The sequence below is a fragment of the Gymnogyps californianus genome, chromosome 8 (assembly GCF_018139145.2).
Source record: "Gymnogyps californianus isolate 813 chromosome 8, ASM1813914v2, whole genome shotgun sequence".
Lineage (NCBI taxonomy): Eukaryota > Metazoa > Chordata > Aves > Accipitriformes > Cathartidae > Gymnogyps > Gymnogyps californianus.
Genome location: NC_059478.1, coordinates 10668690 through 10876909, shown reverse-complemented (window position 1 = coordinate 10876909; position 208220 = coordinate 10668690). Strand labels below are relative to the sequence as shown.

General features: G+C 39.3%; 5 protein-coding genes across 5 annotated transcripts; 4 read left to right on the top strand and 1 right to left on the bottom strand.

Annotated features, from left to right (window-relative positions):
- Positions 1–356: 356 nt before the first annotated feature.
- CRB1 (crumbs cell polarity complex component 1) lies at positions 357–112536 on the bottom strand. Its single transcript, XM_050900991.1, has 16 exons — positions 112448–112536; positions 110059–110216; positions 75435–76019; positions 69250–69445; positions 65670–65809; positions 64240–64422; positions 38490–39443; positions 34388–34938; positions 33818–33983; positions 30193–31099; positions 28445–28573; positions 25296–25434; positions 25232–25253; positions 20377–20476; positions 17309–17393; positions 357–572 (listed from the first exon to the last, which is right to left on the bottom strand). Exons 1-16 carry the CDS (start codon positions 112534–112536, stop codon positions 357–359), a joined length of 4620 nt encoding a protein of 1539 aa, XP_050756948.1.
- Positions 112537–128118: 15582 nt separating this feature from the next.
- ZBTB41 (zinc finger and BTB domain containing 41) lies at positions 128119–143533 on the top strand. The gene is made up of 10 exons (XM_050900874.1): positions 128119–129339; positions 131387–131594; positions 132350–132419; positions 134802–134949; positions 135641–135770; positions 137635–137730; positions 138252–138358; positions 139822–139927; positions 140938–141026; positions 141799–143533. Exons 1-10 carry the CDS (start codon positions 128217–128219, stop codon positions 142440–142442), a joined length of 2721 nt encoding a protein of 906 aa, XP_050756831.1. The 5' UTR covers positions 128119–128216; the 3' UTR covers positions 142443–143533.
- A 4139-nt stretch (positions 143534–147672) lies between these two features.
- ASPM (assembly factor for spindle microtubules) lies at positions 147673–179435 on the top strand. The gene is made up of 29 exons (XM_050900822.1): positions 147673–147975; positions 149706–149849; positions 150228–151584; positions 153560–153661; positions 154405–154551; positions 155421–155666; positions 155823–155890; positions 156452–156593; positions 156672–156802; positions 158073–158248; positions 158349–158494; positions 158573–158658; positions 160065–160283; positions 161180–161396; positions 161483–161628; positions 161731–161859; positions 163276–163470; positions 164267–168892; positions 170350–170499; positions 170806–170972; positions 171902–172061; positions 172594–172803; positions 173332–173481; positions 175309–175500; positions 175937–176129; positions 176618–176772; positions 177700–177876; positions 178852–179024; positions 179103–179435. The coding sequence occupies exons 1-29, from the start codon at positions 147673–147675 to the stop codon at positions 179206–179208; spliced, it is 10413 nt and encodes a 3470-aa protein (XP_050756779.1). The 3' UTR covers positions 179209–179435.
- Positions 179436–179492: 57 nt separating this feature from the next.
- F13B (coagulation factor XIII B chain) lies at positions 179493–190668 on the top strand. Its single transcript, XM_050900824.1, has 11 exons — positions 179493–180721; positions 182472–182672; positions 183186–183371; positions 183847–184023; positions 184178–184354; positions 186065–186244; positions 186588–186680; positions 187368–187550; positions 189241–189444; positions 189917–190099; positions 190457–190668. Exons 1-11 carry the CDS (start codon positions 180640–180642, stop codon positions 190666–190668), a joined length of 1878 nt encoding a protein of 625 aa, XP_050756781.1. The 5' UTR covers positions 179493–180639.
- An 8519-nt stretch (positions 190669–199187) lies between these two features.
- On the top strand, positions 199188–207513 carry LOC127019075 (complement factor H-related protein 1-like; the record flags this gene model as incomplete). The annotated part of the gene is made up of 7 exons (XM_050900989.1): positions 199188–199263; positions 200977–201165; positions 202026–202214; positions 203826–204002; positions 205299–205481; positions 206228–206455; positions 207419–207513. Coding segments are annotated over exons 1-7 (1122 nt in total), but the record flags the coding sequence as incomplete, so codon positions are not given.
- Between the last annotated feature and the right edge of the window lie 707 nt (positions 207514–208220).

The following is a 208220-nucleotide window of genomic DNA, read 5'->3' as shown; positions in this document are numbered from 1 at the left end:
ACAAACAAGAAGCTATTATTTGTATTGCATCCGAGACAGGCACTTACATGTATCCCAAGAACCATTACTGTCTGTAATGCCTACTGCTGATTATCTAGGCTGGAGTTTCCAGTGCAAATAAAAATTACCCTTGGACAGATTGGTCCAAAACAATGATAAATGACATGGGTTCACTTAAATGCTAAGAGAATTTTAATGTTGTTGAACTTAAAAGGAAAATACTGAAAATATTGAAAGCCCAAAGTCATTGTAATCTTTATAATGAGTATTCCTGGTACCAGAATGAAAATTAATATATCTAACATATGTACACTGTCCCCTTTCGGCCATCTTCTAGGATGGAGGAGCGCTTTCTTCTAAATCAATCTTTCCATCGGTGGTGGCTGCACCATGTTCCACATCTCTACCCGGGATCCCTCCTTCTCCTGCCGGCTGGGGCTGTAGGTCCCTTGAGTCGCCCGTTTATTGGCAGCGATGACTGAAACCACAACTGCCAAGAAGAGGATCAATAACAAGGCCAGCGTTACTGAGCCAATGGAGGTGAATATGTTCGAGATCAAGTCAGTTGTCAACTGGAAGGATTGAAATAATCGCAATATAATTTACGTCAAGAGAATACAGAGACACACTTGAGCTACCATGGAAGGAAAACAAAAACCATTCTATGGATAGGGCTTTGCATAGACGAGCTACTGCTGAAGCACCATTTATTGGTAGAGAAGTACATTAGCCCCTCCAGATTTTGTTCTTTGGACTCTTCAGAAAATTACACACACAGTGCTGGACATTTAATATACACGGCAGAGCTGGATGAATTTCACGTAATGACCCATTTCATGTGACAGCTTCCTTTCTGCTTGAAAATAACTTGTGAGTTAGTATCTCTGCAGACTGTAATAGTAATTCAGCAATTATTTGTTTAATCACGTTAGTAATAATTCATTATCCCTAGTTTGGTTGTGAACACGTTATCGCTAGTCTTTGCTATTGCTAGTTAAACATGAGCTATTTTGACTGGATATATGTTCAGTCACATTTCTGTTTCTCTTGCTGGAGGAGTCAAGTTTATGTGAATACTTGTACTTATATATAGAAAATTTGCTTACTGTAAATATTTTTGTAAAATGTACTATTTCTACAGACATTCCTGCCAGTAAACTTTTCTACCAGCATGTTTGCATGAAATAAGTGTATAGAGGCTGCACAAGAGTGCAACTGAAATCTATTCAGTGAGAAATTAATCAGTATATTGTCACAAATATATTTTAAAATATTCATCCAGCTCTTCTTCTATGTACGGGCTTTGTAGCTTCATCTACAGAAACACAAGCAGTACAGTACAGGATGAATGTAAAGATGCTCTGATTTTTTTTTTCTGTTTTCATGTGGCAGTGGGAAATGTGATAATGTCAGAAGGCACAGGGTGCATAAACAAATCCGCCAGTTGAAAAGATTTAGACCAGAGGAATTTTATAGTTGGTAGATGAACATTTTATACACATCTACGTATGTACTTTTGTGTGTAAAAAATGCTTACGGTGAGGTAAGCCAATGAAGCGATGTAGTTAGTGGGGAAAAGTGGTCACTACGGACAGAATGACCCTAGCAGGAATTGAACTTCTGGGCAGATTCTGCCATCCATCATCTTTTGATTTGTATTACGAGTGACAGCTGAACTGCCATAGATGAATGTGTGCTTGAGGCTGAACTTTCAAATCGCAGAATATTTAGAAACGGAAAACAGCAGGTCAAAGCCCATTTCCCAGTTAGATACTGCATGTTACAGGATGTTTTAGCGACCTGCTTACTCGTCATTTCTAAGGAAGTGCCATTACACTGCTGAGAATGATGATGATTTTGCATTCAGCGACGGTTGTACTGTGAGTGGATGCTACTGCTGTGCGTACCTTGCTTGGACTCATGCCTTTGCAGAAGAACGACAATGCCAGAGGGAAAATGTTAAAACAATCCTTCCTCTTTTTTTCTCTCTCCACCTCCATGCTGATGTAAGAGGTCCTACTATAATAATAAAAGCAAGTTTGGCTCAGGGATTCTCTCTAGGGGATGCATGACCGGCTAGGAAATTTTCCTCTGTCCTTGATGGCTAAATATACGGTTCCTATGATTTTAAAAACATTTTTTCCAGTAGAAATAATCTAGTGCAGGTGACAGACCACATGACTCCAACCCTAAAACAAGGTGGCATGAAACATGTTGGTCTATTAAATTGTATTGGATTGGGAAGGTCATTTCATCTTTAGATGGTGTTACAGATATATTTGAGATCTTGGTTTTTCTCTGTACTGTGTTAGACTATGTGACCCTTGTTCCTCTTGTCTCAGAGAGGCTGCAAATTTTTAATGGAATTTTTATTCTCAGAAGCTGTCTTTTGTTTTCCTTGTCTGCTCTGGGAAGCTGGGGACCAAGATAGTCTAAGTTAACTCTGATCCTAGGGTTGAACAGGACATTTGTGAAAGAAATTCACTACCATAGGCAAATGGATGGTATTGCCTGGTCTCTGATATGTGAAATTTCTGAACTTATTCTCCTGTTTTCCAGTCCATATTCTTTCCATTCCTGTTGCAAGTATGTCTGGATCTATGGAGACATTTTCATTTATGATATCCTTCAAATTAATTTTATTTCTTAAAGAAAAATTTTATGCAAAGGGATTGGGGAGAAAAAAACCCTGTAACTTGTTAAAATGCAGTCACATATCTAAACCTCATTCTTAAGTTAAAATCATCATAACAGGGCTTTTTTTCGTTCTGCAATAGTTACTTATTACAGTAACCTTACCCATAGCACACCATAGCAATCCACTACACATTTTGTTCCAATTCTTGTTTCTGTTTAATAACTATTATTCATTCATTGGATTTGGTTTGGTCAACCAGTGACTTGAACTTCAAAAAACTACTGAAAATAGCCCATATTGCCTGTATTTGTGTTGGACAAAACACTTCCTCTTGAGCCAGTATGTAAAAAAAGTTACCCCACTGATTCAAATCTGGAGAGCTGGGTTTTTTACCATGATCAGATATATAAGCTCACTTTATTTCTGTGTTTATGTTGCTTCTAATTTCTAAATATGAAAAAAATGGCCTTTATGTCATCTTTTTGGGTGGATTCTATTGATCCAAAGAAAATCTACCATTCAAGTGCTGTCCCCTGGTTTATCAGCCGACAGATCACTGCCTAAGTTTACAATATAGGTAGCCCCCTTAGCAGTAGCACAGAACTGATAACAAGAGTTGCCAGAAGGCTCTGCAGTTGGGTCCCATCAAAATCAACTGCTTCTTTAGTAATTAATGGCTGAACAGTTAAATTAATTTGGAAAACCAACTGGCTGATCTGGAAAAAAAAATCTGAAAAGTTCTGTCCCCCATCATCTCCGAGTCTGTTTAATGCAGTATTTGGTGATGATGATAGACTGAGATAATTGTAACTGGTGATCCCGAAAAGAAAAAGGACTGAGCAGCATTTTTAGAAACAGTGCTGCTGCGACAGCGGAAAAAGAGGTTTTCTGTTACTGACCCTACTGTGTGTTTTGCATAATGGTATGGAGTGGGCTTTAAAAAACCAGTTTGAACGTGAAGGTCTCATATCGCTGCTTCAGGCTCTTCTGGTAAGTCCTTGCCTGTTGCTTCCACCACAGATGGATCTAGGCTATGAACCTCTCCGATGTTTCAAAGAGCAGACCCCCCCCCCCCCCCCGCCGTGGGACTGCTCATGCGTATAGCTGCTTATCTCGGTGTTCACAGCCACGTAGCGGATCACCCATGGCTGTGAGGCTGTGGGCATCCTAAGGCACTGGGTGGTGAGCAATGCACAGCTGATGTCTCCTTGATTAGACCACCACGCTGCATCATCACTTTTCAGCTTCATGTCACACAGGCTGCTATTCACTTCCCCATGCTAGCTTGTTAAGATATGGTTATTGAATTGACTGCTTGGGAGATGGCCACTTGCTATGAATATGCAGTTTTTTGATGTGTTTATCACAAAGCTGTGGCAGAGTCCCACGCAAGAGGTGTTCTGTGGCCTAGAGCTTCAAAAGCAGAAGGGGAAAGCTCTGGAAAGGAAAGGACAAAGCCAGGCAAACTTCATTTTGTCTCAGCACAAACAAAAAAAAGCCGCAGGACAGCTGGAAATTTATGAAGAGAAACAAGTTACTGAATTTTTTTGCTAAAGACCTTTGTTGCCAGGGAAGCCTATGAGACCCCCATACGCTGTGATAGCCTTTCAGAAATAATTCTTGCTGATAAATACCATATGGTGGTCACAGCTATTTCTGAATGTAACTTCAGCACTGCTTATCAATAATGAAATATATGTAGGGTAACTGAAGGAGGGTTAATTTACTGACTGGGCAATACCTTCGAGAGCCTCATTACACTTTGAGCAGGAGATTGGACTGGGAGACCTCCTGAGGACTCTTCCAACCTGAATTATCTTATGACCCTGTTTAAAAGGTAGTCAGTGACAGAACAGTTGTGAGAGTTCTCCTGCCCCTAATATACAGTAGCTGTCAGTAAAAGCTGTATCCTTAATGGTAATGGATGCTGATGGCGAGATGATATCATGTGCCATGGTAATACCAACAAAATGAAGTCTGCTAACATTAGAAGGCCAATCTGCTTCTCGCTAAGATATTTTATGTAGCATGTTCTATTTATATATCTTTGGACGTCAGCTGGAGCAAGACGCATTTATTTTGGCAAAATTAAAAAAAAAAGGAAGAAAAAGAAAATATTCTTGAATTTAGTTTTCATGTAATGAATACCTTCATCTGCAAAGACAGGAGGAAATGCAGAAAAAAAATCTTTTTTTGTCTTTTTAAAACAAATTCTTTTGACTTTTCACTGGTGGTTTCATTTCAAAGCTGATTAATTTTCTAGGTTTTTTAATTTATTAAATAAAAATTATTTGAAATGTTTAGATTAGATAAATCATTGGATAGAGTGAAGCGTCATTGTAGGTTTTGCTTTTCATTTGGTTATTGAAATAGATTGATTGTTCCTCCTTGGTTCCTTGATTTGCTTTGTAGATGAACAGTTTGGATAAGGAGGGCCCAGTTCACAAGTCAAAGCTCAGTAGCATTTATCAATCCAGTATATGTATGCTTGTCTTTAAACAAGCCGTCTTCCAAACGGTTATTTTATAAGAGGGGAACATTAGAGATTTGCTATATATGAACATTTCCATGTGTGCCAAATGTCAAAGGCAAGTGGAATAGCACAAGGGAGCCAGCAAAATACACAGGGCCTCTTCCTCTTGTGTGTTTTACATCAGCATGATTTAGCTGATTTAATCCTGCTTTATGTCGATACAGGGGATGAGAATTATGGCCACAGACACCAGGGGCTGAGCCAGATCAGGGAGAGAGAAGAGTGAGCTGCGGTGCCAGCGGAGAAATCGCTGTAGGTGTGAGAGAAGTACCATGAGCTTCCTCAGGACACTGCTACTCGGGCACAAGCTTTGCATGGGAAAGCGTGGTTTGGACTACAGGTATGTGTTTTTGGGATGTGAAAGGCATAACGTGCTCAGAAGCATGCCTCTGTTGCTGGGCATTAAGAATTAATCAGCCTTCATTTCAGCACTTGCATAGAAATGTGCCTGATTCTGGATGCTTCACAAGACAGAGACATCAACACAAGCTTTAAAACACAGGGATTGCTAAACCCCAGAGATTTCTCTTCTCTGCCACATGCGGGGCTTTCTGGGAATTCTGCAGCTGCTCGTGTGCACTGGAGCTTTCGCCGGCGAAGTCTCCGGATCCCGAGTCCTGACACCACTCACAAGGTTATCACTTCATTCATGGTAAGAACATCTGATCCACACCATCCAGATTTACTGCCCCCAAATCAAAACCATTTGCTGTAGTAATGAGGGACGATTGGCTTGAGTGGTCCTAATCCATGTCAGAATTACTTTGAAAGGTTTGGGGGCATATAGGGATAATACTGAGCAGCCGAAGAAAAGCCATTAACTTGATTAAAAAGGCCATAGATACGCTGAGTTTATTTCGTTGAGGATTTACAACCATCTTATCGGAAATTTTTTCTGTTAAAGGCTGAATTCAAATAAGAACCCCAGTAGTTCAAGAAGAAATCCAGTCAGTCATACACAAATCTGTTATAATGAGATGCATTGATAACCCCAGCTTGTGGGACTACGGTTTATTTTCAACAGCAGTAAAGTGGCCATAAATCTATATATTGACTTTGTTCCAATAAAAGTGCCTTAAATGAGCGGCATATGAAGCCCCTTTTTCCATGATCTTTTTTTTCACCTTCACAAGCAAGCACCTATTGCTCTCCCTCACATCATCTGTAAAAAGTAGCTGCTCTGCTTCTGCTAAACACCAGCCACCAGGTCCCAAGAGCTGTGTTGACCTAGATGTTGGGCTGCTGAATTGGACCAATAATCCATTTTGGACTCATTTAAAGAGAGCAGATTCATGTCCAGCTGAGCCAAACACTGCACAGACCACTGGAAATGGCAAACTATTTTTAAGATTCTGTATGCATCACCTATTTCCTTTAACTGCTTTATCCTCTTTATGCTTTATCCTGGTTTCCTACTTCACGCTGTTGTCCATGTGGGCACTCATCTATGTTGAGTGTGCCTATACACAGTTATAATTCAGGTACTTGAATAATTTATTCCTTTCTACTTTGGTACCTGTGGCAACAAAGGAGGCAGCACTTAGTGTCTGCGGTGCACCTTAGCTGATTTTCCACTGGTTGTCACCAGTGAGGCCACCGACTCCTTTTCTTTCTGCACACCTTACAACTCTTCAGTTTATCTTGTGGGCTTCAAAACTGCGTTTTCTATGGCAGTCACATTGCATCGCCATTCTTCTTGTCTCTGTGTGTGAAGGAAGTCATTCCTGAAAGGCACGATATTTGCTGTACTTTAAACCTGGTGCCTAACAATCTTCAAGATCATCTGGTAAGAAGTGTTTGAGTTCTCTGAAACTGAGAAGTAGAAAGCAAGAGGAAAAAAAACGGATCTAGAAAGACTGCTGCAGGGTTTCTCTCTAATTTTGCTTCCTTAATGAATAACAAGACCAGTCTGTAGGAGGACCAGATTCAGACTTTGAGCCTTGAATACCTGACGAAGATCTCCGTGGCCTAAAGATGTGACGGCTTCCCCTGGCAATCAGTCAGCCCGTAGCTCCAGTTCAGGCTGGCCTGTAGTTGCCACATATCGGCTCTGATTCTGGTCACAGGTAGCTTTACCTTCTGTATGCCAGGTAACACGCCAAAGTAAGCATGACTGCTTTTCTCTCCACATCTTGGGAACTTCTCCTTCTGACACCATGTCCACTGGGAGGAGGCTGTCTTGTCGTTCCTCCCTTATCTCTGTAGTCCTCTGAAAATCTATCTATACTACATACAGAGTTGTAGATAATCTTGGATTTTCATCATTGCCGTTGCTGTTTCTGCCATCAGTCTCCAAGTTGTTTTCCTAATATCTGCAGGAAAAGACAATCCCATTGCTGGAGGGCTTGAATGAGACCCCAAGTCCTGTATGTACCTCTATAGACATTGCTGAAGACAAAACTTAGGTGACTACTTCTGATGCATGTAGAAGATCCACAGTATAATATATATATAGGCAGCTCACCTTGAAGAAGAATGTTTGTAAGTAATCTTTTTTTTATTTCTCTATTTTCTGGTGGATATTATTGTCTGAATATTTTCTTAAAATGTCTCTGAAGAAATTACATTCACTGCCACCTCTATCTAGTATACCTTTTTTTATAAAATGTAGTTTGAATAGTTTGTCTTAGTTGAAATGTGACAGTTTGAATGAATTCCTTCCTGGAAAATGTCAACTTTTAGTTGTCTGACAGTTCTTCTTGAAATCAAAGCACAAATGTAGAGAGAATTAGTATTAGCAGCTATAATGATAAATTGATCATCTGGCTTGACCGGTTATAGATCAGAAAAATGCAATCTTTACTCTCAAGGGAGAATTAAATCTCTGGTGTCCTGTGAGGAAATGAAGAAGATGGAGATGATTGAAGTCTAGGATTTAGCTGGGCTTGCAAGGAAAGTGCCTCATTAAAAAATTCTGACAGCCCCCCTCCTGACACATGAAGTCACGCTGTTGTGACACTACAGAAGTTAACGAGGAAGTTTATTCTAATTATAGTGGAGCAAGAAATTGGAGATTGGACATGGAGGTCTCTAAAGAGTTGCAACTAAATTGTAAAGCAGACTTCGGTTAAACAAGAGTCTTACTCATTTTAGTCTTGATCTTCCAGTCAGATCGGCATATAGAGACCTCCTCCTCCCCACATTAGGCTGCAGGACCCTTCCTGGATCACTTGGAAACAGTGCTCTGTTTAAACCAAAACAACTTGCCCCCTCCTCAATGCTAGTACTTGCAGTAACGTTCGGCTCAGGTGGCCTTTTGTTTACAATAGTAGCCTTTTGGCTGAGTAGCTTTTCAAACTTGGAAGCTCCCTTTTAGGAATTAATCTTTAAAGAAGAGGCTACATACAGTAACTATAATTTCTTTAACTACTTGTAGTACTGATGTCTGATTATATTAACTGTTTAATGGAAGTGGTCCAGCTACAAAAACAGTGGTATTTAGCAGGTCTGGGATGGTCTGTCTTAGGCAGAAGAAATAATATTTCTGGTTTTGGCTACTGTACTTTACATGAGCTCAGCCATGGACCCAAAAAAGCCAGAAGTACATAAGTAGCCCCTTAAAATCTCCATCAGATATTTTGCTGGATCAGTATCTCACAGGACAGAGTATTAAATGCCTTTTCTCTTAGACAGCAGAGTGTTGGTTATACACAGAGAAGTGATTTGGCTGGCAGTTTTGGAGATAAGCTCTCATTAAGCTGTGGGCTTTGAGAAGACTCCTTGATAGCGTTTCTGCAGCAACTGCCAGCGCTAATTTTGTAAGAGTGCTCTAGCTCTTTTTAAGATCATCTTGGTGGTGCAGCACAGATTAAATGTGCAGCTCCAATGTGTTGTTATGAGATGCCTTTTAAAATTCTATTGACAGCCTCTGGTGTAGGAACTTCACCATCTGCTGCAGTCTGAAAGGATAAGAGGGAAAATCTATAGCTGGTGCAAATCCAGGCAAACCATGCCGAGGAGGAGTTTGTCCCATAGCTGCTAAATCGCAGACTAGACAAATGTTTTAGTAAAGGTGTCGGTCTCTGGGGTGTAACATCCCTTTCCAGTTTGGGAAATGTTTTGGGGTACCATATAGAATTATTTTTGTACATGGATAACTGCACAGTGTATCAGGTGCTGTTTCTCCATAGGGGATAACTGCATTACAGCTTTGAGACACCAGATTCTGTATGAATAAATCTTGGTGGTGGATAAAAGCCTTATCAGGCAAGCATCTTGCAGGAAGGAATGGGTGATATTTAAAATCAAAAGACTATTGCTGAAAACAGTAACTTTCTGTCATTGCTCTGCATATAGCTGGGTTGAGTTTAGTGCGTTCCTATAGTTGCCACAGTAGAAACAACTCCTGAAGAGGGATTTGGAAGAACACACAGTAGTGGCCTTTTGAGGAATTCTGCTCCTGTTGTCATGGGAGAGTGAAGTGGGTGGGAGGGGGTCAGTAGGTTAAACCCAAAAGCAGGAGAAGAATAGGAAAAGATGCTACAGCACTGAAGATGAGGGCAGGACAGTTCCCGAGGAAAAGAGGTGAAGAGAGATTCAGTAGACAGAGGGAAATAGTTAAAATGATGAGAAAGAAGAATGAATTTCACAACTGCTTTCTTCATTGATTGCATAGGTGTTGAGCAGACCAGCATGTGAAGGATGATGTTATAACATTCAAGATGGGGCTGATGGGAATGACAGCGTTTGGATAAGAGAACGGGGCAGGAAATGATAATGTAGGCTATCAACAGTTATGTCAAGGGTGAAACTAAACCATTTCTAATGCAAACTTCTGATTTTCTGAATTTTGCATATTTTTTTTTTCTCTCTCTCTCTCTCTTTCTAGATTCCAATTTTCTTCTGTATTAGGGGAGAAAAAAAAGAGAAATTTTGCTGAGGTGTTTGCAGTCTGGAAGCACAAAGCCTGTCTAAGTGAACACCTGCACGTTGTTTCTCCTCACTAATATGCTTCCATGCATACTGTTTTCACCAGGCATGATTCGCCTGTGTTCTGCGTTACCAATTTCAATTAACTTCAATGGAGTTGCACAATCTGAATTGTGGGCACAGAACTGGTTGCTCAAAACTCCACTTCCCAGCACACAACAGTTGAGGTTAAAGACCTCTTCCTTAATTAGTGATGCTGGTGGTAGATGTTATTTTATTTCTGTAATCAGATCTTTGAGAACAGCACTAAGTGTCCATCAAAGACTAGCATCACATGCAGAAGCAGCCACCTTCTATGGGCTCTGGTCCCTGACTGTGACGATGTGAAGCAGGGTCCGTCTGTCTCCCCCGGGTCTTGGTTCTCTGTAAGAATTGGTGCAACCTGTGCTGAAACTGTCAGTGTTGCCTATTCCCGCTTTCTGTGGGAATAAAAAACTGCTCTGTCCAGTGGTGCATAATAGGTGGGTCAGCGGTGTACAGTATAGCAGAGACAGAGTTATGATTCCTGTTTTATTTTGTAATTGCCAGGCACTTTCCATCCCTACTTCTCTGCTAATAAGCTAAGCCTACAATCTCAAAAATGTTCCATGAAATTCTTCTCCCTATTTGGTGCTAAGCTCCTGCAAAACAGCCATGTGTTGCTACCTAGCATTAATATTATGCTGTCAAGTGGTGATGAAGTAAGTAGCTATTTGACTGTTTCACACTGTCAGACAACAAGGTATCAAGTCAACAGCTAGCCTTTGCTGGGTGCAGCACTTACTTTGATTGCAGCCATCTCATGCTTCCAACTGTAAATATTAATGGTATAAGATAGACCTTTATTGGCTACATAATACTTGCCTTAGCACGCTACATGACACTGTCATGTTACTTAGCTAATTATATTCCTTGATAAAAATTTTGAGTATGTTTTTATCCTACTGGTTTTTTTCTAGTAGAAAGTTGATTAGAGACAACAAACATCATCACATTTTAGCTTCAGGAAAGACTTTGGAAGAGAGGCACACATGAAAAGCGTAAATGGAAAAAAAAAATATAAACCTCTATGTCAATAATTACTCATTGAAACCCTGTTTTAGTCTTGATTTAGACCTTTAATTTGTTGGTGGAGTTATTTTTTCTTATGGCCTTTTTTTTTTTTTAGTGTACTTCCATCTTGTTGACAGGAACATATGAGTGTGTCTCTACCTGTGAGCCTTACCTCTGTCCTCAGGGATTCTTGGGTCAAGTACTGCATACCTAATATAGTATCTAGTCATTATATTAATATTGCTGGCATTCAACAGGTTTGCATCTGAATGTGATCTGGATGAAACCAACTCTAATAATTGCTTTTTCGATATCTGCTGAAGATGCAGGTGGTTTATGGAGTCTTTTTCTATGTTATAGCCAGCACAGTACATGAGAAAAAGGTCTCTAGAAATGCGTTAGAGATTTCTCTTAACTTTCTACTCCATGCTTTTACCTTACTGCCACCTAAAGATAACTACCAGAAAATACATTGCACTTCAGATTAGAGAGATTTACTCTAGCATGCTAGGAAGTAACGGCAGCCTTGTCAATGTCTTTCTTTTAAGAAGATTTCCTACACTTTCAGAAGATTTTCTTGAAGATCATACTTTTTAGAGAGAGGAAAAAATCTGCTGACTCAGCTCACTGGATTTATCTCTGGTCCTCCAAGGCAAGGCGTATTGACTATGAGTGCAACTCAACCCCGTTTGTAGCCAGATGATTAATTTAGATCTGGGGGCTCCTCAATACAGGCTGAAAGTAGCATTTTCTACAGTGTGTAGAGTCAGGTCAAAATCCACCTTTATCTGCAGATGTAAGCTATTTCTGATACAACCCCCCTTTTGATTCTGCCTTTCTCAGATACCGGAGTTGTCCTCTGTTGAACAGGCAGCCTAAGCAGTTCTTCCTTCTCAGCTCCATCCTTGATGCCTCATTTCTTAAATAGTAGCTTTCAGTTTGGAGATCCCCTTTAAAGCAGGCCAATATCCTTTTGTCAGAGAGGGAAACTGAAGCATGAAATAGAGACATGGTTAGCTTATGATCAGTTAGGCAACCCATGGTGAAAATGGTAATTGAGTTTAATCTCTTCATACTGCCTAAACACTGCCTGCACAAATGCCTGCAATCAGTCCCTAGTAGTCATATCAGGGCAGTGCAGCCCTGCCCAGGCTCTAATGCTCCCATTGAGAATGAGAACTAGCAAGGTCTGGCTTAGGATTTACCCCTCAGTCTCTGTCTTTGGCAATCTGTCACTTGCTTGGTGTTTGTACAGTTGCTAGTACACTGAGGCATGAAGCGCTGAGCAAGAAAACTTAAGTCTGATGCGTAGTCTTTTATGGAGCTGTTGCAATCAGGCATTTTTACTGTATGAGATTTCTTTTTTGGAGTGAAGTATGGCATTCTCTGTTGTTTAAACTGCAAGAATATTGCACTTACACTGGTAATAAATTATTCATATGTACCTATTACAGGTTTACAGTCTGAACTTAGTCTAAACTCCCATTTCCACATCAACTGACCTGTTATTTATTGTCTGAGCACCAGGACAGATGCTCTTTCCCAGGCTGGCCGGTCAGTCACTCCTCTCAGGCAAATGCCCTTGAGCACAGTCCTTACTCCACTGTGCTGGTGCCTGAGGGCTCAGCTCTGCACCCCGCGGGACAATTACAGATTAAAGACTGCTGAAGGGTCTTGCATTGATTTTAAATAGTCTCAGATATCAAAAGGGTTTGGCTCTGTCACTCTCATTACCTGTAACTGCCTCAAACCAATGCTGACCCATTTTGTTAAAGCACCTGGCTGCAGTTGCATTAGTTCATCCTCTGCCAAAATCCCATTTGGAAGTCCCACAAACCTGAAGCTTTGCTTGTTTGCTGTCTTTACTTTTTATACCACAAATCAGCTATTTAATTCAACTAATAAGTTAATCAGTGATTTCCAGGATGCTTCTTTATGGCTCTGATTGATAGTTGCATGCTTCCTTAAAACGTTCCCAGTCTCATACTTATTTCAAGATTGGTAAGGTAACCCTGAAATCAAGCAAGTTATATATAATTTTGGCAGAAGTGTCAGACATTAGCATTTTCTTCTGGAAGAATAATTCTGCTTCCTCTTTCATCGGTGGTTTTGGGAAAAGATGAAAAAAGTGATCATGAGCTAGGAATTTTTGACTCAAAATTTTCTCAAGGTGAAATATGTTGTTTTGGGGTTCTGGGTCCAGGCCAGTTACATTCCAACCAGCCTGTGCATCAGGCCTGAGTGCTTCTCCAGGGGAGGGGGGGTAGCTGAGTACTGAAGGGAAATATCACTTCCATGCGAACTCCATCTAGAGAACTTCACTGTTTTGGAGACTATTGCTTAGCAGCAGGTTATACCAATAATGCTTTATTTTTTTTTTAAGTGTCATGATTAAAATATCCTGGGGTAGATTGTGGTCTCTCTCTCTCTGTTCAGTTCCTGGTCAAGGACAACATAATAAAACTTCTGTACCTTACAGATGTGCCACAAGCATTCACTTAAAATAATGAAGTCATTCTTACTGAGCTAAGATATGGCCCAGGTGTTCAGTACTGTCCCCATCTGTATGATTTTTACAAAGCCATTTTACTTACAGTTTTCCTACTTGTGTCATTTCATTTCCCTCAGTATCACTTTGTGCCTCCAGGATCTCCTCCAAAACCACCTTTTTTGATGGCTTCCAGGCATGATAGGCAACACTGACAGCACTGAGGTTTTCTTTGGGACTCATGTCTGCTCTGGCTTCTTCAGAGGGATCCTCAGTAACCACTGAGGTTCCCTGACAATATCACATACTGAAAGGACGGGGAAAAGTTTGTATGGGGATTATAACTCCCAAATGTGTAGAAAGTGATAGAAGACACCACCTTTTACTAGTGGATTTAGGTCTACCATGAAGGACATGTTACACTTTCATATGTATGGAAACCAAGCATTTTCTTTTGGCCTGAATGAGTTTTGTGTTTGAGTTTTGTGTTTGATTAAAGGAGACAATAAAATAAGAAAGGACCAAACGAAATTTTCCATGAGACACAGCACAGTGTCTTGTGTGACTCTTGTGTGCAATATGCTGCATCAGTTCACAAAATGGTAGGCTTTGGGATAAAAAAAGATAACAGTTACATCACTATATAAACCCTGTGGAGGAGATGTATGCCTACACTGCCATTTCACTGAGGGATTGAAGTCAGCCCAGATAAGAGGACCAAACATTAGGCTTTGGTGTTTCTGAATACAAACCGAAATTAGCCATGCGGAAGATGTGATGTTGCTGGGCCTTCTCAATGCCTACTCTCTATCTCCTCACTGATCTTAACTGTGGGCAGGTTTGGGGGTTTTTTTGTGTTCCAGGATTAGCAGCTCCCAGGTGTCAGCCAGGCTTACTGTGTTCAGACCACACATCCTTTTCCTGGATAACTGGCAAAAAGTCAACGGAGGAGAAAAAGTCTTGTCACAGGATGGTCAGGAAAGCAACTGCACCTTTAATTTCACCCACAAACGATTACTGCTTGGAGAAGAGGGAACAGAGAGTCCTGTCCTTTGGGGGATAAGAAGGGCATAGTGTGTGAGTGTTACCAGTGCTGCACCAGACAGAAATGGAAATATTTCCATTTATTTCAGTAATGGATAAATTAGACCCCAAACTATTTATGTGCTTGAGAACCTTCAAAATCCCTACCCTAGCATTTCACAGGTCCACCAACAACCAAAGTTGTCTGCAGTGGTGCAAAATCTGCTCACACTAAATAATTACAAAGGTTTGTAAAGCTGCTGAGTCTCCTGTCCTTTCCACTGAATTACAGCAGTATCACATTTTTTATTTCGGTGCTCTTTTTCTTCTTGAAAAGTGAATAATCTGTTCTACCAAATATTGTTTGAATAAATTTAAGGACTGTTGTATTTGCTGCACAGTTAGTTTGGTACAAAGCTCAGATATTTGTGTAACAAGCTCTGCCTCTCATTTAAGTGGCTCTCTGTATCAAAACAGATAAGTGTTCCTGATCTTTTGAAACCAAAACATTTTTCAGATCCTCAGGAAAAGGAATTCTTTTTATTTCTTTTTAGTGGAAAAATATTCTAGAAGACTAGTAAAGTGTGCGATTTTTTTTCAGACATTATTAGGAATGGAATTTCATAACAAGAACTGAAAAATACTCTGCACAAGAATGTACTTTACAAGCAGAGTTCATCAAGAGATACGTAGGCAGATTAACATGCCAGCCTTGTTTTATCTGGAAACATCATAATTTCATGGACCTTTGAGAGTAATCTTAAGCATATGATTAGTTTCCAAGGCATTAACACTAGCCTACAAGATGTATTTGTTATGCTGAGCTAATACGTCAATAGTATTAAGGAGCTATAGCACTATCACTGTCTAAATAAAGTAGCGGTTGGAATCGAGGACCATGGTTCCCATCAGGCACCTGAATAAATGTGGGTAGATTTTCTGAAGTGCTTAATCTGTAGTACCTGGGAAATCTCCATATTTACCCTTTATCTGGCATCCTTTGTATGCATGTAAACGTATCTAAGACGTGGGTAACTTTTGGTCTTTCTAATTGTAATGGTGGTGAACGAGCTTCCTTTGAAGCCACCTTGGTCCTAATCTGGCCATAGATTCCACGTAAAGCCTCACATCCACGTTTCAGTTCTGTCAATTTTAGTGAAGAGGACAAACGTTGAATCCCAAGAGATTGCTGCCACCACACGCTCAGTACAAGTAAGTTGTCTTTTCCATCATAGACTCCTTAACTTCTGCCCAGTTTCTTTTTCTTTTCATAAGTACTCAAGTGAAAGCCCAGACTATATTTTTCAGCTTGAAAGTGAGGCTGGAATTTTCTTTTCTTTAGAAAGTTTTGGTCAATTAACCTATTTGGGATTTATGGAATTAAAACAGATTTATGGTCTCATTTCTGTCAGTGTTTGGCCAAGCTGTCCAGCAAATAAAAAGCATCTTACTGTGTAAAAGTGGAAGCCCACAGGTGACTAACGCCTGCTGTTGGGGTATTTCGCTATTTTCTAGATAAGTATCCATATTTTTTTAAAACAAAGTTTAAAAAAATTACCACTGAACATAGCTTCATTTCCATTTTCAGTGGAAAACAGACACCAAAATACAAAAAAAAGACTTTTCAATACTTGCAGCAAAATAATTTTCTCAACAATTGTATGTTAAGAAATAAAGTAAATGGAAACATGCAAAGTTTCGGCATTAGATCATAGCAATAGCCGGAAATACCAGAATTACCAAAATGTTCGTTCATGTTTGGATAGTCCTTAGGACGAGATCAGGGTTACACTTTTTATCTACAGAGATAACTGGAAGACAGAAGTATATGTTCCTGCTTTTACAGAAAAAAAGAAAGAAAATTAAAAGTAGAGTATTATTTTTATATTTATGAGTTAATTGTTCTAAAGCAACTTTCAGAATACCTTCCCTCAGTGCTAAGCCTGCTGTACTATTTGAAGATAGAAAAAATAGATAAAAGAGAAAAGAACATTAAGTCTCATGAACCATATGAGAAAAAAGATGTAAAATTTAGTATCTGAACAATGCAGGCATGGAGTGCATGAATGTGTTATAAAGTGAGCAATGACTGAAGTAAATGCCCATGTGATGTGAATGTGAGTCTACAGGGAAAACATCAGAGGGTGAGAAAAAGGAAAACAATGCCATTGGAACATAAAGGATGGTGTACAGACAAAATGTGTTAGTATGAATACTAAATGTGTTATGTGAATACTGTACTTGAGCTGATTCCTATACTGCGGAGTGTTATGCTGTCATATGTCATCTGGGCTCCCTTTTCTGCTTATATTTACCATGCACATTAAATATTCAACTGCTTTTCACTGATGCGTGCAGTAATGCTGGCCTTGTGAGGAGCTTTCTTGTTTTTCCCAGCTAAGACACATCAGATAACCTTATTGTCTTTGCATCCTAATGTTTTTGTACCTTGCGTTATGACACATATTAAATGTGTTTCTTGCAATATCCTTTTAGAAGTTTTCGTTAAATCCTGTGTTTTGAATACAGACTAATAGAAAATAGCAAAGGATATTAAGGGGCTGTTCTGCTCTGAAAAACAACTGTAAAAATGGCATTGTGACATTTCCAATGACTTCCAGAGCAGAGCTGCTCATTTTACAAATCTAAAGATGTTTCTTCTTACCCCACATTTGACCTGGCACAGGAATAAAGCTGGGTGCTTTCTGGCTCCTACCATCAACAGTAACAATTCTGCCACGATCGGTGATCTACAACCATGCGAATGACGTGAAAACAAATAAATTCCAGCTTCTTCCCCACTCAGTTACACTGACTCTGCTAGGCTAATAAAAATAGTAAAAACTTACTTCAGTTGATGAAATAATATTATTTCAGTAACCTATCATCAGACTGTAATAAGTTTACCTGTACTGTACAGTTCTTTTCTCCAAATAGTTGACAAGATGAGGGTTTTCTCAAAGTAAGGTACTACAGAGAATAAACCAGAAGTACCAGAAAATACCCTTTATGCTTCCAGCAGCAGCTTTACAGAATGTAGGTTATATAGAACAGACTGCTTATTTCCTTCCCGCAGCCTGCTCCCTGTCTAGATCTCAGGAGCATCAGGAAAGCTGATAGGTGAGACTTGGCTTCTGCTCATTGATAGTTCTCCTAACTCACGGCTTGCTCCCTGCTTGGGAAAGAAAGCCAGCAGGAATGTGTCATGGGCTGGTTATGCTGACCATGGTTGCTGGAGGCTGAGGGCATCAGTTTTGAACAGGGGTTCGGTCCTCTCTCCTTTGGTCCTCAAGTACCACTGGCTTCAGTATGATTTTAGAGCGTGTAAATGGGTGGTTTTAAATATCTCTGATTTAATGAGGTTATATTATTGCAAGGCAAGGATCTCAAATGCAGTGGAGTTAGCTACGCAGGAAAGAGAATTTCAGAAAAATGGTTTGATTTTGAAAATATTTTACTGTACATGTTAGTCTTTCTCAACAGGCTGCAAGAGCACTGAGAAGACAAAAGTCACAGTAGATACAAACGTGCTCACTTACTAAGACATCAGTCTAACGGTCCCCAATGGTTTGACCCGATCTTGCTGCCTGGAGTCACGGGTTGTTCAGCCACACCGTATGAGGGGAACCTGGAGCTGACCTCCATGTATGGCGAGACCCTCTGTTCGCTCTCTGCAGGTTATGACAGCTGGGATAAGCTTTTCAGTGACCCGGGGCACCCACAGCTCCTCAGCTGGTGCTGTGGAGGAGCAGTGGATGAGTGGCTTGTCTGAAAATCAGAGTGGTAGCACTTCTCATTTTCAGTTGACTTACCCAGCTTTACTTCTTCATTTTACCACACTCCTGAGGCTGGCAGCTGAATATTATTGTCTTAGTGTTGTCGACATTGAGCATTCAAGCTTAGACTAAGAAGAAAAATTATTATGTTGCCTTAAAATAATTATATTTGAATACAAAAAGTATTTTTAAAAAACTCTATGTTGTATTTTTGCCCTTCTATGGCTCTTAAAGTCTTCTCCAAGCTTGGGAGGGCTAGCAACTTATCTGCTTTCACGGAGGCTGCAATCTGTGTGTTGGAGCATAAATACCAGCCATCTAGGGCAGAATCATTTGTTCAGATTGAAGGTGTTGACAATATTGCTACCCTAGTTTCACAAATGAATAAGATCTGAAGTATGGAACTGTCCTAACCATCTGCAGTAGGAAAGAGCGTAAATTCAGGACAAGAATAAATCTATACTGATGACAAAGAGAACAAAGTTCTTTCACCAAATACCTTCCCTTTCAAGTGTGTAAATTTCTTCTTTGGAATTTTTTGTTTGTTTTTTTTGCATTTCAAGAAGCAGAATGCTAATGCTGCTCTTGCACTCCACCTCCTAATATTTGAGAAGTTTTCTGCTGGAAAGAGGAGGTGAAACATTGTTTTTTTTCTTTTCAAATCATATCCTAAAACTCTTCTAAATTGCTTTGCAACCTCAAGACATAAACTGATGAGAGTACTGACTCAGAACTAGTGCAGTGTGAAAACTAACCTGCATGGCTCTATTTGCCATTATATGGCTCCATAGGTCTTGAAAATAAAATATTGTTTATATTTCTGTGAATAATGGCAAGACAGAGGTATACAAGAGCAAGACAAATAGGTAAAGCCACAGTGACACTGGGGGAAAATGGTGTAGTTGTTACATTCCTGATGTCCACATCTTTTAGCCAAATGATAATTATCCATTAATAGCCTCATAAGTATGAATATGTAAATAGCTATGGAATGCATTATTCATGAATCACCAGGCATTAATTATTGTAATTAAGTATCATTTGCTACGTTCATATTACTAACTCTTGCAGTTAATGAATACATTAGCTAATCGCTGTAGAGCAGATTCCATCAAAATTCTGTGTGTCTGTGCTATGGAAGCCTGAGAGAGTTTTATTGAATTTAGATTCAATATTGAACATCTCTTACATGCTTATCAGTGTATTTTTAATGACATTAAATGGGAATCATACCCTCCAGTGCATGATGCTTGTCCTTGCGCCCAGGAGGATGGAATGGTATCAGCTAGAAGAGGATATGAAAGCAACAATGGTGCACATTACAGCACATAGCAGTAGCTACCTTAAGCAGAACTTTAATTCTGGGACATGAAACCCACCACCACTTTCAAGTTTCATGTATATTCACATGTACAATAGGAGAGGGTGTGCTTTGTGAGGAAGTGCTGTCCCAAAGGTGCAGCTGATGATAATGTTCAAGAAACAATTTCAAAGCACAGGCTGAGCTGTTCGCCAGTCGATGCAGGGACGTGTCTGCCTTTTGCCAGCACAAGCAGAACACAGCGCTAGCAGGATGTGCTCCTGACTCTAATGGGGCCTCAGGGCACTCTTGAAACACAAAGTAAAATGAACAACCAAACTGCTTTTTTTTTACTCTCTGGAGATCTATTTGAGGTAATAGCAATCTAAGTAACACAGAAAGAAGACTTGCTGGAGCTTTTTTGTTGCTTTTTTAGGCTATAGTTCTTAGAACCAGGCTTTGTGGTTCTTGAAGTAGAAATTTTGAAGAATTTGTTATTGCAAACAGAAGTTTCCTTATTTTTAGGGAGACTCACTAACTCAAGATATAAAAATGTAAGTTCAAGTGCTAAAAGTTAATAGGTACAAGTAAAGTGCCCTCTTGGCTGAACTTTTGGCTGTCAGGCCAGGAAAAATATTTGTAATGAAAGAATGAAACCTGATTTCGTCACTGCCAGTTTGAAGCAGATTTTTTCCTATTTTTAGTTTCACCAACATACTGTAGTCACATGCACTGAGTAAATTGAGTATTGGATCTAGTTTCTTAAAAATTAAATGTTCTGGGAGTAAGAGAATCCAAATAAGCATACAACATCAAGGATGTTTTCAAATTCACAAACACATGGGCTCTTTGTAGTTAAAATTGTGACAGGATACTGCTGGCAGTGTCCAAATTGTATTAGAGCACCTGCAGAGGAGGGTCAGTCAGAGCCTGTTTTTTAAGGGTCAGAAGAAGGAACTATGGCCAATAAAGCAAATCTATCATTCCCTATGTGTACTTCCTCAGTGAAATACCTCTCATGTATTTGCCAAACACATTGAAGAATACACTTTCATTCATCCCACAGCTGATACAAATCCCTTTGCTCTCCCTTCCAGTACCTCCATCACTGCTCTTTCCCCTCTTTTCAGAAATCTTAATTCTGCCTCAAGCCCTAACACTGTTACTTCTCATTACCTGTATTTCTGAATGACAGTCACTGGCATCTGAAAAACAACTTGATTCTTAGTATAAAAATATAGAGGGATCCATTACAGATAATATCAATATTCAGCATCACAAGCCATACCTCCAAAAATCATGACCTTGCTTGTTTGCTTTCTTTCATTTGCATGTCTGGTATCCCTCCTCTAATTCTGAGCGTATTGAGATGATGGTTTTCCAAGCTCTTCTCAACACCCAAAATGGTATGACCCTTTTTTTTACTTTTTTTTTTTTTTAATGAATACTGAGATTTTCCCAAAAGCATGACGTTCTAAATAAAAAATCATATATCAAAAGATTTGCAACAAAACTGCAAGACTGGAGATGTATGAAGATCTTGCTGTTATACCTTAAACATGAGTAATGGCCTTTTCAAAACCTTGAATTCTAAAAAAATCTTAGCAATTGGATGTATTTACAAAAAAATTAGTGCTTAGTGTCATTATTCATTCAGCTGTTTTTTCACGTTTGCTTCTATAGCTGTTTCCCTTTAAATATCCTACACCTGCATTTCTTTTAAAAAAGTATATATTCAAGAAAGTTATTTTAATTAACCTGGCATTTGTTTCTTTATTTTTTAACCTCTTAAACTAGAAATATAAAGTCTGTTCTCCACTAGGTGTGTTGGAAGACCTGTGCGTGGGACAGGTCCAGCCTATGGGCTATGATAGCTCAATGGAAAGGAATGACCCATCAAAATGCCAACAGAGACCTCATTACACTCAACAGTTTTCTAAGTATTGAGAGTACGTAAGGAGGAACCAAGTAAGAAGAGTCACTTTGAGCCATGTGGATAAAATCCCTTCCTCTCTGAATTGTTGGTCTGGGGGCTTGTTTATTTAGTTGTGCTCTGTAAGGTACCAAGAGCTACCCAGCAGAGGTAATCACCCTTGATGGGTAACGCGGTATTGCAGCTGAAGTGGTTCGAGCGGCTGAACCACTTCACTGGGAAGCACCTGCCTGGCCCTGCACTGTCAGCGCTCCTGGAGAACGCACAGGGAAGACGCCACCTTAGTTTTTGTGTGGTGTACCTGTAAAGTGCAAATGTTCAGAAAACATGGCACACTTAAAGCAAATGAATAGAGTCATTAGCAGAAAATGAGGAGCAGACATAAAGAGACAAAGGCAGAAGGTTTATTTTGTGCATAAAGGTAGGAAAGTTATGTACACGTGCACAATGTGGTTGAGAATACAGAAATACAAAGAGGAAAGGAGCAGCATTTCTGAAGTCAGGAGATGTTTCATGATGACAAGGCATTAGAGGAAGGAAAGAATTCAATTACAGGTGTGTATTCAGCAAAAGACAGAGTGAACTGATGCTCTGCTAATACATTCTAGATGAATAACTTGCATATTGCTGTAAATTCATATAAAACCTGTATTTAATATTGTATGTACACTCATATCAAGTTTCTAGTATTGAAGAGAAAGAGTTTTGGAATCTCTATACAGATTTATTCTTTGTTTTTCATATTATGCATATAGCTATAGTGTATCAGACATGCTGTTATTACATGTATTGCTTTCTAGCTTTCTTCAACTTCAATACCAGGATGAAATTTTTTGCTTATTGTAGTGTATCCTGTAATGTATATTCTATAAAGTACATTACAGTTCAATTATGTGGGAGCTGAACTAAACCAAGTGAGGAAAAAGCCCCCAAACTTTATTGTGAATTTCTTAATTTTAATTTAAAAAAAAGCCAACTTGGTTTGAACAGCTTTGGTTAGTAGCATCAGTTTTTTCATTTGAATTTTCAAAATTTCTTATTTCTTTGCTTTCAGTTAGCATTCTGAAATGATATAATAGTTTTACTTTCAGCTTCCTTGTGTTTAAATTTTTCATTTTTCATTTCAATAATACTGAACCAAGTAACATTTTTAGCTATGATTAAATGAAAGCTACAGTTTGGAATAAAATTTCTAACATAATATGTTGTTTATTATTTTAAATTTCTTCATATGAAAGGAAATTGACATTTTAACTCAAAACAAGGTGAATGTTTTCATTTTGTTTTGTTTTACTTTGATATTTTAAACCAAAATGCAAACATTTCACACAGAAATATTGATTTCATTAAAAAAAACCCCAACTTTTCCTCTGACATTGTAGGTTTGATCATATTATCTGGAGTAAAAAGCAATTTTCCAAAACTGTATTTTCATTGAAAAAAAAAATCCAAAATGCAGTTTGGTTTCGGCTTGTTGTCTTTGCCTGTGTTACATAATTCACAATATTACATGTGATTCCCAGTAAGTAAGATAACTAAACCCTACATCTGACAGAATATACAGTTTTGTTTCTGATGCTGCTACATTAATTTCATCCCCAGTGCTGGAATATGCATTCCCATCTTGTCTTTACTGATTGCTTATGAAGAGGAAAGGATCTTTTAGCTAATTTTTTTTTTTTTTTTTTAAAATAAGAGATCAACAAGAAAATTACCCCAATCACTCTTCTGGTGTGATAAAGACAGCAAAGAAATTATCCTTGTATAATGCAATTATTCTAAGTAAATAAGTTGTGCTTAAGTTTTCATACTAAGGCAGGTGCTTGAGACAGGAATATGGGACATATCACAGGGGTGAATCATGTTTTTTTCCACAAATGTGCAAAAAATGTGTTTGTTCCCCCCCCTCCCCAAAAAATAGGAGTAGACTTTTTAATAACATGAGTGTTGCTGCAATTATGCACTGAATGGTATTCAGAAAAATAACAGACTTTGGAACGTTTATGAAAGGTGGGCAATGAAAAATAGAGGGTTGATACTCAGGCAGTGACTTCTGCTATATCCTGCCATGGCAAACCTTAACATTTCACTTATACACGTTTTTAGGTGTCCTAATGCAACTGTAGAATTAAAGGTGGGATTTGCTCTTCACGAACACTCCAAGTCCAATCCACAGCAAGCTGGATAGGACTGAAGAAACGGGGTCACGGTTGAAGTGGGGGAAACTAATATCAGTGGGCTCAAGGACTTCTGCAAAAGATCAGCTGTTCTCTCTGGAGTCATAAAACCTCATTATATAGCGTTAGTTAGTCTTTCCTATAATTCTGCTACATGCCATATCACTTAATAATAAAACACCACCTTATACACGCTTATTCTTTTGAATCATCACTCAAGGACACTATTTAAATGCCTAAAAGAGGAGTACAGAATCTATACAAATATGATCATGAATGCCCAAAGAAGTGGTTGCACCATTCATAAATGGTTTTTGCCTTAAAGAATTGTTCAGAAAAACAAAAACTCCCTTTTCACTACTGTTTTGTATTTAATAATGTACTTCAGTTGTGTCTACACTCTCAAAGGCAACTACACAGATATTTTGCTGTAATATTTTTTGCTAAACCTCCTGGTATTCATAATTTTCAGGCCCCTTATTTTCATTCTTTAAAGAATCCATAGACATCCAATCAACTGAATTACCTTGATTCCTCCATAAGAAGGAAAAATCCCGTATTTTTGTCTGATGACACTCATATCTATTGATGGATAACATAGATTTACTTAAAGTTGTAGAAATCTTTGAATAAACCACAAATGTATGTTTTTAAAGTCTGATGTACTTACTGGGCCTTTCTTGAAAGAGGAATCACGATGAAGATTAAGATGGCTGTATTTTATTTCAGTATAATATATTGGGGGTATACAGGTTACCAGAGCAGAGGTTCAGGATTAGTGATACCAGTGCAGGATTGCCACTAATTCAAATGGATGTGAGACTGTCCTCAGCATGTTGCCAATTGCTAATCCAAACCATTATCTAATTATCCAAAAATATCCTACATGATTTCACAGATGTGAGACCTAACTGCCAAAGAAACAGCAATGAACATGGTATGCGACGCAAAATCGTGACCATCTCTGAGATTTAATGGTAAAATTAGCCTTATTGAAGGCAGTGGGTCTTTGCCACTCATTGCAGGAGGGTTTGAATGCCACCATCAGTAAATCTTATAGTTCTCGTTAATATGTATTGCCTGTTGGTGTGTCCCACTGTCACCCACTGGCAGTATGTATGCGGTGGAACGCTCTAGTGGAGGTGGGATGAAACACTTTTTAAGATCTGCTAGAATTTGTTCTAAAATTGAAAGAACTAAACCAGATCCAAAGTGATTCGTAGAAAATCGTTCGAAGAAATATAAAACAAGTTTTAAAACTCTGATGTTTGTATTGCTTTGCTAAGCTGTTTGGTCAAGGCATCTTCTGCTGCATTAAAATTCAAAAGTTTAAAGACTGCTTAATAGTCTTCCTGTTCACCCCACTCGACTGCTGGATCATCATCCATTCGTAGAATAAGATAGGAGAGAAGCTGAAAGAGATTCTGCCACAACAGTAAAGAGACAAAAAAGGAGAGGTCGCTTACATCTATCTCACAGCGGTCTCCAGCATAGTTCACATCACAGAGGCAGTGGAACTTGTTGAGTAGGTTCTGGCAGAGGCCCCCATTCAGACACGGGTCAGAGCTGCACTCATCAATGTCCTTTTCACACCTAGAGGAAAGACTGCAAATAGTGAGCATCTGAAATCACAAATCAAATGCATCAAACAGGCACATTTTTAATTCAGAAGCTCTTGGGGGAAGGGAGAGGAGGGTGCTCTATTTCAAATCTGTGGTGTATTTCCACACGTGTTTATGATTTTATTAACTACCCGATTAGCCACACTCAAATCCTGAACTTCCTGTATTATTGTCAAACACAGATAGTTAAGCTGGAAATTTCATGTCTGTAAAGCATTTCATGGTTAATGGTGCTTAGCAATGTGAAATGAAAGTTTGTGTATGATTTTAGAGCTAGATCTGGTGCAAGTCCTGCCAACAGCTTGCTTATCTGTTTTCATTGTTCTGGGGAGCTGAGGGCATGTTTTCCTTCTAAGTAGTCTGGATGCAAATCAACCAAATGCGTGTTTTTCCCAGCTGAGTGCTCCTGGGAATATTCACCTGCTTTTTTTTTTTTGGTCAATTTGAAATGCCAATAGATCCCAGCAGAATGTCCTATCTGGTCTCTCTGAGATGGGCCCCGAGAACGGTAAGAGTGGTGCAGAACAAGGCTATACAAGCTTAAATATGTATCGTTAAATGTTTTTGAGTTAATTCTGATGATAAAGGAAATTTAAGTTCTCATAATTTCTCAAGGCAACCAATTGAACATTAATGAGGAGTGTGTGAGATATTGTCTGAAAACTAGTAATAATTTGGTGATTTTCTGCTGTGACAACGTTCCTTTTTAATTCCCTGCTCCTTTTTTTCAAATAACGCTAATGGTTAATCCCAATTTTTTCAGATAAAAAAGCAGGTTTATTCTTGAAGAAGAATGTGAGAAACTCCCTCTGAATTATAAGGAATTGCTTTGTTCAATCATATTCATAACCATGCAATAAATCTTCAGTGTTACATCAGATAAGAGCAGTTCTTTATATTAAACACTTTTATCTGATTTTCGTTATTAATCTCTAAAAATGTTTCAACAGTTTCCTTCAATGGTAAATTATATTCATATACTTCAAAAAGCTAAATTAAAGTATTTATCCAATGTATAAAAATTGTATAGCTGTGAACTTACCTATGCAAATAAAAAAACCCCAACCCCCCAAATCTTCCGGGGAATTAGACACCTGAATCCAACTGAGTTTCAGGAACACTTAAAAACCTAACTCCCTTTGGTAATTTTGAAAATCCCAGCCTGAATTGAAGGAAAAATTTGTTTTCAAGAGACAGCTAAGTCTCCTTTTATGAAGAGTAATCTTTCCACATTTCCCTTTCCACCTATTATTAAGTTCATTGGGCTTTTTTTGTGATCCCAAGTCAATTGATTGACATAGAAAGATACTGTTTTCTCTATACTGTGCATCAATGGCTTTCTGAGGGATGAAATATTCTCTTAAAGGAAAATGCCTGCTTTATCAATCTAATACATAAGTATACAAAGGGTATTGGTTTTAATTTTCTTACTAACTGATATATTTGAATTTGTTCTGAAAAAAAGGAGGAGTGAAATTTTCTCATTTGATATACTAAGATCTGCAAGCACGGAAGTACTACTGGTTTATGGTTTGGCAGCCTGGAGGAAAAGAGGACAAATAGTCAATTTTAGACATTGGAGAAGTATGCCTTGCTGTGATAGTCAGTTAAAGTGCAGCATGCTTGGTACCAGGCTGCCGTTCAATACGAGAATCATGGGAACCATAAAACAGAGATTATTGCCAGCCAGTGGGGCGGATGTAAGGAAGGCTCATTCCCAAAGCTGTAGTTAGCAAGTTGCCTGGCAGGGGAAGGAAGGAGGAAAAAGTACTTTCCTTCTACTTTGAAGTCCCAAGAAATATACACGCCAAAGAAGTGTTTAAGAATATGCTTTTACTTTTTTATATTTTATTTTATTTTATTTTTTCACCTTTTTTTGAATATTGTGAGGTGGTGCACAGACCTTCTGGCTGAGTTAATCAGTACAATGCAGATGTGTCTGCCAACTACACTGTGCACTGAGTGCGTGGAAATTTTCATTTCATCTATCTTTTATAGCTTACTGTACTGTTTCCACAAAATCAGTGGGTTAATAAATTTTTGAGAAAATGAAAACCTTTTGTTGAAAACTTCTTTGTGTTTGCAGAGCCAGCATAGCTTGGTCCTGTTGAACTTTTGGATATTATATGCTGATGTAATGTTAATTTCACTAAGAGCACGTACGGTATTTCCTTTCTCACTATCCAAAAAGGTGCCCTTACCTGTTCAGACTATATTATGACTGGGACAATGCCTTCCTACCTTTCTACAGCACCTAATGCCCTGAGGCTGTCAGGCCTCCCTGCTCCAGAGCTGTTTGTAGAACATTATCAAATGGTAAGTGTGAATTGTGACAATATGCTACAAGATACAAATTTCACTGTGAGGAAGGCCCCTCTGTTTCAGACTAAACTGTAACATGTAAAAAGTATTTCTTAACTTCTTTTTAAAATAATAATGCTGTTTTCATACTTCAGCATTCAGTAAGAAACTAACAAGCTGCAATTCCACCAGGTATTTCATCTCATACCATCCCTGTGAAAGATTAGATTGTATATTCACAACACATACGTGTGAAAATGAAACAGCTTTGCTTATTCACGTGTCAGTGTATTGTAGCTGGATATGTGAGCAGGATATGTGTGTTTATGTGTCCCCACCTATGGAAAGGTAACATTCTAGCTTGTCATATACAAAATTGGCATGGAAGCCAAAAAACAGGCACGTAGAAGCAAGTGTACAATGCTGTCTAAGAAATAATATCTTGCACTGGAGTTAATGGTGCTATATTGGATTGAATCTTGCTGCATTAGTTTGTGATTTTTGTCTAAGTAAAACTGCTATACCTTCAGACCCTCAAAGTCACTCAAGCAAGGAACTGCTGAACTTAAACAACTGCTTTGTCTGTATTTCTGCAGAAGAGCAAAACCCGTGTGGCCGTTACCCTCTGGACCCTTCTGGAACAACTTTTGGAAGAATTGCTCCACAAAGATCTGCTGGGCGAAGCATCTCACCGTTCTCCAGCAAATCCCGGCAGGCACACACATGTCAACTCGCCGCTGAGATCGGTGCAGTTGCCATAGTTGAAACATGTGAGGTTTCTCTCTTCATTCCCACAAACTGTGTACGGTAATCTTCTGTATCTAGGTAAATAAGAAGGCAATGGTTGTTATTTGCACTTTCCTTGTTTCTGGATGTCTCGTGCTCTCTCAGCTTTTCATTTGACTCTAGTCCACTGCTTTAGTGGAAAATATTTAGATCTACCTTGCAAATTTGCTATTTGAATGCAGAATCTAGTACTGTTACTCTTCAAATAGAGGGAGCAGTGCTCCTGCTGGCAAATACTATTCAATACCAATGGGAAAGGCATTACTTTTTGCCTGTAAATGAACACACAGTTTCAGGGGCTGCACATACTTAGTGCCTCCTTGGTTTCCTCTTTGGAAAGGAAACCCCACATCTGTGTGCATTGACACACCTGGTGGCTGGGGTACTCGGGGCGCTCATGGTTAGTGGTAGGCAGCAACCGAACTGGGGGAGCAATGCTGTTACTGGCTGGGGTATCGTCCAAAGGAAAGACAGCAGGAACTGAGGTTTAAGACTCACAAAACATGTTTTGCTTAACTTTTTTAATTTGCTGAATTTGGTTCTCCTTTTCCAGGTGTTTACTGGCAAGTTAATGATTCATTTCTTAGCCAAAAAAACCCCCAGGACAACGCTCTATCTACATTACTGATGCTGCTCTATGTGATACCTGGACAGCTTAGTAGAAGAGTTCAAAAGAGAGACTTAGCATACAAGATAGACCATATTGGGCCAATATAAGGCATCTTCGAATCTCAGGATATCCTCACTACTCAAAAAAGTCAACAAAAATTGACAATTGTGTAATTATAGCCTAAAAGACTGTGGTTGGGCAGCGTGAAGATGATTGTCTGTTTGCATCCTTTGGGCTGCAGCAGACTGGGTTTGTTGGAGTCCTCTGGAGGAAGGAGAAGGATTTTTCCTTCTCTGAGAGCAATGGGACATGCTCAGAAGGGATATGTTTATGGTGTGCAGAGAAGGGCAATTAAAGGAGAGAGAGGCCAGGGAAGCGCCTGCAGCCTTTACAGAGGAGTGTCTGAGAAGAATAGGAAACAGGCATGTGAGGAGCCTCAGAAGTGACGGAAAGAGTGGGCTGTGTGGTGACTGCAGCCACCAGGACTGCTGAGCTGAGAGAGCAAGCTTGGAGGAAAAGACCCACCTAGCAAAGATGCTGTGGGTGGGGAGAAAAACTTCTTTACAAGCCCTTCTGTTGTTATTTTCTCTTACCCACCAACTCTAATGTCTCTGCTTATAGTTCTAGAGCTCTATTACTCTAATAAAGTATAGTTTTAGAGATTCAAAACCCTTAAAGTCTTTTTTTCTAAAAAAGATGTTACATATCTATCTCCGAGCTCTGGTGGACTTGTAATCCCGTCATCAGAGAGCTCGTAGGAGACCCAGGCTGGCAGCAAAGCTGGGCAGCAGAGCTGTGCCTTGTTCCCTGTCTCCTTGCCTCATCAGTCTCTGCCTGAGCTGCCAGCTCTCCACTGCCTCAGTCCACATCTAATTGATCTGTACAGCTTTCTGTACTGCAGACTCTTTATACACTAATTCTGCAGCCATGATTAATATATAGATAGATGCATAACATCTATGTTTAAAATGGAGACATCAGTGATGTAATAACCCTTCGGAAGAGACCTGACGAAATCATATGGATCTGCCTTGTTTATAGTACCTGCAAAATTTTCCGGTGAAGTTACCAGCACACAGGCAAGAATATCCGTTAATCCCATCAAGGCAAGTGGCCCCGTTTGCACACTGGTGGCCACGGCAGTTGTCTATGTCCTCTTCACAATTTACTCCTGTGTAACCAGGTTCACAACTGCACTCATAAGAGGTGATCCCGTCAGTGCAGTTTCCATGAATGCAAGGGTTTGAAGAGCATTCATCAATGTTGACTTCGCAATGGGTGCCAGTCCATCCTTTGGGACATATGCAATGGTAGGAAGTATAGAAGTCTTCACATATCCCCTCATGCATACAGGGATCTGAGCTGCAGACATCTACCTGCAAACAGCCAGTAAGAGCAGGGTTTGCGGATATTTTGAGAAATTGCTCCTCTTGAGGTTTTTTAGTAGGGATGTCAGCGTTTTCAAAGTATGACAGATAAATGCCACTGATTTCTATGGTGCTCATGCATCCTTGCAGGCCATCCAGACTGTCAAAAGCCTTGTCAGCCACATAGATGTCTGTCTCTTCTCTTAAAAAGTTGAGGCTTCCTGCGGCAGTTGTGCTAGTTGCAGTGTCTTTCTTGTTATCTATATCAATGTGCCACCTAGAGAATTGGGACAGGGGCTGTACCATAGAGACCATCACTTGATGCCATTTCCCATCACTCACAGGCAGTGAACTAGCAAGGGTCAGCTTATAAAAGCTGTTGCCGCTTTGCAATTGAAAGAGTAATTTGGAGTCGTGAATACTGATGGTAACAAATTCTGGCTCCTTCTCCGCATACAGCAGTATCACGTCAGTGTCCCTAGTTCGAAAGCCAAATACGATATTGGTGAGGTCTCTGCTGATTTTTCCGTTGCTTCTGTAAAATATTGCACTGCTTCGGCCACTAAACACTGCGTTAGCAAGACCTGTGCAAAGATAATAATTGAGAAACCAGGCCAACTTGAAACCAATACATGTGGAACAATATCTCTTCAGTGCCCAACGCTCCCTGTCATGTAAGTCCTTTTGGGTTTGCTGAAAAACAATCAAATTCCACCAGTGTTTTAAGTTATCCTTACCTGCCCCTTATGGCTACAGAAATTACAGGGCAGTGCCAGCACCGGCTATATTGACATCAAAAGTGTGCTGCTTTGCATCATCTCAAGTTATCGTTCTAAAGATACAATTCTACATTAGTGTTATCTCTCTTTTTCCTCTTCAGACAAAGAGAAGGAGGTGATCATCATTGTATACAACTCAAACCTGAGGCTATGAGGGAAAAGAAGATATATATTTGTCATTTTATGTTCGTTCCCTAAGTACAGGCAGCTAGTTATTCCCTGTGACAGATCTAGATGGGGTGAACCTATGTTCTCAATTCCTCCTTTCTTAGGCAAAGCACTAAAAAGGTTTTAGAAAGTATTTGATTGGATCCCAACTTACTCTCACTGATGCAAAAAAGATGAATTTAATTGAAGTCGGTTGGCAAAAAGCCCCTTCAAAATCAATGTAAGGAGAGTCGTGCCTGTCACGTTTAAAGTCAGCTTCTCCTGCTGAGTACGCACTGCCATGGCCCTGCTGACGGCACCGAGCCTGTGCTGGTGGGACTGGGAGGGCAGCAGAGTACTCAGTTTGCACTGCTGTGAGTGAAAATTGATGGGCAACATTGTGGCAGTTTTATGGACATCTTCACAAAGGTATTTGACATCTTTCATTAGCATGGTTTCTACTAAAATGCACTAACTCGCTGGGCTATAAATTTGCACGTTCTGAGATTTATGAGGATTATAGACAGTGAAGAGGGACAGGAAGGAATGTCTTCTGTCTGTACCTCAGACAAATTTAGCTTTGCAAGATCCTAGCACTGAGATAAGGTGGGTTCCTGAACTATCTCTGGGCTCAGTAAATCTTGATGAAAAGAACCCCTGGGAGTCCCAGTATGAAATTATTGACTGTATATCCTGATACAAAGGCAGCAGAGGTGTAACTACATTGCCTGGCGCATCAAATGTGGTGTCTTTCTCATAGGAAAAGTTTCATCAGAGGAAACCATACTAAAAATGAAAGTTAGAGCTTTTCAAAATTATTTCTGATTTTTTAAATGTCTCACAAAGCTGAGTTTTTTAAGCTCATAAAGCTAAAATACTCCTGTAGAACTCTTATTAAGTCCTGAGCACAGCAAGCCGTCTGGATGTGCTTTTACTCACAGCTGTGACACTCAGCATACAGTTTTGCTGTTACCTGATGTTCCCCACATCATCTTCCTGTATTGGCTTTTTCTCTTTTTTTGGAGTGCATGTTTTCCTAAAGGGCTTGCTAATTGTAGCCATCTAGGTGGAACTATAGCCACAGCCCCTGGAAAAGAGCTCTTTTTCTGACTTAGCTTAAATGGTATCCAGAGCATAAGACACCAGGCTGGCAGAGAATTCACTGGCCAGTAAAACTCCTTTTTTTCATTACCTTGTGTTGAACAAGAAGTCTATGCTGTAGCTAAGAAAACAACTGGTTAAAAATACAGCTCTATAGTGGAGGAATTTTTGAATATTGATTAGGGAAACTCCCTCCTATTGCCACATAAAACAGCACAGAAATCTAAAGGTGATCTAACAGTGTAAATGACCTTGAGTTTAGCAAAAGGAAACAGTTCTCCTTCTCTGTGTGTTTATATTCTACCATCATATGCAATTGTAAAGTTTATGAAAGAACATATTTTGATGTTATCATTAGATGTCTATTAGAGAAGGTGCAATTATTTTAATTTCAGTTATAAATTTTAACAAGTGCTGCAATGCTGATTCTCACAATCTCAACAAAAATAGCATCATATCGGTCTGTAGCAAATTGTTTATGGTAGAAATCTTTTGTTGACCAACCTTCTCATTCCTAAGAGTCAGACATTCTAACAGCTTCCATCAGACTGTGTGTGTATTTATCTTCCTTCACAGCATCGTTAGGGCTTTCTTTGATAGCAAAAAGAAAAAATATTGCTTCATAATCCTTACTTGCTTTTTAAATTCCACTCCAGGGTGAGAAGGAGAAGGAAAGTGGAGAAGGAAAGAGATATGGAGGGTGGCTGATGTTCTTAAGGCAGTTAATGGTCATCAATTTTCAAATAGACTGCTTGGCATGCAAGTGCTTCTAATGAAAATGCTAGTTCAATAACTGTACTGTTAAAAAGTATTAAGGTGACTTTCTTCAAAGACATTTAACATTTAAGAAAATCGAGTGATGCAATGTATGTCATGTAGCTTGTCTTTTCAGGAGGATGGAGAACATCTTAAGGTTAATCCAGCACTGGATATCCTCTTATCTCTTTGCAGTGGAAGTATGAGGGGTACACTCACACTCTGGCAATGTACTAATCTATTGTACAACCTCAACAAGTTGTGTTGTATAAGTCAAAAGCAAAGGTCCTGTAAACATCGGTGTCTGTGTCAGGGGGTCTGGTTGAAAATTTCTGGGTTTGGTAGGGCAGACTCTTCCCGTTAATGCTACTTACAATTGACATAATTATTATTTTAATACAGAAATAACATTTGAATGAACTTTAAAGGCAGTGAATATTGAGTTTTAAGGAAATGATGATGAAAATTTCTATTGTTTCTAATCTCCGAAGATCATAGGAATAACTGAAATGTACCTACATTCAAATCCTTGGTGCACCAGCTGGCATTGTGCTTCATGAGGACAGGGCCCAAGCTCACACCACTTAACTTCCTCGCATGCCTTCCCCGCTGTGTTAGGGGGGCACGTGCAGGTGAAGTCATCCCAGATTGAATAGCACACACCACCGTTGTGGCAAGGGTTGGACTATGGGGAAAGAGAAGAGACAACCTAAGTATGACTAAAAGCTGGTGGACTCCCAACTCTAAGGATGGGGGATTGTTTGTCAAAAAGGAGAATTCTGTTCTCCTTTCTGTTCTGTTCAAATGGAAAGTGATAAAAACCAGTACTATGACAATACAGCATGTTCAATAATTGGTGAAAACCAGTATTTCAACATTAACATATTTTAATTCTCCCCTATGCAAATACATTTTGCTGCTGATATTCATCAGACATAGCATAACTCAACAAAATCTGCTCTTTCTAGCATTTTTACATATTTTCCTAAGATGTCATTATCATCAAATAATGTATGGGGACGTATGAAAAATGAAAAGAAATTCCTCATTATAAACATGTGAAAATGCTCTGAAAAATGTCATTCTTACCTTGCAGAGATTGTCACCAGTGCAGCCCTGGGTGACATTGATCAGAGTTCGGTTGATAAGAGAATTCAGTGGATTGGTGATGGAGAAGAATTCCAGTGGCTGGTTATTCACTCTTACATCTTGGATGCAGCCTTTAAAATACCTGCCATTTCTATCAGTTTCTTTGTTATCTGGTAGGCCTCCAATGTAAAGAATATCCTTACTTTGGATGGTTAGTACTGGAGTAGAAATAAAGCCTAGGTATTGAGAGGACTGGAACAATTCCATCTTATTTGGTTCTATTTTTAATGTTATTAAGTAAAAGTTTCCATCGTTCATGGAGTGTTTCCCTAATAACTTCATGGAATTTAGAGCTAACATTGTGAGTTTCCCACCTTCCAAGTAGACTCTTACGTAGAGGTACGTACTGTTTCTCAAAGCCAGTAACAGGCCAGAAGATTTGCGTGTTCGGACGAACATTGATATGTTCAAATTTTCATTCTGAGTGGCATCAACAGAAAAAGCAGCATAGCCTGAGGAGTCCTCAGATCCAAACCGGCCTGGAATGTACTCTTGAGGTTAGAGGTATGGGAAAAGATAAAAAAAAAAAGGGAAGAAGGGAGAAAAATAAAATAGTTAGGGTTAAATGACAAGCGAGCCGATGCAATGATCAAATAGCTACTTCTGGTAATATTTACGTATGGTAGTAAGATGTGCTGGCATTTATGGATGAATAAAGACTTGATCCAGCTGTAAATAGCTTCTATTTCAAAATTCCTGTTGGCTTCCCTGGCTGTAGCATTAAGCCCCAGTACAGGACCAGATGTTATATTATTGGGCATATTTTTCCCCTTTATCATGCTCTGTGTAATACTGTGTTTTCAAATGGTTAAACAAGGACAGATTTCTACAGTTTCCTGGATTGGTCCTCAGAAAGATCATTTTGAAAAGAACCTAGCTGCTTTGATCCTCTGATGACCATGGAAGTTAATGTAATTCTGGAACACTGTGATATCTTTTGCACTAATTCCAATTGTAGAAATAGCCAAAAGCTGCTCAGCAAACCCCTTTTGTGTAAAACCTCCAAATAGGGCACCTATTTGGTGCTCCATGGGCTCCCCAGTTCTCTGACAGACTTTCTGTTGCTGGGGCTCAACATGTGCTCATATACATTAACTTGTATCCAGTTACGAATCCTGCTCAGTCCTGTGAGTGCCCATAATGCTATGGTGTCGTGGGGGAAAAATGATCCAGGATCGAGTAAGCCTTTTTCTTTTTTTTTTTTTTTACTTATCAATTAAAACGATTAAACCAAAACCATCTGTCTCTCTCCCTTACTCTTTATTTTCAGTAATGATTTTCAGACTTGTAAGGATACAAAATATGTAGCCCAAACCGTATTTTATTCTGATGAATCATCTCATTAAAGCACAACAAAGTGTTTCTATTTTTACACTTTAAGTTTCGTGATCTTGTCCTCAATATTGTAGACTTCCTGCCTAAACACTTTCAAGAGCTATTTTTAATATATCAAATTCATAGAAAGAATAAACCAAGCTTTTTTAAAATGCTCTCATAGCTAAAGAGTCAGTCCTCTTTTGTGCAGTAAAACTCCTAGAGCGAGACCTCATAGGCCAAGTTTCTGCCTGCAGCACTACTTTTTTTTTATGACTACATTAAAAAACCCAATGAAAATCGAGGACTGACTGTGAAGCCCCAACAGACGGTTAATAACCACACTGCACTACTATGTGGCACGGTAATATTATTGAGCAACAGGAATAAATCCCTTACTTGTTCCTAAACAGACAATTTCATAAATAAATTAAATTTGAAATATTTTAGTTCTATGAATAAGATTACCTATGTATCTACATCTGCTTGTTAAAACTCTGGTATGTAGAAACAAATATTTGTCGAAAGGGGAGTTTTGAGGCATTAAATTTCTTTAAGTTATATCTTCTCTGTAAGGTGGTACTAGAGACTGAGACATTTTTTCATAATGGTAAAAAGAAAATTTCTGCTGGAATAAGGATTACACATTGGCAGTATTAGAAGGAATCATTAATCTTCAAAAAGGTATTTCATGTTTACAATTACTTTGTTACATTTTTCTCTATTTATAAATATACATATATATATCATCAGTCTGATCTTCTGTTTGATGAGATGGCTAGCATCACCTTGGTCAATATTAACCTCTTGGGTCACAACATCTGGATGTTGATCAAAATGAGTCAACATCTGTTTGTTATTTTGTATATGTAGAGAAAATATTGGCTCTTGTCAATTAAATACTTGGCAGCAACTTTTCTTCAAAAAGACACTAACATTTCTTATGTTATCCTTTACCGCAAGTCTCCCCCACTCTGCCTTTTAAGAAACCTGCCACAGACTTTTAAATATGGCATATATCTAGAACCTATGTATCAAAATGGCATGGTGCCATGATTTGCAAGGAATATTGTGGTCAGCAGGAAAAAAAAAAAAAAAAGCATGCTTTCTAATCATTCTCAACAGTTCTAATGCCAGTATAAGCCTCTCCTGGCCCTGACTGGTTTTAATTTTACTTCATATAAGGAGGCAAACATATTTACCAGATGTTGTCCTATACTCCAAAGTTGCTTTCCAAATCTTTGGATAAATTAGAGCTAGACTTCAAAGAAGTCTGTTACAATTACCTCTCAGACTTTGTCATTTTGCAATAAAACCAAAAAGAAAAACTATTGAAAAGTATTGATAACTATTAAGTATAGCATACAAAATGAAATTGTATTTAAACATTTTGAAATGTATTTCAAGCTACAGCTTTCTGCAGCAATGCATTCAATAAACCCCTGGGGCCAGTCGTTCAGCTGATGTAAATCAATGTAGCTTCACTGGCAGCAGTGCAGCCACACCAGTTTACACCAGTTTAGGATCTGTCCATTCCAATCTGACCATGGCTCTGCTGTTGCACTTCATTTTTTCCAGTCCACTTGGCAAATATATATACATAAATATATGTATGTATGTATACATGTATGTATGTATGTATTTCTTCCTCCCTAAACATTGCTATGATTGACCACGTGTGGATGGTTAGTAAGGGGGCAGAGGCGCAAGCAGGGGCAAGGCCGCTGCATGAAAGACTCAGTCCTGTACAATTTTCTCAAACAAAACTGCTTGTCTGAAATCCCTAAAACTTTTGCTGAGGAAGGATTGCAGAGTCCACCCCAAAATGTTCCTGAGGGGTGCTGTGTTTACAGCTCCAGAGGGTGTCACACACCAGATGCAGTATAGCAGGGAGCTGGGCAGGGACCTCCTGTCGTCCTTCCACTTTGCCTCAGCCTGCGCTTGGAAAGATCGTTTGTAGCAGGGAAAGTGCTACGGGCATCTGCAGCTTTTATATTCCTGCTCGTCACTGCCAAAGAGGCTGTTTGCTGAGATGTGCTCTTTTGTTCACTGAGACATGGACACGTTTCCCTCTGGTCACCAAGCAGCTCTCTGGTAACGGCCACCTTTGTTAGCGATCGTCCAGAGCTGCCCTGGGACCAGCTGAGAGATGAATGGGCCCTGTTTCCAGTCTCTGAAGCCCTGCCTTCTCCTTGGGCTAATCAGATTAAGTTAATAGTATAATCTCATTCATTTTTTAAAATTGGAATCTGTCTTTCTTTTTTTAACTTGCAGTACTTTTGCTTGCCTTTCATTGCCTTAAATGAGTTTCTTTATAAAAGCCTAGAGAGCTTGAGGATAAAATTTTCAAAGAATGCTTTGAAAGTAAGACTTAAACGCCAAGTGACTTGGTTGCTTTCTAAATTTTACTCGGGGTGCATAACCTCCAGCGAACTACAGTTTTCCAGAGTTTATGGCGTGCTAAAAGCACTAAGAAGATTTTAAAACCGGATGAGTGGAATCCACCAGTTTAGCCTGACTTTTTTTGTTAGGCTGAAAAGCAGCCTTGCTGGGAAAGTAGAAAATAATGAAGGCTTGCTACTACTAACCTCTTGCACTTTCTTACCAGTTGACATTAAGCTCCAGAGATCTTAAGGCTCATGCCGTTTCATCACCAGGTAAACAGGATTGTTTATGATCATGTTTTCAGCAACCACTTAAAACACGAATGCCAACAGTGTTCCCTTACCTGTTGCGCAGCTTGGCCCTGTGTACGGCCGGTAGCAATCGCAGTGGTAGCTCAGCCACAGGTTGGTACAGCGTCCCCTGTTCTGACAAGGGTGGGTTTCACACCAGTCCTTTTTAGTACATCCTGTCCTGACATTTAAAGATGATTCAAGTGATATATTCTCTGGACTGATAAAATTCAAGTCTATTTCAATGTCCTGAAGACAGCCTACAAATGAAGGTGCAGAATGTACATTATAGATGTTAAGTAGAGAGTTGCCGCTAATGTTCCCCATTGGTAAGCCGCCCAAAAACGTGCTCTGAAATGCAAGCATCACGTGATCGTTATCTATCATAGCAGGCGTTTTATTGAGACACGATTCTACACAAGAGCTGTCAAGCAAATTAAGAGTAACAGCTCTTGCCAAGGTTACCTCCACTGAATGCCATTCTCCATCACTGACATTATGTGAAATATGCAAAAGAGCCTGTGGCTGGTTATTGACTTGCACGGTTAAGTGTAAGTAGCCGTTCAGTAACTCCAGCTTTGCAAATGTATTTTTCTCCCCTCGGTAAAACAGAAAAGCTGTAGATTGCACAGTTTGAAACCTCAGGTTTATATTATAGAAAAATTCCTTTTTAGGGGTCAGGGGATTCTTCAACAAAAGGAAACTGTTTCCTTGAAAAGAAAATGTGGTTACGGTTTCACAGTGTATTCCAGTATACCCAGGTGAACATATGCAGCTGAATCCATGTTGGCCATTTTTTAAATGTGGGATACATATTCCATTGTTTTGGCATTGCTGATCAGTACAGCCACGGAGAACTTCTGTACAATTCCAGCCACCGTAATAAATCCCTTCTTTGTCTGCAGATGGGCAATGGCAAGTGTAATTCCCAGGAAAATTCTCACAGGTTCCACCATTTTGGCAAGGGTTTGTGTAACATTCGTTGATGTCTTCATCACAGTGAGTACCTGAAGAATAAACAAAGAATTAGACATTCTGCATTGGATAACTGGAGCCCAAAATGACACTTTTAATAACATGTGTTTTATTAAATTATCTTTAATTAGAGGGGAGTATCTTGATAAATAGATGATTGACTCACAAGTCTAAAATGTGTTAAATATAAAAATATCATTCACATGCCGTGGTTTTCTTGTGCAAAATATTATATAAACACTTCAGTGATATTCACATTTGGAGAAAAGAACCAAACAAATTGACAGTTTTGATATGGATAATGTGATGAAATTGAGAGAAACATCACCTCCAAAAGATGCGATCAAGTAATTGTTTCCCACTTGTTCTGTGGTAGAAATCTAGGATGCTTTGAGAAGAACTGAATTATTTATCACATATAAAAAGCCAAGAATTGTTGCTTAATTCATATTCATAATACAGTATGTTGATGAGCTGGAGTATAGTCTGCTGGTCTTTCATTCTCTTTCACATTCATTCAAACAGTAGAAGAATTACAGACTAGTATTTCTGGTCCTATATGAAACATCTTGGAGCAACAAACTTCAAGTGAGAGCCACAGGACTTCTAAGTACTATATGATATAGGGGGACAGACTGACAGGTAGGTGAACATCCCTGCAAAATGTATGTACAGTGAGCCGGCCATCTGAAGAATGAAAGTCACAGAGTGAGCAGGGAGCTGCACGGTGTGACAATAAGAAGTCCAAAGAAGAGCTTAAACCTACATCCCATAGGCGGTCTGGGCAAGATGCAGTGAGATGCATCCCCTCCACAATGAGTGGGCAGTTGCCACATTTCAGGGTTAGGTGCGTACTGCAGTTATTCACAAATGAACAACGGATCTCAATTCTTCCAAAAACAAGGCAGCAGTGACTTCTGGTCCATCAGCCATGGTCTCATACTGTGAGGAGAGTTCACCTGGGACGTGAGGATCTCAGAGAAGCTGTTGGAGGGGTTTGAACCTGTATGTCCCAGCAGAATATTCCTGGTACCATGTGTCTACAGTGGAACTTTCTTTATCTCTCCTATATACAAAATATAAAGCAAGAAAAGATGAAAGGAATATTTTCTCAAACGTCTCAGAGCTTGGTGATGAGAGCACTTCTGTAGAAGATGGGCAATACAGACTTGTATTTCCTCTTCTTCCATATAATGCTTGGCTTCTGGTATACTGGAAAAAAGGAGAGCTCCTCATCTCAACTTCACTGTAATTTGATAGATGTGACCTAAGTATGTGTACTGGATCAGACTTCACAAAGAAAACCAAATCCGTTCCTCTTGTAAAACTAATCTGTTTATCCCTCTGCACTGTTGTTCATCTATAAAGTGGTAATTATAGTAACTTCTCCCTTGAGCAATCAAGTGACCGATTTGTATACAATGGATATGGGAAAATCTGTTTCTTATCTCCCTTGGAAGCAGTCAAAATATCCAAATACTTTTTTGAAAACTCATGCTAAGTACAATTCCTAATAATTCCACTTCCCTTCACAGTTATTCTAAAGAAAAATAAGAAATACTTTGCAGTTAGTTTTCAAACTAGTATCATCAGCACACAGTAGTTAACAGACAAATTAGATAATGAGGTATGTTGAGACTCACGGAGTTGGAGCTAGGTACCAGGCACCACACCTAGCTTTACATACAAATTAGCATCGAGCTTTATTTTTACAGCAAAACGCAGCCATTTTTCATGGAAAATTACAGAGCAGCATTCAGCCACTATGAATTGCTTCAAATAGCAGTAGATAAATGTAGTTACTCAGGCTAATTCCTTGCCTGTCCACTTTATTCAATCACAGTTGTAACTAGACCCATCTCGGAGAGCGGTAAGTTACAGGAGAGCCAGAAGGGAACTGAGAATTGGTTGAGATTTGTTTGAAAGATTAGCCAGCGAGAAGTGGTCATAGCGTGTATATAAAAGGCTCTCTCCACAGTGATCCTCCTCACTCATCAGTCTTCAATTATAGCATATAGTTTCCACTTGAAGCTTCAGATTATCAAACACAGCAAGTGTTATCTCCCTGGTCTGGCAGTGGGGTTTTACAGCAGCAGTCTCTCTCTGTTTTCCAGCCAGGCTCATATTTATTCCAATGTGAGATGTCTATGTATACCTTAACGTGTAGTGGCATCTGGCAGAAATATGACTCATTGGGACTGACTTTCTCAAAGTGAAGCGTCCTTCCCAAACCGCTACTGACTGGGGGCCAGAAAGATGTCTGCTTTGCCCAGTTTGTGGCAATTTCTGTGTTAGCGACTTGTCCTGCTTTTGCTATTCTAGTATGTGAAAAGTGAAGCTACCGTGAGCTGTTTCCTGTTTTGGTCAATGTTTTAGTACATCTCCTGCCTGATATTGCTCCATTCCCTGCTTTGACGTCGAGAACAATGTGTCCACACGTCTTGTATACAACTCAGGCTTAATGTGACGGCTGTAGAAATGCAGGTCTCTTTGGGATTTTGTGTCAGAGATAAAAATTAGTGCAGCCTAGAAGCAGTAGGATCAGGGATATACTTAGCCTTGTCATAGGGCTTCAGAGTGGTCAGAGTGTTCTTACAGGTTTATAGACTAGGAGCCCCTATAAAACCTTTCATGGAAAAAATCAGCATAGTGAATAGCTAGATACTTAGTTGCTGCATTTTCAGTAATGCGTGATGACTCTGTGTATGTTAGTTTATTATCCCATGGCACCTGTGAGGCATCACCTTCATGAGAATACTAAACTTTGGAAATCATATATGTTTCTACCTTTAAATTTAGACAACACATTTGATAACAAAAGCATCAATGTCTAACAAAGAAATAAAATGAGTTTTATAAGGAGGTACACACATTGTTGTTAATGTATTCCTTGCCTATAGAAAATGAATAACATCAGTTATTAAATGCAAAGTGACTATCATAGAGCCACTTAAATACGCGTAATTTCATAAGCATTTCAGTGTCTGAATACAATGCTTATTTTTTAAGTAATGATGTTAATGTGTTGCAAAATAATTATTTTGCGGGGTTGTGTATATATACACACACACGCGTATACACTTACAATTATATGCCTACTATTTCGTAATAAAATTAGCACAAACATAAATATAGGTCACACTAAAAGACAAATAATAAGCCATTTTTTCATATCAAGAATAAATAAATCAGCTGTTCTTACAAGTGGTGTTGATATTGCTTGTTCTCTGCCAATTGCTATACAGGCAAAGACCACTGTCACTCAAGATAAAAGCACTGTAGATAAAAGGATTAGTCAATATTTATAGAACTGTATAAGCAGTTCAAATAGCTCAGGTTGGAGGAGAAGTTTAGCATGTAAAAAAAAGTATTCTCAAAAGATGTAAGACATACCAAAAGCAAGTGCAAGGGGAACTATTATTTTCTTTTCAGTGGTTACATGCATTAGCCCAGCTAAACATATTTGTGTTTTTAAGGTAAAAAACAAAGTAAAATCATTCAGCATTTTCTCTTCTAAATTTATTACACATCTAGCTAAAATTTCAGACAATGTGAATATTTTTATCGTATTTTTATAGATAAGGATTACTTTTTCCTCCTGTGAAGTTTTATTCAAAACAGAGATGAAACAGCTCCTTTGACTCAGTTTGATAACACCACTCATATCTGTCTCCTTTTTTCACTTACACGTTATTACTACAGGGTAGCTATTTTCTAACTGTTAACCTCTTAATTAAACTATCTGTTTCAAATTTAGCAGCAAAGGTTTCCTGCAGAAGCAGGATGACAAAAGCAATTATTCAAGCATAATTCTGAACGCCACTAATTTTCATTTTGATTAAACAATTATAAAAGCGTTATCCAAGTAACACCTTTGGTTAGAAATCTGTTTACAGCCTTCTGCCTTTCCAGTTCCTTGACACTATATAAGTATCAAGCAAGTACAAGCAAGCAGTCTGGATAGATACTACACGTTCAATACAGTCTAAGTGCACATACAGTCTCACAAAAAGAAAATATTTACCTGTAAACATTGTCATTAAAATGATGTAAACTTGTATCCTAGTTGCAACCATCTTTTTCCAAAGGAAAAAGATCATTTAGCACTTAAGCAGCCCACAAAGTAAGTTTCTGTAAAATTCAAAACAGTTCTTAGTATAAAGGCTTCCTTTCCAGGATTAGCTTGCTCCACTTCTGTACCTGCTGATGTAGTCTGATGGTGTATTTTGCCCAAGCCAGATCAACAAGGCTTAAAGTAAGACTCATTAAACTGCTTACGCAATAGATATGTATTCTACTTAAATTCCTTTTCAGCATGTTCTGTCCAAGTGTGCTCACACTAAACTTTGATTATGTGTCACAGAAAGGCATATTTTCAGGATCTGTTCAAAACTGATTTGTCACTTTTTGTAGTTTTACAAGGTGTTGTTTTTTAAGACCATATTTTCTTTCATTTTCAAGAGGTTTGTCAATTCAGATCAACTTTTTCACAGTCACTGTCATTCAGAGAAACTGTACATCTCAATGAGTACGTAGAAAAGACCTAAAATTTTATCTTGTTTATTTCTTTTATAAAGTATTTTTGTTCCATTGGCTCTCATTGTACTACTTACTGGAAATTTGTGTCTGTAGATTTTTGAGTGTGCTAAAGACAGGAAAAAAATAATTTACTAAAACATCTTCTTCCTTCAGCTCTTGAACAAGACATTTTGATTTGGACCTAATTTAATGAGAGGAAAATAGAGTTCAGGAGATTGAACTACTTATTTCTGTGATAATTTAAGCAGCAGACTTTTTTGTTTCTTTTCTTTATACTTTATTTACGTGATGAATTGCTTAAAATATTGCTAGAGCAATATCTCTTTGTGTAATTAGTGAAATAATTCTAAAGCAAGAGAGTCTTTCTCCGGGTTGGTATTTATACCATCCAACCGGCATATGGCAAACTGTGGATTCAGATCTTTGTTTTGGCAGTTTCTCATTTTAAAAAGTTCAACAATGGATCCTGAAGTCTCTCTCAGCCTGTCCCCAAGAAAATCTTGATTTTTGGTAAACTGTTTTTCAATTCCTTCTTCTCCCTCAACTCATTTATTCATTAATTAGGAAATTCCTGACCTTGTGTCAAATTTGTTTCTAGGTTCACCAAAAGACTCGTACGCAGGATACAATTTTGGATTCATTTAATCTACAGTTCACAGTTGCTTTTATGGCAATGCTCAGAAAACTGCTTCTCTTTCCAGCCTCTGATACAGGCATTGAGTGATTTTTCCCATAATAAACTCAAATACTGTGGGGTAAGAATGTCATCCAGACTCTTTGAAAGGTAAGTAAGGAAGCTTTAAACAAAATAAAGTTCATGTTGATAAGTTAGTATGCATGGGCTTTATTAGTAGTGCTTTTCAGATGTCTCGTGCTACAGCTTGAAGTTTAATACGCATTTTTATTTTGAAAATAGCAAGAAAAAGTTGGAGGTTCTCAGTAATTGTCAGTCCTTTTGCAATATGACCTTGATGAATGTTCTGAGGTAAGATTATGAACATACACACTGTCAACAAGTTGAGATAGGCATACACTATTACAGCTCAGTGAAAACACAGAGTTGATGACACTCAGAGACAGAGGAACTTCATACCAGAGTGTTTAGCAAACTGCCTGAAGCCATGTCAGAACTGCTAGTGAGTGTTTTGAACAAACCTGTCAAGAACAAGCGGGTTACAGAAGGTGGTAGTTACTCTAATTACAGTAAGGGTTTGATATTGTCTTTAATAACATTTTCATATACAAACCAAGGAGAAAAATCTGCGTGAAACCATCTTAAAGTGGGTACAAGACTTGTGTAATCCTGCCCAAAAGTAATTATCAGAGGTTCCCTGTCAAACTGGGAGGCTCTATTGATAATGGTTTGGGATTGTCCTGGGTTTGCTCTGGTCGGCGTTTTCATAAAAGATGTGGATGATGGTATAGAAAGCTTGCTTATTAAGTTGTCTGATAAAGCAGGTTAAGGGAAACTTTTGAATGTGTTAAAGACAAAATTACCTTTATAGGTGAACATAAGAAATTGGAGAAATGGTCTGAAAAATATTGGATTCAATTCTGGAAAGAGTCATTCAGTTTCTATAGTCTTAGGCCAGAATAAACAGCAATCAGGTGGAAAAATAGTTCCAGTTTACAAAGCCTTGGTCATGCCTCAGTGGGAATACTGCATCCACTTTTAGTTCTGCACTGCAAGGAAGATTTGGATCAATTGGGAAGAATTCAGAGGAGAGAAATGAGAATAATCACAGGTCTAGAAAATATGGCTTGTGAGGAGAGACTAAAAAAGTAGGGCTGTTCAGTCGAAAGACAAGCAGAGGAAATGGCACACGATAACAGTCTTTCAGTACAAAAAAGAGAGCACACTGTTCCCTGAGACCTTGGTAAACAAGTGAAGAAGTCATGGGTTTAACCTGCACCAAGGAAGATCCAAGTCACACTTTAGGAAAATATTTCTAATGATAATAAGGCAACAAAGCCTTGGCATAAGATATCCACTGGGAGTCATAGGTCTGTCTTGGATCCTTAAAAACAGGCTAGAGACAAAAGTGCAGTGTGACACGAGTCAGCTGATCCTATCTTAGACACATAGATAGCCCAAATGATACCTGCATGTCTGTCCTTTCCAATTCTATTTTTCCATGTTTCTATGACTTCCTTGAATAAAATAATTCCCAGCAACTGAGCTGTAGATGTGTCAAACTATACATGCACATGTATGTATCTATACACATAGAGGTATAAAATGCAAGTAGGAGTAAACCTTGGAGAAACTAAAATTGTAGCATACCCTTTAGAATATGCTGTATGGAAGATGAAGACAAAGAGTTTGCAATAACACTTCCTCCACCTATATTTTACAGTTTTGGAAATGTCTGGTACAAAATCCTACCTCAGGCAGAAACAACTTTTTTCAAGGGACTCATTAATCCTGAGGCCAGCGGAAAGATCTGGCAGAGCATATGTTCTTCTGGGCTCCAGGTCTTAGCAGACAATCATGAAAATTCTAACTTTGCCACATCTGTGCTGATAATTGCAAAGAGGTAATTACTCTTTGCTGGAAGGAGGAAATGCACGTTCATGAGTGAGTAAGCGCAAGGAAATAAATTGACCATCTCTATGTCATCGTAATTAAAACTCATGCTTCTGGGCATAAATCAGTTGTCATGGAGGTCAGGAAGGAGGTTTTACTCTTATGTACATCAGTGTAGAGCAAGTGAGGGGTATTTAAATGGATTTTTTTCTCCTATTTTTCTTCAGTAAAGAACTGGTTTATATTGGATATTGAACTTAGTGACCAGTGATCTGATCTAGTATGGCAATTTTTGTTGCTATCTTAGCAGGAAAAGCTCATGTGAAATGAGGGACAGAATACAGGGCAGAGCTGGAGCACATGGGAAATTGGATACTTTAAAATAGTAGGATAATAAGCATTTGCTAACATTGGGCTAATTTGCACATGATACCTTTCACACTGAACTCTAATTTTGTAAAGTTGTAAGACCTTGCTGGTTATTCCTTTATTGCAGACAAATTCACTATTCTGCTATTTTTCCTCTTGCCATTTGAAATGTACATATAAAGTTAATACTGGCTAGGAAAAAAAATTAAAATAGAAATAGAGTTGAGTGACTTGGCTTAATCATTAAGTATGTCACTCTAGCTGAGGGATATGGAATTCATAACGTGCTACATTCAGAATGGCATGCTGTAACTCAATCTTTTTAAATGTTGCTGGCCTGAAGCTTCAGAGACTACTTTGAATTTTCAGTAAAAATGGATTTTTGTAAAGTAGTAAAAACCCCCAATCCCTTAATCTCTTCAATCATTAAATGTTTTCTGAGAGCAGAAGTACTTGGAAATGTTTTTCCACTTGTTTCACATGTTTTGTCACACCTAAAATAGTTTTCATTTGAAAAAAAAAAAAAAAAGAAAATCATGTACATGCTGTAGGTGATTAGTTGTTTAGTGAGATCTGGTGTGTTTATTTTATTTTATAAATATTGGAAACAGCCGACTGAGTTAAGCATTGGCTTCAGCTTCCGCGTCGATCAGCCAGCCTTTTTCATGAGCCTGCTCTGCAGACCGTGAGCGCTCCTTAGGCAAGGTTGTGCGAGCGGCGCAGCCAGAGGTCAGACACGTACCGCCTGTGAATGGCAAGGGGCCATGTCCTAGAAGGGCAACACGGCAAAACTGTTGCTCGTAGCCTACACCTTCGGCCCATATTTCGATTAACACAGCCAGCCATGTGGATCCAATTGTAGGATTAGGGTCTGAATACGGAATAAAGAAAAACTTGGTGAAGAAATATGTCCCTGCATGGCACTCATTTTCCTTTCATTTCCCTACTTCTAGAGGCAGCTTTATATACAGGTAAAAGAGGCAGCTGCTGTTGCATTTGACTGATGGAGGTAAGAAAGAAAATGAAACGGTGGCAGCCCAGTTTTCCCAGGCAGCATCCTTCCTGAGTGGGTTTTCTGGCTGCACAAACGTGCCTGTAGCTATGGCCACGTCATTGATATGAGCTAGGAAAGGTTGATGAGAGGAGGAAGAGCACAAGTACAGGGTGTGACAGGTTAAAGTGGAGAATGATGATTTATGAAGGATACCATTAAGAAAGAAGAGAAAATAGCAGGTAAGATTTTGGAGATTAAACTTGAAAAAGTAGAGAAAAATGTGAATGGGAAAAAGGAAATGGAAATACAGGAATCAATGATACCCCCAAAGATACTTGTGTTGGCATTTGAGACAGCGTTGTTAGACACACAGGCATTTATAGTTAGTAAGAAGAGCGAGTCTGTATGTGTATGACCATTAATCTACATAGGAAATGTGAGGGATGCTTAGAAAGATTGCAGACCAGAGAAAAGGTCTACACAGAGGTCTGAGCTAAAATTGAGAGTGGAGAAAGGAGACCACAGGAGCAATGCCAAAGACAAAAGACTGAAAAAAAATCTAGAAAAAAACAGTCATAGATTTTTTGTAATTAAATAAAGATAGTCACGTGCGCTGGAGCACAGAAGTCAATTCACAAAATGTAGAGAATTAAAATACAATCATAGAAAAATTTAAATTGAAAGGGACCTTCGAAGGTTATCATCTGGTCCAATGTTCCACTCAAAGGGTCGGGACATCATCCAGAGAAGAAATTGGAACAGTGGGTTTCAGAGAACTTGATTAGTTTATACCTGATTAAGGACCAGATACTTGGAAGCCAAAGAAAGATATTTGGTGTTCTGCTTCCAGTATGTTTTTTGTGTGTTCTTTAAGTTGTAAAAAAAGTATATATAATTGAGGAATTTTTCATGTTTTACCTTTTAGAAAACTGTAGTAAGACTGTCAAATTCAAAGCATTAATGATCTGATTTGCATTTTTTGTAGATTTATGAGCTTGTACATACAGATGATGTGTGTGCATTTGAACTGAAGTATATCCAGAGGGATCTTAAAACAACCAATACCTTTGAGTTGTTTAATTAGATCATACAAGGTCATGTTTCATTGACTTGAAAATCTGTTTGGAGCATATGATTCACTTTGGAATTGGAAAACAAATTAATTTTCAGTCCTACAAACACTAAAGGGCTTTAAAAGAGTGCTTGCTGTTGATGAACACATCCATTGAGAAATGTGTGCTGTGTCTAGTCTCCCCTAAAAGGGATTTTCTATCTTGTCTCTTGTTGGCTGCTTCCTATTTGGTTTAACTGAGGTAGGCAAGCACAGCCACTGTGCTATCTAGTGTGAAACGGCTTCTGTCCTGGAAACGGTGCTTTGAAAAATTTCAGTCATTTGCAAGATTTTCTCATTTTGTTAAAACCAATGTGAAGCTCCACAACATACAGAAGTGGCTGTGTTTACATAACTTCGTTGTCAGTCCATATTGAAACAAACTGAAAAAGCCAGTAGGCTAGAAAATCATAGTTTTAATAGGGCCTATAGAGCTTAACTGAAATGGAGCCCTGAGAATAGACAAATATAAAATACGAATGTGTGAATATACATAACATGTTTATGCTGTGTGTATTTTGAGCTGTGCATAGTATAGCTGTATAAATAGCATGAATATGATCTGTATTTATGCTGTGTGTAATTACACTTCTCTATTCCTACAGTATATATTTCTACATAATTTATTATCACTTGACATACAGAAAAACAAGTCTTTTACCCTGAACTATCCACTTCTACAATTTTTTTGTAAGGCAGTTACTCTACCTGCTGTATGTTTTATTTCCTGTGTGAATAGCTGTGACTTGCTATAGAGCAGATGTAGATGCAGAAGACCTTAGACTTTGGACTGTGATCTTTCAGTCCAGTTCCGTATCAATGGGAATGGCAGAAGATCATACCTCTTTTCAATTCAGCAGCGAAGTTCATTTCTCTCATTCCCTGCAATGTTAGTTCTTTTGCAGTGTGAAAACTCATCTGAATTATGGCTTTGTTTATCCAAGGTTTCATATGCTTAGAGCATCTTGAAGCTGGGAAGCATGAGACCCAAACTAGCTTCACTTTTGCTAGGTCACATAACAATCCCAATGGCAATGGGGTAGCATGGACTTCAGCTGAGATTGAGTGTGCTTGCCATGGACTGCTGGCTGTCTTACTGGGGGATTCCCTGGGTCATGCTATGGGTATGTGATTTAGCTAGGTTAAATCTAGTTTTTGTATGTCTTTATGTGCTGCAGTTAACGTCTATAGCTGTGCAGAGATGTTCACAGTACAGCATTTAAATAGTTTTCTTTATTTGTTACTACAGGTAGTGATTTACCATGATGTTCTGGCCTCACCAACAGGCCTAATAACAGATCCTGAACCCTCTTTGTTGAGAAAAAATAGTGCCCATAGGACAGTGACTGCAGCCACAATCGTATTGATCATTATGATTCTCTGTAACAGTGTCATGTTGTTAACACAGCCAGACTTGAAGAATTACAGCGGTGGGAAAGCAATCTGAATCAGATCCACCGAATCTATTTCTAGCAGTTAATTGTCAGCAGAAATTAGCTGTCTATACTAGGCTTTTTTTCTTCTCTCTCAGATATTTTATTGAAAGTTGTGGTGGGTTGACCCTGGCTGAATGCCAGGTGCCCACCAAAGCCGCTCGATCGCTCCCCTCCTCAACTGGACAGGAGAGAGAAAATAAAACGAAAGGCTCATGGGTCGAGATAAGGACAGGGAGATCGCTCAGCGATTACCGTCACAGGCAAAACAGACTCGACTTGGGGAAAAATTAGTTTAATTTATTACTAGTCAAAGCAGAGCAGGATAATGAGAAATAAAACTGAATAAAACACCTTCCCCCCACCCCTCCCTTCTTCCCAGGCTTAACTTTACTCCTGATTTTCTCTACCTCCTCCCCCCCAAGCAGTGCAGGGGGATGGGGAATGGGGGTTTGGGTCAGTTCATCACACATTGTTTCTGCCGCTCCTTCCTCCTCAGGGGGAGGACTCCTCACACTCTTCCCCTGCTCCAGCGTGGGGTCCCTCCCACAGGAGACAGTCCTCCACGGACTTCTCCAACGTGAGTCCTTCCCATGGGCTACAGTTCTTCATGAACTGCTTCTGCATGGGTCCCTTCCACGGGGTGCAGTCCTTCAGGAACAGACTGCTCCAGCGTGGGTCCCCCACGGGGTCACAAGCCCTGCCAGCAAACCTGCTTCAGCGTGGGCTCCTCTCTCCACAGGTCTGCGGGTCCACGGGTCCGCAGGTCCTGCCAGGAGCCTGCTCCAGCGTGGGCTTCCCACAGGGTCACAGCCTCCTTCGGGCATCTGCCTGCTCCGGCGTGGGGTCCTCCAGGGGCTGCAGGTGGATATCTGCTCCACCATTCACCTCCATGGGCTGCAGGGGGACAGCCTGCCTCACCATGGTCTTCACCAAGGCCTGCAGGGGAATCTCTGCTCCGGCGCCTGGGGCACCTCCTCCCCCTCCTTCTTCACTGACCTTGGTGTCTGCGGAGTTGTTCCTCTCACATCTTCTCACTCCTCTCTCTCGCTGCAACTGCAACTCCCCTGTAACTTCTTTCCCCTTTCTTAAATACGTTATCACAGAGGCGCTACCACCGTCACTGATGGGCTCGGCCTTGGCCAGCGGCAGGTCCATCTTGGAACCCGCTGGGATTGACTTTATCGGACATAGGGGAAGCTTCTAGCAGCTTCTCACAGAAGCCACCCCTGTAGCCCCCCACTACCAAAACCTTGCCACGCAAACCCAGTACAAAAGTGCGAAGTTCATTGTCAGCCAGGGAAAGAGCACGCTTTCCTTAATCCAGTTCTCCCTACCCAATCAGCAGAAGTCCTTTTCTAAGTTAATTCAAATATATTTTGAAAAGGGATCAGCACCCAGGTGATCAGTAAAAGGCTACCTTAACTTCTTTGAAATTCTCCTTGTACCTGCAAAAATCAGTCTCGGTACCTAAACAGAAGCAGGTTGTGCCTTACTACAGTCACCTCAGAGTTTATTTCAAACAGTTCAAATGAGCAGACTAGGCTTTATCACTTGTTCCTCCTCTTAGCAAACACTGGATAATTAAGAGCTAGATGCTACAGGGAACAATCCATGTACGAGCTTTTATGTAGTATATCACATAAAATTAATTTTGGTGCTGACTTTACCAGCTTATTTTTATTACTCAGTGTCCAAACATACTCTTTATGTCCTTGAGAAGGCCTTAGACCTGGGACTCGTCAGTGATAATTAATTGCCTGCAAACTATAAAACTCCTGAATCTAATCCAACAAAAACATTAAAGTGATTTTTTTATTTATTAACAATTAAAATTGGAATTGTATATATGTATACATATGTGTATACAAAATTGGGGAGTGTTCTTTATACACCAGAGAGTTGTGCTGCCATTCAGAGGGACCTCAACAGGCTGGAGAAATAGGCAATCTTCAGGAACCTCATGAAGTTCTGCAAAGGGATTTGCAAAGCCCTGCACCTGGGGACAAATAACCCCATCCACCAGTACATGCTGGGGGCCAGCTGGCTGGAAAGCAGCTTTGCCACGCTGGTGAACAAGTTGGACATCAGCCAGCAGTGTGCCCTTGCAGCAAAGAGGGCCAACAGTCTCCTGGGCTGTATTAGGAAGCGTGTTGCCAGCAGGTCAAGGGAGGTGACTCCTCACCTCTACTCAGCACTGGTGAGACCACATCAAGTCCAGGTCTGTGCTTCCCAGGTACAAGAAAGAAGTGGACATACTGGAGCAGGTCCAGCAAAGGGCCGTGAAGATGATTAAGGGACTGGAAAATCTGTCATGAGGAGAGGCTGAGAGAGCTGGGGTTGCTCAGAAGTTGAAATGAAAGTAAATGTTAAAGGCAGGAGATAACATTTCAAAGAAAAAAACACATTTAAACTTCTCCCCAATTCACCTGTTCCTTCCCCTTGAAGAACTACATATTGCCTGATTCTGCAAACATGATTGCTCTCATGCATGCAATTCTTCTTAAGACCTGATCACATAAGTGTGAGGCTCAGCTGTATAGATACCCTGCTTTTAAATTTAAAATCCTGTATGTTGTTAAATAATCCTTTATAACAGGTACAGGTGGGAAATCTGAGACGTACTGTAAAAGTCAAGAATATTTGGATTCTTTACCCCGTTCCCCCTGTATCTAGGCTTGGCAGTGTTAATTCAGGAAGGTTTAGAAGATTATGTGTACATGACAGCCCTGAGGATTTCCATCATTGTGATTTTCCTTCCAACTCTTTTTTTTTTTTTTTTTTGGAGAGCATAATGACCTATGACAACTAAGCTTTTTTCTCTGTGGAGTCTGACATTGCTTCTGTTTAATGGATCAGACAGTTTGTGATACATCAGTACAAGACACTTTCTTCCCCACATCAACCTAGGGTACCTCTTCAATATTTCCCATCTGTGCTGACCTGTGTGATCAAGAGGTCATGTCCTGAAGTCAAACCCAGAATCGAAACACTCACTTCTACCACGGGCCAGACTGTTAATGTAACCCATTTAATTTACATCAAGTTGGAACTTGACATTCAATTTCTCAGTCCAGAAGCAATTATTTTTAAAGGAACATGCCAACAATATTGCTTGGCTTAGAATAACGAAAGTTCAAAAGGGTAAAAAACATTTCACACCATAAATAAAGAATTGATTATACTTGAAAACAAAGTTTGTAATTATTACTGACGTTTCTAAGCCCAGATGAGGTGCCTTTTACGCTTTAAAAACTGATGTCATTTATGCCACTGGCATTATGGGAACCTTATGTAAGGGTCTGAAATAGTCCTTTGCTGGTATTTTAAGGATCAAGAGGAAAACATTAATATTTTGCACAATGCTTGGGTGAAACGCATATTTTTTGTCAAATGAATGTGCAAAATTCATTGTAGGTGCTTAGCCTTTAGCAGGACAGGAGTTCCTCTGCCTCCTTTCACCTCAATAGCTCCATCAGCAGGACCACTGGCATAATCAGTAAAACCCGATACTTTGGGATGGAAAATTATGTTATTCTTGTGTGAAAGCCAAGCCTCCAAGGTGCTAACAGATTTTAACGAGGAATAGCCCTGATCTGGGTCATCAAATTACTCTTCTGTACTTAAAACCGTAGTGCTTGTTTTTTCCATAGCTCTGACAGCCCTGAGTGGTCTTTGCATGACTGGCCGAAGACCAATATCCCTGAACACCATGTGGAAGATTCTGCTAATCAAACTGTGTGGTGCAAAAGCTAAAAATTTGGACTAGCAAACAGTGTTCATCACAAAGTCTTTGAGAAATAGCATCTTCCAGATCAGGCTCTAATGATTGCGTTGAAATATCAGCTAAAACTAGATTTTGCTAATGTGTAGCAGATGCTACACATAGACAGTATTTCATGCTCCCTCTACTGGCTAGCAGGTACAGATGGAGTACAGAGAACTTTGTTCTCTAGGAGCTCTTAGATCTCTCAGAGCTCTGCTGGTACCAAAATGCTGATGCTAGTTCAAACAAATTGCATATTTTCACATATTAGGGCAGCCTATACTTTTTTGGGAGTGTAATACAAATAGTGTTTTACCAGGTAAAGCCCTTTACCAAGGGTAAACGAGAATGCCATCCCACTGCTGTGGGTTAGACGGGGATGTTTATATGTGAGAAATGGTATTTCAAAGGCATGTAAAAATCTGTGAGTGTGAAAACAGAGTAGCTAAGCTACGTAAAAACTGTGACCTCTACAAGAACGAAGTGATGAATGGCATTATAGCATTTATATTTGATGCCATAGCAAGATAAGAGCAGCCTGCATACTTTAATCTTAAATAAGTTTACTCATGCATCTTGACTTTTTATCTGAATATAGGCCAATATTGCTTTCATAACAAATATATACAGGTTTGGCATGCAAACATTTCCCACTGTCAGAAGCCATGCAATTAGAATAATTAAGTAGTAATGAAGACCAACATAAACTCTGCTTATTAACAAGCATACGCATGGCATGCTGCAAATCTTGCAGAAAGGACCAAAGACAAATCTTTCATTCTTACCACAAAACAATCCAGCCAGAAAACTGTGCACTTCAAAACGGAAAATATGAAAGTTGTGGACCTTTTTAATTAGTGATCAAAGAAAGGGTTTCTATAAGCAGAGCAATAAAGTCCTCTGAAGCAGCTATTATGTATGTGTTTACATATATATGTGTATATATATGTGTATTAGTGCATATGTGTGTGTTTACACACATTTATACATACATGCATATGGTTCAGAACTACTTGCCCATGTGCTATTTCTGACTGAACTCCTCCAGCTTCTCCAATGTCACTCCTGAGTTCCTCCGTTATGGGGGGAAAAGAGAAGTAATGCCTCTTAAATGTTTGGTTGTATAATTTACTGTATTTCCAATAAACTGGATTTTAATGGGGTTCACAATGGTGAGATTATTAAGTCTGTTTTCAAAATCATCTGTTGAGTAAAACATTGAGCTATTAAATTGGGTCATTTTGTTTATCGCTTGACATTTGACCTTAAATATTCCATAAATTAGAATGTATTGAGGAAGTAAAATATATTAGTCCCATAGCACAGGTCTTCTCTTTACTGTCTACTTGTTAAGCTCTTTCTCCAGATTAGTGAAAACTGTACAATGTATAGATTTAAAAAAATTTCATTTGTTTGGGGAAAAGTTGTGCATCTGCTTGACTTTGCAATTTGACTGTAATTCGACCAGAACGATGTAGGCTTATGCAATACAATGCTAAAAAGCATATACTATAAAGTAGCTCCTGAGATGGACAATCAAATTCTTAAGAAGACGAGCAAAGTTGTGCTGTCAGTTTAGTATGTGCAACACCGTGGATTTCACCAGGGTTTGTGCATGATTATCAGTTAGACCACACTTTAAACTCTACTTTCATTAGTGGTTGTCTTTGCCATTGGATGTATGTGTATATGCAAGAAACACCTCTCTTTAAGAAACATACAGGATTATCTGTAATGCCAGGATGTGCTAGGCATGTAGAACTAGCGTTAGGATGTATATCAGGAGATACACAGCAGCTTCTGTTTATATTAGGGAAATGAAGATTACTGGTTTTTCAAAAACAGGAAGACTAGGGGAAAATGAGTCCTATGTTTGGTTCCAGGCTGCATAGCATGTTGCTGGGCTGGGGCAAAGCAAGTAAGAAATGAAAAGGCCAGAGAAATTGTTCAATAGGGAAAGATGGAACTGAGCGGGTTCATGAGCTCAGCCAAGAGGTGGCAAAACTGGATTGTAGGAGACTATAAATATCTAAGGTATGCCAATTAAAAAGGCTAGGAAAGGTTTATTCACAGCATTAAGAAAGAAATCAAAAAGGTAAGTAGGCAGAGCCTGAAGAAGGCCCCACAAGGAAAATTCTTACTGGATATTTAGACTAGTTTTAACAAGTAGTCAATCATATGATGGAATGACCCACCAGGAATGAGTGTCAGGAAAATAACAGATGCTTGAAAAGCATTATTCCTGCTGCCAAATAATATACTACTGCCTTTCTTTTTTCTTTTTTTTTTTTTTTTTTTTAAAGCACTTTCTGCCAGGTACTGGACTTACAGATTCCTTAAATCTAAGGACATTATCTGTCTGTGTGTTGCAAGATCCGGGAGCTTATGGATTAAAAGCCATTCATCCCCTCCTCCTTCCCTTCAAGGCAAAAAGCTTTTCATGCTAAAAAGTGTTTATGTGCAACAGTGTTTAACACAGAGAGATGTGCCAGATTCAAAATATCCACTGCTTGCAGGCTCTGTCAATCACGTCGAACTACATTATACAACTTACCATATCAGTGTAACTAGAGAAAATAGATCATAGTAATGATGGGTCAGCTGTCAAATTTTAAAGCACAGAACTCTATACATGTTCTGAAAATAATATTGGTACATGCTTCCCAGTGTTTTAATTTCATATATTTCTAACTCAAAAAAACCCCCAAAACATCTTGACAGTTGTGCATTCTTTTGGTGCTGAATAATGCAGAAGTGATGGCTGTAATCTCTTTCCATTTCCAGTGCAACTTGCAACAAGAAGAGGAGAGAGATTTCTCATGTAATACATATTTTTCATGAAAAAATATACATAGGTATATCAGGGCCCTAAATATCATTCTCAGAGTTGCAAACAAATTGTCAGGTCTGGGGGCTAATTCTGTAAAGTGTTGTCATGAAATGCTCAAGGGCTCCTTTCTTAATGATCGTGGTTCAGCTTTTACAAAATTTTAACATAGATCGTCATGGCCAGTAAAAATACTCCTCTGTCAAAAGGTTCCCTTGTACAGTAGGAATAATAGGGACAAGCTGAAGTTTTCAATAAAGCTGAATTTTATTTCATTAAAAGGAGTCCTCTGCATAGCTAGCATCCATGCTAGGTTCATATTTTGTACCTAGGATCTGAAACTATTTCAGTCTCTACTTGGAGCACATTAAACATGGTAACTGGATCTGATAATGATGTACAAGAACATCCTCCATGAGTTGTTGTGAGACTCCACTGTTCATAAGATAATGTCATACCTTATGATCATATTGGACCTTAGTCTTTTTTTTCTGTTTTTCTGAAGTGGGGATAACACTTACATACTTCACAGTAATGATATATGACTGAATTTGCTTGTATTTATGAAATGTTCAGATTTTAGTGAGGTGAAACCCAAGCTGCAGAATACTGTGGTAAATACAGAAAGATTATCAGGTGGTATCAATATCACTTAGAGATACATGCTGCTGTTTTCTGAAGTGTCTCCCACTAAATTGGAATTCTTTAATGAGTGATAAACACTAGGTAACCATTACAACTAGAGTCTGTACATTTAAACAATCGCTCTCGCAGTCCACTGCCATGCAGGGGAGCAAGTTAAATCATAAGAAGATTAATTTTTGCAAAAAATGCTATTAGGCTTTCACAAAGTATCTCAAGATATAGGCTGTTAAGGAAAGAGCTGTCATAGATAACACAAGTCAGTCGCCTCAGCTGCTGTGGTGATTTATATGGCTGAAGAATGTAAAAATTACACTTTCTTGCACTAAATGGTACTTCTCACAGTTGTTGAAGAGGAGCACTACCTGCAGTAGAAATGAAATAGAAATGTCCCATGAGTTCTGTAATGGAAACTGATAAAGGAATGGCAAATTCATAAATTCTTCCAGATATAGCCTAATCTCAGTGCTGCCATCAACGTTCTGACGTACGCTTCCTTCATATGGCCATTACAATACAGACTGTGAATTGTGAGTTCAACCTCAGCTTTCCTTCTGGGGGACTATCCAGAGAAAGACTAATTAGACTAACCTAACAATGAGTTTGGTCTGGGAGCTAAGCATGTGAAAAATGATTAGTGCTTATTGCAAAGAAAGTGGTTTGATCAATAGTGAATAAAGAGACAAGCAAGAAACTAGTGAGCATACTGCATTCTGAAACCATTTGCAAAGCTGTCTGCCTCTTTCCCTGGAGTAGTCCACAGGCCAGGGCTAAAAGATACGCTCTGTCATTCAAAGAGAATATCCCGACCAGTTCCAAAAATTAAGAAGAGGAGAAGGAAGAACTCTGTGCCAAAAGTAGAGGAGGGGAAAACTGAGAGGGAACCAATTCTGCTGACAATGTGAACAACTCCTTACGAGGATGCTACCGATTGAAGAAATGTTAAATAGTATTAGCGGATAGAATCATTAAAAGCCTGTCCAAATGTTCTTTCAAGATCAGAGGCTTTAGTAGAGATGGAAAAAGTACTTTAAAGTGCTAATTGTCTTTTTTTGTGTAGGGTTTTTACAGGCAGCAAATGCCTGCCAGGCCCTGAGGGCATCCTGTGTTGGTACAGCCCTTGCCTACACTGGTCTTGTAATGCTGGAGCTGCTAGAGACTGGCTGGGAGCAGTGAGACAAGGTCCTCCTCCTCCTTCCCCCCTGTGCTTTTGAACACAGGAATATATGGAGATCACAGAGTCTGGAACGGAGATAGGGCAGCACTGTAGAAATATCTCTAGGAAAGCAGTAACTTCTTTCCCATGCTCAGAAAATAGCAACACTTTTTCAAGTTTTGCTGCACAACTGCCCAGCACCACAAAGCTGATTTTGTAAGGGAACCTTTCACAGCAGTCTAACAGTGTAAAAGGGATCCTGTACTGATTGTGAATCGAATTAGGCGGGAAAGATGTATGTTTGCATCCCCGTTACATCCTCTCTGCAGTTCCAGAGTGGTAAGAAGCCTATATATACATCAAGCCCCAATTCTGTTTTTCAGCGATTCACATGTGTGAATTTCTGGATGAAATTCATGTCTGAATTTTTAAGGAATTTCTCCTTAAACCAGCTAACCTTGAATGGGTGCTTGATGGTAGCAGCATTTTCCTTCTTGAACCTTTGCTTATACAGGAATAATAATTAGCTAACAGTACCTCCAGACCTGTTAATTTTGAACTTGAGTGCCTGCCTTGCCTGCGGGAGAAGCCTGAGTCCCACTGGAAAGATGAGCGGTGCCCTTGAAACCTTAATTTCAAAATTGTCTTTTCTCTCTGTATCTCCTCCTTTTTTTCTCCTCATTCTTTCCTTGAACAGTCTTCTCTTCTTCTAAGGTCTCAGAAACAAGAGAAAATAACCTTTTAAACTGTGATGACGGGCCATGAAATTAAAGTGAATTAACCTGGTGTAATGGAGGAATGATTGACTACCATGGTGTGAACAACTGAAGGACAGATGAGAAAATAAAGGCAAAAATAAAATTTGGAGTTTGGGGACAAGATGAGAACTCTGCTATTCATCTGCTTGATTTCATTTTTATAAGACTCACATCGCTTTATATATCTAAGAAAGATGTCAGCTCTGTGATCATTGTACTGATGGTTAAGAAGGGGATTTAAAAGATAAAGAAACCAAAAACGTATGTATGTATGTATTTTAAGCTTCCCAAGTTAGTGATAATGTGCCTACTATCCTACCCATTACTCACAAATAATATTTATGTCTGTACAATACTGTCACAGGCCAGGGGAGAGGAGTTTGGCTGGCTGAGACATAGTCTACCCTATCGTCTGCTGGGTGGTCTGCCTATAGCAGCATCTAAAGATGTGCAGGGAAATGGAAGGCCAATGCCCTGTGTGCTTCTGTGTTTCTTTCACCCTGGCTTAAGTGCAGAATGAGAGTCCAAATGATTCAGTTTTTAAGCACTGGTCCCATGATGTTCACAGTTCAGTATCTGGGTTGAGGCTTTCTTTAGTTAGTTGAGTGTTCAGTACTCTCCCATACTGGCCATTTATCTGCCTCATCTTCTGGCTCCAGGAGACAGTTTCTTTCCCCCATGCATATGCCAGGAATTCAATACGCATACGACACCAGTCTGATCATATCATTTTCTCTTGCAGCAGTCCAACAGACTGGGAAAAGGGCCAAGGAAATTTAAAAGGGAAAAACAGAAAACAAGACAAATAAACGAAAAGGCCAAAAAACACTTAGGAATTCATGATGCCAAAGCAAGCAGCAGCGCTGGTGGCACAGCTGGCACATAGCAGAGAACAAGACACCAGAAGTGATAACGTCCTCAGCAGCCAGCACTCATCTGCATGTCAGCAGGCAGCAGGCACCCTGCCACAAACAGGTTAGTGCGCTCTGCTCCTCTTAGACTCTTTCTGCTGAAGCAAAATGGGTGGTCTTCATCCCTGCTAGCAGCACTGTCCCACCCGCCTGGGGACCACGGGCAGCATGGCTTTCGAGGCACAGGGAGCAGGACCTGCCTGCCTTGCACACTCACCGCTCCTTGGGCTCAGTTCAACGCTGGAATGTGTCACTTGACGGACCTTGCAAGTTCAGAAGCTCTTTAATTTTGACGTGGTGTTAAGTTTATTACAACCTGGTGAAATGAGTCACTACCAAATCCATAGCTCTGCCCTCCTCCTTTCCCACATGTTTTCAAGAGCAAAGCGAAAAGTTTAACCTTTCAAATAACAGTCTTTTTAAAAAATGTGCAGTGCTAGAGCAATACAATATATCCACGGTATGAAATGACACAGTTCTAGGGCAACTATTGCCTTTAGCGAGCAGTAACAAATCACAAGCCCTTTAAACGAAAGCCCAATCTATTAAAAGTACTGTTGTGCTAGGGGGCCAGCAGACCAAGCTAATATAAAAAATCTAGGGCTTGCTACTGCAGAAGTACTGAGACCTCTTGAAATCTGAGTATCCCCGAACCCTTTGATTTAAAAGGGAGCTGGAGAAGTTTAACCCTTCATAGAACCTGCGCAGAAATTTTCTGTCTTGGGTCTGGGATAAGGCATATATCCAATGGTCTCAAAGAGTTTCTAGCTGGGATAAAGTCTCCAGACTGGGATTTTTATTTTTTATTTTTAAGAATCAAATTGTGTAAATAATTTTGTTTGCAGATTTGTTCCTTCCAAGACTTTTAGTAGGACTACTGACTATTTTTCAAGTCACCTGAACAGTCACTATGTATAACAAGATACTGCCAGATAATATTTATTCCTTTCTCCCAGCTGGGTGGGGAAATATTTTATCCTGATATAGGCATGTGTTTAGGCTCCATTATCTCCTGCCCTTGGGGCTAAAACTGTAGTCCAAAAGGTAGATATTCTCAGTCTTTCAGTTGAATTACAGTCATTTGTTTGCAATCTTTTCCAGTAAGTTCAAAGATGCCATTTTATGCTTGTTACAAAATTGGCAACCATCCTCAATTTAATTACTTCTTTCCATTGATTTCAATGGCTTTTGGATCAGGCCCTCACAATGCAGGGTATGTGGATTATTATTTCTTCATATTACAAGAGTGAAGTACGATTATAATGTTCTGTGAGTGCTTTACTGAGGAAAGAGGCATAATAAAATACTGAATGTAATTTATTAAAGAAAATCGTTGTCCTGTTTCAATAGGAATCTGAGGTTTTATATCTAAAGCACATACAACTATTCAGGTGTTAAGGCTGGAAGAACTCCTGACCTACAGCTGCAGAAATGTAGGACTTTGGCTGTCAGTGAAATGTACTGATACCCAGATGAAAGGATCTGACCTTTTTGCCAGTTGACTGTTAGTTTATACACATTAGATAAGCACCCATATACTGAGTGATCCTGATCAGGGATTCATCTGCTACCTTGAATCATACTACTGCTATCAACTCTAATCCTAAATCTTCTTTAATTCCCATTAAAACATGTGGTTTCTTTATTATGAATTTGGCTAAAATTGGAGAAATTACTTATCACCATCAGAAGTGAATGTTTCCACTCCACTCTATAGGCTTTTTGTGTCAATGCTTCTGACATACAAGGAGGCTGAGGCTCATTTTGAGCACTTTCTACTTCCAGATTACCTGGGGGAAGGAAAAGGGCCAAAGAGAAATGTGTAGTGCTACTGGGGGGACTGGGGAGGTTGGCTGCATTGTACCTAAGGGCTGACAACGTTGTATCTCACACAGGCCAGAAAAAAAAGAGTTTAAATTTTAGACCCTGCTGAAAAACAAAGGCAGGGAAGGAGCTGACAAGAGTAGCAAGGTTAACCTTGTTTTGCCATTATTTTGCAGCACGTTACTGAATGACATTTCACATGCAGCTTTTACAACCATCCCTGTTAAAGATTACGTTATTCCTGCCTCCAGCTGTCTGGGCACACTGTTTGGTAAGAATAACTATTTTGGTTTTTTTCTGAAGGAAGTTATATATAGCATCCAACAGTATGTGGATAACTAAACTTACATAAGGTTTTAAAAAATGTAACATAATTTGCATATGAAGTCAGCAGAAATTTCAGGGTCTCTAAGACTTCTCTCAGTCATGCTTTGGAGAGTCCTACATTGTGACTGAGGAGCTTATCTGTTGAAAAAGTTGATTTAAGCTTAATAGATTTAAATAGATTCTGACACTTTTTTCAGACCAGTTAGAGTCTGCCTGTACTCGCTGGGGAGTAAGAGAGTCCTCCATGTGCATGAAACCAGCAGAATCACAACCCAAATCCAGCAAACAAGCCAGGTGAAGGCAATTGATAAGGAAATGAGAGGATAAAGGATGATGAGTAAACAAGGAAACACCTTCCGGCCTGTCTCATAGAGCATGGAAGTTTTTAAATTAGGGCAGGAGGGGAGGAAAAGAAACTTGAGAGCTGGACATCACTGCAAGGAAGAGAAGAGAAAGAAGTGGCATGTGAAGAGGTAAGGGTGCTTAGGACAGCCCGGGGGATACCACAAGCCTTAGTAGAAGCCTCATATTACACTCTCTTAGGCAGAACAAAAGAACAACAGCAACACTTAGTGACAGGATAGGGAAGGACAGTTAAGGGGAAGGGATGGAACAAAAGCAAACAAGTCTCAATGCCACTTTGAAAAAAAATAAATTGGGAATTCAGAGTGAAAGTTGTGCTCTCCACATACTTTCGTATCTGCTATGTTGGAGACAGCAGTCATGCAACTCACTGGGAGATGCAGGAGAGTTTATAAGCTGCTCAGGAGATGAGTGGAATGAGAAATTGAACGCTGGTTAAATTAATCCAGCTATTAATTATTTTTTCCTTCAGAAGGAAGAAGAGAATGGAGTTTACAGAAAAATACTGTAGATCCAGAAGTGTACAATCCAAACCCAACTTCTTTGTGGCTGTGCTAAATAGTGCAGGCTTTGTTAAATGCAAATCTTAACACACCTTTTTTAGGATTATGGTTATCTGTAACTTTGATAGGTTTTTTTTCCCCTTAAGAACACAGCTATGCGCACAACTTGAAATTATTTTTCATTTAAGCTGTAGAATATCACCAACACACTACACTGTCAAATTTATGCAAAATGTTGCCTTGTGTTCAGATGAAGAAATGTTCCTGCCAGTCCTCAGCGCTGCTATGTAGAATTACGCGAGGAGTGTATGGACAGAAACACCAAAAGCTTGGGAGTGTTGTTTTATGAAAATACTCTCTCATTTCTTATTCATTGTTTTCATTCATCCAATATGTGCACAGTGAATTTCACACTCATGATAAAACACACGCTAACTGAAGCTTATGGCATAATTCGAGCAAACGCGGTTATGAGCGATGCAGCTTTGCGGACAAGGTAGTGGAAGAGACCGCGTCTCTCCCGCTGCCTGGGCTGCCTGCCGTAGGGGCCGCGCCTGGCGCCTGCTGCTCTCTGGCGAGGTTCGCCACTTGTGCAACCAGCTCCCTTTATTCCATACAAATCACTGCTGAGACGTGTGTGTGGTGACCACCAGAGGGACCCTTTGCACTATGGCACCTTAAAACACATCTCTCATTTTACAGATTTATTCACAGCCAAGCCTAAACAACAGGATACTGCAGCACGTCATTTCCTAAGCTTTCACCAAAGGAATCTTACCGGTAAAGCCTGGCTTACAGCTACAGATATAGCCCTCGGCCTTGTCGTAGCTGAAGGCCGGCGGCAGGCCTGGGACGTTCCCGTAGCGGCTGGCCCAGGAGCGCTCCACGCAGTCACCCCCGGAGAGGCAGGGGCTGCTGCTGCACTCCCCGATGTCCTCCTCGCACTGGGAACCCGCATAGCCTGTGGAGAGCCATGAGAAGGCATTTAATTGATGTGCTATTCATTCATTCCAGACCCAAAAATACTATTGTGAATATATACTGTGAATATTAGATGCACTTGGTTTCAGACTCTGTCATGTGCTAAAAGATTTCCTCTGCTTCTTGGAGGTGCGAACGTTTCCTTGCAGCTCCCTGTCAGGGCTCAGCAGCAGGATATTGCTATGACTATTCTGCATCAGCTAGCTGAGCTTTGCTGTGCTGTACAGACTTCGGGGTTTTTTAGGAAGTAATGTGGAGATCCGTGTGGATAACAAGGCGCTGCATTGCGGTGTAGATGTGCTCTCAGGTTGTCTGAAGTTTTCCTTCTCTTTTGCACCACCTCCCTATGACAGAGGAGGGCAGGGAGTATAAATTTGGTGTTTGTAAAGGGCTTTATCTGGAGTTTGAAGTGCCACAAAACTCCCCGATTTCTGGAAAATGCTAAGGGTTCTGCCTAATTTTTCCATTTCTAATGCAGCAAGAACCGTGTAGTCCAACAACGCTGTGGCATTTACCCCTCACAGTGTGCTGTGCTCCTGCATCCTCAGTAAGGACGTGGACGTTAAGCTTTCTAGACAGACTTCTTGTAGTTAGTCTGCGTGCTGTAAGATTCACGAAGTCTTTCAAGAACGTGGGGTCTGTGTCCCCACTGGGGGTGTGGGAGCCTTTTCGCAAATGTCTGGATATGCAAGCATTGCTGGCAGAGGAGAACACAGCCCAGCATGTTTCACCCTACCCTGCTAGACAGAAGAACTTGCACTGGTGATATGAAGACCAGTTTCCCAATATAACACCTAGTTTAATTATTATTCATAAACAGACAACATTTTGCATTGAAAAGTAAGTTTTTGGACTGGTTTAAAGGTCACGTTAATGAAGACTAAAAAAGGGTCAGCCGCAGCAGTGATTCATGTATCACACGGGTTGAAAGATTAAGCAACTGGGAGATGGATCCCAACTTTGACTTATCTCTTGTCTTGACTCCACAATACTGGCACTTTTGGTTTTTGCCCACTTCTGCTGTGCAGGAAAAACAATCCTTAGCTGGAAAAGAGAGCAACTTACCTATAGGGCTCTGACTCATGATGAGTGAAGCCCACCTAAACACAAGCCCATAGAGTATTTTTAAGGTTATGTAGCTTCAATCTTTTATTGTCTCAGCAAAAAAATGAGGACATATCTACTACACAAGGAAAGAGAGTGTTTATAGGAGAACTTAGAGCTTACCTGGCCAACAGTGGCATGTGTAGTTGTCAGCATTGTCCTCGCAAGTGCCGTTGTTGTAGCATGGTTGTGACCAGCATAAGGGAGTTAGGGTCTCACAGTGTAGGCCCATAAATCCAGTACCGGTACAGTTGCAGCTGTACCTGCAACACAGAATGCAATGTTCACTCTAGCTGGAAGTCAGGAGATCTGGGCTTTGTTCCCAAACCTGGACGGGCTTCTTGTGTAGCCTTGGCTAGCAGCTTGCACAGTTGAGTCCAGGCTCAAGACCACCATCTAGTGCTGTAGGAGAAACCGCAGAAGTTGGGAACCAACAATGAGCTTTTTCCTGAAATATGTGGTTTTGTCTGGGGAAAAAACCTGCTTGTGAATTCAAATTGGTTTTGACAGATCATTTCTTCTAAGAATTGTTGATCTTTTTTTCTCTTCTTTTTTTAATTTGGGGGGGAAAAACGTTTCTGTCATTTCCAATGCAATTTTTATAGGCCTAACATTATTCACCAAATGAAAAGGGGAGAGGCAGTAAGTGTGTTAGTATCCCTTTCTCTTGGACTGGTGGAAATTGAATTGGCAAAAAAATGCCATTTCTGTTCCTCGACTAAGTGATATTTTCTCTTTGATGAAAAACAGTATTTTATTGTTAGGTTAGAACAAAAATGTCAATTGCTTGCATAGTTCCAATAATAACAGTAATACCAGCTTCCTTTTGATAGCAATGTTACTATTATGGGTTTAGAAGTAAACAAAGTATTATATATAAAGGAACAACGTGCATGTAATCAGTAATGTCTGGAGTTTCTTGTTTGTGTTTTTTTTCGGGTGAGCTAATTATTATAAAACATATAACTCCTATGCTTAGGTCATAAGGTATAAGGTCAACTTGTACGTGTCATAAGAAAAGACAGGCCTTTGCAAGATAACTATGTTAAATGTGCGTGCTTGGATGATCTTTGTCTAATAATAATTATCAGAAACAAAAATTTATTCTTGTTTTATTTTAAAGTGATACACTGGTTATTGTACAATTGAAATCATGGGGAATCTTGCTGAACAAGAGATAAGTATACTTATTTGATAATTTCTGTGCTTAATATCTAAGTCTTAGACTTGGAGTAAATATATGGAGAGAAAGCGAAATTGTTGAATGTAAGGGAACGTCAGAGAACAACTGGCTCCTGCAGTCTAACAGACCAAAAAGCATAAACTTTTTACTATGCTATTTAAGTGTACATAAGCAGAAACTTCTGGCAGGCCAGTTTATTACTAGTGTATGGATTATTCTTAAATCAAAATGAGAGATGACTTAGACCAGGTGGCATTTGAATTTAGGATATAAAAAGTAATGAGGAAGATGTGAATCAGAAAAATAATTTTCATTCCAAGGTATGTTCTCAAAACAGAAGTCTCTTTCTTCTGCTGTATTTTTCACACGTTTCCTCCATGTGCCTTCAGTTTGGTGCTGTTCAGCTTTGTGGTGAGAAATTTTTTTCTGTCTTAGTCCATGGACCTTTTTCCCTTTGGTCCCGAATCATGGAGCAGTGAGGAATATTCACAGCTCACTGCTTAATGTGAAGCTCCACCTGTGTGCCTTTTTTCTCAGGGATCTTTAAGTGTTTGACATTGCTGTTGACCTTCAGGGATTCTGGAGGGTGCCCTGCTTGTGGGCAGACTATGTCTGAGCAGGCAGATGGCTTGTTCTATTAAGAGTGATACTCTTAGATACTCTAACTAATATATTTTGGGGGCTTTTTGTTTGATGTTCTCACAATATGCAGAAAGCAATACGTGCAGATGTTCTTTCCTATGCAATCAAAAGAGCATTGAAGGTCCTGGGAATATTTCCTATGGAAAAAAGGCTTGGAGCATGCAGAGGTATCCTCTGTGGCTGTGCCCACCAGGTTTTGTAGGTCCAACTAAGGCACCTCTGTAAATTTTTGAGTTTCAATAAGAAATGTTCAATAATGTGAAACCGTTTTTTTAAGAGATCAAGTTCTACTTTGTTGCATTCATGCAACATCACTGGAAGATCAGTCTGAAATTTGGGAGACAATTTGGTTCGGTGTTTGTATTTGTGGCTTTTAATGCTAAATCTGTCACCTCACACATTTCTGAGAGAGCCGGTGGCACACGCAAAAGCCTCAGCTGTACTGTAGCATTAGTCAGAAAAGGAAAACTACTGCTTAAAGACTACAATTCTTCATTTAACATAAAAAATACACAAAAGAAAGGAAATTGCTAGACACCCTTCTGTTTTGAATTGCTTTGTTGTCCAACCCTTTTCATCATGTAACAAATGTGGTAAGAGCTCCAATCGTTCTCCAGATATCCTGCAGTATTACAAGCCAATTAAAATTGCTCTTACAGGTACCTCAGCTTTAAAAGCTAGGAGAAAAATGAGTGGCATGAAGTCTGGCCTGAATGAGCATCCCAGTTGCTCACCTCATGCATGTATCCTCAAAAGGCTTGCAGGTTACTAAATGGGTCTGCTGTGAACTAGTCAGGTGCAAGGTGACCTCCCTCTCCCTGCTGTCATGCTTTAGCTACACTGGAAAACAGTAAATTGCTTTGTCCTGTTCAGAGTCATTCAGCGCTGCTGAAAAGGAGCTCCGCAAGGTTGGTGCCATGTCACCGCACTGTACAAAAGCTCATTCCCAGAACATGATCTCTTCCCCTTCTTATTCAAGGCAAGCATGCCTTTTGCTGACATGACTTTTGGACTGATTTTTGGGGCACTAAAATCTTCAAAACCGCTTTATAAAAACCGGAAAATACACAATAGAGTACAATTCTTATACTGGCAAGAGGAGCGCCTGCATGAATACACTTATGAACTTTCAGAATGAGCTTATACGTATGTATTTTCAGTTTGGGAATCTCATGCTGAGCATGCAAAGCCAGTATTGGTGAATGAATGCCAGAGCTCTGGCTGCCTGAGCTGCACTTGGACCTCTGTGTAGGGTTATTAACAGTAGGTGGAGAAGCTTACATTTCTGTTGCCTTGTATTCTCTTTAGTTATTTTTTTTCTTTGCCCATGGACTGCAGGTTGTTTTGAATAAGGAGCTGTTGTCCTATATGCCTGTGAAGTTCCTGACACATTTCCTAATGATATCTATCACTATGGTTACTATTATTACAGTTTTCCTCTGCCTCTCTTTTCTAATGCTTCTGTCTGTCTGTGTGGGCAGCTGCTGTTGGCAAATTCAATTTCATGCACTCTCACATCTCTCTTGGAGACTAAAGTTTGATGAGCGTTAGAAACAGAATTCATCTCTAAATGACAATCTCAGGGCCAGACAAACAACATGTTGTAAATATTTAAAGTAAAAGTACAAATGTGAAAAATGTACTTCTTGTTCAGTCTTTGCCATAAATATTTTGTTGTCCTATTGGCTCTGACGCCAGACTTGCACTCTTTAATCCTTTCCAGATTTAAACTGAAATCAGTGCAGGATCAAGGAGTGAAATCCACAATTTGAAATGAAATCAGCTGCCTGGCAGTGCAGGCTCTTGTAGCATTCCTGTCTGCAAACAGAGGAGCTAACAGCACCTCCCATTAGTGTTACCCAGCTGTAGAAGACATACCCGTTGGCATCATCTGTGCACTGTCCCCCGTTGAGGCACGGCTGGCTGACACACTCGTCGATGTTGGTTTCGCAGAGGTCGCCAAGGAAGCCTGGTGCGCAGGAGCAGGCAAAGCTCGCAAGGGAATCGTGGCAGGTCGCGCCGTTCAGGCACGGCTGTGACAAGCACTCATCTATTTCCAGCTCACAGTTTGTACCTTCAAAAGCAAAGGAAACAAGGGAACCCCAAACTTAGGAGATAGTTAGTTTTGGAGATCTCAGCAAGGACTGTTTTAAGTACAGTATTCACACAGTTGTTTTTTTTTTTTTTTAAAGCAATTGCCTATTTTTAAAAGGCATTTCCTCCTCAATGTGCATTGCAAGACTAGTTTTTTCAAGGCTTGGGAGAATTTACAACAGAACAAACCAGCTGTTACTCACAAGAATAGGTAGAATAACAACTTTTTATGTTAGCTTGAACATGGAAACAGAATGAGCTAATTTTCAGATTATTCAAACCATGCTACTATCCTATTTACACAATACAGAAGTGACTAGTAATTTAATGACCTCAGAAGAGTCCATTTAAAGCTGCATAGATAATTGAATTCATTGGGAAGCTGTCTCTGTTTAGCTGTGTTTTATTGCTTAATTTTTCTTAAGATCTAGCAATGTGTAAATAAATTGGTCTATGATGCCATGTTTGCAACAGGTCAGAATCTTGGAGCTGCTCTTCAGAGATAATTGATGGAACTAAATCAGTTCTAATACTAGTTTACAGCTATTTATGATAGTGGGCAGGTTAAATATACACTCCTTTTTCTTATCTCTAGCACAGTCCAGGAGACACTAAGAAAATTTCATAATTAACACCTTGCAGCTCCTGCTTTGATTATTTCAGGGTTTTGTGTGCTTATGCACTTATTTAGTATTTTGAGTAATAGAATGATATTTTTAAAATAATTTTTACCTGCCAAGTCAATTCGTTTTAACAGCTACAGTATCAGCCACAAAACAGATGCAAAATGGCAAATTACAATGAAGAAGCTGCTTTTAAGTGGACTTCCCTATCTTTTATTTGGCTTACCAAAGTAGCAGTAGTATTGTAAACAGTTTTCAGGGGGATTTCCTACTTGAAGGAGAATCTGCAGCCCTGAGAATGGGTTCCATTTTTTTTGAAGAGGTGAAGTTTTCAGTACAAGATGATGGGGCAGGCTTTCAAAAGATGGGAACAGACATGTTTTGATGATGGGTATTGTCTTAGCAATTTATTTAGGAGGTCACCTCTAATTCTTTCTTTATGCTGTTTTTGCCAGCTCTGTCCTTCTGTGAAATTTGTGCATTCTAACTCAGAACACCTTTCTCAAAACACTGAGATTGCTAATATTTAGCACTGTTACTTTATTACTAATTTATTTTGACCCTTTTGAATGTAACATCTTTGTTCAAAAAAAAAAAAACACCCACCCACTCCATACTATGGATAAGTACCTGGAAATATCTTAATGCCAAAACAAAATTTGAGGATGTTAACTCATAATTATTTTTCATTGTATTTAAACATTAAAGTGCAAGTTCATCTTTTCGGTAGTTAAGAAATATTACTGCTGTAATTTTAGAGAATATATTTTTATGTTCCTTGAGACCACATATAGAACACTGGATGGATGAAGTTGCTGGTCTCGTGCCTCCAGTTTAAGATTCACTGATCAGCTAGCCACTACTTTCAGCGGGAGCCTGCCATGAGACCCTAGCACAGGAACGTTCTCTTATGGCTTTATGGTAATGTACATTACATCCAGATATAGTGAGCAATCCCTCTGTGGTCATTGCCCTGTGAATTCACTGTAATTGTAAACAATGTGTTTGCAGAAGTATGTCTAGTGACCGTAAATCTGCCAGAGCTTGTTAACAGCTTACTGCGAACACTAAAAATCATGTGACAAAACAAGCCCTGTTCAACTGATCCTCAGTTCAGCCAAATTTAAAACTACAGGCCTGAGAACAGCCTGACGATTAACATGAGAACATAGCGTTGTTGTTTTGGTTCATGTCTTTAATCTATCAAGCCCAGTAACCTGCCTTCGGCAATGTTGCCTCAGAAGTAAACTCCTCTCTGTATAATGCATCCAGCCAATGCGATATGCCATGCAAACGGGGGGAATTCCTTCCTAGCCTCTACTGAATCTGCCGTCAGGCTTTCTTATATGTGAAGAAGAGAGATGAAAAGATTAGATCTGCATTTGCACCTCAGTCTAACATTCTGTCATAAATATGCTGTATGCCAAATATCATATGCCAGAAAGGAAAAAGAGCACCAACAAGCCCTGCCACAGTTACTGCATGGGGCTACACCATCAAGAGCAAGGCGTCCCGTCCTAGGGCAGGCAGGCAGAGTATTTCAGCAGATACCAAACCGCACAAGTGGTTTGAATTGCAAGATTGAGAAGGTGGATATCAGTGATATTTATAACTCTTGCGGTTTCTTTGAAGAACTAAGATTATTTCTTATACTGCTTGCTTTTCAAACAAGTCCTACTGTGCACTTCTTTGTACAGCCCCAGTCAATAAAAAGTAAATGGAGGCAAGGATGAAAGAAATATAGCCAACATTTTCAAACTTGCCTGCCTACAGATATATTGTAAAATCACCTTCTGGTCAAAGATACTAGGGGTTTGCAGGCTCAGTGTAGTTCCAGCAGGACCTGCAAGTTCTTAGTAAGGCTGGAAATTCGTATCCAGGTCCCCCCTTCTGCTCTCCTGTGCTGTAGTGCTGTGCTGGGGCATGGCAGGTACAGAGGACTGTCCCCAAATTCCTTAATCTGTATATAGTAATCTTACGTGCTGTCATCTGGATGGAGAGCGTCAGATAGCTATTTTCTAGGCACCAGCTTTGAAGGAACAGGAAGAGAATTCATCAAAAATTAGACAGAGGGAAGAGTTCAGTTTCTCAGAGAAAGGCTCATCCTTTTTGCATGCAGGTATATTGTAACCACCAGTTACCTGTAGGCATGCACAGATATAAGTTGCTACAGGTCTTACAACACTGCCCTATGCAGACGCGATCGGAGGAGAACAGTGGGGCTAAATCCAATCAAAGGTTTCAGCATCGTGAAGTTATGAACCGTGACAAGCACTTTGGATGTATATGCCCTCTGCTAATCTTTGTTTTGAAAACGCTTTGACATGGGGCCAATACTGCTGGGCTCCTCTCACGTCAGTCTTGTGCTTAGGAATCTCAGCAGAGCTGATAACCTGGGCTGAATCCTCTGCTCAGGCTGGCTAGGGCGCAAGGTGGGGAGTGCTGGTTTGAAACTTGAATGCTGAGGAAGGAAACAGGCTTTCCACTTCGTTGGCAATTGCTGTTGGATGGACAAGGTTGTTTGCTATTAATATCCACAATGATACTGCCATGAGCTTGTTGGGAAGTGAAATCTATACTTGAGGTACTTCATCCCATGGTAGAGGCTGCTGTGCCTCTGCTTGCCTTTAGATGCATTGTAAGTCTTAGACACTTAATCTAAATATTTCCATGGCGTATACATTATCGATAAGAATACTGCATAAGAACTTAAAGATCTATCAGAAATAATTTCCTTATATTGTACAAAGTTCCTCCCAGCTATGGTTACATCATAGCAAAAGGTATTGCACAAAGAATGAATCTAGCCCATTGCACCTATTTCATCTGTCACTGAAACGCTTTCTCCTGCTGTTGTCTTGGGCTAAGACTGGTTTGGAACTGCCATACACCCCTGATAGTTCACACTAAAATGTTCACTGGCAATGGAGGACTGGCTTCAGCTGTGTCCAGCAAGGTAATTAACGTCCCTAGCTGTGGGTAATAACAGGCTCTTACACCACGCTCTGTTGGGGTGAATTAAAAGCAAGTGCAATTAGTGCAATGGAGGAAAAAATGCATTTGATTAAGGCAACCAGCAAAACTTCAGCAAACCAATTGAGCTTCATTATTTAACAGCTGTGTGACACATGTCTTGTAAATAATTTCACACATGCAGAACATTATCATAGAAACTGCAGATTTCATGCTAAATTTTCCAGTCTTTGGCTCTTGGTGTGTTCTAACCTCTTCCATTTGTGTAAGAATTATGTGTGACATTTCTCAGCTATTTTAAGAAGTGCTGCAGCATACCAATCATACAAAATAGCAGTCATAGTCCATGAAACAAGTAGCAACTGCAGCCAGTAACTCAAGCATTTGGTTAACATTACTGCTGTAGATTTACTGTACGTTCTCTACCTACATATCAAGAGATATAACCTTTTTAACATCTTAGGGAAATGAGATGAGGCTGGATGACTTCCCACAGTAATTCATGGTGTCAGGCCAGGATAATAATGGTTGGCAAGATCCCCTGATGGAGTAAATGAGGGTTTTTATTACCAATGGGGACACCTCAGGGCTTTCATCCAGTAATCCCTCTGGCTTGTGCATTTAGCGCAACTCACAGCAAGGTGCAGAAGACAACAAAAAAGAATGCTTCTGATAAATCATTTTGTTAAGTAGCTTTTAAAAGCTGGTGTTTTGCTGCTGAAGGAACAGTCTGCTACTCCTTTATAGAATTATTATGATTAGTCTCTTTGCTGCTGGAAGCAGTGTCAGAACTGTATGTCAAAACACTGCAGCCTCTTCTGCTTTGTATTTTAGACCTCCTTCCTTGGTTCTCTCCTCATTTCTTAACTCTGCTTGTGCTGAGTGCAGAGCACTTGGTGGCATAGCTTGATTTTTGGCGAGAGCAGAGAGCATCAGCCTGGGAAACAGCAGAATTTCGTGATGAAAGTGGAGCGACTCCAGCAGAGCAAGTTTCCTCCAGCAGTTTGTGTTGATCTAAATCTTCATTTCTTTTTGTTTGGGCTTTACTATTTTATTATGTTTTCTCTCTCTTTGTCTCTAAGGTGTATATTCTGTCTATTTCAAACCGAGTTTCCGGGCTATGGATCCAGGCCTGGACCCGACTAACAGTGCCAGTTAAACAAATACAGTTTCCTGAATACAACAGGAGGTCTGGGCCGAGTCTGATCATTGCAGAGTAACCATGCTGGTTGTTAATAGGTTTTTCCTTCCTTCTGCTCTTCAGCTTTCCCCTGGCTGTGTAGTTTTCTCCTCGGCTGGCCTGGGCTCAGACACCCGCTGGCAGCAGCAGGGTGGCGGGAAGGTAACAAGCTTCCTTCAAATAACATTCTCCGTGCTCATGAGGGATATTAACCGAGGGCTGGCTTCCAGTGAGTGCTGTGTCAGACACAGGAAAGCTGCTTTTTACCTCTGACTTCCCCTCCTGCATGGGGATTTGGGGATGGAGCTGTAAACCACATCTCTTATTTTTTATTCACTTGAATTACTTGAAGCAATAGCTGGTTTTCCCCCCCTTTTGCTGTAGGACTTTTTCCCCCCCCCCCCCCCCCTTTGCTTACCTGACTGGCAATCTATCACTAAAATGCCTCCCCTTTTCTGCTTTTAATGATTCAGTTAATGATTCAGTGTGCTACCTCTTGCAGTCCTACCCCAGAATACAGCTTTGAAATTTGAAGGGAGCTGTCTCCCACAAGGATTATATGCTCTCCAGTAGAGGAAGTAAGCAAGAAAAATCACACCCGTCCCTTAAAAATGGAGCCACATAAAATGGGATTATGAAAAAATGGGCAGTTTGGGAACCTGATAATACTTTTCTTTCTATTTAACTTACATAATGTTCCAGTTGTAAATGAGTCCTCTGTTCCCGGGAAGAGCAGAGGAGAGGAAGTTAACATGAAACCTCTAGGTTTAAGAGTACAATTTGTCGTGGTTAGCAAATCAAGCAAGTCTAATTAGATCTAATTTTTAACCCTGTCAAACATAGGTTTTGTCTGAGGACCAAAAACTATGTCTAGCACTCTGAGGACATGCATTTTGAGAATGTTTCTTTCAAAAGGAAAGTTAACCTAGCCCTGTGACACAGCTTGATGTTCACAAAAACGCTCTTTAGTTTTTGGTAAATGTGAGATTTCTTTAATCCTTTTCTATCTGATATCAGTCATTCACAGTGATAAGGTAACCCATAATGCACCAACAGCCACTGGTGCCGAAGCTGAAGGCAAGGTGGTAATACAGTATGACTAAATAAGTGTGTGGGTGGGGGAGTTGAACTTGGAACATGAATTATGATGGTGCTCCATGATGCAAAGAAAAAGTTGTTTTAATAGTGCTTACCTATGTACCCAAGTGGACAGATGCAGTCATACTGTCCGATCTGGTTGAGACACGTTGCCCCATTCAGGCACGGATCTGACACACATTCATTCACTTCCAGGTCACAGTGCTTGCCTTGGTAGCCTGGGACGCAGTAGCAGGAGTATTCATCAACCCCATCCCTGCACACCGCTCCGTTGTGGCACGGTTTGGAAATGCATTCATCAAAATCCATTTCACAGAGTGTGCCTGTGTATCCTGCGCTACAAAGGCAGGTGGGCCCAGCCATGCCATTTTGGCAGGTGCCTCCATGCTCACAAGGGTTTATGTCACACACGCTGACGGCTGTTTCACAGGTAGGTCCATTATACCCAGCAGGGCACTCGCAAGTAAAGCTGAGGTTTCCAGCAGAGCTTAAACAGGTAGCATTTTGAAGACAAGGGTTTGAGGAGCAAGGATCAGAGGTTTTATTGCAGAGTTCCTCCGCACTGTCCACTGATGCGTCTGCACAACGGCAAGTATCGTCTTTACAACCAGCAATGCATGTAGAGTTCTTTTGGCAAGAGTTTGACAGGCACCGGGAATCATTCCTCATGCAAAGTGACTCTAGAAGGGAAACACAAAAAATCCTGAGGACTTCCATAGCACTGGGAGTAACCAAGAGTGAAAGAAGTGCAACTCCTAACACAACTGTGCTTCAAAACCAACAGCTCCAATTGTTTGCTGTTGAGAATAAAACAGGGCTGGTAACTGTGTGGCGCATATTAGCAGACTAATAAATGTAAAATGAAAACAATTACGAAAATATGGGTAGGTTGTAATTTCCTGTTCTCGCCTCTTCCAACAACCATGGCCTGGAGTGTCAGGATTGCTTAACACTATATTAAGAGTACGGTTGCAACAATATTGGTGGTTGTCAACAGATATCCAACAATATGGAATGCATTTAGGTATATTTAAGACAAATGCATTTTTTTACTAGAGAAAGGAGTTGAACCACGTTTTTCAGTTCAATACCACTTTGTATTCTTTGGTGGTGGAAGTTTTTTGTATTAGATTTCAACAAAGCTAAACAGCTTGGATGCAGTTATAGCTCAAGTAAGTGGTTCAAACCATTGTGCATTTTGATTTTGACTTCCTGATTATAAATAGTAATTTGACAGCTGTACAACTTTTCCACCACAAAGAATCTCCCAAACACGTGAGATTCAAAATAGCCCTCTGAGAGCCTTCCAGCCTCTGAGGCTGGAAGGGCATGGTGAACATGGTGTAAACATGTTCCTTACCCTCCAGGAGCTGAGCTCCTGGCAGTAATTAAAGGCCACTTGGAGTTGCCTTGCTGCTGAGAAGATTGGCTGACAACAACAATAGCTACTTCTCACTTCCCAACTGAGGAGGAGCGAGCTGTTAATAGCATTGTTCAGAACACTGATAAAGCAGTGAAAGTAGTGAAGGATGTTCTTTCCAGTAAAAGAAAACAAGAATTTTGCTATGAAACTGCATAACTTTTAAAATCATGATTAATTGTCTCCATAACAAAATAAGTGGCTGTATTCAGATAAGCATAGCATACATATGTAGGTATATACCTGCTGCCTTAAATTCAGCGTTAGGCATACTAAGCAATAGCAACAAGGTGCCAAATACCGAGTGCCTGAGGTAGGTGTGTTGACCTGAGCTGAATCCTCTGCAATCACAGCTTCACTGCCAACAATATGAAGTGAGCTAGACTGAAGCTTGTGTACCTTTGTGTGTGCTATAATCAGGTCTCCCACATGCAGCACAGGCATAGATGAGGAGTGCAATGGGGTTCTATTGATCACTGAATTCATCTCATAATATCATGTTGCTTCTGTCATGACTTGCCATTGTTTTGGTATGGCTCAGTGGAAACGGTGTTAATCATCAGCACACATCCTGCAGCGTTTGGGAATTTTGTTACTTGCATACAAACTGACTCAAGGCTGTAGAGATGGTAAGACCCAAAGGGATGATTGCAAATGGGGTGTTTGCTCTAGACCTCTATCTTGGTCTAAAGGTCGAGCTTTTGAATGCTGTGGAGAGGCTAGTGGAAGAAATCCTGGAGTTGTCTCCAAATACTGTGCTAGTAAAATGAAACAATGGCAGATAAAACCTCATAGACAATGATTAATGGAGAGGAGAAAGGCAAGTAGTTATTTACTGATATAAACCACCTAGAAGACAGGGACCATATAAATACTGACCTAAAAAGCCAAATGCACGTATAGTATTTTAATTCCTACTGATCGAATAGGAAAATCTGATCTGGACTTTAACAAGAAGAGTTCTCTCCAGTACAATTTTTTCTTTTGCAACTGATTTTCACCATATTATAAGAAATCCTCTCCTGTATAGTGAACATCTGAATACCATCAGACTTCTAATGTGATTATGATGTGACATTCCTCAAAATATGAGGGTAAAACTGTAAACAAATATTTTGCATATTGCTAGAGAAATAAAATTATTGTGTCACGGGAGGAAAAAAAAGCAGTCATATCTTGGCCAAGAATCTATGAAATAAAGCTGAATGTTCCTTTTGGAGAGAAGGTAGTGATTCACAAGGGAAAGACTAGTGGGTTGGAGAATGAAAGTTGCATTAAACGATCTATATGAGAGTCCTGTAAACATCCTATTTTCTTCTTTCAGTTATACTTTTATTCTGGAGTCTTGTTTGGAAATACAAAGGGTATATGTCTTCCACGGCAGTTACTTGAAAATGAATGGCAGAACAGCGTATGCTTGTGCAAACAGGGTGTTGTTGATGAGCTGAACTTCTCAGAGAAATTCAGACCCATCTACCACCAGCTTCTAATTTCTTACTGGTTCTTGGAACTGAGATTCAGGAGGGTGGGCACAATAAAGAAGGAGATGGGGCACTGAAAGACAAGCAGCGTGTAGAGACGCTTATCAATAACTGGGGCTAGACCAAGGCTGATGAAGTCCTGGGGCAGATCCCTGGCTGGCTGGGACAGTGAGAGGCTAGGGTTGGTCACCTGAGGATAACAAACAACCATTGGGGATTGTCAGAGAATAAAAACTAACTGATGAGGGTGCATTTTCATAGTGTGTATTTTAATACATAATGTAATTTAATCTGTTTTTTCCAAGGAAGGGGAAGTGGGGGAAGAAAGCCTCAGAAGGCTTTACCAGCTTAGGAAAGACAGCTTATGTAGATATGACACTATGATAACAAATGAGGAGGTTGGAAAATTTATATGTGCTTCATTGTTGTGCCTCCTGACTTGAGGTGTACACAGGAGGACCAGTGCCCCTGAGAATAAAAAGCACCAATCTGAATGAACTTGGTGTTCAGAAATAGGTACATTTACTGAGTCAAATACCTAATTAATACTTGTTTGAACAAGCGGAATAGAGATTTATGTAGTAACATCGATAGTAACAGTGACATTGTGATTTAAAACAAACGGTGGTCTTAAGGATTATATAGAAATAGTTTCTTGATTGTTTCTTTTGGGGTGTTGCATGTATAAGTAAAACCTGAGAAATGTTTTTGTTTGAACTATTTTTAGCTGTTGTCATGCTCATATACACAAGAGATACAGAGGAGGAATAGCTAGAACAGGTATGGTCTTCTCTTGGTAAAGATTATCTTTATTTGATGCAGGCTAAGATAGACCTGATTAAGAAAGCAAGCTAAACATTCATTAGCAGGAGGAGAACTGGAGCTTTACCTCCTGTTCTTTGAAGGAAAACAGGACAAAAATAGTACTTCTGATTTAGCCTTTAAAGTGACCATCCCCAAACCTGTTAACAATCAGTTTTGCACTGGGAGCAGATATTTCATCCTAATGCGGTGTCAGTTGTACTTCCCCCAGCTCACAGCTCTCACTGAATGCAAAATTCAAGACATTGGCCACGGTGTACTGACTTGCTCCACAGCCAGCAGTATCACAAACCTTTCTCCTCCTCAACGCACCCTCACGTATGTTCTGATGTCCTAGTTTACATAATTTTGTATATTACCAATGCATTTTGTTTCTTTTCTTTAGCCTGGATAACAAAGAGCTTACTGCAATCTATTAGTTACAGTTAAAATGAGCAAAACTGCATTCCTTAAGAACTTTTGCATCCCACTTCTTTCTTGGGATTGCACAACTTTAAAGAGCTTTCCTTTCAGTCTGTCTACGTACTTAAAATTCATTAAAAGTGCATGTTTGAAGAAACATTGCAAATTTGAAGAAATTAACTATGACTAAGTTATAATGTTATCTAACTATTGTACTGTGTAAACTACAAGAGGTGAGGTCAATCATTCAAGTGCTTCTTAAGTAGGACCACTGTGACATGAGACGCAATTTAGTTAATTATTACTGCTTTTCCAGAGATAATTTGCATGCAGCAACTCAATTTGTTGTAATGACTGTGTGTGAGAGAAACTTGAAGCATTTGCCAGTCTGCAGTTTTGATAGCAACATACTAGCTTTGAGCACTGGTTAAAAAGCTTCATAGCTCTTTGAGGCAGTAATAGTGGATGGAAAATGAGAGGAGAGGAAAGAAAGCCCTAAAAGCAGTCTGTAGTGAAGGCAACCAATTTGTCTCCAAGGTGACACCACAACCGGAGAAACATGAAACAGAAAACTTTTCCTGGATTTTTTTAACTAGTGTCTTAATTTCAACTCCTCTGGCTTTTATAAAACAAATTTCTTATGCAGAAATTGCCAACAGACAATTCAGTAAATCCAATACTCCCTAAAGGATGCTTTTGCCTGATTTGCACTACAAGTTTACAGCAAAGCAATAAAGTTTTTGGAGTTTTATCTTCATTCTAAAGCGCTGTGCCATGTTTTTTATTATTTGTGTAGTTCTTGAGGAACACAAGAGTTCTGAAGGTCTTAGCAGAGATGTAATCACTGTCGAGTTTTAGCTTACTTGTAGTTTAAAGGCTAGGACCAAGAGTTTTTGTTAGGGGTGGTGTACAGTAGTTTTGCGTGAGCAGCAAAACTGCATCTCAAAAAGGTGATCGTCAAAGGGTATGCAATTATCATACTGTGGTTATCAAACGGTATGCAGTTCACCAGGACATTCCCATGATTTTTTTGAGAAAAATCATGTTCCTAAATGACGTGGCTTCCGAAAATCCTTGGACTGCTAGTTAAAGCACCATTTTCCACCTATTTTAGACAAGTTATTTACACTGCCTCCCTTCCTGCCCCATGGAAACTCAGTTTCTCTGCTGCTCTGGAGTGATGTGGAAGGATGGATTTGGGAACCTATTGAGCTATTGAGAGCTATGTGGAAATGAGAGAGGAAGAAGATCATAGCGTGTGGAAGCTGAACTCCCCCATGCTCTGCGATGTGATGTGGCAGAGTATGACGGTGTCTGATGCAAAGGCTGGCTCAGTTTGAGCTGATGGCTAAAGAATATTCTCTACGACATTTGCAGAAAGAGCTCTAAGGGACGGAAATGTTTCAGTGTTTTGAGGAGCTTGATTTTTGGTAAGGTTGCAGAGGGATAACCTGAAAAAGCCTCATGTTCTAGCTCAGATAGGCAGAGGAGTCGTTTTCATTCTTCAGCAATTAAGATCACTTCAGCCGTACCGTGTTCTGACAGAGAGTCTTAAAACTTGGATGTAACATCAGAAAAATGGAAAAAAAATGCTGATCACTTTGGATTTACACTGACTGACACTTGAAGTAATTATCAGTCTCTTTATAAACATTGGTACATTAATCTAATTGTGAGAGGAATTAGTGCCAAGCATTTTACCCCATGGTTAAATCCTTTTGATGCAGAGATGATTGGCAGTAAAATTCTTTGCGGTAAAGCTTGCCATCTACTGGCAAATCATCAGTACTACCGGAAACATGTTAATACCTGCATCTTTTACAAGAACTGCCACAAACTATTAAATATAAGAAATGCCAAGAAAAAGACAGTAATTTTTTTTCTTTTGGATAAGCTTATTTAAATTCATTAAAGTGATCTTGTTAGTGTATGAATAATTGAGCTTACATAGCTAATCAGCACTAAAAATGCATGGTTTTGACTGGTAAAGACTTCTCCTTAGTGATCAGAAACCACTGTAGTGATACAAAACAATTTTTAGGATGTTGGAAATGCATGGCAATGAGCATAGGAGGGCAAAATTAAATTAGTGGGAAAGTTAACATAAATAGGGCAGGAGTTTTGAAAGGGCCAAAGCAATTTGGCACAGATCTTCTGACTCTTGATAAGGAAATTAGTGTTCCTCAGTAAAGCAGGTAATTTTGAAGATCTCATCCATATATCTTTCCTGACAATTTGGAGGGTTTTTTTCCTAGATCCTGTTTGAATCAGAGACCTAGAGAGTTCATGTGTGCTTTTCAAAATATTCTGTTATCCTAAGTTGATAAAATCAAAAGTAAAGTGAATTGATGATCCCCAATTCTGAGAATCTGATTAGCAATCTCAGCCATTCAAAGCCCACAAAAAAACTCCTAGCAAACTGTGTTGGGTTGTTTGTGTCAGAAATGTCTTTCAGCAAAGACTTGTTCTTTCAGGACACGACTCTTCCTACAAGTTGGTGAAATATCACAATCAGCACCAGAATTTAAAATCAAATTTCAATCACTGCTAATCACGTTGTTATGAACTGGAGTTCGCTTGACTGCGGTCGTGCCTGCGCTTTGCTAATCATCTCATCGTGCCTGGAGGCTGCTTGTAATTTGTAATGCTATTCTTCAAATGTGTCTTCTTCCCCTGAAGGAGGACGCTAAGCTTCACAGAAGCTCTCAACACTAACAGCTTCAGAGTCTTTTACATACGCTGCAGAGATTTTTCTGACCTTCTTAACAGAGCCAGTCTATTTTCCAGGAAAAAAAAAAAACAACCCTATGAGAAGATAGAGAACTTCTTGATACCCATATAGTCATCAACATTGATGAGTTTACTGTGCTTTGAGGAGGACTTCTTTCTTTTTTTCCTTTACTTTTTTTTTTTAACAGAGTTATTACTTCACACATTTGAATTAAAACTAGGAAGCTGCACCAGCTAATGCAGATAAAGCAGTTCACAGCAAAATCTGACTTTTTATTAACTCATATATTTTGGAAAGAAATGGATAGCAAAAAACCAATATGCTGGTCTATGAGTTGACAAATGAAACTTTAAAAATACTCCTAAGGAAAAAATGATCAAATTACAATAGCAAAAAAAAGGTGTTATTTTTTTAGGAAAAAAAAGAAAAAAAAAGAAAATGTGTGTTGGGCGGGATGTTTTTGTTGTTTTTAATTTGCTAAAATAGCTTATATAATTGACATCTTGGTTGTGGTCAGTCACTAGAAAGATAAAATTTTATTGGGATAAATGAAGCAACCATTGCTTCTACTAGTGCTATTACTTCAACCAGTCTTCTGTTGAATCAAAACCAGCATACAGCATTTGTTCACAACTGAAGGCTTACCTTATGATCAAATAAGCTCACTAAAGAAGTCATGGGATAACATGACGGTAGCAAGGGTTTAGATAGCCCAGTGTCTGGAGTTAGAAACGAGAACCTTCAATGCTTGTGTTCATTTCTTGTTTAAAACTTGCCCCTGGGATTTTAAAACAAATGTGCGAATCTGTGTCACTGAAATATCAAGCTCTGTGACTTTAATGAGATCTTGAAATAACTAGCATTTAACTGGAAATATTAGAAGATTGCCCAAGGCGTTTAGTGCTGCATTGAAGAGCGCTTGGCTTTGGTATAACTAAGCATATCTCCATTTATCTGCAGTGCACCATGACATAGAAAATACAGTTCATCACTATGACAATAACTTCATTGCAAAGACAGCCTTAGAAAGTTGTGGGTGTGCATATATATTCAATCTTGATGTATCTTGAAGAACTAGGGAAGAGATGAGCACAGCTACATAATCAACAGTGACAGAGATTGGGATCAGATACCTTCACCATGGACTGAAAGGCAGAGATGCCATTCATGGATCAGCATTTGGCAGATGGGGAAGAAAAGGACATGAAACCATGCCATTCTGGATAAAACAGAGCCAGGTAAGGGGCTATCTTAGCCCTCAAAATAGCTTTTCCATCAAGATTCTCCGTGAATAGATCATTTCAGTTTTTCCACACAGTTCTGATGTCCAGACTAAAGTCTCAAACTTCCTAAACATTGCACTAACGCAATTTTACCCCTTCCCTTCCCATCTCCCAATACATTTGTATACCGTCTTAATTATTTAATACAATGAACAGCTTGTAGTTACTGTGATGCCATTTCTCCTTTGCAAGCTTCACTTGGGAGGAAAGTGCCAGCCCCAGGACCTGACCTGCTCTCTCCACAGCTGGAATTATTACTCACTCTGCTCAATGAAAAAGCGTACCTTGGGAAGGTATGAACAAACTTTTGCCAAACAAGCAAGCACTTGTCGTTGTGTCTACAAATATTGTGGTCGTAAAGGGTTAATCCTGAATCTTTAACTTCAGTTGTGTTTCCAAAACATCCTAGCGTGTTGTTATAGAAACCACTTTCAGGCTTTAAATCTTGAATCACGATTATTACCATAGTAACCACCACCGCACACAGGCAGAAAAGAAAAAAGGTGGTTACACAAATATTCCATTTCTATCAAAAAAGCCAATTTTATTTTCAAGTACATTTGTATCAGCAAAACCAAGGAAAATAAATTAACAACTTATTTTCTGAAGCAGAAGTATTGTATATTAACGTAAGAGTAACAACTGAATAGCATTAACATTTTAAAATGTTTAGGAAACACTTTAAGATTAAAGCTATCTGTGATTCAAATCACAGAACTGGTTATTAAATCAATGTCTCCATTTCACTATTTGCCAAACATTCCTGCAAGCTCACACTAATTTGGTGCTGCTCCCCAAGAATGAAGGCCGTTACTGTTGGCTGTCATTTTCCTTCGCTGTCTTTTTACCTTTGTGCCGTCCCAGGCTTCCTTACCCTATGAGCACTTCAGCAGCAGCAGTCCTTACAGCCGTGCCGACTGGTTATACTAAACACAGCAACAATTTGACAGGCTTTCCTACAAAGCAGGCATGCAGTGACTGTTTTATCACGCCGCGGTGAGGTGTGCTAGTTCAAAGGCACTCGCTTGGCGTGTGCACACACACGGCTGCTTTCCAGCTAGTGCAAGAGTGCTGGAGAAAAGCGGGGCATGGGTGGAGCTCGTTAGCTTGTGAGTTGTGTTGTCAGCAGTGGACAAATAAAACAAACATCTCAAAAAAGAGGTAAATGCTTTCTTTACTTCTAAAAGTAAATATTTTTTGGCTCTCATTTTATTTTGTATCATACCCTAGTGTTTGTGCTGGGAACAGGAGGAGAATCAGGCCCAGGAGCTCAACAGGGCTCCTACAGATTGAATTTGGAGGATTTTTGGTTCGATGGACATCAAGGTATGGTGCTACTAGCAATGCAAACAGACTGGTTTCTCATGTGAATAAAAGAGTTTATCCACTGCTTCTTTGCCTTTACGTTTAGCACTACAGCACTGCAGTTTAAGTTGACAGTGCACAGTGATCATCGTGCTTTTACTATGCACGGATATTTTTGTTTGTATAAGATGCAGGACAGTGGCTGATCAGGCCCAGAAGGTAGCTGACATCCATTACAGTAAATGATGCAGACACTGATGTAGAAACTGAACTGATTTCTGCTGTGAAATCCCCGCTACTGTATACACTCTATCTGAATATAACTTTCCTCTTTTATAGTTTCACTATATGTCTTCCACATCCCAAGTCTGAAGAAAAGTAGACATGAGTGTAATGAGGTGTTCCTTCTCCCTTTAGAAGTGATGAAATTTCTTTTTAGTTGAATTCACACAGCAGAATTTATTCTTAATACTACAGAACAGGATTCCTCCACACAGGGACATGGGAGATAAATAGGCAGGTGAGCGACAACCATGATACATGGTGGTGGGAACCTGGGGGCCAGCTTCAAGTTTGCCTTTCTATTGGCTCTTCAGAGGCAAATAACATGGAAAATTTATTGTGCTCAAAATCTGAAACAGTTTTATTTAGGGAATAAACTTGATTGCTTATAGGGAAGATCTGGTGATTCTGCAGGCTAAGTGTCTTTGTCCCAAGGATTCAATCAATACCTTTCCTGCCTGCACTGCTCTTAGGGCTTCATTAAAGCTGGGGACATCCTCAGCATATAACTCAGTATACAGAGCCGTGTGTGTAAAGAACTATCCTGTGAGATGAAAAGTTTTGCAGAAATAACGAAAGAAAACTACGTAGTTTAGTTAGGGGTGTGAATTATGTCTTATACTTTAAAATGTTATCCTGTATTGCTTGCCCTTAGTGAGGTTTCTCAGCACACCTAGATGAACTTGTTTGGATGGGTGGATTTGTAATGCTTTTGTGAAAGGTGTTGCTCCTGCCTTGCTCCCAAGCGGTACAAACATGGCAGCATCAAGCCTTTTAAAATTAATGGAAGCATAATCTGGCATTTCCAAACCTGATAACAGAACCCAGTGAGGGGTGCAAGTGGTGCTGAGGAAGTGGAAAAATGAAAGCAATGCTTGCAGGTGGAAAAATATCACCTGTATGCACAGCTACGCTAAGGAGGAAGGCTAAAACATACACCTTGGAAGCAGACGCATGGCAAAATAATGAGGGAAATGGTGCCAGAGCTGAAAAGGGTTGCAGAAAGACCAAAGCATGGTCTCACTTCTCTGCATCAATGGGGGGATTTTCAGGAACACAGAGGGAGTAACAGAGCATAAAACTGTCAGTTTGTGAGTTTGGGTGAAATCCAGTTGCTCCTGGTTCTGTTTGAATTCCAAATAGTGGAAAATAGGGAGCAAAGGAGCTGTTGCCTCTCGAAGAGGCCAGATCTCACCTTGAGAGACACGAGGTCTCACAGCTTCTCTGGAGTCTGGAAAGAGTTTATGGCACTTTGCCTTTGTGTAAGACAGAGGCTCCCGGCTCCCATTGAGCTCCTGGCTCCCACTGAATTCAGCCTCAGCAAGGAGCTGGGGGCTTGGCTGAGCTGGGAGATGCTGCCGCTCACGCAGACCAGCTACTGCTGACTTGCAGTGCTGAGATTTCATTTAGCTCAGAACGTGCAAGCAGCCGTGTTACCACGGTGCTCAACTACTAACACGGGCAAGAAAAAGCAGTCAGAAATGCTGCCAATTGTTGCTAAATCTTCAATCTACTGAGCTTGGAGTAGAGGGGCTAAAAATTGAGTACAAAATTGACTTCAGGTCCAAATTCTGTGTCCATGTGTTTGCTTTTGAAAGCTGTTAGAAGGCATCCTCTTCAGTCTCCTTTATCTGTGGTTCTGCCCTCCGCTTCATTACCTCTTTTCTGTTCTTAATATGAAAACAGCATACAGCAGTGATTCCAATATACAGTAGTGCATAAAGGTGTTGTGATTTTAAAACATAGCCTCAAATGTCTGTAACACTGACCCAGGTGTGATTTCTTTCTGTGAGTCAAAATTGGATAGTCTTAAAGCCCCGATTGTTAGAAATGCATCATACCAACCTGTAACATGGGGCAAGAATTTCTCTTCTGGTGAGGGATATTTTCACTTCCACTTTGCAAGTCAGAGACTTCAGAAAATTAGATTTTTCCCTCTGTAAGTCATGCTTCAATTTTGGCTTCAAGAAAATATGTATGTGCTCATTTGTCAAATGTACTACACTAGTAAATAATAGGGAAAATGTTACTGTCATGTGTATCACAGGCATATGTTCACAGCCAGGTTTTGATGACTCCCAATTCAACATAGTCTCCACAAGCACTTGTTTTTATGGCATTCAGAAAACCAGAAGATCCCATCAAGGCACATCATATAAGATGTACCATATCCCTTCTGCACAGCCAAATCTCTAGCAACAAAATGCACATTCAGAAAATGATTTTTTTTTAACACACTAGAACAGGGGCAAAACCCATGACAAAACACATAAAGGTTTTTATAGATCTATTCCTTTTCCCAGCTGGCTTACTATGCTCTGCTTTGAAGTCTGTAAGGAAATGAATGTTTTAAAGCTTCTAGGTGCAAAGCTGTGTACTGATGTGTGCAGATGTTGAGATTGACTCTAGTAGGTTCTGAGTAATACAGCTGAGAACTAAATGTTGCCGAAGCCAACAAAATGCAGCAGAACAGCAAGATCAGCTCCAACTTTAGACTAGCATCACACTGATACCCATAGCCACCGGAGCGCATGCTGTCTCTCCAGGTTTGCTGAATGCATAGTCCTTTTCTCACACAATTTCAGTTTCATACTATGTAACAGTACTCTCATATCAAAATCATGATGCTGCTTCTCCTGTCTCCCCAGACTTTAAAAAAGTAATCATCAGCCCTGTGGCAGATCAGCATTATGTTGCTGGAAATATAGTGCACTGTGATTTAAATGCCACAGGAATCAGAAGAAAGCTTCGGAGTGGCTACAATGCACAGTACATACAAAGAAAGCAAGGTCATTCTTTTCCAGCGTGAACTTTGTAGAGGACTTCACATTTCAGCCCGTTCTGTTGTTTACTAAATTCTTTTCAATAGAAATCACCTACAATTACCTCTGCATGACCTAATTACCAACTGGGATTTAGAGACTGCTTGGGAAAAGGCACAGCTCCTGTATTTTGGGACAGATTAGAGTCTAACGGGGGAACTGGCACAACCAGAGTTTCCGTCTGCTCTCCTGCTGAGCTCCTGTGCTGAGAGCAGCTACCAACAGGGCCAAGGTCATAACATTGAGATTGGTGAAGAACAACGATGTGATCGTGATCTGCACAAGTTGCCCTCACTGACCTCATACAGACAAAAATCAGTCACAGTCTCAATAGAAGGATGCTATAATGTGGACTTTTGAAGAGGCCTAGTCTTTTGAACACTAGTTTCCTCTAACAGTGAACCTCCACCATGGTCATGGCTCTTCATATTAAAAAATCTACTGGCTTGTAACAGAGGAAGAATGAATTTGTTTCATGGTTTTACAACATTTTATTTCCAGAGTAAGCTCAGAAGCAGATCCTAATAAGGCTCTAAGCTACATGACATGAAATTACTAGTCTCAGTCCACAGACCACTATGGTTTCCTCTCCCCTGATTTCAAGAACTGTTTGCTGATTAATGGCAAAACTCTGTGTCCACCCCCAACACACTATATAACCTGCAGAGATGTTGTTCCACCAGCTCCACCTTTCCCTAAGAGCCACCACCCTCTCCTTGTCCATACTACAATCCTAGAGAGGACTGGCCAAGCCCTTGCTTGATGACACCCCAGAACTTGATTGCACCTGACAGCAATGCAGTATAACCTAATGAAAGAATAAAAGTTAAATAAAAGCCAAGAGAATAGCAGCTGCAGGTCACATTGTCTTCTCTGTCATATGAGAACTTGGATTGAACTGAGTTTGCAGGACAACAGAAACTATTTCTATGAGAGGTATTCACAAATTTTTGGAGGTTGCTAGGAAAATTGGAAATCTTACTCTACTGGTATCTGCAAAGCAAGTCCTCAGTTTGACATTTACCATTCTGTTCAGATAAGGAGCTGGCTCTATCACATGATTATTTATGCAGCTCATTTGGCTGCCTTTCACTTTGCAGCAGAACACGATGACTAGTTGTGTAGTGGCGATCACAGCAAAGTGCACTGAGCTTGTGACACTGCCAGGCCAGACAGGGCTGGTAGACCTCCTGCTCTTATCAGCCCTGGCATATTTTTATGTCACAGCACTTGTCTGGCTGACTGAGTCACTTGACTTTCTAAGAGGGTTCAAGGCTGTATGTGTCACACTAGTCCAGGTGCTCTGGTGACACTGAGGTGACAATTTTCCTTCCTTGTCTCCTACATAACAATAACAGAAAAAAACCTTTGAGCTATAATTTATTCACAAACCCCTTTTTATGCCTGATTTTTGGAAACTTTAACAAATATGCAGTTCAGTAATGTGATACATCATCCCTAGAAGTGCCCGATTATTTAGCAGTATAGCCATAGCCAAAGTTGTTTCTAAGGCAGCTTATGTCTCTATAACACTAAAGTCTCTGTTCTAACTTGAAGTATCAGGAGCCTTTCCTCACAGAAAAGCAGGATGTCAGACTGGCCTTTTATCCCAAAGTTCACTTGAGGTGATGGATCACAAGCTTATCTTTGTTTTTTTTGTGGTTGCCCACAACTCCGGTACAGGATTTTATTGAAACTTGTCACCTGTCAGGCCCAGAGCTTGTCTCCTCTCCTGGGGATTTGGCTGCCAGGGCTCAGGGCTGACACTGATAGCACAGCTCCATGGCTTTAAGAAGCCTCAGCAGGGACCTGCCCCTCCTTTGCTTGGAAGCTGCTTTTAAGGTCAGGCTCTCACCCTTGGTATCTGCCTGGCCATGTACTCCACTGATCCAGTCCTGGACCCTGACCTGGGCTTGACCTCGCTATGGACCTGCCTAGTCATCACTGGACCAGAGCTTGACCCTGGTTACTGTGCCCCAGAACTGATCCTGATCCTGACTTACTGACTGCAGCATCACTACAGACTGGCAATCAGTGGACTGTGGCTAACCGTGGCTGCCATTAACTGCTCTGCCTGCCTTGCCTCAGCTCCCAGCTTCCCTTCCCTTGCAAAGCAGCCCACACTTGCTGCTCCCTGGCCATGCCTTTCAGCTTGATCTGGTTTTCTTAGCTTAAGATAAGGAAATCTCACGCTGCAAACCTACATGTGCCAGACATGGAGAAGGACATGTTTTTGTTGTTTGGTTTTTTTTAAGTGTTACACTGAAGTGTTAGTGCTTTCAAAGTACTTTCCTTGCTCAAAGCATTGTGCAAGCATCCTTTAGTTCAAGGGAATTACACCAACTGTACTAGCATGAGCCATGGAGAGTCAGAGATCTCACAGGGAATCTCTTGGTCTCGCAGCACCTATCCCAGTCTCCAGTAGGCATGTGTCCTTTGAGGAGCAGTGATTGACCCAAAGGAAGAGCAAGAGTAGGTATTGAAAACCCACTCTATAATTAGGGATGCCTTTCTCTGAAACCTTTGTAAGATGCTTCATTGTAGAAGTAAAGCAAAACCAGAATATTCACCAGCCTCAGGGTATGCCCAGGAGCCTTCCTTGGGAAAAAGCTAAGTAATAAGCCTCTTGTATTAGAGGATTATCACTAAAAGTCAAATTGTTTCTATAAGCCTAATGTGGTGGTGTGTTTTATGATAAAAACACCTGCCACTAGGGCATTAAATATCTGCTATAAATGAAGAGATATCCAGCAAGCCTTCATCAAAATTAGATCAGTAAGATTTTTGCCGGTAAAATGGTACAAAATTTAAAACTATGAATAAATAAACACTATCCAGTAGCAATCAGTATAGTAGTGTCTTTTCTTGGAGTTTTTTTTTTATTATTTTATTTCCCTGTTAATATTCTCCTGTATTTCCTCTGTTTAATTTATGTAAGAGGTAGATCTGACTCCTTGTCTCTCCTTCCTTTCCTAGTTCTCAATTTTCTGCCTTAGATTTTTGCCATGCATTCTTCTTTTCTTCCTCTGAAGCTTGATCCAAAGCAAACTTGGATTTACAGGGCAGCAATGGGAAGTTACAGTAACTCTGTGTGGCTGGTAACTGAGCCTGCAGTAATTGTAGCCCCAGGACACAAGGTCACTCGTGGCACCAACTCGACAGGGTAACACAGATGCCTCTGGAGCTGTGTTGAAATGCTCACACTCCACAAAATGATCCAAAGGACAATAAAGATGCTGTGGCCTGTTATTCCCCTGGATATAAGCTTTAGCCGTCCCTGTTGCAGTGACAGTGGAGTTTTGTGTCACACAAATCTGCTCTTAAGACACAGGGAGAGCTCAGGATGGTGGTGGTGTAGTGGCTGGGGAGTGGAAGATAAGATTAGCAAGCAGAGGGAGAGAACTGAAGCCTCCACAGCTTAACATCAAGAAGCTTTCTCTATCTGAAGAAACTTTGGTGCCATACAATGATGAAAACAACAGAAAGAATACCCTATTTTGGGGGAAGGGACCTTCCTCACAACGATACCAGTCCAGACTTACCAGTACAGAGTACATTATAGGGCAGCATCCTGACTCTGCTTTGTATTATGCTATATCAATAAATGAGATCTGTGTAATAGTAGAGGTCTGGCCAGGAAAAAATTAAGTAAGATTTGGTGGCAATAATGAATACATGATAAATATCTAGTGACTATCTCACTGGGAGCATTTTTTGCAGAGAGCTTTATGACGGGGCTTGTTTTATGATCCCAAAGGGCATCAAAAACATACTGTGCTGAGAGACTGCAGAACAGATAGGGAAGTAATTCTCAGTACTTAATACTTGGGGATTCTCAAAGGCAATTTTCTCTTAGGATCACATTTCCTTTGATCGTTGGGATTATTAATTATAGATAGCCTTGAACAGAACAAGGCACTGTTACTGTACTCCTCAAACAGTGTCGTATTTAAAAGGAACAAAATATCTTACTTAATTAGAGGTTCAGCTGTGGTGTCTTTTCAAGACACTTTGGTATTGATTTGACCGTGGTAGCCTACTGTAACAAATATTATTCCATTAATAATCAAGGGAGCTTGTAGGCATAACAGTGTAGGAAGGAAGTGCCAAAATGTTTGTCGTTCAGCTTGCCAGGGCAGTTGGAGTATCACCATCCAATATAGCATTTGGACTATGGATTATAGTCTATAGTTCAAAAGTGGTTGCACTTTTGTGGAGCCTTCTCCTTTGTCCCGTTTTTCTTAATTGGATCCAGCCCATACTTCATCAAGTGATCTCAGGCAGATGCATTTAAAGCTTAATATTCCTTCTGGATAAATGGAAGCATATTGTTTCTGCTAATAATTCTTTAGGCTAATTTTGCCTCTGTTCTGTTTTTGTCTTACCTGTGCTTTAGTCATCATGATTGAACACATGAAATTAGCCACAAAATTTACCAGATGAGCATCAGTTTGTATATGTGCATGCTCAGTTTACTCTTAGCATCATGTGTTCATTATTAGGTGTGTTGATTCATTCTTGTCATCAATAAATTACTTTCGTTGACTGCGAGAGGTTTATTTCTGTAAGTTCTGATGTCGCAAGAAGCTTTTACTAACATTTTCTTTACCCTGCAATCTTAAATATACATGCTAGAGATACATGCAGGAATTACTGTATTTTCCATGCATTGCATTCATGGATTACATCTGAGAAAGCAGAAAGTTTAGTTCCCCAGCAATATGGGTCAGATTCCTGTTGGGGTGGCTATGCAGAGCCAGGTGCAGGTCTATCAGCAGATTACAAATGAGCACCTCCAGCCCCTTGCCCTTCCTTGGCTCCTTAGGGAGCTAATTGGGGTGGAGGGGGATGGGCTAAGGTTTCTTACAGCTCTGGAGCCCAAGTCTGTGCTGTATCATTTGAGTGTCCATTGCCAGGCTAGCCCTGCAGTTTGGGAGATGTTGGTGAAGAGCCTATGCTCTGTGAGGAGAGGTTCAGTGCCTGGCCACCAGCCCTGCTGTCCCTAGGGTCTCTGAGAAAGGCCTGGGGCTCTGCAGCAAAGGGAACAGGCTTCAGACTGTCTTCCCTCCCTAGTTAACTTAGGGAGAAGAAAGCAAGCTGCAGTAATGGAGCAGGAGAGGGACAACTATGCTGCTTCGGGAGAACTAGCGCTTCTCTGATCTGCAGGGAACACTACATGTCACCTATGGAGCAACATAGTCTGCCCTGCTAATGAGCTCCGTTCTGCTTTGCAATGGATGTGCTTTCATTACGCTTTTCAGGTAAGATGCGGATTATATGCATGCAAACATAATAAAAATAATTTTTAAAAGTAATTTTTGTATTACCTAGGTATTCTTGTAAGTACCAAGAATTTGGATTAGTATCAAAACTGTACATATGCAGGGATTTCTTTTCTGAAAGAAAAAAAACAAACAAACAAAACCACCCAACTCTCCCCCACACAGTTCCTGATGATCAGAATTCCTACTCAAATCAGTAGTAATTTTGTCAAATTGTTGAATCACAAAGCTTAACTTGTCAAGTATGTGCATGGTCTTTAAGCACTTCAGTGTGTCCCTACTATCCCAAAACAGTTAAGAAGTTGCTTGGAAGTTTAATTCAACCGGAGGAACACTTAACAGTTATTAAACTTACCCTACTCATGCTGGGTTTTTTGCCTGTTACCACATTACTCGGCATTTGTTAGATTGATTGCTAGGGAGTGATGCATTCTTTCTAGGCTACTCTCTTCTAAGTTGTGAACCAACAAAATGAAATTCTATTTTATTATTAGCAAAGGGAAGTAACGCTCCAGCTAACCTGTTGTGATATTCTTCCTCTTCTGCCACTGTTCTTTCCTGGCTGCCCCCAAAAGGGATCCCAGTTTGAACAGCATGCTTAGGAGAAAGTGTAGCTGGAGAGTTCCTGGAGTCAGCATTTCACAGTAATCCAGCATGCCCCGCTCCCCCGGAGGTGGGCTGAAGTAGCTCTCGTAAAGGACCTGAACTCAAGGCAGTAAGAGGGATCGTCATTTAGGAACATCTGAATTTCAGGTACGGAATCCATAACTGCCAACTGACTTCTTTTGAGATGGCTTTTGCCAGCCTCGGTTGAAGTTTTTATAAAGCAGTTTTTATTACAAACTCACTAGGAATATGGTTTTGAAAAAGCAAGATCTCGTTTTCACTAGTCTGTAATTCTTCACAGTTCCTTAACAATTTTCATAACACTTTTCCTTTTTCTTCTCCGCATTGTCATGGCTGTTTGCTGCAGTGATTGAGTTTTCATAACTGTCAGAACAATGTTGAGACAATGTGAAGACAGTGTCAAGGCAAATATAGAAGGGTGACAGTGTGAAGGAGGGAAAGAGAAAAGAGCTGTCAGTACTCAGAGTGCTCCACAGAGAAAATATTTCAATGATAAAACCATTGTCACCACGCGCTGAGCAAGAGAGAGAGAATAAAGTGGAGATATTTAAGTTACTGCACTATGAACATGTCTGGATGACAACTTGGAGTTAAAGAAGGACTTAAAAAAGCCATTTGCAAGGATTCCTTTCCACCCTAACTCTTGTCCCATATTATCTTCTAGACCGTGTTCCAGTCCCTAATACCCTATCAATAGGGCACCATTCTGATTTAGGTTTCTGGCATATTAATTTGTAACAAGCACACTTTTGAGAATGTTGAAGAACAGGGATTCAAAAATATTATTTTTTTCTCTTTCTAAACAGTATACCTCAGCATGGAAAGATATTCCATTGCCCACCTACAGGAAGGTGGAGGGTTTTCCCACTTGACATAACTCCAAGATACTTTCTTGGGTGTCATGAGCCATGACCTCTGCTTGTGGCACACCATGATTGTGGCAACGGTCTAGAGTGTGATCTAATCGCATTCAGAGTTCAGCGCTGCAAGGTGCTGAGTATCCTGCTCCCATGTCAGTGTAGAATTGAGGCACATACTTAATTCAGCCCTGCAGTGTGTTTTTTTTCTGAAATATCCTTGGAAAGGAGACACATTCTCACAAGGGCAAAAAAGGGACAGATGTACAGCTCATATGGGGCTAAATTCTGGCACCACAGCTCTGTACGGCAGTACTTCCACTCTACTGAAGGCTTGTGCAGAGTGAGGTGCTACTCACTTTTAAAGCAGTTTTCAGGATTTAAAATTAAGCACTAGTCTTGCAGCGAGTCTGTGAATTTGCTCTTTGTGCACGTGTGCTGTTCTTTCTTCCTCAGCCTTAGAGATGGGGAGAATGAAGGGTTTTCTTACTATTTCTGTCCTGTTTCTGAATATCAGGATGATCAGATATAAGAGGGTTTAGATGGACATTAGTCAGTATCATTGCAATTCTGGAAAAATAAACCCCCCACTGTTAGTGACTTCTAAATGACTTTACAAATCCCATTGAAGAGGTTTAAGAAAAATGAACTCCTAAACAGTTTCCAGGGAATAACGTACCATAAAATCCTCAAAATACTTCAGGGGTAGTATTTTCAGATATAAGAATTAGGTGTCAACTATTTGAAATTGAAAAGGCTAAGTATTTTCTATATATTGCATTTATATATTTATTATCATTTATTTTATTTTAAGGAATTAGGTTGAATAGTTAACAGATTTTCTTACTTGTTGGCTATGAAATAACTGCAAATAACCATAGAAATGCTTGCTATTCTATTGTTATCCTATTCCTGTATTATGTCTATTTGCAGTTCATGACAGCATTAAATCTAAAAGCATCAAACCTTGGTGACTTTTTTTAGATGAACTGCAAATTTTATCCATAGCTGCAGCAGCCATGGTCTAAGTTATATAGTAGTCTAAGTTATATATTGCTGAAGGTTGACTTTTCCCCCTTGCCCAGTTAAGTTTTGTTAACCTGAAAATAGTCTGCCATTTTGAATCGAGCATCAGCTTGAGAAGAGTGTGTTTCTTGCCTGGGGCTCAGATGCCTCCTCCCATTAGTGTTCACACCTCAGCCGTCATGTGCCTCTAGTGATCGCTGAATCTCACCAATCCTCACAAAGGGAAGTCTATAGGATGGCAAGTTAGTTGACTACAAAGAGTGCATTGATCCCTTCACAAAAGGCGGCTAAGAGTTATGAAATAAAAGAAGTGATAAACAAAGGAAATCCTTACAGTTAGCAATGGAAATCACAGATACAAGGACTGCCTACATTTGTTGTAAGAATGAATAAACACTTAATTGTTTTATCTTTAAAAAAACAAACAACAAACTTGCCATATTACAGATCTCTCAGGCTCAACAAAAATCTGGAAAAGTGTGTGTCCCCTCCCCCCCCCAATATATATATTTATATGTGTGTATAACATATGAAGTGAGAAACACAAGATCTAAATTTAGTGGTTTGAACAGGGAGATCATTTGGATTGTATTCACAGCTCTCACTGGAAACAAGGTATTCACCTTGCCCTTCTCCAGCTCAGCATTCTCACCTGTAAAATTGAGATGCTGCCTGCTCGCAGGCTATGAGGTTCAATCTGCTTATGTTTTGTAAAACACACAATACACCTCATAACGAAAAAGCTGAAAGTATTTTTATGTAAAAAAATTTCTCTGCACATTTGCAAGGAAGAGAAAGAATCCAAAAGAAGCCTGTTCCTCCACACTTGCATGACTCTGCTGATTTGGTGCGCGATCACACGTTTAACAATAACTTTAAAGTCAGTAAAAGTCTTTGAGAAAGTCTAAACTGATGTCTAAACTTAAACTCCATGTACAAGTGTAAGTGCTAGGAGAACAAATGAGTTTTACAATGTGAAATGCTGGACTGACCTTGAACATGAAAGCAAAGCCCTCACTATTAGCAGAGAAAAATGTTAGATTACAAGACTTCACTTGAGAAGCAGAACTAATTAGAGAAGATTAACAGAAATGAGGCATGTAATAGCTGGAATAGGGCATGACTGCAGTATGAAAGGCTGAATCACTGGACCTCTCATCGAGGTCAAGATCTTAAAAACACTAGAATTTTTTTAAAGGCAAGTGACAAGCTTTGCAGATGTTCCTGTGGCAGCTGAACATTCATTATAACATTCAAGCTCTGTTCTGCACATAGGAGTTTCCCCTGTGTTAAGACTGTTTTCAGCTTTGATGTCAGGATACATTTCTGAGCATGGAGTCTTACTCAGGACCACGTTCACACTCCTACTACTCTGCAGGAGGTCCTGAAGAGATAGTCACCAAGCCTGCACTAGAGTGGTAACACAGTGGAGATTTTAGATTTTTCTTTATGAGGCTAGTAACTGATTTTTCTGTCCAATTTTTTTTTTTCAAATGCAGTCTGAAATATACTTTGCAGTCTTTTTCCTCATACTTTCCACTTCCCAGTTTTTCCTGTCACTAACCAGCTTCCTACAAACTAATGATCTTTTTATTACTGAATGGTAATAAATGTTCCAGAATTGGTTGGACAGCACTTCTGATACATTCCCTGAAATGACTGCTTTACCAGCACTGTAGTAATGGGTTCAGCTAAACAGAAAATGGTTCACATAATGTTTCACATGGAATAGACAGGGTTGGAAGGGACTTCTGGAGATCTAGTCCAACCCACCTGCTCAAAATTGCATCAACTAGAGCAGAAAGCTCAGCACCTATTACCTATGATATGTCTACTTCTCAGAACTTTCCATAATGATTTCATAAAAATTCCTTATTTTCAGCAAGCCAGGTTTACTGTAAGCATGCATAACCACATGCCTGTGGTTAATGGAAGTGTTGGTGCTCATCAGTGATTGCATCAAAGAAGCAGTCACCCATAAAGACCTGGAATTCTTCAGGCTGATTCAGAGCCATGGCATAGAAGATGTGCAGGTTTAGAAGAACACAGGAAAAATCAATCTCTCAGCTCTCTGGATGTTTGCAGTTATGTTAATAAAAGTAAGGAAAGAGTTCCTGTCGTTGTTTAATCCCAGCCAGCAACTAAGCACCACGCAGCGGCTTGCTCGCTCCCCCACAGTGGGATGGAGGAGAGAATCGGAAGGGTAAAAGTGAGAAAACCCGTGGGTTGGGATAAAAAGTTTAATAGGTAAAGCAAAGGCTGCGTGCACAAGCAAAGCAAAACAAGGAATTCATTCACCACTTCCCATCGGCAGGCAGGTGTTCAGCCATCTCCAGGAAAGCAGGGCTCCATCATGCGTAATGGTTACTTGGGAAGACAAATGCCATCACGCTGAACGTCGCCCTGCCTCTTCCTTCTTCCCCCAGCTTTATGTGCTGAGCATGATGTCCTATGGTATGGAATATCCTTTTGGTCAGTTGGGGTCATCTGTCCTGGCTGTGTCCCCTCCCAACTCCTTGTGCACCCCCAGCCTCCTCGCTGGTGGGGTGGTGTGAGAAGCAGAAAAGGCCTTGACTCTGTGTAAGCACTGCTCAGCAATAACGAAAACTTTTCTGCATTACCAACACTGTTTTCTGCACAAATCCAAAACAGAGCCCCATATACTTCATAGCTACTGTGAAGAAAATTAACTCTATCCCAGCCAAAACCAGAACGCTTCCCCTGTCTGTAGAAAAGTTGATGCAGCATGTCTGAAACTGAGGCACAATTAAATAGCATTGGCAAGTCGTTGTGTGGGTTTCCTCTAGAACAACATGTTTCTATGCTAGCCCAAAGAAATGATGCAATTCAGGATGCAAACACATTTCTGATTGCTGCTTATCTGTTACACAAAAATCCCGGTAAAGTGTAATAACAGTCTCCATTTGCTTTTAGTAGTAATGAAGACTGCAGTTCCCTCAAAGTTTAATTTAAGAGCTGGGATATAATGACCAGAGGTCATTGTTGCCAGCCAATCAAATTCTTTAATTAAGATCAAAGAAAGTAGTGCTACTTCTGATGCATCTCAAGTATCTCAAAAGGCATCATTCTCAATCTGCTTGAAAAGAAACCACTCTTGATTACAACCACAAACTTCCTGGTTACATAAAGCAAAGCCATGCTGGTCCTGACTGGACATAGCACAGCAGCATCTTCACTGAAATGAGTGGACTTACAAAGTTAAACCAGAATAAATAAAACTGAAATCAACTCTGCTGAATGCTACTTGTGGAATATCAGAAGTAGCTACAACATATGTATATTTTACTGCAGCAAAACCATTGTCAGCTTGGAGATGATGGCTGGGGATACAGCAGGTCCACTGTAAGCTATTTTCCTCAGTCACTGGGCAGTGAGAATGCTTACAGAGATCTGTGGGAACAGAAAGTGCCCATATGAATCTATGAACTGGTAGGCACTTCCCCAAACAAAATGCAGTATCTGAAGGAGTGTTTGTGGCTTTTAGGCTATAGTAGAAGTGATGTAGTAGAATTAGATCTGGTTTTGTTCTGCTGTGTGTGCAGAACTGAATCTTCTTCCTTTCTTACTTCTTTCTATCACTTGTCAGATCATTAGGTCAGTCTGCTGGAAGATTTTTATCCAGATTCTTCAAAGGTGTACAGTGCCAATCCTTCCTTCTGTTTAATTCCATGAAAGCTTTGCTCCAAACACCTCTCAGTCTTGTCACTTCACTACCATGGACAGTGGTGGAAGTTCTGAGTTGTCTACTTGTTCTTCAGGAAATCCAATGTTCTTTGGAAACAGCCTTTTGAATGTGAAAATGGCAATTGATTTTAGTCACTTTACTCTTCTTGCACTTTTCCATGAGCTCCAAAATGGGTAGATGTTAGACTAAATTGAATCAGACATTTAAGACATACTCAAGAGAGAACAGAACAGATAGTTCTTGTTATATCAAGCAGAGGGCATTTTTACATGGACTGAGGCTTGCAAAATGTTCAGTACCATTAGTAGTGAATAAAGAATTATGAATGTCAGCTGTGTTTAATGTGAGAGAAGGGATGGGTTTAGCTAGAAAGTCTGAAGTGGTGGGTCCTACAAAACGTTGGCCAGATATTTTCTTTTCACAGTTGCATTGTAGAGGCACCTATTTGCATTCTGCTGTCATGATATATACTGCTCCAAATACATATACAGATAGCGATCAGAGGCTTGGATTATCTTTCCCACAACCACATTTTTCATGTTTTCCTACATTTTAAGGTAGGGATCAAAGTGGAGCTTTACTTTCAACATGCTTTTAACTTCTGCTTTTTAGATTGAACAGGGACGGGAAGAGCCTACAAGGGCCTTACACATTTTTGTCCCATTCAATAGCTCTGATGTAATCTCTGATATATCAGTGTCATTCTCTGGCTTCTTTTCTCACTGTCATTGCATGTTTCTTTTGTTATGCAGCCTCTATTCGCTTATCTTACAAGATTGGTGCCTTCTCTCTCTGTACCTTATCCATGAGGCTATCAAAGGAAGGTAAGGGGCTGCTGGAGAAGAGCAGGTACAGTTAGGACTTCTTTACACTGTGTCAGACCTCAGCAGTGTTTGTCCCCTTCTTTGCAGCTCTTGGATCAGCAGACTCAAAGATGAACTACATACCATGTGGCTGTATCTTGGCAATTGCAATTGAATTGCATCTCATGTGGCCCATAATTAACATTTCCAGAACTCTGTATGTAATTCTCAGCTCCAGTTTACTCTTCCACCCCACCAAAATGGGATCACCACCAGATTGCTGTGGTATATTTAGCATTGCCTGCTTGCATTTAAGAGAGAGACCCTGGGAAGATGCCTGTATAGATAACAAGGTACAGGTAGATGGGTGCAGACAGAACTCCTTTTTGCATGCTTTGAGCCAGCTCAAATCCAGGTGCCATTTAGCTGTATTAGCACAGCACAGTGCCTGATCTAACATGCTCTGTCTCTCAGCATGAGCTTGGATTCAGCACGGTGCTAACACAACTACACCATTTCTGCACCAGAGGTGGCTGATGTCCAAGCAGCAGCAAGGCGACATGTATTAGTTCAGACATACTCTCAGGGGCTCTCTTTCCAGCTGTTAGGAGGTTGGTGAGTTATACTGCAGACTTTTCGCTGATAACAGAGCCTGATCTCTTCTTTCAGCTGTGTGGACACTTGCCTATGTTCAGATTCATGGATGGTTAGCCATAGCAGGAGCAGTACCACAGCTGCTTTTTAAGTACCCACAAATTGCCACAAAGCTTAGCAAAACACATCCGAAGCTACTGCTGTATACAGATGTCTTTTCAAGGCTAGATTATTACAGCGAGAGTCTGGGATTCCCTGCTGCGAGTAATCCGTCAGTGCAGGTTACTTAAATTGCAGTTGCTTGAATCCTTGCAGACTGATGACTGTCTATCTTTCCAAGTCCTTGCTTTGGCTTCCTGTCAAATTATGTTGTTTTCAAAGTCCTCTAGCTCACATTCAAAGAAAGGAAGAAATGTGTCACAGTCAAATTCAGAACTAGGGCCCTCCTTGTGGAACAAAGAGCTAATGACGTGCTCTGTACCATCCCTGTTAGAAACCCTAAGAAGGGAGAACGGGAGCTGTCAAGGGAAGAGTGTGACCAATGTATGCTGCCTTTCATCTACTCCTATAGCTCCCCTGGCAGTCTGAATGTGAATTAGAGCAGCTCTGGGCTCAACTACTTTAGCGGGCAGTCAGCCTTTGGTAGTCCCACAATATAGGAACATAGTGGTACCTCTCAGAAACTGTCAGCAAAGGAAATGTCAGATCATTGTGTCGGTGGCTGAGGACTTAGGTTGGGGTACAGGTTAGTTTGTTTACCCACAATCTTGATCTCAATCACTGTGATTGAGGGCACTTTGAAGGAATGCATCCTGTCTGCAGACTCCCTGACTAATGCAATTAAAGATGCTTTGTCTGTCTCATTATTCAAGGAAAGGTTAAGGGAACAGGATTCCAGTATGCTCGGCCTTGGGCAGGCAAGCAAGAGCAGTAAAAAGAAGGAAGGAGTTTCCCCCCGCCCCGAGCACCCACCCAGGCCACAATTATTCAAGCACAGCACAGAAGGATGCACCAGGCAAGTGCCCTGATCCTGTTGCTGGAGCGGGGACGCTGTATGTAACGGGTTAGTGGCCCATGCCCCTTTTCTACCCACAGAAATACTTAGCCCTAGAAATATTTTGATTTCTGTCTCCACTAATAAGATTTCAGGCAGGCAGAAGCTGCCCTAACCCTGAAGTTGCGGCAGCAACTGCAGCCTTGCTTTGTTGATGCCTGGAGAGGAACGCGTTTTGCTCAGCCTGGAGGAGTCCTTTAGAGCTCCAGTGGCAGCTGCGTGGTGTGTGTCACTGCTGCCCATGGAGAAGTGTTGTCAACTGGAGTATTTGTCAAAAGACGGAAGCAATTTTCTGTTGACCCATTTTATGGGTGAATAAAATACAATCAATATAAAGTAAACATGAGAATCTCATTGGAAAAACGTTTATCTGGGTTAGGTTTTTTTTTCTATTTGCCGGTGTGAGAGGGCTTTCATATGTTATGGCACTATGAATGGCTGAGGAAACAGAAAAGTACAGTGAGAACTGATGAAACACGTCAGTCTCTAAAACCAACAGATTAATCTGTAATATCAATCTAGAAAATAATATGTATCATTTAGCTACTTGCTGCTTACTGTCTGTGACTGTAGATGAGTCAATTAGGTTTAAAGTCTTCCCTTTTAGAAAATGTAAATATGAGGACCTTTTTTCCTTTTTGGGCCACCACAAAGAGCAAAGGGAATAATCAAGGTTGCCTAGAGATTGAGGCATTGTCGAAATGATTTTCTTAATGCTGAGATGTGAATTATAAAAAAACCAAAAAGTAGAAGTATCCTTGAGAAGTCTTTGGCTGCAAGCCCCTATAGGCAAGATCAAAGGCACTTAGATTGCTATTTCTCTAACTTATTTATTAGAGGGAATGCACTGAATATCAGGAGTTAAGGAAAACGGACTAACACATATCCTTTTATTGCTCGGTGGCTGGCAGGATATATACGTATAATTTTTAAACCTTAATGTTTTATAAATAAGTGATTTTTATTGTCATAAAATCAAAATGTTAAACTTCTCTTAGATGAAGCATCAGAGTGAAGACTCCTAGAACAATGATAATTTGTTGTAGCAGAGTGAAGACTCCTAGAACAATGATAATTTGTTGTAGCATGTCCAGAAAGGCCACTTAAAAGAGTTTCCTAGGAATTTCCTGATATTTGTTTTGGTGCAGTAGGTTCCAGTCTTTGCATTGCCTTTTTATACGGAGTGAGAAGCTGGCTATAAAATTTAGGTTCAGCAGGCAATCCATGTTTTCCCTCTCTTTTCAGGTTTTTTGACCATGAAAATTATACTATTAATAATCCATTCATTAATGATATTTTCTTGCATCATACTGCCAATATATCAAGTATACTCAAATTGCAAGTAAAAAGATAACTGATTTGACTCCAAAATCTGGAAATCAAACTACATGATCTCTAGCATGGGGGTTCTATCTGTCCCCATCGTAATGAGTGCCTTCAATAGCCAAAGTGCTTATTTAAAGCCTAGGGTACCAAAAAATTAAGGGTAGGTACTTGATGTCTCAAAGAACGAGAGTAAACTATTTTCTAACTGAAATTGAGGCAACAATTTTGTTGTTAATGCAACAAACAGGGCTGGGTTCAGGGCTGCCTTTGTTTTGAACAGCAGATAATCCCCAGTTGTGGTGCAGGAGGGAAGGGAGCCATCCGCTTGCCCAGCCCAGGAGCTGTGCCTAAGCTGCCCTGGAGCCTCAGTGCCACCACAGCCCTTGGGGCAAGCAGGGACTTTTGCTTCTCTGGGGCTCCATCACCCGAGGTCTTCACAGATCACACCCAAGATGGTGCTGACTGCCCTTCATCTGTGTAACACCAGCTGTGAAACAGCAGTCTAGACAATCTCTGGCAGATATTTATCTAGCCCATTCATTAAAAAGTTCTGATATAGAGATTTAACTATTCTTCAACTGGGAAAGTTCACTCAAGTCTTCCCTGCTGCATGTGGAATCTATTATTTTGCAGAGCCTGCCCTTCCAAAGGTCACAGAGAGCAACCGCTCTCATCATCTTTCTTGACTGCCATTCTCTTTTGTGTAGGTAAGACTGTAATCATGTCTTCCCTCAGGCTTCTCTTCCCGTGACCCTTTCTCATAGGGCACATCTTTCTAAATGTCTTCCTATTTTTGCTGTCCCTTTCCAGCATTTTCCTAATTGCTTCTCTTTCACTCACAGCAGCATTCAAAACTGAATATAGCTAGTACCGAATAGTGGATTGATTACTTTCCCCTGTCTTACATGTAATTTTCCTGTCAACACATAACAGCAAAATATTTGCCTTTCCATATAGCTTTTCAATAAGGAAGCACTCAATTTGGCCATCAAGATTTGAGCATTCTCTAAAGAGCGCTATTTTTTTCCTGAGTTTCCTCCTGCAGAGAGGAAAAGGTATAGAGACTTGCACTGGGACAGGATTCCCTAGATGTCCTAGATTCATCAAAAGTACCACAGGGGAAAAAACCTGTGGATAGATAGATATGGATGTAAACTTTGGGTGGAGATACCTTTGAAAGGTTCATGTATATATTAAAACTTTAGGTTTATGTCCTCTGCTTGTATGACATGCTTTAACATTTCAGCATTGGTTTTCTCCAGTACATTATCACTGATGCTGCACAATATATCAGTGTTTCAAGATCTGTGTGAGGTCTGTGCTGCTGGTTGAGCATGAGCGATAAAACACCCTTTTGCCCAACCTCCTTTCTTTCCCATCGGACTTTTTCCTAATAGGTCATTAGTCACAAACAACACCCGCTTATAGAGATTGATCAGTGTCCTTGCTACAGAATTCCCTGTCTGTTCCTTGACTGTGAATACATCATACAGTGTTTTATCCTGTATTGCCAAAATCAATGTCATTTGAGGGCTAAGTTTTCAAAGATGCTGATTTCTTGCACTGTAATTTCTGGATGACTAATACAGGATGTGGGGAAATGTTTAACCTCCAGAGGTTCTCAGTGTCGACAGTTCCCATTTTACAAAGCACAGAGCAGAGAGGTTGTCTGTAACCTGGTAGTCTTGCTCTGCTATTGGAATGGTAGGTGTAGCACCTTAAGGATGGGATGCCTTGTAAGAATTTGAATTGAAAGGCTCAAATACAGGTGTGGTTGGGATGTTCTTAATGTCACTTCTATGCAAATGGATCCATCTTGCAGAAGTTACTTCCTTGTTTAAACATTATAGGGTTACTACTTTACATTCTTAGGATTTTGTTTGATTCCAGAGATGGAGATGTTATCCAGAATAAAATATAGAAATAAAAAGGAAAAAAAAAAGCCCGACACCCTTACAATTGGGTCAAGAAGCTGTTGCTTTAAACTCACTTAAGATGATGGCAAACTTCTGAAAGATATTTCATTTTTGGTATGATATAGATGCAATGTATGACAGCTAGAACAGAGGGAAAGCTGCAAGGCTCCTGATGCCTGTGCTCAGACATTGCTGATTGCAGCTCTGACAGGCACCGTGCTCCACAACGGGCTAATGAGGATCTGCTGAAGTACCGAATCTGCTATGAACTCATCAAATGTGCATCCTAACAATACTTTGCTGGAAAGCTACTTGCATCATCTGAGTGTGCATGAGGGATGAGCAGTATGAGAAAAACCACAGATCTCTTTATAAGTAGAGCTTTATTCCTAACGCAGTAATTAAGCAGTAATTAGAAGTTGTGTGAGTAATGGGAATAGTTGCAGGAAATTATAAGATCTTGTCCACAGGGAAAACTAGCATAGTGCCAACATCTCAGAGGGGCAGAAAAGGGGTGCAAGTAAAGCTCAGATATTTTGCTCATTTTAACAGCGATCCCAAATTAAATTCCATTCTTAATTTATGAGCATTTGGGGGAACTATTATGAAGTAAATAGTAATTTCTTTCAGCTCTGCTGAAAGGTCATGAAGTCATTAAAATGGAGAAAAATAGTTTTGAAATTAAATTTTTTTTACTGATTTTTTGCCAAAAGGAAAAGAAGAGAATTCTGCATTAGTTATAGATAATCCATTGTAAAGCTTGCTTAAAAAAAAAAGAAAAAAAAAGAAAAGATGAGTTGTTGGGTGTTGGATTAAGATAAAAGATTCTGAAATTGCACTTGATTCTAGACAGAATCACTTCCAAAATTGATGCCTAAATATACTTGTATTTATCATAATTTCCCTTCCTCTGTTTCTTAAGCAACTCTCTCCCCAGAGTTATATGCTGGCAGTTCCTGTTAGACAATAATATGGCAGCAATTAGTTATCAATGTTTTTCTGGATTTGGGACATGCTTCCTGTCAACTATTGTACGTAATGATTCATGGTCCCTCCTCATACAGAGCTGACCATCTCTGGATGCCCCCCAGATTAATTTTCTGAAAGTCGTTCATTTGGTATAGTTTGTGGAAACAAATTATGTTCACAAAACACTATATAAAACCAACTTGTATTGAGGGCTTGCATACAATACTCATAACCATGGGCACAAGGTATAAATGAATTTGCAGATCTGTACCACTGTCTTCACATTAAGGGAATGGGGAATACTATTTCCCATACTCATATGATTGCAATTTTAGACAAAGCCTCAAACTCTCTCTGTTTATAGAGTCCCTAGGCAAAAGTAATTGGTTCTGTGTAGTTTGACATCTTCATGTTTTGTGTTTTGGAGATTGTAAAAAAAATGCCGGGAATTATAAAAAAGATATATACTATATATATAAGACTTGAGCACCTATGGGTTGGAGAAACTCTTTGGTATATAAAGTGATGACTGTTAATGGAAAGATAATTAGTATATTTTATCTGATTTAATTTTGCCCCGATAAAATAAAATCTACCAGTGTCAGCAAAACAGAAATTTCCAACAGAGAAAGAGGCACAGGATAATTAAGAAAAGAAAGTACAGTTTTCTTTTAATTGATTCATAGCTCCATCTGTAAGCCAGTGTGGGAAGGAAACAGCCTGTGGAATATGTGTTTTGCAGAGCCCCGAGAGACATGTAACACATGACTTTGGGGCTAGATTCTAACAATTTGCCCACACCTTTCCACAGGCTTGCTGTGTTGTAGCATAGTTGTGGTGATGATCTCTGTGGTGATGTCAAGAAGACAGAATGTGAATTAGGATAAACATTGCCTGCCAGCAAAGAAATCCTGCCCCTGGGTGGGTGTACAGTCTCCGCACCTTCACCAGCAGCACCCCTTCACATCAGGGATATGACAGCAGCAAACGTCAGAGCAACCTGATGGATGCTCTTGCCCCAAGGCAGGCCAGTGTACAAACAAGAAGGCATCAAGGGCTCTCCAACAGGCTCCTTTTTTCTGTGCCAAGAGAGGGTTAAGCTCACAACCTTTTTGGAAATGTAACTTTGCAGGATGAAACTGTATTTGTTCTTTTTTTATCAAGTACATGTATTTCTGAGCACCCATATTCGTATTTGGACAGGTGTTGCACCTGACAGCATCACGTGTCAGCTGGGGCTCCAGTAAACTAAATTAATTACAAATGGTCTTTCCAAAAGGATTTTATACAATTGAAATTTAAAAAAATCAGATATTGTTTGTAGGAAGGCTGTGATTTACAGGTTGAAATCCCTGTCGCTGTATAGTGTGATGTTAAGTGTTGTTACTGTGATAATACTAGTAAAATACCATTTTTACTTATCCTGGGGATTCAAAAGGAACGACAAGTGACAGGACTACATTCTTTAATACCTTAGTCTTCAGCTTTATAGAAGATTTATGTGCAGCCAGAAGACTTTAATAAAAGTTTACCATCTATTCAACACTTAGCATTGTACAGGAATTAAAGAATGGTATCTCATAATATATTCCAAAGTACACAAGCTATTCTACAAATAAGAGGGCACACAATTATTTTAATAATGTTGAACAACTTTGTATTTCTTTTTAGTTCAAATTATTCATTTTAAGCTATATTAGAATATTTTGTTTTCATGTAGCAACATTCCTGAAAAATGCTTTAATTTCATCGCAACTGTTACTAAAAGACCTACTGTCTGTATGGGACACTTCTCAATGTATGCATACCTCTAGTCACCTCAGGAAAATGGATGAGCTGAAAAAAAGTTATATGCAGATATGTTTTTAGGAAGCCTTGGCTTCTAGATACTATTTGTTTCCTAAGTTGTTTAGAATAAATAATTATAAGGAAGACTTTAAGCAGGACCTAAGATTAGAATCCTTTAGGAGAAGACAAGTCCAGTAGATTGATTTTAAAAATATAATGGCTAATATAACTTTTATAAATATCATCAGTCATCTCTGTTCTCTTTTATCCTCAGCTTTTCTATCTTGGTCTTTCTCAGCTTTAATTTTTAAGTAAGGAAGTAAGTGTAGTCAATTCTTCTGTTTCTACTTCTGTTTTATCTGTGCACAGCTGTTTTTATTAATAGAAATTGTTAGCAGTTTCAAATGGCATACAAACTTTCTCGAGAGAAAATACCTATCGAGATCATTAAAAACACTGCATTGATAGATACAGGTATGGTCCTGAGCCTGATTCTGGCTCCTGCTGTAGCTGCTCCCTCCTGGTATATCAATTTGTATCACATCAGTTTGCAACAGCCACAAATCTACCTGAGAAGGAGAGTCCTCCAAGACTGAAAAGCCTCTTGCTTGAGACTGGCCATATGGCCATAACCCAGAGAAAACTCATGTCACATCTGAAATGTCATCCCAGCCAACTGTGCTAAGGAAAAGGCACGAAATGACATGCAACTACTTTTCCCTCCTTTGGCATCTTGCATTGAGCAGAGCTCACCCAGGGTCAAAGCCAAAACTTGTGTTTATCTTCTTTTTTTAACTGATTCTTGGAGGGCTTTTTTCTTGTTTACATTCTAGCAATGCTTTCTTTGTGCGTGATGTCTTTAATGTGACCTTTTTAATTTTATAAGCACTTAACTTTTTATTCCCTTTCCCAAAGCTTTTCTAGTTTGTTCTCTTTTGCCTGCCTCATGCATAAATTAAACTTTCTTAACTAACACCATTCCTGTTACTTTCTTTTAATTAGATAGCAGACTCTGTCTCAGAGACTTTCTGATTGTTCATCCTACAGCATACAGACTTTAAAAATTGCTTTTTGAAAGTGGAAGATCCAGTTGCTCTTTTTTCAGGATATGTCCTGTTGTGAGTTAATTTAGAAAGAACACTTCGGCTTCCCTGATTCACATCAGTACATCCCCAAGGAAGAAAACTACTAGGATAAAATGAAGTTTCTACGACATTCTGTATTTTTCCCTATATCTTAAAGTGTGTGTGGGGGGGTTCAGTGCTGGTTGATCCAACTGCATCCGTTTGCTTTTCAGTCTTTAATTTATGTTGGGCTGTAAACTGTCCAAGTAACAATTTGAGTGATGCAGCAACAGAAGGTGACCCAGATTACACAACACTATACGCTAATGCCAAGTCTTGTTTAATGGCAGCTGCTCAAAGCTTTGTCTTACTGCAATTCACATTCAACAGACACAAATCAAACAGCCTCCTCAGACAGACACACATCCTGCCTGTCTTCATTTTAAACATGTTCAAGAGCTACTGCTTTTCATACGCATATATCAGCCTCACCAGCTGAGGCCGTTTAGCCTCCTTGGCTTGTATTTACTCTCAACCATCTGACACAATTATCAAGGAAACCCATTGTGACTTCCAATATTTTGCATACTTCTGTTTATGTGGAAGTTTGCCGAGAATATTTTCTCTATAAAAATAGTTGGACTTTTATACTCCCTCATAATGGAGATATTTAGAACACCAAATACATCACAGTTGTTTAATAACTGATTTCTCTAGAGGTTGTAATTAAAAAAGCATACATAATAAAGCAGTGAGTGTTACTAAAATACGTAACATGAACAGCTTTAGCAACGGACAAATTAGTCTAGATTTTAATCAGATATAGGTTTAAATTTACTGGATGAATGGTATCAAAATGCAGACTTTAAAGTATAGGTACAGTTTTAATAGAACATTTTATTGCTGTACTTTCAATACGTGAAGCAAGGTATTAAAAATGCTTTCATTCCTCATTTAAAAAAAAAAAAGTTTAAGCATGAAGATCAGCAAAGCTATCATGCAACGAGTTCATAAAACTTAGTTTCATGGACCAAATCTTTTTGGCATCTCCATCAAATTTTTAAAGCCTTCTGACAACACAAGCTTCCTGCTAGAAGTACACGTCTAGTCATCTACCCAGAGGACATGTCAGAACAATAAGAAAAAGTGCAAATCTTACTTTTTAAATGGATGAGCAGCAAAAAACTGAGGTAGAAGATGAGTAGAGAGTTAATTCTTGAATGAGCCATATTCATCTTGATAGGACATTCTCCTCCGAGTTGTCTGTTGTCCAAAGGGCTGGTGCTGATCCTCACTGCTTTCTCCTCATCTCTGAAACTAAGGTAATACCCAAGGCACTCAGTCCCCTACAAGCCATCTTTGCCTGTGCCCCTCATCAGCCTGTTCACTGCAAACCTACAGACTTTGATTCAAAAGGCAGTTGTGCTTGTTAAGGTTTTACTTCGGCAGGTCCGAGTGATTTTTCAAACCTGGTGCAGATTTGTCTGTGAGCTGGACTGGAGTCTTTCCCCAGCTTTCTGCGGCAGAACTGTGTCGTGAATGGTGCACTCTGCCTGGCTGACACCGCACAGCAGATAAGGCACAGCACTCTTTTAATCTTTCAAAATATATCACTCATTACCTCCTACTAAGCCTCCATTACATCACACTCCTTCTGATTCATAGTATAAACACTTCATGCTTTCTTGCATAAAGTCAGCTCACAAACACTTTCTGCTTTCTGCATTTTTTCTATACCTTACCTCATTAGCACATGAAGTAAAAAGATGCAACATCCCCATTCTCAATCTTTTTTGTAGTTAGATATTAGCCTGTTCTCTTCCACAATCTTTTTTTGTTGTTATTGTTTACACTGGATTTAAATGCTTTTGCCATCACTAAAAAGCATAATAATTGGGAGCTGGCACAGGTCCTCTGAGCTTCATCAGGTTGTGTTGTAATTTTGAACTGCTCATAGAGGAACCAGTCACTCACAGATTCAGAGATGACATAGTAAGATCTATAAGAGAAGGGGATGGGGGCAGGGGATGGACTCCATTTCTTTTTAGCCAGAGCTGGCCTTAGGCAACCGTGGCTGGTGCAAGTGCAATGAGTCTGCCTGTACTCAAAGGAGCCTTCCCCGCTGCCACAGCAGTGCAGCACTGTGGCTCTTCACTGCTCCATGGCACAGGCAATGCCCTGTTTCTGCCCAAAGTTGTCTCGGTGTCTAATGCCTCATCCATTGATTACAACTTTGTTCACAGATACTAAAGCCTTGGCCTGGGCTAGCAGAACGGAAAGAGAAGGAAGACAGCAACAGCCCCAGCAGCCATGTTCAGATACTACGATCCCAGTACAAACTTTGGCCTTCTGGCACCTTACAAACCCAGGCATTAAGTTTGTACGTTTACTATGGGTAAGCTACACCATAACAATGATTGCCGTAGCATCATTCAGGCTCTGAGGCCAAGAAAGAGATGAGCTGCCTGTTTGGCAGTGAATCTCCTCTTTCCACCATCTTCACTTCTAGCAGCCTTTCCGGCCCTTGGCCCTCAGTGCTTCACGCTTGCTCTCCTTGCCACAGTGCAGAGACCAGGGGTTCCCAAGCCCAGGAGCAACCCTGAAAAATCTGCTTGGCCATTGCTATGTTATACTACTGTAAAACAGATAATGCTCAATAAATTTGGTATTGTCTTTTGTCCTCCTCAATTCAGTGGAATCTTAATCCCCAGTTCGGGAAGCCTTTGATAATGTGTTTAACTTTACATGTACACTTAACTGAACTAAGCACAGACTTAAAATCAAGCATATGCTTAAGGCCTCAGGTGAGGAAGGAGCGGACTGTTGATGCCAACATGAATTTAAGAAAGTTGTTTTTAACGGGGTAGGTACTTTCATGTCCAGGTTTTCAGCTCAGTGAACTGCATAATTTTAAAATTTCTCCTGCTGCAAGGCCCTTCCTCCTTTCCCGCCTCATTCACGTGCAACTGCACTCACCCACTGCTAACCTTGTGGCACGTCTTTTCAGACCCTCTTTCGCTTCTCCCGGCACCAGCAGCTCTATCACCTCTGCTTCTCAGGAGACCTCCACCCTCCCGCAGGCTGAGCCTCCAGCTCCTCTGAGCCTCCCCGCTCCACCCGCCGTTCTTGAGGGGGCTTCAGAGAGCTCTGGTCTCTCCAATGGCGACCCAGGCTGGATTTCCTGGTCAAATGTCATGAGCTATGAACATTACGATGAACTGGGTTCCTACTGGAAAGTACTTAGATAACTATAAAGTGAAATACAAGTAAATGGCTAATTGTATTTTTCAGCTCTTTCTCTTTTAGTAATCCCCTTTGTTTTATATGTACTTTTGCAGTTGTTTAGATGTTTTCCTCTCCTTGCCATCTGTCTATTTCGTTTCTGTTTGAAATTATCTAGTAAAATATATAAGCATTACAACATGAACATGAAAATACTATTCTGCTGTCTGGGAATTCTTCTGTTGGGCTAAATTATGCAGTTGAGCTCAGTGCTGATTGCCTGCTTTAAGTGCATTCTTATTTAAGTTTGTTACTGTATAACTTACTTAGAAGAACAACACCTTCCATTATAATTTCGAACAACTTTTAAATTGTTTTTGTGGAAATAGTCTCCATTGACAGGAATTTGATACATCGTCTTATGGTGGTTATAACTGCTGATTAAATTAATCTCACCTTTACTACGGAAACACTGTGTACTAATCTAGAAGTTTAAGGAAGAAGGCATTCTTTCAACAATTGTTAGAATTGCCTGAAGACCTATAGATTCAATATACCAGTCAATTTAAAAAAGAAATCCTTTGAATATTCAGAAATAAAGAGCCAAAACTCTTGATAAGAAAAGATAAGGTTTTCAATTCTGAGTAATATATGGTAAGTACTGCAAGGAAGCAGTGACATCTATTAAATCTGGATGTTTTTCTGAAAGTTACACAAGTATATGTAAAATCTGTGCTCTAAGCAAACTTATCAGTCCTCAGACATGAAGGTATGCCACCGATCTGAGAACATACCTATAGTCTGTAAACACATGTGTTGACATTTGAATTAAATAATCTGCCAAGTAACTCTGTGGTTATTACAAGCCATATAGCAAGTGTACGAAGAAATCCTAGGTCTTTTTTAAGTTATTAAAATGTAATTGCTATCAGGATAGCCAAAAAAGCTGCTTCTTCACCCTGTTTGAAACTTAGCTCTGCATTTCTCAATGGCTATTTCAAATCTTTCTTCTTCATGAGCTATTCGTATCCCAGAATTTAATGGGGAGCAAACTAAATTAACTTATCACTGCCCCAATTCCCTGAGGTTGCCTACAGGAGAGGGTTCGAATTTCTGCAGTGCTGGTACTTCATGCACATCATTTGTACACAGTGAAACATAACATCTAAATGTAATTTCCATACTTTCTCAGTACAGCTTAGCTTTGATGAGATTCTGCAGTCGTATAAGTCAGAGGCTATGCCATTTTCTCAGGGAAAAATGGTTTGCGTTGCCATTTTCTTTCATTTAAGTGCTGCCCTTTTCCATTCTGATTGCTTCATTGCAATAATTACGGTGCAGTGTGGTATCAGACTATACTAGTCAGTGTCATGTCTTCTAAAATATTTTACTGCAACTCTGGCCAACAAACTTCATTATCTAACATCTTTTGTTGCCTGATATAAGCACTGTTTTCAACTTTCAGATGACAGCAGTACTAATTAATTGTGTATCTTCTGCCTCTCACTGCTAGGCATGTTGTTTTCTGATTCTTCGACGTTGCTCCAATTTAAAGTGTAATCTTTATTGACACCATCCTGTGCCTTCTAGGTCAAACACATTTATAGGTGATTTGCTTAAGTAATTGGTACTTCTTCTCCAGTCTGTAAAACGTTACAGTAGTTTTAATCTAAACTACAAAATGAACAGAAATTAGAACAGTTAAATAATTCATATAAAGTGTAAAATTCCCTTGCAAGTGGAAGATGTGAGTTTACAAAATGCTTGTTGCTGACTAACCTGAAGCTTTTATTAAATCCTTTTTGTTCACTGGCAATTAAAACACTGGTAATTAGTCAGGAGCAGGTGGGTGATTTCATGGAAGAGTGGAAGAGTGACTGATCTAAAGATAATATTGCCTAGAGAGGTTTTGGATATGCAAAACTCAGCTGGACGAGGTCCTGGGCAACCTGCTCAAATTAGACCTGCTTTGAGCAGGTGATTGGACTAGAGACCTCTGGAGGTCCCTTCCCACCCATATGATTCTGTGATTCTCTGAATATAGCATTAGAGTTTCTACACAAGCTCCAGCCTATATTAGCTCAGTCCCCAGTTTTGTATACCTAATGCAGAAATCTTCTGCTTTATAAAACGGTGCTTATTTTTTCCTAGGGTCTTTGGCTTTTCTTGCTAGCATTCAGCAGTGCTCCTTGTTTATACCTTCTGTTAAGTTCTTGCCAAATTTTATCACAGATATGTGCCACTGTTCACCATTGGGAGAACTTCATTTTATGAAAAACTATGGAGCATGAGAGCATGAAGTCACTCTGGTCTGAAATCATGGCTTGGGCATTAAAATACATTCTGAAGTATTTATTGAAAACTCAGGATGATGGAGTTTGCTAGAACAATGGACCTGACCAGATCATCTTCCTGTTTATGGTACTTGTACCCTCTTTACGAAACAACTCATAGATACCATATTTTTTTTAGCTTGTAACTCTGTGGGTAATTATGAATGGACAAACCAACAGACAACGGACAAACCAATGTGAATACGGGCTGGCTAAAAGGTCTTGTGCATAGAGAGTTGTATTAACAGGAAGTTGTTTACCTCATTAACAAAACTGCTATAGATCTATTTGCATTTTAATTAGGCACCTTGCAACAAGAACAGCTATGTGCATTAATTTTCCACAACACTGGCAAAGTTAGCTGCCTACGAGAGACAACTGGAAACTCCCTTGGCCCATGCTGTTCCACAGATAAATGTTTTATGGCTATATTTAACTTCTTATATTAGTCTGCAAATATTACTTCTTTTGAGCTTCTTTTTCATTGTTATTAGGGTGTAGAAATCTCTTTTTTCCCCTTGAACTCTTGCTTTGCTCTTTTTTTCCCTTCCTCAGCCTGAGTAGCACTTCAAAGCAGAACATTCTCTTCCAGAAGACCCAGCAGAGCATGAGCTTCCAGTTCTGCCAATTTGCAGATTATAAATGTTTTTATGAAACTGAAGGGCTTTATCTGAAAATGTAAAATTATTTTGCAAGATCTGCCAAGCTTATTCCTTCCTTAAATGTAACACATTTTTTGAAATTATGACTACTTTTTTGCCTCTCCATGTAGCCATTTTCCTACTAAGTAATGAGGGGTTTCTACCTGCTAACCTAAAATACAAATTTAACCAAAGATTACAGAAGCGTCAAGTTGATTCACTCAGATATATCTAGTTTTTGACATGACAGAAATGGTGGGAGCGATAACCTAGGCTCCGCTTCCACCTGTATTTTCAACTACACGAATTTCAAGCATTGTTTGCTAGCACCTTGTACTTGCTTGTGGTCAGATACTAGTTAAGGTGCACGCTGTTCAAATTATTGCATTGCTGGCAAGGAGTTTAAGCTGTTTGGTTTTTCATATGAAGCCTCTCCTGAGTATTTTACACTTAGGTAGGCAAAACAAAGTGACTCTGTAAGGTATGACAGGATTCCTCTGGGACCTGAAGAACTCAATAGCGTGTGATTCACTTATCCTCATCTTTGATGAATTTTTGCAAAATAACAAGTTTTTATTGTATTGTGTGTGGCTGGTATCGCCAGGGAAGCAATTCCACTGTCAGATGAATGTTAGGTCAGGCCTTGTCAATGCAGATGAAAATTTGCAATTAGTATTCTGTACCTTGCTGCTAATGAACCATCTAATCAGGAAGTTTCTGTCTGTACCAATAATCTTCCTGTGAGTGTCAAGGTTACAGGAGTGCTTGACAAAATGAGGCAAATAGTGTTTTTACAAAAGCACTGATATATTAAGTGCTACATGGGTTGTAAATTTACTTTTTACCTCTATGCTTTTCACTTCAGCAGAGTAGACATGTTAACAGACTTGCAAATCCTCTTCTAATTCTCTCTTTTTCTTTCCTTCGGAGTGAGATAACTCATACAACAAACCAGAAAGTCCTAAAAGTCTAAGTGTTGGAATTAAATTGAAAAACCCATCTGTTTCAGAGGAGACAGTTGTATAGGCAAGCAACAGTTTCAAAGGTATTTGGAAAAGATATAAGTTATTATGTAGCATCATTTCACCTGATCATTACTAAGTGGTTTCGAAGGAATTCAGACCCAACAACTCCAGCAGGCAACAGTGTAGAGGAGGAGAAAGAGCAAGAATCAGGAAGGCAGAATTAGTAACCAAGGTTGCTTGATTTTTACACACACTATGTATGTAAACATTTTACTTCCAGTAAATTTTTGGTAAAATTTGGTAATTGTCCTAGGGACAGGACAGGATGACAATTACAGTCGTATGGAGAGGCTGGGAAGAAGGAGATGGTTCTAAAACTGTTGTTCAAATTTTGATCTTCACAAATAGAGAAAGCTGACAACCTACTTGGTTTCAGAGGCTGAGCACTGGGCTGGGGCCAGGAAACCAATTCTTCCCCCAGTTTTGCCTGACTGTGCTTGCAGGTGAGGTGAGCAACATTTGTTTTCAGTCATAAATCATTTTGAGGTACTGCAATTTGCAATGGAAATGCAAAACACAGTACTCATCAAAAAGTAATATTTGTAACAGGCAAATAGAGAAGCTTCCTAATTTTTACTGATCTCTAATATCCCTTATAATTTTTTTTTCCTTTTCTTTATTCAGTCATTGTATTAACTGTTTGTGACAAGGTTTCAAAAAGCATCTGGCGATTTGGAGCTCTTTGATTTGCAGGTTTCCAGTTGAAGGATGTGACTACCAGAAAGTGCAAAGCAAAATTTCCCTGCAGGCATCTCTGAAGTGTCTCAGTGTGGGTCCTGGCAAGTACTAAATTCCTCTTGGAAATCTTGGCCTCTGTGTTAAAGTGTTAGATAATATTAGGGGAACAATAGGTAACAGTAAGTGCCCCAAAGGGATATCAAGCTCCTGCTAAGTATTGGTTAAGACAGCATTCATCTTAATGCCAACGCATTTCTCAAAGGCTGCAATTTTGTACCAAATTAAATCCTGAAAGTTTGTCAGTTTGAATTATATTGTTCACAAGGTAAAATAAAATATTCTGGCTTCCAAACTTGTGTTGATTCAGAATATTTCACACCTATTTTAATCACTGGTGGTGATACTGACCTCAGTGAAGATGACGTACATGATGTCACCATGTTCCCATGCCAGTGAAAGGAAAATGTCCCCTGGATGGAGATGGCACAGCTTGATCTCCAAGCATCATGTTGGAAGTGAGAGGGGGAAAGACTGGCTGTTACTACTGTAATTGATTTATATTCTGTTAGTATCCAGAGGGCCCCTTAAATCACCAGGTGGTTTGTTGCTGAATTCAGTTGCTGAATTGTATCTTAAATTTTGTGTGTGGGCATGCTGAGATCTTTGCATAGGCTGAATTTCACACAGTGCTTTCCATTTTCCTGGGTATCAGGACTTTTTGAGTTTGGTGGTTTTTTTTTTTTTTTTTAGTAAAATATGGCATTTTTATAGTCACTTCCTCCAATACAGCGAACGCCTGGGTGAATACAATTGTTGTGCATAGGCAGCTGCTGAGAAGTCTTGTCTTAGCACCCAGATTTGGACTTTAGCACCAACGTTCACCAAACATAGTTTTGTGGGACTCGGACTTCTAAATCTGAGACCCTGAGTTTCTGGGTTACAAGAATTTCTAAGCCAACACTTCTAAGGTAGTTACCACTATCAGAGAAATACCATTTTGCTATCAGAAACTGCATCTTCAAGTCCTTGACTATAAGCAAGCTGTTTTGTCCCATACAGAAGCACCTACAGGAAAAGATGTGTTCGCAGTAGCAAACAAGAAGTCCTCAAAGCAGCCACCATCTGAAAGCCTGTACGTGTTGCAGGAGCTCCTCGTGCTGGCAGGGTAAGATTTCCTCAGCTTTCAGCTGCACTCAGAATTGAGGACATTAACCACTGGTGTGACAGAGTAAGGAGAAACTCCACTTCCCCACAGGACTTTTGAAAGACTTTTGCTTCAGGTCCTCAGCTAACCTACGGGAACAACTCGCATGCCTGAAGAACAGCAAACACTGAGCTCTTTCAAAAATGTGGCCCTGAAAGTTGCTAAATGGTAGAAATGAACAGTAGTCTAAAGACACAGCTCGTACAGCTCACTCTTCTCTTAAATAATTGAAGCAAATTAAACAGTCTCTGGCAGCATCTGACTACTGAAGAATGGACAAAATGTGAGCCACGTTAACCTTGATCCCCTCCACTCCTGCAGCAGCAAAGTCAGACTTCAGTATTAATTTAATGAAGCAGATTAATATAACATGTCCTTATATAACACTGTCTTTAAATAAGGTGGGAAACCAATAACCCCAAAGTAAATAATTACACCAAATTTCATTATGACATGGTAATTGCAATCGGCTAATTGGTCAAGAAATGGAATTAATCTTCTGAAGGCTGGGCATGCAGAACTTACTATATTTGCTTTTACATTAGAAGCTATGGAAATAACTAGTCTAGTAGATTGCACTATTTGCGGTCACTTAACGTGACCCCAACAATTTGGCATTTCTTTAGGACCATATCCTTCTACGTGTCAGAAGCCACACTGATTTTGAAAATAGGTGTTGCACTTGTAATTCAAGACAGGAAGAAAATTTTTGTATCTGGCCAAACTTGATGCAAATCTGACATGTTGTCTAGCAACAAGAGACAAATGTAACCACTCACATTTATCATGAGCAAAAGTAAGCACAATTGTTTTGGACTGTATGCCACTGTAAATGTGAGAGCTGTTTTACAAAAACTGAGCAGCAATATGAAGTTAAATGGTGGTCTCTTTTAACCACCCAGTCTTTGAAGTGGAGCTGGCTAGGAATTTATGGAGCCTTTTAGAAGGAAGAGGGTGGAGTTTTGTGGTTGGGGTTTTTTTTGTGTTTTGTCGTGGTTTTTTTTTAACTGTCTTTTATTTTAAAATTGCTGGAAAAAATGTTTTGACAATTTTAAAAGGCATAACCTTCTTGCTATTTTTTTTTTCCTTTGGACAAGCAAAATAATTTTAAAGTATTTTCAAAAGTTTGAAACATAAATTAAGATGCCTCCAACCAAACCTTTCAACTAATCCAAGCCACGTCTTATATCAAATATTTTCAAGGTAATAAACAAATATTAAAGATTTCAATCTGTGGTTTAGTTTGGCAAAAGGAAAATATTTTCAGAGGAGAGGAAAGCATTCTCACTCCCAGATTTACTTTGAAGTCTTTTCTCCCTATCTTGATTCAAATAAAATGCACTAGCGCAAGCAGAATTTAAAAAACACTCAGAAGAGGAAAAGCAATAGTGGATCTTTAGCATGTAAAGGCACCCAAGCATCTGTCAGCCCTTTCACCACCAAACCCAACAGTTCTCGGAGCACCCATGGTCATTGTGGCTGAGATCGGCGAAGCTGCTCTACCGTTAGCGAACGGATGTGTGGCACAAAATTCAACTATAGAAAAGGGTATGAGCAAGTGTAACTCCTCCAGAATAAAAGCCGCTAGCCTTTTGTTTAGGTGCTCTATCAATTTTGCCTAATAAAGGAAAATTAATTTAAGAACTGGTTCTCCCCATCAGCTATTTGTACTGGAAAAGCATGCTTCTTTCTAAAATGAAATAACGTTAATCTTGGGATAACAACTAACCACAGCAAGAGAGACATGTACAACTGATCTCAATGTTGTACTGAAATTCACTGAAATGGGTTTAGCTCCAGTGACAGCCCAGGCAGCAAGTTGGTTTTGTTCATTTTTTTTCATTTGGGAAGGTCACTGTTGCACGGTGATTGTTACAGGATTATTTCATAGTGTTACGCTTACTTTGGAATGACTACAAAAAGACCTTATCCTCTTATTGCATTTATACAGACATCATCCGAACTCAGTTGTCATTTAATTGTTATGTTTTTTATTTTGGTTAGTATGATTTTTTTAAATAACTTTCCTGTAGAGATTTCTTGTACAAGCTTCTTTGCTGGCTGTTTATGCGTATTGGATCACTAACAAAAGAGAATTAATTCTGTATTTCCATTCTTTTTTTTAGTTAAACATTTTTTTTCTGTGCTGTATGCTTGCACAGTGCATATTCTACCTACTGCTTTTTTGACTGGAAGCAAGTTTGTCTTGCTCCAGGTTTTTAATAGTGGCCTCAAAGCGTAATCAATTTACTTGTAATCTGCCTCTTGATATCAGAATCTAATTATATTTTGTTGGGAAAGTGTTGTAATTACTATTCAAATATAATTACAAAATCAGATAATGAATGTCACCTGATGGTCCTGAAATTCTCACTTACACTATAGTGATGCTTCAGAAACAGATATAATGCTTTCATTATGTAGTGTTTCTTTCTTACAGTGAGCAGAGTTATACGAGACGTAAGCTTCATAAACGCAGCCTTTCATCCTGACTGTAAGTAAACTGGCAATGCATCATAGAATATGTAAATTGGGCTCAGCCAAATGAACAATGACAGATAAAAATGCTCATATAACCCCAAAACATCCTTCATGTTTTACAATCGGGTGTCTTTGGGAAAAAATGTATTATAGATTACACATACCTTTAACTTCATAATTCAAAATAAATAGCGTCTACAAATTATATGGATAGTGATTAAGGAGCATACAGAATAGCATTTTAATCTCCTCCTACACCTTGAAGCACCCTGCCTCTCTAACAGAGAGATGAATTTTGATTGCCTGACAACTGTAACCATGTGGAGGTTCATCACAAAGGGAAGGAGAAGAGCTCTGGAAAGCCTTGATAAACACTGAGCTGGTAGGCCTATCTGACTGCTTCTAGCTGTCCTCATAATTAGATAGCAGATATTATTCGAGGACACAAAGGTTTAAAAGCTGCTGGTAATTTGTCAGCTTCCTGCACTAACCTTCCAACAAAATACCATTGTCAGCCTTCTAATTTTTTACCCCATTCAGAAACTTCTCTGCATTATTCTTTATTTCTGAAAATGTCTTCAATAGCGAATGGTTTTTTTTCTCTTAAATAAAAATTACTAAGCACATTGTACACAAATATTTCAATATGCATATATAGCTGTATCTTAACTTGTTCACCAAATTCTACTTTCTACTGGGCAATGTAAGCATTCTGCAAGCGCGCGACTGTATGGCTCAAATGCAACAGCGTCTGTCACATCCAGCTCAAGCAGCCGTAAGTTGGCTCTGACAGCGTGAACAGAGGTGCCGTAAGTATAGCAGAGGTCTTTTCTGACTTGGCAAAGGAACTGTGGGTCAATGGGACAGACAGGTGTGTGACAGAGCTGCATTGTGGAAAGATGCAGGAGATGGCTCTCCCTGGCAACACAGTTCTGTTTCATACGTAATTCAAGAAGGTGTTTATGTCCAGGCGTACATAATCTGGTTGCATTGTGCCATATCCTAAATGAGCTGGGCTGGATAACAGATGCAGGGTATTTAGCTCATGTGGAACTTTGTGTTAATGTAGCTAGACTGCTTATAGTATTAAAGAAGTTTTTAAACTTGGTAATTTAAATGAGCTAGCTAGTTCAGCACCTCTTCCTTGTGTCATCGCAAGCAATGCATTCCTTAAGACCTTGGAGGGCCACAACTAAGGGCTAACCTGAACAAGAACGGACCTTGGCATGCTCAGTGCCTCATTTCTTCAGCTCCAAACAATCCGCACAGTAAACTAGGCAACGTCTCAGTACATCAGTCTAATACTATGTCAAACATGCTCTCAAGTTTCAAAGTAGTATGAGTTGAAAACTTTCTATATCTTTGCAAGAGTAGTAGATAAAAGACCTGGGATCTTAAGTATAAATCAGTACAAAGGCTTCACCTGAGGCCTTTCATGGCAGAACTCCTAACTTCACGTTCTCTATAAACTTGGAGATAGAATGACCTTCAGGTTCCTACTATGACAGAAAATATATATTAAAAGATTAGCATTTTCTATGTAAAATGCAACTACTTTTCTTAGGGGTAAAAAACCATGAATGCCTATGGAAAGGATGGAGAGAGAGAGAGAGACCAGAAAGGCTCTTACTCGTATCCTGTGGCCCAACAAACAGCACCAGGTCTGACCATAATAAAGCCCCAATTACCTAACTCTAGGGGAGAATAGCTGGCATTTCCCTCTACCCGATGATTTAATTGGGCCTGTCAGCCAGGGATAATTGGTTTCTGGTTGACTGAAAAAAGTGACAGTGACATCAGCTCTCTGCTACCCTTCATTATGGAAATTCTTGTTGTCTCGTAATAGGGCCTCAGCACGCAGGGCGCTCCGGCAGCTTTCACAGGTCTCTCGTCGTGCAGGGCAATGGAAATGCAGCAATGTAAGACACAGAGAAATCTTTTCAAGCTGTTTACCCCATACGTCTTCATAACACATTTTTGGGAACCAAGATTATTTCTGTACAGGAAAGTCTGGTTTTGCTTGTTTTACCGGAAATTTGATAATATTGTTGCAGTCATGATGGTCTAAGACTATAAACAAGGCAACATTTGCTGGGAGAGGCAATACTTTTTACTAATCCAGCTGATATGGCTAGAAAAATAAAGATGATTTTGGGCACATGAAGCTTTCCTGAGGTCATGTGCCCAAAGCTGGTCTGGTTTTAGTTCAGATGGTCACATACACCATCTGAACTAATAAAAGATATTACATTTCTCCCCATTTCTTTCCTTGCTTATAGGAAAACACCTCTTTGATGCTAGTGCTGTATTATTGCAAAAGGTTTAATTTGTTCTGTTGAAAGCATGGCCCAAAACAACAGGAAAAATTATGTAAGTCCTTGTTTCTTCTTTACACAGCTTCAGGTAGGGGGTACAGCTTTAATTTACCGTGATTTTGTAACACTGCTTGAGACTTACATCAGTAGAGGGGCAGTCCAGGTATTTCCTCCAGTGTTACTTTCTTTCACTCAGCTTTCCTCTCACTCTCCCTCCTTTCCCCTGGGCTATCGAGCACTAGCGGATCGGGTGGAGCAGGCACGGATGACAGCACCACAAGCACTGGCAGGAATGTACATGGGCAATTTCTCTCTACCCAAGGACTTTTCCAGCTGCTATATTTTTTAAAGTGCAAAGGGAATGCAGGGCACCTATGAATCTCCCTGTAGAGCAAGCCCAGTACTGAGTTCAGACTTAACAGACTTAAAACTTCTGCATTATTGTGACAGCAGTGAGTGTCTTGTTCCTGGCCCCTGCTAATTTCACCTTGGGGCTGCACTGGAAGAGTGTTCCAGGAAGAAATCTGCTCTGCGGAGTCTGTAGCCGTACAGCTCTCTGCAACTTCCACGCTGCATTAATCCCCCAGAAAAAGATGGCAGCGGCCAAGATCATTATTATTCAATCCATACCCGCTGATAGAACACTCAGGAGAACAGAGCACAAGCAGAGGTACAGTGCCCGCCCTTCCCTGCGTTAAACTTCTCAGATGCAGTGAGGCAGGCTGATACAGTAAGAGTGGATCTGACCTCCCTCTCTACACATTTCACTTGCTGCACTTTAGAGAGGAGACAAGAGGAGAAGCCTGATCAACAGGATTCACATGTCAAACACCCATAATAGTACAACAAGCCTCCAGTTGATTAATGCCCCAGAGAGACCTGAATTGAGAGACCGGGGTGGTCTTTTCATGGCCTATTTGAAAGAATTTCTTGGCAATGGTTCCAGTAATGGACTCTATTCAGCACTGTTGGCTAGAAAACTTGTTGGAGTCTCTAGACAATCTTATAACCCTTTCACTTCACAGCCTAATTTAAAACATTTGTGTGTATGTGGTGACTGGCAATAAAATACAGAAAAATCTCAGACTCGAGGAAGTATAGGCTTTGTGGGTTCCTCCCTAGGTCCCCCCCATCACTGACACATCTGGGATACAAAAAGGATGAATGACAGCATGGGCCATGTTTCAGCAGTGTCATACACTGTGAACCCATGGCAAATTAGCTCTAAAATTCCTAGAGAGATAGACATTCACCTTAGATAAATGTCGTGGCCAAAGTGAAGGCAGCTGTTTAGAAGGGGATGTGAATGTTTATGCTACTAGATTTATAACTGGGTACTTACAGTGAACAGCTGTTAAAGAATATACTGGGAATAAACTGAAATTACTCAGCCAGGTCTTAAAACTTGCATGCTATTTTCATGTAATTTTATTTCTGTTTGGTTGGCAGCTAACTGCTTAACATCAGAGTTGATTCCCTATCTGCTTATTGTTTAAATTGTATTTGATTCAAATATCTGTCATTTCTAGTTTCTCTGTATCTCAAAGTGAAGATTTTGAGCTGGAGAACAAGTATTTCAAGATGAAACCACCTCCTCCAACACCAAACCCTCTTGCACAAAGCTACTTCTTAATTTCCAACAATTCAAGAATATTTATTTGATAAATATACTATTTTCTTGGACAAATCTAAACAGCTGCATTTGCAAATTATGTACAGTCTCACATAGGTGAGCAAGTGCTTATTCTTTGATTGACGCTGTCTCTCTTTAATTAACGTAAAACTCAGCTTTTGTATCTCTGTGAGATATTCTATTAACTAACAAGAAAATTTAGCATGAATAAGCATTGGAACCAAAAGGATTTATATAGTTAAATTTTGCCTGTACCACTTTAACTATAAAAGAATTAATGCTGAAAGAACCATAATGACCTGAGAGTTCAAGGACATTTTGTTTCCAGAGTGTAATTATTGTAGCAATGCCAGCCATGGTAATGGATCACTTAGCATTGTATAATTTTTCTTTGAACTAAATCCTTCATGTAACATAAAACAGCAAAAGAGAAAAAGTGTTACCTAGGCTTGTCTAAGTCAAAATGCCTGCTGAACTTGTAGTCTTTGGCATTAGGACAGATGTAGATGCTTTGTAGACTGCCAAGAAACCATATAGTACTCAACACAGAGTAAATAATATCAGCAACAAATAAATAAAAAAACAGGTAGTTATCTAGAGGAAAAAACCAACCAAACAAACCCCAACAACACAGAAGAAACAAATGGCATGGTCACAGACATTGAATTTACTTCTTAAAGTGCAATGGGAAGAAAATGATGACTGGGCCAAAGTCCATGCTGTAATGCAGAGGTGCAACTTCTGCTTTCTTTGTGGGGAGACTGGATCCCAACTCTGAATTCTGCTGACGGAAGCAATTATGCCCAGAATATTTTTGTTCGGCCCTAATTCGTCACTTATTTACATCTAAGGACAGGCACTACGTTTGTTTTTAAACGGGAATAAATGGCTTCTACTAGCAATTCAACTCTCTGCATTTGAAGCATCTCCCAAGTACATGCAGAAATATAAAATCTCAGAAAAAAAATTAGGTACGTTGAATATCTGCATTAATTTTTCCATGCCAGGGAACAGGTATGGAAAATTCTGGTCCATGGCAATCTAGTAGTTACAGACTGAAAAACACCTGAATCCCACTACAGTACAGTGACAACAAAGCAAGTCTCAGGACTGTTCCATGGAACAGTTTCCTAGCTTGGTGACGCTTGCTGGCTAAATAGTTCTCATCAAGGTTGCATTTTCCTTATATATTTCACTCACGAAAACTCATGAAGCACGTAGATTTATACTTCCAAACTGATGATATTCACTATGGAAACAGTAATGCCCAAGTAGCCCGTTACCTGCTAAATGATGTTTCTGTGTACTTGCTATTCAGATTAGAGTGAAATGTAAGGCTCAGCTTAAACCTTACAGTGCCTTGCTCTCAAAACTTCCTTTTTCCATGCAAAATCAAAATAGAGAAACTTATTTTTACAGTTTCTGTCCAGCTTAACTATGACTCTATAGAAATGAAAGTCAAGCAAGCAGAAGTGACATCCTAAAAGAGCAATGCCCTGAAGATAAGTAGATTTTTGCCTTTGCTGCAAGAAAAACATAGTAATATTGATTGCTCTATTATTATTAATTGATGCCATCGTTTCACCTCAGAATAACTGAAAGAACTGTACTACTTAAAATATTATTTGAAATAATTGAATATTAAAATATAATTTGATTTTAACGTACTATTACAGTGAAAAATGAAGCTAAATAATTGTAGACTTCAATTAAAATGCATGAGGCCTGTGAGTACAGACAATATAGCAACAATTCGGAGGTAACAAATCCTTTGAGAATTTTCAGTATTTTTATTGAAAAATGCAACGCCTGAAAGTCACACAGTGTTTATTCTGCTAAGTGACAACCAATATCAATTTACAAATCGTACTCATAAATACAGAACACATGCCGTTGGAATACAGTTTAATCCTGCATTAGCTTTATGGTTCCTCTTTAAAGCTCTCAGAAAAACAAACTCATTTTTGGTGTCACTTTGTCACTAGCAATTAGTTATCTTTGGAAAGCTAAAAATATAATTAATAGAAGGATGAATGTCTTCTGATACGCTGATGAACTGCACCCCCAAGCGGATATTCGCCCGAGCCGTGGGGCACTCGTGGGCCTGCTGTCGTTTTGCCACCCGGGAAGCATGAAAACTGGAAATTTCACAAGTACGTGTGTGAACTGCTTCGAAATACTCCCGTGAAAGACAAATGCAAAATAGCATTATCGAGGAAAACTACAAGCAGCTCGGAAATTCTGAGTTATTTGTAACGGACTGCTGTTTAAGCATAGCATTCCTCGCTTTTACACAGCACTCCTCAGCACCGGGCTGCATTGAGGCGTGCAGCTGCTCTGCAGCGCTGTGGGGCCCTCGGCTCGGTGCGGCCCGCCGCTAACGGCCACACCGAACAAACTTGTCTCGCCGCCCGCCCTGAACCTCTACGGAGGCCACGGGTGCCGGGCGCTCAGAAACGCCCGCCACGGACGCGAGTGGCTCCCCCCTCGCAGCCGCGCTACGGTTCCCGCTCACGGCGGTTTCCCGGCGCCAGCCCGTAGGCCGCCGCCGCCCACCCTGCCCCCGCCTGCCCTGGCGGCAGCGACCCGACGGCTGGGGAGCAGGAGGGGACACGGACACGCTGAGGGGGCCGCCGTGCCGGCGGGGCGGGGCGGCACGCCCCCCGGCCGCCCCCGCGCTGAGAACCCCGGCCCGGCCCGGCCCGCCCCACCGGCGGGGGGGGGGGTCGCGCCGCGCCGCCGCGCTCGCGCACGCTCAGAAGCGGCGACGCCGCCACCCCGTCACGCCGGCGCACGGAGCGAGGCTGCGCGCGGCGCCGGGACCCGGAAGCGGCGGAAGCGGGTGCGGGTGCGGAGTGCAGCGGCGTTTAGCGGCCGAGCGGGCCCCGGGGAGCGCCCGGCGCCGCGCAGGTACGTGAGGCCGCCCCGCCGGGACAGCGGGTGGGGACGGGCCGGAGCGGGGGGCGCGGCCATTTTATGTCCCGCTCGGCAGGGGCGCGGGGGGGGGCCCTCGCGGCCGCCCCCATGAGGGGGGCGGGTCCGGGGCGCCCTCTTTGCCCCCGAGCTCGATGCTGCAGGGTGCCCCCCCGCCTCGGCCCGGCCCTCGGCTCCGCGGCGGACCTGCTGGCGCAGGGACAAAGGCACCGTCCGCGGGCCGGGCCGAGGGAGGCGGGGAGCCCGGCCGCGGACTTGACACTTGGCGGTGACAGGCGCGGGGAGAGGGCCGCGCCGGGCGGCCCGGGCAGCCCCGGCGCCCTGGCAGGCACCGGGCGGGTCTCCGAGCTGGCCGGAGGCGACGGGCGCCCGGCGGGAAAGGCAGAAGGGGTGGCTTGCCGTGTTGGGCTTAAATGGAAAGCGAATGCGTTTCGGTGTAGTAATAATAACAACAGTGTACGCCCATCCCGGAGTATTTCACGGGTTATATGCGTCTAGGAGACAAGCAAAACCAGCCCCAGACGCCTCTTTAGATCTAATAACAGGCATTGTCGGTTCACTTGCTCTGCATAGCGTTATGCCGTGGTCTGGAATGGGAAGTGATGAGGTTTTAGTAATTTAATAAAAGCTTAAGGTATGCAGGGTAGATAATACTAAAAGTGAGATACAGAAAGCATTAATAAGAAAGGAAGTTACGGTTAAGTGCTAAGAGTAATTTTTATCATAATTCTTTTGCAGATTATGAAATTACTGTTACGTATTTTCTCAAGGTCTGGAGCAGAACCAAGTCTACACGAGAATTTTTTGCCAATCACCTATGAAGCTCCTGATTTTGAAGTTGCACTTCTGCAATGAAGAAAAGGAGACGGCTCGCTGCAAATGTAAATGAAAAGGTTCATCTTGGCCATGAGAAAGATACTTCAGAACAGATTCTTGTAGTAGACTGTGCACAGGAAGTTGTCTCAAAGTCTGCAGAAACTGCTCCTGCAGATCAGCTTGAATCTTCCCAAGAATTTTCACCGTCATCAGAACAAAGAAAGCTCCTAAGCTCATTGCAGTATAACAAAAATCTGCTTAAATACTTAAATGACGATAGACAGAAACATCCATCATTTTGTGATTTACTCATAATTGTAGAAGGAAAAGAATTTAGTGCTCACAAAGTTGTAGTGGCTGTTGGAAGTAGTTATTTTCATGCCTGTTTGAGCAAAAATCCAAGCACCGATGTTGTCACGTTAGATCATGTAACTCATTCTGTCTTTCAGCATTTGCTTGAGTTTCTCTACACCTCTGAGTTTTTTGTATATAAAAATGAAATTCCGTTAGTGCTGGAAGCAGCAAAATTTTTAGATATCATAGATGCAGTGAAGTTACTAAATAATGAAAGTGTTTCTAACGTACAGACTGATGTGGTAACTGATGCACCTACACCAGTAGAAACACTCAATGAACTGACAGGTAAACTATTAAATAGTCATCAGTGCACTTTTTGTGGTCGAAGTTTTTGTTACAAGAAGTCCTTAGAAAATCATTTGGCTAAAACCCACAGATCCCTTTCACTGGAAAGAAAACATGGCTTAAAAATGGTTGAGAAGGCCAACTTTTCCACTAGACGTTCTACGAGAAACCGTAAATGTCCAGCTAAATTTGATAACAGTGACAATGAAAGTGGTGATGCCTCTGACAGCAATTTGGAAAAAGTCAGTTCTGACAAGGAAACATCTGATAGAAGCGAATTTGAAGACAGTGAAAGTGAATGCAATGCTGATGAAGAGGGACCGGAAGAGGAAATGTCAGGTGAAGATTCAGACTCTGAAGAACAAAGTGAAAAAGAACAGAATGATACTGAAGAGGGTTCTGAGGCAGTTGATTCAGTGGGAAATATTCCTGAAGGCTTAGCTCCAGTCATCATTCAAAGCAGTAGCAAAAAACTACTGCAGTGTCCCAAGTGTGACAAAAAATTTGATCGAATAGGTAAGAGCCAGTTAGGTTGATCTCTCTCCTTTTTACCATATGGTGGTGCTATTTGTATGGGAAATAAACTGAGCTTTTTCGCTGTCCTAGAGAGTGAAGAGCAGAATTTCTGGATCATCTCGCTGATCCAGTATGCTGCTAATTTTTCTGAGCCTATTAAGTTGTTATGTCTGTGGTGCTAAACAGTTTCAATAAATAAACTGAGGGCATTATTTGAAAAATCTGCAAATACTAAATTTATTTCTCTTTCACTGCTCTGGATTGTGGTTGTTAGTGTGGTATGTAAAAGCAGCCTTGAAAAAGGAGGAGAATATAGCAAGATATTAAATGATAAATTGCATGAAGGCTGAGGCCTGTACTGTATTTTCTGCCAAATTAATTTGAAGTAACAAAGCTGTCATCATTGCTGTAGCAAAACAGCACCATTGTCAAACAGCCTGAAATTCTTCTACATGATGTGTAGATGCTTAGGGCCTAGTCATTCTGACTTCTAGCTTGATTTTTCTGCTCTGTAGTTAGCACCAAGTAATACTTCATCAGCTTAATCTGTTCTGTTAGGATCGTTTATGTTACAGTGAAATCTAGGCGTCTGGTTACTCAGGATATCAGAAGAGTGAAAATTCCAGTCCTGACCCTTCCAATGCTTTGCTGTCCTCCTTTCCTACGTTAAAAGTAAATTACTACTGTACACCAGAATTTTTGTGTTCTTTCAGCTGGAATAAATGTTGAATTATGGTCATGTAAGGTATTGACTTCCTTTCAATCATGGGAATTAGGAAAGGAACAGTTCCTCATAGTGTTAGGCATTTTTTGGTGTTCTTATAATAAATGCATTCTGTCTTTCATAATTTTGAAATTTTAGGAGTTTATGAAAATGGAGTGGGGCTGGTGTGTGTGTGTGTGTGCTAATTCCTACTCACACACAGTGTGTTTAGCTTGCTGAGGTGAAACGATTTTTCCAAGGTCACAAATTATATCATAGAAGCTATTTAACATTAAAAATGTGGGAATTAACTGTACTTGTAATGCCATATCTTAAAATTAAAGTAACATAGGAAATTTTCTGATTTTGAGAGCTTTGTTATTAATATTGAAATGCTACTGTGCAGAAATAAACGGCTTGTGAGTATTTAGGGTTGTAACGGTACATTTTGGTTTTGCACACATTGGAAGCCCTTTTCTCTTTGCACTTTCATAACTTAGAATTCTAGATTTGTGCTCAAAAAATACATGAGAAATAGCATTAAAACAAGTGATACATAAAATATTTCTTTATAAGCTTGTATTACGGTAGACAATTGACTTGTATTTTAAATTGATGAGCTATAGTACTTTTTTTTTTCTTTGTCTAACTCCCAGAAGTATGATGCATGTTCTACAGAGAAAAAAAAAATTACCTAGTACAAAGCAGAGAGCCTGCTATTGACTTGAGGTGGGTAGATCCTCAGTGTAGAACTGAATTCTATCCTCAGAAAAAACCTGGCAAACAGAAGAGGGAATACAAGCAGTGTGAAAGGAATGAGAGAGTAGTATTTTTGTTTATGGTAGTGTCTTCGGTCCTGAACATAGATCGTTTGCAAGGGTCTGTATTGTTCATTCAGTGTTTTGTTATTTGAAACTACCTTAGAAATACCAGTTTGTTGCAAGGCTGTTCCCTGTTCTGAAAAGGTGCTTCACAATCAGTGTAATGAAAGAATAGTAGTATAACTTTCACTACTGAAGAACAGAGTATGCTGTAGGGTTGAACAAGAGGGTCTCATAACCCTCGCACAGATTTAACAGTAATACAGAGCCCTTTTATTTTTACTGTTTATCTTAAAAGTAGTTAAGATGGAAGTGTATGGAGGAACCTTGGATCAAATGCTTATATGATCACCGTGCAGTTTTCAGTGGTGTAAACCAGTAGAAATCTTTAGATGTGTGTGGAAGGTACTTAGATCTTGACCACATTTAAGAGAGATATTATAGAACAAACCCTGAATGCGTATATTGTAGGTGATACCTGTTACAGTTCATGCTAACAGATTTTTTTTTTCTTGTTGTACAGGCAAATATGAGAGCCATACACGTGTACACACGGGTGAGAAGCCTTTTGAGTGTGATATATGTCATCAGCGCTATTCAACGAAGTCCAACCTGACAGTGCACAGAAAGAAACACTCTAGTGATACTGACTTTCATAAAAAGGAACACAAATGTCCCTACTGCAATAAGCTGCATGCAAGCAAAAAGACTTTAGCAAAGCACGTGAAGAGGCAAGTATGAGCAATTTTGTCTCACATTTCTGAAGAATTGTTTTTTTCAGTTCAAAAGTGAAGATAAATGTATGTACGCACACAGCATATTCTGCATTACTTCTATAACTGTTTTTTCAAATAAGTATTTTTTCAAAGGACATGGGGATTAGCAGTATCAACTAACCTGCCATAAGGAGTGCGTAGGGACTGACTAAATAGCAGTAGTAGTTCTGTGGGAGTTCTGCCATAGGTTTTTACTATAAATTTTAGAATGCTCAGATTAGCTAGCACAGTCAGTCAGAACAACAGTCTTAATAATCACCTGCGTTGCTCTTAATTTGGAGGAAGAATAAAATATCTTCTTTGGGTTTAGATGTTGATGCTGTACTGTTGATGATAACAGGTGGATAAACCATTTCCATGCAGATTGTTTTAGGTGAAGAATTTGTTTATGACAGGTCTAATTGTAAGGTATTAATATTTACATACTGCTTTTTTCCTCTTTCTTTGTAAATATCCATAAAGCATTACAATTGAAACTGTCCTCTGTCTTGCCAGTTGTCATATGAGATTCTACAGGAGTCTATAGCGAATACTGCTTTCCAGTTACTTGTGCCTTTAGAATTGTTTAATTCTAACAGAATCAGTATTCTGTTCTGCTGGTTTGGTGATCAACTTTCATGACACATGAAGTTTAGAAATGGATATTTAGTATTTGAGTGATCTTCATCTTAGAAAGTTTTAACTACTTTCAGCTTCTGTCTTTCTCCTAGGTTTCATCCAGAGAATGTACAAGAATTTCTTTCTATCAAGAAGACAAAGAGTGAAGGTTGGAAATGTGATGTAAGTAATACTTCAGTACTTTCAGTGTTTCCATATAGATACTATGTTTTGTGACTTGAATACTTAAGTGGAAATATGGTATATGTTTCTGTTAAATCTCAGTAAGCATTGTAAGTGATGGTATAAATTTCCTCTTTATGTGCTGATTTAAAGACTGAACTTCATCTGTATGTACAGCTTGTGACCAGGTAGAGAATACCAAATTGAGTTCTAAAATAGTTGAAGGCAGTATTTTTTAATGTGAACAGTTATTACCGTTGTTAAAATACATCAATTTGCAGATGATTAGACCTGAGTGTTATGAATACTTTAAAAACACTTGCAAATACATAGAGTATTTGCTCTACCATTAATTTTGCACATCAAACACTGACCGTAAAGCATACTTTTTTGGAAGGCTCTCTCAATAGCGAGGAAAAGATATGTTAAATATGAAACACTTTCTCATTTAGCTGCATATGCACATCAACAGAGTTGTAAATTTATACTAAATAGATCTCTAGTTGTAAAATCATAGAATCCTTTCCTTGATTTTCCCCAGGAGAGGTATATGTATGAAACTATATCTACTGTAAAAAGGAGTTTGTAGAAGTTCCATTCTCTATCTGTCTGCTGCCAAATAGTGTTTTAAGGTTTCAAATGTGGGGTTTTGTTGGTTTGTTTTAAGGGAATCGGTTTACTTTTTTTCCTTCTTCAGGGCAGCTGTTTTGTTTATGCAAACTGCAATATGCCCCTCTATGTCTGTAGTATTAGGTGCCGTAACATAATTACTAACCTTCCTTTGTTTGTGAACTTTCACTTACAAACATATAGTAGGAGGTTGGGAGATAGCAACTGTACGAATTTGTAGTGTTCATTCTGCTGATGATGGGGTTGGGGGTAATACATGGTTGACCAAAGGGTTTTATCTTCCAGATGAAGTTATATTTTGTGAACATATTACAGATTCTGTTTGTTACTAGATAAGACTAGATAAGAAACATTTTAATAGTGGGAATCAATCGTGCCACATTGTTGATGTTCATTTCTCAGAAAGTACTCTTACCAGATGAGTGATTTGGTAAACTCCACTTCGTGGTTTGGGTTTGGTTTTTTTTTTTTTTTGCTTGAAAGTTTTAAGTTTATGTTAAGTAGAAATTTTTAAAAAGTGAGCTGCTGCTCTTTTACTGCTCATGTGCATTGAAAATGGACTTGAATTGAAAGCAGGGGTAGAATTTTAGCTTTTATAGCAGTTGGAGAATGAACAGAACCCTTAGGAGCTATGGCTTTGTTTTCAGGTTGTTTAGTATGTTCTGAGGGCTGAGGTGCCACAGATGTAAGCTGCAGAATTTCTTCAGGTTGTTGGTTTATGCTGTAGTCCATGTGTGAACACCAGGATTTGGTGACCATACTTTAGTCCTTGAGGAATATGAGCAAATTCACAGAGTATTAATAGTAAAGAAAAGCAAGGCGGCTATTATACTTTTTACAGGTATGGGATTTTCTTGTATTTAACATTAATGGGTTTTAAACAAATAAAGCTGTTGCTTCTGATTTCCTGAGACTATAAGAGTGTTATTCAGGTGTGCTTTGAGAAACTGGTTGCATGATTTAATATACAGGAGTTAGGTAGTACTAAATTCAGCTATTATAAACAGTGGCAACAGTTTCACAGTGAAATTGGTGAGCAGCATGTTGATTTTATGTTAAAGTGTAGGACCCTGATGTTAAATTGTAATACCTAGTTTAAATGCCTAAATTTGAGCTGTGGCTTCAATTCTGTAATTGAACTGCATGCTTACTTTAATGACTACTAATAATTCTTGTACATTTAGGTTTTGATTAATCTGAAGACAGTACTAAAAGCTCACATAATTTTAACATTGCGAAAGTTCTGTAGCTCTATATTTTGAATTATATTCTTTGTTGGTATTGGCATTTTCTCTTTAATACATGCTGTCAGAGAATTTCCCAGAGGAAATAAAGGAACAGGTATGACTCTAGTTCTACAGTAGCTTATACCACAACAGCTTTTACCACAGTCCAACTGAGCTGTTTCAGCATCCAAAACCAAGCCAAAGCTATTTGCTTTTTTTCCATTGGGTTATTTTCTGCTGAGTTACTGTGTTGAAACACCCTGGGAAAAGAGTCTGGTAAGTGCTGGCTGCCATGGATTGGCATCCTAATTTCTATAGTGCAATCCCCTAGGGTTTATGTAGAACACAGATTTTTTGATGTTGACTGCAAGGCTTTACAAGTTGGGATAGAGTATACTTTTCAAGAATGCATGTTTAATCTTATATTGCTTCAGAGAGCAGATGAACTAAACTGTTAAAGTTTACGAATAGGAAGAAAATCTGGTTATAACTGATGTATCTTTGACAAAGTGTATTATCATTTTAGATTTGTAAGAAATCTTTCACTCGAAGACCTCATTTAGAAGAGCATATGATCCTTCACTCTCAGGATAAACCCTTTAAGTGTACCTACTGTGAAGAGCACTTTAAATCCCGATTTGCAAGACTGAAACATCAAGAAAAATTCCATCTCGGTATAGAAACCTCCTTCTGACATGTAAACAATAGATTTAAAGTAAAACCTTCCTCCACCATTGTATGTCCTGATCAGTCTGGTTTCCACCCCATCTCCTTTTCCAGTTCTCTCTTCTCCAGTTTCGTGGGGGAGTTGGGTTTTTTTTGTTGGTTGGTTTTTTACTTTTCTGTTCAGCTGTCTTTTGGAGGCATTGTATTGTACCTAATTAAATGCAAAATTTGGGGGGGGGGCGGGGGGGGGGAGAAGAATTAAGGTTATTTTTGTTTTAAAACTTTTTTGCATGAAATTGGTTCTCAGCTATGGAGTCAGATTCTTCCTGAAGTTTTCCAAAGACCTTTTTCTTTCCTCCTGAAGTATTCCAAAGACTTTTTTATTACTACTAATTATTTCTACCAGGTAGGAACTAGATTGGTGATAGTAACGGGAATTTGGTTTTTTAAACAGTCTAAGTGGGCTTAATTACTTTTGACTATTAATTCTAAATTTTTGCTTTACAGTCATGAAATTTGCCAAAATACCAGGTATTAGAAATAACTTATCCAAGTAGAAAGTGCACAAAGTCTAATTAAAGTATGGTGACTCTACTAAACATTAATCATTTGTTAGACAAAACTTTTGGTAACCAGTCTGTGCATCTTACTTGGTTTAACTGACAGTTAATAATACTATGTGTGTCTGTCTCCTTGTAGGGCCTTTTCCTTGTGATATTTGTGGCCGCCAGTTTAATGATACAGGAAATCTGAAGCGCCATATAGAATGTACTCATGGAGGAAAGAGAAAATGGACATGTTTCATCTGTGGAAAATCCGTTAGGGAACGGTAAGGAGTTGTGTGACTACTTGAACTTCAGCAGAACAGAGAAGTACTTAGTGTGCTTTGTTTGATTCTGAATATGTTTTAGCTTTGAGTTTTTAACATAAATGAGACCATTTCAGAGGGCTAGTGTATTAAAAGGTAGCCTCAGAGCCACAGGTAGCATGTGACTTTCTGATGACCTCTAAAATTAAGGGTGACAACTGTAGGTAATTAGTTATGAGGTGGAACTATATTAAGAAAGTCTTACCTCTAATTCACGTCACTTAGGGTTCCTGTGTTGTGCAAGAACATCTTGCATTTGTTTGGCAAAGTTTTCTGCCGTAGATATTTTCGTAAATATACTGATGAGGACAGGAAAATCAGGAGCGCTGGTGAGAATGACTAAGAAGAAATTGGACTTCTACAAACACGGTTTCATGGAAGATGGAATAATACTGTACAACCTTTGCTGCTGCTTCTGTAAATGGAGGAAAAAAATGTTAATTTAACACTTTGAAAAATGGAAGCTCTAAAAGTTGGCTTATAAATTCTGGTATATAGAAAAAGAGCATAGAAAAGCTTTAGAAATAAGATTTCCTCCCTCCCCCCCATTTCTGTTCTACACACATGAGGGAAAAAAACGGTGAATTTTAAACGGTTGTTAACATGGCTTCAGTGCAGGTGTCTTGCACTGCTCTATAAAGGCGATCTTTTAAGTTTTCCAAATGGTGATTTATGTTTAGGTTCTGAAACAATAAGCCTTATAAATTTTTTTTTATTCTGACAGAATACAGCTTCATCTCAATAACTGTGACTAAGATTCTAGTTGTGTTATATTTGGGGAATATGAAAAGATCTGAGTTTGTGTACTGCAGTATGTTTTCTTGATTTTTAATTTTTTTTTTTGAATGACTGGCAAAGACCCCTGGAAGTATTGTAAGGGGAAGATTTGTCCCTAATGGGTTTTGTTGGTGGTGTGTATTTTCTAGTAGTTTGGTCAATAGGGTATGCATGTGTTAAAAGAAAATGTACTAATGCAATAATGAAATAGTAAACAAACAAACTATAAAGCACAGATAGTCTTTCAATTCTATAAAGCTCACTTTGAACTGCAAGAAGAATATCTATTTAAAAAAAGTCAATATGCTTACACACGTCAAGTTTCATTTACGTTATGTAAGGCAGTTGAATTTTTAAATGTTGTTGCTCTCATTAGAAAGATAAAATTTTTGTGTAAAGCATAAAAAATATCTTTGAAAAATAGTATTTGTAATAAGTACTGGAAGGAGATCAAAGAATTTTCTCCTTTGTTTAGTTCATACACTTAGCAGCTGTGTATACAGTAAATTTTATTGTCAGATTCCTTTGCTTGAATTTTTACCTGCATGCACTTTTTTTTTTTACATGGGAAAGGCGATAGTAAAAGTAGACTTACATATGTATACATATATATGTGTGTATAAATATATTAATATTTAAATAAACTCTGCACTGAGTTAAGTTAAATTAACATCTATGATCTAGATTTCCTTCACGTCTGACTTTAAAGCTCTGGCTTAGATATACATATAGTAACAAGGAAATTATTACATAGAAAATAGTGTCGAAACTGATGTTTTCTTTAATGTATGTTGTCCAAATGTATGTTGGGACGATGTTTTGTTTCTTTGCTTATACTGTTTTTAGACCCAGCTGGTTCAGTAAATAGTAGGTTGCCATACTGCCTTTGAATGTATGTATATGTGTGTGTATCTGAATAAATTGATGCAGTTATTTGGATATATTGTGATCCATCAGAGTTAAAGAAACTGAGAAAACGATAGTCTGTTTCACTTTAAAGTGGCAGTGACATTGCTTAAAATTAAATTTTACTGCCTTTGTTAAACAGAACAACTTTGAAAGAACATCTGAGAATTCACAGTGGAGAGAAGCCTCATCTTTGCAGTATTTGTGGGCAGAGTTTTCGTCATGGAAGCTCTTACAGGTACAGATTTTTGTTAAATAAGCTGCTAAATTGTCTCGCTTATTTGGTGATGTACATGCATTCATGTTATCAACATAATTCTTCGTAATGTATGTGTTTTGATTTATTCCAACTCAGAGCATTAGTAAATGCTTTAAGCATGCTTAAATATTGAAAATATATTCATAATCTGTGAGCAGTCATTTAATTTTTATTACGTTAGTGGTTTAAACATAGACAGAATCCCATACAAATCTTGTATCAAAGTTGACTTTCTTGCACATCTAAAACTTTTGCATCTTTGTTATTCAAAGAGAAAATAAGCGGAGGACTAAAATATCCTACTAAATTAACATCAGCTATGAGAGTTTAGCTCTGTTCTGCCTTGCTTTCCAAGAGCAGTTGAAGCGTACCTCAACTGCAAGTTATTTCCTGATATTTGTGTGAAACATTAAAGACTGTGTTTTCTAGTATTTTGCATTGAATTAGCAGTACAGATTGTTTTGCATTTTATGGTTATATTTATGACTATAAATATGCAGACTTCATCTAAGAGTCCACCATGATGACAAGAGATACGAATGTGAAGAATGTGGGAAAACATTTATTCGGCATGACCATCTGACAAAACACAAAAAAATACACTCAGGTAGGCATTTTCTTTGAAAATTGGCTTCAAAATTACTATTTTGAAATAAGATCAAATAAAAAATTAATTATGGATTTTTTTTCAGTACATGCAGTGGTTTAGGCCTGATAAAAGTTCATCTCACTATTTTTAAGGTCTACTAAAGCAGGATTAATCTTACATGTTTTCAAGGTTTAAAAACCAAGTGTTTCCTCCATGTTAACATAGAAAGCCGAGGGACAGTCAAAAACATGTAACAGTGAATTGCTTTAAAAATAATAATTAAAAAAAAGCAAAAGTGAAAAAGGAGGATTTTTTTAATGAGTTAAGATTTCTTTTTTTTAATAGCAATTGTGTGAAACATTATTACCACAACACAGAAGAAGCTGTCACAGTCTCTGTCAAAGTTTGTACACTGATCACTTTAATCTAAGAACATCAAAGAGGTATTTCTGAAGTCTCTATTATGGGGAAGAGGGAAGGAAGGAAGGTGGTGGGAGTCAACCCTGAGAACAGCCAGATGGGGATGATCAGGAGGAAGAAAAAAAATCTGTTGCACTGAGAGCAGAAAGGTTATCAAATGTATAGGAAGAGCGAAGATTCACTAGGGACTTTTCCTTTTTCAGAACAGGATCCAAAGGGAATGTGGCCTTCTAGGAGGTAAAATACTTTCTAGGCAGCATGAAAATATGGAAGTGATCAGAGTCTAAACTTCCTGAGCCTTTATTTTGAAGGACAGCTTCTTTTTTGGTGTTTGAAATCATAATGTCTGCTATAAAATAAAGAAATCTTTGAAAACTCACGTACAAAAAAAAAAAAAAAATCCTCTTTTCTACTCTATTTGCTTTTCCCCCCTCTAGAAAGTTACATTCTTTGACTGTCCACACTCCTCCTACTTACATGAGAAGAAATATTCTGCCACTTTGTGGAAGATCTCAAGATGACTAAAAAGAATCAAGATACTTTTAAACAGCAGCATAAAAGAAAAAGGTAACTATGTAAATCAGGATAATTGAAAAGATAAATACTGTGATGTAATTTTAAGTTCTAAAAATTAGTAGCTGAAAATAATTGGTATGTTTAAATAAGCTTCTCTTTTAAAGCCCCTGAATTATTGAAGATAACACATTTCGGGTCATAATGAAGAGAGTAGATTCCTAGTCATTCACTTGTACCTCTCGTGCAGTGGGTGTTTGGAGAAGTGTCTCTTAACTCATGAACGTGAATTTCTGTGTAGAAGTGACAAACAGTCAGTAATAGTCACATATAACAAGTGGTAAAAATCCTTACTCTGAGAGAACCAACCTACTTCCTGAATTTTTTTTTTTGATAACAGAGAATCCTTCTCTGAGTAAGGTATGGAAGAGCTTGATTGACTGAACTTTGTGAACATGGATCTACTGTATGTTTTACAATTACAGCTTTTAGACATGTAGTAAATTCCAGAAGATTTAACCAAAATTTATTGAATTTTGCCCTTGTAGGTGAAAAAGCACATCAGTGCGAGGAATGTGGAAAATGTTTTGGCCGTAGAGATCACCTTACTGTTCATTATAAAAGCGTTCATCTAGGAGAAAAAGTTTGGCAGAAGTAAGTGTGGGGTTTTTACAACTGCGTAAATACTTCTGTACTGTAACTGGTTTTGTTGGGACTTGCATGTTTGTGCAGAATTCCAGTAGTCTGTGTATTTGTCATGCCCATTACCTTAGTCTTGATAGAGATATCGTTATTGTGGTTTGAAGCGGATGTCAGAAAATTGCCGTCACAATTTAAGCAAGATGTTTTCTTTGTAGCATAATTAAGTAAATAAAATAAAAACATAAAAAAGGATCAAATTTTAATCTGTCAATTAGCTGTCTCAATGTTGTTCTAAATTGATGGTTTGCTGTAATATTGTCATTGCAGACTAGTTAAGACTGAATTATTAGACATCATTTAATGTCCCACACTTAGGTATTTTAGAAGCTGGTAGCAGATTAGTGGCTCTGAAAGTAGGTAAAAACTTTGAAATCTGAGTTATGTCTATAAATTGAAAATGCAATAGGGTTTTTAAATTCTTGAGCTCCAAAAATAAGCCTTTCAGAGATTTCAAATAAACTGAGACCTAATTGTTTTTCAAATGACGTGTTTTAACTGCTTGTACTCATTAGCATTGTGTAGAAGCCATTATAGACATTGTCTGTGTTGTGTAGTACATTGTCTGCTTGCTCTGTTTGTTTTTTCTTGGTAGCCAGTAGCCTAAACCATTCCTAGTACTTTATTTATGGCATAATTCTGCCAAAGTGAAAGCCTCTTATGGATGTTGGGCAAAAACTGTTACTTAAGGATATTTTTGGGGTCAGAAAAGAAGTTTTAGTGGCTTTTGCTCTTTGAATACTAAGTGCCAATCCCAGCAGAGAATAAGATTGAATATCAAAAAGAATCTAATTGACCTTATTGGTATGCAGATTCCAGGAAATACGAACATAAGTGAGGAAATTTGGAACCTTTGATATTCAGCTATTTTGCAGTTAAAGATTTCAGAAAGGACTGTGCACGTAACTTTATTGTTAGTTAAAAAAAAAAAGTGTCTAACATGAAATGTCTTTTCTTCTTTAAAGATACAAAGCAACATTTCACCAGTGTGAAGTCTGTAAGAAAGTTTTTAAAGGGAAATCAAGTTTGGAAATGCATTTTAGGACACATTCAGGTAAAAATAAAATAAACCCCAACAAAACCACAAAACATGTAGGAATGTATTTTTATGCATCAACATTGATGAAATTATTTAATGGTTGTTGAACATTCAGGGCGAGAGTAACAGGAAGCAGCAGGACTTTTTATTCTTTGTCATATGTTGGTCATTCCTGAATACTACCCTCTGAATGTATCAGTTGAAATATTGATAATCCTCAACACAGGTTTGTGGTATGCTCTCTATACCTCTTCCTTTAGTTTACTGGTGTATGTTCTTGCCAAATTTACCCAGACCTTCTAATCATTTTTGTGGTCCAGAGAATACTATGTTTCAAGTGGTAATCTAAACAAGGATTTGAAATCCCTTTGGAAAGGTTTATGTCCTTATCTGTTTTACTTTGTTTTTCCTGCCTTATGTTTAGGAAAGTCATTGTCCTTTCAAAATGTATAGAAGTACAAATTGAGCTCATTTAATAACAGTATCGTTACAGTGTAAAGACTGTTCTTTTTTATTTGGTTTATATTCCAATTATCTTTGTGTGTACCTGACAGAAATCCCAAGTATTGAGAGAATTGTATGTAAGGAGAAGGGTATGCTAATACAACTTCTAAACAAACTTCTAATGGCTCCCTTGATTCCAAAACTGATGCTAAACATATGCTCTTTGTTTTCAGTAAGATTGTTTTATACTAGGTCTTTATGCTGTAATCCATGTATGTATTTGCATATTTGTGTGACATGGCATTACTCAGAATAACTAATTCTTTCTTCTCTGTCTTTACAGGCGAGAAACCCTACAAATGTCAAATCTGTAATCAGTCTTTTAGAATTAAGAAGACATTAACAAAACACATGGTTATTCATTCAGATGCTCGACCTTTTAATTGCCAACACTGCAATGCAACATTTAAACGAAAAGACAAGCTGAAATATCATATTGATCATGTTCATGGATCAAAGGCTGCAGAAGAGGCATTGACATCTTCTTCAGAGGAAAAACTAGTCTCCTTACCAGTGCAGTACACTTCTGATGACAAAGTTTACCAAACTGAGGCTAAACAATATGTGGAACAGTCCAAAGCATATCAATCAGAAGCCAAAACTTTGCTACAGAATGTATCTACAGAAGTATGCGTGCCTGTGACTCTGGTACCAGTTCAGATGTCTGATCCGCAAGCTGATCTAGTACAGCATACTACTCAGTCACATGGCATTCTTCCTCCACAACCTGAGCAGACAGATTATCAACGAGCAACAGATCTATCATTTCTAGAGAAATATACTCTTACTCCACAACCTGCAAATATTGTTCATCCTGTAAGGCCTGAGCAAATGTTGGATCCTAGAGACCAGTCATATCTTGGAACTTTACTGGGGCTAGATACAGCTCCTACTGTACAGAATATTTCAAACAATGAACATTCATGATCAGACCATAACATTCCACCTAATTTACTAAGCCATTAGCCAACAGAAGGCTGATATGGCAATTAGGATTTATATTTTATATTTTATTTGGACTCACGAGTCTTCTGCATAGTTTTGGAAAAACAGGTTTGTTTACATAATATTTGAACATTTAGGCACATTTTGATGCATACTGAAAGAGTGTTTCTTGTGATTTTAAGAGTTTTTAAAAATCTTATAGATGGTCTTTTAAAAATTATGCTCTGAAATATCTTTTAAGGATAGTGGCTGAAAAATGTAATTACATATCTGGCTGTTAATTTTTAAAAAATTGTTTGCCTTTCTGCATCTCACTTTGAGTTAATGTTTTAAGTGTAATAGAAAGCATTCTGGAAGAATAAGGACTATATCAAATTCATTAAAAGTTGTAAGGGCAGGCAGGGATATAAACCACAAACTTTGAATTATGTTTGACACAGAAATTAAAATATAATTTTGCTTGAACCCTCAGGCATTTTTGGAGGGTTTTAAAGTCTGCCGAACTCTGGAGCCTAGCCAATAGACACAGGAACTAGATTCTTCTGAAAAGTGATTCAGATATTTTATGAAGACACTAAACAGGGTGTTTGGTGATCCCCGTGAGTATAATTAGGCTGCCTGAATTTGGCCTCTTAATTCTGCCTTGATCTCTAATATTGAATTATGTGGGAAGATTTAGTATTGTCTAATTTTCTACAGTTAGTCCTGTATAATTTTAATATGCTTTTTTTTTTGCTTTTCCAATCTTGTCCTGTAAAGTGTGCCCCCAGCTTTGGAAGAAATGGGAGTATTTGCAAGGTCATTTTAATCTATGAACAGTCATAAAGGATTGGCGTGGTTTATCCTTGTTAGAGCCTGAGTTATACCAGGGTCCCATATTAGCATGCCCATTTTCGGGTTATCTGTGATAGAGAAGAAATTTAAAGGCTATTATTTCCAGAACAGTACTCAACTTTTATTTAAAAAAAGAAATAATCAGTAATTATAAATCTCTTGTGAGTTGCTAATGAAATTGTTTTGTTTCTCGCTTTCTTGTACTGTGTTTATAAAACAAAGTCAAACTCTTGAGAGTATTTTATGTCTTTAATTATTTTTAGCTTTTTCTTTACTAGACATAAGGGTTTTTTCCAAAAGAACCATTTTGAACTACAAGTCTAGTGTAATTCACCATGAAATCTAGTATAATTTAACCTCATAAAGCTTTCTATTTTAAGCCTGCTTTAAAAATAATTATTCTGTGTTTGTTTGGTGAATATTATGCCAAAGAAAGTATCTGAAGTAATTTAATAATCTTCGTTATTCCTCACAAGAATTACATATTAAGGCAAAATTTTCCCCAGTTTTCTGTATTCTTAAATTATCTTAAACAAACTTTAAAATGGGAAACTGGATGTATGTGTATTATTGTAAATGTTAAATTTATCCAATGACCTGAGCACAAGCGATCTGTGGTGAAAAGCTCTTTTATCATCGCAGCTCTATAAACTCTAAGTGGCACGGATCATTTTAAATCCTATTCAAATACTTCGGTGTTAGATTCTGTTAATCCCCATCTACTTCAGTGTTGAGCAGTTTGCAGGAGAGGGGCCAGAGCTGCCTGAATGTTCATATTTTGAAGCTTGTACCCTAGTGGATTCTTAACCTAAACACACCAAAGATTTCTGTTAGCTGTTAAATAGTGGCAGAGTTATAGACTTTTAAGTGTGATCAATATTTAAATAGGACTTAGCCAAAGAAGCACAATAGAAGTCCTAAACTTTAAAAGTTCAGTTTCTAAAACAGGACTATATATGTTTAACTGTTCTATGTTTGTATCTCTAAAGTAAATTTAGAGCTGTGCTCTGGGAATGTTCAGACTGACGTGCTGTAAATATATCTGGTAAGAAGCTGAATACTAGCAAATATACAGCAATAACGAGGCCATTGAATGCCACCTTCTGAAAGGACACTATCAAGTACTGCCCTTCCTGCTTTCTAACTCCACCTTCATCTCCTTTCAAAACAAAACTGTTTCTGTCATCTTTACACTCCGTGGCTTGAAAACAGCTGTTTTATGTGTAGTTTTCAAGTTGACATGTATGTATCGTATTCATATTACTGCATGTGGACATGAAACATGATTTCCAGCATTTGTAATTGTACTGTTAAAAATAACCCAACATCAATGGTGTCAGTGCAGTTCTCAGACTAAAAAGCCTAACTCTTTGTTATTTCTTGTCTTTTCTGTCCTACAGTAGAAAAAAGTATTGTAGGGTTTTGACAAAACAGTGGCTTAAAAACAGTTGGTAACTAATTTTTTCTTTTAAAATCCAGTCTGTTCAGAAGGCACTCTAGGAAAATACTAAAATGGAATTTGGAGCATATTTACTTGATAATGTCCTTTTTAAAATTCTTTCATGATTGTGCCTTTTATATATATTCTGAATAATGGCTTTTTCTCTAGTTCAGTTGATTATTCAGAAAACATTAAGGTCAATATCTTCCAAAGGGCTTCATGTTTTTGGGTGCCCAACAAGAAACAGACTATAAAAGGACTCATTTTTCAGAAAAATGAGCGCTATCTTTGCTGTTTGGGTGACCAGAATTACTAGTCATTCCTGGAAAAATGACCTACTAGTTCTTTGGCATTCGTTTGTTTGCAGATAACCCTACTAGTTAGTGTTTTTACCTGCTGGTCAGGCTGGATCATTGCCAGTAGACAGTGAAAGAAAATAGGAAAGCTTATGTGCTAGATACATAGTTTTTATTTTTTTAATATAAGCTACAATTCTTATGGCTTTACATCTATTTAAAATTCATATATGAGCAAAGTAAATTTTCACGGACTGGTACTTCATTTGGCAGGTGGAAGTAGCTGGTCTCTGCTTGATGGAGGACAGTTCCTTTTAAGAGAACTGGAATCGAAGGGCAGAAATCTGCACCTCACAGCTGCATGGGTCGAAACTCCTTAGGTGTCTGGTACCTCCATTTTAATATGCATATGTACTCATCCAAGAGTGCGTGTCCTGTTGATCTGGAGGACGCTTTTACAATAAAGGCTATGTTTTATCTGGCAGTCATTGACTCAGTTGACCGTTTGTTGCCAAAGAAGGAAGAAGCAGGTCCCTCTTAAAAATATCTCTACAGAATGATCAGTGGCACATTGCAAGAAGTTGGTCTTTTCCACATGCTGACCTTTGGGGAGAGGAGTGGAGTCTGTGTTGGTACTCTAAACTGCTACGTGGTTCTGAGAACTTACTGCACTCGTTCTGTTTAAACATTGAATCCTGTATTTTTTGCTAAACAAATTTCTGGTTGATGGGGTTACTGCCCTTAATTCTTTAAGTGGATTTTATGTTCAGTTTATTTATTTATATTGGAATTTCCTCTTTGAGCACTGACACTTTTCCTACAGAGGTATGGCTCTCATGGGTTCTTTTTATGCTGAACATCAGTAATTGTAACAGTGATGATACATCTTCTGTAAGGCTGTGGTTTCCTTAAAAATATACTGCTAGTCTGGATTATAATTCGGGTAGTTATTTTTAAAGATGGGTCATGCCAGAACACAATGACAAAAGATTTATTTGGTATCATCAAAGAGCTAAGCTTATTTCCCTAGTAACGAGTGTCAAAGAGCATCCAGAACTCTGAAGAATGCTTCAAAGGAATCACCTCGTAACGTGCTTGATTGAACATGAAATGTGTTACGGAGTGCTAAGGAATAAATGACCCTCAAGTTTTTAAAATAATTTCTGTGTAGAAGTTCATGAATGTAGAATTATGAATGAACTCTGACAAGGCTGTTGTAGATGAATAGGGTTTTTTTTCCCTGAAAACAATAAAAAAGATGTGAAATTTTTCTATATTGAGCATACATGCATAACCAATCCAGATTGCATGTTCTGCGTATGACTGAAGCTTAAGGGAAATAGAGTGCATTTATCTGTAGGTCCTTGTGACTACTGTCACATGTGATCCTTTTCTACAATATTATCTCACAGTGATTTGGCTGTATGCATTGAAGAATGACACTGGCAGAATATAATGCAGGGCAGTCACTTCGCTTAAGCCCATAAGGATCTTTTTCATGGTTCATAAGAAATGTTTTGGTTTAAAAGGATTTGATGGATTAAAGGTAACAATGGCAAAATTTTTTGAATCCCCCATAACCATTTTGATCATGTTTAAATGTTGGTCCTTTTATATGAAAGAATAAGGTGAAATAAACTCAATATTTTGTCACTGGTATATGAGATAATGTGTTTTAAATGTGATCTGTATAGGTTGATATTTTAGATGGAAGTCTTTAAGTAAAGTTGTCTTTTTAGGGGAAATTCTTTGCTGTAAGGAAAAGTTAGGAAGTGTACTGTAAATGTAGAAGTACTCAGTCCTATGTGTAATTTTGTTTGTTATCAAAAAGTAAAGTTCTTTTGTCTTAACGTTGCTTGCTTCACAGGATTTCTTGCAGGGGTGCTTGCGCAAAGTTTTGATTTCTGCCCCCCCCCCCTTTTTTTTTTATAAACAGCATGGAAACACAGTATTCTGTATGTCCTTCAGTTTTAAAGCTCATGAAAGATAGACAGATGAGGCAAATTTTCCATCAAATTTGTACATGTCTCATTCTACTTTTTATTTTAAAATATTTTGTAAATTAAATTTATTTAGAAAAATACCTTGCTTTGCTTGATTTATTTATTTATTTTAATATGGGAAGAGCTTTTTAGCATTGAGGTTGCTAAACCCATTTTTTTTGTTTTTTTTTTAATTTTGAAGCATAACTCAAGCTATCCAAGGCTAAACCTACGGCTATTTCCGGTTACCAGCTCCGCGCCGGGCACTTGGAAGCCCCACGCGCGGTGGGCAGAGGGGGCCGGGGCCGGGGCCGGGGCCGGGGCCGGGGCCGGGGCCGGGGCCGGGGCCGGGGCCGGGGCCGGGGCCGGGGCCGGGGCCGGGGCCGGGGCCGGGGCCGGGGCCGGGGCCGGGGCCGGGGCCGCTCCTTCCCGCCGCCGCGCGGCGGCGCCTCTCGCCTGCTCCGGCGAGGTCGGGCCGTTTAAATAAAACGCCCAGCGCTAATTGGCGGAGAAGCGAGGGGGCGGGGCGGGCCAGCGCGGGGATTGGCGGGGGCGCCCGGTTTGAACGGGCGGGCGGAGGCGCGGCCGTTGGTGCGGTGACGGAGCGCTGGCTGTGTGGAGAGCTGGAGCCGGTCCCGCTCCGGGGTTCTGCCCCGGGCATGGCCGCGGGTTTCTTCCCTGGAGCGGCGGTGTGGGAGCTGAGCTCCGCCGCCAGCCCTAGGCGGCGGCGCTGGACCGCGCGGGGAGGTGAGGAGGACGCGGACGAAGCGCCCGCTGTGCTGGTTCTGAGCCACTTCTCCCGGCCGCCGTTCCTCAGCTTCGGCAGCCTGCGTGTCGGCGCCTCCCGCACGCGCCTCCTGGGCATCGACAACCCCAACGTGGAGGACGCCGAGGTGGTCGTCGACCGCTTCCCGGCTTCCGCCAGGGGCTTCAGCATTGAGCATCGCCGCTTTTCTGTGCAGGTACCGGGCGGGAGGGCGGGGCGCGGGGGCCGCGAAGCTGCGGCAGGGAGCGGGGGTGGGTGGGTGCGTATGAGTGTGTGACACACGAGGGGACCCCGAGCCGTGTCCTGCGGGCAGGGGTGCTGGGCGATTGCAAGGGCTGGAAGCGAAAGGCCGCTCCCCGCCTGACCCGCTCGCTCTTCGGCGGCAGAGAAGGCCCCTTCGCAGCTGTGAGGAGTGTTACCGGTTTGTAGCGTAATCCTCACCCGGGAGAAGTTACGCGTCACCTGGCCGCGTAGAACTACGTTTTTAGGTAGCCAGTACCCCGAAAGCTGCATCCCCGCTGTGGGTGGTGTTTGTGGGTGCTGTGTTCATGTCTCGCGGTTCGCGTTAACGGGGAAGAGCTGGAGCTTTAGATGGCGGGGTTAGAGCTCTCGGGGTCTGGGGGCTGTCACAGGCTACGAAGACAGTAAATCCTGGTTCAACAGAGGGAGTTTTTGGCAGTAAGGTGGAAAAAAAAAATTGTTCTCTTGGGAATGTGGTTTTAAAGACAGAGACAGAAGAATAAGAGGTGTTTAATAAGTGATCTCTCAAAAAGTTGGAGGACATCTGTTCAATTTAGGAAAAAGGCTGAGGGAGCTTGTTGCGGAGAGGATACTAATTTACTGTTCTGCATGTTAATTAATAATACAATAGAGAGCAAAGCAGGCTTAATCTAGGAATACATCTTTATGATTCCTAGGGAAGTATAAACTATGATTAATCCAATCAATGACGTTTTTTAAAAGGATAATTTAGACAAACATGTACCTATGGTCATCTAGACTCTCCAGAGTCTTTGTGAGAGAGAAAGAAACTCTCTGGAGATCTCTTGCAACAATGTGCTTATAAAAACAGGCTGGACTGTCACTGTGAAGTATTTGAATAACAAGTTCCTATAGTAATTAATGAACACTAACCATTCTTGACTGGCTTTACTGTATAAGCACATACTGAGTTAGTTTGTATGTTTTCATTAAATGCATCTGCCCAAGTAGGTGGAAGTCCTAATTCAAATGCTCAAGAGATTGGTCATTTTCACGCTCTCTTTTTGATTTTGTCTGAGGTATAACCATTCTTTGGTCTGTTAGTATTGATATCAGCAGGGCACTGAAATGGTTCTGTAGAGGTTACTGTGCATGAAGAATCTTTACATAGATCATACACAGCTCCATGACTTCTGTGTTCATTTGCAGTGTCTTCATTTTTATTCAATGAACTTGTGTGTCAAATCTCATCTTTGCAGGTCATTTGACTAAAAAAATTGACAGTTGTATTTAGATTCAGCTAAGGTCCTAAAAATTAACCTCTGATTATTAGTCCAACTGTAATTCTCTCAAAATTACTTTAGAGGACTTATTTGGTTAATATGTGCAAAAAATTAGGTAATTTCTTCTACTTGCCTATAGTCAAATCTTGTCCTTTCCACTATGTGTTATATTTTTATATGTTCTTGCTTGTTTTCTATTATAGTTTCATTAAGAGGTATATGCCCCTGTTTTTAAGACAACATTTTTGATAGAGGTTGCTTAAATTTACATGTCAGAGGGGAAAATTGGCATTTAAACATATAACAATTGTTTATCATTCCATGTTGTTGGAATACATGTTACTTCTGTATACTGCTTCTCATTTGATTTGATTACTTTTTCTTTGATGTTACACAAGTGTACCTAAGTGCTAGATACTAAACATTTCTTTTTCTCCAATAGTCAGGACAAAGAATCTTTGTTTCTGTAACATGGACACCATTAGAAGAAGGAAAAGTCAGAGAACTGGTAACTTTTCTTATTAATGGCATTGTAAAGCATCAGACTGTGCTCCTGGGTGTTGCTGAGCAACCTGTGAAGAAAAAGGTGAGTGTGTGTTTATTATGTGTCTTAATTCTGTTACTTTGGCATAGCTGACACAGATACTGTTTTTATTAGTAGAAAATTCAGTGAAGGAGAATTAAAAATTGATAAATGATGCTGTCCATGGGAATGCCCATTGTCTTCAAATTTTCCGGCCAGATTGGAAAGCAGATACTGGTGCATTACAGCTTAGAGAATAAAACTAAAACATGACAAAAAAGCGGTTTTCAAGCCTGGAAATAACTTATGGTGAATTTTGGATTAGGTGTTCTTTTTATAGTATTTTTAGACTTTGAATGAACACACTAGTAATGTTCACTTTTACACATAAAAGTATTTAGAAAGTCAGCATACTAACTTTTATTTGTGATTCTTTTTCAGAAGAGTCTTTGGGATACTATAAAAAAGAAAAACTCTTCAGAAACATCTGCTTCAATAAAAGTTAAAAAAAGTACTTCAAAAGTTAAAAATGTTAATAAAACCTTTCAAGTTTCCCAGAAGGTGGATGGACTTAGAAGCCCACTTCAGCCATGTGAAAATCAGAACACAATGCAAAATAGTATATCCCCAGGAAATGACTCTTTTGTTGGCTCAGAAAATAAATTGCCTATATCTCCTATTGCACCGATGCTAGAGGAACATCATAATACCGTTTGCACACCGCTTGCAATGAGAAGATCTACTACATTCTCGGATATTGCTGCCACTGTAAATGAGTTATTGCCTGAAATAGACAGCTGTAACGTCAAGGAATTTGTTAATGAGCACAATGAATTAAAATCTGAAAGTGCATACAGTTCTACTGGATTAGCACAACTGCCAGTTTCAAACAATGAAGTGATTCTTAATTGTACACTCTCACGAGTTTGCACTCCAGAACACTCAGCATCTGTGCCCGTTTTAAGTACAAGGAGAATTTTAAGTCCAGATTCTTTTGTAAATGACAGTTATCAAGTGGATATAGATACAATGGAGCAGCCTGTTCCAATTCTGTCACCTGATCAATTTGTGAAAGACAGCTTGTCAGATAAACAATCAAAGACTCCTCAACTTGAGGCAGCTTTAATATCGTCTACTACAGAGACTTATGTTGTAAAGAAATTCCTACCCTTAAAATGGAAAAAAAATGGAGATGTTGAGACAAAAACACATGTTCATATAGAACACAACTTAAATGAAGTCTTTGAGATGCATAATGTAGAAACACAAGTACTTCATTATGACAAACCCAAAGAAAATCACTTCAGTTTTCCTTCTGCAGAGGAACTTCTGACTCACAATTCTTCTCAGAGAGAGCAACCAAAAAAGCGTCCAGTTCTTTCTGCCACTGTCATAAAAAATAAGCCTGATGCTGCTGAGGAAAAAAGAATGGAAACCCTCCATCCAAAATCTAAAAAAAGCCTTAGTAAAGCAATAATGGAATGTGCTAATGTGGTGCCTGTACATACAAATGCAGAAATATCTAAACACCTTCCAGTTATAGGTTCCATTTCAGCTGAAAATAAGTGTCACAATGACAAAGTAAATTCATCTCCTACTGGATCAACTTCTTTGTGTCGTAAGAGGAAAAGTGAAATATATGTAGAAAATAGTAGAGTTACAGCTCCAGTGGATGTGGAAGAAGTGGAAAGAAAAAGAACTCTTACATCTAGTGTGGACAATAAAACACATACTACTATGAGACCATCAGCCTTCAAACACACAAACAGAGAGAGAGTAGCACAGAGAAAGAAAGCTGGTGAGCAGTATTTCTTCATTTACCACTTTCTGAAAGATGCCTTTGATTATGAAATTTGTATAGCAAACTGAACTGTCTAGCAACAGTCAGGAATATTTCATATCTCTGAAATGTGGGCCTTTGCAATTTGTTAGATACTATCTGCATTTTAAAAATTTGAAAACTAGGTCAGAGTTTTGGTTATGTAATTGGCTTCAAATTTACTTTATTCTTTTGTAAACTTTGTTAATGACACAGGAAAAATATCTGACAGTTCTCGAGCAAAGCCCTTGTTATGTAATTCAAATTTACTAGAAACTTACTCACTGCATGAGATTTGTCATATGTACAATTACCATTGTGAATATTTGACTCTGTTGCTGTTGTCACGTGTTCTCAAATATGCAGTTCCCAAGTCTCGTTCACTCTGCCTGCTTTTTACTGTCTGTAATTAGCTGGTTGTCAGCCTTGTGTAGATCTTCTGCCTTTATAGTTTACCAATGCTTTCTTGCTTGAAGATCAGAAGTTGACTTCTTGTATTTCAATGTATTTTGGGTTTTCTAAATGTTCTGTTCCCAAATGTGCTCTGGAATACAAAAAAAAAAAAAAAAAAGAGGGTCTGTAACTGAAAGAAGCATTTAATTTGCAGAATCTTCATGCAGTCCCTGCAATTTAACTAACAGGAAAAATTCATCATGGCTTTCAGATCAAAATAACATATGCTGCTTTTTTCAGTTCAGATGATCTGTTCTGTGATCTAGATTTGATTTGGGGCTTTCGGTAATGCACTTTGGTATCAGGCTTTTTAAAATAGTCTACAGAAAAACATGACACACTGTTATAGTGTTAGTGTGCAGCAGGAAAAGCTGTGTTATCTACCAGGCTATTTCTATTCATCCATTAGGGTAAGGATAGATGGGCTGGACAAGCAAGTGTTCTGTGAGCCCAACATTATTTGATGTCTCTTAATCCTAGTTGTGAAACACAAAAATGATGACAGCTTTGAGTTACGTTCTTCTTGACAATTTTTCTTGAGAAATATAACCTGTTATTCTTTTAATTGCACAGGCGTTGTCTCTAGGCTTCACAAACAAAAATCATATTTCACTACTAAAAGTTAACTTTGAAATGCCCATCATTAATTTAATCCATTTGAGATCCAACTTTATTAAAAATTATCAGAATGTATTTAAAAATTATTAGAAGTGCATGAGAGATTGGAATGACTTCTTCACTTCTCTAGAAGTGAACGTTCTATGAAAAACTCTACTTCAGCTAAGCAGGAGAGTGCAATGTGTAATTGATGATCTTTATCTTTTTTGTTTCTGAAGTACCATCTTGTCAGGGGGTGTCAGGCAGCAACTATAGTCCATCTGGAACAGCATACTTTTTTAATCCTTCATTTGGTGTCAATGTAAGAAAATGATTGTGCTAAAAATGTGTATTTTTACATGTTGAGAGTTCAGAAAGCCTAGATCTGTATTTTTTCCTTGTGTTTTATTTAAGTCCTTCTACCGCTATGTGGTGGATAATACTTATTAGTTAGTGCCTTGATGCCTAAACTAACACAAGTCAGGCTGCTCTGAGTATCAATGTAGTATGCAATCTGACTGTGGGAAGAGGTGAGTCAAGCCCTAAAATTCATACCTCTTAGCCCAGATGTTTATAGAATACACAGTTTCACAAGTTCTAATGAATGTTTTTACCAATTCGCTTAGTGTTTCTAGCTGTATGATAATGAATTGCAAACAGTACATTTCCTTAGTGTATGGAAGAACTGTGAAATACAATAGCACTTACTTACTCTTAACTATTTTTCCCTTTTAATTGTAGTCAAACTGGTTTGCTTAACTTTTTCCATCAAAGGAGATTATTGGTATTTTGTATGGGTTCATGGGGAATTACTCTAGTTCCATGCTTTATAAGTGATATGAACCTCAATACATTAACTTCAGTGACGTATTTGCTGTTGATATTTGTGTGTTAATGCTTGTAGGTTCTTCACTTCAGAAAGCATCTAAAACTACCAACAGAATTAGCAAACCCATCCCTGGATTGGCCCAGTCTCACCTGACATTTGTGAAACCGCTGAAAACAGGTAGGTAGACTTCTGGTATTTAGTAAAACAGTATACACTGAACTGACTGTCACAATTGTACTGCTAGTGATTGGTAAGACCCAACTGGTTAGAGTTGAGATGAAATAGAAGATTGTACCTACAATGAATCCATATCTAGTAGAAAAATATACGTAGCCTTTTGTGTTCCATTTTCGCTGCTCATAAGAAAATTTGTTGCAACACATGGCCGTCTGAAGGTAAATGTTACTTTCCAGCAGTTTTGCCTGTAAGTGTAAAAGCTATGTTACAGATGTGTTCCCAGCTGACTGATAGTTATCAGTGAAATGCCTCTTCCATATCTGATAACATTTTAATACAAAACCAGAATACCTAAGAAGAGAAAAATTCTTACCAAAAAGATACTAATTTTGCAGAACTAGTAATACTAAGTTGATCTGATCAGAAAAATGCATGTATAAAATGGCTCTTCCTGGATGTAATCCAGCTGAACTTGGTTTTGCCCAAAGATGTGCATTGCAAGTGGCCTGGGTTCTAGAAATCTTGTCTTTGTTCTAGTGCTTTAATAACTTAATCCACGTTTTGTGGCTGATGTTTATTTAAAGGTGTCTGATCTGCAAGTCACTGAAGATTCTAACAGTCTGCTTTTTTTCTGCTATAGTGCTAAATGGAGTGTCAAAAGTTAATCCTTTCCACAGATGTATATTGGTTATCAAACATTTCAAGAACTGCAGAGACTTACTTTTTTTTTTTTTTTTTTTAAGTCATCCCTAGGCACCCAATGCCTTTTGCTGCTAAAAACATGTTTTATGATGAACGTTGGAAGGAGAAGCAGCAACGAGGTTTCACCTGGTGGTTAAATTTTGTACTTACCCCTGATGACTTCAGTGTAAAAACAAACACCTCACAAGGTAAGAGTACAGGAATTTTCACTTTGTCTTTTAACGTTCTTAAACATTATATAATGTATTTTATTAATATTAATAAATAGTAGTACTAGCTTAACACTAGTCCCAACTTGTCACTTTAGTTTGTGTAACATTAAGCTCTTAGGTAAGAGCAGATTTTTGGTTTTTAATTTTCATGTATCACCTGTGTTTCCCTTTTCAGCCTTTGACTTAATACTGTGATAATCATAAACCAAATATTTGGTAAAGTGTTTCAGTGGCAGTTATGCTAGAAAATACAGAATATGCTAAAAGAAAAGCAGTTCTGACATTGGAGACAGTGCTGTCCGTCCCAGCAGAATTTTATAACCATCTAACCCTTTTCAGAGTCATATCTTTCCCTTGTGAAAAGTGTGGATGGCACACTTGCTCACGCCAAGCACAGCATACCACACACCTGAATGGGGAGTGTGCTCTGCAACAAGACATACACGCTGGAACGTGTGGCTGCAGCACTCCTCAGTGGGTGTTGAGTGGGGAATCCCCACCTGCTGAAAAACATTATAGCTGTCACTTTACTAAAATGATGGTAACATACTTTTTCCTCTATCTTTAGCTTCAATCTGAAAAATTGAAGATGGTACAATTGATCTTAAAACTGAATTTCTAGCATTGCTTGCTTATGAAATAAGCATTGTTATATTCAATATTTGACTAATAAAAATGTACTTGACAATATATGTTTAGTGCAACCACACATAAGCTTCCTGAGGGATAAAATCATTAGTCAGAAGGAAAATAATGTGAACCTAGAGAGGAAAAAAATAAATGAGGTGGGCAAAGCTACCTTTATTTAAGATGTAAATGCATACTTTTTGTGTGTGTTTAAACAGTAAATGCAGCCGCTCTTATCTTGGGAGAAGAGAACCATCATAAAACCAGTGTTCCTAAAGCACCAACGAAAGACGAAGCATCTCTAAAAGCTTATACAGCTCATCGTAAGCTGAATAAGTTACGACGTGATGCTTGCCGTTTGTTTACATCTGAAACAATGGTTAAAGCTATTAAGAAGCTGGAAGTTGAGATTGAAACTAGACGTTTGCTAGTTCGTAGAGACAGACACCTCTGGAAAGATGTAGGTAAGAATACTAAAACCTTGCTTCCTCTCTTTTCTTATAAGTAGAAAAAGGACTATTCACAGACTAAGTTGATTTAATCTAAAATTGGTTGACAGAAATTTTTGCTATAATATGAAGTGTTTGCTGGATCTAATATTACAAGATGCTCTCTTGCAGGAGAGAGGCAGAAAGTCCTTAACTGGCTTTTGTCTTACAACCCTTTGTGGCTGCGTATAGGTCTGGAGGTAAGCGCAGAATTTATGGTCTATAATCAAAGTTGAAAGGACATCTAGTAATTTTTTTTAGTAGGGGATGTTTTGGGTTTCTTTGTATTTTCTGTTTTACTAATTCAGGTAGGTTCAATTCAGTTATAGCATGTTTACATATCTTCTAAATTATTATAACAGACTTGCTTTAAAAAAAGTGCTTACCTTATTAAAAAGGAAAAGATGTAATCAGGGAAAGTGGAAGTTAACCCCCTGACCAATAACACAAAAGCAGTTTCCTATCAGTTTCACTCTTTACTAAACTGGAGAAAAATGCGGTTGTCTTAAGGAAGTTCCTGATTGACTCCTCAGATGCAGATGATCATACATGTTTTGAAATGAGACTGGATTTTCTGAAATTTCCTTTGGTTTTATCCTTCAGTGACTGATTTGAAAAACTGATATTTTTTTTTTTTTTTTTTAGAGACTAATTACCATTTACTACTTTGGAATTTCAGTAATGTATGTTATTCAAAAAAATGTCATAGTATTTAAGATATTTTTTAACGGTTCTGCTTTTTTCCCCTCCTTTCATATTAGACTGTTTATGGAGAACTGATAGCTTTGGAGAGTAATAGTGATGTTATGGGTTTAGCAATATTTATCCTTAATCGCTTGCTTTGGAACCCTGACATTGCAGCTGAATACAGACATCCCACTGTGCCTCATCTTTACCGAGAAGGTAACTACTACTTCCAAAAATAGTTCAAAAATTAAGTGCTAAAAATAACGTATCACTTAATGGGTTCTATCTTTTTAGGTCATGAAGAAGCTTTGTCAAAATTCACGCTGAAAAAATTGCTGTTGTTAGTTTGCTTTCTGGATTGTGCCAAACGGTCCAGAATGATTGACCATGACCCCTGCCTCTTTTGTAAGGATGCAGAGTTCAAGGTAAGAGAGCTGTGATTTGATGTGTCCCTACAATATTGTCATAAGACTCAATGTAGAAAGTTTGGTTTGTTTTTTTTTTTTTTTTTAATCTGACTGTACTTTTCTTTAACAAGTCTTGGCTGTTCAGCCTTTTGCATGAATGTTCTCAACACATCATCTCATGTAAAGGAATTCCCAAGAAAATTTTGATGTGTTGGTCCTGTAGGAAGGACTCTATTCTCTTGCGTTATCTGGCTTCCATCTCTAAAGCTAAGCTTCTGCATTGTTTTTAAGTATCACTCTAGCATACTGTAGCTGATCTTTAACTGCAAGTCAGTTTGATGGGCTTTTCTGTTTGTTTTTTCTGTTATTTTGCTGTGATAAAAAAGACTATGCAACATCTGTCACACAAAGGCTTTGATTAACAAATATGTTCAAATAAAATCACTTTTGTTGGGTTTATACTATGTAGACAGACAGACTGAGAAAAAAGTATTCCTGAATTCGGTGGCGCTTTGTGACATGGTAGCCAGGTACAATGAAAATTAAAGCTGTGTGAACTGGCTAAAAATAAAAAAAATCATTTTAAGTATTAGGCAAGGAAATATGTGTCCTGGTTTCGGCTAGGACAGAGTTAATTTTCTTCCTAGTAGCTGGTACAGTGCTGTGCTTTGGATTTAGTAGGAAAATAATGTTGATAACACACTGATGTTTTCAGTTGTTGCTAAGTAGTGTTTATACTAAGTCAAGGACTTTTCAGCTTCTCATGCCCAGCCAGCAAGAAGGCTGGAGGGGCACAAGAAGTTGGGAGGGGACACAGCCAGGACACCTGACCCAAACTGGCCAAAGAGCTATTCCATACCATATGACATCATGCCCAGTATATACACTGGGGGAGCTGGCTGGGAGGAGGGATCGCGGCTCGGGAACTAACTGGGCATTGGTCAACGAGTGGTGAGCAATTGCCTTGTGCACCACTTGCTTTGTATAGTTTAATTCTTTTAGTATTACTATTGTCATATTATTATTATCATTGTTTTTCATTCCTTTCTGTCCTATTAAACTGTCTTTACCTCAACTCGCGAGGTTTTTTTTTTTTCCTGATTCTCTCCCCCATCCCAGGGGTGGGGGGGCAGTGAGCGAGCGGCTGCGTGGTGCTTAGCTGCCGGCTGGGGTTAAACCACGACAATATGGAATGCAATTGGGGGCGGGGATGACAAGGGATGAAAATTGTATTCTGCTTGACAAATGTTGTAGTGTAGATTATCTTCCTTTTTTTGTTTTCTTTTAGGCTAGCAAAGACCTTCTGCTTGCATTTTCTCGGGACTTCCTGAGTGGTGAAGGTGACCTTTCCCGCCATCTTGGTTTCTTAGGACTACCTGTCAGTCATATTCAAACTCCACTTGATGAATTTGATTTTGCTGTAACAAATCTGGCTGTGGACTTACAGTGTGGCATTCGCCTTGTGTGCGTTGATACAGAATTATTTTGAACTATTTATTTTCTTTTATATAATACTTAATATGAGCTCAGCTAAGGCATTAAACTGTGAAATTCCCTTTTTTAGGAGAACAATGGAACTTCTCACCAAAAACTGGAATCTTTCAAAACAACTGAGAGTTCCTGCAATAAGTCGTCTACAGAAGATGCATAATGTTGACATTGTTCTTAATGTCCTTAAAGAGCAAGGAATTCGCTTGAAAGATGAAAGTGGTAAGGCCTAGAAATCGGGGTTATTAGAAGTGCATCGGAGGACTAGTGCACACTTTAATTCCTTGTTTTATTTGATAGGTGCTTCAATTGACTCCAGGGATATTGTGGATAGACACAGAGAACGAACGTTAGCACTGCTGTGGAAAATTGTCTTTGCCTTCCAGGTGCTATTCAATTACTTATTTTGTTTGTTTGTTACTAGTTACAAATGAGTGATAATGAAAACACCAGTCTTTCAGAAATATTTGTTGTCTGTGAAGGCCTCTACTAATCAAATTTTAGACTGTGAAATGATCCGCTTTGTACGTTCAAAGTGCCATGCAAACTTTACCTAAATCTGCTAACTGTTCCCTAACAATACAGTTTAGATAACATTTTAACTGTGCTTTTTCTTATATACAGTCATACAAGTTTTTGGAAAAAAACTTGGTTTTTAAATTTATGCTGTATGCCAACAGAATTGATAATTAAAAGTAAAATAATGTTGGTCTCAAAATGCTGGTAAGCTCTTACTAACTGAAAAGGACATTTTGAGGTTACACTGATAGACAATTATAGAGTAAGCTCTGAAGCTGTAGCTCTTCTACTTTTTTCCATTTGTCTGAAACAGTCAATTTGAAGAAACATTCTTGAAATAAGAATGAAGATTTCTCAGGCATTACTGCAATGGCATTTCAAAGCCACTGGAAAAAATTAGTAGAGGAAGCAAAAATAGTTTTCTTAAGACTGTTTTAAGAGTTAACTTGAGTTGGATAGTCTTTTGAAAATAAGTATCCAGCTGACAAATCCAGTTGGAAGGAACATAAAGTATGAAAGGTAAAATAAGACACAAGTTGAGGGGGAATTTCACCACTAAGTAGTCAGGAATATAAGTACAATTAACTATATCTAAAGCAAGAATTTCAAAGATTATAGCCACAGAACTATCAGAGAGCCAGAAGAACATAATAAAAATCAAATGTAACTATTTTCTTTCTTAACTACTGTTACAGTATTGAGTAGTTACCTTCCTCCAGTTAGTTCTCCTGATGCATGTGTCCCAGGTGCATTGCTTTTGATTAAAGAAATAATTTCAGTGAGCAGTGGCTTTATCCAAGCCCTGTGGATATGCTACTTGTTTTCCAAATCTTCTCACACCATCACAACACCAGCTCAAGTCCTTTCAGAATCCCTTAAATGAGGAGGAGTGGTACATGGACTCAGCAGAAATGCAGGCGTGACTCTGAAATTGTTGTTTCCTCTGAAAGTATGGTGAAATTACACAGGCTGTTTCAGGGAATTTCCCTGTTTTCCCCCAACTGTTAACTAATGAAGTAACTGTTTTACACAGAACAGTGGGAGTGTGGGTTTAGGTTCTTTTATCTGAAGCAGTTAGTAGCGGACGCTGCCATCTATGCTGGCAAGTCCAGATTATCCACTACTGATTCAGTGTGGCAGGTACTGCTAAGTAGTGAGAGTAGTTTCTCTTTAAAATGCCGTATCTAAAGCCTCTGCATCCAGCTGCTATAATGCATGACATGTCAGACTGTTGGTGACATAAATAACTTTTTTTTTTTTGCCTTTCTAATAGGTGGATGTTTTTCTTAATGTGGAACAGTTAAAAGAAGAAATTGAGTTTTTAAAGAATGCACACAAGAGGAAAACACAATTGGATGCTCTCAAGACTCTTCCAAATTCTTGTAGAGTACAAGAAGATAATAGTACTAACTCCTCACCTCAAAGTTACAGTGAAAATGTGAAGCTGCTGATGGCATGGGTTAATGCAGTTTGTGGATTTTACAATATCAAGGTAAATAGTTTTGTGTACATTTCAGCAAATACATCCTTTGCTGTCATAAGAATGCTTATTCTTTATAGAGCAGAATTCTTCAAACTATCAAATATGTTGTAGCAGCCAATAGTAATTAGTTTTAAATATCCTTCTGGACTTCGTTTAATCTGGTTTGAAATAACCATCTTTCTGTGGGTTTAGCTGCAGCTCTCTCTTTAAACAAATTTGAGCAAAAGGATCTCCCCTTCCAGTTAGTCTTATGCATAAAAATGCCTTTTAAAGATAGAACATTTTTGCTGGAATATGGGGTTGAATTTTTTTAATGAGCATTCATCCTAAAAGTATTTGTGCATAAAATTTTCACTGTTTATAGGAACTGTGAGAATTAAACTAATGTTTGGGGTAAGGGGAATTCCTCTCCTCAAAGAGATGTTTGTTTAGAAGGGACATGTTGTTTCTTCCTTCCAAGAAGAGAAGCCCTGTTCAGAGACTTGCCTTTGGTGAGAATACAGTCACATCTGCTAGTTTTTCTGAAGGGTAAAATAGAGCGCTTAAGACTGATGCAAGTTCTGAACTTATTTCTGCACTGAATACCTAGCATAAAGGTATCTATAGAAGTTTCTTTGGGATCCTTCTGTAGAAAGATTGCTTTCTTTTTGATTTCTTAAATGTTTCCCTTGGAGATTCACTGTGTAGTGATTCACACCTCTTCGTTTCTGGTTTCTCACAGCTGTATGTCACTGTACAGTGAATGTTTAAAGGAAGTACTAGCTACATAAATTGTTTTGTTCAAAAAAAGTTTGCACTTGGTCACTTTCAAAGGTACAAGATAACAAATTCTATATGCAGTTTATACCAATTAACTGGTAACAAAAATTCAAGGAGCTTGTATCTTACTGTATTTTATTTAACAGGTGGAAAATTTCACAGTGTGTTTCTCAGATGGTAGAGTATTATGTCATTTGATTCATCATTATCATCCGTGTTACGTGCCTCTGGAAGCTGTGTGCCAACGCACAACTCAAACAGTAGAATGCTCAAGAACTCATACAGTGGGACTAAACTCTTCCTCCTCATCCTCTTCGGAGTCTGATACTTCTCTAAATGTTATGGAGGGAATGTTTGACCAAAGTGAGTTATTTGATGCACAGAAGTTCATGTTAAATCTATTTCTTTTATGCACAATTTGATTTGACAAACATTTTCTCTTTGCAAAGCTGTGACTGCCTCAGTCCTATACAAGGAACTCTTGGACAATGAAAGGAAAAACTTCCAGCTGATCAATGCTGCAGTTTCTGACCTAGGTGGAATACCAGCAATGATTCATCACTCAGACATGTCGAATACAATTCCTGATGAGAAGGTAAGATGTCTTTAGAGTTGATATAAACATGTTCTGCTCTCCTGTGAACATGTCCTGCTCTTCTGTATTGCCCTTAACTTGCTGTGTTCTGTGTTTATATAGGTTGTTATTACCTACCTATCATTTCTGTGTTCGCGGCTTCTAGATCTTCGGCAAGAAACTCGAGCTGCACGATTAATTCAGTCTGCTTGGAGGAATTACAGGCTGAAAAGGGAACTGAAACTTGCTCAGGTACTCTTTGTCTGTGCAATATTCATAGCTTCTACTTTGAGAAATACTAGATAAAGAATATAAATTCACTGTTTGGAGTATGCAGGTTTATTAGAATAATATTGGCATTTAAATTAATGAGTACCATTTTTATTATCGAAATATATGGCCTTCTTGGTGGTGTAATCTACTAAAACCCACTTTTGTTTAAGACTACTCTGAAGTAATTACACTTGTTTAAAGGCTACTGTTCTTTCTTGTGTTCTGATTAAAGCATGTCACCCCTTAAGCCCTTTTCCCAATATTTCAAATATAAAATAGTTGCACTGCTTCCTTAAAACAAAAAGGGAGTAGTTAATTTTTAATTCCTAGTAATGTCTACAAGATGAAAAGAGTAATTAAATTTCTGCATGGATTTACTATTTCTGTTCAGGAGCTAAACTTCACCTGTGTTTTGAGTTGATTCTCATGAGTTCTGATATTTTGTTTCTTGCTTTTCTGGTAATTATACCAGATTTTTGTGATGGTTTTAAAACTAGGCCACCATTAAGGTTGATAAACGCCACCACTGTGTCTAACTGAGATACATATTATTTGATGTTGGAACAGTGTTCGAGTGAAATATTCTAAGAATCTGGTGCAGAAGGGGGCAGAGGTTATATTTATGTAGGTTTTTCATCTCCAGTTTCTTTACTTTATAAAAACTACACAACCTTAATGATGATGACAGAACATTCCCTTTATAACTGTTTTTAAATAACTAATAGTAAAGATGCTGGTAGAGGGAGGGGGAATCAAAAACAAAACACCTAAGCATTGCAGGCTTTTTTTATTTAATCGTACAATGTGTGCATATGTACTTTGCCCTATGGTAGGATAGGCTAGTAGTAGGGTTCTGACAAGATCTAAATATTGACATGTTACACTTGTTAGTTGCTTTTTCCTTTTACTTTGTACATCAGTTTGTTACTACAGTCTCTGGGTTACTATAGAAACACTGGTTGGTATGTGCAAACAAAACTCTGGGCTAGATGGACGTGAGCTGGTATGACTATCTTTACTCTTATATTATTTTAAATATAGCTGGAAAGCATTCTGGTGTGCTCCATTAGTAAGGGTATCTTAAACTCTTCTGAATGAGAGCTAAAATTGAGGCTTAAAAATGGGTTGCTTAGGAGTGCTGAAAAACTGAGTATCAAAGAGGAAGAACTATGAAGGCAGGAAGATGCAGATTTAAGTGGTACCACCCTTTTACAAAGAACTCAGTGCTGAAATAAATGTTCTATCTCAGAAAAGTTCTTTTACTAGAGTAAAGAAAAGCTGTGGTATCAACAAGCCTAATTTTTATGAGATTGCTTTAGATTGGAATTTTAACTCAAATTTTTTATGTATTAAAATAACTATCCTAACTGTTCAGTGGAAATTCACTCTTTGTAGGAAAGAGACAGAGCTGCTCGGACAATTCAAAAATCTGCAATAAACTTCTTGTCTCGTCGACGCATCCTGAAGAAAGTGAATGCAGCGGTTTTCATCCAGAAACACTGGAGAAGATACTTAGCCAGGATGACTTCTTTAAATCTGAAAAAGACAAAACTGGAGGAAGCCAGAAGTAAATCTGCCACAATCATTCAGGTAATACTCTCTAAAGTGAGATTACACAGCAAGGAAACCCTCTGAAACCTGTAAGAAAAGGGCTTGCTCAGGGTCATTTGTTCTGCTTGCAGCAACTGATGTCTTCAAGAAAATGTAATACTTTTTTTTTTTTTTTTTCTTTTTTTTTCCCCCCTTTGAGATGTTTTGGTAACTTTCTCTCTTTAGAGAGAAATGGTAATGTGCTATTAAATCAACAATTGTTCCTTCTTAGTGAATATTTTTGTATGCCATAAACATTAAAACACTGGGCCTTAAACCAGTCAATGTAAGGACTGATCAGATTGTGTTGGCTTGCCTCTTTGCAGCTGCTGAACATTACTTCAAGAAGCTTTAAAAAAAAAAATAAAAATTTCCTAGTGTTATGACACCTGCAGTGGGCACATTCAGAATGGCAGACAGTAGTTACCAATTAGCAGTTGGGCAGTTAATTCAGTTTCTCAAGATACTTTCCCCACTATTACCCAAAGCTAAATAGTACATTCTTAAGACTTTTTGGAATGGAGATTAAAGAATCACTGATTTATCAAATAGTTTAAAAGGGAATCTTTTGTTGCCAGGGCAAATTTAGCTTTTTCCCAGAATTTAAAATGCTTAAAAAAGCAATAATTCAAGCATTTGGCTTTTGGGTTTTTTTACATAGATATCTGGGCTTATCTTCCTAGGGATTAAGTAGGAATAAAGAAATCTTAAAAAGTCTGAGGTTGGTAGTTCTCAAATTTAGGCTTAACTGGAGATACCATGAAGAAAATACTAAATTTTCTGTTTTTTCCTGCAGGCTTATTGGAGGAGATACTCTGCTAGGAAAAGATATTTACAGCTAAGATACTATGTTATTTTTGTACAAGCAAGGATAAGGATGGTGAAGTCTGTTGCTGCATATAAACGAATTGTTTGGGCTACTGTTATAATTCAAAGTCATCTGCGTGCATCTAAGTTGGCAAAAAAAGATCGGCAAAGATATGAAATCTTAAAGTCTTCAGCACTTACTATTCAGTCTGCATTCAGAAGATGGAGAAAATACAAAATTCAACAGAAAATTAAAGCAACTTTAGTGCTTCAGACTTATTTCCGAAAATGGCAATCTTCAAAACTGGCTAAAAGAAAGAGGGCTGCCCTTGTCATACAGTCTTGGTATAGGATGCACAGAGATCTGAAGCAGTATTTACGTATTAAGCAAAATGTTATCAAGATCCAGGCTTGGTACAGGTGTCAGCTGGCTAGACGTATTTATCAGGAACACAGAGCAAAAATAGTGACAATTCAGCAGTGTTACAGAGCTTATAAACTAGGAAAAATTGAAAGAGAGTACTATTTGCAAAAGCGTGCAGCAGTTGTAGTTCTCCAGGCTGCTTTTAGAGGTGTGAAGGCACGTAAACTATACAGACAAACAAAAGCAGTTTGTGTTGTTCAATCACTGTGGAGAATGAAAAAAGAGAAACTAAGATTTCTACGATTAAAAAAATCTGTTACTACATTGCAGTCACATGTGAGAAAATACCAACAAGTAAAAAGATACAAAGAGATTAAAAATGCTGCTTCTGTAATTCAAACTTGGTATAGGGCACAAGTCGCTTCTAAAAAAGCAGCTGCTGCGTTCCAGAGGATGCGTCTGGCTGCTATTGTCCTACAGTCTGCCTACAGAGGAATGGAAGCTAGGAAAGAGGCTCGCATATTGAGATCTGTGATAAAAATTCAGTCTAGCTACCGTGCTTATATTGTCCGAAAGAGATTTAAAAACTTGAAAGATGCAACGGTGAAGATTCAAGCTTTTGTAAAGATGAGGCAAGCACATAAGCATTATTGTGCATTAAGGGAGGCAACACTTTATGTCCAGCGAAGGTATCGGTCTCATAGATATGCTCTTCAACTTAAAGAAGATTATAGGAAATTGAAGGGAGCCTGCGTAAGAATTCAAGCTGTAGTTCGAGGCTATCTTGTCAGGAAACAAATACAAAGGTGGAGGGAGACTGCAATATTTCTCCAGGCACGCTACAGAATGAGAAGGGACAGGCAACGTTATTTAAGCATCTATAGTGCTGCCGTTGTCATTCAGAAACATTATCGTGCATATGAAAAGCAACTGTGTCAGAGGCAGGAGTTCTTGCAAGTTAAAAAAGCAGCTGTGTGCTTACAGGCAGCCTACAGGGGTTATAAAGCACGCAAAAAGCTTAAACTTGAATATAGAGCTGCTATTAAAATTCAGACCGCTTTTAGAGCTCATGCTGCAAGAATGAAATATAAGGCAATGGTTCAGGCCTCCATTGTGATTCAGAGGTGGTACAGAACTTACAAGACTGGTAACAGGCAAAGACTGAACTTCTTAATGACAAGAGCGGCAGTGCTTTCTTTACAAGCAGCTTTTCATGGCTGGAAGGTACGAAAGCAGATTCGAAGACAATGTGTTGCTGCTACTAAGATACAGTCTGCCTTCAGAAAATTCATGGCTCTGAAAAAATTCAGACTAATGAACCACGCTGTGCTAACTATCCAAAAGCATTACAGAGCCAGTGTTATAGGTCAGAAACAACGGCAAGAATATGTTCAGCTGCGTAACTCTGTAGTGCGTCTTCAGGCAATATGGAGGGGGAAAACTGTGAGAAAAACAATTCAAAAGAAACATAATCTTGCAACAATTATTCAGTCCTGTTACAGAATGCATGTAAATCAACTAAAATATAAGAAACTCAGACAAGCCACTCTAGTGATTCAGAAATACTTCAGAGCTTACTGTATGAAAAAAACCCAACGTGCAATTTATCTAAAAACAAAAGCAGCTGTGTTAGTCTTGCAGTCTGCTTACCGTGGGATGACTGTGAGGAAACAATTGAACAAACTAAACAAAGCTGCTACAACTATACAAGCTGCCTTCAAATCTTACCTGATAAAAAAGGACTATGAAAGACTTAGATCTGCAGCTATAGTAGTTCAAAGGCATTATCGTGCAATTATTCATGCTAAACGTCAAAAGCAGAAATATTTGTCTTTAAAAAAAGCCACAGTCAAAATGCAGGCCATTTATAGAGGTGTAAGAGTTAGACGACGAATTCACTGTATGCATCAAGCAGCTATTTGTATCCAAGCCATGTTTAAGATGCATCGCATGAACATAAAATATCAAGCAATGAGAATGGCAGCAATTATAATTCAAAGACAATATACAGCATTTTGTTTAGGCAAAGTACAACGTAAAAAGTACTTGGAACTGAAGAAGTCTATCATTATCCTTCAGGCTGCCTGTAGAGGCATGAAGGTCCGACAAGACTTAAAAACCATGCATCAGTCAGCAGCAAAAATACAGTCTTATTATCGAATGCACAAACAACAGAGGGATTTCAGAAAATTGTTGCAGGCAACTAGGCGGATTCAGCAGTGGTTCCGTGCTTGTAAGGAGCGAAATACACAAGTTCAAAACTATGTGATTATGAAAACTGCTACACTTCGTCTCCAGGCTGCATTCCGTGGTATGAAAACAAGACGACTTATAAGAACTATGAGTGAATCGGCTGAGATTATTCAAAGAAGATTTAGAACTTTTCTCAAAAGAAAACATTTTCTTTCCATTAAGACAGCTGCTATTGTAATTCAGAGAAAATACAGAGCAACAAAATTAGCAAAAATTCAACGTCAAAAATATCTCTCTCTCCTTAATGCTGCTGTTATCATACAGTCTGCTTATAGAGGCTTTGTGGTAAGAAAAAAAATGCAGCAGATGCATCAAGCTGCTACAGTTATTCAAGCAACATTAAGAATGCGTAAAACTTACATCTCTTATCAAGCTGTCAGGCTTGCTTCAGTAATCATACAGCAACATTATCGTGCTTACAGGGAAGGGAAGTGTGTGAGAGAAATATACTTAAAACTGTACAATTCTGTTTTAGTTCTTCAGGCTGCCTATAGAGGAATGAAAACAAGATGCTTATTGAAGAAAAAACATGAGGCAGCACTTACAATACAGAGAAACTACCGAATGTATAGGCAGTACTGCCATTATAGAAAAGTTCAGTGGGCAACCCAGCTAATACAGAAGAGGTACAGAGCCAATAACCTAAAGAAAATTGCAGTACAGCATTACTCTTCATTAAAGAAAGCAGCAACTTTTATTCAGAAGGCTTTTCGGGACATGCGAGCAAAAAAACAACGTCGAGAAATGCACTGTGCTGCTATTGTTGTTCAGAAAAATTTTAAAGCTTTTAGAGAACGTCAAAAATATCTCTCTCTTAAAGCAGCTACTCTTGTCTTTCAGAGAAGATATAGAGCTTTGATTCTGTCAAGACGGCATACTTCGGAGTATCTTTCTCTTCGCAGAGCAACTATTCATATACAGGCTGTGTACAGAGGTATCAGGGTGCGGAAGAGTATTGAGCATATGCATTTAGCTGCTAGTACAATACAGTCAGCCTACAAAATGCACAGGAATAGAAGGTCCTATCAAAATATGAGAATTGCAGCTATTGTTATACAGAACTACTATCGATCCTACACTAAAGGAAAGAATCAACGAAAGAAATATCTGACAATGAAGAATTCTGCCCTTATTATTCAAGCATCATATAGAGGCATGAAGGAACGACAGAAACTGAAAATCATGCATGTTTCAGCAATTGTAATACAGTCTAGTTATCGCATGTATATACAACATAGATATTACAAACAGTTGTATTGGGCTGTCAGAGTTATACAGCAAAGGTTCAGAGCCAAAATGGCAAAAGAAGCTGACATGGAAAACTATGCAAAAATAAAAAAGGCTGTCATTTGCCTTCAATCCTCTTTTCGTGCTAAAAAAGCTAGGCAGTTGTATAAAACCAATGTTGCTGCACGGTGCATACAATCATTCTTACGAATGCATGTAGAGAGGAGGCGTTTTCTTGAAAAGAAAGCAGCAGCAATAATGATCCAGTCTATGTTCCGATGCCAAAGAACAAGGACTCGCTATAAACTCATTCAGAGTTCAGCAGTTGCTATTCAGAGGTGGTACAGAGCATGTCACAGGGCTCATTTACAGAAAACTGAGTATTCCGCTCAAAGACAAGCAATAGTAATTATTCAGTCTGCCTTCCGTGGTATGAAAGCAAGAAAAATAGCAAGACAAATACGAACTGCAAGAAAGATTCAGTCTTTTCTTCAGATGGCTGTGCAGCGTAGAAAATTTATTCAACTTAGAACAGCAGCTATTACGTTACAAGCCTATTACTTAATGCATAAAACTAAAACACAGTATACAAGCTATAAAAAAGCAGCAGTTGTCTTACAACGATGCTACCGATCCCACTTGACCGTGAAATACCAAAGAATGACTTACTTACAAACCCGGAGAAACGTTATCATTGTGCAGGCTAGAGTCAGAGGATTCATTGAAAAGAAGAGGTTTCACAAAGTTAAAGAAAGCACAATAAAAATTCAGGTACTTTTGAATGTATAGTAGTGGGTTTTGGGTGTGGGTTTTTTTAAGATTACTGCTCTTGCAAACAACAGTTTATATGTTAAAGTAGAATGAATTTCTGAAGCATAGTACATGGTAGATGTATAAAGCATACTACCACAGTGCACAGAAATGAGTCTCAGTTCAGCTCTGTTTTGTCCTTCCTTGCTGAGGTACTCATCTTAAAAAGTAACATTCCCTTTTTCTTCTTGTTTTTCCCCTAGAATTTTACTATTTCAAATGAGTTCTGATACTTTTGTGTGTTTCTCTGGTTCTTTTAAGAATATTTTTGTCCTAACTGGCTTTCACCTATATAAATATTAGTAGCTTAATGAATGTTTTCTTTGATTGGAATGTGAATGAAAGCTGTCTTGACGTGTTGAAATGAGTGGGCACTGGTATTGGGTATAAAGTGAAGTAAACGGCAAAAAAGGCATGACTGCTGCGTTCTTTTAAGACTCGTATTTAGGAAGGCATGAGTAAATCAATCATGTTAGTTTTTTAGATTTATTAAATATCTCTAGACTAATTTGAGTGCCTAGCTAACATTTTGAAGAGGAATGTAAGGAGAGAAATTGCATTCTTATTGTATGTTTCAGTTGGTACCTTGAGTGGCGCCACATGAAACTTAGTGTGAAACTGTGATTTCTTGGAGGTACTCTAGGAAATGGGAAGTATTTAGTTTAATGTTTTTTGCTTCCATCATTGATGCAATAAAAGTGTGGTCAGCAAGAAGTAATGAGAATTGTTCTTCATCTCTATGTACCAAGCTAAATATCCATCCAGTGTGAGTTCAAAGAAGCTTAGAAGACTAGTTACTCTGAAGTGCTTTTTCAATTTTTTTTTTTTTTTGAGGATGAGGGAGGAAGGTATATTTCCTTCTTCTTTATATTAATTATGATTTGTATGTAGTTGGAGTACACTTTTTTTCCCCCCCCACCCCCCTTTTTGGAAAAGCTTTAAGTGACTTCCTGTGGTGGCCTTAGTTATTTTACCCTAAGGGAAGGGGTTTCTTTTCAGGGTGTTATTGGAATGAAAGGATTTTTTTCCCCCCAAATCAGGGAAGAAAGGGAAATAAATAATCTCTCGTAATAATTTGTTAGGTTGCTATTACTATCTTGTTGGAGAGCACATGCTCTACTTAACAGATAAGAAACCAGGTGTGCCTTCCTCAGCTCCATGTGTCGGGGGAAGAAGTGGCAGCTTCTTAGTTATTTTCTGAATGCTTAACTTACATAACCTGAACAATGTAAGTATGATTACTTTCCTTAAAAGGTAGAAAAAAAGAATGAATTGGGAAATCAGAAATATATTTACTTATATTGTTGCTTTTCTAATGAGCCAGTGAGTACAGCTGCACTTAAAAATATGCAAACATCTTCCCAGTCAGTACCATGCAAGTGGTGAAATATTCCAAGATTATGTCTTTTTCTTTTAAGGCATTTTTCCGTGGATTTATTCAGAGACAGAAATACCTTCGGTGCAAGTTTTCTGCTGTATTGATACAGCAGTACTACAGAGCTCATCAGATGCGAAATATTGAACAACAAAGATACCATCAAATGAAGAGAGCTGCCATTAGAATTCAGGTAATCCCAGAAGGTGTTTTTTGCTGGTTTTTGCTGTTTTTTTTAATCTCTCTTATATTTCTTTCTTCATGACATAACTATTTTTACAGACATTAAAGAGAGTGGCATTTGTGGTATTTCCCTGAGTGCATTTCACTTGCTTTAGAAAACACCTTCTAGACGTGAGAAATTAGATACTTGTAATACTGTAGAGATAAGAATCCTAAAAGCCTTTCATGCTAACGTGACACTTTTTCTTTATTTCATTAAACAAAAAAAAAAAAAATCAAGTTTTGAATTTTTTTTTTCTTTTTATATATTTAATAGGCATCATACAGAGGATATAAAGCCAGGCAGTGGGTTAACAAAATGAGAGCAGCACAAGTAATTCAAGCCTGGTTTCGAGGCTGCAGAGCACGAAAGGAATATGCATCTGTGGTAAAAGCTATATGTGTTATTCAGAGTCACTTCAAAACAAAACAGCAGCGGACCCGGTAATACTGCAGTTGATAGAAATTTCTCTACTTCTCAAAGCTTTTATTATATAATTATTTAGTACTGCTTTGCACTCTGGCAAATGCCTATAGATTCTCAGGCTCTGACCCTGCAGCATGTAGGTAACGTGCATGAACATAATCCTGTTGATGCAGGTGGGATTATTCTTTTGCACAAGATTTTTCTTCCGTTTAAATATTTTTCTGGACTGGAAGCTACCTCACAAACTTAAATTTTGCATATTGGGGATGTAGAAAGAGTAGGCCTTGATCTTTTTTTCACTTTTCCTTTTTTTTACAGAAAGGATGTTCTGGATATTGTTAAAATTCCAGCATAAAACTAATAGGATGAAAAGCTATTTTATTATAATGCATAGTGGAATAGTTAAACTAGTTTGTTGTTTGTTTTGCTGTGAGACAGTTTTACAATAAATGCTCTACTAGATCACCCTGATAGCTCATCTCATTCAGAACTGTGTCCTCTGCCAGTAGCAGCAGAAGATGCTGTTTAGGGAGAGTACGTTAACCTGACCACTTTCTAAGGTCCTCCCTCAGCATCCATGCTTGTTAGATTATGGATGCTAGAACTTACATCCTTGCTTATTCCCTTTATTATCCTTTTATGGACCTGTTGTATGTCAATCTGTCTAATGCCTTTTAAACTGCTGTCTCCCTCCCCAACCTCCTTTGGCAGCAAGTTCTGGAAGTACCTACTGTGGGAAAACAGAAAGTATCTTCTATTTTAAACCAGTCTTTCTGCCAACATTGCTGGCTATCCCCTTGTTCTAGTGTTCCAAGATTTGGTTGATAACAGCTCTGCTTTCACAAGATCTATCTTAATAATTTGCAAGCCGTCACTGTTTTCTTACTTTAAAAATGCAAGTGTTTTCAACTTTTGGAAAAAAAACTAAAATACATTTTCATGTTAGGTTTTTGAAAATGAAGTTGTGTGCACTTACCATTCAAAGAAGATGGAGAGCAACCCTTACTGCACGAATGATTCGACATCAGTTTCTGGCAACTAAGAATGCTGCAGTTAAGATTCAGTTGGCATACAGACAGTATAGGGCTAGAAGACTTTTAAGAAAGGTATGTTTTCACTTGCACTCTGCTATGTCATGTTTGTTTTAAAAGTTTTCGGTGTATTTGAGTGATTTTTGTCATCAATATGCAGAAGTATAGAAAAGAAAAAAGGTGGGGCCATAACAAAGATAGTTCAAATCAAAACTGTTCAATCTTCAAAATACTAGATTTCCTTTTTGCTTTGAGCAACAAGGTTGATTCTTGTTTTTGAACAGTTCCAATTGTTGAATTACCCCTGTCTATACTGATAACAAGATAAAATCTAAAATTTTCTGCTGGCTTTATTGCTTACAAAGGATTAAGTTAAATTGCCCATATTTTGACCCCATTTAGATAAGGGAAAAGACCTTCCAAATTGCGAAAGTGCATTTTTATATAAACTAGTACTGTATGAGTTTGCTTGTATTTCCTATTTTATTTTTATTCTTTTTCTTATGATGGAAAAAAAAAACCTAGAACTAAAATATATATGTGTATTGATCATGACAGGAATGAAAAAAAGTTTAATTATCAATGCATTCTTTAAAATCTTTTTCAGAAGCTTCAAGCTGCATGTTTGATCCAAAAAGCATACAGAGGTTTCAAGGAAAGAAGGAATCTTGTTCAACAAAAAGCTGCTGCTGTAATTATCCAAAAACATCTGAGGGCTTGGCAGGAAGGCAGGCTTCAATTTATGAAATACAACAAAACTAGAAGAGCTGTCATTAAACTGCAAGCATTTCTACGGGGTTATTTAGTCAGAAAAAGGGTTGGTATACTTCAAATTAAAATTATACTTTTGATGTAAAGTATCTCTAGAGCTGTTTTAGGATTAATTCTGGCTGGCAAGAAAAGGAAAACCTGATCACTTGTTGAACTCAAATCTTGTTGACTGCTTTGAGAATTGGGTGGGTCATAATAGATCAAAATACAGTTTGACCCTTTTCTCACAATCCTTTAGTACTAAAATAGGTTTTCATTTTGGGTGTTTTTTTTAGCTTCCGAGATCTTTGTGGCTTACCTATAACTGATACTTCTGCACACACACGCTTACAATGAAACTATTCTCTGCTATATATTAATGTTGTTGCTTACAATCACTTCTCTGTGTTATTGTTTAGATTAGAGACCTAGTACTGAAGAAAGGTAGCTTACGTTAGTTCTGAGGTAATGACTTCTGAGGCGATTCTTCAGCATCTGATAGTATATTGCTGTGTACTATGGTCTTTGCATAGGTGATCAGCTACCTCTGAGTATGAAAATTAATGATGTTCCTTGTTTTGTTTTCCTTCTACAGATTTCAGAACAGAAACAAAAGAAGAGACTACTTTATTTTACAGCAGCTGCATATCATCATATCTCTGCAATGAAAATTCAAAGGGTGTATAGGATTCACCTCGTCTTAAAACTTGCACAAAAACAGATCTCGTCTGTTCTTATAATACAGGTTAGTCTAATTAAGGACGAATTATTTTGTGTAACATAGTCTAATTTCTTTTCTGTCAGCTAAGCTGTAGCACTGCAGTTCCTTCATATGCAAAAATAAAGCTAAATTATGGACACTATTATTTATTAAATAATGCTGCTTATACCCAACTAAGCATAATAGAGTGGATCTCAGCAGGCTCTGGAGGCTTAAGCACTTTAAAACTGAGAATGGATGAGAAAGTTTGTTTCCTTCATACCCTCAAGCTTGCTAAAGGAATCAGAGTGCTGTCTTAGCCTATTTCTTTACATCCTACTGGAAGTAGGAAAGATCAGACACGACAACCTGTAAGGCTCGTGAAATGAAGAGCATCTCCTTACACGAACAATCCCCTGGGATACAGTGATTTATTTGGTTGGATGTTTCTAACCTGCCAGTGGTACCAGAGCCTGTCTAAGTTGCAACATTTTTAATATAACCGTATTTTACTTCCCTAAAAGCAAGATCAAAAATCAGGTCTGTATTGCAGCACTGTCTAATAGCAAAAATTATCTTCAGGTCCTCAAACTGACCATTAGCTTAGTCCCAATAATGGAAGGTCAGCATTAGATAAATAGAGAGGCTGAAACAGGAACCCTGAAATAGCTGTTCTCTAGTCAAGGATATTATGGCAAACTTTGCTCTACTACTCCTCCATATATACAAATCTGTTATCTCTCCCCATAAGTTATATTTTTCCCTTAAGGTAAGAGCGAATGGGTAGAAGAGGCTTTTTTTGCTCAGATGTGGCATACGGTACCCTGTCTCCCTTCTCTGTATATAAAGGGGAAGAGCTGGCAAATGAGAAATGGTGGTTCTCCTTAAGAGCCAGCCAAGAGAAAAAAGACTCCTAGGACGGAGTAATGCCAGACACAAGTATAAATTGGGAGAGGAGTGGCTGGAGAGCAGCCCTGCAGAAAGGGATCTAGGGGTGCTGGTCGGCAGCAGGCTCAATAGGAGTCAGCAGTGTGCCCTGGCAGCCAAGAGGGCAAACCGCATCCTGGGGTGCATCAAACACAGTATAACCAGCCAGTCAAAAGAGGTGATTATCCCGCTGTATTCAGCGATGGTGCAGCCTCACCTTGAGTACTGTGTGCAGTTCCGGGCCCCGCAATTTAAGAAGGACGTTCAGGTCCTTGAATGTGTCCAGAGGAGGGCAACAAAGCTGATGAAAGGGCTGGGAGGAATGTCCTATGAGGAGCAGCTAAGGACTGTGGGTTTATCTCGTTTGGAGAAAAGGAGGCTGAGGGGCAACCTCATTGCTCTCTATGGCTTCCTGAAGAGAGGAAGTGGAGAGAGAGGTGCTGATCTCTTCTCCCTGGTATCCAGTGATAGGACACGTGGGAATGGTTCAAAGCTGCACCAGGGGAGGTTTAGACTGGACATAAGGAAGCGTTTCTTTACCGAGAGGGTGGTCAAACACTGGAACAGGCTTCCTAGAGAGGTGGTCAATGCCCTTAATAATATGGTTTATCTCTTGGTCAGCCCTGAAGCGGTCAGGCAGTTGGACTAGATGATCATTGTAGGTCCCTTCCAACTGAAAATTATTCTATTCTATTTGGAATGCTTCCCTAACTGCTCCTAGTTAAGATTTCATTTTGCAGTCTTGCATTTCAGCTACCCCAAGGCCAATCAGAGCTGTGTCATGGTGTTTATATGAGTGCTAGTGATGTTTATAGTACCTGTATCTGTCAAAGCTCATGTTAAAATAGTTCTTCAGTTTTTATCAATGCTTGTTTAGGATGGGAAAAGGGAATTCAGGGAAAAGTCTTACATAAATAAATAGAAAGGTACTTTAATTTTAAACAGAGATGGTTCCGAGCAAAAATGCAACAAAAGAGATTTCTAAGAGATTATCAAAGAATCATTCAATTACAACGTGTGATTCGAGGCTGGCTAAACCACAGAAATGATGCAGCAACCACAATCCAGCAAAATGTACGAAGATTCCTTGCCTGCAGACGTAGGAGAAAATTTGTAGTTGGAATAATTAAATTTCAGGTAAATACCTCTTGTAAGAAAACTACAATTTATTTATTTATTTTATTTTTTCATTTTTCTCTCATGGGTTTTTGGGGAAAGATGTTTACTTTGGTTGGTGAATTTATCAGTTAAATTGCAAGCCAAGTCAGCTTCAGTTTAGACATCAAAGCTAAATGCAAACAGATCATGAAGTAATATTAAGCAGATACTGGTTGAGGTGATTTATGTGGGAGTGTGTGTGGAGTGTATACGCATGTTTGTTTTGGTCTTTTGTCTTGAAAACCCGATATTTGGAAGATTAAACACTGAATGGTAATTACTTAAAAAGTAATAACCAAGTTAATTAAATACTTTGTCAGACTTGTGTAAAAATGATTTGGAATGGTAATGAAAGTTCTATTCTATTGTTTCTTGCTCACAACTTTTTTCTCTTTGTGAAATTCCTTTTCTGTAGGCATTGTGGAGAGGATATTCTTGGAGAAAGAGTAATGACACAGCAAAAACTAAAGCTTTAAGACGTAGTTTAGAAAAAGCTAATGAAAAGAGCAGAGAAGAAAACAAATTGTGCAACAGAACTGCAATTGCTATTGAATACCTTCTAAAATACAAACACCTCTCTTATATTCTTGCAGCATTAAAGCATCTTGGTCAGTATTTCATTTTATTATAACTGGTAGATTTCCAGGATGATAGAAACTGGATTTTTTCAGCTGAGAAGAGTTCATAATGATATTTAAGCTTTCTGTATGATTGTAAAATGTGAACATGTTAGAGAGTATAACGGAGGGTTTTTTCCAGACTAAAACTAGATTATTGATTTAAGAACAATATTAAAGTGGTTATGTAGAGAAAGGAAATCTTATATGATTGCCTTAATTTCCTGGCAGTCCTACTAATACTATGCCTTACATGAGTCAATTATATTTACTATCAGTATATGTTCTCTGTGGATTGTTTTGTCTACTTAATTTTTAGTCTGGAATATTAAAACTATTGATTTAGAAATACTTGTTTAAATAAAAAATTGCAGTTTTTACTTCTTTGCACTTCTACTTAAAAATAAGAGAAAACCTGGTTTGCAATTAAATTGCTCGAGCTTCAGAGTTTTCTTTATTTTTTCCTGTAATTATCATAGAGGTGGCTACCAGGCTGTCCCCGCTCTGTTGTGAAAATATGGCCCAGAGCAGAGCAATCTTCACTATTTTTGTTTTGATCCGAAGTTGTAACCGGAGTGTTCCATGCATGGATGTGATCAGATATTCAATTCAAGTTCTACTTAATGTTTCAAAGGTAACTTTAATATTTTCTTTTGCAGGTTTATAAGCTGTAGACTACTTTATTGTAGTATTTCTTTATCCACAAAATTTCTGGATAAATTTGAAACAACAAAAGTAATAGTTTGGAATAAAAAAAACAGTTTCTGAATTTTAACTATGTTATTTTGAAACCAATTATCTACTTTGTAATAATTATGATTTAATTTTCCTTTTGGCAAAAGAAAATTATTTCATGGGCTTAAAGTAATAATTTTACTTTTAACTGATTGCATTGCAAGGTATCCCAAGTATTGCATGAAACTGTAGAAATGCATAACATTGTGTAGAAATGCAAAACGGTAGTAGTTAGGATAAGCTATGAAGTTTTTTTTTAAGGTAGAAATGTATATGTTCCAGAAGACAGGCTATTTTTCCAAATTCATGTCGTAGAATAGACTATATTTACACGTTTTGATTTCTTACAGAACCGATTATTTTCATGAATATTTAAAGCTGCTTCAGTACTGTGGTAGTACTGTAGTTATTGACTACGGATTGATCATTCTAGAGTTTTTTTACTTTGAAATTTAAAATATTGGCTAAACATAGTTTTTTATCTTATATCCATCCTACAGACACATTCAAATTCTTTTATTTTTATTTCAGGAAAAAAAAATTTAACATTTAGGCTAAACTTATTTTTAAATTTCTCTAAACTTATTCTAATTTATCCTTCTATTTTAAACGTAAATCAGATTCTACGGGTTTCTAAACAAGGGGGGAAGCACAAAGGGTAGCTTTTTGTAACCTGTTACAATGGAAGTGATTTTTATTGCTTGGATGCCAGATCAGCTACAAATTTGATCTAGGGGAGAATATAGATTTTGCTTTTTCCTCTGACCTGAAAGATACTTTAAAGATCTGTCTATATAACCTCTCTTGTCTCTTTCTTGTATAACAGTATGAAAGAACTACTCAAGCAGTTTATGAAGTAGAAAATTCTATAGATACATTACTAGACCTACTGCAAATGTACAGAGGGAGAGCTGGGGACAAAATTTCAGAGAAAGGAGGAAGCATTTTCACAAAGACTTGTTGTTTGTTGGCCATCCTTTCAAAGGACACAAAAAGAGCTTTGGTAAGACTTAAATATTTTGGGTTTAATAATTTGATTTAACATGCTTTTCTTGCACGTTTTGGTGGTGTTTGTAACTTCCCCCCCCCTACATATTATGGCTGTAATATTAATTATGACTAAACTCTGATTAAAACAAATGCATTTCCAAGATGGTGAAAACACTCATTATTTTGTGCTTTGTATGTCCTGGTCACCCAGAGCTATTCAATAAGACATTGAGGTTCTGATCCTGCAATCCTTGCAAGATTATGATGTTGTAATCCCTACTTTCCACAGGGTTTTGATGACTTTCTCTCAACTGCTTAACATTAGAAATAGTTTAGTTGCCACTTAATCAACTTTTATTCCATTTCTGAAAGTTTACTGTTGCTCTTCAGATGAAGTTCGGGTCTTCATTGTCAGTAACAACCGGCAATGTAATTGTCCGTGACTTTGTGTTGACATACTCTATTGTAACAGAGACAGTGCCTGTTTCTGAAAGAAATTTCCTTTGTTTATGCCTATTGCTAGAATCCCTTATAAGCTTATTAGGGTTGTCTGGGTTCTATGCTATAAATTCATTAGCTGTTTATCCATCAGATATAAGCACTTAAGTTATCCAGTCACCTCTGACCATTGCATTACTCTTTCATTGCTATGAAGACGGGTACAAACACTAATTTGTCTCTCTGTACCAGTCATTGAAGGCATGTGCCAATGACTTATGTGAAAATTGGTTTTAATGAGAAATCTGACTTGTAAGAGCTTAAATTTGCTGAGATGTCAGGTTGCGTACCAGTTGTTAAGTATTTTGAAAGCATTAGACCACTGACTTGTTGTAGGTGTGCTGGCTTTAAAATAGTTTCACTGTACTTGCGGGAGAAGTTCAGCTTAGATTATAAACATTGTTTTCATTGAATAAACCAGATTTCTTGATTTGTTAAGATGCTTTTGAACTTGTAGTATTAACTGTATACTGTTTTCACCTTTTCTCAGGAAATCCGAAGCATACCAAGGGCTGTTACTTGCATTCAAAGCCTATATAAACTTACAGCTCGTAAACACAAAATGGATGCAGAGAGAACACTTGTGAAGCAGAAAACAAACACTTTCTTAAGTGGAACTTCCTTTGTTCCAGTAACTCCTTTAAGAATAAAAACAGTTTCAAGGTAAGAGCTTAAAAATTAGTCTGCTGTTTTTGCTGTGGCAATATAATATTTTAATGACAAGCCATAATATTTTCACAGAATTAAACCAGACTGGGTTTTGAGGAAAGATAACATGCAAGAAATTGTGGATCCTCTGCAAGCAATTCTGATGGTGATGGATACACTTGGTATTGCATGCTACTGAAATGTAAATGATGTATATGAAAATGTATTTGTACAGCATGTATGTAGTAGACAGCTAAATGATTTTGAAAGAAAGCAAATAAGTGTAAAGCTGCCCTTGAAAATGTTTTTTCAAATTGCAATTAACATTTCTGTAACTTTTTTGTATTGTATACAGCTTTTGAAATCCTATTTTGTACTACTGCCAAAAGCAATTGTACAATAAAATCATAAGCCCTGGAAATTTCACTAGTGCAGTAATGTATTGTTATTACACAACTGTGAATCTTACAAATAGCATGGTATTCCTCACTCTGATTAAATATTGTAGAATTCTATTAAAAACAGTTGTTTGTGTGGGACAGTTATGTTGGCTTGTCTGATCTGGAGAGGTATAGGTAGGAAGGGAGGCATAGTCTGTGGATTTCAAAACTGGCTACTGTTTTTGGAGAGCTTGAGTTTACTTTCTAGTAAGGTTTTGAGGGATCATGTGTGACTGTAGGAAAAAAAAAATTAGAATTCCTATCTTTTAAACACTACAAGATTATGATGGAACAATGGGATGTTTTTAGAAATTGAATTTAGAAATTCTGACCTGTTATTTTAAGGGAGGTGATTTGTGAGTGCTTTCTTCCTATCAAGTGAGCAGTACCTACAAGCATGCATCTCATCTGGCTGAACAGATGGTGTTCATCACAGCATCTCCCTTAAATTCTATTCTCTTGTGCCTTGGAATTGCATTTTCTTAGAGTAAGGCCAAGAAAATGAAAACTCTAAAATTATACCCTCCCACCCCCAAATTTAAAGATTATGCCTCCCAAGGGTAGAACATGATGCTAAATCAACTGGTAGCCATTAGTCAGTTAGGTGATAATGCACTGTAAATGAGGTTCTATTTTTTTTGTTGTTTGTTTGTTTGTTTAAAAAAAGACTCAAAAGGGGCTAGCTGTATACAACAAAACCCAACAGACAGATAATAGTAGTGGCTATGTTCTTAATGTAAAAGCCTCCAGAATGAATAATATATAGAATGCAACTGACTGGTTATATGGCGGTAGGCTGGAGGAGGCGGGAATTTCCTATTTCCTCTTATTTCAGCCAAGGTAAATAATCTGATCACAGAATGCCCTTTAAACTTGGAACTCAGGAGGTTCTGAGGGGAACAGTGTTCGATTAGTTTAAATTGTTCCATAAGCTTGTTGCCTGGTTTCACTGTAAAATGATAAATTCTGTCCTCTTTACTGATGTAAAGTATGCCAAATAGAAGTAGAATTCTGCAAGTCTAGTGTTAGGGTATTTGGAGAACTAAAATAAATGAAAATAGTGTTTTTGGTGAAATAACTTGTTACAAAATACCATGGACAGTAAGGCATTTGTGAATACCTTTGAAAATCCAGTTAATTATTTACAAAAGTAGTACTTCGGGAGTTTTCACAGGCAGTGGAAACTGTTGATGGAGACAGAAATGAAGATGAGATTTAAAAGCTGTTTTTTCTTCCTCGTTACGATGTATTCAGGCAAACTCTTTGCAGAAGGTAAATACACTGAATGCTATTGTTAATAAATGTACATTGAATCTAGAACATGCAGTCTAGGTAACTTAAGTGCAATGTCTTTCATATCTTTACCAAGGGTAAACACTGCTTTTTAAATAGAATTTTGTTGTGAGATGGCTGATGATCATGATTCAACTGTTGCTGTAGCTCGGGGCTACAGATTCATATCTAAGCTTCAAAGCTGTAGTATTGAAAAGTTCAGATTTTTATTCAGAAAAAGTTTCTTTTGAAATGTATTTGAGTGGTTTTGAGGCACTTACACAAACTGAATTTTGTACTATTAAAACATTTTATATATTGAAGTGTCTTGGTGATTGAAGTGTTTTGGCTTTACCACAAAGCAAAAGAGTGGAAGTTAAATGGAACCTGCAGAAGCTAGTCTGGGGTGGTTCTGCATTTTCTTATCCCTATTTTCAGCATTGCTTAAAATTTCTGGGTTTATATAGTTTACATACCACTTGAACTGCAAGTTCACAAAGCTGTGGACTGTATATGAGGGTACACCTCCACTAATTGAAAAGGTGTCCCTTTTTTTTGCATTTCATTTTGTATCTGCTAATGTATATTTAACTCTAGCATATTTGTTGCAACTACCTCTGTCTTCACTAGAGTTTTGTCCTTAAGCACAACAGTTGAAATTACACTGATACTCTTTGGGAAGTCAAACAAAAGGTATGTAGGTAGCAACCATTTCTGTCTTTTAATTACTTAAAACTCTTAATTACCCTCAGGTTTGGGTTTCTTTTATTTAGATGTGATACAGTAGCTGTATGAGGAAAGGAATTATTAAAAAAAAAAATATTTTGGCACTTTCTATTTAGTAAAAATACTAAATTTGCAGAAAATGCTAGTAAATGCAGTAAATTCTGGTGACATTGAGTGAAGGAGCAATCGTTTGTTATTTAGGTTCTAATACATGTAGGGTGAATGCAGCAGTGCCAACTTGTGGGCAAATTCAGCCCAATTATAATGAGATTCATAGGTGGTGATTAGTTTTTAAAACTTGATTCTTCAGGTTAGATTGCCTTGTAATGCCATGGAGAGAATTTTGGAGACCCAAAGGATAATTTTATAAGAAATCCAAACATAGGTATTACTTTTTGGGGTTTTTTTAATAACTTAATGTCATATTCAGCACAACTCCTTTTAAAGGTTTTCTCCTATTACTGGTTTGGAGTTTTTTTAATTGCAGTTCTGCTTGTTCTTTCCTTAACCTCCATTTCTTCTTTCTTTTCCATTGACTCTGTTCTTAAATTCCCTTTCTTCAGCAAGTTTAACTCCTATATTGCCTCCTGGCAGTTTGTCATACTGTTCTGATAATGTTTGCTGAACTGAGGAGCTATGGCATAGCTAATCTTGACACTGTTGCCACTGGATTTTAGAGCAGGTATCAGTATGTTTATGCAGCAAAGGGTGTTCGTGCTTACATCTTCTGAGCTAAATAAAGAGTCAAATAAATGTGTCCTGCATCAGTTTTGCCCAGTTCACATTAGGAAGCTTCATTCTACAGCTGATATTCCTGTGAACCTAAAGAAGAAAAGCTGATGTAATTGTAATATATCTTAATTTCAGTGAGTCTTACAAGACCCTTCATGCTTGTAAGTACTCAGATTTTCATTCACCTTGTTTGAAAGCCTGAATCAATCCAACTGATATTAAATAAATTAATGCAAAAAAGTTCATATCTGGGCTGAGTTTTTTAGTGAGAAATATATTTATCTTTTTGCAGATAAACCTTGTGATTTGCCTCATATAGAAAATGGAAAGATTGCGCAGTACTATTATAACTTCAGAAGTCACTATTTCCCTATGCGTAAGGAAAAAAAACTTTCCTATTCTTGTATGGTTGGTTATACAACTGAAACTGGGACTCAAGATGGAAGAATAACTTGTACAGCAAGAGGATGGTCTCCAGTGCCACAGTGCTACAGTGAGTTAGCTTTATTAATCTCATCATTGCTTCTAGCAGGAAACTTTTCTAGCTGGATTTCCTGGAACATACAGGAACAGAAGCTGCATAACAGGAGGGATAAAATCTGTAAGTTAGAACAAGGTGAAATCAATCCTTTATGTATACAAACTACATATGTTTATATATGGAATATTTTTTACAATAATATTTTAAGGGCTTTTTACCATATATGTTTTTATAAGAATGCCAAGAAAGTTGCCCAGCTTCCTTATTTCGGGAAAACTAATAGGTAGTTTCCCCTCAGATGTATATCCTCTAGAGCCTCCCTAGCTCTAGATTCCTTGGTTGTCGTGTTCCATGTTATTACCATCGGTTTGATGTATTGTTTGATGATTGTGGTAGAGTTTCTTCAACAGGTCAAGAAAACAAGATTAGATCAGTATAGCTAAAACCCCCCTTCTTTTGCTTATCAGAGAACAAAAAAATTCCATTAATTCTTTCTTTCTAACCAAGCTATCTCCTTTCATTTAGAAAAATGTAACAAGCCTCTTTTGGAAAATGGCTTTTATTACGGTACAGAAATGTACTTCAAAATACATGAGAAACTGCAATACAAATGTAATCCAGGCTACCACACTCCAAGCGGTGGTACTGAAGATACAGTACAATGTCAGCCAGAAGGATGGTCCTCCCAGCCAAGCTGTACTAAAAAATTTGGTAGGATTCTGCATTTTTCTCCTTTATAATCTATCTTATATATACATACACACACACACAGACACACACACACATATATATATATATAAAAAAAAAAAATTCTACTGTCCTTGCTGTACCTGTAGGGCCAAACTGCCTATGTCAGGTTATCCTTTGAGTACTCCTAAAGTAGGTTCTCAGCTGTACCTCATGGGAAGAAGCTGTCAGATTTCACATGCTGCTAGTTTTGTGAATTGGTATAGATAAAATGATATGTAGAAGGAATCAGTATAGATGAAATTGCATATAAATCCATTGCCATCCAAACTTTCTTCCCAAATGACAACTGGAAACCTTGTGTAAACTACTGCATTTTTAATTATTCATTATTTGCAAAGATTTTGCCACTTTTAAGGTGTATATAAGGAAAATTTTGGATGAATAACTTGAAATGAGAAGAGCGGTTAATATTATGCATATGCTTTATTCATTTAAGAGTCATGTCAAGTACCCAATTTACATCATGGCAGCTACTTCACAGCCCAACAGGAGCTTCGACTGAATGAAACACTGCTATACAAATGTGATGAGGGATATCATGCTGCAGGAGGAAATGCTATAGAAGAAGCAGTGTGTCTAACACATGGGTGGTCCCTTACTCCAAACTGCACTAGTACGTAATGGGCTGGAAAATAATTCTGTTTGAAATGTGATTTATTCTACAAATAGAACAAAAATTTGCAAAAAGGCTTGTTTTATAAGCGGGGGGTGGGGGGTGTGGGAAGCCTTCCTCAACTGGTTTTCACTGCTGTGTGTTTTCTTCCTAGAAATAACTTGCTCCTCTTTGAGTGCAATAGCACATGGAGGTTTCTATCCTGTGAAGAAAATCTATGAAGAGGGAGATGTAGTTCACTTTTTCTGTGAGGAAAATTACTCTGTCAGTGAATTTGACCTAATTCAATGTTATTATTTTGGATGGTATCCAGACCCTCCGGTGTGTGAAGGTACCTTATTTTTATAGTCTTACTATGTCAAATTCTTATTGAAAGACTACCACCTTCTTTCATTAAATGCTTTATGAATACAAAATAAAAATATGCTTTTTGTACCAGTTCACAGCCTAAATAGAAATGAAGTGTTAGCTGAAGGGCATGGAGCCAAGGTAGCAGGGAGGGAGGCAATGCTAATTGGAATTAGTTTTCAGTGAACTCTAACAATAGAGCAGATACTGTCTCTTGCTGTTGTTTCTCTGTATGTTGTATCCTGCAGGAGCAGGCATCAACAATTACAGGGAAGTTGTTCAGCCCCTGAAGCTCAAGTTAAACACGTTCAGATTACATGAAGGTTTAATCAAGCATGTTTAATCCTGCCTTGTGAGGTGGGAACATGCCTCTTGAGAGGCATTAAAAATAAAATTTCTAAGAAGTTCCTCCCGAGCTTGGGGATTGTGATACTTTTCAGAATTTTACAGCCTCACCAAACTGTACATGTTTTCAACATAAACAACTGGAAAGGTCATCCTGAGGACAGAAACACACCTTTAGCAGTTACTATCACTTCCCCAATCATTGGGGGATAATGGAGATTCTCAGAAAAGAAACTTTCAAAAGAATGAACGCTCTAGTGAACCAGATGACATATAGTATACAGCAGAAAACAGTAGAATCAACATTTAGGCTAGCTGAGGATTTATAATATTGTTTAACATACCTTGATAATTGTGGGTCATTGTCTTATCTGGATATTGTCCACTTTATGAGGATTATGTCTGAGCTTTAGGAGATCTCACTGCCTCATGGTAACAAATTCTCTACTTCATATACAAGGGATGCCAGGTGTTGATGACAGAGGATGAGACAATCAACCCTTTTTATTGGTTTAAGCTAAATCTATGGTATTTTTTTCCAATATATTTTAACAGGAATTTTTCCTGTGAAGTATGTTTTCTATAGCAAATTTTAATAATTGTTGTGTGGGGGGTGCCTGAGATTAAAAATAAATTATATTTAGCCTTTAAAAAATATAGATGTGTTAAGTACAGCTTTCAGTAAAATTAGTGTTTTGTAATTCCTTTATAGCTAATCTTGTAGAAGACTGTGATTGAGTACAAAGACAAAATTCATCTTCCTTTCCTAGAAGATACATAGCGTTTAAAATGCGTGCGAATCTCTCAATTACATGGCATGTGTTAGGACCCCAGTCCTGTATTTATTCTGGTGCCACGGCAGGAATTTTTCTTGAGTGAGCACAGAGAAGGTGGGGTGCTCAGGAGAGTGAAAACATGGCCTACATCTAGTTTTGAGGATACAGCAATTGCAAACTTAATTTGGGGATAGGAAATGGGCTATGATTATTGCTGCTTCTGTAGCATTAGAATTAATACATAAGCTGCTTTAAATATTATATTAATGGAGTGTATGGGAAACCTCTATTTCCTGAAGTCCTTTAAAGAACATTTTATTAAGTCTATGTGGAGAAATTACAAATTTGTTTATAGCAGTGCAATAGCATAATACCTCTATTTTATATTTGTTGAATGTAAAATCACTTTTTTGTTCTGGTGTCCCATTTTGTTAAGAAAATGGGAGTAAGCAATTACTCTGGATCAACCAAAAATGTCTTTTGAGTGATAGGCTTGCATGCTGTATAGTAAAATTAATTGTGTATGTGGTTTTGATTAGTGAGAAAACAATATGCGGTTTTTTTATTTTCAGATGTAAAAAATAAATGTCCACCACCACCGCTTCCTCCTCATGCCCATATCATCACAGTTAGAAGAACGTATCGTAATGGAGACAAAGTTCGTATACAGTGTCAAAGTACCTTTGATATACAAGGATCTGAGGAAATCCAGTGTGAAAAAGGAAAATGGACATCACCCCCTATTTGTATTGGTTAGTGCCTTTGTGAAGACTGACAATTGAACAGAAACGATTCTTCAAACAATGCCTTAATTTTCTGGACAGCCTCAGTTTCCATAACTGCAAAACTGTTTATGTCCTCCTCTGTTAAAATGCTTGAGAGGTAAAGTGCTGCATAATTTGCAGACAATCTGTTGTTCACAGATTAAAGAGAAAGGATGAGCTAGGGGAATTCAACTGACATCCATGTTGTGTAGTTCTCCCCTGGAATATTGATTTTATTACCTCTTACAACACATCAGTGTCTGTCTGTTTGGGTATTTGAAAATTAGTTATTTTTGAAAAAATTGGTTCTAAGTTTCTGCTATGGTTATAGGAACTATGGATAAACAAGAATCTGAGGCACTACCGTCACTCGAGGCAGATGCAGCAATAAGGGCAAGCAAAACGTATCGCAATGAAGATATCAGTAGGTGAACATTGCTTTTCTATTTAAAAGGGACTTCAGTACTCTCCAATGCTATTATAGGCATTTTATGACTACTCTTACTACTCTTTTGCCATAGTACAGTTCCTTAGTCTTGAAAATATTCGCATGTGCTACAGACGTCAATGTAGCAGTGTGAATGAATGAAAGGTGATTGTTGCTTGTTTCTAGTGATTATAAACTTACACCTATAAGCCTGTTGTGTATTTGTAATTTTATTTCATATGTTAGCATTTACCTTCAGTCATTTTGTACCCTTTCTGTTAATGTCATCTGAACATGCAAATTCATGAGTATTTTGCTGATCCTTTGATTAATAGTTCCAGTGAGGTTTCTTTTGTTTATTTTGAACCACACATGGGCTAAACGTTTCAAGCAACAAATAAAGAACGTCTCATCACAGAAAAAGGGCTAATCTATATTGAGTGTAAACCAGCAAGAGTCAAGAGTGGACATAGATGAGGAGTGTAGAGGGAAATAGAATGCATGTCTGCAATTCAGTAAGGCAAGTGTAGAGTTTCTGAAAACAAAATTTGAAAAAGAAATTATATGGGTTTACTTTTTATTTGTATGTAAATTTTTTGCTCAGTCTATTATTAGTCTGATAGTTTTGCCAGTATTAACATTTGTTTTAAAGATCTAATTACCTATCTCCCTACCTTGGATTAGAAACGCAGCAAGACTGTACCTCTCCACCTGTGATTAAAAATGGTGTTTTTCTTGGTCCATTATTGACAAGTTACAAAAATGGTTCCTCAGTAGAGTATGGTTGTCAGCGTTACCATTTTTTGGATGGACCTAGTACTGTTTACTGCGAACAAGGAAACTGGACAGAACAACCAACTTGCTTAGGTAAGTCTTGTAAGAAAAAGAAAATTTTGTCATACATAATATAGAAAGGTAAAACTGGAAAGAGCTTCTAGATAGTCCTTTCATGACCACCTTTTCTCTTTCGTTTGAGTTAATAAAGATTCCAGAAACATGAGGATGAACCAAAATCAAATATACCTAGGCCACTCCTGCTAGGTGTTCTCTGGCCTGTTCTTACAAACACCCAATTAAATAGATTCCTCTGTTTTCCTGAGTGAGCTGTTCTAGAACGTAGCTATCCCTGTTACCTAGGAGGATTCTCTAATTTCTTGCTCCCGTATTCTCCATTCAGTGAATTTCTTCCTGTCCTTCAATAGATGTTTAGAAGGAATGCCTGCAGCCATTGCCAAAATGGCTTTTAGATGTGATTTAACAAGGAATACAATGACTTCTTGGACTTTAATTTTTAAACCTTCAGATCTATAAGAGTTGTTTGTTTATCTTTCCTTCCTTCCTGTAATGAAATAATTCTATTTTCCTTGCATCCTTTGTTAAACTGACTCACTTTAAGTCTGTAATCTACTGTGAAAATGCAAATAAACAACCAGTTCAGTTTTAATTACTTATTTCTAAATGAATAAAATGTACCTTGTCTGGATTGAAAGGTCCAGATCAGCATTCTTGAATCTGAATACTCAAATTTAACAAATCCTGTGAAATAATGAAAGCTCATTTCCTATGAGCGTTATTTGTCTTCTAACCATCCAAATAACCACATCATCCTTTCCATGTTTTCTGAGACTTCTTTTCAACCCTCACCTAATCAGACCAGAAAGAGCACATACTGTAGTTAGTTTCAGGAGAATATCCACCCCAATTTGTTGTTATGGTGCTGTCATCAGAATGCATAATAACTGATTTCTCCTTGCCTTTCCCTCAGCAAAGCATTAATAAGGGCCTCTATCAGGCAATGATTCTCGTGGAACTTGTAGAAATTTGTTTTTATAACTGTCCCTCTGTCAGGCTTTATTGAAGTTGAACAGTGGTTTCAAAAGTTAATAAGGTTAACTGTCTAATGGAAAGCTAGGCTACCTGATGTGAACCTGGCACTAAATTTTAAGAAACCTGTCAGATAGCAACCAAAACAACATTGACCTTGAATAACCTGAAAAAACCTAAAGAACAACACAAAACTTCCAAAAGCTTTTTGGAAGATCTCTGAATTCTTTTAACAGTGACAAAACAAAGAAAAAAAGCAAAGAAAAGGCAATTGTCAAAATACTTCCTTAGGTTAACAGTTTAAATTTACTGTATATTAACTACTGCTATCCTCGAAGGGCTTTCCAAATCTGACAGGTTAATTTTGATGGATGACTATCTTCATTATAAAAACTCCTTTCAAGTTACAGCAAAGAAGTTCTTTTCTTCTTCAATGGTAAACCCAGGCTGCCATATGTTTACAAATACTTGTAGAAACCAGGTTTTGTCAGAAGTGTGTTTTTTCTGTGATTTACTGTTCCCAGGCTTTTTTTTTTTTGCAGGTTATTTCTGTTACTTCAGCCCATTTCTTTACATTTGCATTCTTTTTTTATGAGTCTATAGTTCTTTTTCTTGCAAGATTTGAAAACATTTTAGAACTATTGATTTAGATTTCTCTTTCTTGACTCCAACAAAAAGGAGCTAAGAAATCACTTAAGGTTGCTTTTTATTGAAGTACGCTTTTATTTCCTAGAACCATGCACTCTTAATGTAGCTGATATGAACAGCAACAACATAGAGTTGAAATGGAGACACGAAGAATTAATTTTCCTACATGGTGATCTCATAGAGTTCGAATGTAAACAGGGATACAATTTTCTCCAGACTACCATGCCATCTCCTGGGAGGACACAGTGTAACCACGGCAGACTGAAATATCCCAGATGCATTATGGAAGGTAAAACAATACTTTTTTTTATTGCCTTTTTAATTAATCAGTCTCACACCTATTTAGAAACAATTTGCTTTGGCTGTGCGGGCCTAGACTCTGTTGTAAATAATAGATGTTTAGGATTCAACAGTACAGATATGCACAGATATCCTTGCACAAGACAGCTATGTTGTTAAATATATCCAAGCATGGAAAAACAATACACCTTCCTTTGGTGGGGAAGGCAGTAGAAAGGAGGGAGGAGCTCTTCTCCAAGCCCAGGGAACTCAAAGCTCTGTAAACAATTAAATGCACACAAGGGACTACTTACGGTTACAATTAAGGAGGAGATTGCATTCTGATCTGAGACATCATGAAATAGTAAGAAAACACACTATCTGAGAGTTGATAGATATCTAGTGTTGACAGGCGTTTAAAGCTGCTGATTTGTTAGTTTCTTAAGCTGAATGTGTCTCAAATGTTTTTAATGTTATTCCAGCTCCTACAGAAAAATGTGACTCTCCACCTTCTATTGCGAATGGAGCTCTTACTCTCCCACCCCTGAGCCAGTATGACAGTGGTTCTTCAGTTCAGTATAGTTGCTCTGACTATCATTTTTTGCAAGGATCTGAGAGAATCTACTGTTCTGAAGGACAGTGGACTTCACCACCAGTTTGTATAGGTAGGTGTGATAAGATAAACAAGCACTTATTTCTCTCTATAATTCATAGAATCATAGAATAGTTTGGAAGTGACCTTTAAAGGTCACTAGTTCTATTGTCAACAAGAACTTTAAGATCTCAACTTCATTTTTTTCAGTTAGAGATGAAAGTTTTAATAGAAGCAAGTGTAAGCTTGTCTGGCTCTTTTTTTTTTTTCTTAAATATGACGTGCGTGCAGTATCCAAAAATACAGTGATTTCATGTATAATACATTAAGAGAATGGGAAATAATCTACAGTTTTAGTGTAGACTAGTCAAAACGATGCTATTTCAAAAATAATTGATTTATTAACACTGATTAAGTCTCTCATCTTTAGAGCCATGTGCTTTGTCAAAAAATGAAATGGAGAAGAATAATGTGCTGCTGCAAGGGTTCTATGAGAATCAAGTTTACTTTTACCATGGGGATTATGTTGGATTTTACTGTAAACAGAACCATTTTGGAGCAGAATCTGGTACAACTTTATTTCAAGTGCAGTGTAAAAGAGGACAGCTGACATATCCAAGGTGTGTTGAAAGAAGAAAATAAGTATGGACTTCAGGAAAACCTATAGGAAAGGTATGTACATGTTCTTTATCTAGTGTTAACAGCTGAATTAAGATGGCCTCATATTTTAAAGATCACTACAGTCAGCTTTGAAAAATGAGTGTTCAGTGGCATTGTTGGGTCTGAGCTGAAGGAGGGGAAGTCAAAGTGCTTTGTGGTATGAGGACTAGCAATGCAGCAGAAGGATGCAATATTGGCATATGCATGGGAAATTTAGGATGAAGGAGTTTTGTAAGGCTTACAGTGATAAACTTGAGGATGCATCACAATCTGGAGGACTTGAGCAAAGCGCCATGAGGAGAAGATGCTGAGCAAGTAGTGCCCTTTGTGAGGATATTGGTGATTTTGATAGCATGAGTGCTTTTGTGACTACAGAATATAGCTAAATTGAGATTTAATTTCGTGCCCTTCAAATGGATGTTAAACTCTAATTTTACAGTGAGAAAGGAGAGGCCTATTATTTTGTATATCTTAGCAGCACCCATGTCTCCTTTCACAGGTAGGAAGCCTCCAAAGGAGGGACAAGGAAAAAAAGCAAGTATTAAAAAAAAAAAAAAAAAAAATTGTGTTTAAGGGATCTATGAAACCATTTAAAACCTAAAAATACGCAAATTCTACTGAGTAATTAATTATTATTCTTTTAAAAAAAAGTCAAGCAAGCATCTTTGTTTTGCTAATTGAGAGCATTTATATTATTAAAATATCTAGTCCAACTACTTTGTATGATTTCCTATGACACTTAGACATGGGTACTCTTGGGGCTCTGCCTGTGAACGTGCTACGCAACTGAAGATATGATGAAAATTCAGGAATATGGACAATGTTTGCCTCGCATCCATTTTAGTATGTTTTAATAATAAAGTCACTGTAAGGATTTCTTCTGTATTTTATGTCTAAACTCCATCTTTCTGTGATATCATTGCATGTATGCTGTTCTGTATGGTTTTCCAAGGCTTTTGTGAGTGCTATGTGAATAAATAAAACAAAAAAGAAACAAGAAATAGACAAATTCTGCTTATTTAATCAAAACTCAGTCAACCATTTGGTGGGGAAAAAACATTGCTAAAAATAGCATTTTACGTGCTATTTACAATAGCATTCCAGAATGCTTTCAAGGGATTAAAAAGTCATTGCTTTGTAAAGTGGTATTTAAAAATGAAGACAAATAACAATGAGATTTAGCAATTTAAGATAATGAACTTTTGATGTGTGACATGTAGAGCTGAACTAGATGTTCACTATAGCTTTTATTTCTAAGTCCTGTTATGAGCAACGATTGTAATGTGAATTGGTGAGTCTCAGTTAAGAAATAATGTAAGGACTCAGTTAAACAAAATGATTGGTGATAAGTTTTTAACCAGTAGATTTTGGTGTATTGAGCATTGTTACCTTAATAGCTGCCATCTAGGCTTGCGATGCATCCAGAAACTATTTGTGCTGAGGCCCAAATACATAGAAATTCATCTCAGTCTCTGAGTTTTTACATCCTAATTATTCCCGTGTCTATGAAAGATAGTAGAAAAAAACCCTATTTCCCTTGAACATGAAGGGTGTTTACATGATGGGCTAGATTTGTAAGCAAAATCTTGCAAGGCAACTACTACATCCATGACCATATCAGTAATGCCACACAAGGTCAACCTATGGCCATACAGATGTAACCCAACTGGGATGAATGGGGAAAAAGTAATTTGGGGCAGGTTGTTTATTTGGAAGGAGAACGGGGTGGAGAAAGGGAAGTACAAACATGGTGAAAAGAGGATCAATAAACAAGAAAAAGGGTAATAAGGTATGCACATGATATAACTGAGACTCTCCAAGGATACCAGTCAAGCAGCTCTGCATTTGATCACCTTAGCTTAGATCAGGCCAAAACCCAAATCCATAGTCTTGACCATACCACAGAGATCAAACCTGTTTCCATGGTCTGGAAGACTTGTTCAGGGCAGGGAGGGAGGGCACATTCTCTAGCTAGCAGGGAGAAACTCCGGAGACAGACGGATGGAGCATCGACATATCACTGTGGTGGTGCCCGTTCCAGGCCTGACGGCATCAGCATCTCCCCAGTTGCTTCCGAACACCAACCTGTGCTAGTGTATTTAATTCTCTGGTTCTTGGGTTTTTTGCAGCATGTTCAGAACAGCATCCAGGTATTTTCTCTGGTAAAGAGAATGTGTATTTCTTTCATTTTCCCCTTTTCAATTTTTTTGCGTGAATTATTTGAAAACAAACTTGTTGCTTGCAATTTGAAATTTTTGAAAAATTTTGAAATTTCAGGCTATGTTATTTCTGTTAATTAGCACAGTAGAATTAAGTGAAAGAAAATGAGAGCTACAGGTTGGGTTTCAAAATCTGAAAAAGCTCAGAAATATCTGTGTGAAACCTTGAAAAAGAAAGATTTACAACATGAACATTACAAAACCAACCGAACACAGAATTCTTACAGAAGTTATTGAAGACACAGGAAGTGATCAAGTTGCTTTTTGGAAGGTAAGGAAACTTTGTTAATGACTCCTTTCCACTACCGTAATTTTCCCAGAATATCTTAATGCAAATGTGGCAAATGTGCCACCCTGATGGCAGTGTGGGAAGATATACATCAACTACGCGCGCTGCTGTGGTAGCAGAGAAGCTGCTGCAGGCACACAGCTCAGGCACGCTCTTGTCCTAGTGTGGGTGGGATGCTGAAAGCACATCTGTCAAAACGCTGTGCTTAGTGTATATGGAATATATAGTACAAATGAGGCTCAGTGACATACAAGCCCAGGAGTGTTTCTGACCTCCTAAGTGTATTTGGAAGCAGATAAAGAATTTTTATCTTTGACATTATTTGCTTGGACTTACCAAACCGTGGTGCTAGAATAACTTTTTAAATAACCATCAACATACCAAAGACCTCAATTTAGCCCTTGTATTAGGTTTGCATGGCAAGGTTTTGGTAGTGGGGGGCTACAAGGGTGGCTTCTGTAAGAAGCTGCTAGAAGCTTCCCCTATGTCCGATAAAGTCAATGCCAGCCAGCTCCAAGTCGGACCCGCTGCTGGCCAAGGCCAAGCCCATCAGCAGTGGTGGCAGCGCCTCTGGGATAACGTATTTAAGAAAGGGAAAAGAAGTTACTGTGCGGCAGCAATTGCAGCCAGAGAGAGGAGTGAGAAGATGTGAGAGGAACAACTCCGCAGACACCAAGGTTAGGGAAGAAGGAGGGGGAGGAGGTGCTCTAGGCGCTGGAGCAGAGATTCCCCTGCAGCCCTTGGTGAAGACCATGGTGAGGCAGGCTGTCCCCCTGCAGCCCATGGAGGTGAATGGTGGAGCAGATATCCACCTGCAGCCCCTGGAGGACCCCACGCCGGAGCAGGCGGATGCCCGAAGGAGGCTGTGACCCTGGGGGAAGCCCACGCTGGAGCAGGCTCCTGGCAGGACCTGTGGCCCCGTGGAGAGAGGAGCCCAGGCTGGAGCAGGTTTGCTGGCAGGGCTTGTGACCCCGCGGGGGACCCACGCTGGAGCAGTCTGTTCCTGAAGGACTACACCCCGTGGATGGGACCCATGCTGGAGCAGTTCATGAAGAACTGCAGCCTGTGGGAAGGACTCACGTTGGAGAAGTTCATGGAGGACTGTCTCCTGTGGAAAGGACCCCATGCTGGAGCAGGGGAAGAGTGTGAGGAGTCCTCCCCCTGAGGAGGAAGGAGCAGCAGAAACAATGTGCGATGAACTGACCCAAACCCCCATTCCCCATCCCCCTGTGCCACTGTGGGGGAAGGAGGTAGAGAATTTGGGAGTAAAGTTAAGCCCGGAAAGAAGGGAGGGGTGGGGGGAAGGTGTTTTAAGCTTTGGTTTTATTTCTCATTACCCTACTCCGATTTGATTGGCAATAAATTAATTTCTCCAAGGCGAGTCTGTTTTGCCTGTGACGGTAATCGCTGAGTGATCTCCCTGTCCTTATCTCGACCCATGAGCCTTTTGTTATATTTTCTCTCCCCTGTCCAGCTGAGGAGGGGAGTGATAGAGCGGCTTTGGTGGGCGCCTGGTGTCCAGCCAGGGTCAACCCACCACAACCCTTTTAACAGACCTGAACTTTTGCTGGCTTTCTGCATAGTTAGGCCATAGAATTGCAGAATAAGAATCAGGTTGCTCAGGACCCTGTCTGGCTGAGTTTTTAATATCTCCTTGGAGATATTTTCTCATCTTTCTGGGCAACCTGTTCCAATGTCTGTCTACCCTGATGGTGAATTTTTTTCCTAATATCTAACTGGAACTTCTTTTGCTGCAGATTTGTGTCTGTTGTCTTTCATCCTATCACTGCATCTCTGAGAAGAGTATGGCTCCATCTTCTCTGTATTCTCCCGTTAGGAAGCCAAAACCAGAAATAAGGTCTCCTCCCAGCCTTCTCTTAAGAAACATTCGGAAAAGAATGGGGGATTTTTTTGGTTGTGTGAGGCATGATAAAAATAATTATTTTATGTTTCTGTTGGTGCCTTTCCTTGTGTAGCAGAGCCTTCCAATAGCATCATAATGGCTATAGATCTCAGCCCTGTCATTTCACGGTGATAGTGCTGGCTTGGGAGTAGGTAGATGATATAACATTTCTGCACCAAGTTTGTCTTGTGCAAATTTTTTCAAGATCAGCCTTTTATTTGTTATCATAGAATAGTTTGGGTTGGAAGGGACCTTTAACAATCATCTAGTCCAACCCCCCTGCCATGGACAGGGACATCTTTCACTAGGTAAGGTTGCTCGAAGTCCTGTCCAACCTGACCTTGAACACTTCCAGGGATGGGGCAACCACAACTTCTCTGGGCAACCTGTTCCAGTTCCTCACCGCTCTCATTGTAAAAAATTTTTTCCTTGTATCTGACCTAAATCTACCCTCTTTCAGTTTAAAACTGTTGTTCTGTTGTGACAGAGAGGCCTTTCCTCTTGCATAACAACTTTGCGCTTATGCATGTTTTGCAAACATCAGCCAAAAAGGCATTCAGATTTATTTACCGATTGTAGCTTCTGTTTTCCAGTTAAGTTCTTGCCTCCATGTTGCTTAATAGAGGAAAACTGACTTTTGTCTGGATATAAACTCACAGATCAGGGCAACTCCTGTTAACAGTCAAAGTTTTGAGTGCTGTGTGTGCTGATTCTGACTGGCACATTTTAACCAAGGTGAACCTGTGTCCCGGTGAAGTTTCAACAACTTTATATTGGCTCTAAAATGTTTCATGTAGTGAAGCTGGTGGGTCTGTTGCCCAGACCTGTTGCCTTCGAGGAGCTCTGGATGAAGCATATTTGATAAATGTAAAAAGAGCCTTCTCTTTAAAGAGCAGAACTGGGGAAAATGGAGGGAAAGGGATTCAAAGTCAGTCTCCAGAACACTTGTTGGAAGTAGAATTCAGAGCAATTTCCTATGTTTTAATAAGTAGTGATTTACTTTCTGAAGTCCTGACGTGAAATCGCTGGGTTTTAAAGTCAGTCAGCTGTCACAGGCCTCCAATAAAATATCTGATATCAGAAGGGGAAGGTAGTTGTCTTGGGGAAATTTGGGTAGAGTGGACACAAGAGCAGTACCACAGCACTCAGTGGCATATAATTTAGATTTTTTTTTTTTACTAAGCACTAGCTTTGGTAGAGCAAGAGGATAGTAATTTCTGCTGTAAGCTTTCTGTTCTATGGCACCAATGAATCAAAGGCCCTGCTCTTCTGGTCCATGTTAAACCAACACCATGGTCCCAGGAGAACGGGCCACTCACTCCAACCAGTCAATGTGTCAGGTGCTGGCTTCTGGTTGCCCCTATACACAGTGGGCTCAGTCTCCTACGCAGTGCTGGACATTTGTGTATGGAATTCCCTTTCCCTTGTCCTGAGAAGCTATTGTTTTCACTATGAATTAGATTGTCAGCATAACCTGCTAGTGACCTCTCTAATTATGTAGACCCAAGCTACTTGATTTTATCTGCCTGTGAGTCCAATTAAAGATTGTCACCAGAATCTCTGTGAACCTCTGGTCTCCCACCCCCAGCATGTTACAAAATGTGTGCGGCTGGCAAATGTGAAAGAGCAAAGTTTGTCCGCTGCTTCTTTGTTACCCAGCTCATATCAGAGTCACCTAGTCAGAGCTGGGCAAAGGCAGTCAGGTTCCCGCTTATCTGAGCAATGCTTTCAGGTAGGCTTCAGCCCATGGCACTACTGCAGAAGGCTGGTCTTGCTGAGCATCCTCCTTTATTAAGGCAAAGTGAAAGTGATTGTACACAGCGAGTATAGTCCTCTTCTACCTTGGTGTGGAGATCAGATCTTTTAAACAGTGTCTGTATTTTCTCAGGTGAATATAAGGAAACATGGTCTTGAATAGAAAGAACGCTTTCTTTTGTCTTTTTTATAAAAAGAAAGAAAGAAATCTACATGTCGTGTAATAAAAATTATGCAACCATTTTGGAGATGACTTACTGGAAACGGCTGCCTGATCGGCAATTGCTATTTAGATAAGGTAACTCAGTTGTTTTCCAGTGACTGAGTTACAAATGAGGCCAAAAGTTAGTGACCTATACAGATCTATAAAAGTTAACGACCTATAAAAAGGGGCAGGAATGGTGGCGGATAAGGCGGAAATTAATTTTCTTTCAGTTCACCTTTTTTTCCTTCTTAGTGCTATACTAAAAGGAAAAATTCCTGAGTGAGAGACTAGTCTTTCTGAAGCACAGGAGGATTAGAAGGTGAGGAAGAAGTGAGCCAGAAAGATTGGGCTCAGGGTGAAATCCAGAAAGCTTTGTCATATACTGTTTGTGGGGTTCATTGTTTTATATTGCAAACCTGCCAGGACTCCATAAACGGCAGTTAGTGCTTAGGGTCATGTTGGACTAGTATGTAAGAATCTAAGATACAAATAAATGTTACGTGCCTCTAGAAATATTAGTCACATATTTATATTCCTGGTTTTCTCTAAGGAATGTGCTTAGTTTGTTAAAAAAATGGTTATAACGGGTGTTAATATTGGATATCTGTCACTGAGACTTTTGTGAACTTTTAGAAAAAAGCCTTTCTGCAAGGTGCTGCCAGTTGTATGAAGTGGCCTATCCATGATGATGAAATTCATTTAGTGTATATAGTAATAGCAATATCTGTTGGTCCTCAGATGGATGTTATCATTCAGCAAACAAAACAATGCCGTGTGTGTTTTTGAAGGGAGAAAAACAACTCAGTCGATTGCTATGTTAGTTAATCCTGTATTTCACAATAGTTCCTAGCAGCAAGTGCATTGGAAGAAAAAAATGATAATGTCCTAAAAAAGAAGATTGTGTAAGAAACTCCACAGACAATAATCTTGAAAATAATCTTAGTATTGTCACGTGAGGATGGAGCTCAGTTCAGTCAAAGTTGTCCTGCTGGTGTAGCCCAATAAATATGATTTTTGCCATTGCTAACAAAAGAACAGAGGCTCTGCATGGACTTGACAATGCAGGATCTCTGTGCTTGCCTGGGTTTGTCTTGAGCTGATTTTCGCTTGTTTAGCTGTGATAACAGTTGTTTAGCCATCATCCCATTGGCTGCCTAAGCGTGTTTTAGTTTAGCTCTAATTCATACTGGTAACAAGCAGTTATTGAGCTATCTACGACGCCAGACTAAAATGTGGTGTGGGAAAGGAGAATGTGGGATGACATGAAGGTGAACAGAGGTCAAAGACTGTAAAAACAAACCACAGTGGTCAAGCAGCAGCCCCAGCAGAAGTGCAGCTTGGTCTTGTCCAGGTAAATCCAATTTTAGCGAAGAGACGCTGAATAACTGGGATCGAAAAAAGTGGACCGTATTAAGAAAATACATGCATGTAAACAAAAGGAGACCTCAGTACTTAGGAGGAAGGGACCCCTGCTACTTGCATTGAACTCTTCCCAACAAAAACCTTTGTACGCTAATGGTTCACTGTGGCATTCCCCTCCTGTCTCACTAGCCTCCTTGAGAAGGACTGGTGCTGTCAACCAGAGGAGCAGGGGAAGGATGAGTGTAACACCAGAGGAAGTGGTTAGGTACTAGGACAGTTTTTTCTGTAAAACACTTTTTTAAAAAAAAATTGCATTACTGAGGCTTTCTTGCATTAATTTGGACTATGAATGTTAGCATTATTGGAAGTGGACTAACAATAACTTAGTATTTTTATTAGGCTGTTAAGATTTTAAGCAGACTGATAATAAATTATGGGCTCCACATATAAGGTGGTTTTGCCCATAACAAAATTTTAAGTTTGAAAAGCTAAGCGCACTCTATTGTGTGTTATAAACACAATGTGAGTTTTTGGTCATGGATTTCATAATGCTTCTGTGTCAAGTTCAGTCTGAAAAGTTTTCTGAAAAAAGTATTGAAGCCTTTTTGCAACAATTGCGTTACTTATCGGTACAGATCTACTGCTGTGTTGCAAGAAAATTAGGGGAGGAGATTGCAAGGACAGCTTCCGGAATCATGGGAGTGACTACAAGTACATGCAATTTGGAGTACAGAAAATAGCAACTCTGTTGCAGAGGACATCTGTAACTTCTAAAGCTTGGAAATGACACCGCTGAGCCACACCATAGTATTCCTGCTGTGGATGGGCTGTACTACATGTAAAGGTAAGTTACTAAATGGAAATCTATGCTTTTAACTGATGTAGCTGGTGACAAGAAAAATGAACTGGGCAAAAAAAATTAAACTATACCGTTGTCGTGGTTTAACCCCAGCCAGCAACTAAGTACCACGCAGCTGCTTCCCCCTCCCCCCTCCCAGTGGGGTGGGGAGGAGGAGGGAAAAAAAAACAGTAAAACTTGTGGGTTGAGATAAGAACAGTTTAATAACTAAAGTAAAATAAAATACCTTACTAACTAACTAATAATATAATAATAATAATTGTAATGAAAAGGAATATAACAAAAAAAAAAGGAAATAATACCCAAGAAAAGACAAGTGATGCACAATGCAATTGCTCACCACCCGCTGACCGATGCCAGAGCTGTGATCTGCCCCTCCCGGCCAACTCCCCCCAGTTTATATACTGGGCATGATGTTCCATGGTATGGAATACCCTTTGGCTAGTTCAGGTCAGCTGCCCCGGCTCTGCTCCCTCCCAGCTTCTTGCACACCTGCTTGCTGGCAGAGCATGGGAAACTGAAAAGTCCTTGGCTTAAGATAAGCGCTACTTAGCAACAACTAAAACATCAGTGTGTTATCAACATCATTCTCACACTAAATCCAAAACACAGCACTGTACCAGCTACTAGGAAGAAAATTAACTACCCCACCTAAAACCAGGACAACTGTTTATGTTTTATAGAATTCCTTTCAGAAGTTTGGAATGAGAGTTATAATTTAGAACTATGCGTTTGAGAATACTTGCTTTCTGTTTTCTTGTATGAGCTTGTTTCTTTGCCTTGTGCCTGAACTTAATGACTCTCATGAAGAACCTAACTTATTACAAGCCATAACTCACTTAAAATACATTAATCCATATAAATTCCTTTCGTATTTCAATTTAGCTACTATTATTCTGAATACATACTATTAAAAATGAAGAATACTGATTTGATTTTAAAACATTATACAACTCTTCAAAAATACAGGTACTTTGTTATTTCAATAAGTTGTATGATACAAAAAACATGCTGCCTGAAGGAGATCTTCACTGAATATATACCTTTATTAAAATAAGCAGTTTTAAACTCTGTGATTGATCCATTTAAATCTATTCATCACATCAAGATTATTCTCCCCCTCTGCCTTTAAAAGTGCTTTCTTGTATATACCTTATACTCTCAAAAAATGATCTAACTTCTTTCATTTTAAAATGGTGGAACTAATTCTAGGAATCTGGGACAAATGGATTTATTTGAATATATAAAGAAAATTGAGAATTGTGACTGCATGTGTAAAACTTTATTCCATTATAATGCTGGAAAACAGAAAATGTACTCTGAGAAATTCAGAAGTTTATTTATATTTTCAATTAAAGTGTTTTTAGTTTAGTAACTTTTTTCAATGCAAAGACTGTGAAAACAGCAAAGATGATGACAATTTCTTAGAGCAAGGAGATAGTGCTCTTTATTAGTACAGTATATTCCCAGATAGAGGGATGTAGGTCATCGGAACATTATTTAACTCCTGTGTAGTGCCATTATTTGCAGCTGTCAGTACTGTCCTTTATCTATCAATTAACAAGAACTTGTGCAGGGTTTCTGCTGGAATAGCATGCAAACACCCATCCATCATTGACCTTGAAGAAACTGCTAGTAGGGATAAATCAGGAGAAGAAAATGGCAGTTTGCAGTCAAATAACAGGAATCTGTGCACAGCTTCTGCAGGAGCAGCCTGTGAAGACCCACCTCTCGTTGACTTTGGAGAAATTGTTAGTGGGTATAAATCAGGATATAAGGAAAGTGACACAGTGCAGTATGTGTGCAACCCTGGATACACTTTATCAGGATCAGAATGGGTAACATGCCATGAAAAAATCTGGCTACCTGGACCGCCACAATGTTTGGGTAAGTGTAAGTTTTATTGCTGGTTGACTTTGTACTGGTAGACAATTCTAATCATTCTTAAAGTAGGAGTTTCATAATTGGGTTTACATTTGTTGCTTGATGACCAAGTCTGTAATGGACCAAAATTAATCCCTGGATTCAACGCATCTTGGATCTTGGGCTTTAGTGTCCCCAAATCATTTACACTCAATCATGTTTTTTATTGTGAGAGTTTTGGAGCTGTCTGGAAGGTTACAAGCAGACAAACATTTTGTCTGTACTTCCAAGAACTTGTGCAACAAGGTACAGGTACTGACAATGGTGTCAGCCTCTTTCCCCCAGTGATTACATTTCCTAAGACATCCTTTCATGTAGTTTCCTAACTGTCCCTCATATGTGGGAGGAGTGCTGTTGTGGTAAGCTGCCTTGCTGTCTTCAATTTCCTCCTTAGAGCTCTTTGTGAAGAGTCTTATAAAATTCATTTTTAATCCTAGGTAATGGAAACATAACAGGGATAAAATTAGACTGACTCCCACTGATTTCATTAATTAATTATTTCAAGGACTACAATCTCCTGAAATCAGTACCTCTTGAGATCATCACTGCTGTTCACGAAGTCTATAAAGTTGTCTTTTATACATGTGAATAAGAATATGCCTGGAAGTTGTGCCATATCATTGATGAACTACCTAAAACTAAACATCCTGAATTAATTGTGATAGAGATCAAGTGTTTAAGTTGTCTGTATTTTACTTTTAAAAATCACTGCTAAGTGAGAACCAAGCTGGTTTTGCACTATCTTTGCTGAGGATGTGCTTCACATGCTAAAAGCCACCGAAGATTCGTGCTCCACCATTTTCAATTTTTCTTGTTTCCCCTAGCACCATGTACAATTAGAAAAGAGGAACTGGAAGCCCGAAACCTACTTCCCTCCAGTGGACAAAGACACACATTTTTGATTCAAAGTGGTCGGTGGCAGAAATTTATGTGCGTGACAGGATTTAAACCCACAGGCTCTCCTATCAGGCAGTGTTTTGATGGGCGTATCAAGCTTCCTTCATGTATCGCTGGTAAATATGCACCATGCTTGAATAATTTTGATCTGTCAAACACATCTTGCGTGTAATTTTGCAGTCGTTCACGTACATGAACTGCATCTGCCTGTACTATCAGAGATGGTTTATTCAATGGGCACTTGGTCTTCCCACCACAAATACACTTGCTGATGGCAAGGGTGTCTGTAAATCTAGTGCAGAGCGGAAGTCACCAAAATTAAAGGTGCACAATGTGGGAGAATGTCTCCCTTCCTTTTTACTTAAACCAAAAGAAAAATTTGCATTTCAGATGCACAGTACATCTGATCAGTTGTAGATACCTGTATCTGAGGAGAAAAATAAGTCCTGCAGTTACCTGTTTCTCTCCACTTCTTGTGAAAGTACTCTTTCATGCTTGGCGAGTATGTAGATGCCGGAGTGGATAAGTTGCATAGAGATGCCACCCGGGTTCAGAAAATTGTTCCAGACATAATTTCTTCATAAAAGATGTTTTACGAAGACTTTTTATCTTGGCTTATACTGCTAGAACTCAATGAGAGAATTGGTGTATCTGCCTGGTGCCAGAGTCCAGTATGAATGTGAAAGCAATTTTCAGCTGATGGGTGGAAACTATGTCACTTGTACGAATGGAGAATGGTCACAAGCACCAGTTTGCAGAGGTGGGAACCTGTGCTTTCATCTTGCCTGTTAGCATAGAGGGGACGGTTTGTTTACCTAAGCGCTCTAGAGACTTTACCTTTTTTACTTCTGTTTTCTTTGTGTACCCCCACTTTGTACTTGCTATTGCTTCCTTGCACAGCACTTTAATTTAGCTTGATGCTTCTAGAAATACTGGGGATATTTTCATCCACAGCAAAAAACGTCGTGAGGAAGCAGGGCCTAAAATGTGCTGCTCTGTCCTTCTCCTGTATGATACTGGTATTTCCCCAGAGTCCGCCACTTCAGCGACCTTCCCTAGACAGACACGTAAGGGCTCCTCTGTGCTGTTCCAGCCTGTCAGGGAGTATCTGAATGGAGGAAGCAGGAGGGGAGAGAAACAGCAGTTCTTCTCCAGGGCTCCGCTCTGACCGATGCAGATGGAAGCGGGAAGAGCGTTCCTGTGACAAGGAACTGTCAGGAGCTGTGCTCCCGTCCCCTGCCCAAATCTGTGGCTGCAGGGTGAACAAGTGCTACTTGGCTTTCACACACCTCCATGGCGCTGACTGCCTTTATCCCTGAGCAGTGCAGGCTGACCAGCACCTCCAGAGCTCTGCGGTTCAGCAGAGCGCCAGCTTGGCTGCCACCCCTGTGATTTCCAGGAGTGCCAGGGCTCCCTGGGCAGGGACACGGGCACGCAGGAAGGCTGGTGTGGCTTCTTGTGCCGTAAGGTGTAGCTACAGAAACGCTGGCTTTTTCTAGAAGCTCTCATTGGCCCTGCTGTCTCCTGAGAGTCCCAGAGAGAGAGTGTTCTGCTGCCCCTGTCACGCCTGATTGCTTTCTCCATGGTGAACTCGTGGAGCTGTGACCCACCTGAGGCAGAAAATCTGGACAGAAATTGTAACAAGGTTGATTCCTTTAACTGTTGTCGGTTGTATAGGGGAACACCTCAATGACTGCGAACGTGACTGCAGCAGTGTCTCTTTTCAGATGTGACGTGTGAACCTCCTCCAGAAATTGCTGGTGGCAAAGTTCAAGGTGTTAAAAAGTCAAGGTATTTGCCTGGGGAGAGTGCTCGCTATCAGTGCTGGCAAGGTTTTGAGATGACCGGGACTGCCACCGTAGCGTGTCAGAACGGGACCTGGACAGAGCTGCCAAAGTGCAAAGGTAATTTCTCTCTCTCTTCATACAGTCGCCTGTCAGCGAGACGGTCATGAAGCTGACTCAGTGGCATTTACTTCTCCAAATTTCAGTCCCGTGACTGTGCGCAAACGCAACCTATCATCTGGCACACTCAGGAAAAAGCCATTTTCCCAGGTACCTATTCAGATGCGTTTAGCAGCTGAGTGACCCAGGTGGCTTCACTCGAGAGGGCCACGTCTGGAAAACCACCCTGAGGCTGAGAGCAGTTGCTGGCCAGGTCTAATTTTGAGACGCAGCCCTTGGACTCCTTAGAATCTACTTTTGGTGCCTGCCTGATGAGAAGAGAGTGAGAAATTTTGCCGCCAGTGTTGGAGAACAGAGCCCACAGCTTCCCTGCTAGTTGGCGTCCAGATAACGCAGATGATGCACTGCTATATTGAATGCCATGGAGTCAAATCAACTGTTAAATCAACTGGGGGTAGAATTTGATGCGTGAGCCGATACCTAGGTACTGTGTGTTGGTGCCTCCTGGGATTTCATGAGCGCACTCAATAATCCCATTTGTTTTCGTTAGACACACAGAAAGTTTCAGCACGTGAACCAATGCAGCAGCAGTTGACTCAAACACCACCCAGCTGGGAGTTGAAAGGGGCGCAGAAGCAGCAGATGAATTAAGACCAGGCTCCATATTGTGGCTCCAGACCACAATGCCAAGTGCAGAGAGGCTCACTGCTGGTACCAAGGGACCTGGGTCTTCTCTGAAGATTTCCCAGTGCACGGTCCGTTGGAAGGCCAGACTTGGCAGCAGTGTGGTGCTTGAATAGGTATAAAAATCCGTGAGGCAGCAGTGCTTCAGGATTGGCATGTGGGAACTCCCCAGTGGCCGTAAGTGGGCCACAGAGCCCAAGGGCTATCCCGTTAGTGGTTGCAGTGGTGCAGTTCAGTGACACTGGTTACTGTTTGCAATCGGACCCACTTTTCTCACCGCTCAGGCAGCGCAGGGAGGAGGTGGGTGTCAGGCTCTTCTGCAGAAAGAGCTGTGCCAAACGCTACACCGCTATGCAGGACGGAGGAAGTCCTGCAGACAGCTGCAAGCACTTCAGCTGTGGACAAATGGGGTGAACTGGCAGTCGTGAGTCCCAGCACTGGAGAAATGAGAAACTCCTGCTCTTTTTCACCTGCCACGTATTTGGTTTTCTCTCCGCTTTCCTCTGGGTCTCTCAGAGTAGTGCCAACGTGCTCTCCGGCAGTATTTGTGGCCGGGTCTCCGCTGCAATTAAACTCTCGTGGCTTTCTCTCTGATTGGGAATTTTCTTCCAGGGAAAGGGGGGAAATGTGGCCCGCCTCCAGTTATTGAAAACGGAGACCTTCTTTCCTTCCCCATGCAAGAATATCAGCAAGGTACAACTCTGGAATACAAATGCCCGAGTCTCTACGTCCTCGAAGGATCTCAGTATATCACCTGTACTGACGGGCAGTGGACAAGCCCCCCAGTTTGCCTAGGTAGGTTGAAGCACGTGCTGTGTGGCCAAAGGCCGTGTGACTGCTCCTGTTGTCGTCTTCTCAGCTCCTGAGGGCATCGCCTGTGCAGCAGCACTTGTGCTGGGGCTGCGATGCCGGCAGGGCAGAACAGCAACGAGTCCTTCTTTGTCCAGAAGGAGTTTCCTCTTGAAGTTAGCTCCTGTAGTCCCCTCTGCTGCCTGCTGTCTCTCGCCACCACAGCGGGTTCGGGAGGAGGGGAGTTGGGCTGAAGCCCGCTGCGTGAGGGGATCTCCATCACTGTGCAGGGCTCCCGAGTGCTCCCGAGTTGGGGACGCTCCTGCTGTCAGCAGGCTGTGAGCGGGGAGGTGACACGGATGGAGTCGGGCACTTCACTCGTCAGAGAGAAGCGACAATGTACTTTATTAAGTAGTGAGTTAACAAAGCTCAATGGTAAATGCCACAGTGGTTTAACAGGATTCGATGCCAAGGTACGCTTGATTAGTTACTGCATAGAGGACACGGTCAGACAAAACTGTCGGGGAGACCCTCCCGTTGAGTCACGAGGTTCAGAAAGGACCCCCTTGCTTTCTAAACTCCTTCTCAGAGAGGAGTCTAGGTGTGGCTGGATCCACTCCTAGTCAGAGGGTCAGAGCAAATAGCTGGAAGCGGGTTTTGATGCAAAGAGCTTCTGTGGGCTCTAGGGGGAAAAAAGTCACCTGTGGTCTGTCTGTATGAAGTGATGACGCTCTTTTCTTGCCTTTTTCAAGTGGCCTGTACCGCATCTGAAGAAGACATGGCCAGAAACAATATTGAGCTGAAATGGCTCATAGGAAGAAAGCTGTATGCCAGATCGGGTGACTTTATTGAATTCCGGTGTAAAAGAGGCTATTTGGAGGACCCAGCATCTTCCCCCTTCAGAGCACAGTGTGTGCAGGGGACGTTAGAATATCCAAGGTGCAAGCCGGGAAGTAAGTCATCTCCACTTCGGCCGGGAAGTAAGTCATCTCCACTTCGGCCACTGCTTAGCCGCTGTGTTGTTGCATTTTTAATGCTGAAGCCGAGGGGAAAGCCTTTAGCTTTCCTGGGGAAGCGCCCGGGGAGGAGCCAGGGTGTGGGAGCATCCCGTAAGCTGCAGGTGGTGAGGGGCAGTGCCCCAAGAAGCTGTTGACCGGCGTGCCTGAGCTGGAAAGACTGCTGGGGAAAGGGCTCTCAGGGGCTCATGCCGCGGTTACTTGTGCTGCGAGTGCCTGGCCACTTGCAGGCGGGACCAAAGAGCTTGTCAGTGCCCTGAAAGTGAATCCCTGATAGCGAACCATGCCGTTTCCCTTACCATGGCGGGTCTGAAGGGCAGGAGACGGTTTCCTTGCAGACTCCCCCAAGCCTGCCTCTTTAGGCAGGGCTTTCCCCCAGCAAGCTTGTGTCCTGGTTCTCTTGTGCAGCCACGGCTGTGCCTGCTTCGTGCCCCTGGCCCTCCAAGCTTCTCTCTGGTTGTGCCATGCGCTGACACGTGTGGAGGCAGCAGCTGCTGCCTGTCCCAGGCCTTCGTAGGCTTCTCTGTAAGGAAACCTGCGCTTGCCTCATCCCAGAATTTCCCCAAACCCTCACTGCTGCATCGTTACCGACGAGTACAAAATGGGCATTTGCCCTTCGTTGTCTGCACCATGTGTTAATGCAGGTGGGGACAGTAGCAGAAGGGCCACCTGAGCCAGCCGTAAAGAGTCCTTTTCTGCCAAGGAGGCAGGGGGCCCTCGCGCTGTACGTGGGAAGTGTGAAGGCTTTCTTCCCAATTACCCTGCTCTTCTCCCCAGATTCCTCTCTCAGTGTTTCCCTGTCAGAATCAGGAGGGGAAGCAGCAAAGGGGAATAAATCTTTTGGGCACTCAGCTGGTACCAACAGTTTCAGAGCATCAGTTGTCCGGTGTGAGGTCTACAGGCAAATAATGGAAGTACTCTTTGCAGGGAACTGTACAGTGAATGAGAGGACTATGGAAGGGAACAATATTCAACTACAGTCGTCAAGCCGGTCGCGCACTTCCACCTATCTCTCTGGGGATTATATTTTTTTGCATGCAAGCGATGGTACCAGAAAGTTTCACGCCCTGAGAAATTTAGAGCACAGTGCCTGGATGGAGTGATTAAGTATCCTACATGTGAATGTGAGTGCTCGGTGCCGGGGACACGGCGGGGGTCTGTAGGAGGCAGCTTTGCTGAAATTGCCCGTCTGCTGCTCTGAGGAACCACTGCCACGTGTCAGGCTTGGTCTTCACGCCTTTTCCCCTTTTTTCTCTTTATGCTGCAGGGATGTTTGGATAAATGGAAATGGTATGAAGGAGCCCAGCTGTGGAAATGACAGACCCCTCAACCGATCCAGTGATTTGAGCTCAATTTTTCCTGGCGTTTCCCGTTTCGCTGTGCTTTGTCTGCAGCTTAGCCAATGTTCTGTCTTGGAATTTGTTATTGTTATCCTTTTTATTATTGGATGATTGTGTTTACATTTTATCCACATTTTATCCATTTTTGTAACTGTCTTTACATTTTGTAAATGTCTTTACCTTTTATCCATCCGAATGGTTGTGCTTGCATTTTATCCATTCTGTATTGATGTCACTGTTATTTTTATTAACCATTGTGTCCTGAAATAGGCTGGCTTTGGTGGCATACTGAGACAAGAATTAAAGCCCGCGGGTACTTTGATCATCAGCAAGTAGAGTGTGTTTGGCCTTGTCTGCTCCTAGCTTCTCCGTGTGCTTGCCTGGAAACT

Coding starts and splice junctions, on each gene's coding strand:
- F13B (XM_050900824.1), top strand. CDS start 180,640: ATGGAGACAGAAATGAAGATGAGATTTAAAAGCTGTTTTTTCTTCCTC. Junction 180,722..182,471: donor AGGCAAACTCTTTGCAGAAG/GTAAATACACTG, acceptor ATCTTTTTGCAG/ATAAACCTTGTGATTTGCCT. Junction 189,445..189,916: donor TCCCAGATGCATTATGGAAG/GTAAAACAATAC, acceptor ATGTTATTCCAG/CTCCTACAGAAAAATGTGAC.
- CRB1 (XM_050900991.1), bottom strand. CDS start 112,536: ATGTATCAAATTCCTGTCAATGGAGACTATTTCCACAAAAACAATTTA. Junction 76,020..110,058: donor GCTGCTCATCCATTTAAAAA/GTAAGATTTGCA, acceptor TTTCCCTTCTAG/AGTCACTTTGCATGAGGAAT. Junction 573..17,308: donor TGTGCCAGGTCAAATGTGGG/GTAAGAAGAAAC, acceptor CAATCCTTCCAG/TTGACAACTGACTTGATCTC.
- ASPM (XM_050900822.1), top strand. CDS start 147,673: ATGGCCGCGGGTTTCTTCCCTGGAGCGGCGGTGTGGGAGCTGAGCTCC. Junction 155,891..156,451: donor GGCTGCGTATAGGTCTGGAG/GTAAGCGCAGAA, acceptor CTTTCATATTAG/ACTGTTTATGGAGAACTGAT. Junction 175,501..175,936: donor TTGGAATAATTAAATTTCAG/GTAAATACCTCT, acceptor CCTTTTCTGTAG/GCATTGTGGAGAGGATATTC.
- ZBTB41 (XM_050900874.1), top strand. CDS start 128,217: ATGAAGAAAAGGAGACGGCTCGCTGCAAATGTAAATGAAAAGGTTCAT. Junction 132,420..134,801: donor GTGAAGGTTGGAAATGTGAT/GTAAGTAATACT, acceptor TTATCATTTTAG/ATTTGTAAGAAATCTTTCAC. Junction 138,359..139,821: donor ACACAAAAAAATACACTCAG/GTAGGCATTTTC, acceptor TTGCCCTTGTAG/GTGAAAAAGCACATCAGTGC.